At 41.3% G+C, this 288,358-nt stretch overlaps 2 protein-coding genes and 1 long non-coding RNA gene across 11 annotated transcripts; 1 reads left to right on the forward strand and 2 right to left on the reverse strand.

Moving 5' to 3' along the window:
- Positions 1-54,940: 54,940 nt before the first annotated feature.
- fsd1l (fibronectin type III and SPRY domain containing 1-like) lies at positions 54,941-128,468 on the reverse strand. Of its 3 annotated transcripts, XM_072281821.1 has the most exons (14): positions 128,364-128,468; positions 119,366-119,461; positions 114,759-114,890; positions 112,645-112,746; positions 99,208-99,230; positions 95,126-95,247; positions 82,365-82,574; positions 79,265-79,363; positions 77,031-77,160; positions 75,772-75,804; positions 68,268-68,368; positions 63,359-63,610; positions 58,517-58,605; positions 54,941-56,180 (listed from the first exon to the last, which is right to left on the reverse strand). In XM_072281821.1, exons 1-14 carry the CDS (start codon positions 128,457-128,459, stop codon positions 56,058-56,060), a joined length of 1,608 nt encoding a protein of 535 aa, XP_072137922.1. In that variant the 5' UTR covers positions 128,460-128,468; the 3' UTR covers positions 54,941-56,057. The 3 variants fall into 3 exon arrangements, with proteins under 3 accessions (XP_072137922.1, XP_072137924.1, XP_072137923.1); XM_072281823.1 differs by lacking the exon at positions 114,759-114,890; XM_072281822.1 differs by lacking the exon at positions 75,772-75,804.
- A 77-nt stretch (positions 128,469-128,545) lies between these two features.
- Positions 128,546-236,159, forward strand: LOC140211726 (uncharacterized). Of its 4 annotated transcripts, none has more exons than XR_011889561.1 (4): positions 128,546-128,643; positions 133,481-133,602; positions 165,465-165,705; positions 235,475-236,159. It is a non-coding gene; the product is annotated as an uncharacterized lncRNA (long non-coding RNA). The 4 variants fall into 4 exon arrangements; XR_011889564.1 differs by lacking the exon at positions 235,475-236,159 and adding an exon at positions 167,627-168,823; XR_011889562.1 differs by lacking the exon at positions 235,475-236,159 and adding an exon at positions 167,630-168,823.
- On the reverse strand, positions 132,438-199,584 carry rassf6 (Ras association domain family member 6). Of its 4 annotated transcripts, XM_072281827.1 has the most exons (12): positions 182,219-182,296; positions 181,489-181,640; positions 166,231-166,329; positions 162,890-162,968; positions 161,546-161,685; positions 158,931-159,028; positions 158,106-158,278; positions 149,282-149,383; positions 147,974-148,025; positions 145,477-145,595; positions 145,282-145,379; positions 132,438-133,474 (listed from the first exon to the last, which is right to left on the reverse strand). In XM_072281827.1, the coding sequence occupies exons 3-12, from the start codon at positions 166,287-166,289 to the stop codon at positions 133,399-133,401; spliced, it is 996 nt and encodes a 331-aa protein (XP_072137928.1). In that variant the 5' UTR covers positions 166,290-166,329; positions 181,489-181,640; positions 182,219-182,296; the 3' UTR covers positions 132,438-133,398. The 4 variants fall into 4 exon arrangements, with proteins under 4 accessions (XP_072137928.1, XP_072137925.1, XP_072137926.1 ...); XM_072281824.1 differs by lacking the exons at positions 181,489-181,640; positions 182,219-182,296 and adding an exon at positions 199,475-199,584; XM_072281825.1 differs by lacking the exon at positions 181,489-181,640 and having other exon boundaries at positions 182,219-182,311.
- Positions 236,160-288,358: the final 52,199 nt, after the last annotated feature.

Here is a 288,358-nt window from a genome sequence, read left to right on the forward strand (position 1 = left end):
TGACTCCCCGCGGGGCAACAGCAAGACGGCCTGACCTACCCCACGGAGACAAGGACAAGACAAGACATGACTCCCCGCAGGGCAACGGCAAGACAGCCTGACTTACCCCACGGAGGCGAGGACAAGACAAGACAAGACCAACACGAATGAACACCAGACAGTACCTATCTAGCTCCGGTGATGGAACTAGACCGAAGTGCAGGCGGGGGCTGCAGACGAGGGCTAGAGGCGAGAGGGGCAGAGAAGGGATTCAGACAAGGGGGTAGGACAGGAATCACAGACCGCCAGGGACAGGACTTGACTCAGAACTGGGAAGCTGCCAGGGCTAAGGACATGACTTGGTGCTAGAATGCCGCCAGGGCCAGGACTTGACTTGGAGCCTCCGGGTAGTGGCGAGCTCTCGACTCCGCCCGGGAACAGTAGACAGCGGTTCTTGATTCCCTCCGGCGGATTAACTGACAGACCCACCTCGGCGAGGAAACTTTGCAGGCTCGCTTTAGCAGGGTAACTTGACAGGGTTGCTCCGGTGAGGAAAGGCGAATTACCGGCACTCGCTTTGGGTGGAAACTAGGCTTGCTCTGGCCAGATGACATTGGCACGCCGTACCTTGGTGACTTTGCAGATGCTCCTGCGCCGAACAGCTGAAAGCCGGAGACTATAAACTACCGGTTCAGCCGAGCGTTAATTGCCTCTAATCACCAAAGCCGCGGGACACGGGAAAACAGGGAGTCAACGGTCCGGATCATAACATAAACAAGCTAAATTTAAAGGGACCCCGATCCGGACCATGACAGAAAACCAGATACAATCCGTCTAGCTGAAAATACTGCTGGGGATGTCCATTGGAAAATCACCCAGGGAAGCTGTCGGGCAGGAAGCAAGTACAAAAACCAGTAGCAGTTGCCTGTTTAATTGAGGGTTTGATAGAATTATGACAGAATGCTAATGCAGAACAGCAGATTAGAAACAGAAAACAAATGTCGGTGTAAATCAGAAGCCAAGTGAGATAGGTTACAACAGGAAATCCCAGATTATCAGCAAACAGCAGAAGCTGAGCGAGAAAGGTTAAAAGAACACAAAAGAGCAAGATGGTTTGCCCTTGGATAGAGCCCTAAAATAACATGGTGGAGACACCACCGTCTAGGGAATTGTACCCTGAGCTTCAATGACAGTGTCTGGCCGCACCAACATGGGTGTGTGACACAAAGTGGGATGAAACCATGAGACCTCTAGTGAGTGGAAGGGTTGGAGACTGCCCTGTTACCTTTTTATGGGGCGCTGGAGGATCTCGAACCACCATCAACACCACTAACAAAAATAACACAAATTGGAAGATAAAAGGTAAAATTCTCCTAAATGGATTCACAGGATGTTCACAAGTGGGACATGTAAGTGTACCATTGGAAGTTAGAATAGGAGACATAGCACTGGAACATTCAGTAGTGTTGGTGGAATTACCAACAGGAACATATACTGGGGAATGATTATATAGCCAACGTGGGGCTGTTTTGGCCCAGTTAGTTGTATAATTTGGCAGATGCCACCTGGCATGAATAACATACACATGTAGATCCCAACAGGAGAATATCAGGATAGGATATGCACAATGGGTAAAATGTGGATAAAACCAGAGAGGAGATGACCAGTGACCAGAAAGTGCAGTATAGAACTCGGGCATTTACAAGACACAAGGATGACTGTGGAAAGATGGCTGGCAGTGTGTGTATACAAGGTTCAGGCCCCAAACCACAGAAGCAATATGGGTTTCCCAAGAAAGCAGAGAAAGATGCACATAAGGTAATACAGAATTTGGTACAACAAGGGGTACTGAGGCCAGTAGCCTACAATAATAACTCACCCATATGACCAGTGAGGAAACCAGATGGTAGTTGGAGATTGACAATAGACTATCGAGAGCTAAACTAACCCCATTAACAACCCCAACTGTAGCAACTAACCCTGGTCAAACAGAATGATAGAGCTCAATGGTTCAGTTTTAGACATAAATAATCGATTTAGGTCTATCGAAGTGTCAATAGAAGTTTGCATTTACCTTTCAGGGACAGCAGTATACATGGACCGCCCTACCATAGGGGTTCCATAGCTCCCCATCTATATTTCACCAGCACTTAGCGAAAGGGTTAAAACAGTTTTCAAACCCGAGTGCTTGGTATAAGACGTAAATGATCTACTTCTGTAGACTGAAATCAAGCAGGAACATTATCAGCTATTGACAGAACTGTTGCAATTATTACATGCATTGGGACTAAAGGTAAACCTTGAAAAAGCATAGCTAATGAAACAAGAAGTTAGTTATTTGAGAATGATCTTGACAGTGGGAAAAAGAGAAATTGACAAGCAAATTCTTGAGAAACTGTCTATTTGCTGAGACCTGAAAGGATGTAGTCCTTTCTGGGGCTGGTACGATACTGTAGGGATAACATACATGGATTTTCCACTGAAGCAGTTCCTTTAATGGAGTTACTGAAAAAGAATGTGGCGTGGGAGTGGAAGTCAGAACACACACAGGCCGTCACAGACCAGAAGCAAGCATTGGCCACTGCGCCAGCTCTAAAAACCCCAAATCCAAATGATCCGATCTCATCAGAGGTGGCCACAACTGATACCACCCTCTCAGCAGTGCTATTACAGGAGACGTATGGGAAGTTAAGAGCCGTAGCATGTGCAGCACACATTTAGTTTCCAGTCAGGAGAAACAAGCACTGGCCTACTTTCCTTCTCTTTTGATTGTTTTGACAGAACTCCCCTGGTTCTCAGGATGAGGGAGCTGAAAATTACCCCCTGATAGGACCTGTCCCCATCTTCTTGGAACAGTTGTTCCATCCTCAAGTCTCCCAAATCAGGGCCATCGTGCACATCAATTGTTACATGTTGATGGTGATAACATTTCTGTTTCTGCCCCAGCAATTTCAGCTGCTTGGTATGGTAGCTCCCACTTCTATCCAGAGAAATCAGCACTTTGTACACTGAAGGACTTCCTTTGTCTAAAATTTTATAGGACCCTGCAAACCTTGGATTTATAAACGAGGTGGGTTGGTGTATTCTAATCATCACTCTTTGTCTTTCGCCTAATTCTACAGGACTGACTTTTGATCATAGTAGACTATACTCTGTTGCTTCTTCTTTCCTATTTGGTGGGCTGCTACATTATTGGCCTCTTTCACCCATTGTTGTACCCAGTTTTCGGACATAATACCATCGATTTTGGGGTCTAACAAATCTAATCCCAACAACTCCTCCAATCCTCTCATGTTTCTTCCTGTCATGAGTTTATAAGAGGTGTAACGTGTTGAAGATGCCACTGTATTCCTTAATATCATCAAGACATAAAGGAACTAACTTTCATGTTGTTCCACGTTGTTGCACTATTTTTGAAATCATTTTTTAGTGTTCGATTCATCCTTTCCACAACTCCACTGGACCATGGTCTGTAGGGTAAATGAAATCTTCGCTTGATCCCTAAAAGTGCCATGACATCTTGCATTATCTGGGCTGTGAAATGTGTGGCTTGATCCTTTTCAATAGTTCATGGTAGTCCCCAGCGACTGATTATCCTTTCCAAAGAGATTTTGGCTGTGGCCTTTGCTGTGTTTGTCCTAGTTGGGAGAGCTTTGTAAAGTTATTTATTACTACCAGAAAATATTTGTACCCTCCAGGGACCAACATAATCTATCTGCAGATTAGTGGAAGGTCCTTCCAGATGTCTGGTATGTTGAAGAGCTCCTTTCTTTACATTCCTCTCAGGATTATATTCTGCACAGATCAAGCCATTTTTGACATAATGCTCCATATCATCTTTCATCTTACACCACCAGCTTACTGCCTTGATCCTTTGCAGTGTGCTTTTGCTGTCCCAGTGTCTGCATAGATCAAGATCATCTGGATTCTTCCTCCCTCCAGAATCACAAGCTTTCCTTCAGAAAAGACAACTCTATCTTTGACAAACACTCTCCTGTGCTCTTTGCATTTTTCAGACCCTGCCCCTTGTATTAGTTGTTAAAATTCTTTATCTTTTTTTCTGCTCCTCTGTTAATTCCACAATCTTAATCTGTTGTTCCTTCTGCCTCCCAATCTCCCCAGTCTGTGTCTGCCATTCCCGCCCAAATAAAGCACCTTGCTTTATCAATTCATCAGCCTTTTCATTTCCCTCAGGAGATCATTTAGAGTGGGCTTTCACATTTATGATTCCATATTCTTTTCCCTATTCCTCCTCAAATATACATTGTAATAAAGCAGCAGATGGCAGATGGGAGTGGCTTTCCATTGGTTGAGACAAACCCTCTGGCATCCCACAGAGGCAAATTTTCTGTAAGGTTGTTACAAACGTTCATACCATCAGAGTGTACGAGTGACCTGGGTGGAAAACATTCTGGGTGGCTATCCACACATGCTGCAGGGGCTAATTCCGCTACATGTGTACTTGTGGTTTTGGGTAACTTTAAAGCTGTATTATACCTTTCCTGGCCATGTTCACCACTACACAGATGCCACACCAGGTTCTCTCTTCACCACCCTGTACTGCTGAGGAGACATCTGCAAAAATTTTTAAATAGTGTTTTTCTTTCTCCTGTGTGTCTTTGTTCTCAAGACATTACTTTATCTGATCTGCTTCCAGCCCCTCCTTTTTGATCTGATACATTTGTTATCAGAACCTGACACTCATGTTCACTTCCTTGGTTCACCAAGTTATCAGCTAACATGGAGGTCATGTTTACTCGCTCTGCACTAATATTTCCCCCTTACAACAGCAATGTCCATCTTGTAATTCTCTTTATGCTTACTGATTCATTTTTGATAATTCCATCTAGCAGTAATTGTGTGGGGGTTTGTTCTGTCAATATTGTAAATGGATTAAATACCACTATGTAGGCAAAATGTTGTACTAGCCAGAAAACCGCTAATGAGCGATTTTAACATACAGTATAAGCCTGTTCTACTGGTGAGAGCATGTGTGATGCATACGATACTGGTCTTAACTTTCCATGCTTCTCCTGTAATAGCACTGCTGAGAGTGTGGTATCAGTTGTGGCCACCTCCAATAAGAATGGCTCATTCGGATTTGGGATTTGAGCTATCGCAGTGAATGTCCTGTGAATCCATTTCCGATAATTTTACCTTTTATCTTCCAATTTGTGTTATTTTTGTTAGTGGTGTTAATGGCGGTTTGAGATCCTCCAGAGTCACATAAAAAGGTAACAGGGTGGCCTCTGGCCCTGCCACTCACAGGTCTTCCTGTTTCATTCCAGCTTGTGTCACACACCCATGTTGGTGAGGCCAGACACTGTCATTGAAGCTCAGGGTACAATTCCCTGGATGGTGGCGTCTCCACCATGTTATTTCGTGGGCTCAGTCCAAAGTCAAACCACCTTGCTCTTTCATGTTCTCCTTCAATCCCTCACTCAGCTTCTTCTTTTTGACGATATTCTCGGATTCCCTGCTGTAACCTATCTTTCTCAGCTTCCCTTTTTTTGATGACATTCTAAGATTCCCTTTTCCACCCTATCTCGCTCAGCTTCTTCTTCATGTCAAGATTTGTTTTCTGTTTCTAATCTGCGCCAGTCTGCCTCAGCATTTTGTCATAATTCTATCAAATCCACAACTAAACATGCAACTGCTAACAACAGGAATTCTGCAGATGCTGGAAATTCAAGTGTGACAAAAGAGGGTTACAAAAGTACACATAGACTAAGATGTTAACTGTCCTGTGCTATCATCAGTGGGATCATCAGTTGATCTGACACCTGTCTTCAGGAGAGAGATAAGTAAGACAATGGAGCAGCATTTGGAAATGTTAATGAAGAGATGAGAGAGATTAGCGGGAAGAGACACCAGTCTGAGTATTGTCAAGACTGGTTGCTTTGAACCTGAACTATTTGAAGTCTGATGGACAGGCGATACCCCAACAGGGGGATAAAAAGGGACAGGTTCGCTAAGGCAACAGACACACCACGCAACACGACACCACGAGGTAACGAAACCCTGGAAGTGGTGTGCCCCCACAAGTTGGTGGGAGTTTTGGAGGTCTGCCCGCGGGACCAGCCATAGACGCACAGGGTGGAAAGATACGGTCGGGCGGGAACCTGGTGTGTGTGTCCGCCCTTGCCTGGGTGCCAGGTTCACCGTAGAAAAACGATCGTATCTGGAACGGAGGGGTCACAGTCGGTGACCTCAGAAGACCTCTTTACCTCTTCCTAGAGATGCTGCCTGGCCTGCTGCGTTCACCAGCAACTTTGATGTGTGATGCAACTGCTACTGGTTTTTGCAATTGCTGAAGCTTCCTTCCCGACAGCTTCCCTTGGGCAAATTTCCAACGGACATTCCCAGTTTTCCCGTCACAGTCAGGGTGAACGCCAAATGCCTCATAATGCGGCCACCTCCCCAACACATATTTCTGGAGGTATCCCCTCCAATGAAAGCAATCCAAGTTATTTGGACTTGCAGGATTCCATGAATTCTTCATCCTTGGTTAGTAACCGCTAACCATCCAGCCCCAGATCACTCTGTACCTCACCCTTGTGGTCCAGCTCGAGTCTCCTGCTGAACAAAGAGATTTATCCTCAAGCCCACCCAGGGACGCCAATTCTATTACAAGCATCCGGTTACAAGGATCACCCCTTGTATCCCTTGTAATGATGATCAGTCAGGCACAGAGAATCTGTATTTACCAACAAGTAACTTTTATTGTCACAAATAAAAAGCCCATGGATTTACAAATAAACTACTTGTGTGCACCTCACTAAAACTCCTGACTCTCCTTGAACAGGCAATGAAGAGAAAAGGTATTACCCTGGAAAGGAGTCTATGCTGGCCAGGCATTCCTCGTGGTCCAGATCTTCATGTGTTCATGGGATTCTCCTTATCCATGATGCTTGGTCTCTGATTGCTGGAGAGTTCTCGCCTCTACCTACTTGGAGCTCCTGACTCTTATATTGTCCATGATCAATTGAACTGATGGATCTCCATCCCAATGGCTCAAGGTCACCTCACCTAACTGGGTCACCTTCTTACTGGTTCTATTCCAGGGCTACAACCAACATTGCTTTATGGTTCTGTTCACCAGCTTTGTGTATTTGTGTCTTTCAACTCTGACTGGTCCAATTTATTCCAACTGGGCGACCAAGACAGAGTCTAACAAGATTACAGATCGCTTCTTTGGTAGGTCTGGTATTTTACATAAAAAATAACTACTCATCAGAGAATGGTCTCAGGTTTAGCAGGTCATGACCTGAAGCTCCTTGTGTCCATGTTCAATAGCTCTGATTAGATTATTCCACAGTAAGAATCAGTTCAGAATCCAGAAAATTGGATGAAACAAAAATAATTGGTTTGTCTGCTTGCCCTGTCCTTGGTTCATCAAGTCCATTAATTGTAGACTGTAGTTCCTTCTGGCCAAAGACTCCATGCTCTTGATCCAAATATATTTATCAGAGGATCATTACCATTTTCTCATTCAGCTGACTGCCCATAGGACTGTCATAGAATCTCAGTAGGTGCACAACACTTACATTCTATAAATATTAATATTTACTTACTAAATTCACCCATTTTATACTGACAAGCATTTCTGCTGTTACATGAAAGTATTCTCCTTTATTGTTTCCATTATTTCAGCCTTACTCCTTCTCGGTTGATATACATGAAGAAATACAATTATCGGGGTACATAAAATTAGTGTTACCACAGCCTGTGATACTGTTCTCACCCACAGATGTATTTGAACACTTATTCCCCAATTTCAAAACTGACTCCAAAAGCCCGGGTCTCTCAATATTTCATTTGCCTCACTAGCGTAGGTTTTAATTACTTTACAGTGTTTAGTCCATTGATGGATTATCTCTTTTGCCTCTTCCAAAACACGTGTCCAGTCTGCATTCAAGTGAGGAATTGATGGCAACTCAGTTAACAACACCGTCTCACAGATACACATCTGTATCAGAGCATGTGATCTCGAAGTTTTCCTTTATTACAATGTCTCCTGCTGGCTGAGGCAAAATTCATTCTCCAATGGCCAGATCTAAAGTCACATTCCCAATGGCAACACGTTGTCTTTCCAAAGAGCATTGGTTCCTTACCTTGGCATAACTTTTGTCCGCTTTTACTATATAATATCTGTCCCACGAATGTTGATTGTAAGAAAACTGATTATTCACGGGCAAAATAGACAATAAACAATCCTCATAAGTACCAAAACCACAATTTATAAGTTTCTACTTTGTCATTTCTTCCGGACAAGACCAGTGGTCTCCCTCTTGATGGATTACTGATAAATCTATCCTTTTCCTAGTAGCATTCATAACAATAGCATGTGTTGGTGGGTTTGCTAGCTCAGGATATCCATGTATTCTCATGATATTTACCAATATTGTGAACCTTTTTCAAAGGGTAAGTTGAATTATTTCCATGTCAGGGAATGTGGAACACTGCTCTGACATAAAACCTTCCATTACCATCATCACAGGTACCCAGTACTCTGTTGGTAATTGTAAGGTTTCTAATGTGACACAATGGCACTCTTTCTCCAACCCATTCTTTTAGATGCTCATCTGAGACCCAATTTGGTACTTGACATGCATCTTGTTGTAATAAGTTACTGCTATTCATGATAAGAAAACAACTAGTATATTTAGCACAGATCTCAGTTTTATGCATTTCCTTAGACATAAGGTCTATGCGTTCAATAATCAGATTTGTTGTATCTTGACGGGTTTTCAGAAATATAACCACATGCAGAGTTACCTGGGATGCATCTGGACTAATCTGATTAATTTGTACTTGACCATGATAATTTTCCACAGTAATATCCTCTAAGGCTAATCCCACCCCGTTTGTATTAAACTGGGTGTCACTGCATTTAGGCTCTGTTGTAGTTTCTGTCACTTGTTGGTGTGGACAGTGATTTTTCTATTAGTTTTGAAAACCTGGAAAAGGCCTGACCCCTGACAAAAGCTCTTCTTCGTGTCCTTTAGTGCTTTCCCCATTCTACTCTCCCTGTGTACTACATCCCGCTGTGGAAAGTTTATAGTGAAGGAAGCAACGTTTGAAAAACGCTTGGGGTGGCCACCCAGGTGGATATTCCTCGTGTTGATCACTGCCCCACTCAATATTCCCATGAGTGCGATCCCACAGAACTATAATCTTACCATTACCATTTCTCCTTTGTTAGCCTGCATTAACCGTGTCCGTTTATAAGAGTTGTGTTTGCTCACTGACTGTTCCCCAAGCAGTGACATCACTGTTGACACGTTTGTCCACTCTAATGGTTCTGTAGCAAAACTGACCATGGTCCCAGTCATGGTTAATCCATCGCAATAAAATACATTATTCTCTTCATGTTGAATTAAACCTGTAACACACAACTGTAATTTCTGCTCTTATGTTCTGTTTAAATCTTAAATTATTTTAAGTCCATATTTTCTATTTGTTTTTCTAGACCATCCAACCCAGACTCGCAATTATCTTTGGCCTCAAGGTGTCCATTTTTCCTCACCCAATATTGTATCGGGTCAGGAGAGACAACCACTGGCATACTTTCATTTTCCTTTGATTTTCTTGACAAAACTCATCTGGTTCTCAGGATGAGGGAACTGAAATCCTTCCCCCACCCTCCCACCGCCGATAGGACCTGTCCCGATCTCCTTGGGTCTTCCATCCTCAAGTCTCCCAAGTCAGGGCTATCATGTACATCAATTGATGGTGATAACATTCCTGTTTCTCCCCCACCAATTTCAGCTGATTGATATGGTAACAACCACTTCTAGCAGGAGAAGTCAGTATTTTGTACACCAAAGGACTTGCTGTGTCCATTATTTCACAGGGCCCTGCAAACCTTGGATTTAAAAATGAAGTGGGTTGGTGCATTCTAATCATCACTTTTTGTCCTGGGCCTCATTCTATGGGACTGACTTTTGAGTCAAAGTAGATTTACTCTGTTGCTTCTTCTTTCCTATTTGGTGGGCTGCCACATAATCAGCCTGCTTCACTGTCTCTACCAATTGTTGTAACCACTTTTCAGTCACAATCCCATTGATTTTGGGTTCTGATAAATCTAATCCTAACAACTCCTCTAATCCTCTCATGTTTCTTTCGGCCATGAGTTTGTATGGGGTGTAGTCTGTTGAAGGTGCCATTGTATTCCTTATTTTCATCAAGTCACATGGCAAATCTACATTCCATGTTGCTCCACGCTGTTGTACTATTTTTGAAACCATATTTTTTAGTGTTCGATTCATCCTTTCCACAATTCCGCTTGACTGTGGTCTGTAGGGTATATGAAATCTCTACTTGATCCCTAAAGTGCCATGACATCTTGCATTTTCTGGGTTGTGAAATGTGTGGTTTGATCCTTTTCGATAGTCCATGGTAGTTCCCAGTGACTGATTACTTTTCCAAAGTGAGGAGAACTCAAGCATTTACAAAACACAAGCATGACTGTGGAAAGATGGCTGGCAGTGTGTGCAAACAAGGTCCAGGCCACAAACCACAGAAGCAATATGGGTTTCCCAAAAAGCAGAGGAAGATGTAGGTAAGGTAATACAGAGTTTGGTACAACAAGGGGTACTGAGGCCAGTAGCCTACAATAATAACTCACCCATATGACCAATGGTGAAACCAGATGGTAGTTGGAAATTGACAATAGACTATTGAGTAACCCCATTAACAATGTAGCAATAGAATGAAAGAGCTCAATGGTTCACAGTTTGAGACATAAATAATAGATTTTGGTCTATCCCTCTTGAAAGAGAGTGTCAATACAAGCTTGCATTTACCTTTCAGGGACAGCAGTATACAGGGACTCTCCTGCCACAGGGATTCCATTCTTCCCCATCGATATTTCACCAGCGCTTAGCGGAAGGGTTAAAACAGTTTCAAGTCCTGAGTGCTTGCTATAAGATGTAGATGATACCATCATTCCTGCAACCCTGATTGAGAAGTTGCAGAACCAGGGCCTCTGTACCTCCCTCTGCAATTGGATCCTCAATTTTCTAGCTGGAAGGCCACAATCTGTGTGGAATGCTGATAACATCTCTTCCTTGCTGACAATCAACACTGGTGCACCTTAGGGGTGTGTGCTTAGCCCACTGCTCTACTCTCTATATACCTATGGCTGTGTGGCTAGGCATAGTTCAAATATCATCTATAAATTTGCTGACAATATAACCATAGTTGGTAGAATCTCAGATGGAGATGGGAGGGTGTACAGGAGTAAGATATGCCAACTAGTGGAGTGTGCCACAGCAACAACCTGGTACTCAATGTCAGTAAAATGAAAGAGGTGATTGTGGGCTTCTGGAAGGGTAAGACGAAGGAACACATATCAATCCTCATAGAGGGATCAGAGTGGAGAGAGTGAACAGTTTCAATTTCCCTGGTGTCAATATCTCTGAGGATCTAACCTGGTCCCAAAATATCAATGCAGTTATAAAGAAGGCAAGACAGCAGCTATACTTCATTGGGCGTTTGAAGGGATTTAGTATGTCAACAAATACACTCAAAAATTTCTATAGATGTACTGCACAGGACCGAAAGAAACTGCAGTGGGTTGTAAATCAAGTCGGTTCCATCTTGGGCACTAGCCTACAAAGTACTCAAGATATCTTCAAGGAGCAGTGTCTCAGAAAGGCAGCGTCCATTATTAAGGACCTCCAGCACCCAGGGCATGCCCTTTTCTCACTGTTACCATCAGGTAGGAGGTACAGAAGCCTGAAGGCACACACTCAGCAATTCAGGAACAGCTTCTTCCCCTCTGCCACTTGATTCCTGAATGGACATTGAACCCTTGGACACTACCTCACTTTTTAAAATATATAATATTTCTATTTTTTGCACAATGTTTATTCTATTCAATACATATATACTGTATTTGATTTATTTATTTATTATTATTATTTTATTTTGTGTTTTTTTCTATATTAAGTATTGCATTGAACTGCTGCTGCGAAGTTAACAAATTTCACGTCACATGGTGGTGATAATAAACCAGATTCTGATCGACGAGAGGTGATTGATAAGTTTGTGGCCTAAGGTAGAAGGAGTCAATTTTAGAAAACCTAGCACATCTACTTTCCAATATAGTCCCCCCCCCCTACATGTACACACTTAGTCCAGCGGTCGTGGAGCATACGGATCTTGGAGCTCCAGAAAGTGTCCACATCAGGGCTGATTGATAAGTTCATGTCCTAAGGTAGAACGAGATGAGTTATTAACTTCAAACTTTCTGCATAATCACTCAAAGAGTTGACCTGCATGTGCATGTAATGAGAGCTGTATAACTCATTTCCTTCTACCTTAGGCTACGAATATATCAATCACCCCTCGTACTTCTGCAGACTGAAACCAAGCAGGTGGAAGAAGGCAGCATACATGAGGTTTAGGAAGCAAGGATCAGATGGGGCTATTGAGGAATATAGGAAAGCAAGAAAGGAGCTTAAGAAGGGGCTGAGAAGAGCAAGAAGGGGGCATGAGAAGGCCTTGGCGAGTAGGGTAAAGGAAAACCCCAAGGCATTCTTCAATTATGTGAAGAACAAAAGGATGACAGGAGTGAAGGTAGGACCAATTAGAGATAAAGGTAGGAAGATGTACCTGGAGGCTGTGGAAGTGAGCGAGGTCCTCAATGAATACTTCTCTTTGGTATTCACCAATGAGAGGGAACTTGATGATGGTGAGGACAATATGAGTGAGGTTGATGTTCTGGAGCATGTTGAAATTAAGGGAGAGGAGGTGTTGGAGTTCTTAAAATACATTAGGACAGATAAGTCCCCGGGGTCTGATGGAATATTCCCCAGGCTGCTCCACGAGGCGAGGGAAGAGATTGCTGAGCCTCCGCCTAGGATCTTTATGTCCTCGTTGTCCACAGGAATGGTACCGGAGGATTGGAGGGAGGCGAATGTTGTCCCTTTGTTCAAAAAAGGTAGTAGGGACAGTCCGGGTAATTATAGACCAGTGTGCCTCACATCAGTGGTGGGAAAGCTGTTGGAAAAGATTCTTAGAAATAGGATCTATGGGCATTTAGAGAATCATGGTCTGATCAGGGACCGTCAGCATGGCTTTCTGAAGGGCAGATTGTGTCTAACAAGCCTAATAGAGTTCTTTGAGGAGGTGACCAGGCATATAGATGAGGGTAGTGCAGTGGATGTGATCTATATGGATTTTAGTAAGGCATTTGACAAGGTTCCACACAGCAGGCTTATTCAGAAAGTCAGAAGGCATGGGATTCAGGGAAGTTTAGCCAGGTGGATTCGGAATTGGTTTGCCTGCAGATGGCAGAGGGTCGTGGTGGAGGGAGTACATTCAGATTGGAGGATTGTGACTAGTGGTGTCCCACAAGGATCTCTTCTGGGACCTCTATTTTTCGTGATTTTTAATAACGACCTGGATGTGGGGGTAAAGGGGTGGGTTGGCAAGTTTGCAGATGACACAAAGGTTGGTGATGTTGTAGATAGCGTAGAGGATTGTCGAAGATTGCAGAGAGACATTGATAGGTTGCAGAAGTGGGCTGAGAAGTGGCAGATGGAGTTCAACCCGGAGAAGTGTGAGGTGGTACACTTTGGAAGGACAAACTCCAAGGCAGAGTACAAAGTAAATGGCAGGATACTTGGTAGTGTGGAGGAGCAGAGGGATCTGGGGGTACATGTCCACAAATCCCTGAAAGTTGCCTCACAGGTGGATAGGGTAGTTAAGAAAGTTTATGGGGTGTTAGCTTTCATAAGTTGAGGGATAGAGTTTAAGAGCCACGAGGTAATGATGCAGACCTATAAAACTCTGGTTAGGTCACACTTGGAGTACTGTGTCCAGTTCTGGTCGCCTCACTATAGGAAAGGATGTGGAAGCATTGGAAAGGGTACAGAGGAGATTTACCAGGATGCTGCCTGGTTTAGAGTGTATGCATTATGATCAGAGATTAAGGGAGCTAGGGCTTTACTCTTTGGAGAGAGGGAGGATGAGAGGAGACATGATAGAGGTGTACAAGATAATAAGAGGAATAGATAGAGTGGATAGCCAGCGCCTCTTCCCAGGGCACCACTGCTCAATACAAGAGGACATGGCTTTTAGGTAAGGGGTGGGAAGTTCAAGGGGGATATTAGAGGAAGGTTTTTCACTCAGAGAGTGGTTGGTGCGTGGAATGCACTGCCTGTGTCAGTGGTGGAGGCAGATACACTAGTGAAGTTTAAGAGACTACTAGACAGGCATAAGGAGGAATTTAAGGTGGGGGATTATATGGGAGGCAGGGTTTGAGGGTTGGCACAACATTGTGGGCCAAAGGGCCTGTAATGTGCTGTACTGTTCTATGTTCTATTGTCAGCTATTGCAGAACTGCTGCAATTATTACTTATGATGGGACTAAAGATGAACCTTAAAAAAGCACAGGAGATGATACAAGAAGTTACTCATAGTCATAGTCATACTTTATTGATCCCGGGGGAAATTGGTTTTCACTACAGTTGCACCACAAATAAGTAAATAGTAATAAAACCATAAATAATTAAATAGTAATATGTAAATTATGCCAGGAAATAAGTCCAGGACCAGCCTATTGGCTCAGGGTGTCTGACCCTCCAAGGGAGGAGTTGTGAAGTTTGATGGCCACAGGCAGGAATGACTTTCTATGACGTTCTGTGTTGCATCTCGGTGGAATGAGTCTCTGGCTGAATGTACTCCTGTGCCCAACCAGTACATTATGTAGTGGATGGGAGACATTGTCCAAGATGGCATGTAACTTGGACAGCATCCTCTTTTCAGACACCACCGTCAGAGAGTCCAGTTCCATCCCCACAACATCACTGGCTTTACGAATGAGTTTGTTGATTCTGTTGGTGTCTGCTACCCTCAGCCTGCTGCCCCAGCACACAACAGCAAAGTTATTTGGGAATGAGCTTGACACTGAGAAAAAGAGAAATTGAGAAGCAAAGAGTAGAAGTAGTTGAGAAACTGCCTATTTGTTGAGACCAGAAAGGGCTGCGGTTGTTTCTGGGGTTAGTAGGATACTGTATGGATCACATTGATGGATTTTACACTCAGGGAGCTCCTTTAATGTAGTTACTGAAAAAGAATGCGGCGTAGGAATGGTAGTCAGAGTACACGTAGACCATCATAGCTCTGAAGCAAGCATTGGCCATTGTGCCTCCTCAAATCCCAAATCCGAATGAGCCATTCTCCTTGGAGGTGGCCACAACTGATACCACCCTCTCAGCAGTGCTATTACAGGAGACACATGGGAAGTTAAGACCAGTAGCGTATGCATCACACATGCTCTCACCAGTAGAACAGGGGTATACTGTATGTTAAAAACACTTGATAGCAGTTTTCTTGCCAGTACAAAATTTTGCCTACATAGTGGGATTTAATCCACTTACAATACTGACAGAACGAACCCCCATACATTCACTGTTAGATGGAAGGATTAAAGGTGGTTCACTAAGCCAAAAGAGAATTACTAGATAGACATTGCTGTTGTAAGAGAGAAAGTTAACACTCCCTCAATTTTACCGACACACTGGTGTACCAAGGAAATGAACATGAGTGTCAGGTTCTGATAACAGATGATCCCAAGGGACCATTTGTATCAAAATATAAACAGATGGGCTGGAAGCAGATCAGATAAAGTAATGTCTGAGAACAAAGACACAACAGAAAAAGAAAAACACTATTTTAAAATTTTTGTAGATGGCTCCTCAGCAGTACAGGGTGGTGATGAGAGAACCTGGTGTGGCAGCTATGTAGAGGATCAACATGGTCAGGAAAGGTATCGTATAACTTTAAAGTTACCCAAAACCACGAGTACACATGTAGCAGAATTAGCCCCTGCAGCACCTGTGGATAGCCACCCAGAATGTTTTCCGCCCGCGTCACTCGTACACTCTGAAGGTATGAACGTTTGTAACAACCTTACAGAACATTTGGCTCTGTGGGACGCCAGAAGGTTTGGCTCAACTGATGGAAAGCCGCTCCCATCTGCTGCTTTATTACAATGTATATTTAAGGAGGAATAGGGAAAAGAATATGGAATCATAAATGTGAAAACCCGCTCTAAATGATCTACTGAGGGAAATGAAAAAGCTGATGAATTGGCAAAGCAAGGTGCTTTATTTGGGCAGGCGTGGCAGACACAGACTGGGGAGATTAGGAGACAGTAGGAAGTACAGATTAAGATTTTGGAATTAACAGAGGAGCAGAAAAAAGATAAAGAATTTTATCAAGTAATGCAAGGAGCAGAGTCTGAAAAATGCAAAGAGCACAGGGCGTGTTTGTCAAAGATGGAGTTGTCCTTTCTGAAGGAAAGTTTGTGGTTCTGGAGGGAGGAAGAATCCAGATGATCCATTGGTACCTTGATCTATGCGGACACTGGGACAGCGAAAGCGCCCTGCAAAGGATCAAGGAAGTAGGCTGGTGATGTCAGATGAAAGATCATGTGGAGCATTATATCAAAAATTGCTTGATCTGTGCAGAATATAATCCTGAGAGGAATGTAAAGAAAGGAGCTCTTCAACATACCAGACATCTGGAAGGACCTTCCACTAATCTGCAGATAGATTATGTTGGTCCCTGGAGGGTACAAGTATTTTCTGGTAGTAATAGATAACTTTACAAAGCTCTCCCAACTAGGACAAACACAGCAAAGGCCACAGCCAAAATCTCTTTGGAAAGGATAATCAGTCGCTGGGGACTACCATGAACTATTGAAAAGGATCAAGCCACACATTTCACAGCCCAGATAATGCAAGATGTCATGGCACTTTTAAGGATCAAGCAGAGATTTCATATACCCTACAGACTACTATCGAGTGGAATTGAGGAAAGGATGAATTGAACACTAAAAATTATGATTTCAAAAATGGTACAACAGCATGGAGCCACATGAAAAGTAGATTTGCCATGTGACTTGATGAAAATAAGGAATACAATGGCACCTTCAACAGACTACACCCCATACAAACTCATGGCTGAAAGAAACATGAGAGGATTAGGGGAATTGTTAGGATTATATTTGTCAGAACCCAAAATCAATGGGATTGTGACTGAAAAGTGGTTACAACAATTGGTAGAGACAGTGAAGCAGGCTGATTATGTGGCAGCCCACCAAATAGGAAAGAAGAAGCAACAGAGTAAAATCTACTTTGACTCAAAAGTCAGTCCCATAGAATGAGGCCCAGGACAAAGAGTGATGATTAGAATGCACCAACCCACTTCATTTTTAAATCCAAGGTTTGCAGGGCCCGATGAAATTATGGACACAGCACATCCTTGGGTGTACAAAGTATTGACTTCTCCAGATAAAAGTGGGTGGTACCATATCAACCAGCTGAAATTGGTAGGGGAGAAACAGGAATATTATCACCATTGGCACATAACAATTGATGTGCATGATGGCCCTGATTTGGGAGACTTGAGGATGGAACAACTGTTCCAAGCAGATGGGGACTGGTCCTATCAAGGGGGAATTTTCAGTTCCCTCATCATGACAACCAGGGGAGTTCTGTCAAAACATGCAAGGAAAATGAAAGTACGCCAGTGTTTGCATCGCCTGATCTGAAACAAGATTGGATGAGGAAAAATGTATGCCTTGTATCCAAAGACAATTGGGAGTCTGGATTGGATGGTCCAGAAAAACAGATAGAAGCATGGACTTAAAATAATTTAAGATTTAAACTGGACATATGAGCAGAAATTACCATCGTGTGTTACAGGTTTAATTCAACATGAAGAGAATAATGTATTTTATTGTGATGGATTAACCATGACTGGGACCATGGTCAGTTTTGCTACAGAGCCATTAGAGTGGACAAACGTGTCAACAGTGATGTCGTTGCTAGGGCAGAAATCCGTGAGCAAACACAAGACTTGTAAACGGACATGGTTAATGCAGGCTAACGAAGGATAAAAGGAGAACTCAGATTTGAATTACACTGGGCTAGACGGCTTGTCATGTGTGGACAAAACCCTCAGTGTTCCAGAAGGTACAAAGGTACAGTTCCTATGCAATAAAACAGGGGTCCCCAACCTTTTTTGCACCGCAGACCAGTTTAATATTCACAATATTCTTGCGGACCGGCCAGCCAGGGTGGGTGTTCAAGTAGGGTTAAACTCATCTCAACATGTCTTTTACAGTTAGGGTTGCCAACTTTCTCACTCCCAAATAAGGGACAAAAGTAGCAGTCAAATCGCAGGACGCGTTATGCCGGAAAAAGACTACCATGACCATGAAGCCTTGCGCGGATGCGTGACGTGCGCATTTGATGCGCGCATGCGTGTACGTGCCAATTATTTTCCCCACAAATCAGTTTTGGCTTAATCTTCCCCACTATACTGTACATACATTATTTCTACTTTATATAGACTGTGTATTTATCATATTATTCCTGCTTTTACTATATGTTAGTGTTATTTTAGGTTTTATGTGATTTGGTAGGTTATTTTTGGGTCTGGGAACGCTCAAAAATTTTTCCCATATAAATTAATGGTAATTGCTTCTTTGCTTCATGCCATTTTAGCGGGGGAAATACGGGACAAGGGCGGTCCCGTATGGGACAAACCAATTTAGCCCAAATACGGGACAGTTAGCAACCCTGTGTTCAAGTTCAACAGTGCGTGACAGGGAATGAGGAAAGGTGCAGCTGACTCATATCGTTTCCTCACAGCCCGGTAGCACATGCTTTGCGGCCCGGTAGCGGTCAGCAGCCCGGTGGTTGGGGACCGCTGCAATAAAATACTACAGGTGACTTTCAACCTAACTGAAATAATGGTGTCTGAATGGCGCTCATCTACAATGAAATTGTTAATTACTCACCATCTTGGGAGAAAACTAAGCAGGAGTGAGTTGAAGCCAGTCAAAAATAGAAGGAAAAGAGGACTCTTGGAATTAGTGGGAGTGGGATATGCACCAGGGATAGCAACGGTAACACACTAGATAAAGCATAATTAAAAAACCAGATACAATCTGTCCCACAGCAAATACAGGATATTACTGGCAAAATTTATCAAGATCAAGGAGAAACTAATCAGACTGGTCGAGATGCACCCAGGGAACTCTGGATGTGGTTAAATTCCTGAAGAACCTTCAAGATACAACAAATCTGATTACTGAATGCATAGACCTCATGTCGAAGGAAATGCATAAAAGTGAGATCTGTGCTACATATGCTAGTTGGTTGCTGACCATATCTGCCAGTAATTTATTACAACTGATGCACATCAAATACCAATTTGGGTCTCAGATGAGCAGCTAAATGAATGGATTAGAGAAAGAGTGCATTGTTTCACATTGGAAGCCTTACAATACCAGCAGAGTACTGGGTACCTGTGATGGTGGTAAAGGAAGCTTTTATGTAGGAGCAGGGTTTCACATTCCCTGCATGGAAAGAATTCAACCTACACTTTAAAAAAGGGTTTGCAATGTTGGTAAATATCATGAGAATACATGGATATTCCTAGGTAACCCGCCAACACATGGTATTGTTATGAATGCTACTGGGGAAGGGATAGATTTATCAGTAATCCATCAAGGGGGAGACCACTGGTCTTGTCCGGAAGAAATGACAAAGTAGAAACTTACAAATTGTGGTCTGGGTACTTATGAGGATTGTTCATTGTCTATTTTGCCTGTGAATAATCAGTCTTTCTTACAATACACATTCATGAGACAAACATATTATATAGCAACCGTGGACAGAAATTATAGAAGAGGGTGGAAACTATACCCTTTGGAAAGTCATAATGTCACCATGGTGAATGTGACTTTAGATCTGGGCACCGGGGTGAAAACTTTGCCTCAGCCAGCAGGAGATACAGTAAGAAAGGAGAACTTCAAGATCCAATGCTCTGATACAGATGAGTATCTGTGGGACTGTGTTGTTACTGAGTTGCCATCAATTCCTCACTTGACTGTAGATTGGACACACGTTCTGGAGGATGCAAAAGAGATAATCCATCAATGGACTAAACACACTAAAGTTATTAAAACCCATGCTGGTAAGGCAAATTAAATATTGAGAGACCCGGGCTTTTGGAGTTAGTTTTGGAATTGGGGAATAAATGTTCAAATACATCTGTGGGTGAGAACAGTATCGCAGGCTGTTGTAACACTAGTTTTATGTACCCTGATAATTGTATTGCTTCATGATATCAACTGAGGAGTAAGGCTGAAATAATGGAAACAATAAAGGATATTGCTTTTATGAAACAGCAGAGATGCTTGTCAGTATAAAATGGGTGAATTTAATAAGTAAATGTTAACATTTAAAGAATGTAAGTAAGTGTTGCACACCTACTGAGATTCTATGCCAGTCCTATGGGCAGTCAGCTGAATGAGAAAACGATAACGATCCTCGGATAAGTATCTTTGGATCAAGAGGATGGAGTCTTTGGCCAGAAGGAACTACAGTCTATAAATTAGTGGATTTTGATGAATCAAGGACAGGGGAAGCAGACAAACCAGATATTTTTGTTTCGTTCAATCTTCTGAATTCTGAACTGATTCTTGCTCTGGGATAATCTAATCAGAGCAATTGAACATGGACACAAGGAGCTTCAGGTCATGACCTGCTAAATCTGAGACCATTCTCTGATGAGTAGTTATTTATTATGTAAGATACCAGACTTACCAAAGAAGCAATCTGTAATCTTGTTAGACTCTGTCTTGGTTGCCTACTTCAAATGAATTGGACCAGTCAGAGTGGAAAGACACAAATACACAAAGCTGGTGAACAGAACCATAAAACAATGTTGGCTGTAGCCCTGGAATAGAACCAGTAAGAAGGTGACCCAGTTAGGTCAGGTGACCTTGAGCCAATGGGATGGAGATCCATCAATTCAATTGATCATGGACAATATAAGAGTCAGGAGCTCCAAGCAGGTAGAGGTGAGAACTCTCCAGCAATCAGAGACCAAGCATTGTGGATAAGGAGAATCGCATGAACACATGAAGATCTGGACCACGAGGAATGCCTGGCCAGCACGGGAATGGTATCGGAGGATTGGAGGGAGGCGAATGTTGTCCCCTTGTTCAAAAAAGGTAGTAGGGATAGTCCGGGTAATTATAGACCAGTGAGCGTTACATCTGTGGTGGGAAACCTGTTAGAAAAGATTCTTAGAGATAGGATCTATAGGCATTTAGAGAATCATGGTCTGATCAGGGACAGTCAGCATGGCTTTGTGAAGGGCAGATCGTGTCTAACAAGCCTGATAGAGTTGTTTGAGGAGGTGACCAGGCATATAGATGAGGGTAGTGCAGTGGATGTGATTTATATGGATTTTAGTAAGGCATTTGACAAGATTCTACACAGTAGGCTTATTCAGAAAGTTAGAAGGCATGGGATCCAGGGAAGTTTGGCCAGGTGGATTCAGAATTGGCTTGCCTGCAGAAGGCAGAGGGTGGTGGTGGAGGGAGTACATTAAGATTGGAGGATTGGGACTAGTGGTGTTCCACAAGGATCTGTTCTGGGACCTCTACTTTTCGTGATTTTTATTAACGACCTGGATGTGGGGATAGAAGGGTGGGTTGTCAAGTTTGCAGACGACACAAAGGTTGGTGGTGCTGTAGATACTGTACAGGATTGTCAAAGATTGCAGAGAGACATTGATAGGATGCAGGAGTGGGCTGAAAAGTGGCAGATGGAGTTCAACCTGGAGAAGTGTGAGGTGGTACACTTTGGAAGGACAAACTCCAAGGCAGAGTACAAAGTAACTGGCAGGATACTTGGTAGTGTGGAGGAGCAGAGGGATCTCGAGGTACATGTCCACAGATCCCTGAAAGTTGTCTCGCAGGTGGATAGGATAGTTAAGAAAGCTGATGGGGTGTTAGCTTTCATAAGTCAAGGGATAGAGTTTAAGAGTCGCGATGTAATGATGCAGCTCTATAAAACTCTGGTTAGGCCACAATTGGAGTACTGTGTCCAGTTCTGGTTGACTCACTATAGGAAGGATGCGGAAGCATTGGAAAGGGTGCAGAGGAGATTTACCAGGATGCTGCCTGGTTTAGAGTGTATGCATTATGATCAGAGATTAATGGAGCTAGGGCTTTACTCTTTGGAGAGAAGGAGGATGAGTGGAGACATGATAGAGGTGTACAAGATAATAAGAGGAATAGATAGAGTGGATAGCCAGCGCCTCTTCCCCAGGGCACCACTGCTAAATACAAGAGGACATGGCTTTAAGGTAAGGGGTGGGAAGTTCAATGGGGGATATTAGAGGAAGGTTTTTTACTCAGAGAGTGGTTGGTGCGTGGAATGCACTGCCTGAGTCAGTGGTGGAGGCAGATACACTAGTGAAGTTTAAGAGACTACTAGACAGGTTTATGGAGGAATTTAAGGTGGGGGCTTATATGGAGGCAGGGTTTGAGGGTTGGCACAACATTGTGGGCCGAGGGGCCTGTACTGTGCTGTACTATTCTATGTTCTATGACTCCTTTCCAGGGTAATACCTTTTCCCTTCATTGCCTGTTCAAGGAGAGTCAGGAACTTTAGTGAGGTGCACACAGGTAGCTAGTTTGTGAATCCATGTGCTTTTTATTTGAGACAATGAAAGTTACTTGTTGGTAAATACAGATTCTCTGTGCCTGACTGATCATCATTACAAGGGGTACAAGGGGTGATCCATGTAACAGGATTCTTGTAATAGAATTGGCGTCCCTGGGTGGGCGACAAAAGAGGAATATTTTTTGCCCTTGGAAGGGCCAGAAAGACTGAGCCCACAAAATAACATGGTCAAGACACCATCATCCAGGGAATTGTACCCTGTGCTTCATTGACTGTGTCTGGACGCATCAACAAGGGTGTGTGACACAAGGTGGGATGAAAGCAGAAGAACTCTAGTGAATGGTGGGGTCAAAGGCCACCCTGTTAGCTTTTTATGTGACACTAGAGGATCTCGAACCACCATCAATACCATAAACAAAAATAACACAAATTGGAAGATAAAAGGTAAAATTATCCTAAGTGGATTCACAGGACATTCACAAGTGGGACATGTGAGTGTACCATTGGAAGTTAGAATAGGAGACATTACATTGGAGCATTCAATAGTGTTGTAGGGTTTCCCAAAAAAGCAGAGGAAGGTGTAGGTAAGGTAATATTGTACAGAATTTGATACAATAAGGGGTACTGAGGCCTGTAGCCTACAATAATAACTCACTCATATGACCAGTGATGAAACCAGATGGTAGTTAGATTTTGACAATAGACTATCGAGAGCTAAAGTAACCCCATTAATAACCCCAACTGTAGAAACTAACCCTGGTCAAACAGAATGAAAGAGCTCAGTGCTTCACAGTTTGAGACATATCCCACTAGAAAGGGAGTGTCAATACACGTTTGCATTTACCTTTCAGGGACAGTAGTATACAGGGACTCTCCTGCCACAGGGGTTCCATAGTTCCCCATCTGTATTTCACCAGCATGTATCGGAAGGGTTAAATTGGTTTTCAAAGCCGGAGTGCTATGTATAAGATGTAGGTGATCTTCTTCTGCAGATGAAACCAAGCAGGAACATTATCAGGTATTGACAACTGTGGCAATTACTACTTACGTGGGACAAAAGGTGAAACCTAAAAAAGCACAGGTGATGAAACAAAGTTAGTTATTTGGGAATGAACATGGCCAGGAAAGGTATAATACAGCTTTAAAGTTACCCAAAACCATGAGTACACATGTAGCAGAATTAGCCCCTGCAGCATGTGTGGATAGCCACCCAGAATGTTTTCCGCCCGGGTCACCCATACACTCTGATGGTATGAACGTTTTTAACAACCTTACAGATCATTTGCCTCTGTGGGATGCCAGAGGGTTTGTTTCAACTAATGGGAAGCCCCTCCCAGCTGGAGCTTTATTACAACGTATATTTGAGGAGACAAAGGAAAAGCATATGGATTCATGAAGATGAAACCCCACTCTAAATTTTCTCCTTTTTATGCTCAGGGAGAGAGCATTCTGACAGGCTGCATCACTGTCTGGTATGGGGGAGCTACTGCACAGGACCGAAAGAAGCTGCAGAGGTTTGTAAATCTAGTCAGCTCCATCTTGAGCACTAGCCTACCAAGTACCCAGGGCAGCTTTAGGAAGCGGTGTCTCAGAAAGGCAGCATCCATTATTAAAGACCCCCAGCACCCAGGGCACCCTCTTTTCTCACTGTTACCATCAGGTAGGAGATACAGAAGCCTGAAGGCACACAGTCAGTGATTCAGGAACAGTTGGTTGTAGCCCTGGACTAGAACCAGTAAGAAGGTGACCCAGGTGGGTCAGGTAACCTTGAGCCAATGGGATGGAGATCCACCCATTCAATTGATAAGACCCCCAAGTAGGTAAGGGCGATAATGCTCCTGCAACCAGAGACCAACCATCACGGAGAAGGAGAACTTCACAAACACTTGGGAATCAGGACCACGAGGAATGCCTGACAAACATAGACTAATTTCCAGGGTAGTACATTTTCTCTTCATTGACTGTTCTTGGAGGGTCAGGAATTCTAGTGTGTGTGCACACAGATAGTTAGATTCTGTACAGACTGGCTTTTTAGTTGAAACAATTAATGGTCCTTGTGGGTAAATACAAACTCTCTGTGCCTGCTAATAATTATTATAATGGTACAAGGGGTGATCCTTGTAACAGAATTCTTGTATTAGAATTGGCACCTCTGGATGGGCTCGAGGATAATTCAGCCGGAGACTCAAGGTGGACCATGTGGGTGAGGTACAGAGAGATCTGGGGCTGGATAGTTGGCAGTTACTATCCCAGGATGAAGAATTCAGGAAATTGCTTTGATTGGAGGGTATACCTCCAGAAAAGTGTATTGGGGAAGTGGCTGCAATATGCAGCATTTGTCCGTCACCCTGGCTGTGACGGGAAAACTGCTGGAGATATCCATTGGAAAATTGCCCAAGGGAAGCTGTCAGGCAGGACGTTTAAACAATTACAAAAACCTGTAGCAGTTGCATGTTCAATTGTGCATTTGATAGAATTACGACAGAATGCTGAGGCGGAATGGCACAGATTAGAAACAGAAAACAAATTTCGACATAAATCAGAAGCCAAGTGAGATATCTTACAACAGGGAATCCCAGAATATCAGCAAAAAGCTGAAGTCAAGCGAGAGAGGTTAAAAGAGAACACAAAAGAGCAAGACAGTTTGCCCTTCGAAGGGCCGAAAAGACTGAGCCCACAAAATAAAATTGTGGAGACACAACCTTCCAGGGAATTGTACCCTGAGCTTCAAGGACAGTGTCTGGCCACACCAACATGGGTGTGTGACACAAAGTTGGATGAAACCAGAAGACCTCTAGTGAGTGGAAGGGTTGGAGACTGCCCTGTTACCTTTTTATGGGGCGCTGGAGGATCTCGAACCACCATCAACACCACTAACAAAAATAACACAAATTGGAAGATAAAAGGTAAAATTCTCCTAAATGGATTCACAGGACGTTCACAAGTGGGACATGTGAGTGTACCATTGGAAGTTAGAATAGGAGACATAGCACTGGAACATTCAGTAGTGTTGGTGGAGTTACCCAGGGAGCAGGAACACATACTGGGGAATGATTATATAGCCAACGTGGGGCTGTTTTGGCCCAGTTAGTTGTATAATTTGGCAGATGCCGCCAGGCATGAATAACATACACATGTAGATCCCAGCAGGAGAATATCAGGATAGGATATGCACAATGGGTAAAATGTGGATTAAACCAGAGGAGATGAAGAGTGACCAGAAAGTGCAGCAAATTATTGCACAGAACTCAGGCATTTACAAGGCACAAGCATGACTGTGGAAAGATGGCTGGCAGTGTGTGCAAACAAGGTCCAGGCCCCAAACCGCAGAAGCAGTGTGGGTTTCCCAAGGAAGCAGAGAAAGATGCAGGTAAGGTAATACATAGTTTGGTACAACAAGGGGTACTGAGCCTGTAGCCTACAATAATAACTCACCCATACGACCAGTGAGGAAACCAGATGGTAGTTGGAGATTGACAATAGACTATTGAGTAACCCCATTAACAGCCCCAACTGTAGCAACTTACCCTGATCAAACGGAAGGAAAGAGCTCAATGGTTCTCAGTTTTAGACATAAATAATTGATTTAGGTCTATCAAAGTGCCAATACAAGTTTGCATTTACCTTCCAGGGACAGTAGTACATGGGGACTGTCCTGCCACAGCGGTTCCATAGTTCCCCATCTATATTTCACCAGTGCCTGCGGAAGGGTGCTTGGTATAAGATGTAGATGATCTACTTCGGCTGGCTGAAACCAGCAGGAACATTATTAGCTATTGAAAGAACTGTTCGAATTATTACTTACATTGGGACTAAAGGTGAACCTTAAAAAAGTATAGCTGATGAAACACAAAGTTGGTTATTTGGGAATGATCTTGACACTGGGAAAAAGAGAAACTGACAAGCAAAGAATAGAGGTAGTTTAGAAAATTCCTATTTGCAGAGACCTGAAAGGGCTGAGGTCCTTTTGGGGGCTAATAGGATATTGTACGGATCACATTGATGGATTTTACACAAAAGCAGCTTCTTTAATGGAGTTACTGAAAAAGAATGTGGCGTGGCAATGGAAATCAGAGCACACGCAGGCCACCGCAGATCTGAAGCAAACATTGGCCACTGCGCCGGCTCTAAAAACCCCAAATCCAAATGATCTATTCTCCTTGGAGGTGGCCACAACTGATACCACCCTCTCAGCAGTGCTATTACAGGAGACACATGAGAAGTTAAGACCGGTAGCGTATGCATCACACATGCTCTCACCAGTAGAACAAGGGTATACTGTATGTGAACAACACTTATTAGCGGTTTTGTGGGCAGTACAACATTTTGCCTACATAGTGGGAATTAATCCACTGACAATATTGACAGAACAAACCCCCATACAATTACTGCTAGATGGAAGGATTAAAGATGGGTCAGTAAGCCAAAAGTGAATTACAAGATGGACATTGCTGTTGTAAGGGGGAAATATTAGTGCAGAGCAAGTAAACATCACCTCCATGTTAGCCGATAACCTTGGGTACTAAGGAAGTGAACATGAGTGTCAGGTTCTGATAACAGATGATCCCAAGGGGTCATCTGTATCAAAACAAAAAAGGATGGGCTGAAAGCAGATCAGATAAAGTAACGTCTGAGAGTAAAGATACACAGGAGAAAGAAAAACCCTATTTTAAAATTTTTGTATATGGCCCCTCATCAGTACAGGATGGTGAGGGGAGAAATGGGTGTGGCATCTATGTAGTGGTGAACATGGCCAGGAAAGGTATAATACAGCTTTAAAGTTACCCAAAACCACGAGTACACATGTAGCAGAATTAGCCCCTGCAGCACCTGTGGATAGCCACCCAGAATGTTTTCCGCCCGCGTCACTCGTACACTCTGAAGGTATGAACGTTTGTAACAACCTTACAGAACATTTGCCTCTGTGGGACGTCAGAGGGTTTGTCTCAACTAATGGGAAGCCACTCCCATCTGCTGCTTTATTAAAATGTATATTTGAGGAGGAATAGGGAAAAGAATATGGAATCATAAATGTGAAAACCCGCTCTAAATGATCTACTGAGGGAAATGAAAAGGCTGACGAACTGGCAAAGCAAGGTGCTTTATTTGGGCAGGCATGGCAGACACAGACTGGGGAGATTAGGAGACAGTAGGAACAACAGATTAAGATTGTGGAATTAACAGAGGAGCAGAAAAAAAGATAAAGAATTCTAACAAGTAATACAAGGAGCAGAGTCTGAAAAATGCAAAGAGCACAAGGGAGTGTTTGTCAAAGATGGAGTTGTCCTTTCTGAAGGAAAGCTTGTGGTTCTGGAGGGAGGAAGAATCCAGATGATCTTGATCTATGCGGACACTGGGACAGCGAAAGCACCCTGCAAAGGATCAAGGAAGTAGGCTGGTGGTGTAAGATGAAAGATCATGTGGAGCATTATGTCAAAAATTGCTTGATCTGTGCAGAATATAATCCTGAGAGGAATGTAAAGAAAGGAGCTCTTCAACATACCAGACATCTGGAAGGACCTTGGACTAAACTGCAGATAGATTATGTTGGTCCCTGGAGGGTACGAATATTGAGAGACTACTAGACAGGTATATGGAGGAATTTAAGGCGGGGGATTATATGAGGGGCAGGGTTTGAGGGTCGGCACAACATTGTGGGCCAAAGGGCCTGTACTGTGTTGTGCTATTCTATGTTCTATGTAATAGATACCTTTATGAACCTTTCCCGGCTAAGACAAACACAGCAAAGGCCACAGCTAAAATTACTTTGCAAAGGATATTCCCTGGCTGGGGACTACCATGGACTATCGAAAAAGATCATGCCACATATTTCACAGCCCAGATAATGCAAGATGTCATGGCACTTTTAGGATCAAGCAGAGATTTCATTTACCCTACAGACCACAGTTGAGTGGAATTGTGGAAAGAATGAATCGAACACTAAAAAATATGATTTCAAAAATGGTGCAATTACCTGGAAGAACATGGAAGGTAGTTTTGCCTTATGTCTTGATGATATTAAGGAATACAGTGGCATCTTCAACAGGTTACACCCCTTGTAAATTCATGACCGTAAGAAACATGAGAAGATTAGAGATGTTGTTGGGATTATAACTATTAGACCTCAAAATCGATGGGATTGTGTCTGAAAACTGGGTACAACAATGGGTGAAAGAGGCCAATTATGTGGCAGCCCACCAAATAGGAAAGAAGAAACAACAGAACAAAGTCTACTTTGATCAAAAGTCAGTCCTGTAGAATTAGGCCAAAGACAAACAGTGATGATTAGAATACACCAACCCACCTCATTTAGAAATCCAAAGTTTGCAGGACTCTGTGATATTATATTCAAAGCAAGTCCTTCAGTGTACAAAGTACTGATTTCTCCTGATAGAAGTGGGTGTTACCATATCAACCAGCTGAAATTGCTGGGGCAGAAACAGGAATATGATCACCATTGGCACATAACAATTGATGTACATGATGGCCCTGATTTGGGAGACTTGAGGATGGAACAACTGTTCCAAGAAGATGGGGACAGGTCCTATCAGGGGGGAATTTTCAGTTCCCTCATCCTAAGAACCAGGGAAGATCTGTCAAAAGAAAATGAAAGTATGCCAGTGGTTGTCTCTCCTGAGCTGAAACAAATTTGGCTGAGGAAAAATGGACACGTTGAAGCCAAAGATTGGATGGTCTTGAATAACAAATAGAAAATATGGACTTAAAATAATTCAAGATTTAAACAGAACTTAAGAGCAGAAATTACCATTGTGTGTTACAAGTTTAATTCAATATGAAGAGAATAATGTATTTTATTGTGATGGATTAACCATGACTGGGACCATGGTCAGTTTTGTTACAGAGCCATTAGAGTGGACAAACGTATCAACAGTGATGTCGTTACTTGGAGAACAGTCAGTGACTAAACACAACTCTTGTAAATGGACACGGTTAATGTGGGCTAACAAAGGAGAAATGGAGAACTCAGATTTGTATTACGCTGGTCTAGATGGCTTGACACACATGGACAAAACCCTAGGTATTCCAGAGGGTACAAAGGTACTGTTTATATGCAGTAAAATTCTACAAGTGACATTGTTCAGTGTGCCAGAGGGGATAATCATAAGTCAGTCTGTAAATCCAATTATTGAGCAGCCTTTAGATATTGATGGCAATGGTAAGTTTATAGTTCTGTGGGATCACACTCATGGGAATATTGAGTGGGGCAGTGATCAACACAAGAGGAATATCCACCTGGGTGGCCACCCCAAGCGTTTTTCAAACGTTGCTTCCTTCACTATAAACTTTCCACAGCGGGATGTAGTACACAGGGAGAGAAGAATGGGGAAGGCACTAAAGGACACGAAGAAGAGCTTTTGTCAGGGGTCGGGCCTTTTCCAGGTTTTCAAAACTAATAGAAAAATCACTGTCCACACCGACAAGTGACAGAAACTACAACAGAGCCTAAATGCAGTGACACCCAGTTTAATACAAACGGGGTGGGATTAGCCTTAGAGGATATTACTGTGGAAAATTATCATGGTCAAGTACAAATTAATCAGATTAGTCCAGATGCATCCCAGGTAACTCTGGATGTGGTTATATTTCTGAAAACCCTTCAAGATACAACAAATCTGATTATTGAATGCATAGACCTTATGTCTAAGGAAATGCATAAAACTGAGATCTGTGCTAAATATGCTAGTTGTTTTCTTATCATGAATAGCAGTAATTTATTACAACTTGATGCACATCAAGTACCAAATTGGGTCGCAGATGAGCATCTAAAAGAATGGGTTAGAAAAAGAGTGTCATTGTGTCACATTAGAAACCTTACAATTACCAACAGAGTACTGGGTACCTGTGTTGATGGTAATGGAAGGTTTTATGTAGGAGCTGTGTTCCACATTCCCCAACATGGAAATAGTTCAACCTACCCTTCGAACAGGGTTCACAATATTGGTAAATATCAAGAGAATACACGGATATCCTTAACAAACCTACCAACACATGCTATTGTTATGAATGCTACTGGGGAAGGGATAGATTTATCAGTAATCCATCAAGAGGGAGACCACTGGTCTTGTCTGGAAGAAATGACAAAGTAGAAACTTACAAATTGTGGTTTCAGTACTAATGAGGACTGTTCATTGTCTATTTTGCCTGTGAATAATCAGTCTTTCTTACAATAAACATTCGCGGGACGGACATAGAGCAACAGTGGACAGAAGTTATAGAAAAGGGTGGAAACTATCATCATCATCATCATCAGGTGCCATCCCCAGTTTGAACTTTAACTGCCATGGCCCACACACTCCTGTTTCGGGTCAAGTGGATCAATTCATTGGTATTCATTTCCAGTTCTCTGGCTGCTGTCTCCATCATCATTTGTCTTTGTCTAACACCCCATAAGCTTTCTTAACTACCCTATCTACCTGTGAGGCAACTTTCAGGGATCTGTGGACATGTACCCCCAGATCCCTCTGCTCCTCCACACTACCAAGTATCCTGCCATTTACTTTGTACTCTGCCTTGGAGTTTGTCCTTCCAAAGTGTACCACCTCACGCTTCTCCGGGTTGAACTCCATCTGCCACTTCTCAGCCCACTTCTGCATCCTGTCAGTATCTCTCTGCAATCTTTGACAATCCTCTACACTATCTACAACACCACCAACCTTTGTGTCATCTGCAAACTTGCCAACCCACCCTTCTACCCCGACATCCAGGTCGTTAATAAAAATCACAAAAAGTAGAGGTCCCAGAGCCGATCCTTGTAGGACACCACTAGTCACAACCCTCCAATCCGAATGTACTCCCTCCGCCATAACCCTCTGCCTTCTGCAGGCAAGCCAATTCTGAATCCACCTGGCCAAACTTTTGATCAAGTTTGGCCTTTTGATTTTCTGAATAAGCCTACCGTATGGAACCTTGTCAAATGCCTTACTAAAATTCATGTAGATCACATCCACTGCACTACCCTCATCTATATGCCTGGTCACCTCCTCAAAGAACTCTATCAGGCTTGTTAGACACGATCTGCCCTTCACAAAGCCATGTTGACTGTCCCTGATCAGACCATGATTCTCTAAATGCCCATAGATCCTATTGCTAAGAATCTTTTCCAACAGCTTTCCCACCACAGATGTAAGGCTCACTAGTCTATAATTACCCAGACTATTCCTACTACCTTTTTTGAACAAAGGGTCAACATTCGCCTCCCTCCAATCCTCCAGTACCATTCCCGTGGACAACGTGGACAGAAAGATCCTAGCCGGAGGCTCAGCAATCTCTTCCCTCGCCTCGTGGAGCAGCCTGGGGAATACTCCGTCAGGCCCAAGGTCCTAATGTATTTTAACAACTCCAACACCTCCTCTCCCTTAATATCAACATGCTCCAGAACATCAACCTCACTCATATTGTCCTCACCGTCATCAAGTTCCCTCTCATTGGTGAATACCAAAGAGAAATATTCATTGAGGACCTCGCTCACTTCCACAGCCTCCAGGCACATCTTCCCACCTTTACCTCTAATCAGTCCTACCTTCACTCCTGTCATCCTTTTGTTCTTCACATAATTGAAGAATGCCTTGGGGTTTTCCTTTACCTTTCTCCAAGGCCTTGTCATGTCCCCTTCTTGCTCTTCTCAGCCCCTTCTTAAGCTCCTTTCTTGCTATCCTATATTCCTCAATAGACCCATCTGACCCTTGCTTCCAAAACATCATGTATGCTACCTTCTTCCAGCTAACAAGATTTTTCACCTCACTTGTCACCCACCGTTCCTTCACCCGACAATTCTTTATCTTCCTCACCAAGTGCATTCTAACTCCACTTTCCTAATCACACGTCCAATGAAGTTACGTCGCCTTTTCATGCGCTCATATATTATTTCTCTTTTTGTGTTTGCTCTGTTTATCACATCCTCATTAGATATTCGTTTTGTCCATGATATTCTTTGCATCCTCCTCAAAAACCACATCTCTGCTGCTACAATTCGTTTCCTCATGTTACTAGATATTGTCCAACATTCTGAGCCATATAACATAACTGGATAAACATAACATTTCAGTACTCTGAAGCGGGTTGTCATGCTTAGTTTAATATTGGTCCGTATACTCTTCATTCTCATAGAGGTGTCATTTGCCATCCCTATTCCTCTTTTGATGTCCAAGTCGCACTTGCCATCTGATGTCACCCAGCTAACTAAGTAGCAAAGGTTCTGTACTTGTTTTTTGTCTTCCCCATTTATTCTCAGCCTGCAGATAGGATTCTCCTTCTTTTTGGATATCACCATACATTCTGTCTTTTTGCAATTGATAGATAGACCCATTTTTGCACTTTCTTCAACAATTATATCAATTAAGTGTTGTATTTCTTCCTCCGTACTTGCAATTAACACAGTGTCATCTGCATATCTGAAATTATTGATGTTTTCAACACTAACTTTGATTCCCAAGATGTCTCTCATTTTTTGTAATATCGTTTCACTGTACACATTAAATAAATCAGGGGAGAAAACACACCCTTGTCTAACGCCTCTCTTGATTTTCATAAACAGACTCACTTCTCCATCTATTCTTACAGCGGCAGTTTGTTCCCAGTACAGATTTCTGATTAGGTGGAGGTCTTTCGAATCTAGATCTATACCCTTTGGAAAGTCATAATGTCGCCACGGTGAACGTGACTTTAGATCTGGCCACTGGGAGGGCAAACTTTGCCCTAGGCCAACAGGAGATACAGTAAGAAAGGAGAACTTCAAGATCCAATGCTCTGATACAGATGTGTATCTGTGGGACTGTGTTGTTACTGAGTTGCCATCAGTTCCTCACTTGACTGCAGACTGGACATGTGTTGTGGAGGAGGCAAGGGAGATAATCCATCAATGGACTAATCACACTAAAGTAATTAAAACACATGCTGGTGAGGCAAATTAAATATTGAGAGACCCGGGCTTTTGGAGTCGGCTTTGGACTTGGGGAAGAGTATCACAGGCTGTTGTAACACTAATTTTATGTGCCCTGATAATTGTATTGTTTCATGTATATCAACCGAGAAGGAGTAAGGCTGAAATAATGGAAAAAATAAAGGATATTGCTTTCATGAAACAGTAGAGATGCTTGTCGGTATAAAATGGGTAAATTTAGTAAATAAATGTTAATATAGAATGTAAGTGTTGCACACCTACTGAGATTCTATGCCAGTCCGATGGGCAGTCAGCTGAATGAGAAAACGATAATGATCCTCTGATAAATATCTTTGGATCAAGAAGATGGAGTCTTTGGCAGGAGAGACTACAGTCTACAATTATTGGATTTGATGAATCAAGGACAGGGGAAGCAGACAAACCAGTTATCTTTGTTTCACCCAATTTTCTAGATTCTGAACTGATTCTTCCTCTGGGATAACCTAATCAGAGCAATTGAACAAGGAGATTCGGGTCATGACCTGCTAAACCTGAGACCATTCTCTGATGAGTAGTTATTTATCATGTAAAATACCAGACCTACCAAAGAAGCGATCTGTAATCTTGTTAGACTCTGTCTTGGTCACCCAGTTGGAATAAATTGGACCAGTCAGAGTTGAAAGACACAAATACACAAAGCTGGTGAACAGAACCATAAAACAATGTTGGTTGTAGCCCTGGAATAGAACCAGTAAGAAGGTGACCCAGTTAGGTCAGGTGACCTTGAGCCAATGGGATGGAGATCCATCAGTTCAATTGATCATGGACAATATAAGAGTCAGGAGCTCCAAGCAGGTAGAGGCGATAACTCTCCAGCAATCAGAGACCAAGCATCGTGGATAAGGAGAATCCCATGAACACATGAAGATCTGGACCACGAGGAATGCCTGGCCAGCATAGACTCCTTTCCAGGGTAATACCTTTTCTCTTCATTGCCTGTTCATGGAGAGTCAGGAATTTCAGTGAGGTGCACACAGGTAGCTAGTTTGTGAATCCATGTGCTTTTTATTTGAGACAATAGAAGTTACTTGTTGGTAAATACAGATTCTCTGTGCCTGACTGATCATCATTACAAGGGGTGATCCATGTAACAGGATTCTTGTAATAGAATTGGCTTCCCTGGGTGGGTGACGAAAGAGGAATATTTTTTGCCCTTGGAAGGGCCAGAAAGACTGAGCCCACAAAGTAACATGGTGGAGACACCATCATCCAGGGAATTGTACCCTGTGCTTCACTGACTGTGTCTGGCCGCATCAACAAGGGTGTGTGACACAAGGTGGGATGAAAGCAGAAGAACTCTAGTGAATGGTGGGGTCAAAGGCCACCCTGTTAGCTTTTTATGTGACACTGCAGGATCTCGAACCACCATCAGTACCACGAACAAAAATAACACAAATTGGAAGATAAAAGGTAAAATTATCCTAAGTGGATTCACAGGACATTCACAAGTGGGACATGTGAGTGTACCATTGGAAGTTAGAATAGGAGACATTACATTGGAGCATTCAATAGTGTTGTAGGGTTTCCCAAAAAAGCAGAGGAAGGTGTAGGTAAGGTAATATTGTATAGAATTTGGTACAATAAGGGGTACTGAGGCCTGTAGCCTACAATAATAACTCACTCATATGACCAGTGATGAAACCAGATGGTAGTTAGATTTTGACAATAGACTATAGAGAGCTAAAGTAACCCCATTAACAACCCCAACTGCAGCAACTAACCCTGGTCAAACAGAATGAAAGAGCTCAGTGCTTCACAGTTTGAGACATATCCCACTAGAAACGGAGTGTCAATACACGTTTGCATTTACCTTTCAGGGACAGTAGCATACAGGGACTCTCCTGCCACAGGGGTTCCATAGTTCCCCATCTATATTTCACCAGCATGTATCAGAAGGGTTAAATTGGTTTTCAAAGCCGGAGTGTAAGAATTTTCAAAGTATAAGACGTAGGTGATCTACTTCTGCAGATGAAACCAAGCAGGAACATTATCAGGTATTGACAACTGTGGCAATTACTACTTATGTTTGGACTAAAGGTGAAACCTAAAAAAGCACAGGTGATGAAACAAAGTTAGTTATTTGGGAATGATCTTGACACTGGGAAAAAGAGAAATTGACAAGCAAAGAGTAGAAGTAGTTGAGATACTGCCTATTTGCAGAGACCTGCAAGGGCTGAGGTCCTTTCGGGGGCTAATAGGATACTGTATGGATCACATTGATGTATTTTACACGAAGGCAGCTCCTTTAATGGAGTTATTGAAAAAGAATGTGGTGTGGGAATGGAAGTCAAACACACACAGGCCTTCACAGACCTGAAGCAAGCATTGGCCACTGCGCCGGCTCTAAAAACCCCAAATCCAAATGATCCATTCTCCTTGGAGGTGGCCACAACTGATACCACCCTCTCAGCAGTGCTATTACAGGAGACACATGAGAAGTTAAGACCAGTAGCGTATGCATCACACATGCTCTCACCAGTAGAACAAGGGTATACTGTATGTGAACAACACTTATTAGCGGTTTTGTGGGCAGTACAACATTTTGCCTACATAGTGGGAATTAATCCACTGACAATATTGACAGAACAAACCCCCATACAATTACTGCTAGATGGAAGGATTAAAGATGGGTCAGTAAGCCAAAAGTGAATTACAAGATGGACATTGCTGTTGTAAGGGGGAAATATTAGTGCAGAGCGAGTAAACATCACCTCCATGTTAGCCGATAACCTTGGGTACTAAGGAAGTGAACATGAGTGTCAGGTTCTGATAACAGATGATCCCAAGGGGCCATCTGTATCAAAACAAAAAAGGATGGGCTGAAAGCAGATCAGATAAAGTAATGCCTGAGAGTAAAGATACACAGGAGAAAGAAAAATCCTATTTTAAAATTTTTGTAGATGGCCCCTCATCAGTACAGGGTGGTGAGGGGAGAAATGGGTGTGGCATCTATGTAGTGGGTGAACATGGCCAGGAAAGGTCTAATACAGCTTTAAAGTTACCCAAAACCACGAGTACACTTGTAGCAGAATTAGCCCCTGCAGCATGTGTGGATAGTCATCCAGAATGTTTTCCACCCGGGTCACTCGTACACCCTGATGGTATGAACATTTGTAACAACCTTACAGATCATTTGCCTCTGTGGGATGCCAGAGGGTTTGTTTCAACTAATGGGAAGCCCCTTCCATCTGGGGCTTTATTACAACGTATATTTGAGGAGACAAAGGAAAAGCGCATGGATTCATGAAGATGAAATCCCACTCTAAATTTTCTCCTTCATTTGCTCAGGGATTCTAGTAGTGTGCACACGGGTGGTTAGTCTGTGAACCCATGGGCTCTTTAGTTGAAACAATGAAAGTTACTTGTTGGTAAATACAGATTCTCTGTGCCTCACTGATTAGTATTACAGGGCATACAAGGGGTGACTCTTGTAACAAAGAGGAATACTAAAGTGTTAAACACTATTCCTGAAGGATTAGTGGGACCAGGCTCTGATGTATCTATACAGATTGAAGGTGTTTATGCTAGAGCCATACTTGACACAGGTTCTCAAGTTACTTTGCTTTATAGATCCTTTTATAACCGGTATTTGATGCATTTACCATTGACACCACTCAGTGCCCATGAGATTCGGGGGCTGAGTTCTGACGGTACCTGTAAGCTGGTTACATGTCATTGAATCTGGAGTTTTCAGGAGCAGATGTTGGAGTAACTGAGGCTATTGACAGACCAGTGTTGATCTGCCTGGATCCACTTGAAAAGCATGGAGCTTCTATTATTGTGGGAACTTCCATTGTGAGAAGGCTCGTGGGAGCATGCAAGGAGAGAAATGGAGAGAACTTTTTGAAAACCTTGTCCATTCACCTTGTGTTCAGAGCTGCTTAAGATCTCTGAGCAGGTTACCTGGTTCTAGCATATTGATGTAGTCATAAAGAAGGCAAGACAGTGGCTATACTTTATTTGGATTTTGAAGAGATTTGGCATGTCAACAAATACACTCAAAAACTTCTACATTTGTACTGTGGAGAGCATTCTGACAGGCTGCATCACTGTCTGGTAGGAGGGAGCTACGGCATAGGACCGAAAGAAGATGCAGAAGGTTTTAAATCTAATCAACTCCATCTAAGGTACTAGCCTACAAAGTTCCCAGGACATCTTTAGGAAGCGGTGTCTCAGAAAAGCAGCGTCCATTATTAAAGACCTCCAGCATTCAGGGCATGCCCTTTTCTCACTGTTACCATCAGATAGGAGATCCAGACGCCTGAAGGCACACACTCAGCGATTCAGGAACAGCTTCTTCCCCTCTGCCATCCGATTCCTAAATGGACTTTGAAGCTTTGGATACTACCTCACTTTCTTTAATACAGTATACAGTATTTTTGTTTTTGCACATTTTTAATAATTTATTTAATATATGTAATTGATTTACTTGTTTATTTATTACTATGTTTTATTTTTTTTCTCTCTGCTAGATATGTATCACATTGAATTGCTGCTGCGAAGTTAATAAATTTCATGTCACATGCCGGTGATAATGAACTTGATTCTGATTCTGAAGATGCAAGTTCCTCCTAAGCAGGACGATGGGTAGTAACGAGGAACTATGTGGTACACCCAGTCTAAACTTGTCATGTTATGTCCTGGAGGAGTAGCTAGTGTGACAGGAACCCAAATTCCTCGTCCATTCAGATGGATGCTCTTGAAGATCAGGAAGAAGAGTGATGCTTCCCTGCAGGAGTGCTGGTGAGACCTAAATGGCAGAAATCTTGGGCTATCTATGCAAACAGGATGACAGTGATCACCAGGAATGCCTCAAAAAAGAGACGTGACCCTCAGACGTGGAATGCCAATTGTCTCTCTTTTTCCTGAAACAGTAGTGTCTAGTATTCGGGGGAAACAGAAGAGAAGCCGTTTCCTGGATCAAGGAAGTCGACGTTGAAGTCATGCAACTTTGGAGACTCACTGATGCCTGCAGAATGGAAAAGGAGACCATTGTCTTTTTTATTGACGAGTCTGATGTTGGTTGCTCCAAAAGCACTAGCCACACTTCTAGAGTGACCGAGGACCACCCCCCACTTTATGAGTGAGGTCTCACCGGTTAGAACCATTGGAGGTTGAAGAGGTTCGGCAGCACCCGCTTAAACTGAAGGAAGCCAAGTTCAGTCATGGAGCAAGGGGACTGAGCCACCGGGAGGCACGAGCATAGACAGGCACGGAGCAAGGGGACTGAGCCACTGGGAGGCACGAGCATAGACAGGCACGGAGCAAGGGGACTGAGCCACCGGGAGGCACGAGCATAGACAGGCACGGAGCAAGGGGACCTGAGCCACCAGGAGGCACGAACATAGACAGGCACGGAGCAAGGGGACCTGAGCCACCGGGAGGCACGAACATAGACAGGCACGGAGCAAGGGGACTGAGCCACTGGGAGGCACGAACATAGACAGGCATGGAGCAAGGGGACCTGAGCCACCGGGAGGCACGAGCATAGACAGGAAGGGTCACAAGAAGCGGTTGAAGCTGGAGAAGCTGAAGATGGGATAAGGAGGTCTCAGAGAGTAAGGAAAGCTCTAGCTAGGCTGGCAGAGGATGCACCTGGGAGACAGAGTGTTGTGTCCATTCCCATGGTGAGATATGCTACTTCCATTTACAAATGGATTGAGGATTTTGAAATCACAAAATTCATTTGAACGCTGTGTTATTAATAATGGTTTAATGAGATCCAAAGTCATGAGGAGATGACTACTATTGGTGGGGGGACAGTGTAATGCCCTGGTTATGATTTCTACTGCAACACTGTAGGTATTTCATTTCAGAAGTTTTCTGCAAAAGCAGTGTGTCCTGCTGGTAGAATGTTTTGGTTTTGGCTAAGGTAAGAAGCCCCTGCTGTTCAACTTGGGAATGTTGTGTCAGCCAGTCAGGATGGTGGAACTGGGAGAAAGTTCTACAGTCAGCAGGGTGGAAAGAAGTTGGTGGTGGAAGATGCCTGAGGATTCTGTGGGAAGGAGCATCCCTGTTGCAAGAAGTGCTTTGTGCAGGTGAAAGGCACCAAGGAAGGGACAACACTCCTGAGAGATAGCCCGTTTGTTCGAGATGCATTTCGAGTGAGGTTCGGAATGGGGTGTGCGCTTCCACGTTGACTGTGGGTCCCGAGCTTGAGTAAAAGACAACTCCAGGATGAGCTCCAGCTTTTTGTGCACATTGGACTGGTTTAACCCCAATGGGCCCTTTTATTTATTGTTGTTTTTCTTTTTTCTTTCCTACTAACTGTTCGGTAAAGCTGAAAATAGTAATTATACTTTCTTTATAATTTTATACGGTGTACGATCTGTTTTATCTTGCTGACCAATAACTGTGTATGGGCAGTATTTACACAGCATCCGCTCAAATCGAGATTTCTTTAATCGGAACATCACGACATTCCCCTTCGGTTGAACCCCAAATCATAGCGACCCGAGTCGTGTATTGTTTGTGAAAGGTGGCCTTCTCACCGCTGAGTCATGAGGCTGTCAGTAGAGCCTGCTGACGAACCACGTCTGCATATGGGCCCAGTGGGGTGGGGGGGAGCTACAGTAGGATAACTGGTCATTATAATTTGTCCTGTGATTAGGCTAGGGTTAAATAGGTGGGTTGCTGGGTGGTGTGGCCTAGTGGGCCAGGAGGACCTGTATCACACAGTATCGCTAAATAAAAACAACATGGTTGGGATGGTTTATCTTTAATAAGCTTTGAGGTACTTTCAGAACAGGTACTGAGGAATAGAGATTCCCCATTCAGCACCACTTAGTGACATGAAATAGACAACACACACTGCAGCCACAATAGTGATGTGTGATTAAGGAGTCAGATTTGATGTTAAGAAGTATTTGTTCTCCAAAATTAAATAGAGTTTCTTACTTGTGACTCCCAATTCAGGCAAGTGGAGAATTTTCCTTCACACGTCTGACTCTCCCTCTAGATGGCAGCAAGCCTGTGGAGAAATATGGAAGTGAATTGCCTGCTACAGAGAGCACAGACCTGCTCTTTTATGATGTGCTATTGGCAGCAATTGCTAAACCACAAGACCACCATGTGGCCCACTGATATTTACAAAGAAAGTGATTCTGAGTGAGTTACTTTGACCTTTAGTGCCCTGTATTCAGTCATTGTGACCATACTGGTATGAACAATTTGCTCAGCATGGGCAAAACTTTTCTATTTCATTCATCCTTCAAAATATGGAAAACACAGTCACACCTCGTGCACAAATCACATTTTTATGAATCACATACCCTTAAGCTGTTTAGAGTTTCACTTTCAGCTTACTGAAAACTCCTTGAAGATTTGACGTATGTGCCCCTAAGCAGGAAAAACATGTTAGCATTTTCACCTCTGGAGCCGAGTCTTCTCTCTGCAAAAGCCAAAAGTAGGTTCTGAGTCTGGGATGTGGGGGAGTGCAGAAGTTCGATATCCTCCATCACCGTCGTTCTCAAACAGCTCAGCTGTATGCAAAGTAGCCATTCTTGGTAGAAAGCTGGGACATAGTAGTTATATAAAAAAAAATCAACTTCCTGAGAACACCAGACAAATAGGCACACTTTTTTCTCGTCAGTAGTCTGTCCAATAAAAGCCTATAACAATTAAAGTAAAATCCAGGTTGTTGCAATTATTGAATGCACCATCTCATTTCATTGCCGACTGATCATCAGCGAATGGTCCAGGTCACGTCGGCTATCAGTTGTTGGACCTCAGCCAGTCCCAGACTGGGGCAGGGTGTAAAATCGGTGGCCCAGTGAGAGGAGGGCCTGTTGCCCCTGCCTCGGCTTTCTCTGACCTGCTGTGCCCTGGCTACCTTGCCTTGTCTTGCCCAGTTGTCTCTGAAATGCTCCCTCTGTCTCCTCCATCCCTCTACCCTTTTTCTCTCTGCTCTGTCCTAATTCTCTCCCACTCTTTCTCTGTCTTCCGCAGTCCTGCCTTCATTGCCTCTGTGCTGACCTCACTGACGCTATGCTTCCCTGTCCCACTGTTGCTTTCTCTACGCTCCCCTCCCTGGCTCTCTCTCTCTCTGATGTAAGGGTCTTCCTACCCTCACCTTATCCACTCTCCCTACACCAGCTCTCTCCGCTCTGGTTCTTTCTGCCCAAATGTTCACCTGTACAATCTGTCCTGTGCTCCATATGTCATTTATCCTGATGCCGTACTACCTGTGCTGAGCTCTGAGTCTGTCCAGGGTGAATTATGTCTCATCAACAGCAGCAATACTCCAAAACTAAGGAACTCAACAACTAATATAAAGTAGAGTATTGCAAATAGTATAAAATATTACAAGAAAATACAAAAGCCTTTTATAGGACAGGAATATAGGGTTAGAAAACCCTCTGTGTAATGCTGTAGCTTTTGTACTCTGACAATCTTCACTAATTTACCTTCAGCCAGAATCAGGTTTAATATCACCGGCACATGTCATGAACTTTGTTGTTTTTACAGTATTTTAATAATTTCAATTCTGAATCTGGACATAACTCTGAATCTGGTGTCAGCTCTTGTCTGGACAGATTGACGAGATCTGTCTGTTGTTTCTTTTCAATCTGACCAGGTACAACTTCTATATTGCTGCAAAATCGCACTGTTTGTAGTAACACACACACACACACACACACACACACACGACTCAGCAGGTCAGACAGCATTTATGCAAAGGAGTAAACAGTCGATGTTTCGGGCCAAGCCCCTTCATCAGTACCTTGGACATAACCTTCCTGTCTGTCAGTTTATATCTTGTGTAGGGTTTTTGTGTCCTCTGTCATGTTTACAGCTCACTTTACCATATAGCTTTGCATCAGCAGAAATCCTGGATAAATGAATTCTGTCTTTTCATCTACCAGAAGACTCTGCTCTGATTTCTACAGCACTCTTCTTGTAAATATCCTGCCAAAATGACACCAATTTGTTCATTCCTTCTCTTGGACCTGTTCAAACAACCTTCCATCCATATTTGTGAACTGTTATTTTGTATTAACTGTGTTTTGTAATACCTTATCAAGTGCCTTTTGAAAATCCTTTACCTCATTTAAGGTAAAAGGTGTTGGGCATATATCGAAAGAGATGTACATAATAATGGAGGACCAAGACCAAAAATAAATCCTCATTCATTGGTTCCCTTCTGAACTGATTTTCCCTTCAAAAACCTTGTTAATTCTGATTTTGGTTTTCTCAGGGTTTAATAATTGGTTACAGCATTTCGTCCACAACCTATCCAAGTAAACCAATCCATAGTTCTCTGTGTATTTGCTCCCTCTTCCTAAATGAGAATGGTTTTGCTACTTTCCAGTCTGCTGAAACTATTCCAAAAAATCTGGGCAATCCTGGAAGTACAGGATGTACAAACGTACATCACCTCGTCAGCCATCTCTTTTAAAATTTCAGAATGCAGACTAATCTGTTTTACTCCCTTTGCTTTCTCATTAGTGATATTAATTATTCTAAATTCCCTACTTATTAATTTTTATCATTTCTGCTGCAGTGAAGATAGGTACAAGATGTGTGTATCTTTTCCCATCATTTCCATCATTATTTTAGTGGGATTTTTATTTTTTTTGTTTTGTTCCTCTCCTTATCTTTGTGGCGCCTGAGGCAGCAAACTTGCCATTTCTTTAGCATTTGTCGGATTTTTAAAGGCCGAGTTGTTAGCTCGAAACTCATCCAGCACGAATGGAACCTTACAAGGAGCCAGCTGTATTCGAACCCAGGACCACTCACCTCAAAGTCCGGTGCAGATGCCACTGCACCAGCCAGCATTTTTTTTTAACTGAGATTCACATTTATTTTTGGTCTTCCATGATTGCTCTTGGTTCTCCATTATTATGTCCATTCTGTTCAACATTTACTCAGTTCCTTTTACTGTAAATAGAAAATACCCCTGGTAAGTTGGAGTAATAAAAGCTCATTACTGTCTGGTACCATATCATTGGTGAGTCGTCCAATGTAATGTAATGTACACAATATTAAATTAGGTGAAATTTTGTAATAATTTAACTGTTAATTGTTAATCACCAGTTCTTTCAGGTATATCCCTCACTTCCTTTTTCCCAGCTGCTGATACAAAATGTGGCTGTGATCCAAGTCACTAAAGAGACACTGAAGCTGGTGATTTAAAGGTTTTTAGTCATCACATCAAGCAAGCATTCTCCTGGAGACCCTCTCGGTAGAGTCCCCCAAACTCCAAAAGGTAACAACAGGTGATTCAATACAATTTTAATAGTTACAATGACATTGTTTATTTTAATCGTTTGGGCTGAAGTTGCTTCCTATGAATTATAAGACCACAGGACGTAGGAGCAGAATTAGGCCGTTCAGCTCATTGAGTCTGCTCCGCCATTTCATGAATGTTCAAAGACCTTTGCTGGGACAAAGTGATTCACACATGCTTTAAAACTTCTGTGGACAGAGATCGCAGACACCCATAAATAATGCTGTGAGGGCACAAATACCCCACTCATCAGCTATACCAGTGGCTCTAATAATTACATTTTTTATGTAGAGTACTCTGATCACTGCAATTCACAACCTGTAATTTCCCTTTGGGAGTTGTGCTTTTGAACTGTCTATATGACCTGGTGTTTTTGCAGTATCCTGAAGAATTCAGTGAACTGGACTCTGGAGAATACAGCTACAACCAGGTGGCTGCTGCTGTACAAACTTGGGGCCGGACCGCAGCCCGGGCCCAAGAGTGGAAAACGAACGGATATTTTGCCAACTTAAATATCGAGCCAAATTAAAAAGATCTAGGCGTCAAGGATGAGAGCAAATTAGTTACTACTTTGCGAGGTTTACTCACCTCTGTGCTGAATTGACTCTGCAGCCATTGGGCTCCTGGACTGGCTACATCGTGGCACTGGCCTCCGTGGCTGTGGACTGACTTTCAGCACCTCTGCCATTCATGCTCTGTATGATATTTGTTCACTTCTTCATTGTTTGCATGATATGCTCCTTTGTAAATCATTGAGCGTTTGATGGTCTTTGTTGTACGGGCTTTTGGTATTGGGTTCTACTTTGTTTTGTGGTTGCCTGCAAGAAGACAAGGTTGCACATAGTATATTTAATTTGATAATATACTTTGAACTTTGACCATGTTTGATGTCTTAAGTGACAAAATCAGTCTTATCTGCAGCTTCCTTGAACTCAGCCACAATGGTGCAAAATAACTTAGCTATGTTGCCTGGTTTGATACATTCAGCTGATGCAGATGAGAATGTCTTCACTTTGCAATTCATATTTCTTGAGCAGCCTGCCCCCTGCTGTAAGCCAGCATCCAGTGCTCTGCAGACAATGCTGTGCTTTTATCTTGAAATTGGTCATTGCCTGCAGCCTACATTAACAACTGAAGACTGGTTCTTGTTTCTATTAATATCTGCTATAATCACATAATACTCTAACTCCAGAATAATCTCTAACACAGATGTGGGTAGAGAAATGGCAAACGTACGGGATGTTGCATATTTGTAGATCATCTGTAAAGCAGCAAAACATAGTTAATGGCAAGACCTTAATACTGTTGATGTACTTGAGAACCTTGGGGGGTCCAAGTCCACAGCTCTCCGAAAGTTACTGCAAAGAAACCATAGAAACCATAGAAACTACAGCACAGAAACAGGCCTTTTGGTCCTTCTTGGCTGTGCCGAACCATTTTCTGCCTAGTCCCACTGACCTGCACACGGACCATATCCCTCCATACACTTCCCATCCATGTATCTGTCCAATTTATTCTTAAATGTTAAAAAAGAACCCGCATTTACCACCTTGTCTGGCAGCTCATTCCATACTCCCACCACTGTGTGAAGAAGCCCCACCTAATGTTCCCTTTAAACTTTTCCCCCCTCATCCTTAACCCATGTCCTCTGGTTTTTTTCTCCCCTTGCCTCAGTGGAAAAAGCCTGCTTGCATTTACTCTATCTATACCCATCATAATTTTATATACCTCTATCAAATCTCCCCTCATTCTTCTATGCTCCAGGGAATAAAGTCCCAGCCTATTCAACCTTTCTCTGTAACTGAGTTTCTCAAGTCCCGGCAACATCCTTGTAAACCTTCTCTGCACTCTTTCAACCTTATTTATATCCTTCCTGTAATTTGGTGACCAAAAATGAACACAATACTCCAGATTCGGCCTCATCATAACATTCCAGCTCTTATACTCAATACTTTGATTAATAAAGGCCAATGTACCAAAAGCTCTCTTTACGACCCTACCTACCTGTGACGACACTTTTAGGGAATTTTGTATCTGTATTCCCAGATCCCTCTGTTCCACTGCACTCCTCAGTGCTTACCATTAACCCTGTATGTTCTACGTTGGTTTGTCCTTCCAACGTGCAATACCTCACACTTGTCAGTATTAAACTCCATCTGCCGTTTTTTAGCCCATTTTTCCAGCTGGTCCAAGTCCCTCTGCAGGCTCTGAAAACCTTCCTCACTGTCTACTACACCTCCAATCTTTGTATCATCAGCAAACTTGCTGATCCAATTTACCACATTATCATCCAGATCATTGATATAGATGACAAATAACAATGGACCCAGCACTGATCCCTGTGGCACACCACGAGTCACAGGCCTCCACTCAGAAAAGCAATTCTCTACCACCACTCTCTGGCTTCTTCCATCGAGCCAATGTCTAATCCAATTTACCACCTCTCCATGTATACCTAGCAACTGAATTTTCCTAACTAACCTCCCATGCGGGACCTTGTCAAAGGCCTTACTGAAGTCCATGTAGACAATATCCACTGCCTTCCCTTCATCCACTTTCCTGGTAACCTCCTCGAAAAACTCCAATAGATTGGTCAAACATGACCTACCACGCACAAAGCCATGTTGACTCTCCCTAATAAGTCCCAGTCTTTCCAAATGCTTGTAGATTCTGTCTCTTAGTACTCCCTCCAATAACTTACCTACTACCGACGTTAAACTTACTGGCCTATAATTTCCCGGATTACTTTTCAATCCTTTTATAAACAACAGAACTACATGAGCCACTCTTCAATCCTCCGGCACCTCACCTGTAGACAGCAACATTTTAAATATTTCAGCCAGGGCCCCTGCAATTTCAACACTAGTCTCCTTCAAGGTCCGAGGGAACACTCTGTCAGGTCCCGGGGATTTATCCACTTTAATTTTCCTCAAGACAGCAAGGACCTCCTCCTTTTCGATCTGTACAGTTTCCATGATCTCACTACTTGTTTCCCTTAATTCCATAGATTTCATGCCAGTTTCCTTAGTAAACACAGACGCAAAAAACCTATTTAAGATCTCCCCCATTTCCTTTGGTTCCGCACATAGCCGACCACTCTGATCTTCAAGAGGACCAATTTTATCCCTTACAATCCTTTTGCTCTTAATATACCTATAAAAACTCTTTGGATTATCCTTCACTTTGACTGCCAAGGCAACCTCATGTCTTCTTTTAGCCCTCCTGATTTCTTTCTTAAGTATTTTCTTGCACTTCTTATACTCCTCAAGCACCTTATTTACTCCCTGCTTCCTATACACGTCATACAACTCCCTCTTCTTCTTTATCAGAGTTGCAATATCCCTTGAGAACCAAGGTTCCTTATTCCTATTTACCTTGCCTTTAATCCTGACAGGAACATACAAATTCTACACTCTCAAAATTTCTGCTTTGAAGGCTTCCCACCTACCGATCATATCCATGCCAGAGAACAACCTGTCCCAATCCACACTTTTTAGATCCTTCCTCATTTCTTCAAATTTGGCCTTCTTCCAGTTTAGAACCTCAACCCTAGGACCAGATCTATCCTTGTCCATGATCAAATTGAAACTAATGGTGTTATGATCACTGGAACCAAAGTGCTCCCCTACACAGACTTCTGTCACTTGTCCTAACTCGTTTCCTAACAGGAGATCCAATATTGCATCCCCTCTAGTTGGTCCCTCTATATATTGATTTAGAAAACTTTCCTGAACACATTTTACAAGCTCTAAACCATCTAGACCCCTAACAGTATGGGAGACCCAATCAATATGTGGAAAATTAAAATCCCCTACCACCACAACTTTATGTTTCCTGCAGTTGCCTGCTATCTCTCTGCCGACTGATAGACTGATAGCATGGGAGAGAAGGTGCATAGCATGCTTATCTTTATTAGTTGAGAACTGAGCTTAAGAGTCAGGAGGATATATTGCAGACTTATAAAACTGATTAGGCTGCATCTGGAGAATGGCATTCGGTTCTGATCACCCCCTCACAGGAGGCACGTTGAGGGTTTGGAGAGGATGCAGAAAATGCTTACCAGGATTAGAACGCACGTGTTATGAGAAGATTTGGATAAACCTGGGTTGTTTTCTCTGAAGTGGCAGGGGTTGCAGGGAGACCTGAGAGAGAAGATCATGTGGGGCAGTGATAACCAGCCAATATATTTTTACCAAAGTCTAAATGTCAGATACTAGAGGGCATGCATTTAAGGTGGGAGGGGCAAGTTCAAAGGCGATTATGTGGGATGTGCTTTTTACAGAGTGGTGGGTGCTTGGAATGCACAGATATGTGGGGTAGTAAAAACAAATATGGGAGAGGAATTTAAAAGATGAATATGCAGGGAGTGAAGGGGTATGGACATCGTGTACGTGGAAGGGATAAGTTTAGTTAGACATTTAATTACTAGATTATATTGCCACATCATGATCCAAAGGCCTGTTCCTGTGCTGTAACAGTGTTCTGTCATTATACAGAACAAGAAACATAATGTGTTGTAATATTTGTCATGAAGGCATTACAATCCATCCCATCCATCACAGACATTCCTTTCCTACTGAAAACTAACCTATCTCTCTTTTCTACTTCTGACAAAGGGTCGCAGACCCAAAATTTTGACTGTTTTTCTCTCTATAAGCACCTCCTGACATGCCAATTTTTCCCACTATTTTCTGTTTGCTTTAGATTTCCAGTATTTACAGATGATAGAAACATAGAAACATAGAAAATAGGTGCAGGAGTAGGCCATTTGGCCCTTCGAGCCTGCACCACCATTCATTATGATCATGGCTGATCATCCAACTCAGAACCCCGCCCCAGCCTTCCCTCCATACCCCCTGACCCCCGTAGCCACAAGGGCCATATCTAACTCCCTCTTAAATATAGCTAATGAACTGGCCTCAACTGTTTCCTGTGGCAGAGAATTCCACAGATTCACCACTCTCTGTGTGAAGAAGTTTTTCCTAATCTCAGTCCTAAAAGGCTTCCCCTCTATCCTCAAACTGTGGCCCCTCGTTCTGGACTTCCCCAACATCGGGAATAATCTTCCTGCGTCTAGCCTGTCCAATCCCTTTAGGATCTTATACGTTTCAATCAGATCCCCCCTCAATCTTCTAAATTCCAATGAGTACAAGCCCAGTTCATCCAGTCTTTCTTCATATGAAAGTCCTGCCATCCCAGGAATCAATCTGGTGAACCTTCTTTGTACTCCCTCTATGGCAAGGATGTCTTTCCTCAGATTAGGGGATCTTTAAGGTAATAAGATTTAAGGAGCTAGTTGTGATCAAGAAATGCAATGAGTGAAAGAAAGATTAGTTGTTTTAATATCAAAAGAAAATGGCAAGCCTGTGAGTGTGAAGCAGCGGGGTTGATTGGAAGTGCTGGCACAGGCTGGACTGCCTCTTTGTAACATATAAATAAAATTATTTGTGAAGGATAGGATGTTAATGGACCAGTTCACCTGATCTGTGGATCTGTAGTCACTGGATGAACTGTTGGCACTCACCCATTGCAAAACAAAGCACTTCCAACTTATCCATCTGATTTCAGACAGCACCACTGCAAGACAGAATTCCCCACTCCTTCACGGGGGCAAGCTGTTCTCAGCACTCCCCCATCTAGCTCTAATTAGACGATCACTTGTGAGTTTGTGTGTGCTTCATGGAACCTCTCCAAAGATGAACTGTTTGTTTCAGATACATGGAGAAGTGACAATGAAGTGCAACTAGCAGCGAAACATTGATTCAATTTTATTAAAAAAAATTATTGAGATACAGTGGGGGATAGGCACTTTTAGCCCTTTGAGTTATGCCACCCAGCAACCCCGATTTAACCCTGGCCCAATCATGGGACAGTTTACTATGACCAATTAACCTATCAACCAGTACACCTTTGGAATGTGGGAGGAAACCAGAGCACCCCCTCCGCCCCAAAACTAACGCGGTCACAGGGAGAATGTACAAACTTTTACAGACAGTGGCAGAATTTAATCCAGATACAGTACTGTAAAGCGTTGTGCCATATTCATCACTTATATATGTGAAATATTTTTAATCATTGATGCTGCAGATTAATGCATAGAAAAGCCGGTGGGGGGGGGGGGAACAATTGAAAACCTGCAGCAGCCAACCACGAATGTAGATCAAAGGTTCAAAAAAAAGGTTTAAAGGTTCATTTTATTGTCAAAACATGCAGGTATAATACAACTCTGACATTTGTCTTCTCCGCTTTGCCATGAAATACAGAAAGACCATGAGAGGTGATGAAAGAAAATACACCAACTCCTCCCCCACATGAAAAAAGAAACACAACTCGCAGACCCCATCATCCCCTCCCCCTCAGAAAAAGAACAGCGACAATATCATCCAATTCCCCAACTCTCCCCTGCAGAAAAAACAGCGGCAATTATCAGTCCCGGACCCTCTCACTCGCAGAGCACCAGCAGCATCAATATCCCCAACCCCACTCTTAGGCACAAAAAATTAGCAGATCGCCCACCCACTAATCAGCCACAAGAAAGAAAACACCGAAAAACTGAAGGAAACCAATAGAAAGTACAGTCCAATAATCACGTCAGAATATCGGAAACATTTGGTTAATTGAATCAATTTAACCGTCTATATTCAGTCCTAAATCAGTCCTTCCGTAAAGAGTGACCTGGGTCCGGATGCTGACTGTCGGCGCCTCTGCGTTCGCCTTGATGCTTCAGTCTTCGTCGCCGCTTCGAGATGTTGTTCATGACCCCGCGCCTCATCTCTGGTCCCTTCCATGAGTCAGTTCATGTTCTTGGCCCTTTTCAGCCCCCGTTTCTGATCCCCACGAGGCAGCTCTCCAGACACAGCATTACGCTGGATCCTTCGATCGACTTCCAGACTGTACGTCACAGGCTCCAACAGTTTCCGTACCCGTACACAATCAGGGCAGAGCAAGCAGGAGGTGTGGAGCAAGTGAGGTTCCCTATCCGGAAAATGTTTCCCGAGGAATCGCTGTTCGCGGGTGCTAGAATTGCCTAAGGAGATTTTGGAGACGGATACTCCCAATAGTATCGAGGCACCATTTAGACATGCACTTGAATGTGAGCATTGTAGGGCACTGGGCAAATAGGAATAGTATGGATAAATACTCTATGGCTACCATAGACATGATAGACCATATAGCCTTTTCTCCATCTGTAGCATTCTGGTTAAATGAAGATGGAATCTTCCCACCTCTCCATCCGCTTCCATCTTCATCCCTTTGTTGTCTCTATTTATCAGATCTCAGCCTCTTATTGTTTCCACTCTTTCCCCCACCTATCATTATCAGCACTTGCTCCATCCCCTGCTCTCACCTTTTATACTGGCCATTTGCCCCCTGACTTTCAGTACAGGTGAAGTCTTGATGTAAAACGGCAATTGTCCATACCCCTCCATGGATGCTACCCGAGCTGCTGAGTTCCTTCAATTTAATTTTTGAACAAGGGTGTTGTGGGAATGAACACTGAGGTACCTTTACAAACCTCCCCCTCCCCCCCCCAAAAAAACCCCTGTTATTTCAGCAACACACATCAAAGTTGCTGGTGAACGCAGCAGGCCAGGCAGCATCTCTAGGCAGAGGTGCAGTCGACGTTTCAGGCCGAGACCCTTCGTCAGGACTGAAACTGTTATTTCAGTCTCTGAGGCTGATTGACAGCATCCTTCAGGAACCACTAGAAAGCATCTGGCTGGAGTGTTTACTGACATCTTCGACCTCTCGTTTCAGCACAGAGGTACCCCACCTGCTTCAAATATACTGGTGCTGAAGAAGAATGTGTTAACCTGCCTCAATGATTATTGTCTAGCAGCACAAACATCCACTACGCTGAAGTGCTTTGAAAGCTTGGTGATAACTTCTGCCTGAGGAGTGACTTAGATCCATTCCATTTTGTTTACCATCACAACAGGTTAACAGCAAATGCCATTTCATTGGCTCTTTGCTCATCTCTGGAGCATCTGAACAATGAAGACGCACACATCAGGATGCTCTCCATTGCTTACAGCTTTGCATTCAACACTTAACCCCTTGAAACTAATCATTAAGCTCCCAGACCTAGACCTCAATACCTCCTTGTGCAACTGGATCTTCAATTTCCTCACTTGCAGACCCCAGTCAGTTCAGATTGTGGAGATGTTGCTGCCAATCACCATGAGCACCAGTGCACAACAAAGATTGTATGCTTAGTCCCCTGTTCTACTGGTTTTATACCCAATGACTGTGGCTAAGTAAAACTCCAATACCATATTTGCTGATGATACCTCCATTGGGAAAACCAGGTGGGATATTTGAAAATCTCGTAAAATCATCTCACAACCACCTCTCACTCATTATCCGTAAAACCAAAGAGATGATTATTGACTACATGAGAAAGAAGCCAGAAGTCCACAAGTCAGTCTTCATTAGGAGATTGGAGGCAGAGAGGGCTAGTAGCTTTAAATTCCTTGGTATTAACACATCAAGGGATCTCTGCAGGGACCAGCAAGCCAGTTCCATCACAAAGGTAGCTCACTAATCCTTCTAATTTCTTAGAAGTTTTAAAGCTTTGGCATGCCACTTAAAACTTTGACAAATTTCTATAGATGCACATTGGAATATCCTGACTGGTAGGTCCTGCGTTTCAACCTCCTTGGTCATTACCCTACAACCATCAGGCTTCTGAACCAGTAAGGATAACTTCACTCGCCTCAGTGCTGAACTGACTCCATAACCTATAGACTCACTTTCAAGGACTCTACAGCCAGTTGTATTATTTATTTAGTTTTATTTCCATGATTTGCCTGCTTTTGCACATTGGTTGTCAGTATGTATAGTTTTTCATAAATTATATTTTAATCTTTAATTTTCTTAGACATTCACAGGAAAATAATCTCAAGGTAGTATATTGTGACATGTACATACTTTGAAAATAAAGTTACTTTGATATAGATCAAGACATAAAACTACAAGTTATTGGATTCTAGACAGTAGTCCAGAATCCAACTGCAAAATTTGCTGCAGCAATGCAGAGACCAAAATCCTGAACTCATACAGTTGAAATTAACACCTTATGTGTTGATACCACATCAGAAATAGTTTGCAGTTAATTGAATCAATTTAACCATCTACATATTAATCTACAGTAATATTAGGGTTACATATTATGAACACAAATGTATTCAATATTGGTAAATGTTTTAAGTATGCAGTAGGATGATGTCACCTGATCTAGCTACCTTACCTATACTTAAAACTGACAAAACTAATGAAACAAGATAATAACCACAATTGTCCCCCTTCCCCAAAAACACTTGTCTATAGGTGTTCAATAATGACAAATTATAAATAATTAAATGCAGACCAATGTTTTCAAAGCAGGTTTTATTGTGTAGATGGCATAGCTACCACTATTTTTTTTGCTGTATATTTGGTAATTACTCTAACCCTGAGTAAATTAAACTACTATTGAAAGTTCAAGCATCTGTGATACAGGCTCTCTTATTTTACAGACGGGGCGGGGGGGGGGTGAATATTCAATTGTAGCAATTAGAAACAAGCATTATATTAAAACAAGGAAGTTCAATTTAAAACAAATATTGTTCACTCAGCAGGACCTAAACCAAGTGCAAGTAACTCTGCATCAATTATGGTGTGGTGAAGAACGAGAGAAATATAAGACAAGGTAAATGAGATGTGAACTTTTGCAGCACATTTGCAGATCACATGATGTTCATTTATAATCGCTTTGTTGCAGTCTGCATAAGTACAGTTCACTTGCATACATTACAGAACTCTAGCCAACAATTAGTACACCTGATGAATTTACAGCAGAGGACAAATTAGAAGCCCCACAATGCAGAGAAAAGATGCAAAGTTACTTGTTGCTGTTCAATAATACAAATGCTAATAGGATCATTTGGAACAGTTCAACATAACACTTGTTACAGTAAGCATTATCTACATTTAAAATAGTGTCATTATAGTTCCTTCTGATGAACTTATACAGCTTGTGGCACAATTACAGTGGTAAATATCTAATTGAAATAAATGGTTACTTGATCAGCATCTTCCAATGCAGAAACACTAAGTGGTCAAAAAAAACTACCACCATACTTCCTTTTTATAAGGCCAAATGCATCAAGTATCTTAGATATTCAATTTATTCACATTAACAGGAGTAAAATTGGAGATGAGGCATTAAAATTTGACCAAATTTTGAATTGTATGCTTATCAATATGTCATTTATTCTTTCTAGTACATTACACTACCTTTGTTTAGGACAAAGACTAATGTTCAAGATAACACAGTAGAGGGATTAGCTTATTATTGTACAAGCCATACATATCCCAAAGAAACCATAGGCAATAAGTATAAAACTGAAGGTCAATACAATGAAAACTGTAGATGCCAACAATTAGTTTGTAGTAGGTGCCAGTATAACAATAGTTTACACCAAGTTATAGGCACTCGCTAATCAACGGTAAATGAATCCCGCACTTAGTAATATTCTTTAATACAGCTGAGAGGATAATTTATAATTACTATTTTGTACTTTTAGAACATGACAATGATATAATAGGCTTACTTTGATAATTTAATAATCCTGTTTGATATTTCCTGCTTCATTAAAAGGAAACATGAATTCACAGTACTGACAAAACACCTTTGACTAAAATCGAGAACACGATGAATACTTGTTTCAGTGCTAAGCTATTTGCCTTCTGGCACTATTAAACCTGCAATCATTTGCCCTGCTGCTATCTCTAAACGAATGATTCTTCCAACATCTCTCCCGTTATCTTAATTGGGATTCTGGAATTGAAGTAACTTGTAAAACTAAACCCTAACCATTACAAAATATAGTAATGCAAGTTTATTTAGAAAATAAATTGAACATAAATAAAAGCTACCTGAATGAAGGTGGAGAGCAAAAACTGGAATGGAAATAAACATTTGACATTCTTAAAGTGCATATGACTACTTGAAATGATGCTCACTTCCATGTTTTGCTTAACAGTATTTATTTGCAATCAAATAACCTAAGATTCAGAGATGTGACGTGGCAAGATGTCAATGACTAATTACAATTTGATCCAAAATTCAGATTCACCAGTTCTAACAGGAGCAACAAGACCCTGTCTTGACACATGGAACTGCAAGTTAGAACACAGATTTGAGCCAGGAGCTCCTGGGAACAGAAATTCAATGAGATGGTTTGACAGACTGATTGGAAGTGATGATTAAGGATATGCTGGAAATAACTCAAAGTAGAATAATGCTGTCAGAAAAAAAAGTTGTCTGATGAAAGTATGAGAACAATATATTAGTTGACAAATTTATCCATTATACAATAAAGATGAAAGTTGAGACTTTTACAAGATATTCGTTTTTCTGACATCTTAAAGAAGCCATAGCTTCATAGGCACTAATATTAGACAGACAGCATGCACACTGTGCATTGTAGAGAGGGTATAGAGTTTCTTCTTTAAACAGCTCAGTAAGTTAAATGTCATTCCACATTTGTTCACAGCTTCAGTACATGTTAGTATGCAAATTTGCCAGTCAACTGGTTCAACAATTCTCCAGTGCTAGTTAATGTAGCTCTTGAAGTACACTAATGATCTCATTTATTAATTTATTGGTAAAATCCAACTCTGCATCCAAGGAGTTTGGAGATTTAACTATTGTGGTGCTGCACTATGATGAAGCAGTGTTAATAAAAAGTCCTCAACAGCGAACACTTTTACAATGACTACTTACCTTGCTGTGGTTTTAGATTTCCTTAACTTATACTTCAAGTTGCATTAAATAAGGCAGCTTTAAAACACGTACACACTGAAAGGGAAATTTAAATATCCTGCTTTGGTGTTTTTGTAGTTTTGTGCAATCATTGCGTTCAGTTTGATCACCAAACATTCCAATTCCAGTAGGCAATCAAGTCCTGACATCCTAGGCAATTTACCTCAACCTAAAGGAGGAATGAAACATTTTTCCACCATCCCTCTAGGTCAGTTTTATATGCTAAGTCAATGAATCAATTTAGTTCCTTTTGTGATTTTTACATGTTCCTTCTAGCTAAAGGAATAATGAGTACAGAGTGCACAGTGGTTAAAAACCTGAAGTGCATGTAAACTATACAGAAATAAATTGTTTTGAAATTCATGAACACATGGGCATGGTTGACCCTGAGTTACGATTCAGCACTTGTCTAGTACACACTGAAAATTTCTGCTGTAACTGGGTGCATAAGAAGAAACAAAGAGTGGGATTGTTCCATCGTATCCAGACTTCCACTGTTTGTATGACAGATTTTCAAATTAGTGAAAAACTAAAAATCACACCACTCCATGTAGGTTAGTCTCATGCACTTGATTACTGAACAAGAGTAATTAAACTGTTTGCAGAGCCACTCAATCCACCTTCACCCTTCTGGAAGGATTTTATAATACTTGGTACTTGGAGTCCTGTGTACAAGCTTAGGCCACCACACCAGACCTGCATGAGGAGGAAAATGCCAATTAATTTATCAGTCAGATATTTCTAAAAGCAATAATGAAGCTCATAATACATTTTAATAGTAAAATATACCACTAAAGAAGCACAGAATGGTCATAGCAAAGCAGGGAACCAATCAGCCCATCATGCTCATGCTAGCTTTCCAGCAACCTTTCTCTGTAGCCTTGAAATTAATTTCTTTACCATATACTTATTGAATGAATTCCCTCACAAGTCATGGCTAGCAGCAGATCATTCCTGATTCCAATTATAAACTATAAGTCAGGATAGAAGGTAGGGGGAGGGGAAGAAGTAGTACAAGGTGGCAGGTGATAGGTGAAACTGGGTGAGAGGGAGGGGGTGAAGCAAAGAGCTGGGAAGTTGATTGGTCAATGATGAAGGGCTGAAGGAGGAACCTGATAGGAGAGGAAAGAAGTCCATGGAAGAAAGGAAAGGGGGAGGAACAAAGGTGTATCCTCCTGTATATTGATGAGGCCCTATGTACTGTAGATCAGGAAACCCCTTTGTCCAGCCACGCTTTGTCTGCCACAAAACACAGGATTTCCTGGTGACCACCCATTTCAATTCAACTTCCCATTCCCATATGTCAGGCTACGGCATCCTCTATAGACACAATGAGGCCACATTCAGGTTGGAGAAGCAACACTTTATATCCCGTCAGAGTAGCCTCCAACCCGATGGCATGAACATAGATTTCTCGAACTTCTGGTAATTAACCACTTCATCTCCTTCACCACTGCCCATTCTTGTTTCCCTTTCACATCTTTTCTTTTTACCTGCCCATTACCCAAAGATTCCCCCTTCTCTGGTCCTTTATCTTTTCCACCAATCAACTTCCCAGCTCTTTGCTTCATCCCCTGCCCCTCTCCCAGTTTCACATATCACCCACCACCTTGTACTTCTTTGCTCCATCTTCTTATTCTGAATTCTTTCCCCTTCCTTTCCAGATCTGTTGAAGGGTCTTGGCCCAAAACGTCAACTGTTTATTCCCATCCATAGATGCTGCCTGATCTGCTGAGCTCCTCCAGCACACTGTGCATTATTCTTGTAAACCTTTTCTGTATACCCTCACTGGCTTACAGCCTTCCTTTAATGTGGTGATCAGAATGGAACACAATACTTTAGCTGAGGCTACGGGTTCAGCATGTCTGTCCTCCTTTTATACTCTCTGCTTTGGTTGATAAAGCCCAGAAATATGTATATTTCTCAAATTGTTCTGCCACTAGTGTATTCTGTAAGGTCCTTTGCTCCTGTATACCTTTTAGAACAATATATTGCCTCTTCTCATGCTTCAGAGTGCACAAACTATTATTTCTATACATTAAACTTCATCTTCAATGCTTTTTCCCACTACATCAACTTCCATATCTTCATCATGTTGCAATCTATCACCATCCTCTTCACACTTTCAAGTTACATGTTATTTATACACCTAGAAACTGTGGCTTACACCCTTATTCAAATGCATTAATATAGAGAAAAATTGGCCTTTATACCAAACCCCAGCGGATTGCCGCTCTTAACCTTATTCTAGTCCAATAAACAACAATTCACCATGACCTTCTGTGCCAAATTCACTTCCATGCTATCAATGTCCCATTTATAGGATGTATTCCAAATTGGCTGATAAGCCTGTTACATGGCACCTTATCAAAAATGGAAGTTCAAGTGCACCATGTTGACTACATTTACGGCACTATCTTGGGCAGAATCTTTTAATTCACAAGGAAAGGATATTGAGTTTATTTATGAAATTATTTAAATATTTTGTAATATATTTGTTTCTCACGTCATGATAGCATAGTGGTTACGCTTTACAGTACCAACAACCTGGGTTCAATTCCTATCGCAATCTGTAAGGAGCTTGCATGTTCTCCCCATGATTGTGTGGGTTTCCTCTACATAATCCGGTTTCCTCCTACAGTCCAAAGATGTATCGGTTGGTAAGTTAATTGCTAATTGTAAATTTTCCTATGATTAGGCTAGGGTTAAATCAGGAGTTGCTGGGCAGCACAGCTCAAAGGGCTGGAAGGGCTTATTCTGCGCTGTATTTCAATAAAATTTAAAAAAAAATGGAAAACTTCCAAGGATCCAAAATTTCTATATTCATCCTAGAATTTTTAATTTAGTGTACTAATATCAAGTACATTGGCCTATACTAATTTTATAAACTTTTCATTATTTTAGAAATACAGTTGACCATTTTTACAAAATTATGACTGCTTTGTCATCAGATTTAAGATTCTAAGAACTGTGGTACTTTACAAACTATTAAGCCAAACTGTTCTTTAGCAAAACATTGATCAGTCACTTACCATAAATGCAGGAACTACTGGTTGAGTAAATTTTGCCTTGAAAGTATATAATAATTGCTTTGTATCAGCATTATAAAAGGAAATTTGACCTGCAAAAGTAAAATGCTTATTTACATTTGAATATTTACATTGTTATTTCTTAAAAGTGAAACAAAGGTAATTTAAGCATTAGATAATCATAAACTAAAAGATGACTTCCACAATTAATTTGTGTACAATTATATATAGAGAGTAGTAGCAACACAAGATACCATAATAACATAATTGCCAGTACAATTTGATACTAAACCACAGATGCTTGATCATATAAAGTTTAGTCAAATAGGCACATTTTAAGGAAGAAATCAAGGAAATTACACAAACAGAAAAACCAGGAACGTTAGCACTGAGATGCCTCACGTCAGCCTTTAATAGTAAAGAAAACCTCCCAATTGCCTTTTGCATCTGTATGTTAAGATTGTATCACTGTCTACCAACATTTTTCTACCACAGATTTTCAAAACATTTTCCGACAAAAGTTATTAACCTTATATTCCTCTACAGGATATTCTACCTCCAACTTAAACATTGAAAGCTAGGGAGAATGAACAGGCAATTTTTTAAGTTGACAGAGTATTGCCACTAGTAATCAATGCTGTAGTTTTAGCCAATTACAATTCTGATCAACAACTTGGACGTATGAGGACATGCCAGATATACCAGATGATTCAATTGCTTTTGGTGGCATTGCATTCTTAACCACTCTTCAGGTAAATATCTTACAATTCTGAATATATCAGCTCTATACATTGATTATCTCCAGTTTTGGATTTCTCTACCAACTGGATGCATTTTCTCTAAGATTTGTAAACTTTGAAGGATAAAGGTCAATACTGCATTCCTAAATCTTACTTATTTCATCAAAAACACCCCTAGCCTATTGAACCGTTTCTTACTTTCAGGAAGCTTTTGATAGGGTCCTACACAAGAGATTAGTATAGTAAATTAAACCATGATAGGATAGTAAAATAGGATAAAGTGCTAATAGATTGAGAACTGGTTGACCAAAAAGAAACAAACAATAGGGTCTTTTTCTGAGTGGGAGGCTTTGACTAGTGTGGATATCAGTGCTAGGATAGCAGCTATTATCAATAGACTGTATATTAATGATCTGAAGGAGGGAATTGAATGTAACATCAGTAAGCTCAGCAAGGACACAAAGTCGGGAAAGAGGGTGAATACTGTAGAAGTTGTAGAAAAACCCAAGTCAAACGAGTGGATAGATACACTAATGTGGATAACTGTGAGCATATTCACTTTGATGGCAATAAGACATGACAGTGCATTGGAAAAGGAGGAGATGCAACAAAACTTAAGTGGCCTTATGCACCAGATGCAGCATTCAATTGATGAAAATTGAATGCTGGTCTTCATAGTAAAAGGAGTTGAGTATAGGAACAGGGATGCCTCACTGCAATTGTAAAGGGTCTTAGTGAGATCAAAGGTGTGTGTGTGTTTTTTTTAATATAAATGTCCTAGCCAAGGACGGATGTTCTTGTTCTAATAGGGGATTCAGCAAAGATTTACCAGACTGAACTCTGGGATGGCAGAACTAACTTATGAAGAATGATTAGATAAATTGGACTACACACATAAAAGTTGCTGGTGAACGCAGCAGGCCAGGCAGCATCTCTAGGAAGAGGTGCAGTCGACGTTTCAGGCCGAGACCCTTCCTCAGGACTAACTGAAGGAAGAGTGAGTAAGGGATTTGAAAGTTGGAGGGGTGGGGGGGGGGAGGGAGATCCAAAATGATAGGAGAAGACAGGAGGGAGAGGGATGGAGCCAAGAGCTGGACAGGTGATAGGCAAAAGGGATACGAGAGGATCATGGGACAGGAGGTCCGGGAAGAAAGACGGGGGGGGGGGGGGAACCCAGAGGATGGGCAAGGGGTATATTCAGAGGGACAGAGGGAGAAAAAGGAGAGTGAGAGAAAGAATGTGTGTATAAAAATAAGTAACAGATGGGGTACGAGGGGGAGGTGGGGCATTAGCCGAAGTTAGAGTTCATGTTCATGCCATCAGGTTGGAGGCTACCCAGACGGAATATAAGGTGTTGTTCCTCCAACCTGAGTATGGCTTCATATTTACAGTAGAGGAGGCCATGGATAGACATGTCAGAATGGGAATGGGATGTGGAATTAAAATGTGTGGCCACTGGGCGATCCTGCTTTCTCTGATGGACAGAGCGTAGATGTTCAGCAAAGCGGTCTTCCAGTAAGATAAATTCGGCTTATGTTTATTAGAATTTAGATGATGTAGAGGTGATCTCAGAAACCCATAAAGTTCAAATGTAATTTCTAAGATAATAGATTAGACACAGGAAGGAGACAAAAGATTTGAAGATGCTGAGAAATGGAGCAAAAATCAAGTTGCTGGAGTAACTCAGGCAGCACCTGTGGAGGCAAAGGTATGCAGGGTCTCAAATTGATCCCTTGCCTCCTCAGATGCTGCTCCAGTTACTCCAACAGATCTTCTACATTTAGCAGGGCAGGGTAGTACAGGGTTCAGTCAAATATAGAGAGTAAACTGACAAAGATGAAGGAAAACATCTTCCCTCAGAGAGTGATGCTTTGTGGAATTCTCTACCAGAGAAAGCAGTTAAAGCCGAAGTGTTAAATATATTCAAATAGGAGGTTGATTTTTCTCATAGAGCTAGAGAGATGAGACACGAGTTGCACAGTGGCAGAGCTGATAAACCAGCTCCAACTACCCAGGTATGATTTGACCTCTTATGCCTTCTGTGTCAAGTGTGCACATTCTCCCTGTATCTGCATGGCTTTTCTCCCGCATTCCAAAGACTTGCCAATTTGCCAGATTAAATTGCCCCAATGTGTAGATGAGTGGTAGAATGCATGAAGGTGGATGGGTTGATGGCAAAATAGAGAGAAGAAAATGGGATTAGTGTAAAAATTGTTGTTTAATGTTGTCTGTGGACTCAGTAGACCACTGAGTTGTCTCCATATGACTTTATATGGGGAGAAGGCAGGACTTCAGTACTGAATACGGATGATCAGCCATGATTATACTGAGTTATGGAGCAGGCCCTAAGGAGAATGGATGGCCCTGCTGTTTTCTGTATTTTGAAGAGTACGCTGTTAGTTTTGATAGTACTTGTACCATCATTATATTTTGTGAAATATTAACAGTTCTGCAGAGCAAAACTTTACACAAAATGTGATAAAATGCATGTGTTGCTTTTCAACTCCATCCCTCTAGTATAAAGACAGGTTATTGTTAATGGTCTCACTAACCTGCATTGCTACTTTTATTAATTTCTACACCTGTACTACTGGATCATGTCCTTTAATCATTTCAGACAAACCAAGTAACACAGGTAAGAGGGTTGGGGACTGGAACTAGCTGGTCTATTCTTGCAAGAAGTTGGTACAGAGTCAATGGGTTAAACTTTGGTGTTGAAACCATTCTGTGATGTTGAGTGCTCAACCACAAAGGAGACAGAAAGTGTCACAACAACAAAGGCATTGGTTGTCACAGCAATTTACAATCTCTAACAACTATGTAACTTTGAGAAGGACCGTTTAAGTGCAATGGCAATGCTTGCAGTGGTTCAACTATGGAGTTGCATAAAAGTGGAGACAGATTTGGAGGCAACATATTTCAGGACTATAGATAGGACATGTTTTGCAGGAAGTTGGGGCGGGAAGAACCTGTTGACATGCTCTGTCAAGGGGATCAGGGCAGCAGTTAAGTGGACAAGCATAGCTTGGACAGGAAACTAGAGAAAAGTGCAAATTCAGCACTGGGAGAAAGATGCAACTCCTTAGTAACTGTGAAAGTAAAAGGAGGATGGGAAATAGTTTCGGAAGATTGATTTGAGAGATGCAAAGCCAAGGGCATCTTTGTGCTCTGCGATAATGTTAAAACTAAGCAATTTTTGGAGAGGAAACCATAACCTTATAGTGCCTCAAGGCCCATTGATCAACCTCTGAAGGGCAAACAAATCCACTCCTAGGCTTATCAAGATCTAACATATTATCCAGATCCAGATTGAACTGTATACTTTGCCCGGTATATGCCAAATATACCAACCTGTGCCAATGTGAACATAGTTTGAGAGAGAAGCCATGATTAAGTGGATCACATTATCTCCCAAAGCAATGATTGTTATTTATAAAGTAATCTAGATTTATGAAATGTTCACTTGAATACAATTTTTGAGATCATTGATCTGGTATTCCCATCTCTTTGCCTAAAATGTTATTAAGTTTAGACAGAACAATGCCAGTAATATCAAGATGGAATTCTTTCAGTGCCATTATAAGGACAAATGACTGTGCATGTTACTTTGTAAGCTTTTTTTAAGGGCCTAAATTTCTCTGAACTACAGTTGATAATGCAATGCAGTTTGACCTAAAAACGAGTTTGTATACTCTGACTTCTCACTCCACCACTGAATTCACCACAGCATGCAAAATAATGACCCTATTTTGAATTATTTTGATATATTTTAATGTTTAAATTTCTTTTCCAAAATATTTTACTGTTTTTGTTTAAATATATTTGAATAGTTATTGAATATCTGACCATCATAAACATTAAAACCTCAAAAGCAGCAAGACACCTGGTTTACTTTTCCTGGACACACTGGGTCAGCTAATCTACCACACTGCATCTATACAAGTGCTGGTAAGCTAGAGTGTCAAGGCAATGGGATTGATCCAGTACTATTCAGCCCAAAGCTTAATTGACATCAAATCATCACCATAACCCAGCAAAATTAAGGTTAAGACAAGAAATTAGGCAAATAGGAAGAAAGCTTTGATATCTGTTATAAAAAAGCTACCTCCATCATAGTCGCAGTATACACCTATTTTATCTGGAACCTGCACATCCATGATTTTGGCTTTGTTGTTGTGTTTAGCAGCAAAGGATGCCTGCAGCCAGTTGTTAATATGAACACACCATGATGTAATAGTCTTCCCCAGCTGATCAAACTTTCCAAGATTTCTGTACGACACACCTATACTATAGGATTTACAGTCTTTTTGAGACTTCACTTCCCAATAATGTTGTCCACTTTCGATCACTGCATCTCCTGTGGAGTACAAACAAAGATGTAAATCTCCTATGGCTGATGCACAAACTTTAACACAAATAAATACTTGGATTTTTATTACATTTTTCCACTCAATGAAGCAATTTAAGGACTTTTACTACTGATGGTCAAGTAATTAAGGCACTAGACATAACTTTCTATGAATTTGTGTCTAGCTGTGTTTGCACTTTTATTTTCTGTATAATCCACTGTATCTTTTCCTCCTGATGTTGAATCCATGTTTTCTTGCTCTTGGAGCCATCATCTTCACATTCTGTTTTAAAAGTGTTAACCCCAATAGGACAAAATAGTTGTGTCCTTTTCAGTTTTCTGCAGGTTCAATACAACTTAATTGCTTTTAGCTGAGTCTATTTATTAATCTCAGAATTCCATATGCTTCACCGACTATTTGCTCAACATGCCTTCTAAGAATATACTGTACACCAATGTACGTCTAGGTCCCTGAGTTTCTGCACATTTAAAAAAAAAAATCCTGTTAGTTAATTTATATGTTTTTGGCAAATTATAATATCCCTCTGACTTTGAGGACCCAGGGCATGGACAGATGCAAACTGGTCCAGGGAGAGGTGCGAGCAACTGACAAGGAAATGCGTACCACCAGGATGGTAGGAATGGGGCAAAAGGCAGCTTGGACAAGGTGGGAGAGTGTACTGAAGCAGAAGATTTCCTGGTCCAACATCTGGCAGGCAGAACCCCAGTGCATCAAGTTCATAATCCAGGCCGTGTACAACACCCTATCTAGTCCAATGAACCCTTGCTTGGGGCAAAAGTGAGATACCATCATGTACTCTCAGCCCTGACAGAAGGATCCTAGAACACATCCTCAGCAGCTGCCTAGAAGTCTTGAGAGAAGGATGATACTGCTGGCATCATGACCAGGTGCTGAAGGCAGTGGCAGAAAAGCATCTCCTTGGTCATTAACAACAATAGACACCTCCGGCAACCCAGAAAGCCCATGGCCTTTGTCAAAGCTGGAGACTAACCAGCTCACTAGCAGGCTGACTTGCCAAAGTCAATCTCAGCAAGCAATTAAAGTTCCCTGATTTCAACATATCATTATCACTGAGGTTTGTCATGGCTGTTCTGTCAGAAACCCCAAAGCAGGTGGTCACGGTAGAATTAAGTGCCTTGTAAAGACCAGATTGAGGTATTTGAGTGCAAGAAAGCCAAATACCAGGAACTGGTAGAGTAGTGCCAGAAACAGGGGTGGAGGCACAATGCGAGCCTATACAGGTGGAGTGTAGAGGTTTTGTTGGCTGCTCGTTCTGCAGAACCTACTCTCTCCTTAGCATTAGGGAGGGCTGCAAAGAGAAGAGCCATCAGGACTGTCACAGAGGCTGCTGACCGAGCCTTCAGATGGCTATGGATCAAGAGGTGTGACTGATAGATCAATGCTACTGGGACACAAGCCAGGGCCTGATCAATCCTGGCTGAGTCGCCCAAGCGACAGCCTGACATTGAAAGACACGAAAAGCCTAATATACCCAGGTTACATCATGATGATATGTCCCAGCATCAGCAAGACAGAAAATTTGACTTCACTTTCAACAATAGACCTAGCATTCTCAACTGTTTCAATTAAGTTAAAATTGGTTTTCCAGACTCCTGGCAGAATCAGACTAGCTCAGTAGCAGATCAAATTCATTTGATACTGCCTGCTTGAAGTTCAGGGTAATAAAACCTGATGGATTTACTTTAAATAATCAATTATATTGGACAAATGTAAGAATAATATTCTACAAATTAGCAGACATTTCTTACTTATTTAGTCACATCACAGAGGTAACAATGAAACCTTTCTTCAAAAGAAAAATCAGTGCACCCATCTCTCAAACAAATTCTTACAATTCAAAAACAGTATTTTGTTTTGCAGGTAACTGAATTCCTGTGTCAGGATGATGACCAGTAGACATTTCAGAGTCCTTATAGATTTCCTCCCCTGAAAGACATTGGTGAACTAAGTGGTTTTAAAGACAATCCTTTGGTTTTATGGTCATTAGCAACATCTAATTCCAGATTAACTGAAACCCTGAGGAAGGGTTTTAGCCCAAAACGTTGACTTTTTACCCTTTTTCTACAGATGTGAAAAAGCTGAGTTCCTCCAGCATTTTGAGAGTATCACTTTTATTTCCAGCATCTGCAGATTTTATCTTGTTTGTATTAAGTGAATTTAACATTTTGCAGCTACCACAGTTGGTGGTTGCCAGTCCAGGTTACTAGTTCAGTAATTCAACCACTTTCCTACTGGAATAACTACTACTGGGTAGAAGATAGTTTCACCTGCTTTTAAAAACCGCAATACTGGCAGTAACTCCCCCTCAAGGCTAATGGTAAGGCTAATAATGATTATATGTATTAATGTGTTTATATTTATCACGGAGTTGAAAGCCAAAATGCACAGCTATAAAAAAACCTAGATCTAATTCTGTCCCACCTAAAATAAACAGATAAACACCTACCATCTTAAATACCTTCCCAATTTTAATATTTTCATTGTGTACTCTCTTCACAACCCAAACACACTGGCACACATGTTTAAGCCACAGTGCACAATATAAAGAACTCATCTAAGTTCAAATGACATTCCCAGATTTACTTCATTCTCCAGCAATATGGAAAGTATCATCAGAATGCAAGATTTAGATGTTTCAGAAGGGATAGGAAGAGAGTGGTGTTGCTAATCAGGGATAATATCACAGCTGCAGAAAGGGAGGACATCATGGAGAGATCATCTACTGAGTCAATGTCAGTGGAAGTCAGAAACAGGAAGGAAGCAATCACTCAATTGGGAATATTCTAGAGACTCCCCCCCACCCCCAATAGCAACAGAGATAGTGAGGAGCAGGTTAGTCGTCAGATGTTGGGAAGGTGTAAAAGAAAGTTTGTTGTCATGGGTGACTTCAACTTCCTTAATTTGGTTGGCACCTCTGTGCAAATGGTTTAGATGAGGCAGAATTTGTTAGGTGTGTCCAGGAAGAATTCCTGCACTAAAAAGGCCATACTAGGAGGGCTCTAGAGAGTTGGAAGGAAGCCAGGAAGAGATGAAGAATGGACTTAAAAAGCCATGGTGAGTAGGATTAAAGGAAAATCACAAAGCATTCTAGATGTATGTGAAGAACTGGAAGATAATTAGAACACGGGTAGGACTTATCAGGGATGTAAGAGGAAATGAGCCTGGAGTCGAAGAAGGGAGGGGAAAGTCCTTAACTAATACTTTGCTTCAATATTCACTGAGAGGGACCTTGACAAATGCGAGGGCAGTGTAAATCTGGATTTGGAGAAGCATAATCTGATTAGGGATAGTCAGCGTTGCTTTGTGATGGGCAGGTTGTGAGCCTGATTGAATTCTTTAAGGAAGTCACAAAACAAATTGATGAAGGTTGAGCAACGGATGAGGTGTATATGGATTTTAGTAAGGTATTTGTTAAGGTTTCCCATGGTAGGCTCATTCAGAAAGTCAGCAAGCAGAGATCCAGGGAAACTTGGTTGCATAGATTCAGAAATGGCTTGCCCACACGAGGCATATGGAACTCCAGGAAGAATATGTTCCATCCATAGTAGATGGAGTGTAACCTGCCTGGAGGTCAATGACCAGTGGTGTTCCACAGGGATTTGTTCTTGGGACTTCTGGTCTTTATGAATTTTATAAATGACTTGGTTGAGAAAGTGGAAGAGTGGGTTCGCAAGTTTGCAGAGGACATGAAGGTTGGTGGAGTAGTGGATAGTGTAGAAGGATGTCAGAGGTTAATCCAGGTCATTGACAGGATGCAGAACTGGACTAAGAGGTGGCAGATGTAGTTCAATCCAGAAAAGTGTGAAGTGATACACTTTTGGAAGGTCGAATTTGAAGCAGAGTACAGGGTTAATGGCAGGATTCTTAGTGTGGAAAAAAAAAAAGAGGGTACTTGAGGCTCACATCCATAGATCTCTCAAAGTTGTTGTGCAAGTTGATAGGGTAGTAAAGAAGACATACGGTGTATTAGCCTTCATTAGTTGGAGAATTGAGTTCCAAGATCCGTGAGGAAATGTTGCAGCTTCTATAAAACTGTGCTAAGTCCACATTTGGAGTATTGTGTTCAGTTCTCGTCCACTCATTTATAGGAAGGATGTGGAAGCCTTTTAGAAGATAGTTTGAGTGAGGTATGGCTTTTCTCTTTGGAGTAGAGTTGAGAGGTGACTTAGTAGATAACGTACAAGTTAATAAAAGGCATGGATAGAGTGTACAGCCAGAGATGTATTCTCTGGCAAAATGGCTGATATGACCCGAAACAGGAGTGTGTGGGCTTATGGCAGTCAAAGCTCAAACTAGGCATGGCACCTGATGATGATGACGATAATGATGATATGAGATGGTACAATTTTAGCATGACTGGAAAGAAGTATTGGGGGTATGTGAAGGGGATACAGTTTTTTTTTATTATTAATTACACAGAGACTGGTGGGTGCGTGGACCACCAGAAGTGATAATAGAGGTAGATAGATTAGGGAAATTTAAGGGACTCTTAAAATAGTCACACAGATGAAAGAAAAACGGAGGGCTATCTGGGAGGGAAGGGTTAGATTTTAGAGTATGTTAACAGGTTGGCACAACATCATGGGCTGAAAGGCCTGTATTGTGCTGTGCTCTATGTTTTACCTAATACTGTATACGATTCACCAGAAAAACGATCACGATTGCTTCTTCCTGATCCTGGTCGGCAGGACACGGATGTCCTTTTTGGTGACGGCGTACCACTTCTATAAGAAAATTAAAGGAAACCCACGTCAACTTGTATTCAATAAATGAGCCAAAATGACAAGTATTAGAAACAATCACAAACTGAGAGAAGCTTACATTCCAGTGTTCTTTTTGAACAAGTGTGTTATTTAATCTGCAATTTTTTAAAAACTGTTTACTTAACAAGATTTTAGGTAGAGCTCATGGGATAAGTGAGTAACTACAATTAACTGCAAAAATCGTGTAACATTTCCCTCAGCAAATTTCTAAGTATTTTAGTCAGGCTATTCTAAAACTCCAATAATCCACCAGCATTTGGTAACGTTTGAATAGCTAACCTCTCAGCCCAATCCTGCTTTTATAAACACCTTTAAGTAGCTGTCCAAGGACTATGGCACAGGTTTACTGAATAATCAGTTCAGTGTTTGATATTCTGGGTAAAGTGAATGACAAACATGCATGTGGAGTGGGGGGGGGGGGTGGTTAAATTAAAAGTAGAACAGACGTAATTTAAGGCAAGCAAAACTTACCAGAGAATGAAAATGAATCCGCAGGAAAGAAAGAACAAAGAAGTTAACATTGGAGTTATGATGGATTGTTAGAGGAATGCCTAAAAATGTTCACTTTAGCTCCCAAAACTGAAAGATGTAATACTGGTGTCCATCAGATAACCTAGAACCCCACCAAAATGAATGTGATGTTATACTGAAAAGTAAAGTAGTTTTAAGCCATATTTCCATAACATTAGATTTAAAAGTTTATCAAACACCCTTCCTTGCAAGATAAATCTACTTCAAAAAGTGTACCTTATTTAAATATCTCACAGAATGTTCATAATCACTAATAAATGGTATACCCTCAGAAATGAAATGCATATTGGAAGGAATTATCATCCTATGTCACTGATGCTTTATATAAGACGGGTACTAGTCAGGAAATAAACTATAAACAGCTGACAAATTCAACTGCAGGAAACAGCACTTCTGCACAATCATCTCGAGAGGCAAGTTCAATCAATTTTTATTTAAGAGGCATGCTTTTATTATAAAATTAAATTAACTTATTTACTGGAGTGAAAGAGCTGATAAGTATAGCTATTTTTGGGAAATCACTGCACAAAACAAAATTTTCAACAAATTTTACTGGATTTATTTCTTCCTAGATGATCATAGTTATGTAACCCTAACACATATGAATGGAGGTAAAAACACCTTTGCTGAGAAACAAATTCATTAGTATGCAAAATTGTAGCAATCAGATTTTAAAATGCTTACTTCAAGTTTTAACAATTTGAAAAGAATAGAAATTAGACTTTTGGAACAAAATAAATAAGGAATCGGTGTTATTGGTCACTGTCTCCAGAATGAAGCTTGAAAAGATTAATTTATTGAATGATAAAGCACTGGTACAGATCTTGTATCTCAACTCATCTACACTTCACCAGGATTCCCATCTATGATAATCCCATTTGTCTGCATTTCATTAGGGATAGTTCTATATCCCTCTAAAACATTCCTACCCAGAAAGGGGTCCAAATGTTCTACCATTCTGACTAGAGGCCATACTCAGCACTAAGTAATAAAACTAGTCAGATGACAGATCTCTTGCTGAGAAAACATTTTGGAGATAGTGGCCACAGTTCCCTCATCTTTAGCATAGCTATGGACAAGAACCGATATAGGAAAGACTAATTGGGGTAGAGCTAATCACAACAGCATTAGGCAGGAACTTAGTTGGGAACAAATATTCCCAGGGAAATGCACAATGAAAATGTGCAGGTTGTTTAGGGACCATACATGGGCTCTGAATAGAATTGTCCCACTGAGACAGGGGAAGGATGGTCGGGTGTAGGAAGCGTTGTTGACAAGAGAGGTGGAACATTTAATCAAGAGGAAGACCGAAGCATACTTAGGGTTTAAGAAGCAAAAAAAACAGACAGGACTCTTAAGAATTATAAGGTCGCCAGGAAGGAACTGAAGAATGGACTTAGGAAAGCTGGAAGGGAAGATAGGCCTTGGCAACTAAGACTAACGAATACCCCAAGGTATTCTACATGTACATGAGGATAATGTGAGGGTAGGAGTGCCCAGACATAAGGGGGAAAACACATGCATTAAGTTGGAGGAAGTAAGGGAGGTCCTTAATGAACAGTTTGCTTCAGTGTTCACCAGAAGAGAACTTTAACGAATGTGACATCAGCATAGAACAGGCCAACGTGCTGGAGAATGTTGAGGTTAAGATAGAGGCAGTGTTGGAGCTTCTGAAAAAGATTAGGATAGATAAGACTCTCCTGGCCAGTTAGGATATATCCCAAGTTATTACAGGAAGTGAAGGAAGAGATTGATGAGGCATTGATAATGATCTTTACATTCTCTGTGGCTTGGCATTTGACAAAGTTCCTCATGGTAGGCTCATCCAGAAAGTCATGAGGCACGGGATTCACGGAAACTTGGCTGCGCGGATTTCGAATTGGCTTGGCCACAGAAGGCAGAGAGTGGTAGTAGATGAGGCATATTTTGCTGGAACCAGTGGTGTTCTGCAGGGATCTGCTCCTGAACCCTTACTCTTGGTGATTTTTTTTAATGACTTAGATGAAGTGGAAGTTTGGGTTACTAAGTTTGCAGATATTGTGGAAAGCGTGGAAGGTTGTTGTAGGTTACAACAGGATATAGACAAGATGCACAGCTGGGCAGAGAAATGGCAGGTGGCATTCAATCCAGTAAACTATGTGGTACACTTGAAAATCGAACTTGAAGGCAGAGTAAAGGTTAATCAAAGTTCAAATAAATGTATTATCAAAGTACATATATGTCATCATATACAACCACGAGATTCATTTTCTTGTGGGCATTCACAGTAAATACTAGAAGCTCAACAAAGGAAGACTGCCCCTAATAGAATGGACAACAACCAATGTGCAAAAGACAACAAACTGTACAAATATGAGCTAAAAAGAAAATAATAACAACGAATAAATAAAGAGAAAATGAGTTGTTGGGTCCTTGAAAATACGTCCATAGGTTGTGGGAACTGTTCAGTGGTGAGGCTAGTGAAGTTGACTGAAGTTACCTCCTTTGGTTCAAGAGCCTGATGGTTGTGGAGTAATAACTGTTCCTGAAGCTGGTGGTGCGAATCCCTGATGATGGTGGCGAGTGCCTTACCTGTGATGGACTGGGCTGTATCCACTACTTTTTGTTCAAGGGCATGGGTGCTACTATACCAGGCTGTGATGCAACCAGTCAATACCAGCCAGTCCAATTAATAGCAGGGTTCTTAGCAGAAGAAATTAACAGAGCAGAGATGTCCAAGTTCAGAGATCCTTCAAAGATGCTATGCAAGTCGTTAGGGTGGTTAAGAAGGTAGATGGTGTGCATTTTTAGGAACAGCATTCCCCTCCTCTACCATAAGATTTGTGAATGATCCATGAACCCACAAACGCTACATCATTCCTTACACTTACGAATTGCTGACGATTTGATCCGAGATGTCCCAGACCATGGCACCTTGGAGGCAACAAACCAGCAGGGAATCTCATCCTTGCACACAGAACCTCCCTTCTGTTCCCGTAACTAACGAATCCCCCATCATCAAAGCACACCTCTTCTCCCCCTTTCCCTTCTGAGCTACAGAGCCAGAGACCCAACTGCCTTGACTTTCCTCTGCCAAGTCATTCCACACCCCCATCTCCCCACAGTATCCAAAGTGATATACCCGTTGTTGAGGGGGATGGCATTAGCTACCCTAACCACTTTCCCCTTCCTATTACAGTTTTTTTGTGTCCTGCACCTTGGGTGTAACTACTTCTCTGTGTCCTGTCTACACCTCCCAAATGATCCGGAGTTCATCCAGTTCCATCTCCAACTCCTTAACGTGGACTGTTAGAAGCTGCAGCTGGATGCACTTCTCACAGCAGTTATAGTTGTCAGGGACACTGGAGGTCGCCCTGCCTTCCCACATCCAACAAGAGGAGCATTCAACTATTGTGTCTGGCATATTGGTGTCTATTGTCCTTGCTAAGTAAATGTAAGGAAAGGAAGGAGGAAAAACTCTACCTTCAACTTTTCCTTTTTGCTTTCCATGACTGAAGCTTCTCCTCACTGAAATCTTGAAAAGCTAAAGTCTCAAAATCACCACTCTAACCATCCACTCCTATGATGGCCACTGCACTTGCTCCTGCCTGCCTGCCTTTAATTTGAACCTGCTAATCAATCCCAAATGCAGATTGGTCATCGGTCTGAGCTCCAAAAGAACAACTGCCACGAGTTGCTGCCTTTTCTACTCCGCTAGCAAGCCTGAGCGAAATTCCCTGCTCTCAAGCTGCTGACCTTCTGATCGGTCACTGGTCAAAGCTCCAAAAAAATGGCTAATTTAAATTTTCTGAATTCTTAATTCTCAAAAGATGTAAACTAATTTAACAAGACTTGAATCTCATACCAACAATAACATTGATACTAAATCAGGCTTATTTCACCAGAAGGTTGTGTTATTTGATATGATCATGCTCACTTATATAGATATTAAAAGCCATGGTGGCACAGAAACCTACATGGGTGTGCCAAAATACAAGTTCATCTGACCTGATGTGCATGGATGATATTAAGGATGATTAGGATGATATTATTGTACTTGCAAGAAATGTTTCTCCAGTTGTATCAAACAATCTGGTTGGGAGGGCTGAGCAAAACAGAAATGCAAAGGGTACTTGAAAGTTATGTTTAAGAGCAAATTATATGGTTTGATTTGTAGGAAAAATTGTCCCTGAAGGTCACAATCATATTATCTGAGTAATTAATACAACTTCATTTAAAATTTAACCAGATTTGCTTTGTCATTAACAACTTGCTGGTCTCCGTCATAAAATTGTAAATACATTATCCCAAAATAGAGAGATTTAATTTGATCCCGTAATTCTGGATGGGATTCCGCAAAAAGTTAATTGATATTCACAACCAGTCACTTAAACAGTGTTAAGTGCATACAAACAGAGCTTGAGGAAAGCTGATGAAATTAGTTAACAGGAATTGGTTAGTTGCAGCAAATAGATCACGGCATTCTGGAAATGATTCACCATCATACACAAGTATTTAGTGCGCATGGTAGATATGACCATTGAGGATATTATTACATATTCCAACAAGCTTGCTGAAAATGAAGACAGGCATGCAAAGCAGCAGCCTTAGGATTCATCCATCAAATAACTTAGTCCTGTGAACAGAAATTCCCTGCTCATTGCTTATGAGTATATTTTAAACACATTCCTGCCTTCCATCCTATAAAAAAGAGACCATTTTTAGAACTCCATTCAAATATCACGGCTGATCTACTAACTCTGTCATTTTCCTGCACCATATCAAAATACCTACCTATTTCAATCTTAAATATACTTAACAAGTGAGCCTCACAGCCTGCTTGGATAAAGAACATTCAATTCACTACTCTATGGTGAGCACCTTTCATTTCTGTGCCAAATTACTGAGTCCTTGTTGAGTCTGTAAACCTTAGTTTTAAGTAGTCCAGCAGGGGAAACAACAACTCTGCATCTACCCTGCCAAGTTCCTTAAGAATTTTGTATGTTGTAATGAGATCACCTCTTATTCTTCCAAAATCAAATGTGCACCTTTCCTCACAGGACCATCTCCATCCCACCCCAATTTTGGGAATCAAGTTCACCTTTGCTGTACTGTACCATCAATATCCTTGCTTTGGAAGAGAGATCAAACTTGTACACAATATTCCAACAGCTTATATAATCAAAGTAGGAATGTATTATCTCTACCCTTGTACTCAAACCTTTTGTCCCATTAATTGCTTTCTTTTAACATTAACTTATATTCCATCTGCCATGTTCTTGTCCAGTTATTTGATGAATCTATACTACATCCACCTGCCCCTTGAAATCTCTCTGCATTTTCCTTACGGTCTGCATTGCCAACATGCTTTTTTGTCAGATGCAAACATTACATGAGATTCTCATCCAAATCATGGATATAGTTTGTGAACAGCTAGGGATACTGCACCAATCTCTGTAGCATCCCTTCAGTCACAGTATCCCAATTTGAAACCTTTTGTCTTCTGTCCATTAACCAGTTCAGTAGTGCCAGTACCACGTTTCTAATTTTGTTTAACTCTCATGCACGATACTCTGTAGGTTTGCACTACATCAATTATGGTTAAGTGGTTATCTCTTCACTTAACTACAACCTAATACAACTAAAAGATTTGTCAACCAAATTCCTGTTCATAAATCCATGTTATCCATATCATAATATTTAAGTGTTCTGTTACCATTTTCATATTTATATATATTCCAGCACTTTTCCTGTTCTTTAATCACATTTTCCCCACTGCCTTGTCTGGTCTGTAATAGTTTCCAATTCTGATGAATGAATATTGTCACAATATGATGATTGCTTCTCCTTATAAATTCTCCAAATCTTCTGTTTATTGAAAAAAAGTGCAATTTAGGTATTTTAGCAGGAAAATTAGGTAGCAAAGATGCTGCAATTTGAACTTTGGGAAGAAACCATGATTCCCTACCTATACAGAACAGGTAAATGATGTGAATTAGCAAGTTAATGCTTGATCTACCTAGGACAAACTTGATCCATGTGTAATACAAGTTAGCAAGTCACCTTCTCAAGGGCAATTATGGATAGGCAATAAATATCAGCCTTGAAAACAGTACTCAGATCCCAAAGATGAATTTTAAAAAATCTGAAATCCATTCCTACGAGCTATTACATCTCCAAAGGAATACTCATTTCATCAGAAGGAAAAATAATACAGGTCGACCTTCACTAATCCGACTACCTGTAATCCGGTTCCTTCGATAATCCCGCAAAGATTATGCTTAATGAGATCCTTCTGTAATTCGGCATTTTCACTAATCCGACACTCCTCAGGTCCCAATGGTGCCAGATTAGTGAAGGTCGACCTGCACTTGGTGCTCTATTTCCTTTGACACAGACTTATCTGTTTCTTAGAATTCAGTTCCTTGGGTTTCATAGATATGTATTAAGCAGTATGAAGCAATGCATTAGTAGCATTTCAATCTATTTTATTTTTATTGCAACAAATTTCACTGATAACCTCACTCGGATTTGTAAATATATTGATATCAATTCATATTTGCTTTTGAAAACTAAATGTAGCAGGGCCAGAAACATTGCTGATATATCATCAGGAGCCAAACACCTAATTTAAACAGCCTTAACTGTAGGCAAACAAAATTAGGCTTTAAATGCCCTAAATAAATAAAGCAGTGGTCTTGTCAATTCAACCTGCTCAAAGTAGATGTATTCCAAAACAAAGAAGACAATTGAAACAGGATAAAATACTTCCATCAGTGTAGGAAATACAAGTATGGTTATCAGCAAGTTACAGGCATTAGCTAAGATTAAACTATACAATTATCACATTTCACCTCATGTTCCTCTTCACCAAAGAAACCTGGCGACTGTGAGATGAGAAAAGTGGATTAGCACAATACATTGTAAACATTAGGGAAAATTTTAAATTGCACATGGACATATTTTCACATTCTACTTTACATTTCATTCCAAGTGAACAAAAAAGGGTTTCGCTTGCAGGAACAAGATCCAATGAATCGCAGCGTTGGACTATTTCTTAATTGCGCTACAGAAGTATAGTTCTGAGAAAGTTTGTATAATTTTCCTAATTTTTAACCAGGCTATATCAGTTTGAAAGTTTTTTTTTAATAAAAGCAAAAGTGCATATTAATTGGAGAAAGGTATTAGTACTTCCAGGATTTGTACATGTACTTCATTCCACACAGTGCAGAGTAAAACTGGATTTAGTAATTCTGAGCAGGCAGATTTTCTGGACTATTGACATTATTACAGTTAATACCTCCACACTTACAATTAACTTATCTTTATTGGATTTCAGTAAAATTTTCCAGCTACCCAGCTGAACTTCAAGGGGAGGGGGGGTGGGTCACTGGTGGAGTTTAAAGAGAGCAAGGGAAACTGGAGTTTGAAAGGTAGGTGGAGTGCATGTGTCTGTGCATGTATACGTGGGTGGGTTGAAATAAGGCTGCAGCAGAGCATGAAGGAGGTTGGGGGTGAGGGGTACTAGGGACCACAGGAAGTTGACAGGATGAAGAGAATGTGAGGACAGGCTCACGGGGGAGTGAAGGGAATGAGGGTAGGGGAAGGAGAGGAAGACAGTCAGGGCTGGAAACAGGGAATCCAAGTTGAGTGAGCCAGATACTAAACCACTGGGATTTCTGAATGAATGGACAGTGGATTATTGGAAGTTGCACTGTATATTGTATATTGATCATATAATATTACTGCATGAGAGTGGGCAATAGAGAACCAATTACTGAAACTCCACAAGCCAATCCATATGCAAGTGTGTGATTTTGAGAATGCAGTTTTGATCTAAATGTGAAATAACTTAAACCCTGAATTGACTTCTATAGGTTACCAAAATTTTCAAAGGTTAGGAAATATGCATGGTAGAAATTGTGCAACAGATAATTAAAAATAAAAAGCCAAAATGCTTTCCAGATTGGGACAAGTGTTTACAAAATGTAAACCCAAGCCCTTTTTTTCCAGGGATTAAAATCTATCTATCATAGTCCTGGAAAACAGTCAAAGACTGCAGTAAATCAGCAACTTTTGGTATATTCTAAATGAACAATACAATAAAAATTACCTGCCCTTATTTTCTTTTCCTTTTATTTTACTCTCCTGCCCTTTTCCTCCTGAAGAGTCCCATTCAACACTAAAATCGTCAACTTTTAAGTTCTGGTGTGAAGTTGCAGCATCAAAGTTAAAGTTGAAACCTGAGAATAAATTAATATAAAAATAGACAAACAAATGTTTAGGTCATCACAAAATAAAGTTAAAAGACACTAAAGCAAGTATCACAAATCTTCAGATTTACAGTACTGTGCAAAAGTCTTGGGCACCCTGGATGTTTCATATAAATTTTGTTTTAGATGTTTATTTTTTGTCTTCTGCATTAGTGTGTCAGTGAAAAAGAACAAATTTTAGATTTCTATCCATTTTCCAGAAAATTAAATTTTACAGAGAATCTTTGGTATTTTGTTAAAGGAAGTAACATATTTAGTAATAGACTACTTTTCAAATAACAACTTAATTACTTTGTAGTTAAATAGCCCAGTGCATGATTAAACAAAGATAACAGACAGGATGGTAATAATCAATGATGTAATGAGTTAAATCAACTAAACTGATTAAATAAAAAAGAAAAAGGTGTGGAAGGAATCAAACTGGGCGAAAAATAAGTAAATTAAAAGGTGGAGGTGCGGCAGATGTGACAGTTTAATCATCAATTCTTCCACCATGGCAAAAGTGAGCATAGCAATAATGCATAAGGTGGTCATCCTGCATCTATCCCTCCATCTCACTCTCACTCACTCACTCACAGAAATTTTGTGTACACAGGAGTTTCAGGATGTGCTATCCAAGCGCTTCTGAAGAAGCAGAAAGAAGTAGGCAAGGTTGAGGGCTGGAAATGTTCTGAACTCACAGTTACCAGTGGAACCCAAGTACACCCCTCTACAGTACAGAGAAGTCTTGCTGGAAGTGGTCCTCATGAAGAGTTGCACCCAAAAAGCCATTTCTCTGAAGTGGAAACAAAGTCAAAAGACACATCTATGCACAAAAACACAACTGGGGTGCTGAATAATGGCAGCAAGTGTTCTGGACTGAGGAGTCAAAATTTTAAATTCTTGGCTCAAACAGGATGAAGTTTGTCCATAAGAGCTGGAAAGTGCTACACAGATGAGTGTCTGTAGTCAACTGTGCACAGCAGAGGTTCCCTTCAGGTTTGGGGCTGCATGTCTGCAAATGGAGTTGATGATTTGGTCAGAATTAATGGAATCTTCAATGTTGATCAATAAAAGCAGATTCTCTTTCATCATGCAATACCATCAGGGAGGCATCTGATCAGTCCCAACTTCATTCTGCAGCAGGACAATGACCCCAAACACACGGCCAAGGTCAGAAAAAACTATCTTAAACAAAATGAAAAATGAAGAACAAGGAGTTTAGCAACAGATGGTATGGCCTCCACAGGGCCCTTATCTCAACATCATTGAGGCTGTCTGGGATTACCTAGAGAGGCAGAAGTGAGACAGCCAAAGTCTGCAGAAGAATTATGGCAAGCTCCCCAATATGCTTGAAACAAACTACCAGCCAATTTTCTTATAAAACAGAACAGTGTACCTAAGAGAATTGATGCAATTTTAAAGGCAAAGGGTGGTAATACCAAATATTGAACTGATTTAGTTTTCTTTTCACAGTAATTTTTTTCAAATATTTAGAAACTTTTAATTTCACTATTTTAAAAGCATCTTCACTTTACAGAATGTTTATGTGTGCCTAACTTTTGCACAGTACTGTAACTCAAAGGAATAAAAATATTTAATAAAAATACAAACCTTCGATGCTCCTAAAGCTCTGTTCTATCAGAAGGCTTGAATGTCCAACAAAACTAATGAGTGTGCAAAACTTGACCAAAGCAGCCAAAGCATCAATTTTCAGGCACTTCAGGGCTTTCAGACAGAGGAAGAGGAAATATCAAGCAAAAATGGGTACTTGGCTTGATGGGCAACTTGAAATGTATTGTAGGAACCTTTTCTCCTCTATAAATCAGCAATGGGCAGTTTCACACTTAAAATTGCCAGCTTGCACTCTTTAATAAGACTGCATAATATTTTGGTGGATATTGTCTAAACTCATGCCCAATAGTATCAGCCAATTGGGAGGAAAAGGTCATTACTGAGGACTTCAAGCAGCAAGATTGATATTTCACTCTGTGCATAGACACTGTGCAATCCTTTGGGAATTAATCTAAAATAGCAGTTTTTAAAAATAAAAGTCCTATAATTTAATAATTAGGAATAAATACAAGCAGATCACCTTTCGTTTCCAAGGTTATTGGCTCAGAATAGTCTCCTGCCACGGCCTTATTGCATGCCCTTATTCGAAAATTCATATATTTGGATTCAAACTTTAATCCTGAAGAACAAAGACCACTGTGAGTCAACAATGTTCCACATCCATTAGCATAACATGTAGATATGAACATTCTCCTCCAGCTTTGCGGCTTTTTTCCCCCCATTATGTCTCATTACCTTAATGAGCCTTCCTATTCAACAGGACACCAAAATATTCCCCCTTTTGATTTATTCTTGGTAGGGATGCTAAAACTACTTACAAATTGAAATGTAATCTGGTTTTGATTGTTTTTTGACAATTCAGAATACATCAAAACTAAGAGCAGTTAACCTGCTTTTCATTACACACAAAATGCCGGAAGAATTCAGGTCAGATAGTGTGTATGAAAATTAATAAACAGTCAATATTTTAGGCCAAGACCCTTCATCAGGACTGGAAAAGGGGAAGATGCCAGAATAAGGTGGGGGGGGGAAGAGAAGGGGTACGTTAGAAGGTGATAGGTGAAACCGTGGGTGGGGAATGGGGTGACGAAGTAAGAAGTTGGGAGGTGATAGGTGGAAAGGGTAAAGGGCTAGAGAAGAAGGAATCTGATGAGAGTTGAGTAGACTATGGGAGAAAGAGAAGGAAGAGAGCCATCAGGAGGTGGTGACAAGTAGGTGAGGGGAAAGGTAAATGGGGGCAGACAGAGTGGGGAATTGAAGGGGGAACAGGGAGGGGGAAAGTTACTGAAATTACTCAATATTCATCTCCTCCAACATTGCTATCTCTAACTTATGGTAGCATTGATTTCTCCCACTTCTAGTAATTTTTCCATTCTCCCCCTCCAATTTCGCACTCTGAAGCCACTCTTGCCTCTTTTCACCAAACTATCAACTTTTCTTTCCTTTTTCTCCCATGGTCCACTCTCCTCTCCCTCTGTAGTCTTTTACCTTTTCCATCTATCTTCTTACTCCCCCCCCCCCCACCCACCCACCTGCTTCTTTTATGATCTTCTAATTTGTTCTCCTTCCCCTCTCCACACTTCCTTATTCTGGTGTCTGCTCTCTTTCCAAGAAGGGTCTTGGCTTGAAACACTGATTGTTCATTCATTTTCCTAGTTGCTGCCTGACCTGCTGAGTTTCTCCAGCATTGTGTGTTGCTTTGGATTTCCAGCATCTGCAGAATCTCTTGTGTTTATTTATTACATAGATAACTCTTACACAAGTATATCTTGGATTGAATTACAGGGAATAGAGTACAGTGCTTTTCTTTTCTTTGCAGCGAATCCATATATAAATTTATTGGAGAAAATCTGAATTTAATGAATAGTGCCAGCAGTCCTTCTATATTGCAAAAATAGATCTAAAGCAATCCTGATTCAAGGATTGCACACTCCAAAAACCAATCGACATTTTGACCATAATGGAAAGGGAAAACATATGCTGCCAGCTTTTAACTGTGTAAACAAGCTGGGAAATTTAAAATCCATCTCAATAGAGTGAACAGTTACACTGGACTTATATGAAAAGTATTATTTTGTCAGAATGCAAGATCAAATCCGCAGCCAGATCTCTGCAACCAGCTATTTACCACTGATATTTAGATGAAGTGGGAAAAGGACAAATCCTTAGGTGCCTTGATTAGAGTCCTACTACCTCCAATTCACTTCTGAAGCATCTTGTTCATACCCTGTATCAAAAAAAAACTATTTATAATGTTATTTTTTTGTGGAATACAGGCAATGTCAACATTATTTTGGAATGTTGGGAAGAGGGGATGGCGTGAGGAGATGGTTGCGCTCCTAGAATATGTTCTGTACTGCAATGTTCCATAAAGCTGTATAATATATGCATAAATCAAGAACTGAGAGATGCAAGTATTTTTATTTTATCTATTTACATTTTCTTACATAAATTCTGTAAATGCAAATTTTATTTCACGTCTCAAATTTTTGTATAGTGCTATGTCAGTTCCATTATCAGAATGGCTGTAATATGAGGTCACCTACAATGTGCATCAGGAATACTTTGCTCAGTAGTAACACTCTGGGTTGGGGGGGATTCAAGTTTAATTTCAGCAATGCAGATACAAAACTTAAGCTCACACTTCAGTCCTACATTAACTATGAAGTATTGGGGTGCCTTTTTGATTAAATATTGTACCATGGCCCCATCTGTTTTCTAAGGTACATATCAAAATAATCCACATTATAGCTATTAGCTGAAGTTTTGCTGAAAAAACTGTTGCTATTACTTTACAAACAGCATTACTAGAACAAATCACTACATTCTTGTTCATGGAATCCATTCATAAACTTGGTGCTACATTTTCTATAATGATTGCAATGACTACAGCTCATAACAACATAATTGTTTAAAGAATCTTGAGCACAGAGAATGTTTTTCATAGAAAATATGGATGCCTCTCATGATAAGATCAGACTTTTGCTATGCCAAACTGAAAAGTGTGCCACTGTTACTTTTCTCCACCCAACTGAAAGTAACACATATTAGCACTGTCACTGTCCAAGGTTAATCACACAACCCAATCTTGGAATCCTGCTAAGGGTTTTCCAAGCACAAGATAGATTCTTTCAAACCTGCATTTTAAAAAAAATATGAAGTTGGGGTAAAGAGAAGTATTTTTTCAAGAGGATGACAAGGTTAATTAATCCACAGTACTTTCAGCAAATAACTAAAAACAAGAGAAAATCTGCAGATGCTGGAAATCCAAGCAAAATGCTGGAGCAACTTAGCAGGCCAGGCAGCATCTATGGGAAAAAAGAACAGCTGACATTTCAGGCCGAGACCATTTGGCAGGATCTCAGCCCAAATGTCAATTGTAATTTTTTTCCATAGATGCTGTCTGGCCTGCTGAGTTCCTCCAGCATTTTGTATCCATACCTATTAAATTTCTTGAATTAAGTTAAATGACCAGATAACAAGACAACCATGTACTGACAGAAAACCTATAATAGAATGGCCACTCCAATATTCAGAGCATCTAATAGACCAATCACTAAACTGATCCCCAGCACTTTTTGCACATACATTACATTGCAGGTTTAAAACACAGATATGACCTGAAAGTGTGTGTTCAGTAGTATTGATGTGATCAATGGCATCCCAGCTCCTTTCTTCTTTAACTCTGGGAGGTCCTTCATAGTTGGTTTTTCTGTATTCTAATATGTAATGATCAATCTTTTTATCATCTTCTGGCATGCTCCATACTACAGTCACACAATTATCAGCAACTAAACAATCAGCCGGATCTATCACAGGAGCTCGTGGGACTGTGGGTAAAGTTAGACATAACATTCACATCAGTCATTCAGTTTTAATAAATAATACATTATTAAATAATCAACAACTTCTAAATATATAAATGACAGTAATTCTTGGGACAATAAATTTGAGTAATAATTTCTCAATTTAAAGAGCTGAGATAGAGGGGCAGCAGATCTGATAATAACAGAAGATGACAAGGTCAGTAGTAAGGAATATTCTTAGGGCAGAAGAAGGGGCAACACACAGATAGGAGTGGTTAAATAAGCCCCCTTAGAGGAAGAGCAACAAATTGGAGAGAGAATTAATCAACAAAGAAAGCTTGTAGCAAATACAATATACAAACCCCATTTCCAGAAAAGTTGGGATATTTTCCAAAATGCAATAAAAACAAAAATCTGTGATGTTAATTCACGTGAACCTTTATTTAACTGACAAAAGTACAAAGAAAAGATTTTCAATAGTTTTACTGACCAACTTAATTGTATTTTGTAAACATACACAAATTTAGAATTTGATGGCTGCAACACACTCAACAAAAGTTGGGACAGAAGCATGTTTACCATTGTGTTACATCACCTTTCCTTTTAATAACACTTTTTAATCGTTTTGGAACTGAGGATACTAATTGTAGTAGATTTGCAATTGGAAATTTTGTCCATTCTTGCTTGATATAAGACTTCAGCTGCTCAACAGTCCGTGGTCTCCGTTGTCTGATTCTCCTCTTCATGATGCGCCATACATTTTCAATAGGAGATAGATCTGGACTGGCAGCAGGCCAGTCAAGCACACGCACTGTGTGTCTACAAAGCCACGCTGTTGTAGCCCATGCAGAATGTGGTCTGGCATTGTCCTGCTGAAATAAGCATGGACGTCCCGGGAAGAGATGTCGCCTTGATGGCAACATATGTCTCTCTAAAATCCATATATACGCCTCAGAGTCAATGGTACCTTCACATACATGCAACTCACCCATGCCGCGGGCACTGATGCACCCCCATATCAGAGATGCTGGCTTTTGCACCTTTTGCTGATAACAATCTGGATGGTCGTTTTCATCTTTGGCACGGAGAACTCAACGCCCGTTTTTTCCAAAAAATAGCTGAAATGTGGACTCATCTGACCACTGTACACGGCTCCACAGCCTTTCGGTCCATCTGAGATGAGCTCGGGCCCTGAGAACTCGCTGGTGTTTCTGCATAGAGTTGATGTATGGCTTCCTCCTTGCATAATACAGTTTCAAGTTGCATTTCTGGATGCAGCGACGGACTGTGTTGACTGACAATGGTTTTCCGAAGTACTCCCGAGCCCAGGTGGCTATGATTGTCACAGTAGCATGACGGCTTCTTAGGCAGTGCCGCCTGAGGGCCCGAAGATCACGCGCATTCAACAGTGGTTTCTGACCTTGCCCTTTACGCACTGGGATGTCTCTGAATTCTCTGAATCTTTTCACAATATTATGTACTGTAGATGTTGAAAGACCTAAATTCTCTGCAATCTTGCGTTGAGAAATGCTCCTTTTGAACTGACTAACAATTCTCTCACAAATTTTGGCACAAAGGGGTGAGCCACGACCCATCCTTGCTTGCAAAGACAGCCTTTGATGGACGCTACTTTTATACCCAGTCATGATACCTCACCTGCTACCAATTAGCCTGCTTAACGTGGAGTCAGCAGTTATAATGGGTGACTTCAATCTACATGTAGATTGGGTGAACCAAATTGGTAAAGGTGCTGAGGAAGAGGATTTCTTGGAATGTATGCGGGATGGTTTTTTGAACCAACATATCGAGGAACCGACTAGAGAGCAGGCTATTCTGGACTGGGTTTTGAGCAATGAGGAAGGGTTAATTAGCAATCTTGTCGTGAGAGGCCCCTTGGGTAAGAGTGACCATAATATGGTGGAATTCTTCATTAAGATGGAGTGTGACATAGTTAATTCAGAAACAAAGGTTCTGAACTTAAAGAGGGGTAACTTTGAAGGTATGAGACGTGCATTAGCTAAGATAGACTGGCAAATGACACTTAAAGGATTGACGGTGGATATGCAATGGCAAGCATTTAAAGGTTGCATGGATGAACTACAACAATTGTTCATCCCAGTTTGGCAAAAGAATAAATCAAGGAAGGTAGTGCACCCGTGGCTGACAAGAGAAATTAGGGATAGTATCAATTCCAAAGAAGAAGCATACAAATTAGCCAGAGAAAGTGGCTCACCTGAGGACTGGGAGAAATTCAGAGTTCAGCAGAGGAGGACAAAGGGCTTAATTAGGAAGGGGAAAAAAGATTATGAGAGAAAACTGGCAGGGAACATAAAAACTGACTGTAAAAGCTTTTATAGATATGTAAAAAGGAAAAGACTGGTAAAGACAAATGTAGGTCCCCTACAGACAGAAACAGGTGAATTGATTATGGGGAGCAAGGACATGGCAGACCAACTGGATAACTATTTTGGTTCTGTCTTCACTAAGGAGGACATAAATAATCTTCCAGAAATAGTAGGGGACAGAGGGTCCAGTGAGATGGAGGAACTGAGCGAAATACATGTTAGTAGGGAAGTGGTGTTAGGTAAATTGAAGGGATTGAAGGCAGATAAATCCCCAGGGCCAGATGGTCTGCATCCTAGAGTGCTTAAGGAAGTAGCTCAAGAAATAGTGGATGCATTAGTGATAATTTTTCAAAACTCGTTAGATTCTGGACTAGTTCCTGAGGATTGGAGGGTGGCTAATGTAACCCCACTTTTTAAAAAAGGAGGGAGAGAGAAACCGGGGAACTACAGACCGGTTAGCCTAACGTCAGTGGTGGGGAAACTGCTGGAGTCAGTTATCAAGGATGTGATAACAGCACATTTGGAAAGCGGTGAAATGATCAGACAAAGTCAGCATGGATTTGTGAAAGGAAAATCATGTCTGATGAATCTCATAGAATTTTTTGAGGATGTAACTAGTAGAGTGGATAGGGGATGTGGTATATTTGGATTTTCAAAAGGCTTTTGACAAGGTCCCACACAGGAGATTAGTGTGCAAACTTAAAGCACACGGTATTGGGGGTAAGGTATTGATGTGGATGGAGAATTGGTTAGCAGACAGGAAGCAAAGAGTGGGAATAAATGGGACCTTTTCAGAATGGCAGGCGGTGACTTGTGGGGTACCGCAAGGCTCAGTGCTGGGACCCCAGTTGTTTACAATATATATTAATGACTTGGATGAGGGAATTAAATGCAGCATCTCCAAGTTTGCGGATGACACGAAGTTGGGTGGCAATGTTAGCTATGAGGAGGATGCTAAGAGGATGCAGAGTGACTTGGATAGGTTGGGTGAGTGGGCAAATTCATGGCAGATGCAATTTAATGTGGATAAATGTGAAGTTATCCACTTTGGTGGCAAAAATAGGAAAACAGATTATTATCTGAATGGTGGCTGATTAGGAAAAGGGGAGGTGCAACGAGACCTGGGTGTCATTATACACCAGTCATTGAAAGTGGGCATGCAGGTACAGCAGGCGGTGAAAAAGGCGAATGGTATGCTGGCATTTATAGCGAGAGGATTCGAGTACAGGAGCGGGGAGGTACTACTGCAGTTGTACAAGGCCTTGGTGAGACCACACCTGGAGTATTGTGTGCAGTTTTGGTCCCCTAATCTGAGGAAAGACATCCTTGCCATAGAGGGAGTACAAAGAAGGTTCACCAGATTGATTCCTGGGATGGCAGGACTTTCATATGAAGAAAGACTGGATGAACTGGGCTTGTACTCGTTGGAATTTAGAAGATTGAGGGGGGATCTGATTGAAACGTATAAAGTCCTAAAGGGATTGGACAGGCTAGATGCAGGAAGATTGTTCCCGATGTTGGGGAAGTCCAGAACAAGGGGTCACAGTTTGAGGATAAAGGGGAAGCCTTTTAGGACTGAGATTAGGAAAAACTTCTTCACACAGAGAGTGGTGAATCTGTGGAATTCTCTGCCACAGGAAACAGTTGAGGCCAGTTCATTGGCTATATTTAAGAAGGAGTTAGATATGGCCCTTGTGGCTACGGGGATCAGGGGGTATGGAGGGAAGGCTGGGGCGGGGTTCTGAGTTGGATGATCAGCCATGATCATAATAAATGGCGGTGCAGGCTCAAAGGGCCGAATGGCCTACTCCTGCACCTATTTTCTATGTTTCTAAACCAGTGTTACTTGAATATTCTGTGCACTTTTCAATCTTATTTTAACTCTGTCCCAACTTTTGTTGAGTGTGTTGCAGTCATCAAATTCTAAATTTGTGTATGTTTACAAAATACAATTAGGTTGGTCAGTAAATCTACTGAAAATCTTTTTTTTGTACTTTTGTCAGATAAATAAAGGCTCATGTGAATTAACATAACACAGATTTTTGTTTTTATTGCATTTTGGAAAATATCCCAACTTTTCTGGAAATGGGGTTTGTATTTGCTACAACTAGAATATAAAGCAAGGATATAATGTTGAGACTTTATGAAGCACTGGTGAGACCTTACTTGAGCAGTTATGGGCTCCTTATTTTAGTAAGGATGTGCTGAAACTGGAGAGAGTTCAGAGGAGGTTCACAAAAACGATTCCAGCATTGAATGGCTTGTCATATGAAGATGGCCCTGGGCCTAGATTCATTAAAATTCAAAAGAACGAGGAGCGTCTTTATTGAAAACTGTTGAATACTGAAAGGTCTTGAGAGCGTGGATGTGGAGAGGATGTTTCCTATGGTGGGAGAGTCTAAGACCAGAGGATTCAGCTTCAGAATAGAGGGGCATCCTTTTAGAATAGAAATGAGGAAGAATTCCTTAGCCAGAGAGTGGTGAATCTGTCAAATTCGTTGCCACAGGCAGCTGTGGAAGCCAAGTCTTTATATACAATATATTTAAGGCAGAGGTTGGTAGGTTCTTGTCTAGTCAGGGCATGAAGGGATATGGGGAGAAGGCAGGAGACTGGGGCTGAGAGGGAAACTGTGTCAGCCATGATGAAGTGGCGGAGCAAACCCGATGGGCCAAATGGCCTAATTCTGTTCCTAGATCTTCTGGTCAAATCTAAAACAATAATTATTGAGGAATTTTAAATTTATAGAGGGAGGGACGACACATATAATTGACAAAAGCAGGCTAGTGTTTAGCTAGTGTTCATGGAATCTATTTAGAATATTTTTCTGGAAACTGTGTGTCCTGGAGCCACACGAGTCTCAAGAAATTGGAGACAGAAGAGATTGCAGATGCTGGAATCTGAAGGAAGTCAGCAGGTTGAGTAGGGGTAATGGTACTGTCAATATTTGAAATTCTACATCAGGGCTGAGTGTGGAGAGGGAAGATAAGCAGTATAAAAGGAGGTGAGGGGTGGGGGGGGGGTGAACGGGGCCAGTAGGGGAAAGATGGACTGCAGAGGGTGAAGGATGATGGGGAGATGGAGCCACATTGAAGAGGGATGCAGTTGGGAGACACAGATGGATGAGAGATATATTGAAAGTAGCCCAGAGGCGAAAAAAAGCAGATAGAATCAAGAGGGTGGAGAATAAAGGTGGAGATAGTTCCTGGAGATTTGAGAAGTTAACAGGTTTTCTGGTGGATAATGGCAGGCAAAGATGAGATTCTAAACTGTACTTTCCATTGGCAAATAAAAATGCAAGGTGATGCATTAGCAGTTAATTGAACACTGGTATCAAACTGGGGGAGTGACAGCATTTCAAGTAATGTACAAAAATGGACAGGACATATGAAACTAATTAGCAAGCGAAATATGCAAATATTTCTACAACAGTGTAAAAATGCAGCAATAAAAAAGTGGGCCTCAAAGCAACTAAAAGGGAATGAATTAATTGGCCGGGTTAAACCGTTTCAGTAAAACAAACATGCAATGAAATTAAAGGAAATCAATAATTTTAACTTATTGATATCATTAAGGAGAATGTATTCGAGAAATTAATTTAGAACCAGCCAAGTTCCTTAGGCAATATAGCCCCGAACCCAGGATGTGAAAAGGAATGACTGCAAACATGGTAGTAACCTATAAAAATTCCCAAGATTCTGGAAGTCCCAGCAGAAGGAAGCAAATTTTAACAACATTCAAGGAAGGAACAGAAAAATAAGAAATTGGAAGTACAGGTGGCCTAATAATTTGTCAGCAAGATGCTAGAACCCATTGTTCAGAAACTGTGCCAAAACACTTGAAAAATTATAACTAGTTTTTTAAGTAATCACCATATTTGACAAATCCAAATGTTTAAGAATGTATTCACCAGGGTAAGTGAGGAAACCAGAAAATATAAATATGAATTTTCAAAAGGTATTTGATAGAATATCGCATAAAATATAGTCAGACAAAAAAAAAGTCAAGTCCCCGAGTCCACGAACATTGCAGCAGTCTGCAATCGGACATGATACAGCTCGTCTCCTGCCAAGTAAACCTGGAGAGCACACCAGCATGAACACCGTGCCATACCACCTCTGACACCTCTCTCGGATGGCTGAGAAAAGTTGCCATGCAGCTACCCCACCATTCACAAATAAACTGGTCTTGCACTCGCTATCAAAACTGCACGCCAAGTTCACGCACCATCTCCGACACCTCTCTGTTGCAGGTAGCAACAAGGTCCTCACCAAGTCCAGCTCCTTCAGTTTCTCTGTCAACAAGCAACTCCCTGATTGGGTAGACCTGCAGCAACATACTGGACATACTAAACCAAAAGCCGTGGATGAACCAGAAGATTCGTAGTCTGCTGAGGGCTAGATCTGTGGGATTCAAGACCGGGGATCCAGAACCATACATGAAAATAAATGATATTGAAAGTTTAAACAAATTCGCTGATAGAAAGGTTGTGAGTGGTGGTAAAAATCTTCTGAGGTGTATATATTTCAATGCTAGGAGTATTGCGGGGAAGGCGGATGAGTTGAGGGCGTGGATTGACACGTGGAATTATGATGTTGTAGCAATTAGTGAAACTTGGCTACAGGAGGGGCAGGACTGGCAGCTTAATATTCCAGGGTTCCGATGTTTCAGATGTGATCGAGGCAGAGGAATGAAAGGTGGGGGAGTAGCATTGCTTGTTAGGGAAAATATTATAGCAGTGCTCAGGCAGGACAGATTAGAGGGCTTGTCTACTGAGTCCTTATGGGTGGAGCTGAGAAACAGGAAAGGTATGGCCACATTAGTGGGATTGTATTACAAACCACCCAATAGTCAAAGAGACTTGGAAGAGCAAATCTGCAGAGAGATAGCAGGCAACTGCAGGAAACATAAATTTATGGTGGTAGGGGATTTTAATTTTCCATACATTGATTGGGACTCCCATACTGTTAGGGGTCTAGATGGTATAGAGTTTGTAAAATGTGTTCAGGAAAGTTTTCTAAATCAGTATATAGAGGGACCAACTAGAGGGGATGCAATATTGGATCTCCTCTTAGGAAACGAATTAGGGCAAGTGACAGAAGTCTGTGTAGGGGAGCACTTTGGTTCCAGTGATCATAACACCATTAGTTTCAATTTGATCATGGACAAGGATAGATCTGGTCCTAGGGTTGAGGTTCTGAACTGGAAGAAGGCCAAATTTGAAGAAATGAGAAAGGATCTAAAAAGCGTGGATTGGGACAGGTTGTTCTCTGGCAAAGATGTGATTGGTAGGTGGGAAGCCTTCAAAGGGGAAATTTTGAGAGTGCAGGGTTTGTATGTTCCTGTCAGGATTAAAGGCAAATTGAATAGGAATAAGGAACCTTGGTTCTCAAGGGATATTGCATCTCTGATAAAGAAGAGGGAGTTGTATGAAATGTATAGGAAACAGGGGGTAAATCAGGTGCTTGAGGAGTATAAAAAGTGCAAGAAAATACTTAAGAAAGAAATCAGGAGGGCTAAAAGAAGACATGAGGTTGCCTTGGCAGTCAAAGTGAAGGATAATCCAAAGAGCTTTTACAAGTATATTAAGAGCAAAAGGATTGTAAGGGATAAAATTGGTCCTCTTGAAGATCAGAGTGGTCGGCTTTGTGCGGAACCAAAGGAAATGGGGAAGATCTTAAATAGGTTTTTTGCGTCTGTATTTACTAAGGAAGCTGGCATGAAATCTATGGAATTGAGGGAATCAAGTAGTGAGACCATGGAAACTGTACAGATTGAAAAGGAGGAGGTGCTTGCTGTCTTGAGGAAAATTGAAGTGGATAAATCCCCGGGACCTGACAGGGTGTTCCCTCGGACCTTGAAGGAGACTAGTGTTGAAATTGCAGGGGCCCTGGCTGAAATATTTAAAATGTCGCTGTCTACGGGTGAAGTGCCGGAGGATTGGAGAGTGGTTCATGTTGTTCTGTTGTTTAAAAAAGGATCGAAAAGTAATCCGGGAAATTATAGGCCAGTGAGTTTAACGTCAGTAGTAGGTAAGTTATTGGAGGGAGTACTAAGGGACAGAATCTACAAGCATTTGGATAGACAGGGGCTTATTAGGGAGAGTCAACATGGCTTTGTGCATGGTAGGTCATGTTTGACCAATCTGTTGGAGTTTTTCGAGGAGGTTACCAGGAAAGTGGTTGAAGGGAAGGCAGTGGATATTGTCTACATGGACTTCAGTAAGGTCTTTGACAAGGTCCCGCATGGGAGGTTAGTTAGGAAAATTCAGTCGCTAGGTATACATGGAGAGGTGGTAAATTGGATTAGACATTGGCTCGATGGAAGAAGCCAGAGAGTGGTGGTAGAGAATTGCTTTTCTGAGTGGAGGCCTGTGACTCGTGGTGTGCCACAGGGATCAGTGCTGGGTCCATTGTTATTTGTCATCTATATCAATGATCTGGATGATAATGTGATAAATTGGATCAGCAAGTTTGCTGATGATACAAAGATTGGAGGTGTAGTAGACAGTGAGGAAGGTTTTCAGAGCCTGCAGGGGGACTTGGACCATCTGGAAAAATGGGCTGAAAAATGGCAGATGGAGTTTAATACTGACAAGTGTGAGGTATTGCACATTGGAAGGACAAACCAACGTAGAACATACAGGGTTAATGGTAAGGCACTGAGGAGTGCAGTGGAACAGAGGGATCTGGGAATACAGATACAAAATTCCCTAAAAGTGTCGTCACAGGTAGATAGGGTCGTAAAGAGAGCTTTTGGTACATTGGCCTTTATTAATCTAAGTATTGAGTATAAGAGCTGGAATGTTATGATGAGGTTGTATAAGGCATTGGTGAGGCTGAATCTGGAGTATTGTGTTCAGTTTTGGTCACCAAATTACAGGAAGGATATAAATAAGATTGAAAGAGTGCAGAGAAGGTTTACAAGGATGTTGCCGGGACTTGAGAAACTCAGTTACAGAGAAAGGTTGAATATGTTTGGACTTTATTCCCTGGAGCGTAGAAGAATGAGGGGAGATTTGATAGAGGTATATAAAATTATGATGGGTATAGATAGAGTGAATGCAAGCAGGCTTTTTCCACTGAGGCAAGGGGAGTAAAAAACCAGAGGACATGGGTTAAGGGTGAGGGGGGAAAAGTTTAAAGGGAACATTAGGGGGGGCTTCTTCACACAGAGAGTGGTGGGAGTATGGAATGAGCTGCCAGATGAGGTGGTAAATGCAGGTTCTTTTTTAACATTTAAGAATAAATTGGACAGATACATGGATGGGAGGTATATGGAGGGATATGGTCCGTGTGCAGGTCAGTGGGACTAGGCAGAAAATGGTTCGGCACAGCCAAGAAGGGCCAAAGGGCCTGTTTCTAGCTGTAGTTTCTATGGTTTCTATGAAGTCCAGGTACGACATGTTTTAAGGGCAAAAAAAAAACAATTCTGAATGAGATTGAATCGGATGCCTGTACCTCTAGCAGAGTCTGCAGGCCCCAACACATTGGATGTAATTACAAAGGCAGCACAACAGCGACTGTATTTCATTAAGAGTTTGAGAAGAATTGGTATAGCACCAAACGTACTCGCAATTTCTACAGATGAATCGTGAAGAGTATTCTAACTGGTTGCATCCCCAACTGGTACGGAGGGACCACTGTGCAGAATCAGAAAAAAAACTGCAGAAAGATGTAAATTCTCCCAGCTCCATCAACGGCACTAGTTCCCCAGCATCCAGGAACATTTCTGTCATACATTATGGAATTCACAGATTACGATGTGCATACTCACATGGCCTCAACAATTCACTTGATTCATAATTACCTTATTTTCTCAGGATGAAATGGACACAGATCTAAAAAAATGGCCACTTAATGCCATAGTGTGGGCACGTGGCCAGGTGGTTAAGGCATTGGACTAGCGACCTGAAGGTCGTGAGTTTCAGCCCCAGCCGAGGCAACATGTTGTGTCCTTGAGCAAGGCACTTAATCACACATTGCTCTGCAATGACACTAGTGCCAAGCTGTATGGGTCCTTAGCGCCCTTCCCTTGGACAACATTGGTGTCGTGGAGAGGGGAGACTTGCAGCATGGGCAACTGCTGGTCTTCCATACAACCTTGTCCAGGCCTGCGCCCTGGAGAGTGAAGACTTTCTAGGCGCAGATCCATGGTCTCGCAAGACTAACGGATGCCTTGGCTAATACAATATCAAAGTTTATTTCTTCTCAAGATTTTAATGAACAATTGTACAAACTGAGCAAACCAATACGCAACTATTGGGTGTCATGGTAGTGTAGCAGATAGTGCAACACCATCACAGCTCAGGGCAGAGTTTGGAGTTCAATCCCAGCGCCCTCCCTGTGGAATGTATGGGGTTTCTACGGGTGCTCCAGTTTCCTCCCACAGTCAAAAGTAGTACAGGGTAGGTTAAATGATCTTTGTAAATTCTCCCTGGATTACATTAGCGTTAAATCAGGGTTGTCAGGGATTGCTGGGTGGCGTGGTTCAAAGGTCCAGAGGCACCTATTCCATACTGCATCTCTAAATAAAAAAGCAAACAAGCATTTGCAGATGGATAGTATTTATGGAACTACATTACAGGTCATGGAGTTATAGAACACCCTAGGACAGAAACAGGCCCTGAAGGCTATTCAGTCTGTGCCAAACTATTATTTTGCCTATCACTTCGCCCTGCACCTGGACCACAGCTTTCCATACCCCTACCGTCAAAATCTCTCTCAAATGTTGAAATCAAACCCACATCCACCACACTGGCCACTAGTTCAACACTTTTACCACCCTCTGAGTAAAGTCTCCCCTCATGTTCCATTTAAACCTTAGCCCACAACCTCTAGCTTTAGTCTCATCCAATCTCAGTGGAAGAAACCTGCTTGCACATACTCTATAATTTTGTATACCTTCATCAAATCTTCCCTCATTATCTTATGCTCCATGGAGAAATGACTTAACCTACTCAACCTTTCCCTGTAACTCAGGTTGCCAAGTCCCGACAACAACCTTATAAGTTTTCTCTGCTCTTTCAATCTTATTGATAGCTTTCCTGTAGGTAGCTGACCAAACTGCACACAATACTCTATATTAGGGCTCACCAACATTCTATACAACTTCAACATAACACCCCAACTCTTGTACTGAATACTTTGATTTATGAAGGCCAATGGTGCTAAAAGCTCTCTTTTTGACCCTGCCCACCTGTGACAGGCAGCTCTTTCAGCAAATTATGGATTGGTATTTCCAGATCCCCCTTTTCTACCACAATCCTCAGTGCCTTATTGTTCACCATGTACATCCTACCCTAGTTTGTCATCCCACAGTGCAACACCTCACACTCGTCTTCATTAAATTCCATCTGTCATTTTCAGCTCATTTTCCCTGCAGCTCCAGATCCCACTGCAACCTCTGATAGCCTTCCTTGCTGTCTACCATACACCCAATCTTGCTATCATCTGCAAATTTGCTGCTCCAGTTTACCACATTATCATCCAGATCATTGATATAGATGACAAACAACAACTGACTCACCACTGATCCCTGTGGCAGACCACATGTTAATGGCCTCCCATCACAGACACAATCATCTACTATCTCTGGCTTCTCATGCAAAGCCAATGTCGAATCCAATTTACTACCTCATCCTGAATGCCAAGCAACTGAACCTTCTTGATCAACTTCCCATACAGGATCTTGTCAAAAAATGCATAATACTTTCAAAAACTTAAAGGTCTCAAAAAAATTTGGCATATTTTTAAAAACAGCTGCAAGGTAGCTTCACTTCTGGAGATGCAAATGTTTCCGCAGGAATGGCTCTAAAGAGAATGTAAGCTGCCTAAAACTGTAGTATTCATTTTGACAACAACCTAGGGAAAAATCTTATTTTCTGTAGCAGTCATTAAATCATTTATGAAGATGAGATAGAAGTTTTATGTCCTCTGTGAACCCTGCCCCCACAGGGAGAGAGGCAAAAAAAAAAACCAAAGAGCTACATAGTACTCCATGGGCTAGACATGGAATGAAGCAGCTGGAATTAATGGACAAAAGCTTGAACAGCTCAATAATTTGTACTAGCGAGTTTGTTTCTATCATTGGTTGAGCAAGAAATCCACTGTAAGGAAAAACTTAATTTAATGCTGATAATTGCAATAGTTTGCATATTTATATTAATGGAAATAGCACCATACAATCAGTATTATGATCCATTTCAGTAGGCAAATAAATCAAATTCTTACCTGGTAAAAATTTTAGTGATTTTAGCATTTGTTTTTCCTGGGAGAAATCAACCATCAAATGAGTCATGTTGTCACTAATCTTTGGTTTCAAAGATAGTCGAAATGCAGGAGCCATTGTTACCCTAAGAAAATGTGAATTCCTTATGTTAATAAAAGTACAGAGTTCTTTTCTCTAGTTAGTTGAATGGATTTTAAAAAACCTAATCTAAGCCGATTTAACTATTTTCACCATGCTCCCCTCAAACTATCTCCCCACCCCACAACAACTAAATTGTAGGAAGATGATGCAACCTATCAGCAACCATGCTGTTCAACAGTTTAAAGCTTTCTCTGCATACTTCGACAGGTTGGAGAAATCTTATCCATTTTATAATTGGACAACAATGCTATTTCAATAGCCCATCCAAGATGTAGTGCAACATTTAGGGCTGGTCCAATATTACAGATGTACTGATAGTCACACTGAGTGAGTAGGAAAGATGCTAAGATGCATACAGTACTGTTCAAAAGTCTTAGGCATCCTAGATTTTAAATACAAATAGTCTTAGATGTTTATTTTTTGTCTTCTGCATCAATGCGTTAGTAGAAAAGAACAAAATTTAGATTTCCAAACAGTTAATTGTCCAAAACAAAAAGTTAGAGAATATTTTGTATTTCATTAAAGAAAGTAACAAATTGAATAACTGACCACTTTACAAATAAAAACTTGATTACTTTGTTGGTATATAACTCAGTACATGATTAAACAAAGATAACAAACAGGTGCTAATAATCTATGACATAATAAGTTGAATGAATTAAACTGCTTAACTGAAATGGAAATAGGCGTACAAGGAATAAAACTGGGTGAAGAACAATTCGACTAAAAGCTGAGGATGTGGCAGATGTGACAGATTAACCTTCAAATCATTAATTCTTACGCCATGGCATGAGTGAGTAGAGCAACAATACAAAAGGCATTCATCCTGCATTAGCAAGGTCTCTCCCAAGCAGAAATTTTGCAGTAGACAGGAGTTTCAAGTGTGCTGTTCAAGCTCTTCTAAAGCAGCACAAAGAAACGGACAAGGCTGAAGACTAGAAACGCAGTGGTTTGCCATAAACTGAGTTCAAACTGATGTCTCTTCTAAATCGGAAGTCCAGCACTGCTATCAGTGCCGAACTCACAGAATGCACTGGAGCCCAAGTACACCCCTCTACAGTCCAGAGAAGTCTTGTCAGAAGTGACTTTCATGGAAGAGCTGCTGTAAAAAAGCCATTCCTCTGAAATGGAAACAAAGACAAGAGACTCACCTGTGTACAAAAACACGAGGACTAGGGTGCTGAACAATGCTCTGGACTGATGAGTTAAAATTTGAAATTTTTGGCTCATACAGGAGACAGTTTATCTGCAGAAGAGCTGGAGAGCACTACACGGATGAGTGAAGTGAAGCACAGCAGAGGTTCCCCCACAAATTTAGTGCTGCATTTCTGCAAGTAGACTTGTTGATCTGGTTGGAACTAATGGATTCCTCAATGCTGAGAAGTACAAGCAGATTCTCTTCCATCATGCAATACTATCAAGGAGGCATCTGATTAGTCCCAACTTCATCCTGCAGCAGGACAATGACCCCAAGCACACAGCCAAGGTCAGAAAGAACTATCTCAGCAAAAAGAACAAGGAGTTCTGCAACAGATGGTATTGCCTCCACAGAACCTGATCTCAACATCATTGTCTGCTGAAAAATTGTGGCAAGTTCATAAGTTGCTTGAAACAACCTACCAGCCAATTTTCTTATGAAACTGCATGACAGTGTACCCAAGAAGAAATAATGCAGTTTTAAAGTCACTCAAATATTGAATTGATTTAGCTTTTTTACTGTGTACTGCTCTTTATAGTTTTTTTTGATATTTAGAAACTTTTCATTTGATTATTTTTGAAAGCATTTTGCTGTACTGAATTTTTTTACATGTACCCAAGACTTTTGCACTGTACTGTATATTAACACTAATATCCAAAAGCAAATTCACTCACTGAAGACAGTTTAAAGAGATATACAAGTCAATGAGCTGGGAATCATGTTTGGTAGAACAGAACAATGCAATTTGTAAATGCTGTCATTGATTTGAATATGAAGGTGTGTCTAGTAATCCCTGATCTACCAATCCCTGTATTCCTTTTATTCTTTTTTTCTGTGAGACTCTGTAATGCATATTATTCTGTTATCAATGCAATACCATCCTCAAATTTGGGAATAAAACAATGAGCATAATAGGATAGAATTTAGTCAGAAGTGATTTAGGTGCATCAGAAACTGGGGTCTAAGATCTGAATAAACAATGAAGCCACAAAGTACAATGTGATATAGTATTGGAGGAAAACCTTAAAAAGGTCTGAAAGTTAAACAATGGCGAACAGTGAAATTGATAAATACTTTACTAATAACATTTAACCACCCTTAAAGTGATGAAACAGCTGCAGCAATTGAGAAATTACATACTTAATCAAAGAAAGTGCCTTTTGGCTGTACTATAAATTCAAGGATTGGGCAATTTTAAGGTATTGATAAAGAAAAGGGAAATAGGATTTGAGTAGTCTAACTAGAAATATGCAAAAGATTACAAAAGGTTTTTTTTATATATATATATATATATATATATATATATATATATATATATATATATATATATATATATACACACACACACACACACACAGTATACAAAAAAGTACTTAACTAAAGATACATGGGTCTCTTACTAAGATAGGAGAAATTCCATTGGAGAATTAGAATGGAGTAAATGAGCTTAAAGAAATTAGCATTAGTTAACGTATTGAAATCAGGGGACTGAACAGTGATAAAAGGCATGACAGACTGAATGTGAAGTGAAATAGGTGGTGTAGCAAGCAATTAGGAAGTTAACTGAAACATTAGCTTTTATTATACAAATACAGAGTTAGTAAATCTTACTCCAATTACAAACGTTTGTATATAGGCCATACATACTGCCACCACCTCTGGAAAAGTGTATAGATCTGGTTTCCTTAACCAAAAGGGGATATCACTGTTATAGATGGGAGTGCTGAGAAAAGTTCACTGATTAATGGTATAGCAGGTTATTATGCGAGACTGGGCACATGTTTCATAGTATTTAGAAGAATGAGATGAGATCTAAAATGAACATTTAAAATACTTGAGGTTAGCTAGGGTAGAAGCAAGGATGATGCTCCCCGTGGCAAGGACTCATCGTCTCAAAACAAGGGCTTGATAATACAGAATAGAAATAGGAAATAATATTTCTTCACCTACCACGCAGTGAATTTTTGTAAGTATCTTCCTAAAAGTCTATGGTAGTTCAGTAGCCAAATATATTCAAAACAGGTGGGATTTTTGATTAAGGGAATTGAGAGACATGGGTTAGGCAATAAACCACGCTAAAGTAAAATGTCTGCCATAACCTTACTGAATGGCAGAGAAGCACAAAGAACTGAAAACCTCCCATCGCCATTTCTGTGTTCTAGTGCTTTCAACTTAAAATGATCAGAGCATTTATGAGTGGCTATTGGACAGATCAACCATAACAAAGATAGCTAATTAAAACTAGACCTGTATGAAAGCTTTTGAGTTTGAGTTCAGAAGATAATGGCTGAAAGGTATCAATGAGAACACCCCTTATGCTAATCTAAAGCCAATGAAAGCAAACAGCTAAATGGAAGGGACCTGCAAAATAGTTATCTACACAAAATACTAATAAACCAGATCTTCTGCAATTACCATTTCAAGTCCTGCATTGCATACACCAGAGTTGGAGAATTGTTATTTTATGCATCAGGTATTATTTCCCAGCTCAATAACTTGCCACCAGTGGCAAACTCCTTAAATAGAGAGCCTGCACGTTTAAATAAGTGAAAGTTATTTAGGATATTTTTCTTACTCTCACATGTAAAGATATTCCTTCTCTTTACTATGAAAGAAAAAAACCATGGAAATTCTATTCTTATTCCTTTACATTTTCTCAATCTTGACAACATTAAAGTTATAATAGATAGTACACACATACATTATTGAAATATTACGACAGAAGATAAATAAGTTTCTTTTTACCTATCTTTGATCTGCTTGGCAGCCTTGGAGTGAAAAAGGAAGAGGAAAAGAGGATGTTAGTTCCACTCATGCAAGTTGACCGAAACATCATGCTGAAGGGCAAGAGGTAAAAGTATAAAAGAAAGGTACAATTTTATTCCTGAAAATCAAGGCTTTCTTCAATAAACAGTGACATTTTGTATTAATATAATATTGCAAGGAGATTACAGCATAAGCACTGTTGCAGCAGTTAGTGGATTAGAGCTGCAGTTACCAAAGTTATTTTCATAAGCGCAAAAGCACATACAATTTCCAGTTATTCAAGCAACATATCAACTGTAGGGAAAATACTTTTTGATTAAGACTTTGAAAAACAGAATTCAAAAGTACAGAGGTTCAGAGATATTTAAATGAACACTACACTTGTCCCAATTTTAAAAAGTTACCAGGTAATTAATTCAAAAATTTGACATCACCAGCATCACATTGTATTGGCCAAAACTCATGCAGTTGTAACTTGTATCTTCCAAAGAGAATTAGATTTGGTTTATTATTGCCAAAGGTCCTGAGGTACAATGAAAAACTTGTCTTGCATACCATTCATGCACATTATTACACAGTGCATCAGGGTAGCAAAATAACAAAATGCAAAGTATAACAGCTACAGAGATAATACAAAGGAAGAAAATGCTTGCAAAGCATGTTACTGTGAACTTTATAATGAAGTACCAATAGACAATAAAGGAGATTTAAAGCCAATTGTCAAAAAGCAGCCTCCAAGAATTGAAAATGATGACGTACCAGCCTTTGTTTGCATGATTTTGCATTTGAGTCCAGTTAGTTTAAAAGCTCAAAATAAGATCAAATTTACTTTTTCACAGCACAACTTCAAATCCAAAACAACACACAAAAAATTCCGGAGGAACCTAGGTCAGGCAGTTTCTACAAAGAGAAATAAACAGTCGACGTTTGTGGCTGAGGCCTGATAATGACACATTTAGAATTACTGAAATTATTTACCATGTCAGACATCTTCTGAAGGCCATGTAAATACGCCAAATAACTAGCTATGTATAGCACTTACATTTTTAACATCAGAACAATTTTCAGATTGTGGAAAAGCTTCAGCATAAATAACTGTTACCCTCACTAAGTACAGTGTTTCAAGTTTTACAACTTAGGTGTCATTAAGTTGTAATGAACCAACTACTAGAATTTACAGTTACAGCACACTTTTGGAAGGCAATAATGGCATGTACAGATGTCCACCCTAATCTATTAGATTTTTCAGTTCATTGCCTGAAGAGGTATATATTTAAATACCCTTTATAGTGGGCAAGGAAAAGTAATGGGCTTGAAATAGGTCAGTCACAACAACTTAATATGAAGCACATATTTCATCAAACCAAAAGCAAGGCAGATCTTTTGGAGGAACCATATTCCCAACATCACAACAGTGTTTAAATTTCAGAAACACCACCAGATAGGAAGCATACTTGTATATCCCAGCTGGAATGAACTTGTTGGAAATTAACCTAAACAAGGTAAGCAAACACGAGGAATTCTGCAGATGCTGGAAATTCAAGCAACACACATCAAAGTTGCTGGTGAACGCAGCAGGCCAGGCAGCATCTCTTGGAGGAGGTTCTCCTCCTAGAGATGCTGCCTGGCCTGCTGCGTTCACCAGCAACTTTGATGTGTGTTGCTTAAACAATGTAAGCATTTCTTTTTCCATGATTACTGGTAAATGTGAAACAACAATTCTTTTGGAACTTTGCACCTAAAGTTGAGTATTTCTATGACATTCAAATTAAATTTTTAACAATAGTTAGCCATTCTATAAATCCAAGTACAACTCAATTCATTAAGATTCAGGAAACATTGCAGCTTTTGCCTAGCTTAATACAATAAGCAATTGTCAGAGACTATCCCTGCAAATCTCTCCTTTAACTTTACTGGGGTGATCCTTTTTTTTCCACCATGAGACTCACTTCCTTCTTAAGAAGCCTTTCATTTATAAGACGACTTCCTCTACTACTTCTGAGGCACCATAAACAAGGTGACTCACGTGAGCACCTCCGATGGAAACCATCAAATACTCCCATTTCCATCTGCTACAGCTGAGAACCACAACTACATCCATGGTCAACACACACACACACACAATGCTGGAGGAACGCAGCAGGCCAACAGCAGCAGCTATGGAAAAAAGTACAATTGACGTTTTGGGCCAAAACCCTTCCGCAGTCCTGGAGATAAAAAGTTGAGGAGTAGATTTGGAAAGTGGGGGGAGGGGGAGAGAGAAACTTGGAGGGGGAGGGAAGTAGCAAAGAGCTAGGAAGTTGATTAGTGCAAGAGACAGAACGCCATGGAAGGAAGAAGAAAAGGGCAGGGGGCGCCGGAGCACCAGGAGGCGGCGATGGGTGAGCAAGGAGATAACATGAGAGAGGGACAAGGGGATGGGAAATGGTGAAGGGGGGGGTGAAGGTATTACAGGAAGTTTGAGAAATCAATGTTCATGGCATCAGTTTGAAAGCTACCCAAATGGAATATAAGGGTGTTGTTCCTCCAACCTAAGGGTGGCCTTATCCCGACAGTGGAGGAGGCCAGGGATGGACAAATCAGAATGGGAATGAGAAGTGGAATTAAACTGGGTGGCCACTGGGAGATTCCGCTTGTTCTGGCGGACAGAGCGTAGATACTTGGTGAAGTGGCCTCCCAATCTACGCTGGGTCTCAATGATATACAGGAGACCATACCAGGAGAACCAAACACAGTATATGACCCCAACAAGCTCACAGGTGAAGTGTTGTCTCACCTGGAAGGACTATTTGGGGCCATGAATGATAGTGAGGGAGGAGATATAGGGGCAGGTGAAGCACTTGTTCCGTTTGCATTGCCAGCCAACTGGAGGGTGTATTCAAGGATATTTTCAATCTCTCACCGCTACGGTCACAAGTTCCCATCTGCTTCAAAAGGGCAACAAATATACCAGTGGTCAAGAAGAGTACTGTGAGCTGCCTTAATGACTATCGTCCGATAGCACTCATATCTATGGTGATGAAATACTTTGAGGAGATGGTCATGGCTAGACTGAACTCCTACCTCAGCAAGGACTTGGACCCAATGCAATTTGCCTATCGCCACAATACATCTACGGAAGATGCAATCTTAAGGTCTTAAGGGCCCTTCACATGGCCTTAGATCAGGGGTCCCCAACCTTTTTTGCGCTGTGGACCGGCCGACCCGGGGGTGGGGGGGTTGGGGGTAGGGTTGCCAACGGACAAGAGTAGCAGTCAAAGTAAGACTACAATGACCATGAAGCCTTGCACGGGCACCAGTGCGCATGCGTGTACCTGCTGATATTATTCTCTGTAAAGCGTTTCTGGCGATTCTGTTCGGGGGGAGGCGGGTGTTCATCGCAACCGGAATATTGGTAATAAGGGGCTAATGCACTCAATTTCATTTCTAAAGGGGTTTATCTAAGGAATTTAATATTAGACACAGAGCACATATTTTCCTCGCATGAATATAGTGATAAGTCAATCATCAGGGGAGGACGGGGAGCTTGAAGTGTTGAAAGAACTTCCAGTAGAAGTGGTAGAGGCAGTTTCGATATTATTTAAAGAAAAATTGGATAGGTATATGGACAGGAAAGGAATGAGGGATATGGACTGAGTGCAGGTCAGTGGGACTAGGTGACAGTAGTTTTTGGCACGGACTAGAAGAGCTGAGATAGCCTGTTTCCGTGCTGTAATTGTTATATGGTTATATAAGTCACTTATCAGTCAATAGCATCATAACATTTTAAGTAACGTTTGGATATTAAACACACAGCACATATTTTCCCCGTATGAACATATAAAATCATTGCAACACACCAGTATCGCTAAATCAGTGGGAGCCCTGGGCTTGTTTCCCTGCAACAAGACGGTCCTATCGAGGGGTGATGGGAGACAGCAATACTCGAAGGAGGTTCCTTATGTCCAGTCTATTTAGTTTTCGTCGCATTCATTGCAGAGATATGTTGGAAACGGAAGCAACGTTTTCAGTTCTTTCGTGGCTATCTCAGGATATTTAGCCTTGACTTTGATCCAGAATGCCGGCAAAGATGTTATGTCAAACATACTTTTCAGCCCGCCGTCATTTGCAAGCTCGAGGAGTTGATCTTCTTTCCGCGCTGACATGGATGACGCACTGTTAATGACCTCGCGTGTGTTCAAGCTCAACAGTGCGTGACAGGGAATGAAGAAAGGTGCAGCTGACTCATATCGTTTCCTCGTGGCCCGGTAGCGAAAGCTCTGCGGCCCGGTGGTTGGGGACCGCTGCCTTAGATCACTTGGACAATACAAACACCTATGTCAGGATGTTGTTTATTGACCATAGCTCAGTGTTTAACACCATCATTCCTACAGTCCTGATCAATAAGCTACAGAACCTGGCCTTCTGTACCTCCCTCTGCAATTGGATCCTCGTCTTCCTAATCGGAAGACCACAATCAGTGCGGATTGGTAATAATATCTTCTCCTCACTGTCGATCAACACTGGTGCACCTCAGGGGTGTGTGCTTAGCCCACTGCTCTACTCTCTCTGTACCCATGACTGTAAGGCTAGGTATTGCTCAAATGCCATCTATAAATTTGCTGATGATACCACCAGCAAACCTCAGATGGAGACGAGAGGGCGAGATATACCAGCTAGTTGAGTGGTGTCAGAGCCACAACCTTGCACTCAACATCGGTAAGGCCAAAGAGCTGATTGTGGACTTCAGAAAGGGTAGGACAAGGAAACACGAACCAATCCTCAGAGGGATCAGAAGTGGAGAGAGTGAGCAATTTCAAGCTCCTGGGTGTCAAGATCTCTGAGGATCTAACCTGATCTCAACATATTGATGCACCTATAAAGAAGGCAAGACAGCGGCTATATTTCATTAAGAGTTTGAGGAGATTTGGTATGTCACCTGAAACACTCAAAAACTTCTACAGAAGTACCATGGAGAGCATTCTGATAGGCTACATCACTGTCTGGTATGGGGAGGGGGGGGAGAGAGAGGCTACTGCACAGGATCGAAACAAGCTACAGAAAGTTGTAAAGTTAGTCACCTCCATCTTTGATACTAGCCTCTGTATTACCCAAGACATCTTAGAGGGGCAGTGCCTCAGAAAGGCGGTATCCATTATTAAGGATCCCCTTCACCCAGGACATGCCCTTTTCTCACTTTACTGTCAGGAAGGAGGTACTGAAGCCTGAAGGCACACACTTAGCATTTTATGAACAGCTTTATCCCCTGCCATCCAATTCCCAAATGGACAATGAACCCATGAACTCTTCCTCACTGTTTTTTTTTAAAAATTATTTGTTTTCGCACTATTTTTAATTTGAGTATTTAATGCACAAATGTATTCTTAGTGTAATTGATTGATTTATTTTTCTATTTTACCATGTATTGCATTGTACTGCTGCCACTAAGTTCAGATTTTACAACATATGCTGGTGATGTTAAACACGATTCTGAAAATAATGGAAAGCCACTTTGCAGGGAAGGCAGGCAGGCATCAGTGTTGAAATTCATTTCTACCTCCAGAGTACATGTAAAACCTTTGAGCAATTCAGGAAACGACTTAAGATCATGAACTCAAACCCAGCAATAAGCTCACAGCCTACACGACAGCAATAATTTGTGCCCTTTTGTGTGCTTCAGAGACACTGACAACAGGCATGCACTTCAAAGAAATGCAAAAGTGACTCTAATACTGTCTCAGTAAAATCTTCCAAATTCATTGGGATGGGACAAGTAATTTTAGCACTGACGTTATGATCACAATGAACCTGCTCAAGACCTCGACACACCTGATTTCAGGTTTTCAAATGAGTAATTTCAGATTCTATCATGGCAAAGGACATCCAGGGGTTCAAAAAATAAAAGTTGAGGATGTGCTAAAACAATGAAACAAAAATATAACATGTATTTAGATCCATGCAAATGTATTGTCCTGTCAAACTGGAGCGAGGAACTAGCAGCTCAAGTCTTCATACAATGGGAACTAACTAAGCAACCCTTCCTCAGCTGTGGATGGAAATGTCAATCAAATCTCTGGAGCTTAGCTTGATCTCACAACCTTCTGCTAGTGCTACCAAGTACACCTTTACAGCTAAGCTTTGATTTCAATTTGTCCAAGTTGGATTTCATCTCAATAAAATCGTCCATTCTACAACTGACCAGATTTTACCCCCACATATGAAAAGCCTATCCTATCATTATTCTAAAGATTATGCTTACTGTTTTTTGGATATTCTCTCATGTTATTCTTTTCCCACTTGGTTCTAGGCAGTAAGTCAGCTCAGGCCCTGCTCTGTGAACCTCTAATTGACAAGAACATACTGATCAATAAAGTTCTCTTGAAATCATTTCAGAAATTCCTCCCCTTCCTTGCCCCTTATGTAATTGCTAAAGCAGTCTTTACCAAGACACTGATATTCCTCTATTTTCAGAGGTTTTCAGCTTGGAAAACATTTCATTAAGTAAAAATTTCTATATGCAAGTGTTTTCCGATATTGTCAGTGTAAAAAATACTAGTTACAATTTAGAACTTGACAATTTTGAACAAAAATTTAGAGAATTAAAAATGATGGAAACAAATAAATTAGGGTGTAATTAATAGTAAAATAGGGTAGAAAGGGGGACAATGGAGCCTTTGAGGAACTCAAGTGAAACCAAAATAACCTTAATGGGTCTTGACAGGATGGATAGACCCTTGTGCAAGAACACAGAACTCAAGAGTCTATCTCTTTTCTGACAGACAAGATGGAACTTCCTACCAATGCCACGTGTCTTCAGCTCTCTCATTACTAAAAGCTGAAGGATGCAGACACTTCTTTGTAGCAGAGAAGTGGATGAAAGGTAACCACATAAAGGGAATGCTGAGTGAAGGTAGCAATCAGTGTTGCCATTATCTTAACATACTGTGGGCTAGGCCTGAGCCTACTACTGCTCGACTCAGTGGCTTTGCCACTGAAGTGGTACAAAGTGAAGTACGAGGCAGAGTTATCATTGATGTTAGAAAGAGGTAATGCTATTGAATCTTTGTTGTGAGCTTGCACCAATGAAAGCAAGTTTCTTCCTATGGCTGTTCCTGGGTGACTGACGGACATCTAGTCAGATCTCTTCTTGAGCTGATAAAGCATTTTCTCTCATACATCATGCTGGTATTGTATTCTTTGAAGATAGCTTTAGCTTTCTCGAAATGGCTTCACTGTCCCCTGCAAAGTAGTAATCCTCAGACATAGGAGTAGCACCTGGGTCATATGCAGTAACGAGGAAGTCACTTTGGTAGGAAAAAAAGCCAGCTAGAGATATTATTATTAAGGCTCACTCTTATCCAGATTCTTCCTTGCACATCATTAATGAAGAGGGAAAGAAAATTACAGATACAGCAGTCAAACAAGGTTTCTTGATTTGCTGAGTGGACTGAACTGCTGATTCAGAAATGGCAAAAGGTGGAGATGGGTCATGATAAACTCTTGGTGGCACTTCTATGTGGTAGTTCTGTCAAACTCATGTTCCTCCGACCTTGAACACTGAATGGTCAAATGCCATCCACTCTATTTATCTAGGGAGTTCTCCCTCATAATCCTGACCACACTTTACATACCACCAGCTTCCAACTTCTTTGAAGAAAATGCTGCCCCATTAGCATCAGCATATAACCTGTAGCACCCGAGGTCCGAACACTAGACCACAGTTATACCAAGATAAGGAATGCCTACTGTTCCATGCTCAGACGATATTTCGGTAAATCTGAACACTTGGCTGTCCTTCTCCTACCTGCATACAGGCAGAAGGAAAAGAGCAAAGCTCCGGAGATTAGGATTATTAAGGGGAGTTAGCAGGAGGCAGAGCAGCAGCTATGGGGTTGCTTTGAGTCAATGGACTGGGCTGTATTCAAGGATTCATCTGTGGATCTGAATGAATACATCATGGTTGTAACAGATTTTATTAAAACAGTTGTAGATGAGGGTGTCCCCATAAAATCATTTGAAATCTTCTCCAATTAGAAGCTCAGGATGAACCATGAGATCAGCAATCTGTTGGGAGCCAGATCAGAGGCATTCAAGTCTGGTGATTAAGAAGGTACACAAAGTCCAGGTATAATATCCAGAAAGCCATCTCATTGCACAGTACTGTATTTGTCAATGTGGAGTGGAGAGCAAGTTTGTAACTCTGGCGGGAGCAAAACATTCCAAAGGTGGAACACCATGGGAGGAGCGTGGGACAGATGGCAGAAGGGGAGTGCCATGGATTGTGTGGGGGGGGGGGGGGAGGTGTGGAGGGGTGGGTGCAGACATACCCCACCCTGAAACAGCAGGCAAGATCATTTGGTCATTTGATTCCAAACAAATGGCTTATTGATCATTACAGAATGTCTCTCTGGTGCTTCCTACTCCTTCTGCTCTACTTTCCACTTTTCACAACCATGATTTCCATCTCCCTGCTCCTTTCCCACCGTCTACAAAACACTCATATCAGAATCAGGTTTATCATCACCTGTCATGAAATGTTTTGTTTTTGCGGCAGCAGTTTAGCAGTACGATACATAAAATTACTACAGTACTGTGCAAAATTCTTAGACACCATAGCTATATATAGCAGCGGTCCCCAACCACCGGGCCGCGAGGAAATAATATGATTTGGCAATATGAGTCAGCTGCACCTTTCCTCAATTCCTGTCACACCCGCCGTTGAGCTTGAATGCACACGAGGTCATTACGCATGCGAGGTCATTACCCGCGCGTCATCCATGTCAGCGTGGGAAGGAGATCAACTCCTCGAGCTTGCAAATGACGACGGGCTGAAAAGTATGTTTGACATAACATCTCTGCCGGCATTCTGGATCAAAGTCAAGGCTCAGTATCCTGAGATAGCCACGAAAGCACTGAAAACGTTGCTTCCATTTCCAACATATCTCTGCAATGAATGCAATGAAAACTAAATTGCGGAATAGTCTGGACATAAGGAACCCCCTTCAAATATCGCTGTCTCCCATCACTCAGCGAGAGGACCGTGTTGTTGCAGGGAAACAAGCCCAGGGCTACCACTGATTCAGTGATATTGGTGTGTTGCAATTATTTTATATGTTCATACGGGGAAAATATGTGCTGTGTGTTTAATATCCAAACGTTACTTAAAATGTTATGATGCTATTGACTTATAAGTGCCTTATATAACCATGTAACAATTACAGCACGGAAACAGGCCACCTTTGCCCTTCTAGTCCGTGCCCAACGCTACTCTCACCTCGTCCCGCCGACCTGCACTCAGCCCATAACCCTCCATTCCTTTCCTGCCCATTTACCTATCCAATTTTTCTTTAAATTATAATATCGAACCTGCCTCTACCACTTCTACTGGAACTTCATTCAACACTTACTTCAAGCTCCCCTGTCTTCCCCTGATAATTGACTTATCATTATATTCATGCGAGGAAAATATGCGCAGTGTTTAATATTAAATTCATCAGATAAACCCTTTCAGAAACAAAATTGAGTGTATTAACCACTTATCACCTATATTCTGGTCGTGATTAACCCCCTCCTCGAACAGAATCGCCAAAAACGATTTGTGGGAAAAAAATTGGCACGTACACGCATGCGCACTGGTGCCCGCGCAAGGCTTCATGATAGTTGTAGTCTTTCTCGGGGTAAGCACAACCTATTTGACAGCTACTCTTGTCCGTTGGCAACCCCACCTGCGCCCCCCCCCCCCCCCCCCCCAGTCGGGCAGTCCGCAAGAATATTGTCAATAATAAACCGGTCCGCAGTGCAAAAAAGGTTGGTGACCCCTTATATATATTATCCGACTAGGCATCCAACATGCCTATATTAGGAATCCAACAATGAATTATGTCAATTGCTGCAGTTTTTTTTCCAAAAGGTTTCTGTAAACACAGTCATTTCCAAGCAGCCATTAGTCAATAATATTTGTTGACACAGGTGTACCATCCGGGCTTGCAACTAATGCTTATTGCTTTTGTCAATATAATATTCCTATTAGTCATAGTCATACTTTATTGATCCCAGGGGGAAATTGGTTTTCGTTACAGTTGCACCATAAATAATAAATAGTAATAGAACCATAAATAGTTAAATAATAATATGTAATTTATGCCAGTAAATTATGAAATGTCCAGGACCAGCCTATCGGCACAGGGTGTTTGACCCTCCAAGGGAGGAGTTGTAAAGTTTGATGGCCACAGGCAGGAATGACTTCCTATGACGCTCTGTGCTGCATCTCGGAGGAATGAGTCTCTGGCTGAATGTACTCCTGTGCCCACCCAGTACATTATGTAGTGGATGGGAGATATTGACCAAGATGGCATGCAACTTAGACAGCATCCTCTTATCAGACACCACCGTGAGAGAGTCCAGTTCCATCCCCACAACATCACTGGCCTTTCGAATAAGTTTGTTGATTCTGTTGGTGTCTGCCACCCTCAGCCTGCTGCCCCAGCACTCAACAACAAACATGATCGCACTGGCCACCACAGACTCACAGAACATCCTCAGCATTGTCCGGCAGATGTTAAAGGACCTCAGTCTCCTCAGGAAATAGAGACGGCTCTGACCCTTCTTGTAGACAGCCTCAGTGTTCTTTGACCAGTCCAGTTTATTGTCAATACGTATCCCCAGGTATTTGTAATCCTCCACCATGTCCACACTGAACCCCTATTATAATATTATTCCTCCTAACATTAAAAATTATTCATTGTGGAAATACTTAGTAGAAGATACATATACTAAAGAATCAATGTTTTAGCAAAAATTTGTACATTGAACGTTCGCAAATCATGGGTACCTGTAATTTAAGTCCCTCGTTATCACTATTCTCTAGCTTTTACACAACAAATTTATTTGTACTTTCCATAATATCTTTCCCTGTGATTGATAGGTCAATAGAATAGAGACACAAGGGGCTACAAATGCTGGAACCCGGAGCAACACACAAAATGATGGAGGAACTCAGCAGGTCAAACAGCAAATGTGGAGGAAACTATCCATTTCCTATGTGACGGGGTCCTGAATTACCCCTATGAACTGTGCTTTTGAAAAGAGAGAGAGAGGGGTATTTAACACCAACATCTTGTTTGTGTGTGTGAGAGTGTGAGACAGAGACAGAGACACAGACAGAGACTACTCACAGTTTGTTTATACATTCCCAAGGACATCGCCTGCTTGTACGTTCTTACAGACAGAGAAGGGAGGAGCTGTTTGAATGACAGTTGGGACTCAGTACAGGGAGATCAAAAGAAGGTCAGATGATAGACCTGAGACACATTTTGGACACTGAATGAGCTTTGTGGTGCCCACAGAAAAAGTGGGTTTTGGAGGACCGATCAGGCGGATCGATCAGTGGCTCTCACAGTGTGGAGAAGGTGTGACCGGTGGGGAGTTATCTGTGTGTCCAACTCTCGCCTGGGTTGATAGCTCCACCACAGAAGAACGGTCCCCTTTGTTGTGGTCACAGTCGGTGACTCTTAAAGGATTTCGGAGGACAACGGGAAGATTGACGGCATCAGCTCACCTTAAGACTCAAATCGCTCTCTCCATCACTACTCAACTCAATACCATGAACTGAACCGAACTTTACTCATCATCGTAAGACTATCTATTTACGCCTAGACTTGAGGAAGCTTGATTTTCATATATTTCCACACTTACTGATATACTTATATATAATCATTGCTAACCTGTTTGATTTATCTGCATTTATATTTCTGTATTGCGTAGTTACTAATAAATATCATTAGTTAATAGCAATACTGGACTCCAAAGTGTTTTCCATTTCTGCTGGTTCTTTAACCCGTCACAGGGTAAGTGACACCTGTCATATGTCGACTGTCCATTTCCTTCCATTGATTCTGCCTGACCTGCTGAGCCTCTCCACTATTTTGTGGTTGCTTTTCTAACGGATGGATTTGGACCCTTGATCATTCCAGGACATCCTCTCTGAGCGCTACAACATTCTCCTTAATCAATTCTGCCTGCTTTCTTTCCTTCCTTTTGCAAACATCTTGTGCAAACGTTTAAAGCTTAGGGAATGTTTACTTAAACCAGGTATTTACCATTTAGTTGCAATATAAACCATATGCTTAACTGAACCTGCAGCCTTTAAAGCTTGTTTAATTCACTGGAAGCTACTGGGAATCAAATTTTTCAACTTCAGGTAATGTACTCTATCTCCAAAAGGCTCCAAAAATATGAGACCAGAGAATCATAGGATGAACTATCTTTATTTTGACATCAAGAAAGCTTAAAACCACAGAACAACGTTAACCTCTTGTGTTCTGACACCATGTTGTGTTTGCTGTTGAGGGATAGTACAGAGCACACCAGGATGCCAGCCTTGCAGGATATTCAACTGAACTTTACTGAGAACCCAGTATGTGAACTTGTTCCATGTGGGAGGGCTAACTGGGTGGCACAGGAATAACATTATTAACTACCACTACAATCTCCTCCTCTTTCACTGACCCAATATCTACCTCAGTCCTTTCAATTTCCTTACCCCAAGACAGACACTCTCCAATACGTTTGCACAGCATATTTACAGCTTTGTTAAGAACAGATTCTATCATGTTTTTATAATGTTTCTTCACATTTAGTTATAGATGGGAAAATGCAGGTTTTGGATACATGATATGCAGCACGTTTTTAAGCCACTAGCAACACCTGATCTAAGTTCAGAGCACTCATGGCCCAAATGTTTTATTTGCTCTATTAAGGGGACTATCATTCACATATCAACAAAAGAAACCCACACCAAAGCAGGCATACTCATCTGTTAAAGGCAGAAAAGTTAGCACAGAATCTGCATTATTACAGAACTAGAAATTTAAGAGTTACCAGGTAAAAGGTTGTTTGCTATTGCAATGTTTGATCAAAGTAATCACAGAATTTCAAGTCAATGTGAAAGCATGTCATTAAAATATAGTAGTATCTGCAATGTGCCACAAAACATTGACATTAGTACTTCAATGTGCTTTTCTTTTAAAAAAAAGTATTATATATATATTAGGTTTATATATAAAAGTAGTATATATATATTAGGTTTACCACTAGCTTTCTAGGTTGTAAACCAAACCAAGTGATGTACTATATGGTTCACTACAGGCAGGATCAGACTTTCTAGATCTTCAGAGCCCTAAAATGGATCAATGTGATACTTGACAGTTATCACCTTTGAAAAGGGCAAGGTGAAACTTTGTCATGAGTTTTGATCCTGGGTAGACCTAATTACATACCATGTGGTTTGCCAATAGGAGAAAGCTTTGCCATATTGAACTGGACACTCTTTAACTGACCTTAAAAAAAATCCACTTCAATATAAAAAATCTTCTTTAAAAACCTTTTGATAACATTCAATATGTTCCCAGTCATTTTTACAAATAGCCAAATCCATACCTTAGTGAAAGCCTCAGTGTCCTTTGTACTCAGGGTCCTTCTTGCATATTCCAATAGCTCCTCTGAACCTTCCAATGCATTGCTGCATATAGTCAGTTCGTTCTAAAGTCAAAAAAAATGATCAACAGGAATTAGACACCCATGCTCAATTAGACCATATATCACAATATAAAGTTACATTTTTCTACCCAAGAGGGCTTGATAAATTTCACACCTCGTTCAAACACATGAATTTTGAACTTCAGCAGTGGATATAAACACAAAACAACTCATTAAACAAATTTTTAAACTAAGTAGGCATACATCTTTTATGAACTATTCACGTAATTCTGAAAACAAAGTTACTTTCATCTGAAATTATACTCCTATACAAAATTAGAAGAAAAACAGGTCATTCACAAATAAGACAAAATATTAATTAGATTGATATAACCTTAACTATAACAGCAAGCAGGTAAGCACACAAGAAAGTCTTCATTGGCTTCACTTTTTAACCAGAGATTCACATAATGAATATTAGTCAAAGTTATCCAGAAAGGTAAGTGGAAGAACCCTTCGGATTGATAGCAGAGCTGCTTGGAATGCTAATCAAACTTCAAGGGCTTAGCCACTGATCGGCTGAACATAAGATTACAGCTTCATATAGATACAAAGTAAAGAGGGATTTTGGGATTTATGTTTATCCATTGCTATTCAAACATCTTGGATAAGTTACAATTTCAAGCTTAATAACAGGATACCCAAACGTACCTTGGACCTCACCACAAACTACCAGCTTTACTATCAATTCCATCTTTATCATCCACTCAATAACTATTTTCAAACTATCTTTTCTTGACTCTGTGCTTCGATCGTTTCATTAGAAAGTCCCTTTAATTCCAGCTTATTTCAGTTCATCTACTGCTGAAACTCTTACCCATGCCTTAGTTCCCTCCATATTTCATTATTCCAAAGCACTCTCAAGCAGTTTCACATTTTCCTTACTCCATAAATTACAACTAGCTCATAATTTTTGCAGTTATTACTGGAAAGTCTAATTTCAAGTAATACTAATGACCCTAACACTGGTATGTTTGAGAAGTATTTAAATATGGACCAAATATATTTTTCAAGACTACAAATGACCAACCTAAAAGATGCTGCATCTCAGAACCTTTCATTAAGAAATATTCTCTTTATTAGCATGGGAACAAGAATTGATGGAAGTTAACCACAGTAAAACTCCAATAATCTACTCTCCAGCCATTTGTAAATTCTGACAATTTTGGCATCCGGTTCAGCAGGTAATGTTTTCTGTGCTCTCTTTCACCTCACTAAGACTCAGCTCCTGCACTTTCTTTTGACTTACTAGGGTTCTGATTCTCGCATATTACCAGGTTGACTGAAAAATTTATCAGAATCTGTAGCAAATTATAAAAAAGAGTAAATTATGAGCATGTGGTATTAACAGAAATAAACAGTTTCCAGAAAATCCTCCAATATGGCATGCTGGATTACCTGTTTTATTATATACTGAAATAAAAAGACAAAATTCTTTCAACACAGCAGGTTTGGTAGCATCTGTGGAAAGACAAGTTTCAGATCTTTGGCCCACTTCTCATTCCACGGATGCTGCCATACCTTTTGAGCATTTCCATCAGTTATCTTTTCAATTTCAGATTTCTAACATCTGCAGTTATCTTCAGCAAATATACTGGACTTGCCTGTCCACATATGAAAATGTCTAATTAAAAAAAATTGAACAGGTCAGAGTGAAACCATCAGATGGCCACTGATACTGCCAGAGTTGCTTGGTTAGTCAAAATAGCAGATAGCTTGGGAGATGGTGTTTTCCTTCCACCATTTCAGTTACACTGTGGCGAGCTCTTGGAGGTTGTTAGTAGTTGAAAGAGAAAATGTGAATTTAGACATGCAACTTCCAACACCAACAGCAGCTAAATAAAGGGCAACATGATAAAATTTCTGAATTAACAGCCTGTTCAGATAACAACAGAATGAAGGTACAAGTAAAATATTTAACTACATACACAGAAAACAAATTTCATTCTTGCAGTTAATTACAATAAACTAGGCAAAACACAAATGGAAACTTCAATATGAACCACGGCTCCTACCTGGAGTTCCTGACTCTTGTATGCTTGTTCTTGTTTAATTTTGTTAGTCATACTATCCTTCATTTCATCTAGGGTGGCCTGGAGAGCACCAAATTCGTGTTCTAAGTCTAACAACACCTTGGCAGTATTGACCTACCATAAAATGGGAAAGGAAGTCGTCAAATCTTAATTATATAGTAAGTTGCAATATTTTTTATTATTATAGAAATGGGAAGACTTGAGTAAATATTTTTGAAATGTAGCACTTCTGATATCTATCTAGCGCTAAAGGTCTAAAACGTAGGTGAAAAATTGTTTAAAAAGTTAGAAAGCTCAGAAAGGCTAGCAGTAACAGTTGAAATACAATCAATTTCACATGCTAAATGATCTGCCTGGAATACAGATTCTACACAGTAAGAACACCAGTTAAGAATTCAGCTTTCACGTGACAAGCCGTGCATTAAAAAATTCTGTTTGATAGCTACGTTAAATATTGTCCTCAACACTTCAAAAAAACCTTAAAGCAGACAATTGTTTATAACACCTTGTTAAAAAACTATTAACATTACTATAATCTCTTTAAAGGAGTTTCTAATCCAAGTCTTTGATCTGAAATATTAATGAGCTCCTCTTTACAAATCTACCCAACTTGAGAAATGTTATTTTTAAATTAAAAGACAGTACTATTATAGTTTTAAGTAATTAAGAAACATTTAAAAATACAAAGTTCTATGAAGTACATAATTAGTAAGCTTAAGTACTTGGTTTATAAATTCAGGAGCAATAAAACTAAAAATATCATTCTAGAATTTTGTAAATTATTGGCTGTACCTCAGCTCAAGTCTGTGGATTGCTCTGGCTATAGAATATAGAATAGTACAGCACATTACAGGCCCTTCGGCCCACAACGTTGTTCCGACCCTCAAACCCTGCCTCCCATATAACCTCCCACCTTAAATTCCTCCATATACCTGTCTAGTAGTCTCTTAAACTTCATGAGTGTATCTGCCTCCACCACTGACTCAGGCAGTGTGTTCCACGCACCAACCACTCTCTGAGTAAAAAACCTTCCTCTAATATCCCCCTTGAACTTCCCACCCCTTACCTAAAAGCCATGTCCTCTTGTACTGAGCAGTGGTGCCCTGGGGAAGAGGCGCTGGCTATCCACTCTATCTATTCCTCTTATTATCTTGTACACCTCTATCATGTCTCCTCTCATTCTCCTTCTCTCCAAACAGTAAAGCCCTAGCTCCCTTAATCTCTGATCATAATGCATACTCTCTAAACCAGGCAGCATCCTGCTAAATCTCCTCTGTACCCTTTCCAATGCTTCCACATCCTTCCTATAGTGAAGCGACCAGAACTGGACATAGTACTCCAAGTGTGGCCTAACCAGAGTTTTATAGAGCTGCATCATTACATCGCGACTCTTAAACTCTATCCCTCGACTTATGAAAGTTAACACCCCATAAGCTTTCTTAACTACCCTATCTATGTGTGAGGCAACTTTCAGGGATCTATGGACATGTACCCCCAGATCCCTCTGCTCCTCCACACTACCAAGTATCCTGCCAGTTACTTTGTACTCTGCCTTGGAGTTTGTCCTTCCAAAGTGTACCACCTCACACTTCTCCGGGCTGAACTCCATCTACCACTTCTCAGCCCACTTCTGCAACCTATCAATGTCTCTCTGCAATCTTCGACAATCCTCTACACTATCTACAACACCACCAACCTTTGTGTCGTCTGCAAACTTGACAACCCACCCTTCTAACTCCACATCCAGGTCGTTAATTAAAATCATGAAAAGTAGAGGCCACAGAACAGATCCTTGTGGGACACCACTAGTCACAATCCTCCAATCTGAATGTACTCCCTCCACCACCACCCTCTGCCTTCTGCAGGCAAGCCAATTCTGAATCCACCTGGCCAAACTTCCCTGGATCTCATGCCTTCTAACTTTCTGAATAAACCTACCATGTGGAACCTTGTCAAATGCCTTACTAAAATCCATATAGATCGTATCCACTGCACTACCTTAATCTATATGCCTGGTCACCTCCTCAAAGAACTCTATCAGGTTTGTTAGACACGATCTGCCCTTCACAAAGCCATGCTGACTGTCCCTGATCAGATCATGATTCTCTAAATGCCCACAGATCCTATCTCTTAGAATCTTTTCCAACAGTTTTCCCACCACAGACGTAAGGCTCACTGGTCTATAATTACTCGGACTATCCCTACTACCTTTTTTGAACAAGGGGACAACATTTGCCTCCCTCTGGTCCTCTGCTACCATTCTTGTGGACAACGAGGACATGAAGATCCTAGCCAGAGGCTCAGCAATCTCTTCCCTCGCCTCACGGAGCAGTCTGGGGAATATTCCGTCAGGCCCCGGGGACTTATCCGTCCTAATGTATTTTAACAACTCCAACACCTCCTCTCCCTTAATATCAACATGCTCCAGAACATCAACCTCACTCATATTGTCCTCACCGTCATCAAGTTCCCTCTCATAGTGAATACTTCTCTTTGGTATTCACCAGAGGACCTTGCTCACTTCCACAGCCTCCAGGCACATCTTCCCATCTTTATCTCTATTCGGTCCTACCTTCACTCCTGTCATCTCTTTTTTCTTCACATAATTGAAGAATGCCTTGGGGTTTTCCTTTACCCTACTCGCCAAGGCCTTCTCATGCCCCCTTCTTGCTCTTCTCAGCCCCTTCTTAAGCTGCTTTCTTGCTTCCCTATATTCCTCAATAGACACATCTGATCCTTGCTTCCTAAACCTCATGTATGCTGCCTTTTTCCACCTGACTAGATTGTCCACCTCACTTGTCACCCATGGTTCCTTCACCCTACCATTCTTTATCTTCCTCACCGGGACAAATTTATCCCTAACATCCTGCAAGAGATCTCTAAACATCGACCACATGTCCATAGTACACTTCCCTGCAAAAACATCATCCCAATTCACACCCGCAAGTTCTAACCTTATAGCCTCATAATTTGCCCTTCCCTAATTAAAATTTTCCTGTCCTCTCTGATTCTATCCTTTTCCATGATAATGCTAAAGGCCAGGGAGTGGTGGTCACTGTCCCCCAGATGCTCACCCACTGAGAGACCTGTGACCTGACCCGGACTTCAGAAAGGACATGAAAGGTCTCAAAATTACAAAGGAAGATCACAGAGATTACCAACTATACACCACTTCGCTTACACAAAGATTTGTAAAAAATAACTGAAAAAGGAAAAGTTGGACAGATTTTAAACCAGGAGTTTACAATAGGTTTATAATGGATATTTGCAATATCCAATACAGATCTGCAAATAATTGCACTATACATCTTCCTAACCTGCCTCCTGTATGGATACCAGTCTATTCTCTTATTTCTTGCATCCTCCTAGAATCAACTGATACTGAGACTTTCCTCTGGTAGCTCCAATATGTTCTCCTCCTCCTCCTCCTTGAACCACAGGAAGAACCAGCTCACTTATAATTGAGAGAGCTCCTAATCACATCTCACCACTTCCAACTCTTTTGCTTTTTGCCCATCATAGGAAGGATAGCTTCCCTAGTTTCTTCTCATATTTCTTCCAACTATATTGCAGCCCTTGGTATTCAATGAATCCAACAATTTAATTAGACAACTAGTGTTATCAGCCAGATAGAATTGCCAATTATAATGAAAAGTTATCAACCTTTGTCAGCTCAGTTCTTCCTGATATTACCTGAGAAGTATTTCTAGCACATTATTTGAGATTTTCAACAAATGTTCTTCAGCTCTGTTCTAGTGGTGTTTATTTTCCCCTCTTCTCATTTACCACCTTCTATTTACAATTCCTTTTCCTTTATTATATACTCAAACTGCATCTGCATCATCTGGATTTACTTGTTTTCTGCCCTATTATAGACATTTGCTATGTTCTCAACACCCAATTCCTTCCCAGCATATTAAATTATTTATTTCCTTACTTCCCCCAGCTTTGGTGATGTCTGTCTCCCTAGAAACCTCTGATCTTTGAGTAATTTTATTTTTTTAAAATTTTGGATCTCCAGTAAATGCATTTTTTATTACTTTTAAACAATTAAAATTACTGTTAAAGGGTAAACTGCTGCTCTTTGGCAAACCAACCAGTACACTCCATAGGCTTATCACCAACTCCGACACTTCCTCATGCCTGAACACAGCTCCATACGTTAAAGCCATTGTTTTCCAGGCTATTCATCCTCTGAGATGCTCACTCAAATCCCCAGAATGAAATTCTTTATGCCTTTGCCATATTTGCCCATGTCAATCTAAACCATAATTTCAAAATTTCTCTGTGAACTTTGATATTTTGCCCTATGGTTTTGAAAGCAGGGGTCCTAAAAATTTGAGGATACCATTGCATACTGCTCTGATTTTTTAGAGTTGCACTGAGAGCAAGACAATATAAAGACACTACCAGCAATTACATTCATTTTTCAAAACTTTCTAATTATTATTAAACAGGTGGGCTGCAATTACAAAACTTTCTATATAACCAATCAAACTGAAGAAATAAAAGACAGCAGGTAAGCCCACAGGGTCTAGTTAGTGCACATTTCAGAAACAAATTAAATAGTCCACATGTCTGAGCTTTACCTGTACATTTTTTAAAGTGTGGTTCAATGTTTCAATGAAATTCTGTATTTCATCATCTTTGTTTGCCAGCGTTGAGATTATCCTTTGCAATTCTTCCTGTAGTTAGAGTAAAATAGAAATTAGCTGCCTAATGTAACTATATGCACTAACATAGTGACATTGCATTTGATGTAAAAAAAGATGTATTAACCACATGTCCTGAGTGTTTTTTGTCTATCATTTAGAATTAAAGTGACTAAAAAAGTTAAATAGGAAACTGCTTAATACAGAATGCTCTTGCTACTATACGAAACATAGCACACTGCACAACATTTTGTAATGTTGAGTGCTCTTGAATGCTTCACTTTATACTCAAGTTGTACTAAGTCTAAAGTTGGAATGTCACAACCCACCATGACAGTCTGCAATGCACCTGAACCCAGTCACCATTACAAACACAAGAGCAGTCTTCCGGAAGGTGAAAACGCAGAAAGCACTGCCCTGGATAGAGTTTCTGGCTGTGTCCTTAGATCAGCTGGTGAAGTATTTGCAGAGATTTTTAACTTCTCCTTGCTTGAATCTTAGATTCCCACTTGTTTTAAGAACATTATAACCCAGCATTTAGGAAAAACATGATAACGTGCCTGGTGCCTCTGACATCCACATCATGAAGTGTTTTGAGAGGCTGATCATGGAACACATCTTCACCCTTGCAGACAAGCTCATCCCACCACAATGTGCCAACCACCAAAACAGGTCTGGCATGGCCACCATCGTTCTGGCTCTACACATCCCTGGAGCATCCGAATAATAAAGACACCTATGTCAGACAATTGATTATTGACTTCAGCGCTGCCTTCAATACTGTAATTCCAAACAAATATCTCTAAACTTCTACACTTGGGAAGCACTGGTTCTCCATAAGACTGCATCCTCAGTCCCCTACTCTTGTTACTATACACTCATGAGTACAGTCAGATTCTCCAACTTCATCTATAAGTTTGCAGATGATATCACCGCAAGAGGGCTGAATCCCAAATAACAAAGAGAGTACAGGTAGAGAGCATATTGACATCACGTCATAACAATAACTTTTTCCTCAAAAGAGATGCAGAACAAAAGAGCTAGTCATTTATTTCAGGAAGGGGGGCAGCGCACATGTCAGTTTGCATCAAATAAGCTGAGGGTAAGAGGATTGAGAGCTTCAAGTTTCCTTGGAGTGAACATCACTACTAGGAAACAGCCTGCCCTGGAACAACCACATAGACACCACGGTCAAGAAAGTTCAACAGTGCCTCTACTTCCTCAAGAAAAGAAATTTGACATGTCCCCTTTGACCCTCACTAACTTTATCATTAAAGTTCAAAGTCAATTTACTATAAAAGTACATACAGTATATGTCACCATATACAACCCTGAGATTAGTTTTCTTACAGGCCTACTCAGTAAATCCAAGAAAAATACTAGAATCGGTGAAGGACTGCACCCAACAGGATGGACGAGCAACCAATGTGCAAAAGGAAAACTGTAAATAAAGAAAAGTAAAATAAATAAATAAGCAAGCAAGCAACAAATAGAGAGCATGAGATGAAGAGTCCTTGAAAGTGAGTTCACAGGTTGTGGGAACAGTTCAATAATTGGGCGAGTGAAGTTGAATGAAATTATTCCTACTGGTTCAAGAGCCTGATGGCTGAGGGATAATAACTGATCCTGAACGTGGTAGTGTTGGTCCTGAGGCTCCTATACCTTCTTCTTGATGGCAGCAGCGAGAAGAGAGCATGGCTTTGATGACAGATGCTGCTTTCCTGTGACAACGCTCCAGGTAGATGTGCTCAATGGTGGGGAGGGTTTTACCCGTGATGGACCAGAGGTGGTATATGCTTTATGACTAACTCATCGTAGCGCACACATGTGACAGTTCTGTCTCAGTCCTGCTCACCCAATCTGGAACATCTAGTGGTCAAATGTCATCCTTCTTATCTGCTGTGGGTGTTTTCTACCATTATCCTGGTAGCAGTGCACATTCCACCTCAGGCCAACTTCAGGCAGGCACTGGTGAAGCTCAGCACTGTAACCAGCAGGTACGAAACAACACACCCTGAAGCCTTCCCCATCAATGCATGGGATTTCAATCAGGTCAGCTTGAAGAAGTCTCTGAACAACTACCATCAACATCACCAATGGAACCAGAAGATGTAACACACTTGACCACTGTTATACCACCACCAATAATGTTTACTGTGCTATCTCACGCCCACACTATGGAAAGTCCGATCACCTGGTTGTGCTTCTACTCTTAGCATATAGGCAGAGAACGAAGACCACAGCACCAGTGGTGAGGACAAAGATATGGTCAAGGGAGGCAGAGAGGCTCTTACAGGATTGCTTTGAGTCCATGGACGGTACAATACTCAGGGATTTATCTTCGAATTTGAATGAATATACCAGTCATCACCAACACTAATCTTCATGTGTCGATTAGTATGTACCTTTAAGAACATACTGGACATGCCCAAACCAAATTCTGTGGATGAACCAGAAGATTCATGGTCTATTGAGGGCTAGATCTGTGGCATTCAAGACCAGTGATCCAGAATTATACAAGTAGTACATGTATGACCAACAGGAGGCTATTTTAAGAGCTAGAAAACAATTCCAATTGAGGTTATAGGCAGAATTGGATGCACGTCAGCTCTGGCAGGGTTTGCAGGACATTGCTTCCTACAAAGCGAAACCTAATACTTAAAAGCTGTGATGATACACTTCCAGAAGAATTCAACACCTTTTATGCAAGCTTTGATAGGGAAAATAAAACTATATCTGTGTGAATCCCAATGCAGCTGATGATTCTGTGATCTTTGTCTCAGAGGCTGATGTCAGAACATCTTTTAAGAGTGAAGCCTCGCAAGGACTCAGACTTTGTAGGACTCTGAAAATCTATGCCAACCAGCTGACAGGAGTGTTCAAGGCCATGTTCAATCTCTCAATGCTGCAGTCGAAGATTCCCACCTGCTTCAAAGGACGACAATCATACCAATGCCCAAGAGCAGCATAAGCTGCCTGAAAGAGTATCGCCCAGTGGCATTCACATCTACTATGAAGTGCTTTGAGAGGCTGCTTATGGGCTAGAATCAATTCCTGCCTAACCAACACACTGGACCTGCTGCAATTTACTTAACACCACATTAGGTCTACAGTGGATGCAATCGCACTGTCTCTCCACTCAACCTTGGATCACCTGGACAAGAGTAATACCTACATCAGGTATTAGTGATTACAGCTCAGTGCTCAACATAATCTTACCCTCAGTCCTAATCAATAAGCTCCAAAACCCGGGCCTTTATACCTCCCTCTGCAACTGGATCCTTGACTTGCTCACTAGGAGACCAGTCAGTGCTGATTGGAATTACAGGTCGACCTTCACTAATCCAGCACTATTGGGACTTAAGGAGTGCCGGATTAGTGGAAGTACCGAATTACAGAAGGATCACACTAAGCAATAGCTAACCGCCTCATCATACCTTTAAAATATCATGTGAATCAGTACAAGTTAGATAATAATGAAACAGAAATATTAAATGAGTAGCAAGTGAAATTTTAATAAAGTAATACACTGTACAGGCACAGATAAAATAAAGGGTACAGGTAAATGTACAGGAATTAACTTATACAGAAAAGTTGAGCACTTCCACTCCTAAAGTGAGATGTTTAATATACCTTCAGGCAAAGTTACATGTCTGCAAGTGTGGGGTTGTCAGGATCATCAGCATCTTCATCTTGAAAAATGAGCGAAGCATCAAGAACTGGTGCTGAAACTGGCACAACAGTTTCTTCAAAGACTGTTGATGTTGGTGGCAGCACATCCGGGTGAGCAGAAGTTGATGGCACTGGATTTTGAAGTGTTAGCTCCCCTGTTGCACTTTTTCTAGCAATTTTTTTGAACACATCTTCCAAGGTAAGCTGCTTCATATATTTTGGTCTCTCTGATTAGCTTATCCTGCAGCATATAAACTCTCATTATTTCTTGCTCAGTTATAAAACATCGTTGCTCTAATCCTTTCAGCAATTTACCTGTCAACTTAAATGCTGCTGCTTCCTTGTCTGGTGAACGTCTTTCACCACACACTGCACAAAACTGTAAGCCATGACGCTGCTTGAACCGACGAAGCCAGCGTTCACTATAGTCACACTCATAATCCAGTCCCAGTTCTTCATGAAACACTTTTGCTTGTCCCTTCACCATATCTCCAGGTAGTTCAACACCTTCACTTACATGAAGATTAAACCACGCCATCAGCACTTTATCTAGTTCCGAACTTCTTCCATCTTTCATTGTTTTTCTTACACACATCTGTTTCTTTGAGCCACTATCAGCAAAAAAAATAGCAGTTTTTCTTTTTGTTTCTTTATATCGTATCATGGAAGAGCCAATGTTGTTACATTTGCACAAGCTTTTCACCAATACACCACTGTTCAGTTTTTTCAAGAGTTCAACCTTATCTTTAATGGATAATGTGCGGTGTTTTCGCCTCACAGCACGAGGTGCATTTCCTTTACTCACTGGGGCCATAATTGGGGCTAAAATACAGGAAAACAAGCAGGAATCGCCTGTCTGTGCTTACAAGAGTGCGCCAACAGGTGAACAAATCTAGCGCAACCAAAACAATGCGCAGCAGATTGGTACAGTGGCCCAGGAAATTTGAAATTACAGTTGTGCTGAAAATTTGATATCAGTGCCGGATTATCAAAGGAGCCAGATTACAGGTAGTCAGATTAGTGAAGGTCGACTGTAATATCTCTTTCTCGCTGACAATCAAGAATGGCACACCTCAAGGATGCATCTGGTATGGGAGTAGTCGAGCATCAGACCAGAAGTCCCTACAAAGGACCGTAAGGACAGCTGAGAGGATCATAGGGGTTTCCCTACCATCCATCAAGGATATTTATCAGGAGTAGGTCTCTTTGTATTACCAAGGATCCCACCCATCCATCCAGCATCCTCTTTGACTTTCTACCATCAGGCAGGAGACTATGATGCATAAAAACAAGAATGGTCAGGATGAGTAAGTTTCTTCCCCCAGGCCATTAGGCTTCTGAACTCCCTGCTGCATCGTATTCAGAGTGTCATTGGTTAATCTGTTGCATACCTTACAACATTTAATATTAATGCACTTTAGTTTGTTACTTATGTGAGATGCATCAGAAGATTTTATCCTTACCTTCATAAGTTATGTGTTCTACTATGATTTACACCCTGGTTCGGAGAAACATTGTCTCGTTTCTATATACATTATATGGTTATATACATTATATAAATGTATATAGTTAAATAACAATAAACCTGATTTGACTTAGCTCACTGCTCGACACTCTGTATACTCAAGACTCTGTGGCTAGCCACAGCTCAAACGCCATTCATAAAATTGCAGATGACACAACCATTGTTGGCAGAATGTCAGATGGTGACAGAGGCAGACTGGAAAGAGATAGATCAGCTGGTTGAGTGGTGCTACAACAACAACCTTGCACTCAATGTCAACAAGACCAAGGAATCGATTGTGGATTTCAGGAAGAAATCGAGCTAACACACATCAGTCTGAAGATCTTCCCTGGTCACAACATATCGATGCAATCACAAAGAAGACATGACAGCAGCTACATTTCATTAAGAGCTTGAGGAGACTTGCAATGTCACCAAAGACACTGCACATTTCTGCAGATGTGTTATGGAGAGCATTCTAACTGGTTGCATCACCATCTGGTATGGATGGGCCACTGAACAGGATCAGAAAGAGCTGCAGAAAGTTGTAAACTTAGCCAGCTCCATTAAGGACACCTTCAAAAAGAGATGCCTCAAAAAGTGACATCCATCATTAAAAACCCATAATCCAGAACATGCCTTCCTCTCATTGCTACCATTAAGGAAGATGTACTAGTTTTGAACTCCCCTACCCTGGGGAAAAGTCAGTTTAGCAACCATCTTGTCTATGGCTCTCTATAATTTGATCATTTCTACAAGGTCACCCCTCATTCTCCGATGTTGTAAGAAACTAAGACCTATCCTGGCTAACCTCTCTCTATAACTCAGGTCGTCTAGTCCTGCTGACATCCTTGTACATCTTTTCTGCACTCTTTCCAGTTTAATCACATCTCTCCTGTAGCAGAGTGACCAAAACTGTACACCATACTCCACGTGTAGCCTAACCAACAACTTGTACTGCAAAAACATCAAATTCAGTTTAATGCCCTGATAAAGACTGGCATGCTAATTTCATTCTCACCATCTGTTCAACTGTAATGCCACATTCAAAATGTGTAGTTCTAGGCCATTTTATTCCACTACACTCTCTCATGCTGTATCATTCATAGTACAAATCCCACACTGGTTTGATTTTCCAAAATGCATCACGTCACACATACCTGCATTGAAATCCATTGGTCATTCCTGAGTTCTAATTGCTCAAGATCCCCTGTAATCTACAATAATCTTCACTTTCAGTAACACCTTCTAATTCTGTCATGCTCAAACTTACTGATCAAGTCTTGTGCATTTACATCCAACTCATTTATATTACAACTAACAATGGTCCTAACAAAGACCCATGTGGCATATCACTAGTCACCTACCTGCATTCTGAGCACTAACCTTGAAACACAATCCTCTGTTTCCTACATCCGAGCCAATTTCTGGTTACCACTTTAAGAAAAAACACTAAAAGATTCATAAACCACGAATTTCCGTGCACAAAGCCATGCTAACTTTTCTAAATCAAACTCTATCGAAATGCCTACAGATCTTGTCCCTCCAGTAACTTTGCCACTTCTGACTGAGCAACCTGTAGTTTCCTGGCTTGTCCTTGCTACTCTCCTTAAGCAACGAAACAACATTAGCCACCTCCTAGCCTTCAGGAACTTCACCAGTGGCTAATGATGAAATAAACATCTCCACAATTTCTCTGGTGTCCCAGAAAGTCAAGGATGCACTGTCAGGCCCTGGAAGATTTATCCATCGTAATGAGCTGTAAGGCTGTGAACACTTCCTCCCTGGTAATACAAATATCATCCAAAACATCTAGACCTGCTTCCATTATCTCTTCAGCAACCAGAATTTTCTCCTCTAGTACACACAGAAGAGAAAGATTTCTTAAAAATCTACCCACCTCTTGTGGTTCAAGCAATGTTCCCTCCAATTTCTTTTTACACCTATGCAGACTAACCTTTGCTCACAGCAGGAAATTTTTACACAGCCTGAAAACTGCGCAGTAATTTAAAATTTTTATATAATATACGTACTATGAATATTTAGAATAAAAATTGAAAATCACATACTTCTGATTTTATTTGTTAATTGTAGGGTATAAGGAAATACCGTGCAACAAAAAAAATCTTTCACATTTTGTAATTTTTTTCCTCATTTGTCTTTATTCCAGCTGTGTGGCAACAAAGACTACTTGCACAGAAGCATTAGAGCAAACAGTGGGTTTGAGACATAGGTGGCATTGCTCATCTCTCAGGAGACCTACTCTCTCCCTAGCCACATTTTCTCTTTGGAAAAGTTTGCAGCTATTGGAAGTAGTAATATTGTTTCATTTGCAAGTTTGTAGTATCTTAGTACTGATATAAATAGATCTTTTCTGTAGGATAGAATGCAACCTCTTACATTACAATAACGGTTTTAATAGGGCCAAATCCTTATATTAATTAATGATTGATCTTCCTGCAAGGCTAACATACTGTACTGAAAACCAGTCACTTACAGATTTGATAACAATGCAGAGCTACTGCACCATTGTAATGAAACACTTTCATTACAATCCATCACCCACCCAACAGCCAATTTACTGTGAGGACCACTGCTGAGCATCCAGAGTTTTTTGTACATTTACCCACACCTGCCTGCATGAGGAATAGTATGATCATAGGAATTAATTTATTTTACATGACTAAAGTCTTTACTCACTGCCTTTAAGCTAATTATACACACTTTGATAATAAATGTACTTTGAACTTCTAACAGTTAGTCCTACAGGGTTTGTAGGAAGACAAATAGGATTATAATTAAAGATAGACAACTGCAATTTTCTTCAACTCAGATACAAAATATAAAGAAACAGTTGGAACCCACTGGGATGCAATTAAGAAGAATGGTGGGAACAAATCCCATTTCACTAAGAAATGAAGCCAGGATCCCCAAATGTATAAGAAGTGGAAGTGGAGACAGTCTGGCTGCCCCTGGTACAGCACTTGATCTCATAACTTCCTGGCAAAAAAACATGAATGACTAGTGATAATCCCCAATACCCATTCTCTTCATTCCTCACTCGCTCAACCCCACTTCCCCATCTCAAAGCAACCCATTTCTTTCTTGCTTACAAAAACTCAAAACACCTCAAAACAAAACCGCTATCCCATCTCTCTGCCTCTTTCCAACAAAATCTCCACTTTGATCTTTCTCTTCCTTTCTCCCCCACAAAACAATTAAACCCATCTCTGTATTCCTCCCTCAAAACTAATAAAACTGTTCCTCCATTCCCACCACCGTCTCCAGCATATCTCATGATCTTTTATCCAAGAAACAGAAATGAAAGTAAACCAGAGAAGAACAATGCAGCCATATCACTGATTATTTTACTACTGTGACAAGATGCGAGACGGGGTGGGGCCAGAGTGTCTGGGAAACCAATGGGGATGGAGAGGGACTATGGGGTTGAGGAAGGCCTAGGGAATTGAACCGTAGGGGCTGCGGAAGGGCCTACGGAGGGGTCTGTGGACGGGAAGCACGGGGGGTGGGGGGACTGGGGTGGAACTTTAGTGACAGGGACTGGAGCTTGGGGAGAGAACCGCCGGCTTGGGAGGCCTGGAAAGGGGTCCGTGGATGGGGGGCGAAGGGATTGTGGAGGGAACAGTCGGGTTGGGAGGGTTGTTAGGAACATCCTTGCCCACACTCTGGGATCAGGAGGCACTGGTGACATTTGGGAAGGGAGCCTGCTATCCCAACCGACACAGCGCAGCCACTTACCCGCTGCGAGTCCATGACACTGCCGATCAGCCGCCACTCTCGGCGAACCAGCTGACACCCGCGCCTCCCCTCAGAGGGGCGACCACCAACACGCATGCGCAGTGCCTGCGGCCCCGCGGTCCCGCGCAGGACGTTGATCGTGAACGGGCCGGGTGACGTCATAGACAATCGGGCCAGCGGCGCGCGCATTGTGAAGAGCTCTTCCGGAGCATTTGTCGCATGAAGCCGAAAGTTTTGACGTCAAAGCTCTTGAATGTAGAATTTGCTGCAAACATTAGCGGTAATTTATATTCATTGCTTCATGATACCATTTTGACCGTGGATTTTGAAGCCATTAGTCAAAGATTCCGAAGATGTTGTCCCAAAATATTAGCTATCATTTTCCTCATCGTATGCATTTGATAATTCCACTGCAAAGTAAGTGTTGCTCTGGAATGGCGTGGATGCGGTAGTGCAATGTTTTGGTTATTTTTCCCATGTCGTTAAAATTCATTTGTGGCCTAGTCCTCTGAAGTATATTACCCAGTTCAAAGGTTCATTTTGTTGTCAAAGTATGCATGTACAATACAACTCTGATATTCGTTTTGGGATGTGTGTTCACATCCCAAAGCCTAATTCAAGGTCTACGACCACGGTTATAGTAGAGAGTCACACAAAACACAAGAAAATTGGAGCAGGATTAGATCATCTTACCCCTGAAGCCTATCTGCCATAAGTGAAGCCATGATCTACTCCTTGGCTCAACTCTTCCTCTGTGTCGAATCCTCTTAGTCCTTCATCCCTCAGCTACTCAAAAATCCATATCCACCGCCAGTTTAAATGATCATAGTGAACCAGCCTCTACAACTGTGGGAAAAGGAATTCCACAGGTTCACCACTGGATCATCTGGGCCCAAGATGTGAGTGATGATTGAGGTTTACTTTCACCTTCAAAATTGTGGTTGAAAGTAGAGTTGACTATTGGAACATGGTTGAGACTGTTGGGCTTTGAATAGATTTGAAGCAGCATGGGATAGCAGGATACAGTGAGGAGAATTCAGAGCCATATTCTGGGAAGGGTAAAAGGTGGAATCAAGAGCTGTATTGGGACTGAAGACAATATTATAGTTTTGTGAGAGAGGAAATTGAAAAAAATAGCCTCAGGGGGAAATGTGGTGGGTGAATGGATGGTGGCTCGTGCTTAGATGCATTTCAATTAACTGTAGCTCTCTCAACCTGGAAAATTAAGATCATATTTTATCATGAATGACCAACTATGGAGAGCCGATGTTATTGTTGACAAATTTCCCATTAAATTTTCCAACATGAGTGTTGTCTGGGGAATATTGTCACCCAGGTGTCATTGGGTTTGCAAAGGTCCCCCTCATTGGGAAGGACCTGTTGAAATTAATAATTGATGTAATTTGGCCTGGAAATAGTCAGAAATGTGATATATTCTGGATTAGATTGTCATTCACATAGCACTAAGAAATGCAGAACTATGCAATTGAATCCTTGGAGGTCCAATGTCTATGCATATACGAGTCTAGGCTAGAGATAACTCCCCAGGTCAGGGAATCCCCAGGGCAGAAGCTTATGTGAGTCCAGAGTTTGAGGCCAATCTGTGATCGGCCAGTTGGTACTGAAGGTTGAAGACTTAAGTCAGTTGAGACCTGATGGTCAAGGCCCCTGGGTTAGGGGTTCTAGAGATCAGAGGTCTGAAGTCTGTGAGTTTGCGCATCTGGGCTAGGACTAGAGGTTGTAGACCTGAAGATGAACTGTCCGCGGGCTGAAAACCTGTCTGTGTGTGTGAGAGGCTGTGTGGGTAGGTGGGAAGTGGAAAAGGGGCTTGATGTGCTGCTGTTGTTTCATTGTTGTAATTGCTTGTGTTGTTCTCTTGAACATTGTAGGTATGCTATTTTGGCTCTGGAATGTGTGGTAACACTTGTTGGCTGCCCCCAGCACATCCTTGGTAACACAGAAGTCGCATCTCACTGTATGTTTTAGACGATGAGACCATAACATCAAAAAAACATAGGAACAGAATTAGGCCATTTGGTCCATCATATCTGCTCAGCCATTCCATCATGGCTGATTTATTAACCCTCTCAACCTGATTCTCCCCGTAACCTTTGGTGTCCTTTCTAATCAAGAACCTGTCAACCTCTGCTTTAACTATACCCAATGACTTGGCCTCCACAGCCATTGCTGGCAGTGAATTCCAGATTCATCACCCTCTGGCTATGAAACCCTTTTTCATCTCTGTTCTAAAAGGACATCCCTCTATTCTGAGGCTGTGCCCCCTGTTCCTAGACTCTCCCACTATATAAAACATCCTCTTCACATCCATTCTATCTAGGGTTTTCAATATTCAATAGCTTTCAGTGAAATCCCCCTCGTTCTCCTAAACTCCAGCAAGTACAGGCCCAGAGCTGTCAAATACTCCTCATATGTTAATCCTTTCACTCCCAAATCATTCTTGTGAATATTCTCTGGACCCTCTCCAATTCCAGCACATCTTTTCTTAGATAAGGGGGCCAAAACTGCTCACAATGCACCGTGCAGTCTAAAGAATGCCTTATGAAGTCTCAGCATTACATCCTTGTCTTTATGTAATGGACATTATTGAAATTAATACTAATATTGTATTTGCCGTCCTTACCAGTGACTCAATCTGCAAGTTAATCTTTAGGGAATCCTACACAAGGACTCCCAAGTCCCTTTGCATCTCTGATTTTTGAATTTTCTTCCTGTTTAGAAAATAGTCTACACCTTTATTCCTTCTATCAAAGTGCACGACCTTACACTTCTATACACTGTGTTCCGTCTGTCACTTCTTTGCCCATTCTCCTAATCTGTCTAAATCAGGGATTCCCAACCTTGGGTCCACGGACTCCTCAGTTAATGGTTAGGCACCATGGCATAAAAAGTTGGGAACCCCTGGTCTAAGTCATTTTGCAGATTCCCTGCTTCCTTAACACTTCCTGCCACTCCACCCATCTTTGTATCATATGTAAATGTGGCCACAAAGCCACCAATTCCGTCTTCCAAATCACTGACATATAATGTGAAATCAATCTTAATCTGCTACTGGCTACAAAATAGATGATCTGAGAGAGTTGACTTCCCACTTGCTCCATTTTACAGGTTTACAATGGCAGCTAGTCCTTGAGGGTTTTGAAATGAACTTGTGGGGTGCAAAGTGTAAGGCAGCCATGGAAGAAGCATGTAAGCAGACCAGATTGTTGATAGTCTATCAATGGTATACCGGATCTTCCTGTGGAAAAGTCACTCTGGTTCACTAACTTGTAGCGGAGAGCGTCATGAAAGATTTGTTACAAGGTGACACTGAAAATGATCATTAACTCCTACTTTCATATGGACTTAGTATGAGAATATATCTACGTTGCGTCAGAATTTGCCAGGTTAACATCAAATTTGATTGATAATTGAATTTCATTGTTTAATTTAAAAAGATACATTGGATTACAGTGTGCTTTTAATTAATGGCCAAAATTATATAATTGGAATATAGTTCCTGCATTTGGTCCTATTTCAGTAACAGATCATTGCACATTTTATTTGAGTTTACGAAACCTCAAAGAAGTAGGAAGTTAAATAAAATAATAATTAAATCAATATGTTTGAAGCTGATTTTAGTTTTACCTCGTAGTTAAGGAATGAACAGCTGTTGGGGGGTTCAACTCCTTGAGAGTATTGGAGAAGCAAAACCAGTAGATACTGGACAACGGAGCAAAAAAAAGCAAACTGCTGGAAGGGTCAGACAAGATCCATGGGGGGAAAAGGACCTGATGTTGCTTCTCAGCCTGAAACACCAACAATCTGGTCTGCTTGTGTGCTTCTTCCACGGCTGCCCTTACATTTAGCGTTTTTGCTTCCTTTGCCCTTTTGCATCCACAAATGCTGCTTAACCTATTGATTCTTCCAGCAGTTTTATTGTGTGTTTGCTTATTCTTCTTCTCATTATTAATGTTTCCCCAGAAACTCCCTGCAAATGTATTTTTGGAAGCATACAATGATAGCACAACTTGTACTTGCATAGAACTTTTAATCTAAAAGACAAAATCAGCATCATGCAAGGAAGAGTATTAAACAAAACATATTGTTCCTGAATTTCTTGCATTTTCAACTTTATTTAAAATTGATTCAAAGAACGAATAATAGAATCAATGCTACTCTCTTTTTGTTTTTAGTTTTAAGACTAACCATCTAAAATGAGGCATAGCTTCAAGAAAAATGGCAACTTTGGGAGAGGAACTACAACCATACCTTTTCACATTTGTTTGCGTATCACAATAGAATTGGACGGAAAAGAAATTAAATATAGAAACACATCCTGGAACTTAACCAAACAAACCTTCACATCTAGTCACCCTAGAAATTATTCAAGTGGCTGATAGCATTCTTCTCTAAGTTCAAGAATGAGCAAGAGGCCGGAACTAGAGTAGGGCAACACTATAGAGGCAAAAGTCCTGGAGCAGTTGAAAAGAAGAGCGACATTTTTAATAAGATCCTGGGAAAGGAAACATGCACAGAGGTTGAACAAGATTTGTATATGTTAAAACTTAGGAAGAAACAGTTTCAACAACCTCAAAATTATAGAAAGTAGAATGAGGGTAGCAGCTCAGCAGTGCTTTGGAAATGTCAAGTATAAAGATAACAGATATGGATGATGGTTTCAGCAGCAGCTGAGGCTTGAGAGCGGTAGCCTGAATGATGTGTGTAAATGTTGTCTAAAGCCATTCTCAGAGTAAATGTGACATTGCGAGCTGTGAATAGTATGGTTCTTTTTCGGACAGTTGACAAAATGAAGGAGGATAATACTGAGTAGAAAATGGGAGTTGCCACAGAAGCATCTCTGGAATATTTGAAGAAATATAACTAATGCTATGTGATTTAGTCTACAGTTTCCTTTTGCACTGTTCGTGTATTGAGGCTATTAATGCACCATTACAAGCCTCAAGGAAAATCTAGGCAATTAATTTTGCAGTTCGACATTTCCTGACATCCATTTTCTCAGTGATAGGATTCTTCATTAAACTGAAGTTTCTGTCCGTATCATCATTCGTCTTCGTAGTTGCTGAACTAAAGACTTTTTCTCCATTCTGTACCTGTAGGTATGACAGTTAGAATTATTTACAAGAGAGACATAAGAGACTCAAGATTACTGAATCTGGCGCTTTAAACAATCTGCAGGAGGAGCTCAGCGGGTCAGGCAACATCTGTGGGTGAAGTGAGGGTGAGTCCAAGTAAGAAACTTCAATGTTTCTGATCAAAACCCTTCATTAGAATTGTTTATAGGTAGATACACCAATGTCATAGGTCTTACTAAGTAAATACCATTGTGTTCATTGTGGGCTGTATCAAGGGTGATGATAAATCAGCATACAGGAGGCAGACTGAAAATTTGGCTGAGTGGTGTAATAACAACAACTTCTCAATCATGTCATTAAGACCAAGAAACTGATCAGCAGAGGGAAACCAAAGATCCACAAGCCAGTAATCATCAGAGGATCAGAAGTAAAGAGGGATCAGAAGTAAAGAGGGTCAATAATTTTAAACTCCTGGTGTCACTATCTCAGAAGACTTGTCCTGCACCCATCATATAAATATAATTGCGAGGGAAGCATGACAGTGCCTCTACTTCCCCAGGAGTCTGCGGAGATTCAACATGTCATCAAAAACCATGGCAAATTTCTATAGATGTGAGGTGGAAAGTGTGCTGACTGGCTGCATTATGGACTCGTATGGGAACACCAATGCCTTTGAGTGGAAAAACCTACAAAAAGTAGTGGATTTTGCTCAGTATATGATGGGTAAAACTCCCAACTATTGAGCACATCTACATGAAACATTGCCGTAGAAAAGCAGCAGCAATTATCAAAAATCCTCACCACCCGGTCCATGCTCTTTTCTTGCTGTTGCTGTAGGGGAGAAGGTATAAGTGCCTCAAGATTCACACCACTAGGTTCAAGAACAGTTATTACACCTCCATCATCAGGCTCGTGAATGAAAGGGGATAACTTCATTCATTTAAGGGCTCTTTTATCTTGTTATTTCATGCTTGGTATTTATTGCTCGTTACAGGTTGCACAGGTTGTTGTCCATTGATTCTGTTTACAGTTACTGTTCTATAGATTTGCTAAGTATGCCTGCAGAAAAAGAATCCCAGGGTTGTATGTGGTGTCATGTATATACTCTGATAATTTTTACTTTGAACTTTGAGATCATAGAAACATAGAAAATCTACAGTATAATACAGGCTCTTTGGCCCACAAAGCTGTGCTGAACATGTCCTTACCTTAGAAATTATCTAGGGTTACTGATAGCCCTCTATTTTTCTGAGCTCCTTGCACCTGTCCAGGAGTCTCTTAAAAGACCCTATCGTATCCACCTCCTCCACCGTCGCCGGCAGCCCATTCCACACACTCACCACTCTCTGCGTTAAAAAAAAGCGTACCCCTGACATCTCCACCGTACCTACTTCCAAGCACCTTAAAACTGTGCCCTCTTGTGTTAGCCTTTTCAGCCCTGGGAAAAAGCTTCTGACTATCCACATGATCAAAGCCTCTCATCATCTTATACACCTCTATCAGGTCACCTCTCATCCTCTATCACTTCAAGGAAAAAGGCTGAGTTCACTCAACCTATTCTCATAAAGCATGTTCCCCAATCCAGGCAACATCCTTGTAAATCTCCTCTGCACCCTTCCTACGGTTTATACTTCCTTCCTGTAGTGAGGCGACCAGAACTGAGCACAGTACTCCAAGTGGGGTCTGACCAGGGTCCTATATAGCTGCAAAATTACCCCTCAGCTCCTAAACTCAATTCCACAATTGATGAAGGCCAATACACCGTATGCTTTCTTAACCACAGAGTCAACCTGCACAGTAGCTTTGTGTGTCCTAAGGACTCGGACCCCAAGTTCCCTCTGATCCTCCACACTGCCAAGAGTATTACTATTAATACTATATTCTGTCATCATAATTGACCTACCAAAATGAACCACCTCACACTTACCTGGGTAGGTTTTGTTTATCTATGATGTTCAAGGGTGTTTCTGAGTAAATCTCCAATAAAGCTGCAAACAAAGCAATCTTTCAGTTGCTTGTGTGCTTGAGATTCATGTAGCTATTTTATTTTACTTTAAATACAAGTTAATCGCCTTTTAAAATGATTATTGTTAACAGCAAATATCAGGGGATTTGTTGATTTGGAATAATGTTAAGTTTATTCCTGTTTAATTTTTCGTTTTAACAAGTATCAGTCAAGATGTGAGAGAAGTTTTCTATTGTTGGAATAACCACAGTGCATGACAGAATGAGGCTATGGTAATTTGAACAACTAGATACCATCTAACATCCATCTGAAAGGGAAGAGAAAGCTCGGATGTGTTTCCTGACTTGTGGAAATTTCTGATGCCCAATGACCCAGATGTAGAATGGACCTTACAGTAAGGAAGGGCAGCAGTTGGTTATTTGCGATGAGTGTCATCTTGTTAAGCAAGATTAATTCTCCATGGAGATTGGAAAACCATTGAATATATTAGATCACATTGTTCCTTAATGCCCTATTAACTTGCATGGAATAAACACCTGATATTTCTTCCATTTGACATGATCTGGTGGAAAAACACAGCTAATTATGTCACCAGACCAAATCTATATATTTAGATGGGAGCAGTTGAACTTAGGCTCTTTTTACAACTCAGAAGCTCATCTTAAAATTAGAATCCAGGTAGTACACCCAGGGCTAAAAATCTTTGAAATAAACAACAATTCTCGGAGAAGCATAAGAAATCCAGACGCCATTGAGTGGCCTAGACACCATAAGGTAACCCAGACACAATGGAGTATTGCTGATGGCATGGAGTAACCCAGTCACCATAGAGAACCCAGAAGCCATGAAGTAACGCAGGTGCCATGGTGTAGTCAAATCACCATGCAGAACTCAGATGCCATAGAGAAATACAGATACCATGAAGTCATCCAGTCACCATGGAGAACTCAGACACCATGGAGTAACCTAAATGCCGTGGAATTGCCATATTGCTGTTGCATAGAGTAACTCAGTCACCATAGAGTAACCAATTTACCATGGAGTAATCAGTTAGCATGGAGTAACACAGTTGCCATGGAGAAACCTAGACACTATAGAGAAATTAATGCAGTCTCCCTGGAGAAACACAACCATCCTGGACAAATGAAGGGTTCCAAAACAAACACAATTGTCTTGTATGAAGAATCTTTCTACATTTGTGTGCGACAGTATTCCTGAGTCTCCGCCCGGGACTTGCATGACTGTAGTGAAAACCGAAAGGAAGCTACTGGCGCAGTGAAGGAAGTCCTGAACACAGCCATTGGACAGGCAGATGGAGGAGCTTCATTGCTGCCCTAAACGGCAGTGGCATAACAGGCAGTAAGAACGTAAGTGATTCAGGAGGAAGTCAAACTTTTTAGATTAACTACTTTGAATTCGATGTGTGGCGGGAGACGAGGGTGTGACTGCGAATGAGGAATCCAGGCAGTGGAGCTGGAGGATCCTCAGCCCTTGAGTTTGCCCAATAAGTTGGAGATTGTCGCTCCTTGTGAGGATCAGATTTAGGACTGTAGGAAGGATGAGCAACTGAACCGTGGCACTACACAATGTTCTGCTACCGCCGATTTCTCTGGGTAACCCAAACAGATGCACCTCCTGTGCTCCTTGATGCGGGTTTCCACCGCACGTCCTGTCTGGCCAATGTACACTGTTCTGCGTTCACAGTGGTAGCAGAACATTCCATTCGCAATCACCATAAAATTGACTTTGATGGCACAAAACTACTGTGAAGGAAGCCTTTGAAATAAAACTAGAGGAAGCGAATTTTAACAAAGGAGAAAGTCTCACTATAAGTAAGAACTGGAATTTGATTGTAAGCAAGCTCGGACAGTGGAAACCTGATTGGATGAGAACTAACCAATCAAGAGGTATGGATGATAGGGGTATAAATACCTCTGGATTAGACATGCCCAGGCCTCATTGCTGATGAAGATGGCAGAGTTTGTTATCAAAACGTTCATTGAAATTGATATTTGTGCCCAGCTGGAAGCCCAAGAAGAATTTATTCACCTTCCAATAACTTTCCCACAACTGATATTAGGCTCATCAGCCTGCAATTTCCAGTTTATTTTTAGAGTCTATCTTAAACAGCAGAACAATATTGGCTGTCTTCCAATCCTCTGGTACCTCTCCTGTGGCTAAAGATGATTTAAATATATTTGCAAGGGCTCTGGCAATTTCTGCACTTTCTTCCTGCAGGTCTGAGGGAACACCTTGTCAGGCCCTGCGGATTTATCCACCCTAATTTGTCTCAAAATAGCAAACACCTCCTTCTCTGCAATCTGTACAGCGTCTACGAAGTTGATGCTGTTTTGCGTTACCTCTATAGACTCTAAGTCTTGTCTCCCGAGTAAATACAGATGCAAAAAGTACATTTAAGAGCTCTCCCATCCATGGATTACCTTTCTGATCTTCCAGAGGACCAATTTTGTCCCTTGCAATCCTTTTGTTCTTAACATATTTGTAGAATCCCTTAGGATCCTCTTCACCTTGTCTGCTAAGGCAAACCCATGCCTTCTTTTAGCCCTCCTGTTTTGCTTCTTATGTGGTCTCTTGCATTCCACATACTCCATAAGCACCTCATTTTTTCCTCGTTGTCTATACCTTCTATACACCTCATTTCTTTTCTTAACCAGGGCCTCAATATCTCTTGAAAACCAAGTTTCCCTCCAGCTCTTATCTTTACCTTTTATTCTGACGGGCACATATAAGCTTTGTACTCTCAAAATTTCACTTTTGAAGACCTCCCACTTACCAAGTACAGCTTTGCCAGAAAATGGCCTGTCCCAGTCCACACTTGCCAGATCCTTTCTGATATCATCAAAATTGACCTTTCTCCAATTTAGAATCCCAACCCTGTGGACCAGAACTATCTTTTTGTATATTTACTTTGAAACATATGGCATTGTGATCACTAGATGCAAAGTGTTCCCCTACACAAACTTCTGTTATGTGCCCTGTCTCATTCCCTAATGGCAGATCAAGTATTATGCACTCTCCTATTGGGACCTCTATGTACTGATTAAGAAAACTTTTCTGAACACATTTGACAAACTCTAAACTATCTCGTCCTTTTACAGTATGGGAGTCCCAGTCTGTATGTGGAAAGTTAAAATCACCTACTATAACAACCTTATGTTTCTAGCAACAGTCTACGATCTTTCTACAAATTTGTTCTTCTAATCCCTTAGACTGATTGATGATTTGTAAAATAGCCCCATTAACGTGGCCATACCTTTCTTATTACTCAGTTCCACCCATCACGCCTCATTAGATGAGTTCTTCAGTCTATCTTAACTGAGCACTGCCATGACATTTTCCTTGACTAGTAATGCCACCCCTCCTCCTTTGATCCCTCCTGTTCTGCCGTGTCGAAAACAATGGAACCCAGAATACTGAGCTGCCAGTCTTGCCCCTCCTTCAACCAAGTCTCACTAATGGCTACCATATTGTAATACACACAACTCAGAACATTAGTCCCACCGTGCTCAACCTTTTAATTCCTGACCTTGTTTGAGGTCTGAACAACATCTGTCTCCATAATCGGCTGGCATTTACAGGATTCCTTGTGAATCCAGAGCAGTGTATATTGGCCAGATGGTACACGCAGTGGAAACTCGCATCAAGGAGGTGTATCCTTTTGGGTTACATGGAGAATCAGTGGTAGCAGAACATTGCATTCACAGTGGCCATAGGATTGACTGTGACGGTGCAAAACTACTGTGCCATGCCAGTGGATTTTGGGACCATCTGGTAAAGAAAGCCATTGAAATAAAAGTAGAGGAAAACAATTTTAACGAAGATGGAAGTCTTGCTTTAAGTAAGAACTGGAATTTGACTGTAAACAAAGTGGGAGAGTGGAAACCTAATTGGATGAGGACTAACCAATCAGGAGGGACAGATGACAGGGGTATAAGTACTACTGAACTAGACATGCCCAGGCATCATCCCTGATGAAGATGGCAGACTTTGTCATCGAAATGTCAGTTATAATTGATACTTGTACCCAGCTGGAAGCCTGAGAAGAGTTTATTCATTATCAGGAAACCACTAGATCCTTTTTCATACAGTAAAGTATGTCATTTGTGTCAATGATCAACACAGTCCGGGGATTTGCTGAGGAAGCCAGCAAGTATGGCTATACTTCTGGTACCAACCTGGTATGCCCACAACTTACAAACCTGTAAGTCTTTGGAATGTGGCACGATACAGAGCACCCAGAAGTGAAGATTATCAAGGAAGATGGCGGGACATTTACAGGACTGCTTTCAATCAGTGGATTGGACCGTATTCAGGGATTTATTTTCTGATCTGAATGAATATGCCACCACCATCACGGACTTCATCAAGACCTGAGTGGATGGGTGTATGCCTTCAAGAACAGACCAAGTCTTCCAAAACAGGAAGCCTTAGATGAATCAGAAGATTCGCGCCTGCTGAGGGCTAGATCTGTGGTACTCAAGACTGGTGATCCAGCGCTGTACAAGTCTGGGGAGGAAAAAAGCAATTCTGTATGAAGTTAGAGACGCAATCAGATGCATGACAACCGTGGCAGAGGTTGCATGCTATTACTTCCTATAAACTGAAACCTAACAGCATACAGAACGTGTTAAGGAACTGGAGCTGCAGCTCGATGACATTCAGCTCATATGGGAGACTGAAGAAAAGAGGAGCTACAGGGAGGTAGTTACCCCTAGGTTGCAAGGGGCAGATAACTGGGTGACTATCAGGAGAAGGAAGGGAAACAGGCATCCAGTACAGAGTACCCCTGTGGCTGTTGTTTTCAATAATAAGAATACCATTTTGGATTTTTTTGAGGGGGAAATGACCTACCAAGGGGAACTGTAGCAACCGAGTTTCTGACACTGAGTCTAGTGCTGTGGCTCAGAAGAACAGAGAGGTGAAGAGTTCTGCAGTGGTGATAGGAAATTCCATAGTCAAAGGAACAGAGACAAGATTCTGTGGGTGCAATAGAGACACCTGGATGGTACATTGCCTCCTAGGTGCCAGGTTCGGGGATGTCTTGGATCGGGTCCATGGCAATCTAAAGGGGGAAGGTGAGCAGCCAGAAATCTTGGTACATATTGGCACCAATTGCATAAGTAAGAAAGATGAGGAGGTCCTGAAGAGAGATTTTAGGGAGCTAGGTAGAAAGGTGAAAAGCAGGGCTACCAGAGTATTAATCTCTGGATTGCTGCCTGTGCCACGCACTAGTGAGGGTAAGAATAGGAGCATTTGGCAGATAAATGTGTGGCTGAGGAACTGGTGCAGGGGGCGGGGGTTTGGATTTCTGGATTATTGGGATCTCTTCTGGGGCAGGGTATGATCTATACAAAAGGGATGGGTTACATCTGACCATGAGGGGGACCAATATACTTGCGGGCAGATTGCTAAAGTTATTTGGGGGTGTTTACACTAATTTGGCAGAGGGCTGGGAACCAGAGTGATAACGCTGAGGATGGGGCAGTTGGTTTACAAACTCAGGCAGAGTGTAGAGAGACTGCTAGCAAGGACAGGCTGATGATAGGGCAAAATTGCAGTCAAGGGTATGAGTTGCAATGTATAAGGGAGATAAAATCGAAAAGGGTGATGAATACAGGACTGAAGCTGTTGTATTCGAATGCACACAATATACGGAATAAGATAGATGAACTTGTAACAGTTAGAGATTGGCCTGTATGACGTTGTGGGCATCACTGAGATGTGATGGAATGAAGATTATAGCTGGGTGTTTAACACCCATGGATACACAGTATATTGAAAGGACAGGCAGATAGGCAGAGTGGGTGGTGTGGCTCTGTTGGTAAAAAATGAAATCAAGTTCTTAGAGAGGAGTGATAAATGGAAGATGTAGAACCCTTATGGGTTGAGCTAAGAAACTGCAAGGGTAAAAAGAACCCAGTGGGAGTTATATACAGGCTTCCAAACAGTAGCAAAGATGTGGGCTACAAATTATAACAGGAGATAGAAAAGGCATATCAAAAGGGCAATGTTACGATTGTCATGGGGGATTTCAAAATGCAACTAGATTGGGAAATCAAGTTGGTGCTGGGTCTCAAGAGGGAGTTTTGTAGAATGCCTACAAGATGGCTTTTTAGAGCAGATTATGGTTAAGCCCACTAGGGAATCAGCTATTCTGGATTGGGTGTTGTGCAATGAACCAGAATTGATTAGATAAGGAATAAGATAAGGAATCTGTATGAGCAAGTGATCAAAATATGATTGAATTCACCCTGCACTTTGAGAAAGCGAAGCTAACGTCAGATGTATCAACATTACAGTGGAGTAAAGGAATTACAGAGGCACGAGAGAGAAGCTGGCCAAAGTTGATTGAAAGGGGACATTAACAGGGATGACTGCAGAGCAGCAATGGTGGAATTTCTGGGAGCAATTCAGAAGGTGCAGGATAGATCATCCCAAAGAAAGTATTCTAAAGGCGGGATGGCACAACTGTAGCTGACAAGGGAAGCCATAGCTAATATAAAAGCCAATGAGAATGTAAGCTAGCCAAAAATATCAAAGAGGATCCAAAAGTTTCTTTAGACATATAACAGAGACAAGAGTAGATATCAGACTGCTGGAAAATGAAGCTGGAGAGGTAGTAATGTGGGACAAGGAAATGACGGAGGAACTGAATAAGTATTTTGCGTTAGTCTTTACTGTGGAAGACCCTAGCTGTACGCCGAAAGTTTGAGAGTGTCAGGGGGCAGAAGTGAGTGAAGTTGCTATTGCTTGTGAGAAGGTGCTTGGGAAACTGAAAGGTAGATTAATCACCTGGGCCAAATGGTCTACATCCCAGGGTTCTAAAAGAGGTGGCTGAAGAGATTGTGGAGGATTTGGTAATGATCTTTCAAGAATCTATAGACTCTGGCATGGTTCTGGTGGACTGGAAAATTGCAAATATCACTCCATTCTTCAAGAAGAGAGAGAGGCAGTGGAAAGGAAATTATAGGCCAGTTAGGCTGACCTCAGTGGTTGGGAAGATATTGGAGTGGATTGTTAAGGATGTGGTTTCAGGGCACTTGGAGGCACATGATAAAGCACGCCAAAGTCAGCATGGATTCCTTCAGGGAAAATCTTGCCTGACAAATCTGCTGGAATTCTTTGAAGAAACAACAATGAAGGCTAGACAATGGAGAATTGGTGGATATTGTGTACTTGGATTTTCAGAAGGCCTTGACAAGGTGCAGCACATGAGGCTGCTGAACACATTAAGACCCCCATAATATTACAGGAAAGGTGGATAGAGCATTGGCAAAAAGTGGGAATAAAGGGAACCTTTTCTGGCTGGCTGCCAGTCATGTTCCACAGGAGCCTGTGTTGGGACTGTTTCTTTTTACGTTATATGTCCATGATTTGGATGACGGAATTGATGGCTCTGTGGCCAGGTTTGCGGACAGTACAAAGGTAGGTGGAGGGGCAGGTAGTGTTGGGGAAGCGGGGGGATGCAGAAGGACATAAACACTTCAGGAGAATGAATGGGCAAGGAAGTGGCAGATGGAATACAGTGCCAAGAAGTGTATGGTCATGCACTTTGGTAGAAGAAATGAAAGCAGAAATTTCTAAATGGACAGAAAATTTTAAAAATCCGAGGTGCAAAGAGACTTGGGAGTCCTCACGCAGGGTTCCCTGAAGGTTAATTTGCAGGTTCAGTTGGTGGTGAGGAAGTTAAATGCAGTATTAGCATACGTTTCAAGAGGACTAGAATATAAAAGCAAGGATGTAATGTTTAGGCAATGGTGTACTAAAAATCTGTTCTGACCAACTGGCTGAAGTGTTCAAGGATGTTTTCAACCTCTCATTGCTGCAGTCAGAGGTTAGAAGAGCAAGGTGAGGTACCTCAATGACTATCACCCAGTAGCACTCACATCTACTGTGATGAAGTGCTTTGAGAAGTTAATCATGACTAGAATTAACCCCTGCCTGAGCAAGAACTTGGACCCGTTGCAATTCACCTAATACCACAACAGGTCTAAGCGGATACAATGACTCCTGACTTGGCTTTGGAGCACCTAGACAACAGCAAAACATACATCAGGCTGCTGTTTATCAATGTTCAAGACTATCATTACCTCAGTACTATCGACAAGCTTCAAAACCTGGGCCTCGGTACCTTCCTCTGCAACTGGATCCTTAACTTCCTTATTGGGAGACTAAACTCAGTCATAACATATCCTTTTCACTGACAGTCAACACAGACACACCTCAAGGATGTGTGCTTAGCCCACTGCCCTACACTTTCTCTACTCATATATGTGGCTAAGCACACTTCAAACACCAATGATACCACTGTTGTTGGCAGAATCTCAGATGGTGACAAGGAGGGATATAGGAGTAAGACAAATTAGCTGGTTGAGTTGCGTCACAACAACAATCTCACAGTTGATGTCAGCAACTCAAGGAGTTGGTTGTGGACTTCAGGAAGAGAGAATCGGGGTAACACACACTAGTCCTCATTGAGGGGTCAGAGATGGAAAGGATGAGCAGCTTTAAGTTCATGGGTGTTAACATCTTGGAAGATCTATCCTGGGTCTAACACATTGATACTATCATGAATAGGGTATGCCAGCAGCTCTGCTTCTTTTGGAGTTTGAGAAGATATAATATGTCACCAAAGACTCTTGCAAATTTCTTCAGATATACCATGGAGAGATGTACTGACTGGTTGCATCACAGCCAGGTATGGAGCCTCCATTGTAAGAGGCTGCAGAGGTTCTAGACGCAGCCAGCTTCATCAGGAGCACTGCCCTCACTACCGCTGAGGTCATCTTCAAGACGCTGAATTTCATCATTAAAGACCCACAGAATCCAGGACATCTACTTTTCTCATTACTAATATCAGAGAGGAGGTACAGGAGTCCAATGACCCACACACAGTGATTCAGAAACAGCTTCTTCCCCTCACCATCAGATCTCTGAACAGCCATGAACCCATGAGCACTACTTTGTTATTCATCTTTTGCATTAAGTACTTATTTTTGTAACTCGTAGTAATTTTTATGTTTTTGCACCATTCTGCTGCAACAAAATAACATATTTCATGACATACTGTAAGTCAGTGATAATACACCTGATTCTGATTCCTACCTTTCCCCAATTCTGGGCTGTATATTCTGCTGAGATAGTATAGATTTTTCTCCAACCGAATTTCTCGCCACTCTATCCACCGATGCTTTATCAGATTCCTCATGATCTTAAAGGACTGAGAACACTTTAAATGGTATAAGCTGTCAAAATTCACTTTGACCTGTTGCAGCAGCTGAGAATTGCATTGAAAAGCTCTGTGAGTTGTCTCAATAACCCTCCACAGTTTATGAGCAGATTGGGGAAGTTACAGTGACATTACTGATTGGACAAATGTGGCAGTGAGATTCTGAAAATTATGTTAAACTACTGTGAAGTAGTGACAGAGGCACCTGGCTTTGAAACATCGGCTGTGCCTCTCTCCACAGATGCTGCCTGACCTGCTGAATGTTTACAGCATTTTCACTTTTCTAGCATGTTCATATTTTTGATTAACATTACTTGGCCACATTTGTGAGATTCTCTCCTGTTTCCAGAAGAAATGTGCAAGCATAGTGGTTCTGACAATAATACGAATGCATAGACCACCACCACTAGATTGACTCTACTTGCTTAATTCTACCCATGTACACTCATTAACGAGATTGTGACAAGACAATAATCAATGCAGATGTCTCTTAATTACTTGCAATGTCCCAAAGATACGCAAGTCTTGTGCAACAAATCAGTCAAGAAACTAATAACATGGTGACTAGAGAGTATGTGTAGAAGGAGTTAATTATGATTAAAAACTCACCGTAGATGAGTATTTTCAATGTACCTGTACTCTTCCTCGTTTAGTTTCTGAAGAATTGCATATAAAACAGGAAGCTCAAACTTGATGTATTGTGCTACCTGCAAGTGTTAATAACCAGCAGTTAAGATGCAGACCTTTGAAGTTATTAACTTATCGTGGAGACTTCTGAGGGTTAGCTTGTAAACTCTTACTTACATCAGTGCTGATTTCCTCGGCATCTTTATCCATCAAAAATAGTTTTACTATTTTGCGAGATGGTCCATGGAGCAGTCTCTCCCATAATGGAAATGCTGTGTCTTTAAGCTTTTTCTTTTCTGTAAAAATATTAACTTTTTAAATTATATCTTCTTTTACTCACTGTCGGGATTTTGGTATTAAGGTATTTGTATTTATTAAGCTTCAATACATGACTTAAAAGTAGAGCATGGCAAGATCCTGCAGTGAGACATTCACAAGAATAGCTGGGCGACATGTGGGAGAAGCAATGCTCATGATGGTAAGTAATTCATTGCTGTTTTACTATGTGACCCTCATTAACTGCCATGGAGCAAGATTTTAAAACTGAACAAATTTTTGTGGGAAATATGTATTGTGGAAGCAACCAGAGATCATGGTGGTTCTAACATCAGGCTTCTATATCCGGCCACTGAATATCTTCCCTGGTAAGGAAGTGAAGAGAACATAGGGCAGTTGTCATTAATACTCTTGGATGGTAGTTAGCCATTTGCTATCTTCAGCAAGTTGGGGTGAAGAGTGTTCTCAGAAATTTCTTGGGGAAGGAAGGTCCATGTGGGGAATTTTGGGAGAGTGTTTTTTTCATACGTGTTTGATAAAACGTTCCTCCACTAACCCCCAGCCTCCTTTGGAAAAGCTTTGGATTTAATTCTGTTTGCAGACCTGCTTCTATCAAAGAAAGAAAGGAACACTACTTTTCCTCCCAAGCTCTGGTTACAGATGCCTTAAGATTTCATTCACTCAAAACAACCTTAAAATTTGGGAAACCCCATGGCTTAAGCATCCACCTGCTAAATCCTGTGGGCTAACTCTACGAAGGTTTAGGGCAGGGTTTCCCAAGCATCTTTATGCTGTGGACCCCTACCATTATCCCAAGGGGTCTGTGGACCCTAGGTTCGGAACCCCTGGTTCAGGATCTGGTCACGCAAGTGACAACAACCAGCCAGCTGAGCTTTATTTGCTGCTGACACCTAGCCCTCTTCCTAAGAATATAAAAACATAAAAATGTACGAGCAAGAGTAGGCCATATGGCTCATTGAGCCTGTTCTAATGTTCAATAGGATCATGTCAGATCTGGTCATGAGCTCAACTCCACCTACCTGCCTTTTCCCCATAACCCTTAATTCAAATATAATGCAAAAACCTATTTAATTGTGATATTTAATAGAATATATTCTATCTCTGGGCAGAGAATTCTATAGACTCATTACTCCCTGGGAAACGCAGTTCTTTCTCATCTCCATCCTAAATCTCGTCCCCAAATCTTGAGCTATGTCCCCCAGTTCTAATCTCACCAACCGGTAGAAACAGCTTTCCTGCCTCTACTATCTATACTTTTTGTAATTTTATATGTTTCTTTCTTCTGAATTCTAGCAAGTATAGTTCCAGGCAACTCCATCTCTCCTTATGGGCTAACACCCTCATACTAGAATCAACCCAGTGAACCTCTTCTGCACTGCCTCCAAAGTCAGTATATCTTATCTCAAGTTAAGAGTCCAGAATTGCACCGAGTACTCCCAAGTGTGGCCTCACCAGTACCCTCTACAATTGCAGCATAATCGGTCTGCTCTTGAGATCAGTAATAAGTTTGTCAAACAGGACATTCCCTTCCTGTATGTATACTGTGTCTACCTGATGGAATAACTGTTATCCAGATGTTTCATTACTTCTTCCGTAGTTACAGCTTAAGGCATTTTCCTGACTACAGCTGTTAAGCTAACTAGCATATAGCTATCTGCATTTTGACTACACCCTTTTTTAAACAGTGGCATGATTTTTGCTGTCTTCCAATCTGCTTGGACCTGTCCATATTTCAGATAATCTTGGTAAATTATCACAAATGCCTCTACTATAACTTCTGTCATTTCTTTCAGTACCCTGCGATGCATCCCATCCAGACCAGGGGACTTGTCTGCCTTTAGGTCCACTAGTTAGCTCAGCACTACCTCTTTAATGATAGCAATCATATCAAGGTCCCCACCTCCCAATGCATCCATAACATTTCTCTTTGGCATGTTACATGTGTCCTCCACTGTGAAGACTGACACAAAAGTCATTCAAAACCTCAGGCATTTCCACATTACCCAATATTAATTCCACTGCTCAACTTCCAGGGTACCCCGTTCACTTCAGCCACCCCATCTTGTTGTTGTCTTCCTCTTAGGAACTCCCTCAGGATGAAGACTGACTTGCTTCCACTATAATTCTCAGGAGAGGATGATGTCTGTTCATGTATTCACTTAATATAATATGGCTTTTCCACACTAGACATTCCTCGAGCTTGACAGAGTAAAGTTATGGAGCAAAGTCAATAAGATCCTAGATAATTAGAGACCAGGTACAGGTACATAGACTTGCACGTGTACATGCCTGGTTGGGCTTCCCACTCCACACCAGCTAATGGCTACGTGCACTATTCCAACCAACAGCAGAAGAGGAAATTATGCAAGTCACTTACCTTCACTGGCATGAACGACGTACAGTGCAAAATCATTGGGATCATTTTCTATCTGTCATAAAATAAAGACATATCGAAGGAAAATAAATTGTAATGTACTGACATCATGTGCTTTAGAATGCTGTTTATCTGCACAACTAAATTCTTTCTGCACATTTCTGTTACACTGTAATGTGTCAGCTTTCCCTTTATAAATTCTTACCCTAGATATCACGTAGAAGATCACTTTCTGGTTCATATTATACCAGCAAGTTCTCAAAATTCTCAAGAATGGCTTTCTGAACATTTTCTCTCAATACATAACCTTTCTATTGATGAAGTAGGAGTTTCAGCAAAATAAAACAATATGAAATCATAATTATTGCTAAATTTAGCTATCAACTTTACTACTTTACCACAAAATTAGAAATTAAAGCCTGGTATCAAAACAGTAACTAATCCCAGTTCCCTGGCAGTGTCAGCTGAAGTTGGGTTCCATGTGCATACTTCAGGAGGAATCAATTCCAGTCAAGTTACTTTAATGAGGAACAGTTAGACACGGGCACTTCTCAAATTTTTAGAAGTTGTTTATAGAAAATGTGAAAGAGCAATTTTAAAGAAGAATTGAGGTAAACTTGTTGATAATTAATTAGAGGCATGGCAGGTTTCAGTATCTTCTCAGACCTCTGCTTAGCTAAAGAATACAGAGACCTCTCAACTCCATTTGGTTTAAACAGAGTTGAGTTAGATTTGGATGCCCAATCTCCCCTCTGTAAGTTAGTCCATAATTTATACATTTAAATAGGATGTCTATCATAAATCAAACACCAAATTTGCTCTAGCTCTTTAATACTTCAGGAAGGGAGTAGCTGAAGGGAAGAATTGAGCCAAGAGGCACAGGACCAATCCATAACCATCCCAGGCAAGCGGAAGAAGAAAGGGAGTGGAATATTGAGATGAATGGATGCATGAGGGGAGTGGGATAGTTCGGGAAATATGGGAGCAAGGGAAACAGGTGTATGAGGAAAATTGGGAGAGTGAGGGGAATTGGCAAGGCAAGGTGGATGAGGGGTGAGGGAAATGGAGCAGCAAGGTGAATGGAAATTGAAGGAGTTTGGGGAGTGAAGGTTATGTGGAATGAAGGGTGAAGGATTTGAAGATAAAATGTGGGACCAAATAGAAAACGGAAGTGAGAATGGTTATGAGGGACTATAGGAATAGTGGACTGGAAAATGCAATGAGTGAGTGAACAAAGGTATAGCGGGTAGGGAGTGTGGTTGTTTGGTTTTGGCAGTACTTAGAAGCATTACAGATCCTTTGGAAAATTACCTTAAACTTTTGTAGGAGTAATGTTATGACCTCCTTGGTTGTCAGTGTGCTGTTGATTCTGACACTGGTTACTGAACCTTCGGTTGGTATGAAAATAGATGTCTGCAAAATACAAAAATCTTTATTTTTATAGGTCACAAACTTCAATTTTTAGGGCTATTATTTCAATTATTACATGTTGTCCAGCACTGCTAAACTCCATGTACCCTGGCCAGGTCAAGAAGAAAATCTGTGAAATGTTCTCCACCATGCAGTCTTCCACCATTTCATGAATCCAAAGACTGTGAACTTGAGACAAAAGAGAAGTCAGACATAGGGAAGCAGAACCATCATATAGTAATACACCAGGTGGAACCATATGTTCAGTGTAAATGTGAACCGTGGACTGATCAAGTACACAAGCTGTAGGCAGCCTGAGAATTATGAAACATGGGAATAGCAGGAGTGAGGCATTCAGCTCTTTGAGCCTGATCTACTATTAATATGATTATCCAAATCTGGTACTGTGTCCCAGTCTTCTTCCCATACCCTTGGTCCCTATAGCCTTAAGAACAATAACTCTTTCTTTAATATATTTAATAATTTGGCTTCAACTGCTTTCTGTAATAAAGAATTCCATTGATTTATGGCGTGTTAGGTGAAGAAATTTCTCCTCATCTTAGCCCTAGTTGGCATTCCTATAACTCTTAGACCATTGTGAGCATGTTTTCTGCCTCTGATGCATCCAGTCCTGTTAGAATTTTAAAGGTTTCAGTGAGATTTCCATTCATTCTTCTGAATTCTACTGAACAGAAGCCCAATTGACCCAAATTCCCATCATTTGTCAGTTGTGGCTCCTGAAAGTCCTGATATCTTAATGAAGGGTCTCAGCCCAAAGCATTGACTATTCTTGTCCATAGATGGTGCCTGACCTGCTGAGTTCCTCCAGCATTTTGTGTGTGTTAGTCATTAACAATTGACGGATTACTTTCTCCATTCTGATTTTCCTTGAAGGGGAAGTAATTAAAATGTTGCATTGCCTTTATTAATTTTTAAAATAACTTTCACACTCAAAATGTATTCCATACCATTGAATCTTTCCGTAGATGCGGTGGTTTATTGTTTTCCAGCGGGCACATAGATATAAATGTGACCCTTGTATCTAGTTAATTTTACATACAATTTTGATAACTTGTGTCAGTTCCAGGATCTGAAATTAAACCTCCATATCCTTACTTCCTGTGATCTGAAAATGGCCATTTAATATTCTATTTTCCTCCTGCTTGCAGCCAAAACTTCTATTCGACTTTCATAATTTTTTAATAAGTATATTTCAGAAAAATAACCCAAGTCCTAAAGAAACTATGTATTGGAAAAAATTCCCTTTGTTTCCAATAGATTCACCTCTGGCTTTTTCTACCAACCCAGAGATCCAGTGAATGCAGCGTGAGTTTCAACAGGCTTGGTCATGTGTGAAGTCGCTTGGCACTTTTGGAGAGGATTTAATGATATAACGGCAGGAGAACAGCTGCTCTGCTGCCTGAAATAGCGTGCCCCCTTAATACAGTTTAAATAACGCCTTTGTAATTGACACCTATGATAATGAATAGTCAGTGAGGTCTATTTCCATCACGTGGTATTTTTCTTTAATCTGGCTTCATTGATTTCGATAGTGGAATTAATCATGTGTGAATTTCATGCCTATCCTCACTACCACAAGGTGACATTAATTTGAATGTTCCACCTAATGTTTTCAATTATAAGCCACTACAAATAATGTATTCAGTAAGATGTTTAACTAAGATTTGTGTGTGTGTGTGTGTGTGTGTGTAAGTAAAATGATGTTTGTTTCATTTAAAGCCAAGGAACAACCCTTTTTCAAACGGATCCTTTTTCAGTTTGGCACGTAAGCCACATTCCCTGAATGAACAAAGTTTGGTCAGTGTCCAGTTGCAGTGCAAACTGCACCTTAGCAGCATGAAATGTTAATTTGCAGGACTGTCAACATTAGGAAATTTTAGGAGCAAGACTCATAACAAATTATATATTAATGAGGATGTGTTTTACATTTTTTTTCTCAGTTTTAAGACAAGCTGGGTTTCACAGGCTGAATAAAACCAATCTCTAAAGGCAGGAGATAGTTATTTGGATGCAGCAGGGAAATACCTTTCCAGCCCTGCTGTTTGGAGAAGTTTTCAACCCCAGCCTGCTAAACAAAATTCTTTGATCAGAATACTAGCTTTTTACTCTCCACCAATGACTGGATCTTTTCCCAAGCCACCTGATCATCTTAAACTTCCTTCACACTTCCGTATTTTCTCAATCCTTCTGATTTCTTCTCCAATTGTTCCATCCTCTGAATGGCCTTTCTTCTCCTAGCCTGGACCTTCCCATCTTTCTGGCACCTGATGATTTTATCCTGGTCTCTGATATGCCTACTCTCCAGTCTTCTTCCCAGCTTCTGTTCTCCTGCATTCTCTCCATTCTTCAGGCTATTAACAGTCAGCCAGTCTCTGGTTGTAGTTGGAAATAGGGACAGGAAATTTCTAATCCAGACTCAAGAGACTGCAGATACTATGATGTGAAGCAACAGTTTGCTGGATGGATAGCGAGTCGATCAGCATCTATGGCGGGAAATGAATTGTTGATGTTTTAGGTTGGTTCAGGAATCCTGTGACAGGGTTTTGACATTAACAGCTCTTTTTCGTCAACAGATGCTGCATGATCTGTCAAGATCCTCTAGCAGATTGTTTGTAGTTCTAGTCCTATGCAGATGTTAAACTCAACAGGAGCTGAGGCAAAATTATTCTGGGCTTTCTGAATGGAAATCAGCAACTTCTACCTCAGAATCAGAATCAGGTTTAATATCACTGGCAAAGTCATGAAATTTGCGGTTTTGCAGCAGCGGTACAATGCAATACATAGCAACAAAAATATAAATTTCAGTAAGAAGCATGTATATATAAAAAAATTAAATAAGTACTGAAAAAAGAGGGAAAAATACTGATCAAGTATGATGGTGGATGTTAAGAATTTGTCCTGACATATTGAGCGTGTGTCTTCAGGCTCATGTACCTCCTTTTTGATGATGGCAATGAGAAGAGAGCGTGTCTTGGATGCAGCCTTTCTGAGGCATTGCCTTTGAAGTTGTCCTTGATGCTGCGGAGGCTAATGCGCATGATGTGACTGGCTGAGTTTGCAACTTCCGCAGCTTTTTCTGATCCTGTGTAGTGGCCCCTCCATACTAAATACTGATGCAACCAGTTAGAATGTTCTCCACGGTACATCTGTAGAAACTTGTGAGTGTCTTTGGTGACATACCAATTCTCCTCAAATTCCTAGTGAAATATAAGTGCTATCGTGCCTTCTGTGTGTAATCCCTAGGTTAAGATTTCTACTGCTATACTGAGAAGGAATTTATTTTTGCAGTTTCCTGTAAAAAGCAGTGTGTCCTGTTGGAAAGGGTGTTTTGGCTTCAGATAAAGATAAGGCCTTGTTGTCCAATTTAAGAATGTTGTGTCAATCAGGTTTGTGGGATGTGAGAGAAGGTTCGAGGAGCTGGGTGGAAAGAGTTTTTATGAAGGACAGTAGTCGGGTTTTGGGATTTTTTGGGCGGGTGGTGCAGAGAGAAGAACACTAGGGAAGTCCTGGAGAATCCCATCCGAAGAGGAGACCCCTAATTGAAGGAGTGCTTCGCGAGGCGGAGGATTCCAAGAAGGGAAGTTCTACCTGTGGTTGGTGATGAGAATTCAGCAATGTAAGTAAAGTGATACACCGAGCTTCTACAGCAAAAAGCTCCAGCGTTTATGTGCACATTTAGATTGGTTTAACTGTACTGGACCCTTTTATCTTCCTTTGTCTTTCTCTGTTAACTGTGTGTGAATATTCTTCCTTTATAATTTTATGCTGGTATATGATCTGTCATTTCTGGGCTACCAATAACTGTGTATGGGCAGTATTTACACAGCACTTGCTCAAAATGAGGTTCTTTTAACGGGAACATCCCGATGTTTCAGTTTGGTTGAACCCCAAATCATACCGACCCTGGACGTGTATTGCTTATGAAAGGCAGCTTTCTCATGGCTGACTCACATAGCTGTTAGCAGAGTTAGCTGTCAAGCCAAGTTGGTGAATGAGCCTAGGTGAGAGGGTTGCATATGTAATTGCATCAATATGTTGGGCCCAGGATAGATTCTCAGAGATGTTGACATCCAGGAACTTGAAACTGCTCACCCTTTCCACTTCTGATCTCTCAGCGAGGACTGGTGTGTCTTCCCTTGACTTCCCCTTCCTGATTTCCACAGTCAATTCCTTGATCTTATTAATGTTGAGTGCAACACCACACAACCAGCTGATCTAACCCGTTCCTGTACAACTCCTCGTTATTGTCTGAAATTCTGCCAACAATAGTTACGTCATTGGCAAATTTATAGTTGGTGTTTGAACTGTGTCTAACCACACAATCTTGGTTGTAGAGAGAGTAGAGCAGTGGGATAAGGTTGCATCCTTGAGGTGCACCAGTGTTGATCGTCAACAAGGAGATATTATTTCCAATCTGCACAGGTTACGTCTGTTGGTGAGGAAGTTAAGCATCCAGTTGCAGAGAGGTACAGAGGCCCAGGTTTTGGAGCTTTCTGTTTAGAACTGAGGGCATGATTGTGTTGAATGTTGAGCTGTAGTCAATAAATAGCAGTCTGAGGAAGTATTACTGTTGTCCAAGTGATGCATGGCAGAGGGAGGGCCAGTGAGATTGCATCTCCTGTAGAACTATTGTGGCAATAGGCAAATTGCAGCAGGTCCAGGACCTTGTTTAGGCAGGAGTTGATTCTAATCATGACCAACCTCTCCAAGCACTTCATTACTTAACCCTTTCTCCCTGTTTCCACCCTCCACTTTCTTCAACCACCCTGTAAAAATTAAGGTCAATATTTCTGCTGTCCATTGTGAGGATTTGGCATTTGATATCCACACAGACAGTATGTGTCTACATACATAAAATTTTCAGTCCACCTGTCTTCAGAAAAAAGTGGGCATTTTGGAGTGGCTAAGCATTCCTCAGTGACCCCAGATAACTGCAGATCGGTCAATGAAGCACTTGGACCCTGTCACTTAAAAAAAAGATTGAGCAGGCTAATGTGTTTGATGCTCTCACATTTGTTATAAAGTACTGTTTTCTATATCCTGGTGTTACAAAAGAGCTGAAAGATTTAAAACAGTAACGTGTTTCGTGGCAAATCTCTGATTTAAGGTAAAAGATAGACGAATTATTTATATTAAAAGCTCTGCCTCAGAAAATAAAATTTTGATTAAAATGGGTGTGATATCATAGGAAATCTTTACACAGGAATGTCAGAGTGTTATTTCACATTAAATGCAGAAGGAAAAGTGGAAATATGGAATGAGAAATATTGAAATGAAATTGAAAGTGAGAAAAATATTTTAAAAAAGAGTGTGTAGCACGAAGTGACAACTTTAAAAAAAATTAACTGAGCACTTCTTGGTGAGTTCTACAGAGATCTCTAACCCAGTACAATTTGTGGCCAAATTGCCTGTGGAAAGAGCATAGATTCTGGAGCTTTCAAAGTATTCCAGAGAAGAGTCAGAAATTAATGCTGATATTACGATCCATCGTTAGGATTTGTCTAACTCCAGCCTTTTTAGTTAATATTCATTTGATGAACAGGGATGAGGAAAATAATGGTTTATTTCAAGAAGAAAATATATCTCATTCTTAATTTAACAATGTTAACTTCCATACTTGATGAAAGGGTATGCAGGGATTAGTTATCTATGGATGGGTTACACATGACTCAAGGGAGTAAATATCCTCATGGCAGGTTTGTGAGAGTTGCTGGGAAGGGTTTAAACTAGATGGATGGGAACCAGAGTGATGGGGTGGTTGGTTTACAGGTAGATGCAGCATGTAGAGATACTGTGAGGAAGGATAGGCAGTGGAAAGTGTTATGTTTTATATCTCCAAAACATGAAGCTAATCAAATGAAAAACATGGGAATCCAGGATGCATGTGCTTAATTTCATTTTACGGTAGCATAAGCACATATGCCGTTCACATTCATGTAACCAGAAATGAATTATGTAAGCAACAAAGAATGCTTCAAATATTACTGAAATATTAAATACACAACAGAAAGAGTATAATGCAGTAAGTTGAATGGGTTGAAATGTGTCCGTTTTGATGTGAAAAGTGTCAGAAACAAAGGTGATGAACTTAGAGCATGTAACTTTCCTGCCCATTACAGAGATTTAACTGTCACAAAGGCAGGAATGGCTGCTGGATGTATCAAAAGGGGGAGTAAGAGAGCTAAGAGGTGGGGGCTGTGGCATTGCTGATCAGGAATGGTATCACAGCTGCAGAATGGAAGGATATCTGAAGGGGATCTTTTACTGAGTCACTGTGGGTGGAAGAAGTCAGAAATGGGAAGACAGCAATCACTCTATCTGTGTGGCATTTCCTAAAGACCCCCCCCCCCCATAGCAATAGAGGCACCGAGGTGCAGATAGGGAAGCAGATTTTTGAAAAATACAAAAATAACAGGGTTGGGGGTCATGGGTGACTTCAATTTCCTTAAAATTGATTGGCACCTCCTCAGTGCAAAAGGTTTAGATAAGGCAGAATTTGTTAGGTGTGTCCAGGAAGGATTCCTGACATAGTATGTAGACAGACCGACTGGAGGAGAGGCCATATTGGATCTGGTGCTAGGCAATGGACAGATCAGGTGACATCTCTCAGTAGGTGGGCATTTTGGAGACCACAACTCTCTGACCTTTACCATAACCTTGGACAGGGATAGGAGCAGATATGGGAAAGCATTTAATTGGAAGAAGGCAAATTATATGATTAGGTGTAGGACTTGGGAGCATAACTTGGGATGTACCAAGAGAAATGCACAACAGAAATGTGGGATTTGTTTAGGGAACTGGGAAAGGCAGAAAGTGGTATTAGATGGAGTATATTCTGTGTGGAAGCCAGTAACCAGTGGTATTTCACAGGGATCTGTTCTGGGACCTCTGCTGTTTGTGATTTTGATAAATATCTAGAATGAAGAAATGGAAAGGTGGGTTAGTAAGTCTGCAGGTGACATGAAGGTTTCTGGTGTGATGGATAGTGTGGAAAATTGTCTTAGGTTACAACTGGATATTGATAGGATACAGAGCTTAGCTGGCAAGTGGCATTGGAGTTACTCCAGAGAAGTATGATATAATTCACTTTGGAATATTGAACTTGAAGGCAGAATACAGGCATAATGGCAGGATTCTTAACAGTGTGGAGGAACAGAGGAATTTTGGAGTTCATGCCCACAGATCCCTTAAAGTTGCAGCGCAAGTTGATGGGGTGGTTAAGAAGATGTATGGTGTGTTGGCTTTCGTTAGTGGGGATTGAGTTGAAGAGCCGTGAAGTAATGTTGCAGTTCAATGAGACTTTGGTTAGACTACACTTGGAGTACTGTGTTCAGTTCTGGTCCCTTCATGATAGAAAGAATGTAGAAGATTTAGAGAGGGTGCAGAGGAGATTTACCAGGATGCTGCCTGTATTAAAGAGCATGTTTTATGAGGATAGATTGAGTGAGCTAGGGCTTTTCTCTGCAGAGAGAAGGAGCATGAGAGGTGATTTATTTGATAGAGGTGTACAAGATGATAAGGGGTATAGATAGAGTAGACAGCCAGAGACTTTTACCTAGGGTAGAAATGTCTAATATCAGGGTCATAACTTTAAGGTGTTTGGAGGAAAGTATAAGAGGGGTGTCAGAGGTAGATGTTTACAAGGAGAGTAGTAGGTGTGTGGAACATACTGTCAGGGGTGATGGTAGAGGCAGACAGGGACTCTTAGATAAGCCATGAATGAAAGAAAATGGAGGGCTATGTGGGAAGGAAAGGTTAGATTGATATTGGAGTAGATTAAAGGGTCGACACATATTGTGGGCCTGAGGTCTTTACGGTGCTGTACTGTCCTATGAGGTTGGGGCCATTACCTCTCAGGAGTGGTGAGTACAGGAGGTTGGGTTTATTATCTATCAAGAATGGAGTGATTACATGAATTTGGATTTACTAGGAATGGGTGGAATATACAAATTTGGTGAGTTACCTGTGAAGAAAGTGGGTATCCAAAACCAGGCACACCAACTCTTGGGAGGTGAGGAGAGAGGTATTAAAGCTTGGAGCACGTGAAAGCTGATGGCAGAGGTCTTTGGGCAATAGTCTTGCTTCACAGGAACTTTTAGGAGTATTGTGGAAGAATAGAGGACAGTGACTCCACAATGTTTTAATAACTACAGCCAGTAATGAATAATTAAAGCCTATGGTTTTCATTCTGCTGATTTTCTACTATATGTGAACAAACATGCACTTTAACAGCCTCTTACATCTTCAAGATCTAAAGAAGAATTTCACCGTCAACAAAATATCTTTAAACATGTTGATTCTGATGTATATAACTATATATAACAGTCAATATGCAGTAGAAATGTCCTACAGACAGCAGGTATGGTAAACATTTACTTGGTTACTGGTGTTAGTTGAAAGATTACACAAGAAAATCTCCATGCTAATCATTGAATAGTGCTATGGAATATTTTCAGCCACCTAAAATGACACCACTGAAGTGTCAAACACTGTACCAAACTAAATTATGTGCTCAATTTTCTGAAATGGAGATTAAACTCAAACCACCGATACATTCCGGCCACTTAATTTTCACCAAAGAAAGATATTGGATACTGATCATAGAGAGTGCAGTTTTCTAGTTGCATAGTTATAATTCACACAATGTACTTTGCAGCATAACTGTACTTGTTTAGTAGAAAAGAACTGGATTTGCTCCTCATACCTCATAGTTGTAAAAATGGCCATTAATGGAGAAGCGATGGTGTTTAGCTTTCCGTGCTGTAGCCACTGCTTGGTTCTTTACCCTCATTGACACCAGCGACACATCACTCCTAGTACGTATTAAGGTGCCACTTTCTTGTGTTCGTTTTGGCTTTAATGTACTGGTTTCATATACTAAAAAGATGGAGGAGAAGAAAGTATTAACTTAGAACTTTAATGTGCCATATTTTTCTCTAGCGCTCAAGCTGGTTGAACCTTCACCCTCACTTTGCACAGACCAAAATTGTTGTTAAATGGTCAAATTTCAAAAATACATGAAATGTGTACTTCATAATACTTCATATATTTTCAGAATCAGAATCACTATCACTATTGTTATCACTGTCTTGTATGACGTGAAATTTTCTTTGCATAAAATTACTACAAATTACAAAATAATACTGCTTAAAAGAAATAACAAGGTAGTGTTCGTGAACCATTCAGAAATGTGATGTCTGAGAGGAAGAAGCTGTTTCTGAATCATTGTGTGTGAGTTTCAGGCTTGTGTACCTTCTCTCTGATGGCAGTAATGAGAAAAGAACATATCTTGGACATGAGGTTCCTTAGTGAGGGATGCTAGCTTCTTGGTGCACCACCTCTTAAAGGTGTCCTCAGTGGCTGGGAGGGTTGTGTCCATGATGGAACTGGCTGAGTGAAAGAACCCACAGTTTTATCAAAATTGACGATTTGAAAAATCTTTGTTCCCCCGACAGCGTGTAATCACAATGCCGTATTTTACCAAGGCCAGTATTCTTGACAACCTTAAATACTGATCTAGGAACCTTACCCAGCTCCTTAGCAGGCTGTTGTTCCTCAACTTCTGCCTCCTCTTCCAGTTCCGTAATGTTGTACAAATTATCAAACTCTCCCCATCGTGTCATTCCTCTGCAAACACAAGTTAATTAATTGACTGAAATGAAAATGAAGACGTTATGTCTGTAGTGTCGTTTTCAAGAAATCTATAATGCCGTTACAACTACTGAAGTATTTTAGCGTTGGAAATGCAACAGCTGATTCGATCAACTATATTCACCGTATATGTTATATGTATTAGGACTTTACTGTAGTGTGTTGGCACAACATGCAGGAAAAAACATTGTTAAAAAGTGGTTTGAAGTGTTTCAGTGTAGTGCAGTGTTGGGCATAATAGATAGAGGGAGGTGGGGTCGAACTAGAATGGTCGATCAGATGAGTTGCCTGGGCAAAGAAAGTTTTAAGAGGTTGTGGCATTTTTTGTTTTAATAACCCTTTAGTGCAATCTAGAAGGGAGCTTTTGGAAAAGGAAGTTTGCAGGGTGGGTAATGTTTGTAATAATTTTTCCTGCCCGCGTCTTTGCCCTGGACACGTATAAGTCCTGTACTGATGGTAGACTGCAGCCAATGACCTTTGTAGCTGACCTAACAGTTTGCTGTAGTTCTCATATATTGTCAGAGGATGCTGCATCAAGCCAGACAGTAATGACTGACATGAGGATGTTCCCTAAGATTTCAGTGTAGAATTGCACCAGCATGTTTTGGAGAAGATGAAATTTTACTAACTTCCACAAAAAGCACATCCTCTGCCAAGCTTTTTTGTTAATGAAGGAGATATGATTCTCCCACATGAGAACTATGTGTTGGTCATGGTTTCTTCCCCAAACAGCAATATGCGAATGATCTGATAATCTATCTATTTAAGTGATAATGATTGAGGGATAGGTATTGATCAGAGTTTTGTGTATAATGCAGTTGTGCTTCATCAGAATAGCATCACAGGATCATTCATATCCATTGAGTTGAGCAGTTAGGATGTTAGTCGAAGAAGTCTTTCAAAATATGAAACTACTGACACTGCAGTGCAGTGCAGCTTATGAACATCATTTAGGAGTGAGTCAAAGTGAATCAGAGGTAGGAACCCAACAGATAGTTGTGTGTTGTGTGAAGGTTTTCCCTGGGGTTGAGAATGGTAGGTGGGTTAAGGGTGGTGGGTAATAGCATTTAGTGGAGAAGATAGAGAATATGGATTAATTGAGTCTGGAGGAGTGGCTGGTTAGAGAGCAGAAAAACAATTATTCCAAGGACGAATACTATTTAATGCTATTAAATAATGTTATTTACAATATATATTAATGATTTAGATGAAGGGATTAAAAGTAACATTAGCAAATTTGCAGATGACAAAACTGGGTGACGGTGTGAAATGTGAGGAGGATGATATGAGAATGCAGGGTGACTTGGACAGGTTGGGTGAGTGGGCAGATGCATGGCAGATGCAGTTTAATGTGGATAAATGTGAGGTTATCCACTTTGGTGGCAAGAACAGGAAGGCAGATTCCTATCTGAACGGTGTCAAGTTAGGAAAAGGGGAAGTACAACGAGATCTAGGTGTCCTTGTTCGTCAGTCACTGAAAGTGAGCATACAGGTACAACAGGCAGTGAAGAAAGCTAATGGCATGTTGGCCTTCATAACAAGGGGAGTTGAGTATAGGAGCAAAGAGGTCCTTCTGCAGTTGTACAAGGCCCTGGTGAGACCCCAACTGGAGTACTGTGTGCAGTTTTGGTTTCCAAATTTCAGGAAGGACATTCTTGCTATGGAGGGAGTGCAGCGTAGCTTCACTGGGTTAATTCCAGGGATGGCGGGAATGTCATATGTTGAAAGATTGGAGCGACTGGGCTTGTATACATTGGAATTTAGAAGGATGAGAGGGGATCTGATTGAAACATATAAGATTATTAAGGGATTGGACATGCTAGAGGCAGGAAACATGTTCCCGATGTTGGGGGAGTCCAGAGCCAGAGGCCACAGTTTAAGAATAAGGGGTAGACCATTTAGAATGGAGTTGAGGAAAAACTTTTTCACCCAGAGAGTTGTGGATCTGTGGAATGCTCTGCCTAAGAAGGCAGTGGAGGCCAATTCTCTGGATTCTTTCAAGAAAGAGTTAGATAGAGCTCTTAAAGATAGCGGAGTCAAGGGATATGGGGAGAAGGCAGGAACAGGGTACTGATTGTGGATGATCAGCCATGATCACAGTGAATGGCGGTGCTGGCTCGAAGGGCTGAATGGCCTACTCCTGCACCTATTATCTATTGTCTATTGACAATGGGATAAAATATTTTGGGGGAGAGATGACAGTCCACTGGATAGGGTAGTATAATTTGGGGATAAGGACTCTACTGTAAAGGGGATACAATCAGGCATAATTCAAGATGCTAGGGTCTGAGGGTAACAATTGAAGATAGTCTGAGAGAAGTATAATCTGGAGTGCTATTATATAAATTGCATTTAAAGTTACAATATTGTAATCCAATTCTTAGCACTGTGCTCCCATTGAGAGAGAATTGCCTGGGATAATGTGTTTACTCTGCATTCCCGTGCTTTGCATTTTATCTACCAAGATTTAGAAGAATACAGAGAATCACCCACCTTTTGTTCGTCACAGGGTCAGGAGTTTGGGCAGACTTTGATGGTAACCTGGACTTCTCATCATTGACCTGTAACCTTACTGGTTGTTTTACACTCCAGGAAATATCCAATAGTCCTTCCAAGACAACCTTTCCATTGCTCTTCAGAGGGAATAATGAGAAGTTTAATTTATAAGGGAAGCTTCAGAACACAGTGTTATATTCAAAACAAAAGCAGTTTATAACAGTTGAAAAAATAGATTCAAATATTACTGTCAGTATCTTAACCAGCTCAGCGGAGTTGGGTTCCCTTCAGGATCTGAAGTACTTATGTCTAAAAATTAGATCCAAAATACCAACGTGTTTATAGGCCTCTACTTTTTAACTCTTAATCTAGTATTTTCCAAAGACAAAATTGGTCTCCCTCATTCCCGCTGGCATTTTCCAATGAAACATTTGACTTGCATCTCCTTATTTATCCATAAAATTTTCAATGCTATTCCCAACCAACTATTTTCATAGTTTTGGTTGATTGGGTGAATCAGTCAACATCAACCACTTTCTTTCGTTCTACTTGTCAATATTTATGTGGGAATAATATTATTTCTATTCTGGTTGTTTGTCTTGTATCCATTGTAATGTTCTTTTATGTTAACACACCAAGGCAAAAAGCCAGTTTAGTTCCACACTAGCAGCTTAAAGATTGTGAATTCCTCAAACCTTGAATTTCTGTGTCCTGTGAATTTAAAACCTGTTTAATTGTTTGTCCTGTCTTTCCTTTGAACAATATGATTCAGAGCCGTACACATTTCACTTTGAATTCTTAGCTAACAATCAAAGTCCTATTAAAGATAGTATCCTAAACCAATAGATCAGAATTTCTTCTTGTACTTGGCATCAAGTGTTGCCATGAGACAAAATAAACAACGGCAACTGAGTGGGTAGGACAAAAAGGAAGAGAAATATCACTTAATTTTAATAGAACTTGAAAACAGCAATAGACACAAATTATAGTGAACTCCATATCTGATGATAAGATTCATTCCAGTGTCATTGTTATCTCTTTAAAATATCACTGATGAATACTCCTGCTCACTTTCTGAATAAATTAAAAAATTTAATCAAGTCAAAGATAGAAAAAAGTATTCCTTAAAAGCAGAAGTTTAATTATCTTATGTTTCTTATTAGTAGATTACAGTATGTTGATTTAACCGATGTGCACTGATTACATCAGTTGTTTTCATACCATTACACTGTACTGAACTGTATAGGTTTGCTTTCATTTCTGCTTCAAGGTGAACAAGACAATGAGATTGGATGGTATTTTAAAATGAACTTTAATTTCTGCTTATTTAAATGTACTTACCTCATAAAATGACAGTTGAAAATTCCTCTTATCTTCATGAAAACAATTGTATGTTCTTAACAGTGACAAAAACTCATGCCTGAGGAATATAAGAATGTAAGTTGAAAATCTTGATGTTTATTCCAGCTATCTGAGTAATGAAATTGTTTTTCATAGTTTTCTAATCAAACTGATTGCTCAAAGAATTAGAAGTACTGCGGAATGAATCAGAGGTGCATTAGCTCTGCTGGTGAAGAACCGGATCATTATGGTAGAACCTGCAGATGAAGGGGCATCTAAATTAACCACTGGACCATTCAAGTCTGCTTCTCCACCTGATCATATTTGATGAGCGAAATCTCAGTGATTAGACTGTAACCTGGTGATAAATGATTTTAGCATGGAAGATCAAGATTTTGCTTTGATGGAAGTTAGAAATAATCAGTGAAGTTGGTCCCTAATGAAGTATTTTATCAGAGACTAACTTCTCTGATGAATTAGTCTTTGATGAATGAACTTCTTAACAGTAGCTATACTGTGGACTTCTTAACAGTAACAATGCTCAATAAATAATAGGACGTAATAAATATTGAGGGTGACTTAAATTTTCATATGGTTCAGATAAATCTAAAAGATAATTTTGAGATCAGTTCATTGAGTATATCCAGGAACCGAGCAGGAAGTAGGCCATTTAAAATTTGGTCGTGTGAGTCTGAATCATATTTATTATCATTGACATATGATGCGAAATTTATTGTAACGAGGAAGTGTCCTTTGGAAATGGTAAGTATAACATGAAGAAGTTTCACTTTCAGTTTGAGACTGAGAGACTGAAATTAGTGTCTTAAACTTAAAAAAGGTAATTATAAGGTATAATTGACTAAAACAGACTAGGAACACAGGTTAAAAGGCAAGACAGTGGTTAAGCAGTGTCAGAACTAAAAGGAAGTAACTCATAATTCTCCACAAACATATTCCATTGAAAATAAAGATTCTACAAGAAGAGTAATTAATCTAGGAACAATTAACAAAGCTAAGAATAGTGTCAAATTGAAAGAAAAGACATAAATATTGAAAGGTTAATAGTAGTCAATAAGATTTGAAAGTTTTAGGTTGATAACGAAAATGGGTAATGAGAGAATATTAGCAAGGAAAACGTTGCATCATAGAGTTTCGACACTATAGCAAAAAGACGTGAGTGCCTGAATAATTCCTCCAGCATTTTATGTGTGTTGCCTGAAACACATAGTGTTCTCCTAGAGGAAGATATGAAAAAGTGGAAAATGGCAAATAAAGAAACAGAAGAGACTTTGAACAAATACTTCGAATCTGCTTTGAACGCATTGCAATGATAGCATAAAAATCAAGGATAAATGGGAATTTAAAACAAGAACTATTCCTAAGGGAGGGGAATACAAATAAACATATTGACTTAAACAGGTTCTCTAGATCTGCTGATTTACATCCGAGATCTTTTGTAAGTGTCTGCATTAATAACAGATATATTGGATGTTATCTTCCAAAGTTCCCTAGAATTTGAAATTTAGCATGAAATGGAAAATTGCTGATATAGTACTCATAGTCATTAAAGGAGGGAGATACTGAACACAAGGTAAGTTAGTCTAACGTGTTGCTGGGAAAATGTTAGATCTATTATTGAGGAAAATGTACCGCAGAATAACAAAATGAGTACAGCATAGAAGGGGACCATGAAAAGCGTCTGTAATAGTTCCATGTAAAAACGATCCAGCATTACTCAATTTCACACCCTCTGCCCATGTCTCTGCATTTTTTTTCTTCCAGTAAACAATCAGGAATTTAGAAAATCATAATTCAATTTAGCAGCGTCAGAATGGTTGAAGGAAAACAAAATTGGGTTTGACAATTTTATTATCTTCTTTGATGGTGTAAGTAGAAGCTGGATACAAGAGAGCCAATAGATATTTATATTTCCAAAGAGCATTGGATAAAGTAGCGCATGAAGGTTACTGTAAAACCTGGAAGCTCAATGGGATGAGACAATATAGTGGCATAGATGGAGCATTAACCAATTAACAGAAATTAAAGTGTTGGGATAAATAGGTCATTTTAACTTGGCATTATGAGTGGAATGCCACAGGTATAACTTTTGGAGCTCCAGTGTTTACAGTTTACATTAATAATTTGGTTGCCAGGACCAAGTGTTTTTGCTGCTAATATAAAGATATTGGGAGAGTAATTTGCAAGGGCGACACAATGAGTCTGCAAAAAGAGACACAGAGAGGATAAAATTGTTTAAAGTTTGACATATAGAGTATAATGTGAAAAAATGTGAGTTTATGCAATAGTTATATCAAGAAAGAGATGGCAAGGATTCAGATAAAATGGGTCACCTGTCTTAAATTGGGATGCATAGGAATTTCTTCTCTCGGAGGGTTGTGAATCTTTAGAATAATCTATATCAGAAAATTGAATATTGTTTGCAATAGGCAGCAAAGTGGAGATCAGATTAGCCATGATTTCGCTCAAAGACTGAGAAGGCTTGAAGAGCTTAAGGTTTTCTGCTGTTTCTATTTTGTTAAATTTTTATGAATTAATGCAGTGTTTTGCATTTTAGGGTCCATATTCTCATCTTGGAACTTGAATAATGGTATTTGGAGTTAAATTCATGGGAAGTAGTCTTTGTGACACCATCAGACAAGAGAAAATCTGCAGATGCTGGAAATCCAAGCAACACACACAAAATGATGGAGGAACTCAGCAGGCCAGGCAGCAGCTATGGAAAGGAGTATTGTCGACGTTTTGAGCCGAAGATTTACATAGAACCACTACTGGGGATAATAAACAAAATGTCAGAGGTAGGTTCTAAGGAGAATTTTTAAAGGAAGCAAGTGAGATGGGCCTGGAGATTGAGGAAGGGAATTCTGGAGCTAGGTTTTGAAGTTGAAGACGTGGCTACCAGTGGCAGTGTAATCAAATATTCTCTGGTGCATGTGGAAGCTCACTTATTTTGCTGGGCTAAAGGGTTGACGGAGGTTGTAATGATAAGAAAGAGCAATTTCATGGAGTGATTGAAAATGAAGATGGTAGAATCTAGGCATTGCTTTGCTAGGAGACAATGTAGGTGATGAAAACGTAGAGCAGAGTTTTTGAATTGTTATTAGCTGCATGGCAGTAAGTGTAGGTACCTAATTTTTTTATCACTAACTCGTAACAATTAATATTCTCTTTAAAGGTACCCTTAATATGTTTGTTTACAATGATAAAACCAAAACTATTTCACTCATTCAGATACAAAAGAAGCTCCACCAAAATAATAACTTCAGAGTAACGATTGGAAAGGGATCAAAGATAAATAAGACTTCACAAGAGAATCTTGGTACCTGGAAATGGTCTTGCCTTTGCGAACTTGAATTTCAGGTTGCAGATGTACAGTGTTCATGACAAGTGCATTTATTCAGAGAACAAAAAAACCTGAAGAGCTGAATAAACAACATGGGATTTTTTTAAACAACTTATGCAATGAATATTGTAATATTTTTCCCAGTGGAACTCATTGAAAACATTTACATTCAATGCTGAGGTGATATCTGCAAAGCCAACCTTTCTGAACAGCAACAACCAGTAGACAATTGAGCCAGTGCAATGTGATCTAGTCACACTGGTCAGAACAAACTCAGCCAATGAAGCCTCTGAAATAAAAGGCCTGATATGTCAAAATCACATTCCTGCCTTCACCATTTGCCAGTCTAATGAATATATTAGAATGCTTGTGAAGGTTCTCTGAATACTTTTTAATTTAAATAAATAGTTAAAAAGGCAACATCATTAAAGTAAATGCAGGTAATATAAAAACTGTGGATAAATGTTTCTGGTGCAACTAGGAATGGCAGAGGCTTCTCAGCTACCTCCAATGATTAGAGACAAAGTTAGCAGCCTGTAATTGATATCCTCTACATAGATCTCAAAATGATCAGATCAACTAGATGCATTCTTTGAAAACATATCAAGTTAAGGATAGATTTGTGAGTGAAAATTGCTTCATTTCCATGGATTTTAACCCAATTTCTCAGATAAACAGATATGAAGTGTTTATGGGGTAATTCGGTTAGAAAATTCTGTAGGTTCATTGTTGTGTGTTCGGGTTGGTAACCAATTCCAATTAATTTTGGATGAGGGAAGAATTTTAAATTGCAGCAGTCTTATTGTCTAAGGTAGGCTGACAGTTCTCATACATAAAGCAAGAAGCATTTTAACTAATGGGTTCTTGTATTGTGGCAGTAATAGGTATCGAGCTCCAAAAAATAATGGTTTCTCATATTCTTGGATACAAAGTGTTTAAGAAAGAAGGGAAAGGGAAATAAAGGAGGCAGAGTTTTGATTAAGGAGAATGTTACAGTGCTGGAGAGAGAGAGGAAGTATTGCAAAAATCAAAATCTGTTCAAGAGAGATGGTTTATACAATTAGGACTATTCTACCAGCTTTAACTTGTGGGATGGGTACTATGGAGCAGATTTGGCACAGAAATTGCAGACTTGTGCATAAACTATAAATTAGTGATAAAGGATGGCAGACTTCAACGAACCAAATATAAACTGGCAGAACAATGGTATATATAAGAGGCTAAATTTCTGAAATTTGCTGAGTTTAGTTTCTGTGGTCTACCAGGAAGGTGATGTTGGTAAATCTATTTAGAAAAATAGACTAAAGGAGGAGAAGATGGCGGCGCGACGCAGCTTGCAGTGGCCACTCCGGTGGTGATGTCTGTTATTTGTTAAGTAGGGTGCCATGCACAATCCTGATTTGATGAAGACGGACATGAGAGCACGGAGGAATAGCTGGTGAAACTTCTGAAATGCCTGCTTCGCTGCTGCTGCTACTGTGTGGTCCAGAATCTCCGGAGGAGAAGGCCCCGAGTCCTCGGCTTTGCTTGTTCCTCGGCGGCCAGGGCGGAGTCAAAGCACTCGGCAGAGGATGGTGCTCGGAGAGGCTGTGTCGGAGGGGCTGGTTGGAGGCTCGAAGTTTTCGGATGGACTCAGAGTCCGCTGCGGTCGGGTGCTTCCAAAGGTGTTCCATCGACAAGTTGGCGGTGCTTGGAGGTTTCATGGCAGGGAGAGTTCCTCCCTTCTGCCGCCTGCATGAGATGATGAGTCTACTGGGACTCTGAGACTTTTTTTTACTGTGCCCATGGTCTGCTCTTTATCAAATTATGGTATTGCTCTGCATTGTAACTATATGTTATAATTATGTGGTTTTGTCAGTTTTAGTCTTGGTTTGTCCTGTGTTTTCTTGTGATATCGTCCTGGAGGAACGTTGTGTCATTTTTTAATGCATGCATTTCTAAATGGCAATAAACGAGGACTGAATGTCCTCATAATCTAATCTAATCTAACATTGGTGGCAAAACAGCTAGGAAACGATATTTGGAATAAATGTGTGAAAGGAGATAAACCCCTCCATGGTAAATAATTGGCAAGCCAACTTCAATAGCATACAAACAGATCTGGCCAGGATAAAGTGGAATCACAACCTGGCAGGCAGAACTGTCATTGAAGAATAAGAGACCTTTAAGATGGAAGTGTTTCAGTTACATGAAGAAGAAAGGCTGGGGAAGTTATGGTAGAACTTTCTCGTTAATCAAAGACAATAAAACAGAGTGCAAAAGAGAGCATTTGACAGATCCCAGGTTGTTAACACAAGTGAGAAGCAGGTTGATCACAGAAACTTCAGGTGGGAAGTTAAAAGAGTCAAGAAGAAAGGCAAAGGGAAAATGTCACAAGATTGGCAGCAAAAATATTCCATAGGCACTCAAGGTACAAGTGAGTACCTTCCATTGGTCTTTATCCAAGAAGTAGATGCTTTTGGAGAATCAGCAAAGGAAGAAGTGGTTGAGATTCTGGATCAGTTAAAAATTGGAAATTGGTGGTACTAGAATGGCTAACTGCCCTCACGCAGATAAGTCACTTGGTGAGGGAAGGAAGGGAAGTAACTATGAAAGTCTTGGTCATAACCTTCCAAATGTTTATCAATTTTGGGGTTATTAAATAAAGAGAATATTGAAAAAATCAGCAAGTCAGGTAGCATCCTGAAATGTTAACTCTTATTTTTCTTTATACAGATTGAACTGCTGCATGTTTCCATCAGTTTCTTTTTTATTTCAGATATCAAGATTTTTATTTCAGATTTTCAATGAAACAAAACCAGATTTTTAATTAAAAAAAGAATGCTGGAAAAACCCAATGAGTCAAGCAGCAGGCTGGGCGGAAGATAAACAAGTTCAGAGAGAAGGTGTTGTCATAATTAGGTTTAATGAGAAGGCTCAGGGACATATGAAGAAGATTAACCCGTTTGCTAACAACAACTCTGGCAAATAAGATAGGGGAAATAGTATTTGCAAAAGTCCTTAATGATGGCAACCTATTGGTAAGATGTGTGAATGAGGAATCAACTTGAGAAAGCACTCAAGCTAAAAGAGATAGGAAAATGCAAGGTGGAATACACAGGGAGGGTGAGGGCACGAAATGGTGATTGTAAAGGAGTGATCACGGGGGTACTAATGAGTATAAATATGGAGGAGTTAAAAAAGGAATATCAAAGGAGGAAAAGTAATGAATGTTCTAAGACTGAAAACAACAAAGGAGGGAATGAAAAAGGAAAGTGAAACAGTATTGACTGAATTTGAAGAAGAAAGCGTGCCAAGGAAGGTGTTCCTGGGTTTCATGAGTTACCCAGTAAAAGGTGTATGTGCCAAAGCCATTGAGGTTCTATAGTTGTCAAAGGTTTGGACACATAGTTAAAAACTGTGAAAGGCAGAGGAGATGTGCTATATGTGGGGGTGATCATGAATATGGAAAGTGCCGAACAGGAGTGCAACCAAAATGCTGCAATTGTGGAGGAGCTCATAATGTGGCATATAGTGAGTGTGAGGTTATGAGACGGAAGAATAAAATTCAAGAAATAAGAGTGAAAAGTAAGATCACTTATGCAGAAGCTGTAAGAACGTCAAGAGAACAGAATAATGCTCCTAATGAACAGGGAGCAATAGGGATGCGAGAGATGCAACAAAAGACAGGGTTTATGTAGACAAAAAGGTTCTAGTACCATTCATTGCAGGAGTGATTAATAGTACGGCTGAGGTAAAGTCAAAAAGTGACAAAATTCAGCTAGTGGTCAAAGCAGCAGTGAACCATTTAGGGTTAATAGGACTGACACGGGAAGAAGTGACTAATCAGTTAAGCCAGGAAGTGTCATGGGTTGGTTAATACTAATTATGGTGATTCTTTTGCAATGGAATGCAAGGAGCTTACTGGCCAATAGTCAAGAATTCAAGCACTTTATTAAAGAAATGGTTGTAAAACCGGATGTAATGTGTATTCAGGAAACTTGGTTGAAACCAACTTTAGACTTTGTGGTATGTGGGTATACAATGATAAGGAAGGATAGAAATTTAGGGGGAGGAGGGGGTTGTGCTATGTTAATCAAGCAAGGTATACCATATAGGGTACTGGAAAAAGGAGGTGATCAGTGTTACGTACCCCGTAACTGGGTTGCCAAACCAGCAGAAATGAAGCACTCAGTTGGAGTCTGGATTACTGGAACTAAGAAAGTTTTATTAAAGAAATAAACAACACAGTACTCTAATCAAAAGGATAATAAATGCAACAGTTCAGCAATGATAAACACACATGTACACAGAACTAGGATAACAGGATCAATCAAGCTCTATCGTCGTCTAGGCGTAAATGACCAGTTTCAAAGTGACGCAAAGTTCAGTTCAATTGAGTTCAGTTCAGTTCACAGTAATCACTGCCGTGGCGGTGGACGGGGGTGGGGGGGGGGAGGAGAGAGAGAGCAAAAACGAATGAATATTCAAAACGGCTTCCACACAGACCTTCGATATTCTTCGCAGTCAGCTTTCGGGCAAACCCTTTGTAATGTCTTCTGAGGTCACCGACTGTGACCCCTCCGTTTCAGATACGATCGTTCCTCTGCAGTGAACCTGGCACCCAGGCAAGGGCGGACACACACCAAGTTCCTGCCGATCGTACCTTTCCACCCTGTGCGTCTATGGCTTGGTCCCGCGACCAGCCCTCCAAAAACTCCCACCGACTTGTGGGAGGCGCACCGCTTCCAGGGTCTCGTTACCTCGTGGTGTCGTGTGTGTGTACTGCCTTAGCGAACCTGTCCCTTTTTATCCCCCTGCTGGGGTATCGCCTGTCCATCACACCTCAAACAGTTCAGGGTTCAAAAAGGAGCTGATCTTGACAGCTCTCAGACTGTGTCTCCGTCCGTTAAACTCTCCTGTCTCTTCATTAACATTTCCAAATGCTGCTCCATTGTCTTCCTTATCTCTCTTTCTCCTGAAGACAGGTGGCAGATCAACTGTTGATCCCACTGGTGCCAGCACAGGACAGTTAACATCTTAATCTATGTGTAGTCTTTGTAACCCTCTCTCGTCACATCAGGAATACATAGTGGTGGAAGTGTGGGAGAGAGGGGAGGGAGTGGTTATAATTAACTACTACAATCCATGTAAAAGGTTGGATTTTGACAGCCTATTAAGGATACGAGGACAAAACAGACATAAAGTAGTGTGGTGTGCAGATTTCAATGCTCACAGCACAATATTTGGGGGATCTGATTACAGATTCAAATGGAAAGGTAATTGAAGATTTGATGGAAGAAAGGGATTTGGTGTGTATGAATGATGGTAGAGGAACAAGGATAAACATAACAGCAGGTACTGAGTCAGTATTAGATATTACGTTAGTGTCTAATACCTTGGCTGGCATTAGTAACTGGGGAGTTTGGACTGCTTCAACAGTAGGCAGTGATCACTACCCAGTTTTATGTTCAGTGGGTGAAAGAGTTGAAGTAAGACCAGGTGGTGAAATCCCAAAGTGGGTGTTTGGAAAAGCAGATTGGGGTAAGTTCCAGAAGTTGAGTGAAGAAGCATTGACAAAGATTGACATTTCTGGAAATATAGATGAAGTAAACAGTCAGGTGACTTCAGCAATTATTAGGGCACCAGAAGGGTCTATACCCAGGAGTAAAAATAGGATGAATAGGAAACTGGTACCATGGTGGACAGAGGAATGTTGTCAGGCTCTAAAAAACAGAAATAGAGCATTCAGGCTAGTTAAAAGAACCCTTATTAGGCAGCATTTGATTCAATATAAGAAGGCACAGGCAGTGGTGAGAAGAACTATATGTCAAGCTAAAAAGGCAAGTTGGAGGAGTTTTTGCAACAAAATAGGAAGAACAACACCTGTGGGAGCGGTATGGGGAATGATTAAGAGTATGGGGGAGATAGAAGGGAATGGGAATATCTAGTAATGATATCTGAGGAGGAAATAGCAGTCTCCAGTAAGGATAAGGCTGAGATCACTGCCAAGTTGTTTGTACAGATACACAGTTCAGAAAGTTTGTCTGAAGAAGGGAGAAGGAGAAGGGAAAGGACAATGAGTCAACACCCAGGTGTGTTAAACAGGAGGGAGGAAACAGACGATATAATTGATGATCCATTTATGTTGGCAGAAATGGTGAGGGCAATAAAGAGATGGAGACCAGCATCCCCAGGGAAAGATCTGATATGCTATGTTATGCTAAAAAATCTAGAAGAAGGAGCACTCTTGAAGTTGCTGCATTTTTATAACAGAGTGTGGGAAGAGGGAAGATTACCAAGTGCATGGAAAGAAGCAGTAGTAATTCCAATAAGGAAACCTGGTAAGGATCCATCAAAACCCACTAGCTACAGACCAGTAGCATTAACATCAAATATATGGAAAGGATGACAACAGAAAGGTTATCATATGAGCTTGAGAAGAGGGGAATGCTGGCAAGTTATCAGCGTGGTTTTAGGAAGGGAAGGAATTCCATGGACTCAATGATAAGGTTAGAGACTGAAATAAGAAAGGCCCAGGCAAATAAAGAGTCAGTAGTTGCGCACACACGAGGAATTCTGCAGATGCTGGAAATTCAAGCAACACACATCAAACTTGCTGGTGAACGCAGCAAGCCAGGAAGCATCTCTAGGAAGAGGTACAGTCAACGTTTCAGGCTGAGACTCTTCGTCAGGACTAACTGAAAGAAAAGCTAGTAAGAGATTTGAAAGTGGGAGGGGGAGGGGGAAATCCAAAATGATAGGAGAAGACGGGAGGGGGAGGGATGGAGCCAAGAGCTGGACAGTTGATTGGCAAAAGGGATATGAGAGGATCGTGGGACAGGAGGCCTAGGGAGAAAGAAAAAGGGGAGGGGGGGAAACCGAGAGGATGGGCAAGGGGTATAGTGAGAGGGACAGAGGGAGAAAAAGGAGAGAGAGAGAAAGAATGTATATAAATAAATAACGGATAGGGTACAAGGGGGAGGTGGGGCATTAGCGGAAGATTGAGAAGTCAGTGTTCATGCCATCAGGTTGGAGGCTACCCAGACGGAATATAAGGTGTTGTTTCTCCAACCTGAGTGTGGCTTCATCTTTACAGTAGAGGAGGCCATGGATAGATATATCAGAATGGGAATGGGACGTGGAATTAAAATGTGTGGCCACTGGGAGATCCTGCCTTCTCTGGCGGACAGAGTGAAGGTGTTCAGCGAAACGATCTCCCGGTCTGCGTCGGGTCTCGCCAATATATAGAAGGCCACATCAGGAGCACTGGACACAGTATATCACCCCAGCCGACTCACAGGTGAAGTGTCGCCTCACCTGGAAGGACTGTCTGGGGCCCTGAATGGTGGTAAGGGAGGAAGTGTAAGGGCATGTGTAGGACTTGTTCTGCTTACAAGGATAAGTGCCAGGAGGGAGATCGGTGGGGAGGGATGGGAGGGACGAATGGACAAGGGAGTCACGTAGGGGGCAATCCCTCTGGAAAGCAGGGCGGGGGGAGGGAAAGATATGCTTAGTGGTGGGATCTCGTTGGAGGTGGCGGAAGTTATGGAGAATAATATGTTGGACCCGGAGGCTGGTGGGGTGATAGGTGAGGACAAGGGGAACCCTATTCCTAGTGGGGTGGCGGGAGGATGGAGTGAGAGCAGATGTGCGTGAAATGGCAGAGGTGCGTTTGAGAGCAGAGTTGATGGTGGAGGAAGGGAAGCCCCTTTCTTTAAAAAAGGAGGACTTCTCCCTCGTCCTGGAATGAAAAACCTCATCCTGAGAGCAGATGCGGCAGAGACGGAGGAATTGTGAGAAGGGGATGGCATTTTTGCAAGAGACAGGGTGAGAAGAGGAATAGTCCAGATAGCTGTGAGAGTCTTATAGTAGACATTAGTAGGTAAGCTGTCTCCAGAAATAGAGACAGAAAGATCTAGAAAGGGGAGGGAGGTGTCGGAAATGGACCAGGTAAACTTGAGGGCAGGGTGAAAGTTGGAGGCAAAGTTAATGAAGTCAATGAGCTCAGCATGCGTGCAGGAAGCAGCGCCAATGCAGTCGTCAATGTAGCGAAGGAAAAGTGGGGGACAGATACCAGAATAGGTTTGGAACATAGATTGTTCCGCAAAGCCAACAAAAAGGCAGGCATAGGTAGGACCCATACGGGTGCCCATAGCTACACCTTTTGTTTGGAGGAAGTGTGAGGAGCGAAAGGAGAAATTATAAGAGTAAGGACTAATTCCGCTAGACGGAGCAGAGTTGCAGAGTTATTGGAGTCAGTAGTTGCAGTGTTTTTTGACATTGAAAAAGCCTTTGATATAATGTGGAAGGAAGAATTGTTTATTAAACTGCATAAGATGAGGGTTGGTGGGAGAGTTTTTAATTGAATTTAAGATTTTTTGTTTGGTAGAAAAATTCAAGTTCAGATTGGATCAGAATTATCAAAACAGTACATAGTGGGAAATGGCACACCTCAAGGTAGTATGATTAGCCCGTTACTTTTCATCATCATGATCAGTGATGTCTTCATAAAGGTACCAGTGGACATAGGTAAATCACTGTTTGCGGATGACGGGGCCTTGTGGAAAAGAGGCAGGAACATGGAGCATATAATCAGGAAACTACAAGGAGCAATTGATGAAGTGGTGGAGTGGGGTTATGATTGGGGATGTAGATTTTCAGAAGAGAAAACTCAAACTGTATTTTTCACCAGGAAAAGAATTGAGGTAGGGAAGAAGTTAAAGATGTATGGGATTGAATTAGAAAGGGTTGGATCATTTAAATTTCTGGGAGTTATGTTTGATTCATGATTAACATGGGCAAACCATATCAGGAAAGGTGAGGAAAAATGAAAAAAAGTAATAAATGTGATGAGATGTTTGACTGGTAGGGAATGGGGAGCAAGTTGTTCAGTGTTGAAGAGAATGTATGTGGCTTTAGTAAGATCTGTGATGAACTATGGAAATATAGCATATGGATCAGCAGCTAGGTCTCTTATAAGGAAACTGGATGTGATTCAGGCTCAGGCTTTGAGAGTGTGCAGTGGGGCTTTTAAAACATCACCAGTATCAGCCCTACAGGTAGAAATAGGAGTAATGCCTTTGGAACTAAGAAGGATGCAACTGGTGGCAAACTACTGGGCTAACTTGCAGGGGTGCAATGATTCTCACCCTGCTAAAGGAGTGTTGCAGGAGTGCTGGGTAACTGGGAGTTTTCAAAAGGATAAGTTTAGTTGGGTAGGGAATGATATTGCTAAAGAACGTGGAGTGTTTGATCTAAGGATAAGTCCTTAAGTAGTTTATCCGGTTGTAGCTCCATGGAAGCTTGTATGGCCTGACATAGACTGGCATTTGTAGAGGTAAAGAGGAAAGGAAAATATAAAACTGATTTGGTAAGTGCATTTAACTGTCATGTGATGGAAAAGTATAGTGATTATGTTCAGATTTATACGGATGGTGCTAAGGTACCTGAAACAGGAGTGACAGGGTTTGGGGTGGCTATACCAGCAAAAGAAATTGGAATCAGCAGAAGAACATCTAAATAATTTAGGGGTGTGTACAGTGGAGATGCTGGCAGTGTTGGTTGTGTTGCGATGGGTGGAGAAAGCTAGAAAAGTCAAAGCGTTGATATACTCAGATTCATCCTCAGTTCTAGCAAGTTTAAGGTCTTTTCACTCAAACAGTCGGCAAGATGTACTTTATGAAGTCCTTCAGTCAGTCACAAGAAATCCAAATCAGGGAGGTCAGGTAAAATTTCTATGGGTTCCAGCATATGTAGGGGTGAAGGGGAATGAGAGGGTGGTTGAGTTGGCAAAGAGGGCGTTAAAGAAAGAAAATATAGAAATACACATTAGTATCAATAAAGCTGAGGTTAAGTGTGTAATCTGGGGAAAAAAATCAAACAAATGTAGCAAGAAAGATGGGACAGGGAGGGGAAAGGGAGGCCTTTATATCAAATACAAAAAAGTGTTGCAGGTACTGGGGTAGGTAATGGATACAGAAGAGAGGAAACTGTGTGGACTAGGTTAAGGCTGGGGCACTCTGCATTAAACAAAACATTGAAAATGATAGGGAAACACCAGACAGGATTGTGTGAGGAATGTCAGGAAGTGGAGTCAGTAGAACATGTAGTTCTGAGTTGCAGGAAGTATGGGATACAGAGGGAGATGATGAGAATTAATCTAAGGGAATTGGTGCAGGAATTCACATTGAAAGGGTTGCTGGGCATGGGTGAGAGAGCACAGGTTAGGATGTTTTTAGCTTTCTTAAGGGGTAAGGGGTTTTTTATAGGATGTGACGGATAAGCAGGAATAGGGTACTAGGATGGCCAAAGAGGGGAGGATAAAGTGTAGGTTAGGGTGTGTGTGTGTGTGTGTGAGAGAGAGAGAGAGAGAGTGAGAGATTGGGTGAAGGGATGTAGAATGTAAGTCTATTGCACAATCCGGAGCAGAAGGTGGCGGTAATGCACCATTAAGCTGGGTGTCAACCGCTGTAAAACAACATGGAGAGAGAGAGAGAGCCAGGCAGCATTTGTGGAGGCAAAAGGTGTAGCTTGACATTTCAGGTTGAAACCCTGCCTCAGGACTGAGAAGGGCGAGACAGATTGCTGGCATACAGCAGTAGGTAGTGAGGTGAGACAGAAACTGCTAGATGTTAGGTGGAACCAGGTAGGAAGGAGATAAAAGGGCAGATGGAAATGGATGGGAGGAGGAGAATACAGGGAGAAGAGAGAGAGAAGAAAACTAGCTGGACAAATATGTGTGTGTGAGAGAGAGAAACAAAAGAGATATAAAATGACAAGCAGAAAGAGATTTAGAGGCAGGGAGAGGATGGGAGATGAACATGGGTAAGTTGACTGAAATTAGAAAATTCAATGCTTATAGCTTACAATATAGCATCGTAAGCTAGCAAAGCAAATGTGAGATGTTCCCTTAAATTTGTAGTTGGCCTCTGATAAGGCCGAGGACAAACAGGTTGGTCTATGAATGGGAAGGAGAATTAAAATGACATCAACCTGAAACTGTAGGTGGTTGTTGCACAGAATCAAATCAAATCAAATTTAATTATCATTCAAACCATATATAGATACAGCTGAATGAGACAATGTTCCTCTGGGGCCAAGGTGCAAAACATTCAAAATAGCAAGTAACATAATTCAAAATATCAAACAAAGAAGTATATTAACTCGAGAAATAAAACATATACGGTCCAAGACCATGAGCACAATGTCCAGCAAGTGATGGTACATACAGTACTCCTGCCAGTGTACAGATCCGCATTCCAGCCTGCCATTCCACTGCTCAAACATGGGAGGGCAGCACCAACGGGCAAGGCCAGGCCAGGCCTCAACCATGCTGTAGTGCTTCTGTGTCTCTCACCTAGTTTGCAGCAGCATGCAAGCCTGAGGCTGGAGGCCTAGTTCTCACTACAACTGAGGGTACACAGCTCCCATGTCAACTGCCCGTCCACCAGAGAAGGGTGACAGGCCTGCGGCAACTACAGGGTCTTGTGATTGCATTTGAAATCACCCACGGTCATACTGTACCAACTCCAGTGCTGCCGAGTGAGCAGCAACACGGTCCTGCAGCTAAGTCAGCTCCACTGGACCCAAACCGGCTCCTCCGACACATTGATGGGCTCCTCTCATATTCTGATGGGCTCCGCCAATATCCTGACCAGCTCCTTCGACACTTCAGCTGACGCCGCCAACATCAGTCCAGCTGCTCTGATCAACGAGAAAGAATCTCCTTTTGTTGGCCCCGAGAGGCTACTGCATTCACACGTGCTGCCATCTTACCGGAAGAAAGAGTGCAGGTTTTCCACCAATGTAGAAGAGGCCTCGTCACAGGCATAGAACTGAGGAGATCTGGTTGTAAAAGGTGCACTTGGAAAGACTGTTTAGCTACTTGAACGTTGATGATGGGGCAGGCAAAAGGACAGAAGTTATACATCAAGTATTGCAAGGAGAGTATGGGGAGTGGTGGGTGTAGAGCGATAAGCAGATCAGGGAGTCATAAATAGATGGTCTCTATGGAAATCACAAAGGAGGGAGGGAGAGATGTGGCTGGTGGTAGGGTTGTGTTGGAGCTGCCAAAAATGGCAAAGGATGGTATGTCGGACTTGGAGGCTGGTGGGGTGAAAGGTGCTGACCAAGGGAACTCTATTGCTGTTCTTACAGGAGGGGAGAAAGTCAATGCGGACAAGTAGGAAGTATAGCACGTATTCTTCGTGGGACATTTATAACCCAATGACATGAACACTGAATTTTCCAATTTCAGTTAACCCTGATACTGTCATCCCCCACACGTTCAACTGTCCACCCAGTTTTCTTCTCCCCTTGTTCACCCTTCCCATCTTTCCACACATCCCATCCCCAACTTGGTTCCATCTGCCCATCATGCCATCCCCATCTGGTTCCACTGAATGGCTACCCTTTTCCTACTGTTATGTACTGGCAATCTTCCCCTTCCCACATTCTGTGTTGTTCTAGATTCCAGCATCTGCCATCGACTTTGGCCTCATAGAATCCAGGGTGCCATTTGAAGACAGTAAAGTTTTAAAATAATGCACCCCTGTTGAAAGAATAGCTTAGGGATAAACTCTGTAACTATACACCAATCAGTTTAATCTTGCTTGTGAGGAAAATTAGACACAAGACTGAGAAAATTAATCTCTGGGTTGTATATGGTGACATATATGTACTTTGATAACATCATTTACTTTAAACCTTGAAATAGATGATAATCATGGGATGTAACCTGACATTTGATGTAAGAGATATAGATTTTAGGACTTCTGGTAAGATGGTGGCATGTTTGATCGCAGTGACTTCCAAAGGGCCAACCAAAAGTGTTACTGTCCCTTTTAAACATATTTTTATGACCGCAAGACCCTGCTGGATATTAAGAACTTAAAGTACTGCAGGTCTACCCCATCAGTAAGTAGCTCATTGTGGGAGAAACTGAAGGAGCTGGACGGTGTGGATCGTGCTGCTGCCTACATCAGAGAGGTGTCGGAAGAGTCAATGTGTGAATTTGGTGTGCATTCTAACAGCAAGTGATCATCTTCATCAATTTTCTTGTGATCACAAGACCCCGTTGCACATTGTTAATGCAGAATGCTGCAAATCCGATTCACTCATTTATTGACAGAAGGCGAGGAATTATGTGGCCTCAGTCGAGGTGAGGACTAGGCTTCAAGTTGTGGTGTCACCTGTTTACAGTTCCCAGGAGAGAGGTGTCAGTGTTGGTGCACTCCACCGGAGGTGGTGTGGCATGGCATCCAAGCTGGGGTTGATGCTCTTCCCCCCCAGCGTTTGCTTGTCAGAACAGGGGTCCCCAACCTTTTTTGCACCGCGGACCGGTTTAATATTGACAATATTTTTGCGGACCGGGGTGGGGGGGGTGATGTTCAAGTAGGGTTAAACTCACCTCAACCTGACTTTTACAGTTAGGGTTGCCAACTTTCTCACTCCTAAATGAGGGACAAACGTAGCAGTCAAATCCCGGGACACTTGTGTTTACCCCATAAAGACTACCATGACCATGAAGCCTTGCGCGGGCACCTGTGTGCGCATGCGTGTACGTGCCGATTTTTTTCCCCAATCGGTTTTGGCTTAATCTTCCCGACTGTACGGTACATACATTATTTCTACTTTATATAGGCTGTGTATTTATCATATCATTCCTGCTTTTCCTATATGTTAGTGTTATTTTAGGTTTTATGTGTTATTTGGTATAATTTGGTAGGTTATTTTTTGGGTCTGGGAATGCTCAAAAATTTTTCCCATATAAATTAATGGTAATTGCTTCTTCGCTTTACGCCATTTCGGCACGAAAGGTTTCATAGGAACGCGTACCTTAGCAGGGAAAATACGGGACAAGGGCGGTCCCTTATGGGACAAACCAACTTAGCCTAATATACGGGATGTCCCAGCAAATACGGGACAGTTGGCTACCCTATGTTCAAGTTCAACAGTCCGTGACAGGGAATGAGTAAAGGTACAGCTGACTCATATCGTTTCCTTGCGACCCGGTACCGGTCCGCGTCCTGGTGGTTGGGGACCACTGTGTCAGAAGACAAGCTGCATCGTGTTTGACTGCAGATTTCTGCAACGTTCATGGGGCTCAGGGTCTTGGACTATATTTTTTGTGTGACTGTATTTTACTGATTTCTTGTATGTGTTTCATATGTGCCTTGTGCTGTGTGTGACTGTTGGTACTGTGTTTTGCACCTTGGCCCTGGAAAATTGCTGTTTCGTTTGGCTGTATTCATGTATGGTTGAATGACAATTAAACTTGAACTTTGAACTTTCTAAGATACTGGAGTATAACTAGTATGTTGAACCAAAACAAGATCTTAGAGAAAGAGGGTTTGAGAGATGAACAGGGATTATTTTACTTAATAAATGCCACACCTGTTCCTTGGATATGGGATGGTCCGCTGTCTCTCTCCATTCATCTCCTGTTCATCTTCCGTCCTCTCCCTGCTTCTAAATCTCTTCCTGCTTGTCACTTTATATTTCTTATCTTTTGTGTGTGTGTCTCTCTCTCTCTCTCACACACACGCACACACGCGCGCGTGCACACACACACACACACACACACACACACACACACACTTTCTTTCTCTCTCTCATTAGCTACCTCCTCTGTAGTGTTACTGAATGTAGGCCTTTCTAAAGCTAAGCCTGCACAGTGCCTTTCCCCAGTTTTGTAGCCTCTGCTAGACCTTCCAGTGCAGCTGACTGAGTTCCAACTGCTGTGTGCACAGCTCGCTGCTGCATACTTTACTTAGATCCGGCTTTTGAGAGACTGCTGTCTAATTTGAGAGGCGTTTTACTAGTCAGGAATAGCTGTCACTGAAGGAATGGGTAAATTGAATAATCAGAGTCCAATGAATAAAAGAACTGAATAAAATTCCACACTCACTTATGTATAACCAAGCAGCAGGTGGAACTGCATTCTCAGATGTGAGATGAAGGCCACTCTGCCATGACTACTTGAATCCTTGTATGCCAATGTACCATAAGCTGCATGAAAAATTGCAAACATCATGAAGCAATACAAGAACAAAAAGGACTGAAGTGATAATGGCAACTTCTAAGTATGACAAGAAAACTATCTGCTAGAGTTGTACTCAAAAGCCAATGAGAACCAGCTGTGGAAGTGTATCCGGGGTCTCAGAGGACCATTAAAGCAGAAAGGTCAAATATAGACAAGATGTTATCCTTAAGGCAGTGTCAGGAAAAATGTAGAGACCAAAAAAAAACACCATACCTTACTTTTATCAGCAAGAGATCTGACCTTATAAATGGGCAAGGTCTCTTGTTTCCCTTGTCAACTGAACATGATCACTCTTTACAAGGTGGCTGGGTACTGTATTAAGGAGCTGATGAAAGGATCAGGTGGCACCAGTTTTTGTCAATATCCTGGAGTGAGAAAATGTGTGTTTGACTTATTTTTCTCCTCTAACATGCTTCCAGCAACACAGCTATATGCACAGTCAGGGTCTGACAGATTCCTATGGAACATAGCTTGTCCCAAGACTAAATTAAAATTACATATGTCCTCATAAAAATCATATTATTAATCTGCAGACCCTCATCAGCATGTTTTCCCTGCCATAATCTTGAAATAAGTTTGAAGAAAATATATATAATGAGGCAGGACACAGCCACCTTCCTCTTAGGACTGTGTCACATATTTTGATGCAACCACCAGTGAATACCTCTTACTTAACACCAAAAATAACAGAATTGAGAAGATATAGCCACTCTTGGGAAGTTAAATAAAAGCAAAGTCAGGAACAATAAAATGTTAAATGCTAACATGGAAGTACAAATGTAAAAACTCTATGTACTTAGAGCTTGGTTCTATGATTGTGAGTCATGGGAATTTATTCAAAGCAAGAAAGGAATGCCAGTTATTTCCACAAGGGTTTCATTGTACTGAATGTAAATTGACAACAGGATGACAAATACTTAAGTTGTGGAACTCATGGAATTACCTAGTAACTCTGCCACAAATATCAACTGAAATAAATGGATCATGTCGATAGAAAGGGGATGATTGAATCCACAACGGCATCTGATGCATGGAGCTCTCTTCAGGTTATTAACAGGCCAAAGCTGAAAGACAGGGATGTTTCCCAACATGTCAAGTAAGCTTTCATAATTAGTTACAGTATCTTCGAAAAGTAGCAGTTGGAAGAAACAGATTCCAGCAAACAGATTAACAGCAAACAATTCATGAAATGTTGTAGATCAGTCAAAAATGAATATGTAAAACTAGGAAAGCTAAAGTGCTGAACTATGAAAACTAGTACTTGCACTCTGTGAGTGAATGGCATACAGTATGTTGCTCATTTGTTGTCACTCACACAGATTCCAACCTTCCCTAAAGAGATTGCAAAAACCATGATGGTGGAAGACTGCAGATAGATGGGAGTAGATTCATGCAACACACATAAGAGTTGCTGGTGAACGCAGCAGGCCAGGCAGCATCGCTAGGAAGAAGTGCAGTCGACGTTCATTATCACTTTGAGCCTGTCTTTATCGAGTTCACAATGCTCCCAAGCTTCCTGAGTTTCTCCCTCCTGTTCTCCTTTCTTATTCTAATCACCATATAACCATATAACAATTACAGCACGGAAACAGGCCATCTTGGCCCTTCTAGTCCGTGCCGAGCTCCTACTCTCAACTGGTCCCACCGACCTGCACTCGGTCCATAACCCTCCATTCCCTTCCTGTCCATGTATCTATCCAATTTAACTTTAAACGACAACATCGAACCTGCCTCAACCACTTCTGCTGGAAGCTCGTTCCACACAGCCACCACTCAGTGAGTAAAGAAGTTCCCCCTCATGTTACCCCTAAACTTTTGCCCTTTAACTCTCAACTCATGTCCTCTTGTTTGAATCTTCCCCACTCTCAATGGAAAAAGCCTATCCATGTCAACTCTTATCTAACCCTCATAATTTTAAACACCTCTATCAAGTCCCCTCTCAACCTTCTACGCTCCAAAGAATAAAGACCTAACTTGTTCAACCTTTCTCTGTAACTTAGAGATGAAACCCAGGCAACATTTTAGTAAACCTCCTCTGTACTCTCAATTTTATTGACATCTTTCCTATAATTCGGTGACCAGAACTGTACACAATACTCCAAATTTGGCCTTACCAATGCCTTATACAATTTCAACATTACATCCCAATTTCAACATTACATTCCCAAATCATCCTGACAGTCCTCTTCACTTCTGAGTGTGCAATATATCTTGGTAGTGGCATTGCCATTTGAGCATCAAACTGTGGGAGGAGGAGTGCTGAGAGAACAAAGCGCCTAGGGTGGCTACCCTCCAGTGGCTCTGATGAGCACCAACATGAAGTGCTTCACAAGGCTGGTCATGGCACGAATTAACTCCAGCCTCCCAAACAGCCTCAACCAGATGCATTTTGCCTACTGCCAAAATAAGTCTATGGAGGATACTGTTGGGATGCATTCTGGACTTAGGGTATATAACAAATATATTTACTTGGCTAGCAACCAATCTTCAGACATGTCCTGACGAAGGGTCTCGGCCTGAAACGTCGACTGCACCTCTTCCTACAGATGCTGCTTGGCCTGCTGCGTTCACCAGCAACCTTGATGTGTGTTGTTCAGACATGAATGTGGATTGTAGATTAAATTTAAAATGCAGCTCTGGTGGGAAATGGAACATCCAGTGGACTTAAGATGTCTGCGTATTCATGAATGCAGTCAACACCCCACTGCATGAATATGACTTAGAGACCATGGAAATTAACACTTCTTTTGGGTATGTTGGTGGGAAGATCCTGGCATCTGAAAAATTACATGTATCTCAAAAGAAGCATGATGAGGGCATTATAACTATAGAAATTGTCCTGTTGCCTTTGTTCTTTAACATTTAGAAATGTTCTGTAATGTTGGGTCAGGGAGTCTCTCTCACTCTCACTCTCTCCCCCTCTCCTTTTCTCTCCCTTTCCCTTTCTTTCTCCCCCTGGCCTCCCTTTCCTTCTCCCTCCCTCCCGCTCCTTCCCCTCCCTTCCCTCTCTCCCCCCTCTCTTCCCCTTCTCCCTCCCCCTCCTCCTCAGCCCTCCCCTTCACCCTACTCCTCCTCTCCCCTTCCCTTCCTTTACCTTCCCTCTCTCCCCCTCTTTCTCCCCATTCTCCCCTCCCCTTCACCCTACTCCTCCTCCCCTTCCTCTCCCCTCACCCTCTACCCTTCCCCCTCCTCTCTCCCCTCACCCTCTACCCTTCCCCCTCCTCTCTCCCCTCTCCCCCCTCAACCCTTTCCCTCGCCCCCTCCCTCTCTCCCCTCCAAAGGCAGCCAGTTTGTGTATGTCCCAAATAAAGACTTCTATGACTTTTATATCTACCAGCTGCATCTCTCTGATGACTTCATTCACAGTTACAACAGGCACCATCTGTCTGGCCATATACTTATCTCTGGAGCATCTGGACAGTAAAGACAACAATGTTGGACAGCTGCTTACTGACTACAGCTGTGTCCTCATTACCATAATCCCAAATAAACTCATGTCCAAGCTCCTAGACTTGAATCTCAACATCTATCTGTAGATCTGGATACTTGACTTTCTGACTAAACAACTAATGATGATCAGTAAGGATAGGCAGCAACACATCTGTTATGATTATTCTCAACACTGGCACACCACAGGGCTTTGTCCTCAGCCCCCTACACAACTGCGTGCCCATGATCTGCTTAACTCCATCTACAGGTTTGCAGATGATGCCATCGTAATGGGCCATAACTCAAATAATGATGAGTTGGAGTACAGGAAGCAGCTAGAGAGCTTAGTGACATGGTGTCATAAGAACAGCCTGTATCTCAATGTCAGCAAAGAAAAAGAACTGGTTATTGATTTCAGGAAAAAGGGAGTGGAATGTGGTCATGTTCTTGTTTACCTCAATAGTGCTGAGATCAAGAGGGTTGAGAGTTTCAGATTCCTAGGAGTGAACATCACTGGCAGTCTGTCCTGCTGATCCCATGCCATAGGCTCAAGGACGCTGTTGTAAGACTATTGAATAGTTACCCAGTATGGTAAGATGGACTCTTCAGAATCAGGTTTAATATCACTGGCATATGTCATGAAAATGCCTGTTGTTTGTCATGAAAATTGTTAACTTTGCAGCAGCAATACAATGCAATACATAAGACAATAAGACATAGGAGTAGAATTAAGCCAGTTGGCCCATTGAATCTGCTCTTCCATTTTATCATGACTGATCCAGTTTTCCTCTCGGCCCCAATCTCCTGGCTTCTCCGCATATCCCTTCATGCCCTGACCAATCAAAAATCTAACAACATCTGCCTTAAATACACATACAGACTTGGCCTCCACAGTGACCAAATTCCACAGATTCACCACTCTCTGGCTAAAGAAATTCCTCCTCATCTCTGTTCGAAAAGGGCACTCCTCCATTCTGAGGCTGTGTCCTCTAGCTTAGACTCTCCCACCATAGGAAATATCCTTTCCACATCCACTCTATCAAGGCTTTTCACCATTTGATAGGTTTCAATGAGGTCACCCCTCATTCTTCTGAATTCCAGTGAATACAGGCCCAGAGCTATCAAACGTTCGTGGTATGACAAGCTTTTCAAACCTGGAATCATTTTTGTGAACTTCCTTTTAACCTTTCCAGTTCAGCACATCCTTTCTAAGATAAAGGGCTCAAAACTGCTCACAATACTCCAAGTGAGGCCTCATCAGTGCTTTGTAAAGTTTCAACATTACATTCTTGTTTTTCTATTCTAGTCCTCTTGAAATGAATGCTAACATTGCATTTGCCTTCCTCACCACAGACTCAACCTGCAAATTAACCTTTAGGGAATCCTGCACAAGGTCTCCCAAATCCCCTTGCACTCAGTTCTTCTCTCCATTTAGAAAACAGTCGGCCCTTTAATTTCTTCTACCGAAGGGCAGGACCATACACTTCTCGACACTGCATTCCATCTGCCACTTCTTTGCCCATTCTCCTAATCTAAGTCCTTCTGTAGCCTCTCTACTTCCTCAAAACTATCTGCCGCTATATCTATTGTCTGCAAATTTTGCAATAAAGCCATCAATTCCATCATCTATACATACAAAGAGTTGGTCCCAACATGGAGCAGCCAACTAGTTACCACTAGTTACCAGCAGCCAACCAGAAAAGGCTCCCTTTATTCCCACACTTTGCCTCCTGCCAGTCAGCCACTGTTTTATCCATACTAGAATCTTCCTTGTAATACCATGGGCTCATAGCTTGTTAAGCAGCCTCATGTGCGGCACCTTGTCAAAGGCCTGCTGAAAATCCAAGTATACAACACCAACTGATTCTCCTTTGTCTATTCTCCTTGATATTTCTTCAAACAATTCATATATACACACATTTATGTTAAATATTTAAATAAGTAGTTTAAAAATAGTAATAAAAAGTATTGAGGTAGTGTTCATGGGTTCAATGTCTTCTCAGTAATCAGATGGCAGAGGGGTAGAAGCTGTTCTTGAATCATTTAGTATGTGCCTTCAGGCTTCTATACCTCCTTCCTAATGTTAACAATAGGAAGAGTGCATGTCCTGGGTTATAGGGGTCATTAATGATGGACATCGCCTTTTTGAGGTACCGCTCCTTTTAGGTGTCCTGGATACTATGGAGGCTAGTACCCATGATGGAGCTGACTAATTTTACAATGGTCTGCAGCTTACTTTGATCCTGTGCAGTAGCCACCCCCCCATCCCCATACCAGACGGTGATGCAGCCAGTTAGAACGCTCTCCATGGTACATCTGTAGAAATTTTCAAGTGTTTTAGTTGACATACCAAATCTCCTCAAACTCTTGATGAAATATAGCCACTGTCTTGTCTTCTTTATAACTGCATTGATATGTTGCATCCAAGTTAGTTCTTCAGAGATATCAGACATCCCACCCTGCAAAAACTCATTTCAGGGAGGTAGCACCATCGATTTGCGGGAGACTTCCAGGAGAGTTGGGATGTCTGCAATAGAGTAGCTCCTTAGCAGCCAACCAGCTAGTCTAAACAACGTTAACTATGCTAATGAACGAATGACATCTGTTAAACTCACCTCAACATGTCTTTTACAGTCTTAACCCACCATGGGCAATAGAAAAGTCACTGTTGCAAACAGTGCAGCGAGCGACACTGTCATTATTTTGATCCCTATTAGGCAGGGGTACACTTTAGTGTAGTCTGGGGTGACGTATGTTTTATATTTTTTTTGGAACACTCTGCCATGACGCGCTCTCGCTCGCGCTTTCTCTCGTCATTCGCGCGCCCACAAGCGCTCTCGCTTGCTCTCGCTCTCTCGTGGTCGCTCTCGCGCTCTCTCTTGCTTTCTCTCGCTCGCTCTCAAAAAAATTGATTTCCATGACATTGTATATCATTTGCAGGCATCAGGGAGCCACTATTCACCGTCGTAGTCATAGTCATACTTTATTGATCCCAGGGGAAATTGGTTTTCATTACAGTTGCACCATAAATAATAAATAGTAATAGAACCATAAATAGTTAGATAGTAATATGTAAATTATGCCAGTAAATTATGAAGTAAGTCCAGGACCAGCCTATTGGCTCAGGGTGTCTGACCCTCCAAGGGAGGAGTTGTAAAGTTTGATGGCCACAGGCAGGAATGACTTCCTGTGACGCTCTGTGCTGTATCTCGGTGGAATGAGTCTCTGGCTGAATATACTCCTGTGCCCAACCAGTACATTATGTAGTGGATGGGAGACATTGACCAAGATGGCATGCAACTTAGACAGCATTGTCTTTTCAGACACCACCGTGAGAGAGTCCAGTTCCATCCCCACAACATCACTGGCCTTACGAATGAGCTTGTTGATTCTGTTGGTGTCTGCTACCCTCAGCCTACTGCCCCAGAACACAACAGCAAGCATGATAGCACTAGCCAGCACGGACTCGTAGAACATCCTCAGCATCGTCCGGCAGATGGTAAAAGACCTCAGTCTCCTCAGGAAATAGAGACGGCTCTGACCCTTCTTGTAGACAGCCTCAGTGTTCTTTGACCAGTCCAGTTTATTGTCAATTCGTATCCCCAGGTATTTATAATCCTCCACCATATCCACACTGACCCCCCTGGATGGAAACAGGGGTCACCGGTACCTTAGCTCTATTAATATGCGGGAGACTCCCGGAACTTCCGGGAGAGGTGGGATGTCTGAGATATTGGCACCCAGGAACTTGAAATTGCTCACTCTTTCCACTTTTGATTTCTGTATGCAGATTAGTTTGTGTTCACTCATTTTACCCTTTCTGAAGTCCATGATCAGCTCTTTAGGCTTGCTGACATTGAGTCCAAAGTTGTTGCTACGACACCACTCAACTAGCTGGTATGTTTCACTCCTGTACACCCTCTCATCATCATTTGAGATTCTGCCAACAATGGTTGTATCATCAGCAAATTTATAGATGGCATTTGAGCTATGCCTTGTCACACAGTCATGGGTGTAGGGAGAGTAGAGCAGTGGGCTAAGCATACATCTCTGTGGTGCACTAGTGTGGATTGTCAGTGAGGTGGAGATTATTCCCAATCTGCACAGATTGTGGTCTTCCAGTTAAGAAGTCAAGGATCCAGTTGCAGAGGGAAGTAGAGGCCCAGGTTCTGGAGCTTTTCGATCAGAACTGTAGAAATGATGGTGTTAAACGCTGAGCTGTAGTCAATAAACAGCATCCTGACATAAGTATTTGTATTGTCCAGGTGATCCAAGGCTGCATGGAGAGCCAATCTCTGGCAGGCTCTCTATGCAGCCTTGGATCATGTCCGCCATAGACCTATTGTGGCAATAGGCAATTTTTTTATTATAATTTTTTAATTCAATTTTCAAACTTGATTACGTAGAATAATCTCTACCCTCCCCCTCCCCTTAACCCTTACCCCCATTACATACCCCTACCTAAAAAAAAAGAAAAAAATAGAGAAAAAAAAATGAAAGAAAGACTGCCTGGATATTGGAAGGTCTCCACATGCTCCATGGGATGAGAAATAAATTTAATATATGTATTTGTTTCTTTCCCCAAAGGACCAACATCTTTATCATTGGAGCACCTATATTTCCAATCCTATCTTTTGTAAATAAGGGGGCCAAATACTCAAAAATGTATCATATTTATTCCTTAAATTATAAGTAATTTTTTCAAGTGGAATACAGCTAAAGATTACATTATTCCAACGATCTATACTTAAATACGAATCCGATTGCCAAGTAACTGCAATAGCCTTGTTGGCTACTGCCAATGCAATTTTTATAAATTCTTTCTGATATTTATTCAATTTAAGTTTCGGTTTTATCCCTTCAATGTCACCTAATAAAATTAATACTGGGTCATGAGGAAGTTGTGTTCCAATAATTTGTTCCAATAAAACTCTTAAATTTATCCAAAAAGGTTGAATTTTGAAACAAGACCAAGTAGAATGTAAGAAAGTTCCAGTTTCTTGATTACACTGAAAACATTGATCAGATAAGTTTGAATTTAATCTATTTATTTTTTGTGGTGTAATATATAATTGATGTAAAAAATTATATTGTACTAATCGGAGTCGAACATTTATTGTATTTGTCATACTGTCAAGAGATAGTCTTGACCAACTTGTTTCATCAATATTAATATTCAAATCCGTTTCCCATTTTTGTCTTGACTTATAGATTCCTTGTTTGTGTCTGTTTTTGAATCAGATTATACATAAAAGAAGTAAATTTTTTAATTTTTCCTTTTTGAATTAAAGTTTCAATTTCATTCGGTTTTGGCAATAACATTGTTTGACCCAGTTTATCTCTTAAATAAGCCCTTAATTGAAAATAACAAAATAAAGTGTTATTTGATATTTTATATTTATTCTTTAATTGTTCAAATGACATCAATATGCCTGCTTCATAACAGTTTCCTATATATCTAATCCCTTTTTGATACCAATTATATAAAAGTTGATTGTCCATTGTAAAAGGATTAAGTCTATTTTGAATCAAAGGTCTCCTTGCTAATAAAGATTTCTTTATTTCATCATTAACATTTATCTTATTCCATAAATCAATCAAATGTTTTAATATAGGAGATTCCTTCTCTTCCCATGCCCATTTAGATTCCCATTTATATATAAAATCTTCTGATGTATTTTCTCCTATCTTATCTGATTCTATTCTAATCCATGCCGGTTTCTGTTTGTCAAAAAAAGATGCAATAAATCTAAGTTGATTTGCTTTATAATAATTCTTAAAATTTGGAAGTTGTAACCCTCCTAAGTCAAATTTCCATGTCAATTTTTCCAATGATTTTCTTGACATTTTACCTTTCCAAAGAAATTTCCTCACACATTTATTTAACTGTTGAAAAAACTTCTGCGGCAATTGTATTGGTAGTGTTTGAAATAGGTACTGTAATCTAGGAAATATATTCATTTTTACAGCATTAACTCTACCCACTAGTGTTATTGGTAACATCATCCATTTGTCAAGATCTTCTTGAATTTTGTTCAATAGTGATAAATAATTTAATTTATATAAATTCTTTATATCATTATCAACTCTTATACCTAAATACTTTATACCATTTATCAGCCATCTAAATTGAGTTGCTAATCGACATTGACTATAGTTTCCTTTAGTAAGGGGTAAGATTTCACTTTTATCCCAATTTATTTTATACCCTGATACTTTCCCATATTCTTCCAATCTAGAAGTTAATTTACGCAACGAATGCAATGGGTTTGTTAAATAAATCAAAACATCATCAGCAAATAAATTAATCTTATATTCCTCTCGATTAACTCTAAAACCCTCAATATCTGAATCAATTCTAATTAATTCAGCTAATTGTTCTATTGTTAATACAAATAAAGCAGGTGTTAACGGACAACCTTGTCTAGTTGATCTTTTTAACTGGAATGGTGTTGAAATTTGGCCATTTGTCACTACTTTAGCGTTGGGATTAGTATTTAAGGTTTTAATCCAGTTTATAAAAGGTACTCCTAACCCATATTTTTCTAATACTTTAAATAAAAAATCCCATTCCAATCTATCAAATGCTTTTTCCACATCCAAAGCTACTACTATACTCATCTCCTCCCTCTTTTGTGCCAAATGAATTATACTAAGTAGCCGAGTTACATTATCTGCCGATTGTCTATTTTTAATAAATCCTGTTTGATCCATATGTATTAATTTTGGTAAATATTTAGATAATCTACTAGATAAAATTTTTGCTATTATTTTATAATCCGTATTCAACAAAGAAATAGACCTATATGATGCTGGCTTTAAAGGATCTCTATCTTTTTTTGGCAGTACTATTAAAATCACTGTTGAAGAAGATTCTGGAAGTTTATGTGTTCTTTCCGCCTGACGTATTAACTCCATAAAAGGAGAAATTAATAAATCTTTAAACTTTTTGTAAAATTCAGGTGGAAAACCATCCTCTCCTGGAGATTTATTACTCTGAAGTGATCCTAAAGCTTCTTCAAGCTCTTTTAATGTAAAAGGCATATCTAATCCCTTCTGTTCTTTCGAATTCAATTTTGGGAGAGTTATTTGTGATAAAAGTCTTTCTATCTCATTAACATCATTTTGTGATTCTGACTGATATAATTCAGAGTAAAAACTTTAAAGGTTTCATTAATTTCTAAAGGTTTATAAGTAATTTTATTTTCACTTGTTCTGATTGCATTTATCGTTTTGGAAGCCTGTTCTGTTTTCAACTGCCAGGCAAGAATCTTGTGTGCTCTCTCACCTAACACATAATACCTTTGCTTAGTTCTCATAATTGCTTTTTCCGTTCGATATGTCTGAAGCGTATTATATTGTAACTTCTTATTGACAAGTTGTCTTCGTTTTTCTTCTGTCATATGTCTCTGAGATACTTTTTCTAATTTTGTAATATTTTTCCAGCTGGTCTAGTTCTATCATATATTCCTTCTTAATTTTAGAAGTATAACTTATTATCTGACCCCTCAAATATGCTTTCATGGCATCCCATAATACAGATTTATCATCAACTGAATAAGAGTTTGTATCCAAAAAAATTGAATCTGTTTTTTCATAAAGTCACAAAAATCTTGACGTTTTAATAATATTGAATTAAATCTCCATCTATATGTCGATTCCTCCTTATCTGTCATTATTATTGGCATTATTAAAGAATGATCTGACAATATTCTCACTTTATATTCCATACTTTTCACTCTGCCCTGAATACTCATTGATAATAAGAAAAAATCTATCCTTGAGTAAGTTTTATGTCTGTTAGAATAGAACGAATAGTCTCTTTCTCTTGGGTTAATTCTTCTCCATATATCAATCAAATTTAAATCTTTCATCAATGGTAAGGTTAATTTTACTACTTTTGATTTTGTAACAGTCTTAGTTGATCTATCTAAAACTGGGTCTAGACAAAAGTTAAAGTCACCACCTATTAATATTTTATCATATGCATCAGCCAAATTCAAAAAGGCTTCTTGTATAAACTTTGCATCATTTTCATTTGGTGTATAAATATTCATGAGAGTCCATAATTCTGAAAAAAGTTGGCAATGTATAATCCCATATCTCCCCATAGAATCAGTTATTACATTTTGTATTCTAATTGGTAACATTTTATTGATCAAAATTGCAACTCCCCTCGCTTTTGAATTAGATGAAGCTGCAATAACACTTCCCACCCAATCTCTCTTTAATTTCTGATGTTCTTTCTTTGTTAAGTGTGTTTCCTGCAAGAAGGCTATATCTACCTTCATTTTCTTAATATGTGTTAAAATTCTTTTTCTTTTTACCAGTCCATTAAGCTCATTAACATTAAAACTCAAAAAATTCAATAAGTTAGTCATTATTCTTAACAAAATTACTCCAATCTATAACATTACTTAACATCTCAACTCTCATAGTTCCTTGGGGAACCTCCTTAAAATTCACCATGTTGCTATGTGTCTCTCTCCCCCCCCCCCCCCATCATCCAGGCAAAAAGAAAGAAATAAAAGATAGGATAAATTATAAAAAAAAGTATCTAAGTACCCCCCTACTAATGTTGCGAGTAAAAAAAACCCACAACATCACCCTCCTACATTTTGCGGGCCTTGGCTGGCGCCATGATTACACACATGAATCCCGTAGCGATTGATCAGTAGTTCTTCCAGCTCCCCCATAACAAAAAAAATTATATATAAAAAAACTTTAATATCACTACTCCCAACTAATATTCCTCAAACTTTTACATTTCTTCCCCTCTATCGTCTAATTAAGAATATATTTGTATATTCTTCTGCTTTTAAAGATCCACCAAATCTATTCCCTATCCCAGTCTTCATCTTTAATCCAACTCATTCCCCTGGATTTCTTCCTGTGTCTGGCGAATATTCAAAGATTCTTGTACAAACTCCTCCGCCTTCCGATAATCAGTAAAAAATTTTCTTTTTCCATCAGCCAAAAAAATCTTCAGTGTTGCAGGATAGCGCAGTATAAATTGATAACCATTTTCCCATAGGACTTTTTTCACTGGGTTGAATTCCTTCCTTCTCTTCAAAAGTTCATAACTTATGTCAGGGTAGAGAAGAACTCTGTTCCCTTCTATCATCAGTGGCCCATTTCTTTTCTTGGCAGCTTGGGCAGCCGCCTGCAGGATTCTTTCTTTATCCTGATATCTTAAACATATTATTAAAATCGATCGCGGATTTTGGTCATGTTGTGGTTTTGGTCTTAAAGCTCTATGTGCCCTTTCAATTTCAATTGACCGATTTCCCTCTTCCGTTTGCAAATTTTCCGGGATCCATCTTTGAAAAAATTCTATTGGATCTTCCCCCTCTATACCTTCTTTAAGACCAACAATTTTAATATTATTTTGCCTACTAAAATTTTCCAGCACATCCACTTTTTCCCACAGCCGTTTTCTTTCTATTGTCCAGGCAAGGATATTATCTTCTATCTTTTCCACTCTATCTTTGGTGTCCTCCATTATTTCTTCCAACTTTTCAACTTTCTTATCCGTTTTCTCCTGTTTTTTCATAACATTATCAAACATAGTCTTCATGTTTTTACATCTGTTTTTATTACTTTTAATTCAACCATTATTTGCACTAAGGCCTCTCTTATGTCTCCACGATGTTTTTTACTTTTAATCTCTTCTTGTTCTTCTTCCTCTTTTTCTTCAGCTGTATTCACCAGGGAGTCTGATTCTAACTCCAAATCACTCTCACTTTCAGTGGCAGTCGATTCCTGTAGTTCGGTTTGTACCGATTTGTGCATGCCTGCTTCTTTACCACCTCTTCTTCCCAGAGACCACTGCCGCTACCACTGCCCCCCACTCTTCAACGCTGGAGACAAAGTGTGTCTCCTCAAAAGGAGATTCAACCTGAGCCCGAGGTTCCATCGCAGTAGTAGGCCCTTTTTTCTTCCCATCTCGCTGTGTCGTCAAAACAGTAGTCATCTCCTGTTTCTGTTTACAAGGCATATCTTAAAATAATCTTGAGTAGTTTATAAGTAGTTTTCAAAAACTATTTATTAGCTTTTCTTTATTTAAACAATACTTCTACTGATTTTTTACGGGAGAGCTGAATTTCCACGTCTCGATCCTACGTCATCACGTGACGTCCCCCGGCAATAGGCAAATTGCAGTGGGTTCAAGTCCTTGCTGAGGCAGGAGTTGATTTTAGCTATGACCAACGTCACAAAGCATTTAATCACTGCAGATATGTGTGCTATTGGACGATAGTCATTAAGGCATCTCACACTGCTCTTCTTTGATGTGGTATAATTGTTCCCCTTTTGAAGCAGGTGGGAACTTCTGACTGAGAGACTGAAAATGTCTTTGAATACTCCCACCAGTTGGTTGGCGCATGTTTTCAGAGCCTGACCAGGTACTCTATCAGGGCCTACTGTCTTGCGAGGGTTTATCCTCCTGAAAGATGCCTGAAGTTGGCCTAGGTGGCAGAGATCACAGGGTCACTCACTGGGTGCTACAGGGATCCTCATAGCTGTAGTTGTATTCTTCCTTTCAAAGCGAGCATAAGAGGTGTTCAGCTCATCTGGGAGTGAAAACATCACTGCCATTCGTGACGTTGGGTTTCGCTTTATAGGAAGTAATGATTTGTCTCCACAATCTACCTTGTTGTAATCTTGCACATAACTGTCCACTTGCACTGTGCTTTTTCTGTACTGTAACACTTCATTCTGAATGCTGTTAATGTTTTACTTTGTACTACCTCATTGCACTGTTGTAATGAAATGATCTGTATGGATGGCATGTAAGACAAATATTTCATTGCTACCAATTTGTTGAGGGGGCACTGCGACTCTCTCTATCTCCCCTGCATAAAACATTAACTCATTCCATTTCCCCTGCATCACTGCAAAATCATTTGTGCTCCAATGTTGCATCTGTCCTCAAGCAGCAGCAATTCGCTGTCTACCTACAATACTGCATACTTCTTGTTGTGGCAACTTATCTGTTAACAGTGAGAAATCTTAGACAGGACTCAGTCACTTGTAGTTGAACCTGTCTGGCAGCTTAAATATACAGTACTCTGAAATATTCAAAATATGTCTGGCATGTCAGCTTTAGTGTTTGTGCTCATGAAGTCTACAAACTTGAGTCTTCAATGAAAATTGGAAGCAGAACACTCATGCTAAAGGAATATTCCTATTTGGAGCAAGGGACAAACTACAGGAGGAGCTCAGTGGGCCAGGTGGCTACTACTGAGGCAGAAGGATAGTTGTTGTTTCAGGTTAGGACCCTGCATCAGGAATAGTCCTACTTCATTATATTTTGAGATTTATTGGTTTTCTTAACTTCCTTACATAGGAGGTAGTGGTTTGTGGCTGCTCCAATTAAGAATAGTGTCTGGACACCTGAAGCCTGTGTGATGGAAGCACACAGAGAGCATATGCAAATAACAGAAGGGGTGTATAAAATCCCAAACCCACCCATGTGCTCAGTCTCCACCCGCCACTGTTGTCCAGAGTTTATGGAACAGATAAACTCTAGGACTCTTCAGTTATCTCAGAACCCACAGAGCTGGAGGGAACCAAATGAACCACAGGAGATTACCGAACAAGAGAAAATGATGTATACATTCCTCGAATCTCTGCAATTCAATAAATTAAATTTGCATAACATCAGTGGTGATCCAAAGTCCAAAGTTTCTTACACATGGTTGCATGGAGGTGGAATCTCCCCATTTACCTATTCAGTGGTTTGTGAAGATTGCATCTACTACAACCTTTGCTTGATGTCTGGCATGACCCAGAGGATAATTAAATTCCAAGGATCAGATACTTTGTAAAATGATTCCCATGTATGCAAATTAGTGACTGTATTGTCCTACCTAAAAATATTGATTTGGAAACAGTGTAAGTTGAATATTTTTGCATAGGCAAACTACTGTCATGGCAAAAGTTCAAGACTTCAGGCAAAGAGTGAATTATCCACAACAATGTTGAGGCTTCATCTTTGCCAGGAGCGTGTCTTAAAGGTTACTTTTTACAACAGATTTTCCACCAGCTTATCAATTGTAAACTAATTCATACCCCTGTCTTCTTCCTGAGCAGTCCTTTAGAGTTAAGGGTAAGTCTTACTGGGTAAAATTACTTGCTTTAACCTGTAGTAGTTGTTGCACACCAGCTACTACTGGCCTTGACAGAATGAGATCATGGTGCAATGCCTCAGAGAGTAAAGGTCGTTTGGAGACCGGCTATCAAAATTCTCTTCAGCCAGCAATGATAGATAGATTATTTATTGGATTCTGCTTCATTGGTCACAACACATATTCACCATGTTTTTAAAAATAAATAACTCATCTACAGTTCTTTTTTTAGCTGCTCTTTTCACTTCAGCTGTCATCACTATCCAAGGAGTGATTAAAATGTATTTTATAATTTAAAGAGGGAGGTATAGGAGGCATAGTTAATAATCCATTTCTTGAATTCTGGGCCTGAAGTGTTGTCTTGATTGTATGTTTGAGTTCTCAGTCTGGGAACATCACTATACTCAATGAAGGAAAATATTTGAGATTGACACCTGCTTCACTTTCCACCAACCAAAATACACAACAGTTTAATCAGAAGAAATGAATTGAGAGTAAATACATCACAATATGCCAGCAAGCTGGTTCACTGCGAAACAAAATGAAAAAGGTAAATAATAGAAAAGGAGAAAAAAATTGTGCACAAGTTTCTACAAGCGAGGATAGAAAATATTCAATGTTCAAAGTAAAATTTATTATCAGAGTGCATACATGTCACCACATACAACCCTGAGGTTCTTTTTCTATGGTCATACTCAGCAAATCTATACAGTAAATGTAAACAGGATCAATCAACAGCAAACTGTGGAAAGGCAAATATAGGTAAATAGCAATAAATCACAAGCATAAAATAACAAGATAAATAGTTCTTAACGTGACATCAACACACATAAAAGTTGCTGGTGAACGCAGCAGGCCAGGCAGCATCTCTAGGAAGAGGTACATTCGATGTTTTGGGCCTAGACCTTTCGTCAGGACTAACTGAAAGAGGAGCTAGTAAGAGATTTGAAAGTGGGAGGGGGAGGGATGGAGCCAAGAGCCGGACAGTTGATTGGCAAAAGGGATATGAGAGGATCATGGGACAGGAGGCCTAGGGGAGAAAGAAAGGGGGAGGGAGGAAGCCCAGAGGATAGGCAAGGAGTATAGTGAGAGGGACAGAGGGAGAAAAAGGAGAGAGAGAGAAAGAATGTGTGTATATAAATAAATAACGGATGGGGTAGAGGGGGAGGTGGGGCATTAACAGAAGTTAGAGAAGTTAGTGTTCATGCCATCACGTTGGAGGCTACCCAGACGGAATATAAGGTGTTGTTCCTCCAACCTGAGTGTGGCTTCATCTTTACAGTAGAGGAGACCGTGGATAGACATATCAGAATGGGAATGGGACGTGGAATTAAAATGTGTGGCCACTGGGAGATCCTGCTTTCTCTGGCGGACAGAGCATAGGTGTTCAGTGAAACGGTCTCCCAGCCTGCGTCGGGTCTCGCCAATATATAGAAGGCTGCATCGGGAGCACCGGACGCAGTATATCACCCCAGTCGACTCACAGGTGAAGTGTCGCCTCACCTGGAAGGACAGTCTGGGGCCCTGAATGGTAGTGAGGGAGGAAGTGTAAGGGCATGTGTAGCACTTGTTCCGCTTACAAGGATAAGTGCCGGGAGGGAGATCGGTGGGGAGGGATGGGGGGGACGAATGGACAAGGGAGTCGCATAGACCAAATCTTAACGTGAGATCATTGGTTGTAGGAACACCTGAAATAGAATGAGTGTAGTTTTCCCCTTTTGTTCAAGAGCTTGATGGTTGAGGGGTAGTAACTGTTGTTGAATCTGGTGGTGCAAGTCCTGAGGCTGTTGTACCTTCTACATGATGGCAGCAGCGAGAAAAGAGCATGGCTTGGGTGGTGAGGATTTTTGATGACGGATCCTGCTTTTCTATGGCAATGTTTCATGTAGTGCTGTTTCAACTTTAGTACTGTTGAGGGCTAAAATGCTGAGGGTTACTTCACCAGAAATTGGCCTAGGACAACTCATTTAACCTGAGGGGTCAAAAGGGGTGTTGGATTTTAGTATATAAATACAAAGCACTCGATGATATTGCTTGCTCCCTACAGTAGAATGTTTTGTTAAAATATTTATTCATCATTCACAATTCTTGTTGGGTACAAACAAATAAAATGAACATACTAAGTATTTTAAATCAAATAGGATTTAAAAGCAAAAGTTAATGCATCAGGAATGCTACTTCCTCAAGTTGCAACATGCTGAGTTCTGCAATGAACTCCTTCATTGACTAATGTGGCAGATTTTATAAACTATGTTGAGCAACACAGAACTGTAAATAACTAACTTTGCTAGTTATTAAGATGCAAAAATTAAAGTACACTTGGCGTAATGATAACAGTGCGTCTCCAGCTTTCATTTTGTTAGTATAAACAAACATGGTGCCTTTCAGTTTACATTGAATCATGTAAACTAATTCCAGTGCTAGTAGCTTTCTGTTGTTTGCCATGACTGCACACATCAAATAGACGCTGTTAAAATTTAAGTAGCTGGAGAAATTTCAGGATTGTACAAGAATTTGATAGGGTGCTTCTGTGCAACCAGCCTGGTGAATAATGAAACTGATTACCGTCCGATCCTGTTTAACACACCAATTTAACATAGGCATTTTCACAGGAACAGCCTTAAACCATAAGCTTCACTTACCTGAAGAAATCCAAAGTACAAATGTTAGAATCTTTCACATTCCCCTTTACTTGTCCATTCAAGATCATGACAGCTTTAGAAATCCCTGTCAGTTCACCTCTAAGAATAGGGCAGGCCTCAGGAAGAAGTTAATTATCAGCCAAGCAAGACTGTTGTGTTTGAAATATGACACACCCAGTACTAGCTACAGTGTGTTGTGGGAGTGTTTACTTTGCTGTTGTGATCAGCTGATATAAACACTCCCACACTGGCATTGTCAGAGAAGAACTCCTGTACTGTACCTCTTTGGGAAGCTTTCTGTTGAAGGAATGTACTCCTTCTACAGAGGAACTTTTTGAAGTTCATTAACTCCTGTATCAGATCTTAACGACTTGTGGTCTTTAGTTTATGCGCCTGTGTACACCAATTCTTAATTTTTAGATACTTCCAATGTGCTGCCAGCGAAGGGGACACCTTCTCTTTTCTGCATTGGTTTATTGTTCCAACTCCAGTAGAACCCTTAAAGTAATTATCTTGCTTTCTTGTGCAGCTGCAGAAATACAACACTACCACTTTTACCTTCCACATTTTCTACAGATCTCAAACTCTTCTTCCAAATAAAGCAGTGATTTACTTCCAGTTCAGAGTCCTGCTCCCCATGTGGCTTCTAAATGCTAGAAATGAAATGCAGTTTGGGTGACTATTTAGCAATCACCTCTGTTCTGTCTGCAAATTACACAACTCTTGTGTCTTCACTGAGGGCTGCAGTCAATTCAGGTTGGTGGAGATGGGTGGGTTGTTTAACCTTTGTTCTCCATTGGTAGGCATCTCTGGATGAATGTGAATGCTCTGTGACTATAGCAGTTGTTCTCTTTCTGTTACTATTGCAAGTGCATTATCTATAATTTTGTGTTCATTTATCTGTATCCATTATTATACCAGACAACCATGCACAAAGAAAGTCCACTCTTTTCTCCTTATATGTGGACAGAGAAATCGCAGGCTTTTAGTTTCCAAAGTCCAGAGAACATTTTGCTTGGTAGGGTGACAAAGAGGAGAAACAAAAGTAATTTCTTGGTCTCCTGCATTGGCTGCTGTAAATTGCCCCCCAAAGAGCATGGATTATATGAGATTAGTGTGGTTGATAGACAGTTTAGACTACAGGCTGAAATGCCTATATCTCTCAATGACTGCTTCTATAGCAGGCTGTATTTATTTCAAGATTCATTTCAAGATTCAAATATTATCAAAGAGCATATAAATTGTACAACCTTGAAATTTGCTGTTCACAGGTAGCCACAAAGGAACCCAATTTAAAGAAAAAAAATAAAAGACCAACACTCGATGCGCATGAGAGAAAAGATAAAAATATGCGAACAACAACAATCCAAACCAAAATTGAGCCCTCAGGTTCGAACCCTGGAGCAGCCCAGAGTGGGTTCATAGCTATTATTATCATATTATAATATTATAATTATAATCATCATATTAGTGAGCAGCCGGGGCAGTCCTCATAGCCTCAGTGGCATGGAGATGGCCACCATGGAGAACGAGCGAAATCAGATCTCGTCCCAACCAACACCCTGTCTAACAGTCTATCTGGGCTGGCGTTTAAATTGACTCAACAATGGAACAGCGAATGGCTCCATGCCCTGGAGAGAGGAGTGAACATCACAGAGAGCAAGCAAAATCGGTTCTTGCCTCCAATCTGGACCAGCGTTCAAATGGTCTAAATGGCACATTGTACCTTGCATGAGGACCCGGCACCACTGCTGCAAAGGACTCCAGGTCCAGATTTCACTACCCAGCAGCTTGCTCCAGGCCCAGATTTCGCAGCCCAGCCTGAAGCTGCTCTCACGTTCTTCAAATCAGCTGGGCACCCAGAGCAATCCAACCTCACACCCAGGCCAATTGGATGAGCATGGGAACCTCTTCACTGGGATTCTGCAGCACACCATCTCGGCTCATCCCCCAAACCTGCCTCGTCATCATTCGCCCCTTCACTGTTTGCATCGATAATTTAACACAATTTCCTCAGAAAAAGTATTTTTAGTGATGTTTTTTGTCGGATTTCTTAGCTTTTTGACTGCCAGAAGCTGTCACACACATTTGGCAGCACCATCTTAACTGGAAGTTAATATATGTTCAGAATTAAATTTTGAAGCAAATGTGATAAAATATAAAACCAAAGAAGGCAAGTCCTCCATCCTCAAATCCATAACATGCTGCAACTACATTGAATTCAGGACTGACTACACACTAGTGCTGTGGACTGACTGTCACTGCCTTCTTACATGAAGGAGAAATCTCCTTCATGGTGAAGCACTCAGTATGAGTAATGAATTTTAAGACACATGCCAGAGTCTGCAGCATGTACTTACCTGTAAGGCAGTAGGGAGAGGCCATGTAGTGAAGTTTGCTGTAACCTGAAAGCCTCATTCCAGAAAGCAGCTGTGCACAGATCATTCTGACATTTCTGGCACTTGTGCACACGCTACACATATTCTTCTATTGCAAGCTGCTTCAGGTTTTTTTTCCTTCAAAGTTTACTTGCGATCTTATGAGTTTATTCCCTCCATAGAAGTAGACTGACTTGCTGAATTCCACCAGCATTGTGTGTGTGTGTGTTGCAGAAGTTAGATGCACATGTTCCAGAAATAGTCATGTTTAATACTTAACAAAAGTATCAAGCCCTCAGAATTTTTTATTACCATATGCAACCTGAATTATCATTTTCAATAAAGACTGGAATCCTCATGCCAGGGGAGGTGTGCACATTTGATGGTAGGTGTTACCAATCAAGCACCTTCCTTGGCAACAATGTTAAACTCAGCCAAGATGCTGGCTCCTGAGACTCATTTCCAATTCTCTGTTGAGGGCATGTGCTGACAAAGTTGATTCAAAGCCCTACCTAGCACAAAGTCAAAAGTCAAAACTCAAAAGAATACAGATGAAACAGAGCTTGGCTTGTGTCCTCAGTTACATACAAAGTGAATGAAATTCCCTTCACCTTGACCAATGGGTACCTTCAACTACCAGGAAAATAATCATATGAGAGTATCTTCCAAGTCAAAGCAATGAACTTGTGTTCAACATCCACACATTTACAGTAGCAAGGTTTCAGCATGTCAACAGAGGAGCTTGGAACATTGGCATCACCACACAGCTGCATTTTTGTTGTTTTAATATATACAGAGAGATTTATTTTTCTCTTGAATATTTCTTTCCAGAATAAAAAATGACTGAGCCACTGCTGCTTGTAAAGTACAAGACCTGTCATGTTTAAGATTTTTTAAAAATCATTAATAAATTTTATTGAATGTAATTGCAGGACGGTAGATGCTAAAAATAATCATCTTTTTCACAGTAATTTATGTCCAAAACCTTTACTTAGTAAAAAAACACAAGAAAGACCTTCCTCATTTTCAGGACGTCGTCATTCATTTTATAGGCACTGAAGTATTTTCTACAGGGGCACAATTGAGAGCATCCTGACTGGCAGCATCACTGCCTGGTATGGGAACTGTACCTCCCTTAATCACAGGATTCTGCAGAGAGTGGTGCGGACAGCCCAGTGCATCTGTAGTTGTGAACTTCCCATGATGCAGGATATTTACAAAGACAGGTGTGAGAAAAGGGCCCGAAGAATCATTGGAGACCCATCATCCCAACCACAATCTATTCCAGCTGCTACCATCTGGAAGCAGTACCGCAGCATAAAAGCCAGGGCCAACAGGACAGCTTCTTCCACCAGGCCACCAGACTGATTAACTCATGCTGATTTGAGTGTATTTCTATGTTACATTGATTGTCCTATTTATTTTAAATTATTATAAATTACTATGATTGCACATTGCACATTTAGACAGAAACGTAATGTAAAGATTTTTACTCCTCGTGTATGTGAAAGATGTAAGAAATAAAGTCAATTCATTCATTCATTTAGTTAGTATTGTAATATACCTGGTTTGTCATATTAATTTGAACTACAATTCCTCTTTAAGGTACTACAGGACATTGTTCTTAAAGAAATAATTTAGACGTTAAAACACATTACTTCCCCATTTTATTGTACTAATTCTGCCTATGTAAATCTATAATGACATATAAATTAGGCAAAGGAGTATACCATTGTCATCTCTGCATTCCCATCTAACTGTGGTAACCTTTCAGCCCTTTGTTAAGTGAGAACCCTGAAATCTCTCACATTTATATAGTGCACAATTATCAGAATGTACAATTTCAGTGCAGGAAATATTAACATTGCTGTAGATTTTATATTTGTTCTCCAGATGTGGCTCACACTGACAAAGCAAGCCTTCATTGCGCATATCCAGCAATCAGCTACCCGGACTTATTAGAACATTACACTCCCCATTCTGGTTAAATCCCCATGATATTCTTCCTTCTTTTCATCTCAAGCACATTATTTCCTACCCTCTTTTCAAATAGATGGCATTCCAGTAGCAGAGTCCTGAGAATTAGATTATAAACACAAGAGATTCTGCAGCTGCTGGAAATTCAGAGCAACACAAACAAAATGCTGGAGGAACTCAACAGGTCAGGAGCAACACACACACAAATGCTGGAGGGATACAGCAGGCCAGGCAGCATCTATGGAAAAGAGTAAACAGTTGACATTTCGGGCCGAGGCCATTCATCAAGATGAACGGTCTTGGCCTGGAACATCGACTGTTCACTCTTTTCCACAGATGCTTCATGGCCTGCTGTATCCCTCCAGCATTTGTGTGTGTGTGTGTGTGTGGATTTCCAGCATCTGCAGATTTTCTGGTTTTTGTATCAGCACATCTGGCAGCATTTATGGAAAGAAATACATAGTTGACATTTCGGGCTGAGACCCTTCATCGGGAATGGAAAAGAAGGAGGAAGCTGCCAGAATAAGAAGGTGGTGGAAGGGGAAAGAGGACAAGCTAGAAGGTGGTAGGTGAAGCCAGGTAGGTGGTGCAGGGGGTGAAATAAGAAGCTGGGAGGTGAATGGTGGGAAAAGGAAAGGGCTGGAGAAGAAGGAATCTGATACAAAAGAAGAGTGGACCATGGGAGAATGGGATAGAGAAGGGACAGGAGGAGGAGATGGGCAGGTGAGGAGAAGAGATAAGAGGTCAGAGTAGGGAATTGAAGAAGAGGGAAGGAGGAAGGGAGAAAAAATTACCAGAAGTTATAGAAGTCAATGTTCATGCCCTCAGATTGGAAGCTACCTCGATTGAATATGAGGTATTAATCCTCCAATCTGGGAGTGGCCTCATCATGGCAGAAGAGGAAGCCATAGATTGACATGTCAGAATGGGAATGGGGATAGGAATTAAAATGGTTGGCCACTGGGAAATTATGCTTTCTGCAGATGGAGCGGAGGTGCTCAACAAAGTGGTCCCTTAATCTACTTCATGTCTCAGCAATGTAGAGGAAGCCGCAGTGGGACTACTGGACATGGTATATGACCCTAACAGATTTGCAGGTGAAATATTGCCTCACCTGGAAGGACTACTTGGGGCCCGAATGGAGTTGAGGGTGGAGGTGAATGGGATGGTGTAGCAGAGATAAATGCCAGGAGGGAGATTAGTGGGGGGGGGTGAAATGAATGGACAAGGGAATTTTGAGGGAGCGATCCCTGTGGAGACGGGGGTGGGAGGGAAGTAAAGATGTGTTTGCTGCTAGGGTCCTGTTGAAGATGGCAGAGGTTGTGGTAAATGATGTGTTGGGTGTGGAGGCTCAAGAGGTGGTGGATGAGGACAAAAGGAACTTTATCCCTGTTAAGGCAGCAGGAAGATGGGATTAATGTGAATGTCCGGGAAATGGAGGAAATGCAGGTGAGGGCAGCATCTATGTTGGGGGAAGGGAAACCTCGTCCTTTGAAAAAGGAGGCCATCTCTGATCTGTTATGTCCTGGAAAGGAAAGCCGCATCCTGGAAACAGATGGGGTGGAGGTGAAGGAACTGAGAAAAGAGAATAGCATTTTTACAGGAAACAGGGTGGGAAGCTGTGGGAACCAGTAGGTTTATAAAAAAAATATCGGTGGACAGTTTGTTTCCAGAGATAGAAACAGAGAGATCAAGAAAGGGGAGGAAGATGTCAGAAATCGACCGACCAAGTGAATTTAAGGGGAGATTGAAAGTTGGAGGCAAAGTTGATAAAACTGATGAGCCCAGCGTGGGTGCATGAAGCAGCACCAATGCAGTCGTCAGTGTGGTGCAGGAAGTGTTGAGGAGTATTACCAGGGAAGGCTTGGAACATGGATGGTTCCACATAGTCAATGAAAGGCAGGCATTGCTGGGCCCCATGCCCCTTGGCTACACCTTTATTTTGGAGAAATTGGGAGGAGTGGAAAGAGAAGTTGTTGAGGGTGAGGACCAGTTCCATCAGACAGAGGAGGGTGGTAGTTGTTGTGATGGTAAACGAAGTCACCGGAGAAACACTGAAGCTGGTGGATATAGAAGTTTTTATTCAGCACAATGAGTAGGCATCATTGGAGACAGTCTCAGTAGAAACTCCCTGACCTAACATTCGATCACATTTTTATATGCTAAAGATCAAAGATAACAGAGCCCAGTCCATAGCTCCAGAAAGGCCATTGTTCTGAGCTGCATATTAAATTCAATCTACAATCCACATTCAGATGTGAAAACTGGTTGCTGTTGAAATTAATATTCACTATATTCCATAACTCTAGAATACGCCCTAAGAGTAGTGGAGGGGAACTGGTCGTGTCTGTTGTTGTGAAAGAAGCAGTGAGCTTTAAGGCCTTCTTGATGAGGGATAGAAGAGTATAGGGTCTGGATCCATGGTTAAAATAAGGTGATCAGGGCTAGGGAATTGAAAGTTTTTGAGGGGATTGAGTGCATGTTAAGTGTCTCTGACATAGGTGGGAAAGGACTGAACCAGGGGGGATACAACAGACCTGACTATTTCCTCTCCACCACCACCCTCCTCTGTCCGATAGAACTAGTCCTCACACTCAACAGTTTCTCTTTCAGCTCCCACTTTCTCCCTGCTCAGGGTGTAGCCATGGTACCTACATAGGCCTGAGCTATATCTGTCTACTCCAATGTCAGGTAATTTTTACCCTCTCCCCCTTCCCTCCTCTACAATTCCCCACTCTAACCTCTTACCTGTTCTCTTCACCTGCCTGTCACCGTCCCTGTGGCCGCTCCTCCCACTCTCCTGTCTATCAGATTCCTTCTTCTCCAGACCTTTACCTTTTCCACCTATCACCTCCCAGCTTCTTACTTCATCCTTCCTCCCCCATCCACCTGGCGTCACCTATCACCTTCTATCTTGTCCTCCTTCCCCTTCCATCACCTTCTTTTCCTGGCATCGTTCCCCTTCCTTTCCAATCCCAATGAAGGGTCTTGACTTGAAAAGTCAAATACTCTGAACTGCTGAGTTCCTCCAACATTTTGTGTGTGTTGCTTTGAGAATTAAATTAACTTTGTCCTCAAACTGAGGCTGTTGGGCTTAATGTCATCCAACAAATTTCTCAACAGTCTCCATGTGCTCTGTCAGATTTATCTGCCATTGTTATTTAAAAATCCAGGCTCTATCCTTGTCTCCCTGGGAGAAGCCAAGCAGAAAGTGATTGAAGATGGATATGAATAGGGAAGAGCAGGTGGTGTGAAGTGAAGAACTGGAGCAGTAGCAAGGACACAAACAGCAGAAACAATGTTTCTCCTTCCAAAGGCAAGCTGAAAAACATTACAGGATGTTTCTATTAGATATAGGAAGAAGACATCCAAAACTGAACGTCCAATCTGACACCAAGAGAGATGAAGAGGCAGTTATTGGTTGGTGTCCATCGCAAAGTACTTTTGGATCCACAGTCATACCAGCAACTGTAGGGTGTTCCATTACACCGCTGATTGAGATTTGTAGATATCGAAAAGCGCCGCTGTGAATCTCACAGCACAGAATACTCAGCATTTATCTTTTTCTTGTATCCACTGTGTCAATATGACGAGTCCATTTAAATTTCCACTCAGTGATGATTCCCATTGATATTGAGAGGTTCAGTGATAATGCTGTTGAATGTAAAATGGACTTGACTTGGAGTTGGCATGAATTAACACTTATTACTTATCTTATTTCATGCATTTATGTATTGCTTCATTACTGAGGAAGTGCAAGTGGCACTGAACATTGTGTGACAATCTCTGCAAATATCCCTATTCTCACCTAATGGAGAGAAAGTTATTGATGAAGGAGGTGAATGTGAGTGTGGTTAGGACACTCCCCTGAACAGCTCATACGACAATGTTCTGGCACAGAGATAATTTGTTTTCGCCTACTACCTGGAATCCATTTTGATAGTGGCTGTCTGATGGATATCAATGGTCATTCTGCTCTGGAAAAAAATACCTGACCTCATCCTATAGCGTTAAATGAGAAACAGAAATGCTGGAGAACTCAGCAGATCAGGCAGCATCTATGGAAAGGAATAAAGAGTCAGCTTTTGGGCTGAGACCTTCATCAGAACTGAAAAGAAGGGCCTGAGCTATACCTGCCTACTCCAACTTCTGGTAATTTCCCCCTCTCCTTCCCTTTTCAGTTTCCCACTCTGACCTTTTCTCTTCACTTTCCATTGGGGCCCCTCCTCTTTCCTTTCCTCCCATGGTGCACTCTTTCCTATCAGATTCCTTCTTCAGCCTTTTGCACCTATCACTTCCCAGCTTCTTGCTTCATGCCCCTCCCCCACCCACCTACCTCCCTCCTCCTCTACCTGGTTTCACCTGTCACCTTCCAGCTTGTATTCTCTCCCTCTCTCCACCTTGTTATTCTGGTTTCTTCTTCCTTCCTTTGCAGTCCTCATGAAGGTCTCCACCCAAAACATCAACTGTTTATTCCTTTCCATAGATCCTGTCTGACCCGCTGAGTTCTTCCAGCATTTTGTGACTGCGAAACCTAAACACAAGAGAACATAAGTGACCTGCATTTCCAGAGCCACTTATGTTCTCTTGTGTTTAGGTTTAGCAATCAGTTAAGGAGGTAAGTGGTAAGTGGGCCTTCATTGCAATAGTCTTTGCATGCAGGAGCAAGAATGTCTGGCCACAAGTACACAGAGCTTTGGTGAAAGCACAGTTGGAGGTATGTGTATAGATTAGGTCTCAATTCCTTAGAGGAATATACTTTTCATAGAGGCAGTGTAACAAAGATTCATTGGGATGGCAGAACTGTTGTATGAGGAGAGCTTGAATCACCTGGACCTGCATTCACCAGGGTTCATAAGGAGAGAAGATGTGATTAAAATGCACAAACTTCTGACATACCAGAGGCAGGGAGAATACTTTCCTAGCTGGATGTTTCTACCAAAGATTGATGTGGATGCTAAGTTGCTGAAAATATTTTAGAATGAAATAGACAGACATTTGGACACAAAATCATCATAGGAATGGGAAGAGTGCAGAAATGTGGTATTAAGTTTGAAGATTAGTCATGATGTTTTTGAATATGAGAGCAGACTTGAAGGACTGAATAGAAACATAGAAAATAGGTGCAGGAGTAGGCCATTCGGCCCTTCGAGCCTGCACCACCATTTATTATGATCATGGGTGATCATCCAACTCAGAACCCTGCACCAGCCTTCCCTCCATACCCCCTGATCCCCGTAGCCACAAGGGCCATATCTAACTCCCTCTTAAATATAGCCAATGAACTGGCCTCAACTGTTTCCTGTGGCAGAGAATTCCACAGATTCACCACTCTCTGTGTGAAGAAGTTTTTCCTAATCTCGGTCCTAAAAGGCTTCCCCTTTATCCTCAAACTGTGACCCCTCGTTCTGGACTTCCCCAACATCGGGAACAATCTTCCTGCATCTAGCCTGTCCAATCCCTTTAGGATTTTATACGCTTCAATCAGATCCCCCCTCAATCTTCTAAATTCCAACGAGTACAAGCCTAGTTCATCCAGTCTTTCTTCATATGAAAGTCCTGCCATCCCAGGAATCAATCTGGTGAACCTTCTTTGTACTCCCTCTATGGCAAGGATGTCTTTCCTCAGATTAAGGAACCAAAACTGCACATAATTCTCCAGGTGTGGTCTCACCAAGGCCTTGTACAACTGCAGTAGTACCTCCCTGCTCCTGTACTCGAATCCTCTCGCTATAAATGCCAGCATACCATTCGCCTTTTTCACCGCCTGCTGTACCTGCATGCCCACTTTCAATGACTTGTTTCTGTGCCTATTCTCTATATTTGTGTGTTTGTGTCTTGCCTGTTTCTGCTTAAGTGAGATCCCAGCCGTTTGGAGGCTCATGATTCATTAACATACATTTCAAAGTTAGCTCAGAATGAGAGATGACTGAGGGGGACCCTACAATGGCCAGGGAATTGTCTGGAGAGAACGTGAGGATGCTGCTGGTGAGACATACTGCTCCACCATCACTAAAGTATCAGTGTATAGTTCACCCTGATGTTATTGACTGTTGTGGAGGGGTGCATCAGATTTAGTAAAGTAATTGGATATTCTGCATAGGAAATCACCAATTCCTGACTATCAATGGGCCCTGCTTTCAAGTGGAATGAGTGCTGGTATTAAACTGCTGGTGATTGCCTTGGAGTTAGTTTTGTTATTTCACTGATAGTGATATTGGACTGTTAAGCACTCAGTGTTGTGGAGCAGGTACTGAACAACAGACAGTTAAATTGGAAGAACTGTTGAAGGAAAGAATGAGAAGGAAAATACTGTAGAAGAAAAAAATGTTGGGCTATGGAATTATGAAGCATAGAATCCAGTCTGAGGGAATGCCAAAATTAAGAAAGGGAAAAATCATTTAATAAAGCCCAATGCAATTATTCAATCAAAATACTTTAGTGCAATCAATGAAACGGCAAATGGGAGCTCTTCTTAATTACATGTTTCTTTGACATAAAATGATCATTGAATGTTAAGAACAACCTGCTTTATTTGGGTGAGATTCTTTAGAGCATGAGTAAATGAAATGACTGCTTTGTGAAAAGTAAAAGTTCCATTTGGGGTAATAAGTAACCACAGTAATGTAATAGTTTCCAGCAGGTGGCAACACAGCATCATATAATTGAAACAACAGGAATTCTGCAGAAGCTGGAAATTCAAGCAACACACATCAAAGTTGCTGGTGAACGCAGCAGGCCAGGCAGCATCTCCAGGAAGAGGTACAGTCGACGGTTCAGGCCGAGACCCTTCGTCAGGACTAACTGAAGGAAGAGTTAGTAAGAGATTTGAAAATGGGAGGGGGAGGGGGAGATCCAAAGTGATAGGAGAAGACAGGAGGGGGAGGGATGGAGCCAGGAGCTGGACAGGTGATTGGCAAAAGGGATACGAGAGGATCATGGGACAGGAGGTCCGGGGAGAAAGACGGGGTGGGTGGGGGGAACCAGAGGATGGGCAAGGGGTATATTCAGAGGGACAGAGGGAGAAAAAGGAGAGTGAGAGAAAGAATGTGTGTATAAAAATAAATAACAGATGGGGTACGAGGGGGAGGTGGGGCATTAGCAGAAGTTAGAGAAGTCGATGTTCATGCCATCAGGTTGGAGGCTACCCAGACGGAATATAAGGTGTTGTTCCTCCAACCTGAGTGTGGCTTCATCTTTACAGTAGAGGAGAACAACACCTTATATTCCGTCTGGGTAGCCTCCAACCTGATGGCATGAACATGGATTTCTCTAACTTCCGCTAATGCCCCACCTCCCCCTCGTACCCCATCTGTTATTTATTTTTATACACACATTCTTTCTCTCACTCTCCTTTTTCTCCCTCTGTCCCTCTGACTATACCCCTTGCCCATCCTCTGGGTCCCCCCCCCCTTGTCTTTCCCCCTGGACCTCCTGTCCCATGATCCTCTCATATCCCCTTTGCCAATCACCTGTCCAGCTCTTGGCTCCATCCCTCCCCCTCCTGTCTTCTCCTATCATTTTGGATCTCCCCCTCCCCCTCCCACTTTCAAATCTCTTACTAACTCTTCCTTCAGTTAGTCCTGACGAAGGGTCTCGGCCTGAAACGTCGACTGTACCTCTTCCTAGAGATGCTGCCTGGCCTGCTGCGTTCACCAGCAACTTTGATCATATAATTGACACAGGTGTCAGTGTCTTCCAAAACTCTGCAGTGTGTACTAACCCAAGATGGTTATAAGGTCATAGAATAGACAGGCCCATCGCCCTGCTCGTGCATGTTAACCATGGTGCTTTCCTGAGCTGGTCCAGCTTGCCTGCATTTCACCCCATATCCTTCTAAATCTTTCCTATCCAAGAATCTGCCCAAATGTATTTTAAGCATTGTAATTGTACCTATTTCTCTTCCTCTGGCTGGAAGTTATATATGTCCTCTGCCTTCCATATGAAAACTTGTCTCTCAGATTTCTTATAAATATTTCCCCTCTCAACTGAAACCTATGCCCTCTAACTTTGGGCTCCCCAACCTTGGAAAAAACATTTTATTAATGCCCCTCATAAACTTATAAACTTCTATGAGGTCATCCTTCAGCTTCCTTTACCCCAGGGAAAATAGTCCCTGATGTCCTAGCAACATTCTTGTGAATCTTTTCTGAACCCTCTCTGGCTTAACTATATCCTTCCTATAGAGCAGTGACCAGAATGGCACATAATAGACTAGGTGTTTCTCACCAATGTGTTGTATAGCTGTAATATGATGTCTCAACTCCTGTACTCAATGCCCCATCCAATGAAAGCAAGCATGCCCTAAGCCTTCCTTCACCACCTTATCTACTGTGCTGCCTCTTTTAGGCAACTATGTTCTTTATCTGTGAGATCCCTCTCTTCTAAAACGTTTCCCTGTCATTCACTGTGTATGACCCATGCTGGTGGAACATCCCAAAATGCGTCATTTTTTCACTTTCCCAAATTAAAATCCCATCTGCCATTCCTTGGCCCTGTTTCCCAGTTGATCCAGCTCCTGTTGTAGTAGACCTTCTTCACTGCCCACTGTCATACAAGTGCAAGAAAGCAATGATTGCTGGTCACACAGGCTATAAGGATACTGAAAGTAATCTGTATCTGCAATGTAACTAACTCGCCAATAGCCACATTGCAACATAGTTTTAATTGTACAGGCGATGAATGCCCATTCGGTTTTGACTTTGCCTTCATCAAACACAGGTGTTGGGCAATAGTTTACATAACTTCATTGTTTCAGCACTAAATTTGTCACAATGTACACTGGCAATATTAGAACCCACCTGTGGAGGAAAGACCGACTCTGATGTAGAGATGGTGATGAGAATTTATTCATAATAATTCCTAAAGAACACCGGTGGCTCCAGCAACCAACACCGCAAGAAGTAACATTCTGAAACTAGGACCCTGAGATTAACGCTAACCAAGCAGCTGCTTAAATAATAGAAGCAACACGGAATCCCTGACCCTATGAAAATAAACCTAACAAACTTAAACAGAAGGCACCAGAAGGCTGCAATACAAAGAGCAGGTTGCTTGAGAAAAATACAAGGAACTCTGAATGATTAACAACTGTTATTAAACAACAATTAACCAATTCAGGTGCCCTAAAAAGCTCAGAGTCCAGTGCTGTCTGGTGCCCCGCACATTCCCAAAGAATGCATTACAGGACCTTCCCCCCCACCCGCCCCCACCACCACCACCATGGCCACATCTGATAGTTCAGGGAGACCTGAAAACTCGAGATCCAGGGACACCTCAAGAGGGAGGCATGGAGCTCCTGAAAATGAAGCATGGGGTATTCAAGAGGGAGCTTATGAGGCATGGAGACTTGGGGACCGTGAGACACCGAGAGACATGAGAACATCGAGAGACTGAGAGACCTGGAAACCCCAAGGGACGGGAGACCAGGGAATTCCGTGAGACTGAGAGACCTGGGAACATCGCGAGACTGAGAGACTTGGGAACCCCGAGAGACTGAGAAACCAGGGAACCCTAAGGGACGGGAGACCACGGAACTCTGGGAGACCAGAGAACCAGTTGAACTGAGAGAACAGGGAACCCCAATAGACCGAGAGAACAGGGAACTCTGTGAGACTGAGAGAACAGGGAACCCCAATAGACAGAGAGACCAGAGAACCGGTGAGACTGATAGACCAGGGAACCCCGAGAGACTGAGAGAACAGGGAACTCCGTGAGACTGAGAGAACAGGGAACCCCAATAGACTGAGAGAACAGGGAACTCCAATAGACAGAGAGACCAGAGAACCGGTGAGACTGATAGACCAGGGAACAACACGAGACTGAGAGAACAGGGAACCACAATAGACAGAGAGACCAGAGAGCTCCGTGAGACTGAGAGAGCAGGAACTCCATGAGACTGGGAGATCAGGGAGCTCTGTGAGACTGAGAGAATAGGGAACCCCAATAGACTGAGAGACCAGAGAACTCTGTGAAACTGAGAGAACGGGGAACCATAAGAGACTGGAAGACCAGGGAACCCCAAGCAGGGCCATGAGAGAGAGATTTGGAAGTGCTGGAGAAAGGGATATCAATGAAAAAAGCCCTGGAAACTTTGGAAACATTAAAAAAAAGCCTTCTGAACATGAAAAAAAACCTTGGGAACATTGAAAAACCCTTGGCCAAACGACACTGTGAGAAGTAGCATTCTCAAAACTAGGACCTTGCAATTAGAGCTAATCAGGCATCTGCTCAAATAATACAAGTGACACGGAACCTCTGAGCCTATCAAAATAGGCTTAACGAGTTTCAACAGAATTCACCAGGAGAGTGTATTACAAAGAGCGAGTTGCTCGAGAAAAAAAAACAAGGAACTCTAAATGATTAATGACTATCGTTAAACAACAATTAACCAATTCAGGTGCTTTCAAAACCTTGGGAGCCCAATACTCTCCATTTCAGAATTAATATTTCGCTTCTGGCAGCTGTATAACTGAAGCTGGTGTGCTGGTGGTGTGGGAATAGGAAGCACAGGCAGATCCATGGCCTGAGATTTCCATCTTCCATACATCTGTTCTCATTTGCTATCCTCCCATCCAGATTAGAGGGTTCTGACCTCCTAAGCCACCAATCTCCACATTCAACTGCTCCAGATATAACTTCATCAGAATTAGAATCCGGTTTAATATCACCGGCATATATTGTGAAATTTGTTAACTTTATGGCAGCCATACAGTGGAGTACATGATAAATGAATATAGAGAAAAACTGAGTTACATTAAGTGTATGTATTTCTCTATTAAATAGTTGTTAAAATAAATAGTGCAAATAAAAAAAAAAGTAGTGAGGTGGTGTTCGTGGGTTCAATGTCCACTTAGAAATCGGATGACAGAGGAGAAGCAGCTGTTCCTGAATGCTGCATGTGTGTCTTCATGGTTCTGTACCTCCTCCCCAATGGTAGCAATGAGACGAGGGCATGCCTTGGGTGGTTGAGGTCCTTGGGGATGGACGCTGCCTTCCTAAGGCGTCGCTCCTTGAGGATATCTTGGATACTGTGGAAACGAATACCCATGATGGAGCTGACTCATTTTACAAGTTTTGTGCAACTTACTTCGATCTTGTGCAGTAGCTCCCCCCCCCCACCTCCATACCAGACGATGATGCAGCCAGTCAGAATGCTCTTCACAGTACATTTGTAAAAGTTTTTGAGTGTTTCAGGTGGTAAACCAAATCTTCTCAAGCTCCAAATGAAATGTACCCATTGTCTTGCCTTCTTTATGGTTGCATCAATATGTTGGATCCAGGTTAGGACCTCAGAGAGATTGACACCCAGGACGAAGTTGCTCACTCTCTCCACTTCTGATCCCTCTGTGAGGATTGGTTTGTGTTCCCTTGTCTTACCCTTCCTGAAGACCACAATCAGCTCTTTGGATTTGCTAACATTAAGTGCAAGGATGTTGTTGTGACATCACTTTCATCTAAATTCTATATCTCACTCCTGTTCCTTTTCCTTCCATGGGAGTATTCCCTTACCGACTCCATGATTTTCTCTCCCATCTCACCACCCATTCTCCTTCTTTTGGCACCTTCCCACAATTTCTGAAGATGCAACAACTGATTTTACCTTTTCCCTTCCCACCATCTGGGGCATCAAACGCAAAGCAATTGTAACTTCCAATTTAATGTACAGCATTCAATACTCACAGCGTTGTCTCCTTTACACTGGAGAAATCAAATACAGAACAACTGATGCTTTGCAGAACACCTGCTTTCTTTCTACAAGGGTGACTCTGAACTTCCAGTTACCTATCACTTTAATTCTACATCCTACCCTCCTATACTCTTAAGCCTCCTACACTATTCCAACAAAACCCAATAAAAACTCAACAAAATGCATTTCATATTCCACTTTGAAATGTTACAGCCCTCAGGGTGCAACACTGAATTCAAAAATCTCGTAAAATCAACCTTTCCGGTTTGTATCGTAATCTGGCAGGCGCTGATGACAGCTCATCAACCTGTAATACTCGCTCAATTCACTCACCTCACAGGTCCTGCTTAATCTACCGAGTATTTCCCACACATGAATGAGTGAGCAATTGAAGGGTGAGTCAGTGCCATTTGCTGGTGCTGTCAACAAACGTTAAAGCAGAATTAAGTAGGATTGGATTGGCCAGATTTTTTGTGAACAGGAGATACCCGGACAGTTTTGCACACCCTTCTGTAGTTGCCAGTGTTGTTAGTATGTTGGAATGGTTGTCCTGGTGAATTCAGGAGAACAGCTGTATAGTAGTATAGCAGGACTGAAGTTTGGTCCTGCGGCCCTGGCTGTTTCTTATGTGGGTGAATGGAACTGGCTGAGGACTGGGTTCTGTAGTAGTAGAGAAAGCAGAAGGAAAAGAAATGGCTCTTCTGGCTTCATGTGGTGGTAATTGCTTCTGTCATGTACTTATACTCATAAGCTGGGTCTAATTGTCCTTGTGGATGAGAATAATTCTAGAGCTGATTCCTCCTGTTAGTTGTTTAATGATGTACCGCCATTTAAGACTCGGTGTGGCAGGAGGGCAGTGCCTTGATCTGTTGAAAATGCAGTATCTTAGATCTGCCCTTAGCACCATGATTTCTGTGTTTGAAATAGGTGCAGCTTCACTGTTTCAGCTTCATCAGGTTGGCATCTTATTTTCAGGTACATCTAGTGTTGCTTCCAGTAGCATGTTCTTTTACACTCTTTATTGAAGCAGGTTGAAGCGGGTGACTATCAGAGAGAGACCTAACCTTAGAACGGGCATTGACCATTGCAATATCGTTAGAGACTGTAGCAAAGGATACAGCAGAACTACAGAAAAAGAGTTTAGAATGTGAAACACAAAATGTCCCTGAACGTTAGAAAAAGCCAAAAATGTTATTGATGTGGCAAATCCTCCCATGATGCAAATGACTGTTGGTTCAAGGAAAAAGTTTGCAGAAAGTGTCACAGACAAGGTCACATAGAGAGTATACAAAGCAGACTAAAAGCACAACCAAGTAAAAAGTTTCAAACACAAAACTAAGCAAATATATAAAGTGACCAAATGTAAAACAGAATCAGACAATGCAGAGTCTGACAAAGGTGAGCTGTCATGCCTAGAACTGCATGGTATTACTGAAGCAGACTAGACTGGCACTCAATCAAAGCTCTCAGTGTGGCATCAACAGACAATGGCGGCCCAAATGGTAGCATTAACCAGAGAATGGCATAGCTGCTTAATGCTAATGAGAAGGTGTTTGAGAAGGGGATTGGTAAACTCAAAGGCATGAAGGCCAGAATTGAATTGAATGAAGCAGTGACACCGAGATTCCATAAAGTGCGTCCAGTGCCTTATGCACCGTGTCCTAAGGTGGAAGCTGAACTGCAGAGCTTGGAGGCATCTGGAATCCTTTCCAAGGTTGAGTGGAGTGATTTGGCTATGCCATTGTCCCAGTGAACAAGAAAGGGAAGGCTGTAACCATTCACATATGTGGGGATTTCAAAGTGAGCATCAACCCAGTGCTGAGTATTGTGCAGTATCCCTTGCCACGAATGGAATACATTTTTGCCTCTTTGGCAGGTGGATAAAAGAGGTTTTCAGAGATTGACTTCTCACAAGCCAATCTGCAAATGGAGATTGAGAAGTCACAATCAACACTCACAAGGGACTGTTCCAGTATAATTGTCTCATCTTTGGTGTTGCATCAGCTCCAGCAATTTGGCAAAGACCAATGAACCAAGTGCTCCAAGATATCCCTGGAACACAATGTTATCTGAATGACATCATTGTGACAGGCAAGAATAATGATGAGCACCTCCAGAACCTTGGTAAAGTGCATACCAAGTTGAGTGAGTATGGTCTGCGTGCAGAGAGAGAGAAGTGTGAGTTTTTCAAAAATGTAATCTCATATTATATGGCCATGCCATAAGTCACAAGATAAGATTGAAGCAGTGCTACAGGCACCCAAACCGGAAAATGTGTCAAAACTGAGATCATACATGGGCCTTGTAAAGTACTATCACTGATTTCTCCCAAACATTGCTACAGTGCTGCACCCATACAAACAGGAGCAAAGTGGGAATGATCTGAAAGATCATTCAAGGAAACAAAGAGACTAATAACATCTGATGAACTGCTCACCTGTTATGACCCATTCCTGCCCATCAGACTGGCGGGAAGGGTGGTGAGGAAGACATATGGCATACTTTTTTTTTAGATTATGAGGACACTCAGTCCTTGTTTATTGTCATTTAGTAATGCATACATTCCTCCAGTATGATATCACAAAAACACAAGACAGACCAAGACTAAAACTGACAAAAAACACATAATTATAACATATAGTTACAACAGTGCAAAGCAATACCGTAATTTGATAAAGAACAGATCATGGGCATGGTAAAAAAAAGTCTCAAAGTCCCGATAGCCCCATCATCTCACGCAGACTGTAGAAGGATGAAAAACTCTCCCTGCCATGAACCTCCAGCGCTGCAAACTTGCCGACACAGCACCCTGGAAGCACCCGACCACAGCCGACTCCGAGTCCGTCAGAAAACTTCAAGCCTCCGACCAGCTCTCTGACATCGAGCATTGAGCACCATCCTCTGCCGAGCGCTTCGACCCCGGCCCCAGCTACCAAGCAACAGGCAAAGCTGAGGATTCGAGGCCTTCCCCTCTGGAGATTTCTGATCACACAGTAGCAGCGGCAGCGAGACAGGCATTTCAGAAGTTTCTCCAGATGTTCCTCCATGCTTCTCATGTCCGTCTCCATCAAATCAGGATTGTGCACGGTCCCCTACTTGACAGATTACAGATATTCATTCCCGAGTGGCTGCTGCGCGCTGCATCACGCCGCCCTCATTGGTTGTTCCATCCAATATAAGTGTTGGGATATATTACAATTGTGCAAATCACTGGTTAGAAGGCATTTGTCTATACTTTATACTTTATTGTCGCCAAACAATTGGTACTAGAACGTACAATCATCACAGCGATATTTGATTCTGCGCTTCCCACTCCCTGGATTACAAATATTAAATATTAAAAATAGTAAAAATTAGTAAATATTAAAAAATTAAATTATAAATCATAAATAGAAAATAGAAAAATGGAAAGTAAGGTAGTACAAAAAAACCGAGATGCAGGTCCGGATATTTGGAAGGTACGGCCCAGATCCGGGTCAGGATCCGTTCAGCAGTCTCATCACAGTTGGAAAGAAGCTGTTCCCAAATCTGGCCGTACGAGTCTTCAAGCTCCTGAGCCTTCTCCCGGAGGGAAGAGGGACAAAAAGTGTGTTGGCTGGGTGGGTCGTGTCCTTGATTATCCTGGCAGCACTGCTCTGACAGCATGCGGTGTAAAGTGAGTCCAAGGACGGAAGATTGGCTTGTGTGATCTGCTGTGCCGTGTTCACCATCTTCTGCAGCTTCTTTCGGTCTTGGACACGACAACTTCCATACCAGGTTGCGATGCACCCTAGAAGAATGCTTTCTACGGTGCATCTATAAAAATTAGTGAGGGTTTTAGGGGACAGGCCAAATTTCTTTAGTTTTCTCAGGAAGTAAAGGCGCTGGTGGGCCTTCTTGGCAGTGAACTCTGCTTGGTTGGACCAAGTCAGGTCATTTGTGATATCAACCCCGAGGAACTTAAAGATTTTGACCTGCTCCACTTGCGCACCACCGATGTAAATTGGGTCGTGCGGTCCGCTACTCCTTCTGAAGCCCACAACTAATTCCTTCGTCTTGCTGACGTTGAGGGATAGGTTATTGTCTTCGCACCATAGCTACACAATCATGGGTGTACAGTGAGTACAGCAGTGGGCTGAGTACACAGCCTTATGGGGCACCAGTGCTCAGAGTGATTGTAGAGGAGAGCTTGTCCCCTATTTTTACAGCCTGGGTCCTGTCTGTGAGGAAGTTGAAGATCCAGCTGCAGATCTGAGTGCTAAGTACCAGGTTCCGGAGCTTAGGAATCAGTTTATTTGGAATGATGGTATTAAAGGCAGAGCTGTAGTCAATGAAAAGGAGCCCTACGTATGCGTCTTTATTCTCCAGGTGTTCTAAGGAGGAATGTAGGGCCAGAGAGATGGCATTTGCCGTTGACCTGTTGCTCTGGTAGGTGAATTGCAAAGCGTCGAGGTTGACCGGTAGGCTGTGGTTGATGTGTGCCATAACCAATCTCTCGAAGCACTTCATAGCAATTGATGTCAGAGCTACAGGTCGATAGTCACTCAGGCATGCCACCTTGCTCTTCTTCGGCACTGGGATTATCTTTGCCTTCTTAAAAACACGAGGGGATCTTAGACAAGCAAGGAGCAATTGAAGATGCCAGCAAACACTCCAGCTAGCTCGCTTGCACAGGCCTGGAGAACCCGTCCTGGAACGCCATCTAGACAGGAAAGTTTGAGTTATAAGGAGAGATTGGATAAGCTGGAACTGGTTTCGCTGGAACAGAGGAAGCTGAGGAGTAAACTTGTAGTTTATAAAGTATGAGGGGCATAGATAGGGTAGGTGATCGTGGCTTTTTTCCCAGGGTAGGAGAGTCTAAAGCTAAGAGGCATTGGTTTAAGATGAGAGGGAAAATATTTAAAGGGGATCTGAGGAGCAGGTTTTTCACACAGAGGGGTGTGGCTATGTACTGCCAGAGAAAGTGACAGAGCCAGATTCAATTACAATGTGTAACAATTAGATCAGGGCTGGCCAACCTTTTACATGCATCATTTTTTTCACGCACTAGTTCAGATGCACCATACAACTCTTGTACACCCATTCAATTCTTGTAAAAATATGTTAATATAGACATATTTAGCATTTTTACATGATATACTGATTTAATATAAAAACAAGATAAGCATTACTTACCTTAATGAGACTTGTAACAAATATATTTTGTCTTCTTTTGATTTCTTCCTTTTTCTTAATCACATATTCTTTCCGTAACTCAGACCCAATCACTAGCTTCAGTTTTCCTTCTATTTCAGTCTGATGTTGTGTTTTATAGTGTCCATTAAGATCATGTCTTCTATTATGTGAGAAAGTGTTTTCACAAACAATGCACAACTGTTTTCCTGACGGACCCACTATAAATAAGATCTAATTTTCCCGCTGTTCATTGAATTCACGCTTACTATCACTTTCTGCTTTTCTTTTGCACTGTGATGGGTAACTGAATGTAAAAGAAGGCTTAATTTTCGAAAAAGTACAAAACTACAAATGTTCACAAGCGACGAACAAAGCACAACTCCGTAGCGTACGAGTGTCAATTGTAAACTGACTGGCGAAAACCTGTGGCGCACCACTGGTGCAGATGCCTGGCGCCTCAGGATGAAACCATATAACCATATAACAATTACAGCATGGAAACAGACCATCTTGGCCCTTCTAGTCCGTGCCGAACTCTTAGCCTATCCTATTCCCACCGACCTGCACTCAGCCCATAACCCTCCATTCCTTTCCTGTCCATATAGCTATCCAATTTAACTTTAAACGATGACATCGAACCTGCCTCAACCACTTCTGCTGGAAGCTCGTTCCACATAGCTACCACTCTCTGAGTAAAGAGGTTCCCCCTCATGTTACCCCTAAACTTTTGTCCTCTAATTCTCAATCCATGCCCTCTTGTTTGAATCTTCCCCACTCTCAATGGAAAAAGTCTAACCATGTCAACTCTATCAATCCCTCTCATAATTTTAAACACCTCTATCAAGTCCCCCCTCAACCTTCTACGCTCCAAAGAATAAAGACCTAACCTGTTCAACCTTTCTGTGTAACTTAGGAGATGAAACCCAGGCAACATTTTAGTAAACCTCCTCTGTACTCTCTCAATTTTATTGACATCTTTCCTATAATTCGGTGACCAGAACTGTACACAATACTCCAGATTTGGCCTTACCAATGCCTTATACAAATTCAACATGAATCCCAACTCCTATACTCAATGCCCTGATTAATAAAGGCCAGCAAACCAAAAGCTTTCTTCACCACCCTATTCACATGAGATTCCATCTTCAGGGAACTATGCACCATTATTCCTAGATCCCTCTGTTCTAAAGCATTCTTTAATGCCCTACCATTTACCATGTATGTCCTATTTCGATTAGTTCTACCAAAAGGTTGGCACCTCACATTTATCAGCATTAAACTCCATCTGCCATCTTTCAGCCCACTCTTCTAACTGTCCTAAATCTCTCTGCAAGTTTTGAAAACCTACCTCATCATCCACAACACCACCTATCTTAGTATCATCTGCATACTTACTAATCCAATTTACCACCCCATCATCCAGATCATTAATGTATATGACAAACAACATTGGACCCAGTTTAGATCCTTGAGGCACACCGCTACACACCGTCCTCCAATCTGACACACGGTTGTCCACCACTACTCTCTGGCGTCTCCCACCTAGCCACTGCCGAATCCATTTTACTACTTCCATATTAATGCCTAATGATTGAACCTTCCTAACTAACCTTCCATGTGGAACCTTGTCAAAGGCCTTACTGAAGTCCATATAGACAACATCCACCGTTTTACCCTCGTCAACTTTCCTAGTAACCTCATCAAAAAATTCAATAAGATTTGTCAAACATGACCTTCCACGCACAAATCCATGTTGATTGTTCCTAATCAGACCCTGTCTATCCAGAAAATTATATATACCATCTCTAAGAATACTTTCCATCAATTTACCCACCACTGACGTCAAACTCACAGGCCGATAATTGCCAGGTTTACTCTTAGAACCCTTTTTAAACAATGGAACCACATGAGTAATTCGCCAATCCTCCGGCACCATTCTCGTTTTTAGTGACATTTGAAATATTTCTGTCAGAGCCCCTATTATTTCTACACCAACTTCCCTCAAAGTCCTAGGGAATATCTTGTCCGGACCCGGAGACTTATCCACTTTTATATTCCTTAAAAGTGTCAGTACTTACTCTTCTTTAATTGTCGTACTTTCCATAACTACCTTACTTGTTTCCTTTACCTTACACAATTCAATATCCTTCTCCTTAGTGAATACCGAAGAAAAGAGATTGTTCAAAATCTCCCCCATCTCTTTTGGCTCCGCACATAGCCGGAGTATGTGAAACAAGTATCAAACGTGTATTGAACAGTTATGGAACGACTGCAGAACAAAAGTCCTTCTTTCCGTGTTTAACTCATTCAGCATTTTTTTAGATTGAAAACGGATTAATGTGAAAGAAGAGAACATTCACCAAAAGATGTGCATGAAATAATAAAATCGCTAAAAATAATTGCTAAGTTTTAGATTTATTCTCAGTAAAACCCATTTCTAGCTGTAAGCTACTTGAATTCCTGTTATAGATTTTTTTCTACAGATTGGTTTTTGCTTATTACTTTTTGCATGAGTAAGCTTACTTTTTTATTATTATCACTGGGGTGCAATGCGCCACTTCTGATCATCCAGTGCACCACCTTTGGCGCATGCGCCGTAAATTGGCCATCCCTGATCGAGATACATGGATGGGAAAGATTTAGTGACAATGGCTAAACACAGGCAAATATGATTGGCCTAAACAAGTATCTTGGTTAGGATGGGTGAATTGAGTCTGTTTCTATAATGTCTAACTACATATATCTATGAATTAATTTTCACTGATCACTGATCACTGATCACCTTAGCATCCCAATTTTATGAATCTTATGGCCACTTCCAGATTTGACAAAATGCCAATGAGAATAGACGTTTCCACTTTAAAGAGAAAGTTTTGTCTTATTGTTAAACCTTTCAATGGCAAATAATAAAACCATTTGATAGAGTTGGAAAGTGAGAATCTTCAATAATAATATATGCCTACAATGTGCATAATGCACAGCCTAATTACCATCTCTAAATTGTCAAATTATACCACTGTTGTTGGTAAAATTTCAGAGGGGATTGAAACAACATACAGGAATGAAATGGATTAGCTGATTGAGTGGTGTTGTAAACACCGACTTGCACTCAATGTCAGCACGTGTAATGAATTGACCATGGACTTCAGGAAAGGGAAGACAAGAGAACACACAGAAGGCTTCATTAAGGGGTCAGTGGTGGAAAGGGTAAACAGCTTTAAGTTCTTGGGGGTCTGCATTTCAATGGATATATTCTGAGATCGGCACATTGATGGAATCATGAAGAAAGCATGCCAGCAGCTCTAGTTTGTTAGGAGTTTGAGGAGATTTGGTATGTCACCAATGACTTGCAAATTTCTATAAATGTTTGGTGGAAAGCATTCTGAATGGTGGCATAATCATTTTGTACAGAATATCCAATGTGCAGGATTGAACCAGGCTACTGAGTGTTGTATATTCAGACAACTTTATCATGAGCGCAACTCTCTTCACCATTAAGGGCATCTTCAAAAGATAGTGTCTCAAAATGGTGGCATCCATCATTAAGGACCCTCACTATCCAGGACAAGCCCTCTTCTCATTATTACTGTTAGGGAGGAGGGACAGGAGCCTGAAGACCCACACTCAGTGTCTTAGTTACAGCTTCTTCCTCTCCACCTTCAGATTTCTGAGTGGTCAATGAACCCACAAGCATTACCTAGTTATTCCTTTTTTGCACTATTTATTTAGTTTGTAAGTTATGTTAATTTTATGTGTTTACACTGAACTGCTACTGCAAAACAATTAATTTCACATCACAAACAAGAGAAAATCTGCAGATGCTGGAAATCCGAGCAACACACACAAAATACTGGAGGAGCTCAGCAGGCCAGGCAGCATCTATGGGAAAAGTACAGTCGATGTTTGGAGTCGAAACCCTTCGGTAGGACTGGAGAAAAACACTGAGGAGTAGGTTTAAAGGTGGGAGGGGGAGTAGGAGAGCTACCAGGTGATAGGTGAAACCTGGAGGGGGAGGGATGAAGTAAAGAACTGGGAAGTTGATTGGTGAAAGAGACAGAAGGCCATGGAAGAAAGAAAAGGGGGTGAAAAGCACCAGAGGGAGGTGATGGGTGGGCAAAGAGATAAGCTGAGAGAGGGAAAAGGGGATAGAAAATGGTGAAGGGAGGGGTGGGGGGCATTACTGGAAGTTTGAGAAATTGATGTTCCATACCATCAGGTTGGAGGCTGCCCAAATGGAATATAAGGTGTTGTTCCTCCAACCTAAGTATGGCCTCATCACAACAGTGGAGGAGGCCATGGATGGACATATCGGAATGGGAATAAGAACTGTAATAAGAACTTGGAACTGTGATAAGACTGTTGAACGGATCCTGACCCGGATCTGGGCCGTACCCGCCAAATATCCGGACCTGCCTCTCGGTTTCTTTGCACTACCTTTCTTTCCATTTTTCTATTTTCTATTTATGATTTATAATTTAAATTTTTATACTTACTAATTTTTACTATTTTAAATATTTTTAATATTTAATATTTGTAATCCAGGGAGCAAGAAGCGCAGAATCAAATATTGCTGTGATGATTGTACGTTCTAGTATCAATTGTTTGGCAACAATAAGGTATAAAATATAAAGTATCTGGAAGTGGAATTAAAATGGGTGGCCACTGGAAAATCCCACTTGTTCTGGTGGACGGAACTTAGATGTTCAGTGAAGTGCTCTCCCAATTTACGTCAGGTCTCACCGATATACAGGAGGACACACCGGCAGCACTGAACACAGTAAATGACCCCAACAGACTCACAGGTAAAGTGTTGCCTCACCTGGCAGGACTTTTTAGGGTCCTGAATGGTAGTGAGGGAGGAGGTATAGGGGCAGGTGTGGCACTTGTTCCGTTTGTAAGGATAAGTGCCAGGAGGGAGGTCAGTGGGGAGGGACGAATGGACAAGGGAGTCACTTAGGGAGCGATCCCTGCTGATAGCAGAAAGTGAGGGGGTGGGAAAGATATGGTTGGTGGTGGGATTCCATTTCAGGTGGCAGAAGTTTTGGAGAATTATGTGCTAGACGCAGAGGCTGGTGGGGTGGTAGGTGAGGACAAGAGGAACCCTATCCCTGGTAGGGTGGCAGGAGGATGGAGTAAGAGCAGACATGCGTGAAATGGAAGAGATGTGGTTGAGGGCAGCATTGATGGTGGAGGAAGGGAAGCCCCTTTCTTTGGAAAAAGAGGACATCTCCTTTGTTCTAGGTTGAAAAGCCTCATCCTGAGAGCAGATGCGGCGGAGACAGAGGAATTGAGAGAGGGGATGGCGTTTTTACAAGTTGCAGTGTGGGACGATGTATAGTCCAGGTAGCTGTGAGAGTCCATGGGCTTGTAATAGAAACATAGAAAATAGGTGCAGGAGTAGGCCATTTGGCCCTTCGAGCCTGCACCACCATTCAGTATGATCATGGCTGATCATCCAACTCAGAACTCTGTACCAGCCTTCCCTCCATACCCCCTGATCCCTTTAGCCACAAGGGCCATATCATAGACATAGACATCAGGGGATAAGCTGCCTCCAGAGATAGAGATTGATATCAAGAAAGGGAAGGGAGGTGTTGGAAATGGTCCATGTGAATTTGAGAGCAGGGTAGAAGTTGGAAACAAAGTGGATGAAGCCAACGAGTTCAGCACAGGTGCAGGAAGAAGCACCAATGCAGTCATCGATGTAGCATAGGAAAAGTGTGGGACGATCACCATTGCAGGCTTGGAAAATCATATAAGACAATGGCTATACTTTATTATGAGTTTGAAGAGATTTGGCATGTTAACAAATACACTCTATAGTTGCACTGTGGAGAGCATTCTGACAGACTGCATCACTGTCTGGTATGGAGGGGCTACTGCACAGGACCGAAAGAAGCTGCAGAAGGTTGTAGATCTAGTCAGCTCCATCTTGGGCACTAGCCTACAAGTACCCAGGACATCTTTAGGGAGTGGCGTCTCAGAAGGGCAGTATCCATTATTAAAGACCTCCAGCACCCAGGGCATGCCCTTTTCTCACTGTTACCATCAGGTAGGAGATACAGAAACCTGAAGGTACACACTCAGCAATTCAGGAACAGCTTCTTCCCCTCTGCCATCCGATTCCTGAATGGACTTTGAAGCTTTGGACACTACCTCACTTTTTTGATATACAGTATTTCTGTTTTTGCACATGTTTAAAAAATCTGTTCAATATATGTAATTGATTGACTTGTTTATTTATTATTATGTTTTATTTTATTTATTATTATTATTTTCTGTCTCTGCTAGATTATGTATTGCATTGAACTGCTGCTGCTAAGTTAACAAATTTTATATCATATGCCGGTGATAATAAACCTGATTCTGATTCTGATCATAAATCTGATTCTTATTCTAATTATTTCCTTAAGAATAAAGATTTTTGCAGCTACTACCTTGTAGGAAATGAGACATTCAGTCTGCACGTCAAGATTGTGTAAATGATCTCATTGTCTACTTTGGTGACTAACATTGTTCAGAACAGTGGGAACTTTTTCATATTTCAGAGGTGTTGAGTATGTAGAACTTACTCTCTATTGCATAGAAGGGGTTGTCACTCAAGTAGGATTTGAATATACAAATGTCTGCTCTGGAGCTGGAAATGTTTCAGGTGATCTCACAAGAATAATGCATCAGCAGAAATTTACGCTGTTGACAAAGATATTTATCGAATTTAACATAAAAGCAGATGCAGATTAAAGAGATTGGTGCCAAACCAGTGCTGTTAGCACGTACTGTACATTGAAAGGTTGTGTAAACAGGAAGGCAATTAGCATGGAGAAAGACTCTTAGCCACTTTTAAATTAATTTATCTAGAGTCTCTTTCATTGCAGAATTCAATTGTTGCTTAATTTGATTCCTATATGCAATTTTTTAATATTGGGAGATAATTCCGTATTAATCACTTGTGTTCCAGGTTACAGTCCTAAAATTTCATTTATGTATTCTGAAAATTTAACTGGATTTCCTGGATTTTTCTTTTTTCTATATTTACAAACTTATATCCCTTTGTAAGATCATCTTACAATTCCCTTCTTTTCAGTCAGCATAGCCTAGCTTTTTCCAACTCAGAATCATAGATGGATCATTGATGACATAGGTTTTTCCAGTATTTCCTCAGAGCCCAGTTGTGGAGTCATCTACGGGAGGACATTGATACCATTACAAGGGTGCTGTGGAGTCCTAAAGTTCACTCTTCACTATGAATGTTCTTGCAAGAACTCTCCACACCTCCGGAAAGCCACCTCAGGGTTAAAGTAGCAATTCAAGACTAAACTTGAATCAATGAAGGATGCTGGACAGCTGTGGCAAGGCTATCACCTCTTACAAAGTGAAATCAAGTGACATAGGTGACAAACAGGGTTTTGCTTCCAGATGAGTGCAATGTCTGCTGCGCTCGATTTGACCATCAAAACATGATGGAACCATCATGAACTCCCACAGCCCTTGATGACCCTGTGATTTCAGTCTCTGTAAGGCCGATGTGAGAGCATCCTTCAGGAGGGTGAACCCCTGGAAAGCATCCGGCCCAGATGTGAAACCTGGCCAAGTACTGAAGACCTGTGCTGTTCAACTAGCTGGAGTGTTAACTGAGATCTTTAACCTCTTGATTTAGCAGACTGAGGTACCCACCTGCTTCAAGCAGACTTCAGTTATACTGGTGCCTGGGAAAAACGTGGTAATCTGCCTTAATGACTATTGTCTAGTAGCACTTACATCCACAGTGATGAAGTGTTTTGAGAGGCTGGTGATGAAATACATCAACTCCTGCCTGTGAAGCAACTTGCATCTGCTCCAGTTTCCCTGACAGCACAACAGGTCCACAGCAGATGCCATTTCATAGAAACATTGAAAAACTACAGCGCAGTACAGGCCCTTTGGCTCACAATGCTATGCCAAACATGTACTTACTTTAGAAATTACCTAGGGTTACCCATTGCCCTCTATTTTTCTAAACTCCATGTACCTATCTAGGAGTCTCTTAAAAGACCCTATCTTATCTGCCTCCCCCACCGCCAGCCCATTCCACACACTCACCACTCTGTGCGTAAAAACTTACCCCTGACATCTCGTCTGCACCTACTTCCAAGCACCTTAAAACTGTGCCTTCTCATGATAGCCAGTTCAGTCCTGGGAAGAAGCCTCTGGCTATCCATACAATCAATGCCCCTCAAGATCTTATACACCTCTTGACATATTGACGGGGTTGGGGGGTGGTTTTCGGACCCTTGTGAGGAGGGGTTGCTCGGACTTCTGTCTGGGTGGTCTGCCTGTGTTGCTTTCAGAGTGACAATTTTGCAGAAGTTATGTTTTGTGAATTGGGTTCTGCTTTTCTGTCTTTATCTGTAAGCTAGTCCTATAAATACTCTTAAGTTAGACAAAGGTTCAATATGACCTTGCAATTCTTGTTTCACCTGCACCATGTGGTAAAACTGTCTAAAAAAAAATGAGGAACTATCTCATTATGCACAATCTCAGTTTGATGGCTTTTGCTTCTTAAGGTAACCGAAGTTTTAAGGTAACAGTGTCTTAAAATACCACTGTTACTGGGCATGTGACTATGGGGGTAGCTAAAACTTGTTTCCTGTTACATGACATAAATGATATAAAAACGCTGTGTCTCTGTACTTTGAGGGAGAGAGAGCACTGGTACGGATCCCGTGTGTGTTCGAGAAGTGCGCTCTTTTTCCAGTAGCAAGCTACTAATAAAGAAGTTGCTTTATCTTCCGTAGTACTGTGTGTTCTTGCATCGGGTAACAGGTGATAATTAGAAGTAAGGTTTTAACATAAGTATTGCTCTTCCGCTTTGTTCATAATACTCCTCGCATTAAAATAGACACATCTCAAACCATCGGTCTGAGCGCGTCCCTTCTCTATCACCTGCTTATTCTCCCTCTTGCACTGTCTCCAAGCTTTCTCTATTTGTGAACCAACCACCTCTTCCTCCATCTCTTCAGTTTGGTTCCCAGCCCCAGCAATCCGAGTTTAAACTCAACCCAATAGCCTTCGCAAACCTCCCTGCCAGGATATTGGTCCCCCTCGGATTCAAGTGCAACCCGTCCTTTTTGTACAGGTCACGCCTACCCCAAAAGAGGTCCCAGTGATATAGAAACCTGAATCCCTGCCCCCCTGCTCCAATCCCTCAGCCACGCATTTATCCTCCACCTCATTCTATTCCTATACTCACTGTCACTTGGCACATGCAGTAATCCCGAGATGACTACCTTTGTGGTCCTGCTTCTCAACTTCCTTCCTAACTCCCTGTAGTCTGTTTTCAGGACCTCCTCCCTTTTCCTGTCTATGTCGTTGGTACCAATATGTACCACGACCTCTGGCTGTTCACCTTCCCACTTCAGGATATCGTGGATGTGATAAGAAACATCCTGGACCCTGGCACCTGGGAGGCAAAAACTACCATCCGTGCTTCTTTCCTGCGTCCACAGAATCGCCTGTCTGACCCCCTAACTATAGAGTCCCCTATCACTGCTGCCATCCTCTTCCTTTCCCTACCCTTCTGAGCTACAGGGCCAGATGCTGTGCCGGAGGCGCGGCTACTGTTGCTTCCCCCAGTTAGGCTGTACCCCCTCCCCCAACAGTACTCAAACAGGAGTACTTATTGTTAAGGGGGACAGCCACAGGGGTACTCTCTGGTATCTGACTCTTGTCCTTCCCTCTCCTGACTGTTACCCACTTATCTGTCTCCCGAGGCCCTGGTATGACTACTTGCCTATAGCTCCTCTCTATCACCTCCTCACTTTTCCCTGACTAGACGAAGGTCATCGAGCTGCATCTCCAGTTCCCTAACGTGGTCCCTAAGGAGCTGCAGCTCGACGTACCTGGCGCAGATGTTGCCGTGCAGGAGGGTGGGTGTCTCCCGGACTTCCCACATCCGACACCCAGTACAGAGCACCGGCCTCACAGACATACTTCCTGTTTCTCTTCCTCACAGGCAACTTACCTTGCCCTGACCTGTTATTGCCGAAGCCCGAATGAGCCAAAGCCCTACCACTCTGCCTCAGATCACTCCATCGATGACTGCTCCTTTGATTTGATTGGCTCTTCATTCAACTCTGGAACACCTAGATAGCAAAGATGCATACATCAGGATTCTGTTTATGGACTACAGCTTAGCATTCAATAAGACAGGAAGATATAGGAGCAGAAGTAGGCCATTTGGCCCATTGAGTCTGCTCTGCCATTTCATCATGACTGATCCATTTCCCTCCCAGCCCTGATCTTCTGCCTTCTGCCTGTATCCCTTCATGCCCTGGCTAATCAAGAAACTATATAGCTTAAACAAACCAATAGATAATCTGTTATCCATGCCAGAATCTTTACTGTAACACCATGGGCTTGTAGCTTGTTGAGCAGCCTCATGTGTGGCACCTTGTCAAAGATCTTCTGAAATTCCAAGTAAACAACCTCAACGGAATCTCCTTTATCTATCCTGCTTGTTATTTCTTCAAAGAATTCCACAGATTTGTCAGACAAGATTTTCCCTTGAGGAAACCATACTGTCTATGGCCTATTTTATCATGTGCCTCCAAGTACCTGAGACCTTGGATTTGATAACCGACTCCAATATCTTCCCAACCACTGAGGTCAGGCTAACTGGCCTATAAGTTCCTTTCTTCTGCCTCGCTCCCTTCTTGAAGAGTGGAGTGACATTCGCAATTTTCCAATCTTCTGGAACCATTCCAGAATCTGGTGATTCCTGAAAGATCATTACTAATGCCTCCACAATCTCTTCAGCTACCTTACTGAGAACCCTGGGGTGTACACTATCTGGTCCAGGTGACTTATCTACCTTCAAACCTTTCAGTTTCTCAAGAACTTTCTCCCTAGTAATGGCAACTTCACACACTTAATGACCCTGACACCTAGAACTTCCACTATACTGCCAGTGCCTTCGACAGTGAAGACTGATGCAAAACACTTATCCAGTTTCTCTACCATTTTCTTATTCCCCATTACTACCTCTCCAGCATCGTTTTCTAGCAGTCCAATATCCACTTTCAACTCTCTTTTGCACATTGTGTATCTGAAGAAACTTTTCGTATCCTGTTGAATATTATGGGCTAGCTTGCTTTACCCTAATTACTTTTTTAGTTGCCTTCTGTTGGTTTTTAAAAGCTTCCCAATCCTCTAACATCCAACTGATTTTTGTTCTTATTATATGTCCTCTGTTTGGCTTTTTGTTGGCTTTGACTTCTCTTGTTAGGCATGGTTGTGTCATCTTGCCTTTAGAATACTTCTTCCTCTTTGAGATGTATATTTCTTCTGTCTTCTGAATTGCTCTGAGAAATTCCAGGCTTTGCTGCTCTGCTATTATCCCTGCCCGTGTTCTTTTCCAATCAATTCAGCTAACTCCTCTCTCAAACCTCTGTAATTCCCTTTTCCCCACTGTAATACTTTTCCATCTGACTTTAGCTTCTCCTCCTCAAATTTCAGGGTGAACTGGATCATATTATGGTCACTTTCTCCTGGGTTCTTTTACCTTAAGCTCTTCAATCAATTCTGGTTCATTGCACAAAACCCAATCCAGAATAGTTGATCCCCTACTGGGCTCAACTACAAGCTGCTCTAAAAAGCCATCTCATAGGCATTCTGTAAATTCTCTGTCTTGGAATCTAGCAGCAACCTGATTTTCCCTAGCTACCTGCATATTGAAATCCTCCACAATTATTACAAACATTGTCCTTTTGGCATGCCTTTTCCATCTCCTTTTGTAATTTGTAGACCACATCCTTACTACTGTTTGGGGGTCTGTATACAACTCCCATCAGAGTCTTTTGTTCTTGCGGTTCCTTAGCTCTATCCACAATGATTCAATACCCTCAGACCCTATGTCACCTCTTTTTAACAATTTGATTTCATTTCTTACCAACTGAGCAATGCCACCCTATCTGCCCGCCTGTCTTTTTGATACAATGTGTATCCTTGTACATTAAATTACCAGCTATAATCTTCTTTCAGCCATGATTCAGTGATGCCTACAACATCGTACATGTCAGGCTGTGCTGCAAGTTCATCTATCTTCTTCGCACATTCAAATATAACACCTTAATTCCTGTATTCACCCTTTTTGATTTTGTCTGCCTTTTACATTGCAACTCATCCTGTTGACTGCAATTTTGCCCTGTCATCAGCCTCTCCACAATGCACATTACCTCTGTTTGTAAACGAGCTACCTCATTCTAAGTACTATCATCTGCTTTTCCAATGATACTTTTTGCATTTAAATCTACACCGCTCAGGACACTAGTTACACCATGCTCAACTATTTGATTCCTAACTTTGCCTGAGGTCTCACCAGCACCTGCCTCCACAACCTCTCCACAAACTGTTCTGGCACTCTGGTTCCCATCCCCGTGCAGTTCTAGTTTAAACCCCACTGTGCAACATTAACAAACTTTCCTGCTAGCATATTACTCCCCCTCCATTTCAGGTGAAACCATCCCTTCTGTACAGGTTCCACCTTCACCCCTATCATCCCTTCAAATAATATCCCTCAGATCTAATCAATAAGCTTCAAGACCTTGGCCTCAATACCTCCTTGTGCAATTGGAACCTTGATTTCCTGACTTACAGACCACAGTCAGTTCAGATTGGTGGCACCATCTCCTCCACAATCTCCATCAGCACAGGCACACCACAAGCCTGTGTGCTTAGTCCCCTGCTCTATCCACTTTACACTTATGACCATGTGGCTAAGTACAGCTCTAATGCCATATTCCAATTTGCTGATGACACCACTGTCGTAAGTAGAATCAAAGGAGGTGACGAATCAGCATATCGGACAGAAATTGAAAATTTGGCTGAGTTGTGCTATAACAGAACCTCTTACTCAATGTCAGCAAGACCAAGAAGCTGATGGTTGACTTCAGGAGGAGGAAACCGGAGGTGCATGAGTCAGTCGTCATCAGGGGATCAGGGGTGGTGAGGGTCAGCAACTTTAACTTCCTCAGTTATCATTTCAGAGGACCTGTCCTGGGCCCAGTACGTAAGTTCAATTATGAAGAAAGCAAGGCAGCACCTCTACTTCCTTAGGAGTTTGTGAAGATTCGGCATAACATCTAAATCTTTAACAAACTGCTATAGATGTGTGGTGGAGAATATATTGGCTGGCTGCATCACAGCCTGCTATGGAGACACCAATACTTTTGAACTGAAAATTCTACAACAGGTTGTGGATAAGGCCCAGTCCATCATACGGAAAACCCATTGAGCACGCCTACGTGGAGCATTGTCACAGGAAAGCAGCATCTATCATCAGGGCCCCTACCATCTAGGTCATGCTTTCTTCTCACTGTGGTCATGAGGAAGAAGGTACAGGAGACTCTGAACTCTAGTTCAGGAATATTAATTACCCCTGAACCATCAGGCTACTGAACCAAAGGGGATCATTTCACTCCACTTTGCTTGCCCCATCACTAAACTGTTCCTTTAACCTATGGATTCAAGGACTCTTTACCTCATATTCTCAATATTTATTGCTTATTTATTTATTATATATATTTTCCAGCTCAAGCAGATAAATTAACCTGAGGTACAGGCATAGCCAAGCACGCACATTTCTAGACTGCTAGGAACTTTCAGGCTGTTCTAGTGGTGTTTAGAATTGTGGCTTTCTGATAGATATTGCCACCAGGACAATGTATACCTTCTTCATGTTCCAAAGACTTTCAGTTTCCTCTTTTAATTCAGCATATTTCTGGTGTTTTTCACATTGATTTCTGTAAGTTATGTGTGTTTGGAATGGCTATATCTATTAAATAAGTTGTCCTTGCTTGTTTATGCTGTATTATTGTATCCGGATGATTATTATGGATTGCCCTATCTGTAATAACTGATCGGTCACTCTGACTCTAAAACTGGATCAGGCTTGTATTTATAGTAGGATGTGATTTCATTTATAAGTTTGTATTTTAAAGCAAGATTTTGATGAATGATGTTTGCCACTTGATTGTGCCTGTGTAAGTAATCAGATTGAGTTAAACTGCTACAGGATCCTGCAATGTGTTGGATTGCTTCTGTTCTTTCTTGGCATTTTCTACATTTATTGTCTTGGATTTGTTGGTCTTTTATTATGTATTTTTGATTTTTTTTGTGTGTGTTAACCACCTGATCATGTATTGCCACAAGGAACCATTCTGTTTCTGGGAAGAGGTCTCCAACTCTGAGCCAAGCATTCAACGCTTCCTTGGTGACACCTATTCTCCTTAGATCATGGGGATGTCTTCCGTGGATGGTCATGCTCTTCCATTGATTAGCTTTTTCTTCAATAGTGATAATGTCTTCATTTTTCTGGGTTTTGGTCTCATTTAAGTTTAGTTGTGTACAGTATACTTCTTATCAGAATTGCATATGCTTGCATGGAGTGCTGGTTCCTGTTTTCTTTGATGAAAGTATGTCCTCAGAAGTTTTATCTGACTGTTGTTTAGATTTTTAATGTTTGTTATTCCTCTTCTCCATTCTGTCCTAGGTAGTGTTAATCTGCATTTGAATGTACATAATGTTTTCTGAAATTTGTCAGTTTAGTTCATATTTTTCTTTGTAAATTTTCCAGATCAGTTTCGGACCAAGATATTATGCCAAAAGAATACATTACTATAGGTTTAGCGAAAGCGTTTATTGCCTTTGTTACATTTTTACTGTTGAGTTCTATTTGGCAGATTTTCTTAAGCCTTGAAGTAAGTTCTGTCAAAAGTTTTTCCTTTAACATGCTATGATCTATTTCTTTCCTTGTTGATATCCCAGATTTGGCGGGAGGAGAGAAGCAGCGCACAGCGTGTGCGCAGCCCTCCGGTGAAAAATGATATCGCATTTGTTAAATGGGGGCTGTGGACAATTCTGGTTTGAGGGAGATGGACGTGAAAGCACAGAGGAACATCTGGAAAAATTTCTGAAACGCTCATTCGCTGCTGTCGATACTGTGTGGTCGGGAATCTTTCGGAGGGTAGGCCTCAAAATTCCCGGCTTTGCCTACTGTTGGCGACGGAGATGGAGGTCGAATCGTTCGGATAGAGATGGCGCTCAGTACTCAGTGTCGGAGAGCTGATCAGAGCTTGAAGTTTTTGGATGACTCAGAGTCGGACCATGGTTGGTATGGCAGGGAGGGTTTTTCTTCCTTCTCCCATCTGCGTGAGATGTGGGACATTTAAGAGACTTTGAACTTTTACTGTGCTCATGGACTTCTTCATCAAGTTATGGTATTGTTGCGCTGTTGTAACTATATGTTATAATTATGCGGTTTTGTTAGTTTTTTTCAGTCTTGGTTTGTCCTATGTTTTGTGATATCACACCGGAGAAAATATTGTATCATTTCTTAATGTATGCATTACTAAATGACAATAAAAAAGGACTGCATGTCTTCATAATCTAAATCTAATAATCTAATTTTATAAACGCAAACAACAGGAATTCTGCAGATGCTGGAAATTCAAGCAACACACATCAAAGTTGCCGGTGAACGCAGCAGGCCAGGCAGCATCTGTAGGAAGAGTCCTGACGAAGGGTCTCGGCCTGAAACGTCGACTGCACCTCTTCCTACAGATGCTGCCTGGCCTGCTGCGTTCACCAGCAACTTTGATGTGTGTTGATCTAATTTTATAAGTTCATATTCATCTATCAGCTATTATTATTTCTTTTTTTTCTTTCTTTTTGTACTTGCAGAGTTTGTTGTCTTTTGCAGACTGGCTGTCTGTCCTGTTGGTGCAGTCTTTCATTGATTCTATTATGGTTATTGGATTTATTGAGCATGCCTACAAGAAAATTAATCTCAGGGTTGTATATGGTGACATACATGTACTTGGATAATAAATGTACTTTGAACTTTGAATGCCGTGATCTCTAGTGTGATTCTGAACAACTAATTTGAACCTTCTCAAGGGTATCAAGAAAGCAAAATATTTCCAGATGCAAATTTTTATCATCAAAATGCAAGCAAAAATTCCACACACATTTTGTCATTGTTTAGTAAAATTAGTGAAGGATTTGATTCCAGCAGATTTCAACAGAACTGAATTTTTGAAATAAGAGTGCAATAAACACCACTACTTCATTACAAGAGATCCATTTGTCGGCAATGAAAATTTACAGCACATTATCAGTTCCTTAGGCTGGTCATCTGTATGTGTCACCTCTTTTGATCACCTATTACAGTAAATGACATGTCTTACATGAATCTTCAAGCCATTAGACACAACTTCCTTCCATTTTATAATTCTGATCAGTTCTTTTAAATAGTAGACAAAATAAAACTGAAGTATTGCAATGTGAAAGTTAACAGGAGAAACAACAGATTCTGTAGGGGTCCCTCTGCTCAGTGATACATAAAAAAATCCAGGAAACAGATCCAGTCATTAGATCTTATCATTCTCTTTAAAATGTAGGTAATTGGCCAGGTCAGTAATACCTTAGGTGGAAATTCTTTCTGTTAGCTGCCCTATAATGTATTATTTGAGACTTATATTTCTCTGGTGTACTGGTAGGTCTCATCATTAAAGGGTTTAGGGCTGTTGAGTAGCCTGGGCCATCAAAGAGAACTGTTTCTCATCCCCTGTACTCACTGGGGTAACACGTGTTTAGGACAGTTGTTCAATGACAAGCACATTGCAGACTAAACAACATGTTAAAATACTTTTAAACCCATTGATCGCTTTTCTGTGCTACATCCAAATAGATGGTAATCTGTGACGCAGTATCTCTGCCATCAAAGTTGTATTAGATAATCACCTGACAGGACTAGTTTTGTCCATTGACTCACAAATTCTGAGGTTGACAGATAACCCCATGTTTAACTCCCCAGCGTGTACATGCAGCTGCATGTGTTGGAAAATGAAGCAGGTAATTTTTGAAATTAAGACAGGAAATGGATAAGCCTTAGCTATCACGTCTACTGTTATATTCTTGAGGTGAAGCTGACATAACTTTTTATAAGCAGGTTTCACAATTTTACTGATTGGGAGATGCTGCATTCTCTCAACATAAGTCATAGCAAGAGGATTCGAGTACAGGAGCAGGGAGGTCCTACTGCAGTTGTACAAGGCCTTGGTGAGACCACACCTGGAGTATTGTGTGCAGTTTTGGTCCCCTAATCTGACGAAAGACATTCTTGCCATAGAGGGAGTACAAAGAAGGTTCACCAGATTGATTCCTGGGATGGCAGAACTTTCATATGATGAAAGACTGGATCGACTAGGCTTATACTCGCTGGAATTTAGAAGATTGAGGGGGGATCTTATTGAAACATATACAATTCTAAAGGGATTGGACAGGCTAGATGCAGGAAGATTGTTCCCGATGTTGGGGAAGTCCAGAACGAGGGGTCACAGTTTAAGGATAAAGGGGAAGCCTTTTAGGACCGAGATGAGGGAAAACGTCTTCACACAGAGAGTGGTGAATCTGTGGAATTCTCTGCCACAGGAAACAGTTGAGGTCAGTTCATTGGCTATATTTAAGAGGGAGTTAGATACAGCCCTCGTGGCTAAAGGGATCAGGGGGTATGGTGAGAAGGCAGGTACAGGGTTCTGAGTTGGATGATCAGCCATGATCATACTGAATGGCGGTGCAGGCTCGAAGGGCCGAATGGCCTACTCCTGCACCTATTTTCTATGTTTCTATAAGTCACTTCTTCATTAACTGTCACATATCTTACATTGACATTGAAGCACACTGTGGAAATTTCATGCTCAGTTTTGTGTAAGTACGTACAAAGATAAGGATTTCAATAAACAACTTTTCCACTTAACTCACCATCAGTGGGTGCATGAAGTTACCTGCAGAAGCTCAAGTTCAGAGTCAAGGTTATAGTTGAAAGCCCTGGAAGGGTTAGGTACTGATTTTCAGTAGTACTGTTCACAAATTACACAGGGACAGTCTTACACAAAATCCAACTTGATGAGGAGATGAGAGTGGGAATCCATAAGCATTTATGGTGCTCTAAGCAACAGCAGTGAGATGAGATTCCTGTTGTACAGTGAGATTATGTAAAGCTGAAGTCTCCTTTTCACTGAAGGAACATCTCAATTTGTTTAATCATCATGTTCAAAAGAGATGCCCCCAACTTACAACCCCACTCTCTGGCAACTGAGATCTTCAAGGTCACCATCATCACTTCCACCCTGTTTTTATGATGGACCTTTAGGATAGAAAAATGTCTGAGAGTAAAGTGCAAAGTTAAAATTAGACAAAGGGTGATGTTGAATTGAGTCTAAGAAGATTGGTTAAAAGCATTGATTGTTGGACTCTGAACGGCAGTTTAGTAGAGATTACAGTTTTATGCAAAGAAGGTCAACAAAGTAATTCTCTCCTTGTGTAAACAACTTCATATCACACAGTACTGGTAAAGCAAACAAGGTTTGATCCAATTTCCCAGCATGGCTTCAAGAGCTTAGGGCCAAGATTTCAGGCTACGGGGAAAGAATATCTGGCCAGAGTTTGAGGGTATCAGAGTTCTCAGAGGGGCAAAAGCCTGCAGGATATTTTAGAGATAGGCAGGGATTGGCAGGTGGTGGGGTAGAAATGAAGGCATGGAGAATTTTAACACTGGACTGATTCATTACATTAGTGTACTGTACCAGGAGCCCAGTGAAGGCAGAGAAGAACAGGATAAGCTGTGCAGTGCAGATTTGATACCAGGTAGCAGAGGGTGATGGATGAGCTGTGTGGTGCAGGTGAAATACAGGTAGTAGAGAGTGATGGATGAGCTGTGTGGTGCAGGTTAAATACAGGTAGCAGAGGGTGACGGATGAGCTATACAGGGCAGTTTTGATACCCGGTAGCAGAGGGTGATGGATGAGCTGTGCAGTGCAGTATAGATACAGGTAGCAGAGGGTGATGGATGAACTGTGTGCTACCTGTATCTATAGACATATAGATACAGGTAGATATAGACTGAGCTCAGCTGTAACTGGAATCTGAGGTTCCAAATAGTTTGTGAGCCCATGGAGAGGAAAGGGGATGGAACAAGTGGAACTTAGGAATGGCAGAAGATAAGATTAACTGAGTACACATGGCATAAAGTGTCTCTTTCTACTCAAACTAACCTACAACCTTCAATTGCCTACCCTGAATAGATATCAGTAGCAGATTTATCACTGTCACTGCAAAATTCTTTGAAACTCCTAGTACAATTATGTTTTAAGTATTCTTTTTCCCTCTCTGTTAAGTGGCTAAGGAGTAGAATTTATGTTGAGAACTGAAGGCAGTGACTTATATTTCCCTTGGACTCCTTGGGGGAAATTAAGGCTCAGAGAGGAACTGACATTGAATAAGTTACCTGCCACATAGCAGTGTTGTAGAGGATGACGAGCAGGGGTTTCCAACCTTTTTTATGCCATGGATCCTTACCATCATGATTTAGTGGCCATTACAGAGACGAGGTTGGAGGTGGAGAGGATTGAGATTAAATATCCAAGGATATCAGGTAATACAGAAGGATAGACAGGAAGTTAAGGGAGGTGGGGTAGCGTTCTTAATTAAAGATGCGATCGTGGTGTTAGTGAGAGATGATATAAGATCTAAGAAGCAGAATATTGAATCCATCTGGGTAGAGTTTAGGAATAGTAAAGGGAAAAAAAATCACTGGTGGGAGTTGTCTATGGGCCACCGAATAATGACATTACAGTAGCACAGGCAATAAGCAGAGAGGTACTTTCAGAGCCTTACAAGTACTCCAGTGGGGCCTGCTGCCTTGCGAGCACTCACCCTTCTGAAAGACAGCTTGATGTCTAAAAGTGGTATAATTAATTATGTTTTGTATTTTCCATAAATGAGAGACATATAATAATTTCATAGCATTTGACTTGGGCGGTGGATTCACAATTCATTCTACATTCCATTAGGTATATTTTGATACTAATGTGGAACCAGTAAACAATTACAAAATATTTTTATTCAGTTTATGATAAGAGTATTATATCCATACATGAGATGATACAACTGATGTGGTTAAATATTAATCACAATCAAAATCACTTGGCTCCTTATACTGCATGTCCCAGTAGCAAAGGCATTGCTTTTATCCAAAGTTCAAAATAAACTTTAACATCAAAGTACATATATGTCATCAAATACAACCCTAAGAATCATTTTCCTATGGGTATACTCAGCAAATCTATAGAACAGCAACTATAACAGGATCAATAAAAGATCGGCCAGACAGAAAACTGCAAATGCAAGTATAAACAATGAGAACTTGAGATAAAAAGTCCTTAAATTGAGATCATTGGTTGTAGGAACATTTCAATGATGGGGCAAATAATGTTTCTCTTAGAATTAAACTCATTTCTCATACAGTATTGAACATTGCAAACCTATGATGAAGCACCTTCTTACCAATATCAAAAATTTTAGTTAGCAATTGGGAAAATCGCACAGCTTTAAAAGAAACTAAGGCACAAATTCCCATCCAAATGAGTAGGTCTCTGCTGGATTATACATTAGCTCCTACTGCTGCACAAAGTACATGTTACTCTTAGAGACAAAGAAATGCTGGAAATATTGCTCTCCCTCTTATATTATCGAGCCTCCTACATTGTGATCAAAGTGGAGAAGGTTAATTTTTATGATGTTTACAGATTGTTATATTTATTGCAAGCCAGCAAATGTCTGCAACCAAAATCCTAATGGGAATAAATAGCAACTGCCAAGATCAGGTTGTAACAACAAAATAATCCCCACTGCAAAATACCTGCTCAGAGGTGAGCTATTAATTAGATATTCCTGCTGGACTTTCAGTAGGACCTTTTGTACAAAAGCAGATAAGGCTTGATGTTGTGTCTCGAAGGTTTCTTTGAAATATGGCACCAAGTCTCCAAATACTTCGTTAAGTAGGGGACCGTGCACAATTCTGATTTGATGGAGACAGACATGGGAAGCATGGAGGAACATCTGGAGAAACTTCTGAAATGCCCGCTTTGCTGCCGCTGCTACTGTGCGATCGAGAATCTCCAGAGGGGAATGCCCAAATCCTCGGCTTTGCCTGTTGCTGGCGGCCAGGGCTGGGGTCAAAGCGCTCGGCAGAGATGGTGCTCAGTGCTCGGTGTCAGAGGGCTGGTCGGAGGCTCAAAATTTTTGGACGCACTCAGAGTCGGGCTGTGGTCAGGTGCTTCCAGGATGTTGCATCGGCAAATTTGCGGCACTGGAAGCTCAAGGCAGGGAGAGTTTTCTTCTTTCTACCGTCTGCGTGAGATGATGGGACTTTCGGGAGACTTTGAGACTTTTTTTTTACCGTTCTTTACATTTTTACGGTCTGTTCTTTATCAAATTACGGTATTGCTTGCACTGTTGTAACTATATGTTATAATTATGTGGTTTTTGTCAGTTTTTCAGTCTTGGTCTGTCTTGTAGTTCTGTGATATCAGACTGGAGGAACATTGTATCATTTCTTAATGCTTGCATTACTAAATGACAATAAAAGAGGACTGCGTGTCCTCATAATCTAATCTAATCTAACCTAATCTCATACCATATTATTAAGGGCATCTCAATCATCAAAGGGATCTTCCAGGATGGAAGGTAGTGAGCAGGAAAAGGAATCGAGACTTGACAGGGGAGGAAACATTAACTTCTAACTATGTCATTTTCTCTGCAAAGTTTCATGATAGTAGGCATCATTTCAGGCCGTGATTTAAAGCAGGAGCAAAGAGTGTATTAACTTTCTACTCAGTGGCCACTTCATGAGATACACGTGTATATTTGCTTGTTACAACAAATGCCTAATCGGGTGGTCATGTAGCAGCAACTCAAGGTATGAAAGCACACAGGTGTGGTCAAGAGATTCATTTGTTGTTCAGCCCAAACTTCAGAACAAGAAAGAAATATGATCTAAATAACATTGACCGTGGAATGATCGTTGGTGGCAGACAGTGGTTTGAGTATCTCAGAAACTGCTGTTCCAGGATTTTCACACAGACCAGTCTCTAGAGTTTACAGAGGATGGCTCAAATGGGTTCATTTATTATCATAGAAATAGAAATCCTACAGTATAATACAGGCCCTTCGGTCCACAAAGCCGTGCTGAACATGTCCTTACCTTAGAAATTACCTATGGTTACCCATAGCCCTCTATTTTTCTAAGCTCCATGTACCTGTCCAGGAGTCTCTTGAAAGACCCTATCATATCCGCCTCCACCACCGTCGCCAGCCACCCATTCCACACACTCACCACTCTCTGTGTAAAAAAACTTACCCTGACATCTCCTCTGTACCTACTTCCAAACACCTTAAAACTGTGCCCTCTCATGCTGGCCATTTCAGCCCTGGGAAAAAGCCTCTGAATATCCACATGATCAATGCCTCTCATCAACTTATACACCTCTATCAGGTCACCTCTCATCCTCCGTTGCTCCAAGGAGAAAGGTCGAGTTCAACTCAATCAGAAAATGTATACGGCATGCAACCTGAAATCCTTAGTCTTCGCAGACATCCAGGAGAAACAGAACCCTAAAAGAATGAACGACAAAAAAACATTAGAGCCCCAAAGCACCCCTCCCCGTTACCCCACATAAGCAGCAGCAAAGCAACAACCGCCTCCACCCATTTCTGGAAAAAATGTGTCAGCATCCACCATCCCCCATGCAACAGCAAAGCACACAAAGAGAGACCATGATCTGCAGTCAGCAAAAGCTATTGTTTACGCGACAGTTCGACATGCCACAGGCTCCCTCTCTCTCTCACTACGGTGAAAAAAAACACAAAAAAAATCCAGTGATTGGCAGTTCTGTGGGTGAAGACGCCTTGTTAGTGAGAGAGATTGGACTAGTTCAAGCTGACAGGAAGCCGACAATAACTTAAATAACTACATGTTACAACAGAGCTGTGCAGAAAAGCATCTCTGAAAGACAACACGATGAGCCTTGAAGCGAACGGGCTTCAGCAGCAAAAGACCACAGACATACGCTCAGTGGCCACTTTATTAGGTATAGGAGGCACCCGTTTAAGTGGCTCTGAAACTATATTTAAAGGAGAAAGTGAAGAAATGTCTATGAGAATAATCAAGGCCATTTGAAACAAATCAGGTGGCATAATATCTTGGAACATTTCACTAGGTTAAAGGTATGACATAGATAAAATTTACTAATTGTCATTAGATGACAAACTTACTGTGGATGAAATGCAACTTTCTTTCAGAACTTTTGTTGGCTATTGGATAATTTGAATCCATACAATCACAATTAGAAAAATACTCAGTTTTCCCCTTAGGATGCTATTTATTCAAAAATGTTGATGTAGTAGAAAGACTTACCAAGTTAGTAATTTATAAAGTGTCAGAGGAAACTAAATGGGTGATTTAAAATCTGGGCACTAGGTGATGAGTAATGTGTAATATCTGGAAATCCCATGATTGTGTCAGAGCAAGAGGCTGCCTGAGAGACATAATGCATGACAAATACTAGAGACATTTAATATAGTTGTGGATTTGACATTACAACAGGCAATTTATAGTCAGCATTGTTCAAAGAAGAAAGATTTTATTAAAATAAGTTACTGACAAATAAGTTTGAGGCAAATGATAAAATCTCCTGGCATGTTATGATCTCAGTTATAATTGCGGTTCAGTTGCTCAAATAAATTGTTAAGTTCCTGAAGAATTTTGGATGTGTATTGGATGGCGAATAAGGCAGGCTCTATTATGGACATACAGACCCGAACTTTTGCTTTCCTGTTGCTATATTCCGCTCTGTTACTTGCACCCCATTACAATACTTTCGAAAATCATTTCTCAATAAAACACATAGATTTCCCCTTCCTGTCATCCGAACTCAGTCTAACAACGTGTTGCTCCAAAATGCTTGATAAATATCTCGCTTACTGATATCCAATTTGTTGCCACAATATCTGCAAACCTGGGATACTATTCACAAACCCAATCCCTTTCAAATTCATTTGTGCCCATTTGTTCTGCTATTCTGTATTAAATTAATTAACCTTGAGCCTACATTCCTAAGCTTCCATAATTTGATCAATTCCATCAAGTGCCCTTCTTACAACTCCCCTCCTCAGAAAAGATTCCTGTTTCTGCTGGGTAGGTAGTCTGATTATCATGCAATGTTACTTATATATCACAACTTTAGACTTATCTATATTAAACTGTGTTACTGGAATGTTCCTGTTACAGAAGGTTACATCAAAACATCCAATGGAAGAGGGAGGTGTCTTTATTTAGCATCTTTCACAATCGAAATGGGTTCTAAAAGGGCATCCTTTGTAGATACTGAGGTACTTTACAAGTATGGTCTATGCAGAGCTGTAAAGCAGAGTGGTCAATTTGTTCACTTAATGATTCTACATCAGGGCTTAGATAAGTAATTAAATATTGATGTTAATGGACCAAGGTATCGGTGAGAATACTCCTATTCTACCTTGAGATAGTGGGAAAGGACAGGCAGACCCCTCATCCACAAAACCTCATCCATGATTGAATCGCATATCTTGTAGCGCTGCAGTGACATTTGTTGCAACATGCTGTTTCATTCGTTTAGCAACTCTGTATTTTCTGTGATTAACTCTGTAGACTCTTCTTCTACAGGACCAAAGTTCTCTTTAACTTTTTTTTGGGCTAACTACAGTAACTTTTACTATCCTACTTTATATTGTTGGCTGGTTTTATTTTGTACTCTAATTTTTTTTTGGCTTTGTTAGTCTTTCAGTTATTTTTCTACGTTGTATATTCTGTCCAGTCTTCGGATCAGCCACCTACTTTTGTGCAATCATATAACTCTTTATACTTAATTGTAGCTTTTAAAATTTTCAGTTAACTAAATATGGCATGTCTTGTCCTTGGAAGTTTGCACTTTTGTTAGAATGTATCAAATGAATAGGTCTTGGGAATTAGTACTCATGTCTCCAACACCATCACCCACACTCCCTCCTCTGAGGATCAGTGCTGAGGCCTCAACTACAGTGGATTCCAGTTAATCGGGGAAGCCACTTATTTGGCACAACTCTTAAAGAGCAAAAACTAATCAAGAAAATAGCCAAGGTACCCTTCAATTATTTGGGATACTGTGCTGCTTAATTGGGTCAGGAGACTGTTGCCGAACAGTTTCTAACATGCATCAGTTGTATGAATTTGTGTTTGCGTTGGGTCTCGGCCCGAAACGTCAACTGTACCTCTTCCTAGAGATGCTGCTTGGCCTGCTGCGTTCACCAGCAACTTGTATGTGTGTTGCTTGAAATTCCAGCATCTTCAGATTTCCTCGTGTTTGCATTATTAGTGAAGTATTTAGTTGCATTTCTTGCCTTATGAACCATCAGTAAGCTGTCATCCATCTTCGGTAGCGCCATCCTAACCCAGAAGCTACTCAATCATCTTGAATGTTGCAATGGAAAGAAGGATTTGGAGGATGCAACTGTTGAAAGCATTGTATAAAGGCAGTCCATTATCAGCACGAGGTGCCTGTGCTGTTTTGTTCATTTACAGTTGTGACGAGAATACACATAGATAAGATGTTAGCTGTCCTGTGTGATCAGCAGTTGGTCTGCCACCTGTCTTCAAGAGAGAGATAAGGAACACAATGAAACAGCATCTGGAGATGTGTAATGAAGGGACGGGAGAGAGAGCTGTCTGGAGCGGCTCCCCCTTTGAACCCTGAACTGTTTGAAGTGATGGACAGGCAATACCCCAGCAGGGGGATAAAAAGGGACAGGTTCGCTAAGGCAAGACACACGACACCCGAGGTAACGAGACCCTGGAAGCGGTGCGCCTCTCACGAGTCGGTGGGAAGCTCTTGGACGGCTGATCGGGGAATCAGCCTTAAACGCACAGGGTGGAAAGGTACGATCAGCAGGAACCCGGTGTGTGTCCACCCTCGCTTGGGTGCCGGGTTCACTGCAGAGGATCGACCGCATCTGGAGGAGGGGTCACAGTTGGTGACCTCAGGTGACATCACAAAGGACCCGCCCGAAAGCTGCTTGTGAGCAATATTGCCGGTCTGTGAGTGGAAGCCGTTTCTGAATGATCAGTCATTCTCGTTCTCAATCTCCCTCCCCCCACATTGTCCATCACCATGGCAACCATTACTGTGAACAGAACTAAATTGGACTGAACTTTTGTGTCACTTTGAAATTTGGTCATTTACCCCTAGACAACGATAGAGCTTGATTGATGCTGTTATCTTAATTCTGTGCACATGTGTGGTTATCATCGCTGAACTGTTGCATTTATTATCCTTTCGATTACTGTGTTGCTTGTTTCTTTAATAAAACTTTCTTAGTTCTAGTAATCCAGACTCCAGCTGAGTGATCCATTTCTGCTGGTTTGGCAACCCAGTTACGGGGTACGTAACACAGTCAATCAAAAGAACATGGCAGCATAGACTGGATGAATTCCTCTGTCTATTACTATTCAAAACTAATACATCATTTTATATTACTGTAGGGGTAGTGGTAGTGTTTTTCATTTAAATATATAATTTGTTATTCAGTTAAATGATATTTTTGGAATTCTTAATACCTTTTAACTATTTACATAAAACATCGGCTAATTGGGGCAGCTGCTTAATTGGGCCAAAATGCACTGACTCTGATGTGTCCCAATTAACCAGAATCCACTCTATTTACAGTCTATGTTAATCTCTTGGGTGAAGGGATTAATTGATACAAAGTAATAGGTTTAACTGGTGGTGAGGGCATAAAGAGCATGAAATAAAATATTGATCGGTGAAAAGCATGCAGCTGGCAATGGCATATGGAGTGGGGAAATTTGAAGGTACTGACGTTGGAAGAAAGAAAGATAAATGAAAGTGTTAGTTAAGTGGAGTGAGTTGTAGCACATCATAAAACATGAAACAAAAGAGGCTGGCATGCAGCCACGGCAGATAATTAAGAAAGCTAGTAGAATGTGACTTTTAATTCAAAAGGCATGAATATAAAAGCAGGGAACTTTAACTTTACCTGCAGTACTGCTTTAGACTCCACACTTAAGGAAGGTGAATTGAAGAAGATTGATTCCTGAGGTAAGGGGTTTTATGGATGAAAAGATTTCAGAAGGTTGGGCCCATACTATTGGAGTTAAAAGGAATGAGAGGTGATCTTATTGAATGATATAAGATTCCATGGGGGACTGACGGGGTGGATGCTGACAGAATGTTTCTCAAGTGAAATTACCAAAAACCAAGGGGCATTATTTTAGAACAAGTAATGAGAAAGAGTCTCTTTTACCTGAAAGTTGTGACTCTGAATTTCTCTGTCCCAGAGAGATGTAGAGGCATATTTGTATTCAATATATTCAAGGTGGACCATAGATATTTGAAAAACGAGGGAGTCAGGGTCTACGGGGAAGGAGCTGGAAAATGTTGCTGAGTGCAAGGTTTTTCAACCAAGTTCATAATGGATGGCAGAGAAGAACTGAAGAAGTGATGGCCAGTTCCTGCTTCTGATTCTTGTGTCTTTATGTCCTTTGCGTGTAAGGAAAGCGGTGTTTCAAAGACATGAAAGTCACACAAATCCTACGGCAACTTCAGCTATATCAACATGACATCATCATTATTGAGAAGTGCAGACATCTGAGGAATTACCAGAATGGAAGGCAGTGAACAGAATCGGCACTTGGAATTATGATATTGTAGCTGTTAGTGAGACTTGGTTGCAGGAGGGACAGGACTGGCAGCTCAGTATTCCAGGGTTCCTTTGTTTTAGGTGTGACAGAGCAGGAGGGATTAAAGGAGGAGGGACGGCATTACTAGTCTAGAAAAATATCACAGTAGTGCTCAGACAGAACAGGCTGGAGAACTCATCTAGTGAGGCTTTACGGGTGAAACTGAGAAATAAACGTCTGACCATGTTAGTGGGACTATATTACAGACCATCCAACAGTCTGAGGGATTAGAAGTACAAATTTGTAGAAAGATCACAGACTGTTGCAAGAAATATAAGGTTGTTATAGTAGATGAATTTAACTTTCCATATTTTGACTGGGACTCCCATACTGTAAAAGAACTAGATGGGATAGAGTTTGTTAAATGCGTTCAGGAAACTTCCCTTACTCAATAGTTTAGAGGTCCCAACGAGGGAGTGTGCAATACTTGATCTGCTATTAAGAAGACAGGGCGGGTGACAAAGTTAGAATAGGAAACACTTTGCATCTAGTGATCACAGTGCCATTAGTTTCAAAGTAAATATGCAAAAAGATAGATCTGGTCCATGGGTTGAGATTTTAAATTCGAGAAAGGCCAACTTTCATGGTATCAGAAATGATCTGGCAAGTGTGGTTTGGGACAGGCTGTTTTCTGGCAAAGGTGTACTTGCTAAGTGTGAGGCCTTCAAAAGTGAAATTTTGAGAGCACAAAGCTTGTATGTGTCTGTCAGAATAAAAAGTATAGATAACCATTGTAGGGAACCTTGGTTTTCAAGAGATATTGAGGCCCTGGTTTAGAAAAAAGGAGGTGCATGGCAGGTATAGGCAGATAGGAACAAATGAGGTACTTATGGAGTATAAAAATACAAGAGAACACTTCAGGAAGAAATCAGGAGGGCTACAAGAGGGCACAAGGTTACCCTAACAGACAAGCTGAAGGAGAATCCTAAGGATTCCTACAGATAGGTTAAGAGCAAAAAGGTTGCAAGGGAAAAAATTGGTCCTCTGGAAGATCAGAATGATAATCCATGTCTGGAGCCAAAAGATATGGGTGAGATCTTAAATAATTTTTTGATTCTGTATTTACTCAGGAGATGCATATTGTGTCTGTAGAAGTGAGGTAAAGCGGCAATTTCAGAGACTCTATACACATTATAGAGGAGGAGGTGTTTTCTGTCCTGAGGCAAATCAGAGTGGATAAATCCACAGGGCCTGACAAGGTATTCCCTTGGACTGCATGGGAGGCAAGTGCAGAAATTGCTGGGGCCCGAGCAGACGTACTTAAATCATTCTTAGCAACAGGTGAGGTACCAATGTTGTTCCACTGTTTAAGAAAGGCTCTAAACATAAACTAGGAAATTACAGGCTAGTGAGTCTGACATCTGTAGACAATAGACAACAGGTGCAGGATTAGGCCATTCTGCCCTTCGAGTCAGCACCGCCATTCACTGTGATCATGGCAGATCATCCACAATCAGTAACCCGTTCCTGCCTTCTCTCCATATCCCTTGACTCCACTATCATTAAGAGCTCTATCTAACTCTTTCTTGAAAGCATCCAGAGAATTGGCTTCCACTACCTTCTGAGGCAGAGCATTCCACAGATCCACAGCTCTCTGTGTGAAAAAGTTTTTCCTCAACTCAGTTCTAAATGACCTACCCCTTATTCTCAAATTGTGACCTCTGTTTCTGGACTCCCCCAACATCGGGAACATGTTTCCTGCCTCTAGCGTGTCCAATCCCTTAATAATCTTATATGTTTCAATCAGATCGCCTCTCATCCTTCTAAATTCCAGTGTATGCCAGCCCAGTCACTCCAATCTTTCAACATATGACAGTCCCGCCATCCCGGGAATTAACCTCGTGAACCTCTGCTGCACTCCCTCAATAGCAAGAATGTCCTTCCTCACATTGGGGACCAAAACTGTACACAATACTCCAGGTGTGGTCTCACCAGGGCCCTGTACAACTGCAGAAGGACCTTTTTGCTCCTATACTCAACTCCTCTTGTTATGAAGGCCAACATGCCATTAGCTTTCTTCACTGCCTGCTGTACCTGCATGCTTACCTTCAGTGACTGATGAACAAGGACACCAAGATCTCATTGTACTTCCCCTTTTCCTAGCTTGACACCATTCAAATAGTAATCTGACTTCCTGTTCTTGCCACCAAAATGGATAACCTCACATTTATCCACATTAAACTGCATCTGCCATGCATCTGCCCACTCACCCAACTTGTCCAAGTCATCCTGCATTATCTCAACATCCTCCACACATTTCACACTGCCACCCAGCTTTGTGTCATCTGCAAATTTGCAAATGTTACTTTTAATCCCTTCATCTAAATCATTAATGTATATTGTAAATAGCTGCGGTCCCACTAGTCACCGCCTGCCATTCTGAACGGGTCCCGTTAATCCCTACTCTTTGTTTCGTGTCTGCCAACCAATTTTCTATCCATGTCAGTACCCTACCCCCAATACCATGTGCTCTAATTTTACCCACTAATCTCCTATGTGGGACCTTCTCAAAGGCTTTCTGAAAGTCCAGGTACACTACTGGCTCTCCCTTGTCCATTTTCATAGTTACATCCTCAAAAAATTCCAGAAGATTAGTCAAGCATGATTTCCTCTTCATAAGTCCATGCTGACTCAGACCAATCCTGTTACTGCTATCTAAATGTGCCAAATGTTTCATCCTTTATAATTGACTCCAGCATCTTCCTCACCACTGATGTCATGGGAAAGTTACTGGAAGGTATTGTAAGGGATCAGATATAAAAGTATTTGGATGGACATGGACTGATTAAGGATAGTCAGCATGGCTTTGTGCATGGTAGGTCATGTCTAACCAATCCTATAGAGTTTTTTGAGGAAGTTACTAGGAAAATGGTTGAAGGCAAGACAGTGGATGTTGTCTACATGGACTTTAGCAAGGCATTTGACAAGGTCCTGCATGGGAGGTTGGTCAAAAAAGTTCAGTCTCTTGGCACTCTAGATGAGGTAGTAAATTGGATTAGACTTTGGCTTTGTGGGAGAAGCCAGAGAGTGGTGGTTGATGTTTGCCTCTCCAACTGGAGGCCTGTGATCAGTGGAGTACCGCAAGGATTGGTGATTGGAGATTGGTGCATTGTTGTTTCTCATCTTCATCAACGATCTGGATGATGGTGTGATTAACTGGATCAGCAAGTTTGTGGATGACACCAACATTAGGGGTGTTGAGGACAGTGAGGAAGGCTATCATGGCTTTCTGCATCAGCTGGAAAAATGGACTGAAAAATGACAGATGGAATTTAATGCAGACAAGATGAGGTATTGCACTTTGGTAGGACCAACCAGGATTGGTCTTACACTGTTGAACAGTAGGGCAGGAGTGTGGTGGAACAAAATGACTTAGGAATACAGGTCACTAATTCGTTGAAAGTATCATCACAGGTAGATGGGGTCATAAAGAAAGCTTTTGGCACATCGGCCTTAATATATCAAAGTATTGAATACAGGAGGTGGAATGCTATGTTGAAGTTGTATAAGACATTGGTGAGGCCTAATTTGCAGTATTGTGTGCAGTTTTGGTCACCTACCTACAGGAAAGTTGTAAACAAAGTTGAAAGAGTACAGAGAAAATTTACAAGGATGTTGCCAGGTCTGGAGGACCTGAGTTATAAAGAAAGATTAAATAGGTTAGGACTTTATTCCTTAGAAAGTAGAAAATTGAGGGGAGATTTGATAGAGGTATGCAAAAGTATGAGGGCTAGAGATAGGATAAATGCAAGCAGGCTTTATACATGGAGGTTGGGTAGGACCACAACCAGAGGTCATGGGTTAAGGGTGAAAGGTGAAATGTTTAAGGTGAACATGAGGGGAAACTTCTTCACTCAGAGGGTCATGAGAGTGTGGAACGAGCTGCCAGCACAAGTGGTGCATGCGAGCTTGATTTCAACGTTTAAGAGAAGTTTGGATAGGTACATGGACAGTAGGGATATGGAGGGCTGTGGGCCCCGTGCAGGTCGATGGGAGTAGGCAGTTTAAATAGTTCGGCATGGACTAGATGGGCTGAAGGGCCTGTTTCTGTGCTGTACTTCTCCATGAGTCTAATAAAGGTTTTTCTGGAATCCAACCTTGAGGAGCAGAAAACACCGACTGAAAAATAACGATGAATGACGATGCATTGATTTCTGGTATGAAGTTAGAGCAAAGGCATAGAAAGAATTGACATTCAAAGAGGAATTAGAATCAGACATGAATTGAAAAACAGAGAACACACCAGGAACTTGGCACTAATTGATCATCTCCTGTACAGAACAGCTTCTTCCTGCAGGGTGAGGATCAGCTCTAACACTCCCTGGAGCATTTCTCTGCAGTAAAGTCAATACTTAGGTCCATTACGTCAATTACCAGGGTAGCTCAAGTGAGTGGAAGGTGGCAAATTTATCATGGTATGGTTGAAATTTAATTTGCTTTCAATGTTCACAATAGTTAACAGTAACTACAATTGAAAACATATTTGAGAACCATTTTTTTCTCACTCAGTTTTACTGGAGTTCTATTCCCCCCCCCCCCCGCCCCTTAAATTTATAATGTTAAAATCTTGGGAAGATTGCCAAGTGTTTAGTTTATAAAACATAAGCATAATGGATGATTAAAAGTAGAGTCATAAGAGTGTGAATGGGTTATTGTCCTGGAAGCATCATGATCGTAAACAATAAATGACTACTGGGGTGAGGAACTTTACATGACAATGTCATTACTGGGTACCTAACATAATTGTGGGTTTCGTATTGCAACAGGAAATGATAAGGAAGCATTGGATTAATTTTCTGATTTTTCAGTTTGTACTCACTTCAGGCAATATTTGTGGCAAATGATGTAGCCTCATGAAATGTGATGATGTCAGCCACTGCTTTAGATGTGGTCATATCTAGTCCCTGAAAAACAATGTCCTTATTCACAGTTGGATCCATTCACTGCAACATTAAAATACTGGATATAGGCATTTACTATTTTCACTCTCATCCAACTTAGAAAGAAGTGAAAAAAAAATTAAAGTACTGCAGATGGAAATCTGAAATTTGATAACAAAATGCTGGAAACACCCAGAGGATTAAACAATATGCATGGAAAGAGATCAGGGCCAATGTTTCATCTGAAACGTTTTATCAGAAAACATACCAGTGATTTTTAATTAGTAAGTATTCATATCATTTAAATAATTTCAAAACCATCAACGTAGATGCTGGAGGAACTCAGTAGGTCAGGCAGCATCTATGGAGAAAAGTGGACAATCAATGTTTCAGGTTGAGACCCTTCATCTGGATTGTTGAATACTCTTACTTTGTCTGGCTGTGCTGTAGTCAGGCATAATTCAGCTTTAATTACAGTCAATGGATTGAAATCTTTAAGTGAAAATCTGTCAAAGTAGAAAGAGGAAGGGGTAGAACAAGAAACCTCTCTCTTCACTATTCTTATTGTAAGCTTGCTTCTGGTAAGTTTTCTCTGCCCGCTACATGAATGCTATGGAACAAAAAAACCTTGGTGCATAGAATATGGTACAGACACCATATGACATGGTGTATCACATTCAGTTCATAACATACGAGTTTTTCCTCTTTCTGTAGGCCTGCAAGAACAGAGTGCCAGAGCAAGGGGAAGTCGAGACTCACAGACCCTCATCACTGATTCCCTGATAATAACTAATACCCGACCCAACAGGAGGTCAAACTAAATAAATTTCCATGGATCTGTGAAGAGCAGAAAGAGAGTGCATCAGCTGTAAAAGTACAAATTTGGAACTCTGTTTAGCTCCATGCTGTAGGAATTTAACTACTTCTGTACTTACTTATAACAATAGATTGACATGATTTTGGTTTTAGTTCTGACCTCTTGTATTTTCCAAAATTTTTATTTTTCTTGAGTAGATTTCATTTCAGTTTTTTAAATTGTCTTTTAAATTGTCCACACTCTTAATTTCTATTTGAAGGAGGTTATTTCAAAATACGGTCTGAAGAAGATCTACCACTATCCATTATCAGCCTGTTATACACTTCCCTCCCCATTTATGCAATGCCTTAAGGAGATACTATCACTCATAGCTTCCTCTAAAATTGTTACATCAAATTAAGCAAAATGATCAGGCAGCAATCCTTTACAAGGCCCAAATATTCATTCTGGTCTTTTCTCCACACTAGCCTCTTAATAATATAGAAGACTGGCAAAGAATACAGCACAATATAAATCAGTTGCAGTTATTGGCAGAGTGTAACCCAGATAAATGTGAGGTCTTACACCTTGGTAAGGTGAATGCAAAGAGACAGTAGATTGCTAAAGGCAAGACCCTTAACATAGAAACATAGAAAACCTATGGCATAATAGAGGCCCTTTGGCCCACAATGTTGTGCCGAACATGTCCCTACCTTAGAAATTATTAGGCTTACCCATAGCCCTCTATTTTTCGAAGCTCCATGTACCCATCCAAAAGTCTCTTAAGAGACCCTATCGTATCCGCCTCCACCACCGTTGCCGGCAGCCCATTCCACACACTCACTACTCTCTGCGTAAAAAAACTTACCCCTAACATCTCCTCTGTACCTACTCCCCAGCACCTTAAACCTGTGTCCTCCTGTGGCAACCATTTCAGCCCTGGGAAAAAGCCTCTGACTATCCACACGATCAATGCCTCTCATCATCTTATACACCTCTATCAGGTTACCCCTCATCCTCTGTCGCTCCAAGGAGAAAAGTCTGAGTTCACTCAACCTGTTTTCATAAGGCATGCTCCCCAGTCCAGGCAACATCCTTGTAAATCTCCTCTGCACCCTTTCTATGGCTTCCACATCCTTCCTGTAGTGAGGCGACCAGAACTGAGCACAGTACTCCAAGTGGGGTCTGACCAGGGTCCTATATAGCTGCAACATTACCTCTCGGCTCCTAAATTTAATTCCACGATTGATGAAGGCCAATACACCATATGCCTTCTTAACCACAGAGTCAACCTGCGTAGCTGCTTTGAGCGTCCTATGGACTCGGACTCCAAGATCCTACTGATCCTCCACACTGCCAAGAGTCTTACCATTAATACTATATTCTGTCATCATATTTGACCTCCCAAATGAACACACTTATCTGTGTTGAACTCCATCTGCCACTTCTCAGCCCAGTTTTGCATGCTATCGATGTCCCACTGTAACCTCTGACAGCCCTCCACACTATCGACAACACCTCCAACATCTGTGTCATCAGCAAACTTACTAACCCATCCCTCCACTTCCTCATCCAGGTCATTATAAACATCACAAAGAGTAAGGGTCCCAGAACAGATCCCTGAGGCACACCATTGGTCACAGACCTCCATGCAGAATATGACCCGTCTACAACCACTCTTTACCACTGTGGGCAAGCCAGTTCTGGATCCACAAAGCAATGTCCCCTTGGATCTCATGCCTCCTTACTTTCCCAATAAGCCTCGTATGGGATACCTTATCAAATGCCTTGCTGAAATCCATATACACTACATCTACTGCTCTTCCTTCATCAATGTGTTTAGTCACATCCTCACAAAATTGAATCAGGCTTGTAAGGCACAACATGCCCTTGACAAAGCCATGCTGACCATTCCTAACCATATCATACCTCTCCAAATGTTCATAAATCCTGCCTCTCAGAATCTTCTCCATCAACTTACCAACCACTGAAGTAAGACTCACTGGTCCATAATTTCCTGGGCTGTCTCTACTCCCTTTCTTGAATAAAGGAGCAGCATGCGCAACCCTCCAATCCTCCAGAACCTCTCCCGTCCCTATTGATGATTCAAATATCATCGCCAGAGGCTCAGCAATCTCCACCCTCACCTCCCACAGTAGCCTGGGGTACATCTCATCCGGTCCCGGCAACTTATCCAACTTGATGCTTTCTAAGTATTCATTAAGTACCTCTGCTATTTCCTTTGGTTCCATACACACTTTCCCACTGTCACACTTGATAGGTCCTATTCTTTTACGTCTTATCCTCTTGCTCTTCAGATACTTGTAGAATGCCTTGCAGTTTTCCTTAATCCTGCCCACCAAGGCCTTCACATGGCTCCTTCTGGCTCTCCTAACTTCCTTCTTAAGCTCCTTCCTGTTAGCCTTGTAATCTTCTGGATCTCTAACATTACCTAGCTCTCTGAACCTTTTGTAAGCTTCTCTTTTCGTCTTGACTAGATTTATTACAGCCTTTGTACACTACGGTTCCTGTACCCTACCATAACTTCCCTGTCTCATTGGAACGTACCTATGCAGAACGCCACACAAATATCCCCTGAACATTTAACACATTTCTTCCATACTTTTCCCTGAGAACATCTTTTTCCAATTTAAGCTTTCAATTTCCTGTATTGCAGAGCAGAGGGATCTTGAGGTCCAAGTTCATAGCTCCATGAAAGTGGCTACAAAGATTGTTAGGGTGGATAAGAAGGCTTATGGAATGCTTGCCTTTATTAGTCAAGGCATTAAGTTCAAAAGTCAAGAAGCTATGTTGCAACTTTATAAAACTTTGGTTAGGCTACATCAGGAGTATTACATACAGTTCTGGTCGCTTCACTATAGGAGGGATGTTACAGCTTTGGAGAGGTTGCAGAAGAGGTTTACCAGGATGCTGCCTGGTTTAGAGGTCAGGTACTATCCTGAGAGGCTGGATAAACTTGGATTGTTTCCTTTGGAGTGGCGGAGGCTGTGGGGACATCTGATAGAGGTTTACAAGATTATGAGAGGCATAGATAGAGTAGACAGGGTGTATCTTTTTCCCCAGGGTAGAAATATATTCTACCAGAGGTGAGAGGAGATAGGTTCAAAGGGGATGTGAGGGTTAAGTTTTTTTTACTCAGAGAGTGGTGGATGCCTGGAATGTGCTGCCTGGTATGGTGGTAGAAGCAAGTACATTAGAGGCTTTTAAGAGACATTTAGGTAGGCATGTGAATGTAAGGAAGATAGAGTGATGTGGACATTTGGTAGGTAGGAGAGATTAGTTTTTGCGGGTTGTTTTAAGCTGGTTTGGCAGGACATTGTGGGCTGAATGGTCTCATGTAGTGCTCTACTCTTCTATGTTCTACTCCATTCACTCAACCTGACCTCCTTTCATCTTTCTTTGTATCTATTCAGGTTCCTTTTCAATGTATCTATGCTCTATATTTGAGCTACTCTGTTCAGTAGTAAAATCTATGTCCTAATTTAAACCTGGGTAAGGAATTTCTCGTAAAGATTTTGTGTATTCATCAGAATCATAATGAGAATCTGCTTTAATATCCTTGACATATGTATGTAGTGAAATTTGTTGTTTTTGCAGCACATTGCAATACATAATAATAAAAACTATAAATTACAATAAGAAGTATATATAAAAAAGAAATTAAATTAAATACGTAATGCAAAAAGAGAAGGGAAAAAGCTGATGCAGTCTTCATGGGTTCATTGTCCATGCAGAAATCCAGTGGCAAAAGGGAAGAACCTGTTCCTGAAACGTTGAGTGTTTCTTCAAGTTCCTGTCCTCCTCCTTGCTGGTAGCAATGACCTGGGTGATGGGAGTCCTTAATGATGGATCCCGCCTTTTTGAGGCATCACCTTTTGAAGGTATCCTGGATGCTGGAGAGACTAGTGCCCACGATGAAGCTGGATGAGTTTATAACTTTCTGCAGCTTTTTCCAATCTTGTGTAGTAGCCCCTCCATACCTATTAGAATGCTCTCCGAGCTACATCTTTAGAAATTTGTGAGTGTCTGTGGTGACATCCCAAGCCTCCTCAAGCTCCTAATGAAACGCAGCCACTGTAATTGCATCAATATGTTGGGCCCAGGGTAGATCTTCGGAGATGTTGATACCCAGGAACTTGAAACTGCCACCCTTTCCAGTTCTAATTCCTTGATGAGGACTGGTTTGCTTTCCCTCGGCTTCCCCTTCTTGAGGTCTACAATCAGCTCCTGGTCTTACTGATGTTGAGTGCAGTGTTGTTGTTTCAACACATCTGAAGTAGCTGATCTACCTTGCTCTGATACGCCTCCTCGTTACCGTCTGAAATTCTGCCAACAATGGTTGTGTCATCGGAAATTTCATAGATAGCATTTAAGCTGTGCCTAGCCACACAAACATGGGTGTAGAGAGAGTAGAGCTGTGGGCGTACAATTTGTCCTTGAGGTAAGCCAGTGTTGATTGTCAGTGAGGAGATGTTATTTCTGAAGCCAAGGATCCAATTGAAGAAGGAGGTACAGAGGCCCAATCTTTGGAGCTTGTTAATTAGAACTGAGGGTATGATTGTGCTGAATGCTTAGCTGTAGTCAATAAACGGCAGCTTGACATAGGTATTGCTATTGTCCAAGTGATCCAAAGCCAAGTGGAGAGCCAGTGAGATTGCATCAACTGTAGACCTAATATGGTGATAGGAAAATTGCAGCGGGTCCGGATTCTTGCTTAGGCTGGAGTCGATTCTAGCCATGGCGAACCTCTCAAGGTATTGAGCTCATCTAGGAGTGAAGCATCTCAGCCATTCATGATATTAGCTTTCTTGGAAGTAATGAGCTGCAAACCCTGCCAGAGCTGCTGGCATCTGATTCCACGTCTAAGCTCAATTGAAATTGTTTTTTAAGCCCTTAAAATAGCCTATATATGTTGGACCTAGACTTCTTGTATAATTCTGGATTGCTGGTCTTGAATGCCACTGATCTAGCCCTCAACAGGCTACAAATCTCCTGGTTCATCCACGGTTTTTGGTTTGATATGTCAGAATGTTCTGGAAGGCACACACAGGTACACACAGGTCTTGATGAAGTCAGTGACAACTGTGGCGTATTCATTCAGACTCGAAGATGAATCCCTGAATATTGCCCAGTGCAATGACTCAAAGCAATCCTGTAAGTGCTGCTTTGCCTCGCTTGACTACACCTTCTTGGTCCTTACCACTGGCCCTGCAGTCTTTTGTTGCTGCCTACACACTGGGAGTAGAAGTACAGCTAGGTAATTGGACTTTCCAATGTGTGGGGGTGGGATGTCATGGTAAGCATTGTGGTTAGCGCGACACTATTTCAGCTCACGGCATTCCAGTGTTTGGAGTTCAGTTCCAGTGCCGATTTGTAAGGAATCTCTGTCTGTCCAACCAGTGGAATGTATGGCGTTACTCCGGGTGCTCCAGCTTCCTCCCACAGCCCAGAGGTATGCCGGGTAGGTTAATTGGTCATTGTAGATTGTCCTCTGTTTAGATCAGTGGTGGGTGAGGTTCAAAGGCCTGGAAGGGCCTACTTGGGCTGTATTGTAAATACAAAACAAACAAGTAAGTAAATAAATAAATAAGCAAGCTTCATGATGGTGGTGTAGTTGTTCAAAGACTTCTTCAAGCTGGCCTGGTTGAAATCTTCTGCAATGATAGGGATGTTATCAGGGTGCACATTTTTGTGCTCTTCCAGCAGCTGCCTGAAGTGGAATGGACACCACAACCAGAATGACGGTGGAAAACTCCCTCGGAAGATAAAAAAGATGGCATTTGACTGCTAAATGTTCCCGGACAGATGAACACGACTGAGACAGAACTGCCACATTTGTGCACTACAATGAGTTAATCATAAAGCATACTCCATCTCTTCTGTCTTTAAAAGACTGAGCTGTCCTTTCTTTGTGGAGAATGGTGAAGATATCAGGCTGCAGCACTGTGTCCGAAATAGCGTGGGATAGCCTTGTTTCTGTAAAACAAAGTACACCGTAGTCCTTCTCAGACTGTAATATTCAATTTTATTTTGTAGATGCTGCACTCACCAACAGGATAGTCAGGAGTGGAAGTCTAAGGCTTCTGCGTTTCAATCGTGTCTGTGAACCAGCGTGGTGTCCCTATTTCCATTTTTTTAAAGGGGAGTTGCACTCGCAACTTGAGTCTGCTGTCTGAGTTTTGTTGATTTTGAGTATTAATAGATTTTTTTAAATGTCTTAAAGTGATGCTCTTACTGAAGTAGCAATTCCCAGGACTGGATTTCAGCTGTATTAGTCCTAAGCGGGGATATTTGATGATTCCCTTCAGAGCTGCATGCAAACAGTTCCACTTCATGGCACCATCTTAGCTGTCTAATACTTAAGTTGTGGTCTCCTCAATAGCTGCAAAAATCTTCCTCACATCTACTCTACCGATCTATTTCAGAATCCTAAACATCTTGGTAAATGTACCAAAGCCAGAGACTGAAAGGGAAAGAGAGTGAGAGAGAAATGCAGAGAGATTCAATGGGAGAATCAAAAGTGGGGAAGGGTTTGTGATAAACATCAAGGGGATCTAAAGATACTAAGAAACTGCAGATGCTAGAACCTGGATCCAATAACCAAACTGCTGGAGGTGAGTCAAACATCTGTGGAAATATTCTCATTTTTTATACTGCTTCTCACCCCTCTACAGTCTCAGTCCTGATGCAGGGTTTCATTTGTCCCATTCCTCCAGCAGTTTGGTTTTTTCTCACACCAAGTGGATATATGTATTTTGTCATTTATAATTTCTGTGTTGACCTGAATGGAAATCGAGCTGGATGCGGAGAGGTGATCTTTGAAATGATCTTTTACTGCCTCTCTGGGTTTTGAATAAATTTCTCAATTTCTCTCATCCTTCAGGCTTTGACTTCTGATATGAAATCCAATGCAAAGAGCTTTCCTTTTATTCAACTCCTGAACAGTTGACCAAACAGCTGGACTTCCTCCAGTCTTGTTCTTCTATTAAACAAAGCTTATTTACAGGAAAACTGTACTGTATCCTGAAACAGCTGGCTGGATGTGTAAACAAGTTTTACTTGCTGCGAGCACAACGTCACTAATTAATAATTCCACTATATGATATATGCTAATACTGACTCTAGCACCATCGAAACAACAGTGGAACGTTCATTCTATTGCAGTAGAGTCTCTGGTAAGATCTTCTCATAGTGTTTTTCTTGTTTTTTGTTCACTCCCAGGATAATGCTCTCTCTAATTCAATGCTCATTTATAATGTCCCTGAGAAGGCAGTGGTGAGCCAACTTCTTGAACCTTCTAGTGAAGGTACTTCTAAAGAGTGCCAGTTAGCACAAGTCATACTTATTAGCCACAGAATCCAGGTATGTTGACAGCATGTGTAATAAGTTAACCACTATGCTCCTGTTGCCTTTAGTACTAAGACAAGATTGACACAGGGATTTAGAAACCCCTGCAGATTAGTGAGCCGTATAGTAACTGAGTTTTTGCTAGTGTAAAAATGGACGATTTTTTTTATATTCCATACATGACTTGGCCATTTCCCTCTTTAATTGAGTGCATATGTGAGCGAATTTCAATTAGATTACCACACAAAACCGGCCTAAGATCCAAGCAGAAATTCAGAAATAAATAAATCTAGTGATCCAACCAAAAACACCCGCAAACCACAATAATGAAGCATAAATCCATGTGGAAAATGGTTTAAATTCCTTGTAGAATCAAACCAAAGCACAACTGAATTCCGAATGCATGTGTGGTATTTGAGGTAAAATTGAACAGATTATGTTTTGCAGTAAATTTCCACTGAACAGAGAAACTGGAACATGGAACATAGTATGGGATAGAAACATGCCTTTCAGCCCATAATGTCTGTGTCAATTTAAACTACACACCTGCTTGCAGCTGGTCTAGATCCTTCCAATCCTTGACTTTCCATGTGATCTCTAAATGCCTTTTAAATGTTATCATGCACTCAGTGGCTATCTAAATGAGGTATACCTGTACACTTGCTTGTTAACAGAAATATCAGATCAGCCAATTATGTGGCGGTAACTCAGTAATTAAAACATGTAGACGTGGGTGTCAGGTTCAATTGGCACGGCTCGATTTGGCCAACTGTGCTGCAGGAGTTGGTTAGATGTAGGAGGATGGCTGTTGGTGGTGCTGGACTGTGACTAGTGTGGGGTTGGGGTGATAAAGTTAGTTTAGGGTAGCTGAGTTATAATGTACAAGCTTATTCCATCTCTGCTCAGAGCAGAATCGGGATCAGGTTTAATATTACCGGCATATGTCGTGAAACTTGATAACTTTGCAGCAGCAGTACGGTGCAATACATGATAATAAAAAACTGGATTACTGTAAGTATATAGATGTCTATTAAATAATTAAGTTAAAGTAAATACTGCAAAAAAACTGAAATAATAAAGTATTGAGGTAGTGTTGATGGGTTCGACGTCCATTCAGAAATTGGATGGCAGAGGGGAAGAAGCTGTTCTTGAATTGTTGTGTGGGTTGCTTCAGGCTTCTAAACCTCCTTCGTCATGGTAACAATGAGAAGAGGGCATGTCCTGTGTGGTGGGGTCCTTAATGATCGAAGCTGCCTTCCTAAGGCACCGCTGCTTGAAGCTTTCTCGGATACTGCAGAGGTTAGTACCCATAATAGAGCTTACTAATTTTACAACGCTCTGCAGCTTACTACAATCTTGTGCAGTAGCACCCCCGTACCAGATGGTGATGCAGCCGGTCAGAGTGCACTCCATGGTACATCTGTAGAAATTTTCAAGTATTTTAGGTGACAAAGCAAATAACTTCATATTCCTAATGAAATATAGTCACTGTCTTACCTTCTTTTCAGTTTCACACAGAGAATGGTGGGTGCGTGGAATGCACTGCCTGCAACAGTGGTAGAGGTGAATACTATAGGGTCTTTTAAGAGCCTCTTAGATAGGTACATGGAACTTACAAAAATAGAGGGCTATGCGATAGGGAAATTCTAGGCAGTTTCTAGAGTAGGTTACATGGTCAGCACAACATTGTGGGCCGAAGGACCTGTAATGTGCTGTAGATTTCTATGTTCTTTTATAGTTGCATCAATATGTTGCATCCTGGCTAGGTCCTTGGAGGTATTGACACCCAGGAACTAGAAATTGCTCACTCTCTCCACTTCTGATCCCTCTATGAGGATTGGTTTGTGTTCCCTCGTCTTACCCCTTCGGGCGTCCACAATCAGCTCTTTGGGCTTGCTAACGTTAAGTGCAAGGTTGTTGCAATGACACCAGTCAAGTACCTGGCACATCTTCCTCCTGTACACCCTCTCGTCTCCATCTGAGATTCTGCCAACAATGGTTGTATCATCAGCAAATTTATAGATGGCATTTGAGCTATGTCTACCTACACTGTCATGGATGTAGAGAGAGTAAAGCAGTGGGCTAAGCACACATCCCTGTGGTGAATCAGTGTTGATTGTCAGTGAGGTAGAGATTTTATTGCCAATCTGCACTGATTGTAGTCTTCTGGTTAGGAGGTCGAGGATCCATTTGCAGAGGGAGGTACAGAGACCCAGGCTCTGTAGCTTTTCGATCAGGATTACGGGAATGATACTGTTAAATGCTGAACTATAGTCAATAAACAGCATCCTGACATAGGTATTGGCATTGTCCGTGTGATCCAAGGCCAGAAGGCAAGCCGTGGACCTATTGTGGCAATAGAGAAATTGCACTGGGTCCAGGTCCTACTTGAGACAGGTGTTGATTCTAGCCATGACCAACTTCTCAAGGTATTTCATCACCGTAGATCTGAGTGCTACTGGATGAGAGTCATTAAGGCAGATCACGCTACTCTTCTTGGGCACTGGTATAATTGTCACCCTTTTGCAGCAGGTGGGAATTTCTGACTGTAGTGATGAGAGACTGAAAATGTCTTTCAATACTCCTGCCATTTGGTTGGCACAGGTTTTCAGAGCCTTACCAGGTACTCCATCAGGTCTGTCACCTTGTGAGGATTCACCCTCCTGAAAGACAGCCTGACGTTGACCTCTGAGACAGAGATCACAGGGTCACCGGAAACTTCAGGGATCCTCATAGCTGTAGTTTTATTCTCCCTTTCAAAGCGAGCATAAAAGGCACTGGGCTTGCCTGGTAGTGAAGCATTACTGCCATGTTGGGTTTTGCTTTGTAGGAAGTAATGGCCTGCAAACCCTGCCAGAGTTGACATGCATCTGACGACACCTCCAACCTCTCTAGGAATTGCTTCTTAGCTCTTGAAATAGCAAGTCATATCTGGTTTTATTGTATAGATGTGGGTTGCCAGACTTAAATGCCACAGATCTAGCCCTCAGCAGACTACGAACCTCCTGGTAAGTTTTCATAGGCACACACTCATCCACACAGGTCTTAATGAAGTCAGTAACAACCGTGGCATACTCATCCAGACTCAAAGATGACTCTGTGAATGAAGTCCAGTCCACCGATTCAAAGCAGTCCTATAATCACACCTGTGCCTCCCAAGTGAATAGCTTCTTGGCCCTCCCTGCTGGTTCTACAGTCTTCTCTCTCTGCTGATACTCAGGAAGGAGAAGTATAGCCAGGTAATAAGACTTTTCAAAGTGTGGGCTTGAAATAGCACAATAGACATTCTTGATCTCAGTGTAACAGTCGTCCAGTGTGTTTTTCCCTCTGGAACCGCAGGTGAATTTTTAATGATAATTATTAGGTGAGTTAATCCCCCCAAAATAATGGGGAAGGCATCAGAATGTGCTGTTTCATCCCTATTGATTACATCGCTCAGTTTGTCTAGAGGCTGTTTGACATTGGCCTGAGGTGGAATGTGAATTGCCACCAAGAAGATCACTGAAGTCTCCTGTGGCAGATAAAATTGTCGACACTACTTTGCGAGATATTCCGGGTCTGGTGAGCAGAATTGGGACATCGCTGACGCATTTGTACAGCAAGAGGAGTGAGTCATGAGCATACACTGCCACCTCTGCTTTTGAGGGACTTAAAAGGCCTATCCTGATGGTTGCATAGAACCTGTCCATTTGAATCGCTGTGCCTGATATGGAAGGGGTTAACCAAGATTCTGTGAAACAAAGGACACAAGCAGTCCTAATGTTCCTCTGATACAATACCCTAGCCCTGCGAACTTCAATTTTATTTACCGGAGATTGTATGTTTACCAGCAAGATAGTCTGTATTGAGAGTTGAAAACCTCGTTTTGTTAAGCACACCATTAGTCCAGTGAGACAACCCCATTTCTAATGGATTCTTAAGCTAGTCTGCCAGCCACAGTCCGAACTACTTCCGTCAGTTTTGAGCAGAGATAGATTGTTCAGTCGCATTAAAACATCTTTACTGATTGTACACACCTTAGATGCAGTTGTGAATCTCTGCTTTAGCAGGCTAGGACAGGAATATTTGATGATTTCCATTGTTTTAATCAGAAACTGCTGTCACAAGTCGACCTTTGTTTGGCACCTTGGAAGTGGGAAAGGGCTGTTTTACATGTCAGAGATTTGGGTATGTTGTGACAATGTGTCAAAGGAAGCTAAGGTGTAGTAAGTGTGGGGGGGGGGGAAACCAGTGGAGAACATAAATATGAAGACTGTGGAGAAGGTATAAAGTTTAACTGTTGTAATTGTGGAGGAGAACATATTGTAGCTTATAGAGGATGTGAAGTGTTCAAGAAGTGAGCTGCAGTTCAACGGGTTAAAGTACAGTTGGGTGTGTCTCACGCAGAAAGTCTTATTCTGCAAAAAGTTAAACCGAATGTTGATAAAGTATTACAGGTCAGAGACCAAACTGTGAAGTCAGTGGATACATGTACTAAACTTACTAAAAATACTTTACTGGACAAGATGAAGTTTGTGATGTTTTTAATTGTGTGGCGAATTATACTGCTCAGACATCTAGTACTGAGAAAAATGAAATCGTGAATGCTGCAGAAAAGTATGTTGATGTAGCTGGTGTTGTGTGGGAAACTGTAAATGAAGCTCTGATGGGTGGGGTATCTATATCCCAGTCTACTTGTGAAGGTACATACCATAATGGGATTGAAATATGGCAGTGGAATGCGAGAAGCCTGATTTGCAATGGTCAAGGTTTTATGAAGTTTATTTCTGATTTGTCAAATCCTCCCGATGTTATATGTACTCAGGAAATTTGGTTGTTGCCATATTTCAGTTTTTGTTTGGAGGATTATATAGTTATTAGGCCTGATAGGTTAGTTGGTAGAGGGGGTGGTGTTGCCAGTCTTATAAGAAAAGGAGTAGGATATAGAGTGTGAATGTGAATGAAACGTATGAGGCACTTGTAGAAATATTTGATTCAATAGGTAGGGGCATTAAAGTGATTAATTTTTACAATCTTTGTGGAAAAACTTTCTATTGATTTGTCCAAAAGTATATGTAGCTCTAGTTCGCTAAGGGTTATATGGTGTGAGGATTTTATCGCACATAGTGCTCTGAGGGGTTGTTTGTGGAATGGTGGTAATGGTTTGATCATAGAAAAATGTTTAGATATTTCTCATCTTGTCTGTTTTAATGACAAGAGGAGTACAAGATTTGATATTCATAATAGGTCAGAAACTGCTACAGATTTAACCTCAGTTTTGAACACTGGCTGGAGCCAGTGAGTGGGATGCCATGGGAGATGAAACATTAGGGAGTGATCATTTCCCCATATTTATAGGCTTTGGTTTGGATTTATATAGTGATCAGCAGGCCACTTTTAGGAGGTGGAATTCTGGTAAAGCAAACTGAGAAACGTTTAAAGTTTTATATGATGACTGTCTGTCAGGGCTGAATGTTGAGGATGAAGTGTATTTTTGTAATGGATGGTTATGTCACATTATTCATCAAACTATTGTAAGTGATTCCTATTAAAAAGACATTAATAAAAGAAAGGCTGTACCATAGTGGACTGAGGAGTGTGCAGAAGCAATTAGGGAGAGAAATAAGGCGTTTACAAATGTCAAGAAGTATCACACTCCAAGTGACCTTATTAAGTATAAAAGGGCACAGGCCATGCTGAGGAAAGTGGTGAAGATTGTGAAAAAGGCTTACTGGAGATATGTGATAATATTGGAATGGATATTAAACTCGGAGATGTTTGGGCCCCAACCATGCCTGTCTTTTCATTGGCTACGTAGAACAGTCCATATTCCAAGCTTTTCCCTGTAATGCATCCCAACTCTTCTTCTGCTACATTAACAACTGCATTGGTGCTGCTTCATACACCAATGCTGAGCTAGTCATTTTCATCAACCTTGCCTCCACCTTTCCCTTAAATTCACTTAGTCCATGCCTGACACCTTCCTCTCCTTTCTCAGTCTCTCTGTCTCCATCTCTGGAGACAAACTCTCGAGTGACATCTTTTATAAACCTACCAGTTCCCGTGGCTATCTTAACTATATTTCTTCCTACTTTGTCTTGTGTAAAAATGGTATTCCCTTTTCTCAGTTGCTTTGCCTCCACTGCATCTGTTCCCAAGATGCAGCTCTCCATTCTTGTTCATCAGAGATGTCCTCCTTCTCCAAAGAACAGGGTTCCCTTCCTCTACCCGTATCTCCTCCATTTCCCAGATATCCATGCTCACCCCATCTTCCCGCCACCTTAACAGTGATAAGATTCCTCTTGTACCTACCTACCACCCCATGAGCCTCTGCATCCAATATATCATTCTCTGAAACTTCTGCCATCTCCAAAGGGATCCTACCACTAAACACAACTTTACCTCCCCTCCTCCAACTTTCTGCTTTCTGTAGGGATTGCTCCATTCATCCCTCCCCACTAATCTTACTCCTTGCAAGTAGCCAATGTGCTACACCTGACCATTCACCTCCTCCTTCACCTTCATTCAGAGCCCCAAACAGTCCTTCCAGGTGAGGCAACACTTCACCTGTAAATATGCTGGGGCTGATTCTTGTATTTGATGCTCCCAATTCATAAATTGGGGGCCTGCTTCATTGAGCACCTTCGCTCCATCCGACCAAAGCATAACTTCCTGATGGCCCAACATGTTAATTCCAATTCCCATTCCTGTTCTGACATGTCGGTCCATGGCCTCCTCATGTCAAGATGAAGCACCCCCAGAATGGAAAGCAACAGCTTATGTTCCATCTGGGTAGCCTCCAACTTGATTGCATGAATATCTATTTCTCCTTTGAGTAAAAAAATTTCCCTAAGACCATATGGACCATTTGGCCTATTGAGTCTGCTCTGCCATTCTATTATGGGTGATCCATTTCCTTCTCAGCCACACTCTTCTGCTTTCTTCCTGTAACCCTTCATGCCCTAACTAATCAAGAACCTGTCAACCTCTGCCTTAAATGTACCTAATGACTTGGCCTCCACAGCCACCTGTGGCAATGAATTCCACAGATTCTCCGCGCTCTGGCTAAAGAAATTCCTCTTCTTCTGTTCTAAGTGGACGTCCCTCTATTCTGATGCTGTGTCCTTTGGTCTTAGACTCCCCTGCCAATAGGAAACATCTTCTCCATATCCACCCTATCAAGACCCTTCAACATTCGATGGGTTTCAATGAAATCCCTCCTCATTCTTCTGAATTCCAGTGAGTACGGGGATCAGAGCCATTAAACACTCCTCATGTGACGAGCCTTTCAATTCTGTAATCATTTTCATGAACCTCCTTTGAAAGCTTTCCAACATCAGCACATCCTTTCTTAGATAAGGGGCCCAAAACTGCTCACAATACTCCATTTGAGGTCTCACCAATGCTTTATAAAGCTTCAACATTACATCAATCCTACGTGAGGACTTCCAATTCCCCTTGCACCTCGGATGTTTGAATTTTCTCTCCGTTTAGAAAATAGCCTACGCTTTTATTTCTTCTGCCAAAGTGCATGACTATACACTTTATAACACTGTATTCTATTACTTCCTCTCCAGCATCTTTTCCCAGTGGTCCTTTATCTATTTTTGCCCCTTTTACTCTATATATCTCAAGATCTTTTGGTATCTATCCTCTTGAATATTATTAGCAAGCTTACTTTCCTTATTTATGACTTTTTTTGGTGGCTTTAAGAGATTCCCATTCCTCTAACTTCCTATTTTTTGCTCTATTATATACCCTCTATTTGGCTTTTATGTTGGCGTTGATTTCCCTTGTCAACCAGTTGCATCATCCTGCCTTTACAATATTTCTTCATCTTTGTGATGTATATATCCTGTGCCTTCGGAATTGCTTCCAGAAGGTCCAGCTATTGCTTCTCTGCTGTCAGCCCTGCCAGTGTTCTTTTCCAATCAATTCTAGCCAACTCATGTCTCTATAATTCCCTTTACTCCAGTATAACACTCATACACCTGACTTTAGCTTCTCTCTCTCAAATTGCAGGGTGAATTCTAACATATTATGATCACTCACTCCTAAGGGTTTCTTTACCTTAAGGTCTCTTATCAATTCTGGTTCATTGCACAGCACCAAATCCAGACTAGCTGATCCCCTAGTGGGCCCAACCATGAGCTGCTCTAAAAAGCCATCATGGGCATTTTACAAATCCCCCCTCTTGGAATCAGTGATTCTCATAACATCATACATGCCAAATTGTGCTACAATTCATCTATTTATTCCGGGTACTGTGTGCATTCAAATATAACACCTTCATGTCACCTTTTTCGAACTTGTCCCAGTTTTACATTGCAACTCATTCCGTTGACTGCAATTTTGCTGTCTGTGCAAGTAGTCTCACTACACATTGCCTCTGTTTGTAAATCAATTATCTCATCCTCAGCCCTATCTCTCTGGTTCCCATTCCCCTGCCAAATTACTTTAAACCCCGCTGAACAAACCTAGAAAACCTGCCCACAGGATATTGGTATCCCTTGGGTTTAGGTGTAACTCATCCTTTTGTACAAGTCATACCTTCCTCAGAAGAGGTCCCAATAATCCAAAAATCTGAACCCCTGCCCCCTGCACCGGTTCCTTAACTACACACTTATCTGCCAAATGCTCCTATTCTTACTGTTACTTGGCAAAGGGAGCAATCCAGAGATGACTACCCTGGAGGTCCTGCTTTTCAGCTTTCTACCTAGCTCCCTAAATTCTCCAATCAGGACTTCTTTCCCTTTCTACCTTTGTCATTGGTGTCAATATGTACCAAACCTTATGGCTGCCATCCGTGCCCCCCCCACTTAGAATGCCGTAGACCCAATCTGAGGCATCCCTGACCCTGGCGCTTGGGAGGCAATCTGGGTATCTCTATTACATCCACAGAATTGGCACTTTCTCAGGGTATAAGATTAATTGGGGGAAAAGTGAATTATTCCCGGTCCGAGTAGAAGAACAGGAGGGGCTTAAACAATTTCCATTCAAAATAACCCTTGAGAAGTTTACTTACCTTGGAATTGTAATAACCAAAAAGTATAGTTCTCTATTTGAAGCAAATTTTATCCCTCTAATTGAAAAGATTAAGAAGAAAATAGAATTTTGGAAGACACTCCCAATTTCTTTAGTGGGTAGAGTAAATATAGTCAAGATGATCTTTCTTCCCCAGATGCTCTATCTATTTCAGAACCTGCCCCTCTATCTTACCAAAACCCTTTTTAAAGGATTAGATTTGATAATTCTACATTTTATGTGGAATTATAAAGCCCGTCGAATTAAGAAAAACCATCTCTGCAAGAATAAGACCAGTGGGGGGCTGGCACTACCCAACTTTATTTTTTATTGCTGGGCTGCTAACGTTAGCCACATAGCATACTGGATAGATGATACAGTTGTACTTCCCGGATGGCTGGAGATGGAGCGTGAGGACTGCCTACCATGTTCCATAGGGGCAATCATTATGTCCCCTATTCGGTTAAATAAAGCCAGTTATAGAGGCAATCCCATTATCCATAGCACCATACAGATGTGGAGACAAATGGGGAAGCATTTGAAACTCAGAACATTATCTTTTCTTGTACCTATATCAGCGAACCCCTCTTTCATCCCCTCATGTATAGATGGGGCCTTTGATGCATAGCGAGAATTAGGGATACGCAGCGTTGGAGACTTATACATACCAGGGATTTTTGTGTCATTTCGGCACGTCCAGGAGAAATCCGGATTGCAAAAGAGTCATTTTTTCAGGTACCTCCAGCTAAGACACTATATAAGATCACATCGGCATTTAAGATCACGTTTAGGGACAGAACACATCATCGCCTATCTGAGCCATACAAAACAAGTGTCATACAACAATGGATAATATTAAAAAAGAGTGAGGAAAGGAGTTGGATACAGAGATAGAGGTGGTTATATGGAATGAGGCTTTGGAGTATGTTAACTCCCGTTCCATCAATGCCAGGCATTGTTTAATACAATTTAAAATCCTACATAGACTACATAACTCAAAAGTAAGGATTCATAAAAATATTCCCAGAGGTTTCCCCAATGTGTGAGAAATGCAAGTCCTTGGAGGCAAATTTGTAACATAGTTATGCTTTATGTCCCAGGATACAAGAGTATTGGAAGCAAATATTTGAGGTCCTATCAAAGGTACTAAAGGTTCAGATAATACCAGACCCTATTTTAATAAGATTTGGAACTTCTGTGAGGTCAAATAAATTCCAGGCTACCCAGCAACAACACCTGACCTATGGCATATTTAATGGAAAGAAACTCATACTGATGTTCTGGAAAAAGGAGGAAACTCCATCACTCAGACAATGACTGGCTGCATTAATGGATACTCTGCATCTAGAGAGGATAAGATACGTTATCAAGGACAGACTCAAGGAATTTGAAAAAAATCTGACAACCATTACTGTTGTATTTAGAAGAGACGGACAGCTGAACTAAGTGTGGGGGGGGGGCGGTAGGACCTAAACAGCACATACGGGAGGGGTGAGGGGAGGGAAGGGCTGCGAAGGGGAAAGGAGACGGGGTGGTAAGGTTTCCTTTGCTTTTTACCTGTTTACTATACATATATTCATTTGACTTTCATTATGTTGTTATAAGAAAGAAAAGAAAAAAGAAGCATTGTACTTTAGGACATCAACACAAACACGAGGAAATCTGCAGATGCTGGAAATTCAAGCAACACGCATCAAAGTTGCTGGTGAACACAGCAGCAACTTTGATGTGTGTTGGTACTTTAGGACATTGTCGGTTGTGGTTAAGCTGATGTTGCTTCACAATAAAAACATTTGAAAACATCCACAGAATCTTGTCTCTTTTCCTCTAACTATAGAATCTCCTTTCATTGCTGCAGTCCTCTTCAATTCGCTGCTCTGCTGTGCTGCAGTGCCAGACTCAATGCCAGAGACTTGGCTGGTGGAGCTTCATCCAGGTAGTTGGTCCCTTCAACAGTATCCAATATATTATACTTATCATTGAGAGTATTGGGCACAGGGGTACTCTGTACTGGCTGCCCATTTCCCTTTCTACTTCTGACAGTCAGAAGTTACTTGTCCCCTGAAACCTATGGGTGACCTCCTCCATATAGCTCCTGTCCATCACCTCCTCATTCTCCCGTATGAATTGAAGGTCATCGAGCTGCAGCTCCAGTTCCTTAACATGTTCTCTCGGGAGTTGCAGCTCAGTGTACCTGGTGCAGATGTGGTTATCCAAGAGGCTGGAAGTTTCCAAGAATTCCTGCATCTCACACAAAGAACACAAAACAGTTCCTGGAGCTATTCTTACTGCATTAACTGTGCTCTTAACAAATGAGGAATGCAGAATAAATAGGAATAAAGAAACTTACCAGATATTCACCTCATCCCAGCTTGATAAGCCAAAGCCATTATGGCCCATGCACACAATGGTCTCTGCAATTGCCCCGCCTTATTTTTATGCGCCATTTCTAATGAATTCATTCACTAATTGGGCACAGTCCAAACTCCAAAAACTGCCACGAAGTGCAGCTTTAAAAATCTTGAATCACATTACTGTGTGATGATACCACTTCTTCTCCTGCTTCCATTCAATAATTGGACCCTCCCTCACCCTCCCCTCTTCTTCTATTCCCCACTCTGGATTTTACATCTTCTCACCTGCCCATCACTTCCCACTGGTGGTCCTCCTCTTTCCCTTTCTCCTGTGGTCCACTCTGCTCTCCTATCAGATTCCTTCATGTCCAGCCCTTTACTTTTCCCACCCACCTGGCTTCACCTAGCACTATATAGCTGTCCTAAAGGCAGGATGATGCAACAGTGGCTGGCAAGAGAAGTCAAAGACAATATAAGTGCAAAAGAGAGGGCATAAAATAAAACAAAAATTAGTGAGAAGTTAGAGGATTGAGAAACTTTTAAAATCCAATAAAAAGCAACTAACAAAACCATAAGGAAGGAAAAGATAAAATATGAAGGTAAACTAGCCAATAATATCAACGAGAATAAACTGCAAAAGGCGAGGATAAATATCAGACCACTGGAAAATGATGCTGGAGAGGTAGTAATGAGGGACAAGGAAATACCGGATGAACTGAAGAAGTATTTTGCATCAGTCTTTACTGTGGAAGACACTAGCAGTATGCCGAAAATTCGAGAGTTCGGTGGAAGAAGTGAGTGCAGTTGCTATGACTAGTGAGAAGGTGGTTGGGAAGCTGAAAGGTCTGGAAGTAGATAGGTCACCTGAACCAGATGGATACAAGGTTCTGAAGGAGGTGGCTGAAGAGATTGTGGAGGCATTAGTAATGATCTTTCATGGATCATTAGAGATTGGAATGGTTCTCGAGGACTGGAAAATTGGAAATGTCACTCCACTCTTTAAGAAGGGAGGAAGGCAAAAGAAAGGAAATTTTAGGCCAATTCGCCTGACTTCAGTGGTTGGGAAGATGTTATCCTTCATGTGATATCGGGATACTTGGAGACTAAGGGGAGATTTGAGGGAGGCTTACAAGATTATATGAGGCACAGTTAGAGTAAACAGACAATATCTCTCTCCCAGAGTTGAAATGTCTAATACCAGAGGTCATGCATTTATGGTGAGAAGGAGTAAGTTCAAAGGAGATGTGAGGAGTTAGTTTTTTAGACCAAGACTGGTGGGTGCCTGGAATGTGCTGTCTGGGGTGCTGGTAAAGGGAAATACACTAGAGAGCTTTACGAGACATCTAATGTGAGGAAAATGGAAGGATATGGACGTTGTGTAGGCAGAGGGGGTAAGTTTAGTTACTAATTTAAGTGGTCTGGCTCATAATTGTGGGCTGAGGGGCCTGTTTCTGTGCTGCATTGTTCTATGTTTTATCTTCTATGTATCTACCAAGCACATTGCAGACCGTGAAAGAGAATTCCAAGGCATAAAAAATCTGCAAATGGGCTTCCAACTTTGTTCCTAAAAAGTCTTAACCTAATTTTTAGGCTGTGCTCTATTTTATCCAATACAATGAAACTAATATCCATCTGTCCTTTGATTTCTCTTTCCTGAACTCAAAATATGAACTATATGACTCTTTGGAATTCAGGGAAATACAAACCAGGTTTATGTATTCTTTCATCACCATTTAATATGTGGAGGCCAGATATCATTGTGGCAAATCTAATCTGCAGATCCTCTGAGGGCAATGTATTCTTCCTAAATTGTGGCACTCAGAAATCTTCACACAAATTTGGATATGGACTAACAGCTGAAACATAACTTATGTTCTCCTACCCTCCTAATATAAACTTCAGCCTGTTTCATCATACTTTGATCAATATTCCATATGAACACAAGAAATAGGAAGAAGAGCAGGCCAATTTATTATTGGAGCCTGCTCTATTGCTGTTTTCCTGCATTATTCCAATATCCCAATATTCCTTTTATATCTAAAAATCTATGAACCTGCTTTGAATAAGCTCAATCATTGAGACTCCATAAAACTCCAGAGATTCACCACCCACTGTTTGAAGAAATTTTTCTACAACTCAGTCGAAATTAGGTCATGATCCTATGGCAGCATGGTAGTGTAATGGTTAGCATAATGCTATTACAATGCCAATAGCCTAGGCTCAGCTCCTGCCACTGCCTATAAAGAGTTTGCACATTCTACCCATGACCATGTGGGTTTCCTCCAGATGCTCCAGTTTCCTCCCATATTCTAAAGATATATGGGTTAGTACATTAATTGGACACTGGGTGTAATTGGGTGGTGCGGGCTTGTTGGGCCAGAAGAGGCTGCAACCTCACTGCATCTCTAAATAAATAAATAAATCTGAGACTAATTAGACTCCCTATAGAATTTTTCAAGACGTCCTCCCCTTCTTTTAAACAGTAGAGAATAAAGGTTCTAAAAGTTAATTTACAGGTTAACTTGTAGGTTGAGTCAGTGGTAAGGAGGCCAAATGAAATGTTAGAATATAAAAGCAAGGGTGTGATTCTGAGATTTTATAAAGGCATTGGTGAGGTCCCACTTAAAGTATTGTGTGCGCTTTTGGTCCCCTTACCTAGGAAAATATGTGCTGGCATTGGAGAGAGTTTAGAGGAGGTTCACAGCCATGGAGACCAAGTCTTTGGGTATATTTAAAGTGGGGATCAATAGGTTCTTAATTAGTAAGGGTGTCAAAGGTTACAGGGGTTGAGAGGGATAATAAATCAGCCGTGATGGATTGGCAGGACAAACTTAAGGGGCCAAATGGACTAATTTTGCTTCTGTGTCTATGGTCTAATACCATCCTAGTCTACTCACTTTTCCTCATACCTACCATCCTTGGAATCGTTAAGCACATTCTGCTAATCAGAGTTTTTGACCTTTACCCATAAATTCTACCTTCTACTACTCAATTCATTTACATTCAGTTTCACTGTTTAATTTTACCTAATAATCTTATACTAGAGACTCCATTAAATGAAGTACAAATACAGAATATATATTGGTACTCCCTCCTTCATTACTTCAACCTTATCATCAAAATTCATTCACATTCACCAGTTATCAATGTCGTTGTACAAATCCAGGCTTAAATTTTACAGGGTTTTCAATCATTCTGTCAGCATACTCCCAAGTACTTTCCTGACAACAGTTCTCAGACTGACTGAAGGTCTCCAATATTGGTTTTCTTTTCTGAAGTTTCTAACAGCAGTCAAAGTAGTAATTTCACAATCCTAAGCCATCATTTCTGTTTGAAGAGAGCATTGAATGATTACCTTCAGAGCATCTGAGGTGACCTCATCCACCTCCTACCAAACCCAGAATGGTCCTGGTGATTTATTGTTCTTTGGTACCATCTGTTGCTCCTTGGTGCCATCTTACCTGCATTAGTTATGCCAAATCCATTTCCCTGCTGTAATACTAGTTTTCTTAGTCATAGTCATAGTCATACTTTATTGATCCCGGGGGAAATTGGTTTTCTTTACAGTTGCACCATAAATAATTAAATAGTAATAAAACCATTAATAATTAAATAGTAACATGTAAATTATGCCAGGAAATAAGTCCAGGACCAGCATATTGGCTCAGGGTGTGGGAGGAGTTGTAAAGTTTGATGGCCACAGGCAGGAATGACTTCCTATGACGCTCTGTGCTGCATCTCGGTGGAATGAGTCTCTGGCTGAATGTACTCCTGTGCCCAACCAGTACATTATGTAGTGGATGGGAGACATTGTCCAAGATGGCATGCAACTTGGACAGCATCCTCCTTTCAGACACCACTGTCAGAGAATCCAGTTCCATCCCCACAACATCACTGGCCTTACGAATGAGTTTGTTGATTCTGTTGTTGTCTGATCATGTAGTTTTCCCCTTCTTTTGAAAATGTAATGCTAAGTAATGATTTGGCATTTGTGTCATTTCTTTACACCACCAGCTCTTTTTCTCAAATGTTCAATCTGACACTTCCTTATTGTCTTTTCCGTAAAGTATCCAAGTATAAAAGCCCAGTGAAGTTATCTGCTGTCTTTTAATTGTTGTCTTATTATTTAAAACCTTTTGTTAATTTATACATAATACTCCAATCTTCTGATGGCACCACAAATGCACTCTGCATTCTCTGTAGGCAGCAGCTCACCACAGTGACTGAGGAAGTACCAGGGACAGGGAAAATGGAACAAAACTGAGCTGTAGTAACCAGGGAACAGGAGTAAGTAACTAAACTCTTTGAGTTCATTCCACGTTCTACGCCATTTACTTACTTTGTTTCAGATTCCTTAATTGCCATTGATTTTAATTTTTAGTTGGTCTCAGCACTTTTCGAGTGTTCTGCCAGCCTGCTCCTGATAATAGAATCTGTAATTGTTTCAAGAAGATCTGTAGCTACTCTAACTCAAGATAGGCATGGATTTCAGAGTTTAGGCTAATTGATAGGACTAATGCTATGAATTCATTGAGTGTGTATTGGGCATAGAAAAGGTGCTATTGTAGGGATAGTAAAAACAGCATTGAACACAGTTTGTAATGTGACTACACTACCCAGCATTACAGAAATGCTAACTTTCATATGTGTGGGGCCTGATTTATGGTATAGGGCCATATAACAAAGCTATAGTTTACATGAAAGGAAAGGTTTTTTATTCCATCATTATCCATCTGCTCCTTTAGTGCTGGCTCCAATCAAACCAGCAGAAATGAGCTTTGCTACTATTGTAAAAATGATGCAAGAACATTTAGAAATGAAGTCATTGTTCATTGCAGAATGCTTTAGGTTTCATAAACAGAAGCAAAAGGGAGTCTATTTCAGCGTATGTGGGTGAATTAAAGAGATTCGCTGAGCATTGTCAGTTCAGTAAAGGGCTTAATAATACAGTGACAGATTATTTAGTTTGTGGAATCTCCCAAGAAAGCATTCACAAATGGCTCCTAACTAGAGTACACTGTAATTTAAATTAGCAGTTGAAATCGTTGTATCAATGGAAACCACAGAGAGATGCAATTGAGTTGCAGTCAGTAATGAAAGTGAGCATGAACAAAATTGCAATATCTAGACAGAACTCGGCCTGAGACCAAATTGTGTTACCATCGTGGCAGGGGCTCACATGCACCAAACAAATAAAGATTTAAACTTGCAGAAAATGCAACAAAGGTTGTTGTTGTTGTTCGTCCATCGTATGTCAATGAGGACCTCGACACCATTATTGATGGTGTCGAGACTAGCACGTGATTTGGATTTAAGTGAGGGAGAGTTGCACAGCGTCAGCCTCACTCTCTCTTCCCGATTCCCATCTGGATCCAGTGGCAAGACAGAGTCGAGACGGCTGGAGATGGGACTAGGCGCAGTGGATGACCAGGATGTCTTCTGTGTCTTGTCCTGCTCTACATGTTCCACAACGCTCGCAGAGACCGCCTTCTTGACCGTTGGACCTTCCATTGGTCTCGTCTGCTCAATCCGCCAGAGTCTGTCTTTGCATGCTGGGATAGACAACTCCCTATCTCACCGAGGGTTTGAGACCCGTCAGCTACCCTCGCCTGGTTTAGCCGGCTTGTCAAAGCCGTTGCCCAGGGTGTGGCCACTGTCGCATGCAAACAGCTACGGGGAGCCACAGGTGAGAGCTGAGTGCCAGGTGGGGACCAAAGGTGGACTAACCGCCTTGAAAAGGACGCGACATGTTACCCCACCAGAGGTGCTACCCCTCCCTGACACCCCATACACCCCGCAACAAAGGAGGACACATATGACGAGCATGTTGGGAAGACAAAAATAAATGGAATGCACAGGGAAAATAAAAGCTAAAACATCAAGTTGCAGTTTCAAAAAGAGCACTAATCTGCATGCTGTTGATGATAAATCTGATAATGATGAGATTGACACAGGACTGTGTGCACCTGAAACTTACAACGTGAAAACTAGCAGTGGACAAGCAACATGTCTTACGCTAGAGGTGAACAGCAAATTAAAGTAGAAATAGACACCAATTCAGCTGTTTCAGTCATTCCACAAAATGACTTCAAATGGAATCTCAATGATACCAAACTGAAGCCTGTAAATATCCAACTAAGAAATACACAGGGGAAAAGATAACTCTTGTGGGAATGACATCCTCAGCAGTGAAATACAACAACCAACAAGCCACATTGAGCTTATATGTGCGACAAGCGGGAGGACCAGCATTATGAGGACGTGATTAGCTGAGACAACTACACAATTTGCATGCCACATCCCCTGCAGTGAAGCTAACTGAGAGCAAATTAAGAAGTGCACTGAATAATTCCATAACTGTCTCCATGCTAAATACTATTTAATGTTGCCCAACAAATGGACAGACAACAGGAATTCTGCAGATGCTGGAAATTCAAGCAACACACATCAAAGTTGCTGGTGAACGCAGCAGGCCAGGCAGCATCTCTAGGAAGAGATGCAGTCGACGTTTCAGGCCGAGACCCTTCGTCAGGACAGATGTTGGTGCCAACCTCTGTGGCTCTGGTTGGAAAGTATAAAGGACCATGCTGCTCAGAGGAATTGTGAAAGTGACAAAAGGAGTGGTCTGACTACAACAGTTTTTGTAGGCAACATATTTGAGAAAGCTTCTGATATGTTAATCAGGCAGATATTTGCAAAATATTGCTTGGTTTTAAGCTGTAAGAGAGTTCAGGGAACTTCAGAAAAGTTGCAAGTATTCGGCTTTTATGAGTATAAAGAACCAGAATCTACTGCATGTGCATTAAGGTTATCTATAAACTTCAAGTGGGAGACAGAAAAGTAGATGCAAAGATCAAAGCTTGTTGGATGAATGGAAGGCTGAAAAGAAAGAATTAGTTGAGATACGAAAACAGAGGATTTGTCACATGATGTTGTCGACGAGGAAACCAAGAGGAGAGATTGGATCACAAGGAGAGCAACAGAGAGGTTAATAAGAGAATACACTTCCCAAGAACTAAATATACTTCCCAAGATCAAGATGTACAAACTAGAAGAAAAAAAGACGGAAGAGATGGAGGTAAAGAATATGAACGAGAAAGAGAACGGTGTAAAGAGAGAAGGGATGTGAGAAAGAAAAAGAAAGGGATCAAAGTAGATCCAGAGAGAAAAGGAGAAGAAAGGTGCCCAGAGCTGACAGAAGCAGCTCATACAGTTTCAGTCTCATACCAGCTCATCCTCCGCCGCAGAGGAGGCCAAGAACCTAAGGTTGTCACAGCCACAAGACTCATCTGTCAAGCATAGTGATACCCCGTGTCAGGAAAGATGTTATCCCACGAGAGTAAGGAACCCACCATAGCAATTAAATCCTTAGACCTGAATGGGACAATTTAAAAACTTACTAAGCTGTAGGTGTCTGTATATAGTAGTTGTATTGTATAGTATATTGTGTATATAGTTGAGATGCATTTTCTATTGATGAAGGAAGAGCAGTGGATGTAGTGTATATGGATTTCAGCAAGGCATTTGATAAGGTACCCCATGCAAGGCTTATTGAGAAAGTAAGGAGGTATGGGATCCAAGGGGACATTGCTTTGTGGATCCAGAACTGGCTTGCCCACAGAAGGGAAAGAGTGGTTGTAGATGGGTCATATTCTGCATGGAGTTTGGTGACCAGTGGTGTGCCTCAGGGATCTGTTCTGGGACCCCTACTCTTTGTGATTTTTATAAATGACCTGGATGAAGAAATGGAGGGATGGGTTAGTAAATTTGCTGATGACACAAAGGTTGGAGGTGCTATGGATAGTGTTGGAGTGACAGAGGATGAGAGGTGACCTGATAGAGGTGTGTAAGATGATGAGAGGCATTAATCGTGTGGCTGTCAGAGGTTACAACGGGACATTGATAGGATGCAAAACTGGGCTAAGAATTGGCAGATGGAGTTCAACCCAGATAAGTGTGAGGTGTTTCATTTTGGTAAGTCAAATATGATGGCAGAATATAGCATTAATGATAAGACTCTTGGCAGTGTGGAGGATCAGAGGGATCTTGGGGCCCAAGTCCATAGGACACTCAAAGCTGCTGCGCAGGTTGACTCTGTGGTTAAGAAAGCATACGGTGCATTGGCATTGGCCTTCATCAACCGTGGGATTGAGTTTAGGAGCTGAGAGGTAATGTTGCAGCTATATAGGACCCTGGTCAGATCTCACTTGGAGTACTGTGCTCAGTTCTGGTTTCCTCACTACAGGAAGGATGTGGAAACCATAGACAGGGTGCAGAGGAGATTTACAAGTATGTTGCCTGGATTGGGGGGCATGCCTTATGAGAATAAGTTGAGTGAACTCGGCCTTTTTTCCTTGGAGCAACAGAGGATGAGAGGTGTATAAGATGATGAAAGGCATTGATCGTGTGGATAGTCAGAGGCTTTTTCCCAGGGCTGAAATGGCTAGCACGAGAGGGCACAGTTTTAAGGTGCTTGGAAGTAGGTACAGAGCGGCTGCCAGGGGTAAGTTTTTTTTAAAAGAACGCAGAGAGTGGTGACTGCGTCGAATGGGCTGCTGGCGACGGTGGTGGAGGTGGATATGATAGGGTCTTTTAAGAGACTCCTGGACAGGTATATGGAGCTCAGAAAAATAGAGGGCTATAGGTAATCCTAGGTAATTTCTCAGGTAAGGACATGTTCGGCACAGCTTTGTGGGCCTGTATTGTGCTGTAGGTTTCTATGTTTCTATTGAGTTGGAGTTTATAGCTAAGCAGGAGTGTTGTGTATTTAATATTTCATTAGTATTTGGGTAATACTATAAATATATTGTTTGATAAAGTATTCTTGCTTGTTTAAATAATTAATTACGGGTTATATGTATAAATACATGAACTGCATATGTCATCACACTACCACGTGATACACGTGCACCTCATTTAAAGTAAGCTCGAAGTTAGACTCACATTTCGGACTCCTGAGTCTTCCTTTGAATTAGTTTAATGTCTTGAAGTTACAAATCATAACAGGTATGTGTGCCCATGACAATTAACTTGATTTTGTACACTTTCACTCATTATATCTACGAGGTTTAAATGAATCGAAAAGGAGCGTGGAAGGATGTGAACCTGGAAGCAACTCAGGCTAATGGCAGCTTTGCAGATGCCATGGAAAGGGAGAGGGAATAAGGTCCACACCATCATAAGATTGCTCATGTCAATAACATCAGCAATTACTCTGCTATTTTTATTTAATGCCCAGTCATCTAAACTATCACGTGTAATAGAACATAGAAATCTACAGCACATTACAGGCCCTTCAGCCCACAATGTTGTGCTGACTGTGTAACCACTCTAAAGACTGCTAGAATTACCCTACCACATAGCCTTCTAATTTTCTTATCTCCATATACCTATCTAAGAGTCTCTTAAAAGACCCTATTGTATCGCCTCCACCACCATCACCACTCTCTTGGTGAAAAACTTACCCCTAACATCCCCTCTGTACCTACTTCAAAGCACCTTAAAACTGTGCCCCCTCAAGTTAGGCATTTCAGCCCTGGGAAAAGCCTCTGGCTGCCCACATGATCAATGCCTCTCATCATCTTATACACCTCTATCAAGTTACCCCTCATCCTCCATCGCTCCAAGGAGAAAAGTACAAGTTCACTCAGCCTATTCTCATAAGGCATGCTTTCCAATCCAGGCAGCATCCTTGTAAATCTCCTATGCACTCTCTCTATAGTATCCACTTCTTTCCTGTAGTAAGGTGACCAGAACTGAACACAGTACTCAAAGTAGGTTATATAGCTGTAACCTTACCTCACGGCTCTTGACGAATGGCAACACACCATACGCCTTCTTAACCACAAAGTGAACCTGCACAGCAGCTTTGAGTGTCCTGTGGATATGGATCCCAAGATCTCTCTGATCCTCCACACTACCAAGAGTCTTACCTTTAATACTATATTCTACCTTCAAATTTGACCTTCCAAAATGAACATACTTAACTGAGTTAAACGCCATCTACCACTTCTCCACCCAATTCTGTATCCTATCGATGTCCCGCTGTAACCTCTGACAACCCTGCTGACTATCCACAACATCCCCAACCTTTGTGTCATCAGCAGACCTACTAACCCATCCTTCTACTTCTTCATCCAGCTCATTTATAAAAATCACAAAGAGGAGGAAGGGTCCCAGAACAGATCCCTGTGGATCTCCACTGCTCACCAACCTCCATGCAGAATATGACCCGTCTACAACCACTCTTTGTCTTCTGTGGGCAAGCCAATTCTAGATCCACAAAGCAATGTCTCCTTGGATCCCATGCCTCCTTACTTTCTGAATGAGCCTTGCATGGGGAACCTTATCAAATGCCATAATGAAATCCATATACACTACATCCACTATTCTACCTTCATCAATGTGTTTTGTTCCATCCTGAAATAATTCAATCAGGCTCGTAAAGCACAGCCTGCCCTTATCAAACTCATGCTAAATATCACTAATCAGACTGTGTCTCTCCAAATGCTCTTAAATCGTGTCTCTCAGCATCTTCTCCAACAAGTTGCCCACCACTGAAGTAAGACTTACTGGTCTATAATTTCCTAGGTTATCTCTACTCCCTCTCTTGAACAAGGGACCAACATTTGCACCCCTCCAATCCTTCGGTACTTTTCCTGCCCCTATTGATGATGCAAAGATCATCGCCAGAGGCTCAGCAATCTCATCCCTCACTTCCCACCTGGGGTATATCTTGTTCAGTCCCGGTAACTTATCTAACTTAATTGCATTTTAAAAACATCCTCTTTCCTAATGTCTATATGCTCAAGTGTTTCAGCCAGCTGTAAGTCATCCACCCCACAATTGCCAAGGTCTTTTTCCCTGGTGAATACTGAAGCAAAGTATTCATTGAGTACCTCCACTACCTCCTCCAACTCCATGCACACATTTCCACTATCGCACCTGGTTGGTCCTATTCTCACACAACTCAATCTCTTGCTCTTCATATTGTAGAATGCCTTGGGGTTTTCCTTTAATCCTTCTCTCCAAGGCCTTCTGATGGACCCTTCTAGCTCTCCTGATTTCATTCTTAAGCTCCTTCCTGGCAATCTTGTAATTTTCTAGAACTCCATCAGTACTTAGTTTTTTGAACCTTTCATAAGCTTTTCTTTTCTTCTTTATTAGATTTTCCACATCCTTTGTACACCATGGTTCTTTTACCCTACCATCCTTTCCCTGCCTCAATGGAACATACCTATGCAGAACGCCATGCAAATGTTGCCTGAATATTTGGCAAATTTCTGCCATACATTTCCCTGAGAACATCTGCTCCCAAGTTCCTGCCTAATAGTATGATATTTACCCTTACCCAATTAAATGTTTTCCCAAACTTTCTGCTCCTATCCCTATCCAGTGCTATGGTAAAGGAGAAAGAATTGTGAACAATTCTACCTCTAAAATGTTCTCCCACCGAGAGATCCAACACCTGACCAGGTTCATTTCCCAATACAGATCAAGTACAACCTCTCCTCTAGTTGGCATATCTGCATATTGTGTCAGGAAACTTTCCTGAACACATTTAACAAACTCCACTCCACCTAAACCCTTTGCTCTAAGGAAATGCCAGTCAATATGAAGGAAGTTAAAAACTCCCATCACAACAACCCTATTATTGCACTGTTTCAAAATCTGCCTCCCTATCCACTCCCTTATGTCCCTGTTACTATTGAGGGGTCTATAAAAAACACCAAAAGAGTTATTGCAACCCTTCCTGTTTTTGACTTCCACCTACACTGACTCAGTAGATAATCCCTCCATGACCTCCTCCTTTTCTGCAGCCATGACACTATCCTTGATAAGCAATGTCACACCCCACCTCTTGTGCCTCCCTCCCTGTCCTTTTTGAAACACGTAAAGCCTAGCACGGTCAGCAGTCACTCCTGCCCTTGAGACATCCAAGACTCTGTAATGGCCACAACGTCACAGTTCCACGTATTAATCCATGCTGTAAGTTCATCTGCCTTGTTTATGACACTCTTTGCATTTAAATAGACACATTTCAAACCATCAGGCCGAGTGTATCTTTGCTCTATCATCTGCCTATTCTTCCTCCCAAACTCCCTACAAGCTGTCTCTACTTGTGCACCAACCGTCCCATCCTCTGCCCCTTCACTTTGGTTCCCATCCCCCTGCAAATCTAGTTTAAACCCTCCCCAATAGCATTAGCAATCCTCCCTGCCAGGATATTGGTCCCCCTCAGATTCAAGTGCAACCTGTCCTTTTTGTACAGGTCACACCTGCCCAGGGGATGTCCCAATGATCCAGAAATCTGAATCCCTGCCCCCTGCTCCAATCCTTCAACCACGCATTTATCAACCACCTCATTCTATTCTTATACTCACCGTCGTGTGGCACAAGCAACAATCCCGAGATTACTACCCTTGAGTTCCTACTTCTCAACTTCCTTCCTGAGTAGCTGTATTCTGTTTTCAGGGCCTCCTCCCTCTTTCTACCTATATCGTTGGTACCAGTATGTACAATGACTTCTGGCTGCTCACCCTCCCATTTCAGGATATTATGGGCGCGTTCAGAAACATCATGAACCCTACTATCAACCGGCAAACTACCATTCATGTTTCTTTTTTGTGCCCACAGAATCACCTATCTGTCCCCTAACTGTAGAGTCCTCCATTACTACTGCCATCCTCTTCCATTCCCTACCCTTCTGAGCCACAGGGCCAGACTCATTGCCAGAGGCATGGCCACTGTTGCTTCCCCCAGCTAGATTACCTCCCCAACAGCACTCAAAATGGAGTACTTATTGTTAAGGGGTTGGCCACAGGGACACTCTCCCTTCCCTCTTTTGACAGTCATACATATATCTGCCCCAGTGACTACCTGCTTGTAGTTCCTATCGATCACCTCCTTACTTTCCCTAACAAGCCAAAGGTCATCGAGCTGCAGCTCCAGTTCCCTAACTCGGTCTTTAAGGAACTGTAGCTCGATGCACCTGATGCAGATGTGGCCATCAGAGAGGCTGGAAGTCTCCCAGATGTCCCACATCTGACACCCAGAACAGAAAACTGGTCCTGCAGTCATACCTACTATTCTTAAGTTAGAGGAAAAAACTAACTAACAGGCCTAGGCGAGTTAAGTAACTTAACTCGCCTAGGCCTGTCCTTGCCTAAGCCCTGATGGGCCAAAGCCCTACTACTCTGTCTCACGCTACTCCGACAACTGCTCCTTCGACGATTGCTCCGCTAGGCAGTGCCTCCTGTTTGTCCCGAAACCTTCTCAGTGTCCTTGCACGATGATGCGCTACTGCGTCTGCGCACTTCACCCAATCAAATCACGAGTTTAGAGAACTTAAGGACAATCGGAAACAGTGAGGGTTGCAAGACCATATGTAAGTGCTGGGATTTAAACAACGAAGGGCCATGCCATGTCATATCATTCCTAGTCAAAATTAACTCCTGCAATATTTGTGTAAACAAGTATATTGTGGCTTGGGAGTCTGTCTATTCACTGCATTTGACTTTTTGTCAAACCAGAAGCATTCTGTTGCTTGCTAGCTTTTGAAGTTCAGCATCTGAGCATAACTTAAATAGAACAAAGAATTCTGACTTGGATTTTCTACGGTTGTCCCTGTCTCCACCACCTACTCTCACTCATTTATGATGTGTCATTAATGGGTGAGAACCTAACTGTATGCAGAAACCATGTGCTCTTCTAAGCCTCCCACAGGGTCAGCTAGCTGAACACCATTATGTAGCTCACGTTGGTTGGATGATGTATTGAGGATGCGGGGATACTGTGGAAGGTGCAAGGATGATTGACAAACATAATATCTGAAATGTAAGGGTCAAACAATATCTCATGTCTCATGGGGAAAGGAGACCAAGAGCTGCACGATTTTAATACCATAGGTCCAAAGAGATTTTTTCAACTTATTAAGAAGATCATAACTAGAAGGCACCAAGAAATCCAATAGAAATTCGAAAGGATGGGACTGATTAGGAGGAGTCCACGTGGGTTTGTACAGGGGAGGTCCCGTCTCACAAATCTGGTTGAGATTTATGAAGTGATGGCTTCGAGCAAAATTTCATAACAGCATCTGAAGGAGAAAGGATCAACATTGATAAATATGTTGATGATATCTCGCTCTGTCTTCACTTCTTTAATTAGCCTCTCATCTGTCTCCGTGTCTTTCAGCTACTTGTTTGCCAGCTCTTCCTCCAGCTCCACACTGAGAAGCTATTCAGCCCAAGCAATAAAATCAGGTAGATTACTATCATTCTCAGATCCTCCTGAGGTTTGTAATCTGCCTCCATTAGCTTATAGTTCAAAGACCAAGAGTCCACAAGGGACAAGTGAAGGCTAAAAGATACAGAGAAAATTAAGAAAAAGCTCATCGTAATAGTGCTGGCATGTAAAATGTTGATAGCTTTGCAAATATTACAAAGTACTTACAGTGGTGCAAAGGGCGATGTGAGTCACCAGTCTGTTTGAAATTAATCTAAATTTTATTCCATTGTCTTTTGTGTAAGGTACTTATATTTTACTTTCTGTTGTTGCCAGTAATGCATTGTAAAACTTTACCTCTGTGTTCTTTGAGTAATATTTCATTGATTAAATCAATGGCTGACAATAGGAGTTTCATTTGGAACTTCTCATGCTTCTCTGGAGTTTAACTTGTTTATTTAACAATGTTTTTTCCTATCTTAGGAGTGGCATTTGAAACTCAGTATCAGATACCACAGTTCCAAGTCTCAAACAAAAGATCTAGTCAGAGATTGCAGTTCATTATTGAGGAAATAGTGCGGAATACTCACTGCATGAGATATGAGATAGAAACTCAAATAATGCAGACTGATTCGGGAAACTTGTCAACATTATTATTGAGTGAAACTGAAAATTTCATCCCGCATCCACAACAAGTTGAGTTATACAGGCAAACCAAAAGTTATTGTTAGGGCAAACTGTATTGTTGGCTCTACCCCAGTACAATCTGTACAAAGCCAGCCTCGGCCCAAAATGTTGACTGTTCATTGTTTTGCATAGATAATGTGTGTTCTTGCTTCTCCCCTCAATCCATGTACTGAGTCTGCCTTGGATAGTTATTTCATGCACTTTCTTCCTGCTGCTAACAAGGCCAGCATTCACTGCTGGTTTAACAGATCCCTGTGGAGGTGGAGGAGAGCATCTTTGAGTGCCTGACTAAACTACTTTAGACCAATCACTTAAGTGCCAGACTTGATGCTGGCAGATTTACAAAATGTTAAAAAATACTTACAAGGTCAGGTCATTCCAATGCTTATGATTTATTCCCCATAAACTTACCCTTTTTAACTCCTGTATCTTTCAGGTTTCCCCTTGAAAACATACAAATATCTGTTTTAAATATTTCTTGTAGTAATGAGTTCCCAATACTAATTGTTTTCTAGGTATCTTCCTTCTGAGTTTTTCAGAATGAGTAGTTATAATCCTACCTTTATGACACTAAGTTGAAAACCTAAATTCTGCAGAAGCAGTTGGTCTTTATGCCTCTTTTCCTGGCCTCAGACTCAAATAGAAACACCTTTCTTCTACCATTATAACGATTTCTGATAGGACACTCATAATTCTCTCCTCGTGAAAATGATTCTCAGTTTGTTTGTT

This window comes from Mobula birostris, chromosome 17 (genome assembly GCF_030028105.1).
Source record: "Mobula birostris isolate sMobBir1 chromosome 17, sMobBir1.hap1, whole genome shotgun sequence".
Classification (NCBI taxonomy): Eukaryota; Metazoa; Chordata; class Chondrichthyes; order Myliobatiformes; family Myliobatidae; genus Mobula; species Mobula birostris.

Excerpts from the sequence above, each read along its gene's own strand:
- fsd1l (XM_072281821.1), bottom strand. The coding sequence starts at position 128,459 with ATGCGTGTTGGTGGTCGCCCCTCTGAGGGGAGGCGCGGGTGTCAGCTG. Across the intron at positions 119,462-128,363 it reads GTGTCATGGACTCGCAGCGG|GAAGAATTGCAAAGGATAAT; the intron begins GTAAGTGGCTGC and ends CTCTAACTACAG. Across the intron at positions 112,747-114,758 it reads ACAAGAGTCAGGAACTCCAG|AACGAACTGACTATATGCAG; the intron begins GTAGGAGCCGTG and ends TTTTGACTTTAG.
- rassf6 (XM_072281824.1), bottom strand. The coding sequence starts at position 166,289 with ATGAACACTGTACATCTGCAACCTGAAATTCAAGTTCGCAAAGGCAAG. Across the intron at positions 145,596-147,973 it reads CGTCGTTCATGCCAGTGAAG|AAAAGAAAAAGCTTAAAGAC; the intron begins GTAAGTGACTTG and ends ATATTTTTACAG. Across the intron at positions 133,475-145,281 it reads ATTGAAAATACTCATCTACG|GTACAGAATGGAGAAAAAGT; the intron begins GTGAGTTTTTAA and ends TCATACCTACAG.